The following is a 288358-nucleotide window of genomic DNA, read 5'->3' on the forward strand; positions in this document are numbered from 1 at the left end:
GAGGCCTCATCGCGTTGCAGGAGCACTGCCCCAATGCCAGATTGGCTGGCATTGGTTGAAATTTTTGTCTCTTTCGCTGGATCAAAAAAGGCCAATACCGGGGCAGTGGTAAGTTTGGTTTTAAGGTCTGTCCATTCGCTCTCGTGGGCAGGAAGCCATTTGAAGTCTGTCGTCTTCCTGACCAGGTTCCTGAGAGCTGTAGTATGAGAGGCGAGGTTAGGGATGAACTTCCCTAGGAAGTTGACCATGCCCAGAAATCGGAGGACCGCCTTCTTGTCCTCTGGCTTTTTCATGGCTGTGATGGCAACCACCTTGTCTGCATCCGGCCGCACACCCAACTGGGAGATGTGGTCCCCTAGGAACTTGAGTTCCGTCTGGCCGAAGGAGCATTTGGCTCTGTTGAGGAGTAGGCCCTGCTCCTGTATGCGTTTGAATACGCGCTGGAGGCGACTGATACGCTCCTGCGGGGTGGTGGACCAAATTATTATGTCATCAACATAGACGCGAACACCTTCAATGCCTTCCATCATTTGTTCCATGATCCTGTGGAATACTTCTGACGCCGATATGATCCCAAACGTCATCCTGTTGTAACAATATCTGCCAAAAGGGGTGTTAAAGGTACACAATTTCCTGCTGGATCTGTCTAGTTGAATTTGCCAGAATCCTTTCGAGGCGTCAAGTTTGGTGAAGAGCTTGGGCCGAGCCATCTCGCATGTGATCTCTTCGCGCTTGGGGATTGGGTACTGCTCCCTCATTATGTTGCGATTCAGATCCTTTGGATCAATGCAGATTCTGAGCTCGCCGAAAGGCTTCTTTACGCACACCATGGAACTGACCCAGTCGGTTGGTTCCGTAACTCTGGAAATCACTCCTTGGTCTTGGAGACCCTGCAGCTGCTGCTTGAGGAGGTCCTTGAGGGGTGCTGGGACTCTGCGAGGTGCATGCACCACAGGCGTGGTGTTCTGTTTGAGTATGATCTTGTAAGTATATGGGAGCATGCCCATGCCTTCGAAAACGTTGCGGTGCTGGTCGATGGTGGTGTTGAGTTGCGCCCTGAAATCAGCATCCTGGAAGGCAGACGTGTCATCAGAAGAGAGAGAGTGAACTCTTTGAACGAGGTTTAGCAATTTGCACGCCTGTGCGCCAAGCAGAGAGTCCTTCGAGGAGCCACGATTTCAAAAGGAAGGATGGCTTTTCGTGACTTGTGCTTCACTTTGAGTTGGCATGAGCTGGTAGCAGGAATGATGTTGCCATTGTAGTCCAATAGCTGGCAGGCCGATGGGAGAATGGTTGGTTTGACATGAAGGCTTTGGAAAGCAGACCACGCCATGAGATTGGCGGAGGCACCAGTGTCCAGGCCGAATCGTATTTGGGACGGTTGACCGTCAGGGTGGCACACCGCTCATCGTCTGGATCGATGCTGTATACCGACAGCGGCTGGTGTCTTTGCTTCGGGTACAGCCTGTTTTTCGTTACGACACCGACTCGAAAAGGCACCTTCGGGTCCTCGGTGTCATTGCTGTGTGGGAGGTCGGAATCGGACTCGGTGACCATGGGTTGAATTGCCCGAACATTCCTGCGAGGCTGGCTGAAGTGATATGAATTGGAAGGCTGAGCTGCTCGACAGCAGGCAGTATAGTGGCCAAGTCTTCCACATCGTAGGCATTTTCGAGATTTTACGGGGCATTGCCGCTTTAAATGGGCGGAGCCACAGTTGCCGCACGTCGTGACGTCAGCACGTTCGCTGCACCACCGCGCATGCGCGGTGCGGTCCTGCATCGTGCTCGCCTGCGCATTACGTTCCTCCATGTCGCCGTCCCCTCGTTTGGTGCGTACAAGCACGGGAGTCTGCGAAAAGTGCACAAAATGGCCACCCTCATCCAGGCTGAGGCCCTGGAGGTGTTCAATCACTTGGACCCGCTGCGCCTCATGGGGACCTTGCCACGCCGTTTCAGCCGCTCGTATATGGGTGTACCGACTGGTGGCATTTTCATGTAGGACACAGGCCTCGATGGCGGTCGCTAGGGTGAGTTGCTTTACTTTGAGGAGCTGCTGACATAGGGTGTCTGACTGAACACCGAAAACGATCTGGTCGCGTATCATGGAGTCGGAGGTGGGCCCGTAGCTGCAAGATTGCGCAAGGATGCGGAGGTGCATCAAAAAGGATTGGAAAGGTTTGTCCTTACCCTGCAAACACTGCTGGAACACGTAGCGTTCGAAACTTTCATTCACCTCTACGCTGCAGTGAGTTTCAAATTTGAGGAGAACCGTCTTGAACTTCGCCTTGTCTTCATCATCTGCAAAGGTGAGAGAGTTGTAAATATGGATGGCATGGTCCCCGGCCGTGGAGAGGAGAAGAGCAATATTTCTGGTGTCCGAGGCGCCCTCCCTGTCCGTGGCTTCGAGGTAGAGCTGGAAGCGCTGTTTCAAAACCTTCCAGTTGTCCCCGAGGTTGCCGGCGATGCGGAGCGGTGGGGGCGGGCTGATGTTGTCCATGTTGCAGAATGACGGAATGCTGGCGGAAGGCAGATCACTTGCAGGTAGGTCTAAGAAGTGCTAGTATCCCGCCACTCCTGGTATCATGATGTGTTGGGTGTTCTGGATCACATACAGGTCACCAACACTTGAAATAGTGCAACATTATTTTATTAAAAGGTTAACTATTTAAACATACTTGAACTGTGGGTAAATACGATGCCAGTTTTAACTAAAGACCTTTGCCTTGTCCTAACCAGTCGATGCACTCAGCACATGGTGAATGTCTGTGTTGCAGGCTGTGAGCACTTGTGCTCCTAGCTAGCTGCTACTCGAATGAGTGGGAACTCTGATGTCCCCTGTGGAGCACCCTTATGGTGCGTGTGCTCTCACTGGTGATTGGCTGCGGTGTTGTGTATGTTGATTGGTCCCACTGTGTGTCCATCAGTGTGTGTCTGCACCATGATATACTGGTGTATATTATGACACAGACCTTTCGTGCAAAGTCCCTAACCTGTAGATACCTGAACTCACTCCCCCTCGGCAGTTCTACCCTCTTCCTTAGCTCCTCCAGACTGGCGAATCCTTCCTCCAAATACAAATCCCTCACCTTGACCAGCCCCACTTCCCTTCACCTCCTGTATACACTATCCATCCCCCACCCCGGCTCAAACCCATGATTCTCGCACAGCGGCGTTAGCAGCACCGACATCCCTTCCCCCCTAAAATGCCTCCTCAGCTGATTCCATATCTTCACCGTGAGCTGCACCACTGGGCTCCCTGAATACCTACTCAGAGCCATTGGCAATGCTACCGTCACCATAGCCCTCAAACTAGACCCCTTAAAAGATTCCTCCTCCATCCTAACCCACTCTACCCCTTCTCCTTCCCACCACCGCCGCACCTTGTCCATATTCGCTGCCCAATAATAATGAAGCAAGTTTGGCAACGCCAACACCCCCCTGCTGCCTCTGCCTCTTTAGCAGGGTTCTCCCCACCCTCGGCACCTTCCCGGCCATACAAAGTCAGAGATGATTGTGTCCACTTTCCGACAAAATGCCTTTGGTATAAAGATCGGGAGAGCCTGAAAGATAAACAAGAACCTCGGCAGAATATTCAATTTCACCACTTGGACCCTCCCCGCCAACATTAAGTGCAGAGTATCTCACCTCTTAAGATCCTCCCTGGCCTCCTCCACCAGCTTCGTTAAGTTCCACTTATGGAGCCCCGTCCATTCCCTCGCTACCTGAATCCCCAGGTACCTAAACCTATCCCTCGCTACCATAAATGGCATCCCCCCTAAATTAGCTTGCTGTGCCAGCACATTCACCGGGAATACCTCGCTTTTCCCTACATTCAGTTTGTATCCTGAGAACCCTCCAAACCTCCCCAACAGGCCCATAATCCTTCCCATACTCTCCAACGGATCCGAAACATACAGCAAGAGGTCATCGGCATAGAGCGACACCCGATGCTCCCTCTGTCCCCTCATTATCCCCCGCCACTCTGCCGACCCCCTGAGAGCCATCGGCAATGGCTCTATGGCCAGCGCAAACAGCAGCGGTGACAGCGGGCACCCCTGCCTCGTACCCCTGTGTAAGTCAAAGCTTCGTGAGCTCATATCATTCGTCCTCACCCTCGCTCTTGGCGCCACATACAGCAACCGCACCCATGCCACAAATCTCGGCCCAAAGCTTTCCAAAACTTCTAACAAGTACCGCCACTCCACCCGATCAAATGCTTTCTCCGCATCCATGGACACCACCATCTCCGGTACCAGAGCTCTCGATGGATTCATCACCACATTCAACAGCCGTCTTATATTACTCGCGAGCTGCCTGCCCTTCACAAAGCCTGTTTGATCTTCTGCAACCAGTCCCGGGACACAATCCTCCACGCGACAACTTAGCCAATACTTTCACATCTGTGTTCAATAGTGATATGGGTCTATACAATGCTCATTCCACTGGATCCTTCTCTTTTTGGGGGATTAGTGTGATTACTGCCTGCTTAATCGTCTCCGGCAACTCCCCCTTCTCCAGTGCTTCATTAAATGCCCCCAACAGATGTGGTGCCAGGTCCGCCGCAAATTCCTTATCAAAGTCTGCTGGGTACCCATCCGGCCCAGGGGTCTTCCCCGACTTCAGACCCCTGATACTATCCAGCACCTCCCTCAGCCCCAGGTGCTCCTCCAACACCTTCCTCTTTGCTTCCTCCACCTGGGGAAATTCCAGCTCGTCCAGAAACCACTCCATGTCCCCCTCCTCTCCTCCTGGGTCTGCCTCATAAAGTCCCTGGTAATACTCTCTAAATGCCTCATTTATCTTCTCTGGCTCTGACACCACATCCCCAGCCCCAGTCCGGATCTTCTATATTTCCCTGGATGCAGCCTCCCTCTGCAGCTGGTGCGCCAGCATGTGGCTCGCCTTCTCGTCTGCACCATATTGTTGACGCCTTCAGCGATGGTCATCAGTGACTGGGCCACACTCTGGAATGCCTTGGCAATGCCTCCTGCATCTGAGACATGTCCCTCATCAACTGGGACATGATGTCGAGGCTCTCAGCCACATCGTCATAGACTGAGCAATGTCTTGGTCATCACCAATCAAGGCATCGTGCCAAAGGTTTTCCACTGCAGTCGCTACCCGGGCAGTATTGGCCTGGGGGCCGTGCAATGCCGGCACCACTTCCTGTGCCTGAAGGCTTTGGGACTCCTCCAATCGGCCACGCAGTTGCTGGAATGTTACTGATATCCCCTCCTGAATGTCACAGCTCTGGCCTATCGGCTGCACCAGCTCTGAGAGAACTTTATCCAGAGGCTCGACATTGGGCTGGGAGCCAGCTGAATCCTGGGATCCAGCAGACCTCTGACTGTTGTCTTCCATGGGTGTTGCTGCATACACCTGCTGTGCATCAGCAGCTGTGTGGTGTTGACCAGATGGTGCCCTCCAAGCCTGCCCACTCATGTTGCCCACTGTGGTGTGTGTCTCTGCGCTGCTGGAAGGTGCGGGTGACAGCTGTGACGCCATGCCGGTGTTCTCCTTGGAGCTCTCCTCCGACGTGTTCACTTGGGTGGTGGGGAACGAACAACTTTGGATTCCTGGCCTCATCAGATGGTGATCCTGCTCGGCAATGGACATGTGGTCAGTGAAAAGGAAGGATGATTTTGTGGAACATCAACAACTCACTTGAAACAGATCATCTGGATGAAGGTGCAATGGATTCTCACTTCTCTAGAGCAGGCCAACCTCGCTGTTGGTCACTGCTCTCTCCTCAGGCAACCCCGCATGCAGATAATGATATACAGACAGGCAGCTAATGAACACAGAGAACAGGACATGACCAATGAGCAGGCAGGACATCGGGGGTGGTATCTCACTATAAAAGGCATGAGGCACTCACACTCCGCCTCTTTCCAATGAGGAACAACTACAGAGTGAGTCAGGGTGTATGTAAAGTATCACACCTCCAGCACGTGGCTAAGAGCTAGTCTTGGTCAGTCAGACAGAGTAACCACACTTAGGTTAGCAGAGAGTCGAACTCATAAAGAACTGTGCTAACTGTGCTACTGGTTCAATAAATCAGAATGGGTGGCAATATTGGTGGGAAAGCGGGTGTCATTTGAGGCCAAGACTATTGTAGCGGACAATGGAGGGCGATATGTAATGGTGAGCGGTAGGCTGCAAGGGACGTGGGTGGTGTTGGTAAACGTATACGCCCCGAACTGGGATGATGCAGGATTCATGAAGCGCATGTTGGGGCGCATTCCGGACCTGGAAATAGGAGGCCTGATAATGGGAGGGGTCTTCAATACAGTGTTGGATCCAGCACTGGACCGCTCCAAATCAAGGACTGGAAAGAGGCCGGCGGCGGCCAAGGTACTTAGGGGGTTTATGGATCAGTTGGGGGGAGTGGACCCATGGCGGTTTGCAAGGCCGCAGGCCAGGAAATTTTCTTTCTTCTCCCATGTACACAAAGCCTACTCCCGGATAGATTTCTTTGTTCTGGGTAGGGCGCTCATCCCGAGGGTGGAGGGGACGGAGTATTCGGCTATAGCCGTTTCGGACCATGCCCCGCACTGGGTGGAACTGGAGCTGGGAGAGGAGAGGGACCAACGCCCGTTGTGGCGGCTGGATGTGGGACTGCAGGCGGACGAGGTGGTGTGTGGGAAGGTGAGGGGCTGTTTCGAAAGGTACTTGGAGGCCAACGACAACGGGGAGGTGCGGGTGGGGGTGGTATGGGAGGCGTTGAAGGCGGTGATCAGGGGAGAGCTAATTTCCATTAGGGCTCATAGGGAGAAGACAGAGGGTATAGAAAGGGAGAGGTTAGTGGGGGAGATTTTGAGAGTGGACAGGAGATACGCAGAGGCCCCGGAGGAAAGATTACTTGGGGAAAGACGACGGCTCCAGACGGAGTTTGACCTGTTGACCACAGGGAAGGGAAGGCAGAGGCACAGTGGAGGAAAGCGCAGGGGGCGACCTACGAGTATGGGGAAAAGGCTAGTCGGATGCTGGCACACCAGCTCCGTAAGAGGATGGCAGCGAGGGAAATAGGGGGAGTCAAAGTTGGAAGGGGAGCCACGGTTCGGAGTGCGATGAAAATAAACGAGGTATTCAAGGCCTTTTATGAAGAGCTGTACAGATCCCAGCCCCCAGCGGGGGAAGAGGGGATGAGACGATTCCTAGATCAGCTGAGATTCCCGAGGGTGGAGGAGCAAGAGGTGGCTGGTTTGGGGGCACCAATTGGGTTGGAGGAGCTGAGCAAGGGTTTGGGGAGCATGCAGGCGGGGAAGGCCCCGGGACCGGACGGATTCCCGGTGGGGTTCTACAGGAAGTACGCAGACCTGTTGGCCCCGCTACTGGTGAGGACCTTTAATGAGGCAAGAGAGGAGGGGACCCTGCCCCCGGTCGGAAGCGACAATTTCTTTGATCCTAAAGCGGGACAAGGACCCACTGCAATGTGGATCGTACAGGCCGATCTCGCTCCTCAATGTGGATGCAAAGTTGCTGGCAAAAGTGCTGGCCACGAGGATCGAGGACTGTGTCCCGGGGGTAATCCACGAGGACCAGATGGGATTTGTAAAGGGCAGGCAACTAAACACCAATGTGCGGCGGCTCTTAAACGTGATAATGATGCCATCGGAGGAGGGAGAGGCGGAGATAGTGGCAGCTATGGACGCGGAGAAGGCCTTTGACCGAGTAGAGTGAGAGTACCTCTGGGAGGTGCTGCGTAGGTGTGGGTTCGGGGTAGGGTTTATCAATTGGGTTGAGCTCCTTTACAGAGCCCCGATGGCGAGTGTAGTGATGAACCGGCGGAGGTTGGAGTACCTTCGACTGTACCGAGGGACGAGGCAGGGATGCCCCCTGTCCCCCCCTGTTGTTCGCATTGGCGATCGAACCATTGGCCATGTCATTGAGGGAGTCTAATAAATGGAGTGGGGTGGTCCGAGGGGGAGAAAAGCATCGGGTGTCGCTATATGCGGATGACCTGTTGCTGTACGTGGCGGATCCAATGAAGGGGATGGTGGAGGTCATGCAGACTCTAAGGGAGTTTGGGGAGTTTTCAGGCTATAAGCTCAATGTAGGGAAGAGTGAGCTCTTTGTATTACAGGCGGGGAACCAAGAAAGAGGGATAGGGGACCTACCGCTGAGGAGGGCGGAGGGGAGCTTTCGGTATCTGGGGATCCAGATAGCTAGGAGTTGGGCGACCCTACATAAACTGAATCTGACGAGGTTGGTGGAGCAAATGGAGGAGGATTTCAAAAGATGGGACATGTTACCGCTCTCGCTGGCGGGTAGAGTGCAGTCGGTCAAAATGGTGGTCCTTCCGAGGTTTCTGTTTGTGTTTCAGTGCCTTCCCATCGTGATCACTAAGGCCTTTTTTAAGAGAGTAGGCGGGAGTATTATGGAGTTTGTGTGGGCGAATAAGACCCCTAGAGTAAGGAGAGGGTTCCTGGAACGCAGTAGGGACCGAGGAGGGTTGGCGCTGCCAAACCTGGGGAGCTACTACTGGGCAGCAAATGTGGCGATGATCCGCAAGTGGGTTATGGAGGGAGAGGGGGCGGCATGGAAGAGGATGGAGATGGCGTCCTGTAAAGGAACGAGCCTGGGGGCGTTGGTGACGGCACCGCTGCCGCTCTCACCGACAAAGTATACCACGAGCCCGGTGGTGGCGGCAACGCTAAGGATCTGAGGCCAGTGGAGACGGCACCAGGGTGCAATGGGGCAGCACGGTAGCATTGTGGATAGCACAATTGCTTCACAGCTCCAGCGTCCCAGGTTCGATACCGGCTTGGGTCACTGTCTGTGCGGAGTCTGCACATCCTCCCCGTGTGTGCGTGGGTTTCCTCCGGGTGCTCCGGTTTCCTCCCACAGTCCAAAGATGTGCATGTTAGGTGGATTGGCCATGATAAATTGCCCTTAGTGCCCAAAATTGCCCCTAGTGTTGGGTGGGGTTACTGGGTTATGGGGATAGGGTGGAGGTGTTGACCTTGGGGAGGGTGCTCTTTCCAAGAGCCGGTGCAGACTCGATGGGCCAAATGGCCTCCTTCTGCACTGTAAATTCTATGAATGAGAGCATCGGTGTGGTCCCCGATCAGGGGTAACCACCGGTTTGTCCCAGGGAAAATGGACGGGGGGTTCCAGAGCTGGCATTGGGCGGGGATTGGAAGAATGGGGGACCTGTTCATCGACGGGACGTTTGCAAGCCTAGGGGCACTGGAGGAGAAGTTCGAGTTACCCCCGGGAAATGCCTTTCGATATATGCAGGTGAGGGCTTTTGTGAGGCGACAGGTGAGGGAGTTCCCGTTGCTCCCGGCACAAGAGGTTCAAGATAGGGTGATCTCGGGTGTATGGGTCGGGGAGGGCAAGGTGTCGGAAATACACCAGGAGTTGAAAGAAGAGGGGGAAGCGCTGGTAGAAGAGTTGTAGGGTAAATGGGAGGAGGAGCTGGGGGAGGAGATCGCGGAAGGTCTGTGGGCTGATGCCCTAGGTAGGGTTAATTCCTCCTCCTCGTGTGCCAGGCTCAGCCTGATACAATTTAAGGTGGTCCACAGAGCGCACTTGACGGGGGCGAGGTTGAGTAGGTTCTTTGGGGTAGAGGACAGATGTGGAAGGTGCTCAGGGAGCCCAGCGAACCATGTCCATATGTTTTGGTCATGCCCGGCACTGGAGGGGTTCTGGAGAGGAGTGGCGGGAGCAATATCTCAGGTGGTGAAAGTCCGGGTCAAGCCAAGCTGGGGGCTAGCAATATTTGGAGTAGTGGACGAACCGGGAGTGCAGGAGGCGAAAGAGGCCGGCATTCTGGCCTTTGCATCCCTAGTAGCCTGGCGAAGGATCTTGCTAATGTGGAAGGAGGTGAAGCCCCCCAGCCTGGAGGCCTGGATAAATGATATGGCTGGGTTCATAAAGTTGGAGAGGATTAAGTTCGCCTTGAGAGGGTCTGCGCAGGGGTTCTACAGGCGGTGGCAACCGTTCCTAGACTATCTCGCGGAGCGTTAGAGGAAGGTCGGTCAGCAGCAGCAGCAACCTTGGGGGGGGGGGGGTGGAGGGGACGTCCTGGGAGGGTGGGGGGGGGAACGAAGGGAGGGGGGACTGCCTGGGTTGGTGGATGAGCAAGAGATAACATGAAGGGTTGGGGAAACTGGCACGTACGGGTGAGGGCCAGTGTACAAAGCTGTGTAAATATATCATTTTGCCATGTATATATCTTGCTCTGCGCGATTTCTCTTTTTTTTTTGTTACGGGGGGGGGGGGGGGGTTAGTGTTTGTAAGGGAGAAGAATTGTGTTAAAAAACTTTAATAAATATATATTTTTTTAAAACCAATAAATCAGAATGAACTAACTTCAAGGTCTGGTGTATCTTTTTGCATCCAATTGCAGCCTGTGTTATCCCAGAGTACATAACACATCACCCGCCACCCCCAGTGCCCTTTCCTTATTGGTGTGAGGACTCGGATCTCTGGCATGCCGCCACCCCCATCTTTGCCATTTCCCTCTTATTATGGACGATCTTCTGCAGGGACAAAGAGAGGGCATTGTGCACGCTTGTGGTATTACAGGTATTACGGTACCTGATAGGCTAAGCACCATTGGTGGAAACTGTATGCTTGCTATTGGTTCGAGTGTATGATAGCTCCGCTCTGATAGGCCGGGTATAAGAACCCGTGCCGCCCCAGCAGCCCGCATTTTTACCTGAGCTGCTGGGGGGAACATCTAGCTTATTAAAGCCTTCAGTGGGACTACAACCTCGCTGTAGTGGTCATTGATCATGCATCAATGCTTGATAGGTCAAGGGGGTCTATACTGGGTAGCACGTGTGGGCAATGCACCTAGACATTAAAGGGTTGTGCTGGTGGGTGCTAGCGCATTCTGAGACGCAAGCTTGGAGATCGGATGTTGGGAGGTGATTGGGGTCGGTGGAGGGGGGGAGGCGGGGGGGTGGGGGGGGTGGGGGGGAGACGCAGCCTGTCGATTGGGTAGGGTTTAGGAATTGAGGGGCGGCAGGTGGGACTGATGCCAGGAGAGAGGTGGTAACTTAGCTCATAGGAGGTTGATCATATCCTTCCAACATTGGACAGCGGTTCTCCTGGTCATGCTGCCTGCAATAACTGCAACTACCATTGAGTCCCAGGCAGCATTGCTCACCCTGTTGCTGGTTCTCTGACCTCCTCAGGGGAACAGGGTGCCCTGCCTCTCTTTCATTGCATCGGGAAACCTGGCCAGGTCGGCATCCCCAAAGCGAGGAGCAGGTTTGTACGCTGCCATCCTCATGTATTGACTGTGAGTGAGTGCTGAGGGAGCGTTTAAAAGCAGCCACCCCTTGTTCGTGGCGAGCAGGTGAGGTGCGAGTCAGACGAATCAGACAATGAGGGTGCCAGGCATGGCGAGATTCATGTTGGGACTCATTTTTGCACGATGTGTGGGTGAATACAGTAGCCAATGCGGTCGACGCGAAACACCCGCCAACTCATCCAAAATGACACTTATGCTCCAATTCTCCCAAAAGATTTCTCAATGTCATTTTGGGTGAGTTTGGCGGGTGATTCTGCAGGCTTTTTGGGTTTGATTCGGACCCGGATTCACCTGTCATAATATCCACTCATGTATATAATGAGATGCAGACAGGCAATGATTGACACACAGGATAACCAGTGAACACACACGACACATAACAACCAATCACCAGACAGGACACCACCACTATAAAGCACACAGGGCATTAAGACTCTCCCTCTCTCTACAGGACACAGCTACTGAGATAGTAAGAGTGCACAAGCCAGTGGCACTATCACCATGAGGTAGAGAGTTAGTCTGGCCAAGCCAGTAGGAGGTTATCAGTTAGATTGATATAGTGTCAACTCACAGCAGACTATGTTCAGCAATCAGGATGTTCAATAAAACAGTGTTGGACCATCTCCTGTGTCAGAAGCCTGTTTCTAGTTTCACTGCATCCAGTTGCAGTCAACGTTGAACCAACTTACTTAACACATCATCACCCACATTAAGGGTGTGATTTACCGGCCGTGTCATGCCAGAATTGGGGTGGGATGTGGCCGGCAGATCCCGGGAGAGGCCTCTCCTGTGATCCCCGACAGTCATTATGCCTTGGGAGATCTAATGAGATCACGCGATATGTTGCGGTCTGCATCCTGCCCACAGTGGGCAGGACCTAGACTCGCATAGCTAAAAGAGTTTAAAAGCTCACTCAGCTCTGCTGCTGCTAGATCAAATGGCCTTTTGGCATCAATTGGCCTCACCTAGGAGATCCCAGCCGGGCGCTGTTCAGCACTGGTCCCCACAAATGGGGGCCAGGCTGAGGTCTCCCAAGTGATCGAGGCTGGCACCCTGGCACTGGTGCCACCCGGACATCTTGACATTGCCAACCTGGCATGCTGGCAGTGGCACATGGGCACTCTGGTAGTGCCACCAGGGCACCACCCTGGCCCTGCCAGGTTGCTAGATTGGCAGTTCCAAGGTGCCAAGCTGTCATTTTACCCACATTGTTGATCTGGCCCAGGGGTGGGGGGGCCCTGCCACTATGTGGTCGGGTGAGGGGGAGGCTCAAGGTCGCCTCAACAGGTGAGTTGGGGCATTAGAGGGTTCCAGGGGTTGTGCAGGTTGGGGGGCGGGAGGGGGTTAGAGATTGGTGTGCTTTTTAAACCTTCACTGAGGAGCTCCGCTTGTCAGAGTCACTCTGTGCAGGATATACAGCTAAGTGTGGCCTCAGCAGGGCACTCCCTGCCAGAAGCCGAAAGGAAAACAGAGTGCCATTAGATAGTGAGCGCCGGGAACGACACCGTGATTCCTGCCCAGAACGTGATCAGTTTTTTTTGTTAAAGCGCACCCTTAGTCATTTCTTTGGGCGTTGAGGAGTTTCTCCCCGGTCTAGTACACACTCTCTGAGCTTGAAGGTCCCCCACACATCCCACCCGTGGGCAATGCCATTCCCCTCAGATATGTGCCAAGTGAGCACACCCCGCTCTGGGGTCGTGAAGGGACCCCTGCTTTCAGGCCCCCCATCTCCCCCTTTCAGGACAGCCCTCCCTTTGAGGACCTCCCTCTCAGGACCCCCGTCAGTCCCCCAACCTTCATGATGCGCCTTCGAATGCCCCCTTCGCCCCCCCCTCCCCCACCCTGTATACCCCCTTCACTCCCCCTTTCATAGATATGCCCCCTTCAGGCACCACACCATGGCAGTGCCAACCTGGCACCTGGGCACTTGGGCAATGCCAGCCTGGCACATATTAAGTGCCCTGGAACACTGGCAGTGCCAACCAGACACCCAGGGAGTGCCAGGTTGGCACTGCAAGGGTGTCTGGGTGGCAGGGGGATTGCCAGGGTACTGCCCTGCGATGTCCGTGACCACTCGGGGTGGCTCCAAAGGCCTCTGAGACCCCTGGAATGTCCATCATTCCTAGTCTCTGCTTGTGGAGACCAGTACTAATCGGCACCCGGGTGAGGACTTGCCAGTGTGGCTGGTAACTCCTAATGGCTCATTTAAATATGATTATCTGGATAATGCTGGGCGCTGCAGGGCACAACGCGGTGGGAAATCACGTCCTTCATTAGCGAACACAAAATGTATATATTAATAAGAATTATACAGTAGCCTCATGGCTGTAGCTAGCTCCCAAAATGTCTCTGCCTCAGAGCTTTTCCCATCATGGGGTGATTCCATACACTATTACCCAGGCCATGTTACCCTTACTCTGCTGTGTTGCCCTTAAAAGGACAATTACCACAGAAGCTGACACTCATCTCCTTCTTGAAGTTCCTGCCATTCTTGCTCTTCATCATCTGAGGAGCTCGCGGCCTCCTCCTTTTCTCCCTCTGGCAAGGGATTCCCCCCTTTGAAGTGCCAGGTTATGAAGGGTGCAACACACCATGATGATGTGGGACACACTCTGTGGAGAGTACTGCAGAGCCCCACCTGAGCAGTCCAAACATCGGAAGCACATTTTCAGGATGCCGATGGTCTGTCCAATGATGGATCGTGTAAGCCTGTGCACCACTCAGTATCCCTCCTCAGAGGATGATTCATGGTGTCATGAGCCATCATTTGAGTGGGTACCCCTTATGCCAAAGCAACCAACCTTGTAATTGCTCAGGACCTTCAAATAAGTGAGTCACCTGGGAATGACTCAGGATATATGAGTCATGGGAACTCCCAGGGTACCAGACACCAATGTGCAGGATGTGCTTCTGATAATCACACACCAGTTGAACTTTCCTGTTATTCATATCAGGATCTGCCGCCATGGAGCTCTCAATGCTACATGTGTGCAATTACGGGATCAGGGGTTATGGGGAGAAGGCAGGAGAATGGGGATGAGAAAATATCAGCCATGATTGAATTGCGGAGCAGACTCGATGGGCCGAGTGGCCTAATTCTGCTCCTGTGTCTTATGGTCTCTTATGATTGAACCCTGGACTCTAAGGAAGTCTGAAATAGCTGCAAACCACAGAAATCTAGCAGCCTGGCTAGCTTCATCGAGTGTGAAGTTCACATAATGCTGAGCCTTATTGTAGAGGGCATATGTAACCTCCTTGATATTTTACATTGAGGACTGTGAGGTGCTGCATTGGTTCCCCCGAGGATCCCTAGAATGATCCACAGGCAGAAACTTGAGCATGGTGGTGACTTTCAGGGGCACAGGCAGGGGATGTCCTCCCAGTCCATGGGGCGTTAGATCCTCCAGCAGAAAGTGGAGGATTTGATTTGCGTCTCTTGACAAGCACATACATGTACGGCATTGTCTTTCACTCAGCTCCAGATAGAGAAGTATTTTTCGGTAGACCCTTGGTCATGCGAGTCACTTCTGTGGGATGGGTCTAATGTCCTCATCCTTTGTGTCTTGCTAGGGCTCCCATGGAACATGGATCTCAGGTCGGGCCACGTCTCGAAGCTGTGCTCGGTGGTACCAGGCCGTTCTGCACTTCAATCAAATCACTGCCATTAAGAAGGCAGCATTTCCGATCCTGATCCTGGGTCACTGCCCGTGTGGAGTTTGCACATTCTCCCTGTGCCTGCGTGGTCTCACCCACAAAACCCAAATATGTACAGAATAGATGGATTGGCCATGATAGTGCCCCTTAATTGGAAGAAATTAGAAAGAAGGCAGCATTTGGCGCAGGCTCCGTTATTCAATTCTCCTTCTCCCTGTGGACTGATGGATGCAACAAATTAATAAATACTAGGTAAAAATAGTAGACCTCCCACTCGCAAAGAGAAAACCACTGTCATGCTCTAAGCCTGTGTCTCTGCTAGATTTTTGCTGATACAGCCTTGTAACTGAGGCACAACCTGCACAGATCTAAGGGACCAAGATGTCACCTGATACTTGGGGCTGGGTTCTCCGATTCTGTGGCTATGTCCGCAGGATCCGTCTGATCTTACAACCAAAAAGCCGGTGGCGCCCGCACCGATGCTCCACCCGGTGGGGGGTTAGCAGCCACGCCCCATAATGCCCCTGGCTTTACCTGCCGATACGGATGCAGAATTGCCAGGTCCGTGGCCACGCATGTGCACGCTGGCGACATACATAATTCATGGTGCTGGCCGCATGCGGACCCACCCTGCCAAAAGCTGACCCCTGTACCTCCCCCCGCCACCCCCGGCCACCTCCCACCAGTCCCCCCAGCCCCCGCCAAAGCCCCCCTGCCAGCGGAACAGCTCCCCTCCCCCAACTGTGGTAGCGCTGGACACAGTCCGCAGCTGCCATGTGAAGTCCCTGAAAAGTGAGAGGACACGCAACCGGCACCGTTGGGAAGTCAGCCCATCAGAGGCGGAGCATCGGGGGAGGGCCTCAGGTGACATCCTGAAGCTGTCCGAATGGCGTGCGGCGTACACATCGAGTACGCCGTTTTTGAGGGGAGGGAGCATCGGAAAAACGGCACCGCCCTCAATTCCGGCATAAAAATGGATTCGCCGGCCGATCGCTGAACGAGATTGGAGTCGCTGATCTGAGAAACCCGCCCTTGATATTTCAATCCCACAGCGGGTTTTAAGATATTTGGACAAAATTCATGAAATGTACTATCTTTCAGTGCCATTTTTACCGCACTTAAGGAGACCCCTCGGGCCATCGTGAAAGACACCCCTGCAATATTTGATCTGTTTGCTTATTATGGTCAACTTGCACTTCAGCAATGATTGGCTGCCCTTTGGCCCATTATCCATGCCAATTTGAGAAAGCACATTAGAGGCTTTCATTGATGATTAGTAATTTGCTTTTATCCAGTGTAAAAGGTTAATCATTCCTTCCAACCACTTACCTGGTTACAGATAAAGGGTTAATGGAACATTATTTATAATTTGGATGGCTCCCCGGAGTGTCAATAATTTATCAGGGATTGCATTTAGTCCTAGCTAAGCTAGTGGGATGTAGATGATGTAATTATTGGGAGGAGCCAGGTATGTCTGTAGGTTGGCAGTCGGTTATAGGACTTTAAGTTGAACAGCTGTTTTGCCAAATGCTGTTAGGTTGAACAGAAGTGTACTGGATCAGTTCTTGAAAGGAACTCCCTCCAAAGTTCTGCACAGTTACAAGTAACCTGTTTTGTTAACTTTATTTATAAGTGGCATTTGAACTGTATCAGGTTGCTTAATTGGAATGAGTGTCAGGTGTAGATAGTACATTAAAAAAAAATATATATATATTTAAGGATGTTTAACTGATAATTGTAAAGCGATTTCTTTGATTTTAATGTCATAGAATCATAGAATTTACAGTGCAGAAGGAGGCCATTTGGCCCATCGAGTCTTCACCGGCCCATGGAAAGAGCACCCTACCCAAGCCCACACCTCCATCTTATCGCCATAACCCAGTAACCCCACACAACCTTTTTGGACCTTAAGGACAATTTAGCATGGCCAATCCACCTAACATCTTTGGACTGTGGGAGGAAACCGGAGCACCCGGAGGAAACCCACGCAGACACGGGGAGAACGTGCAGACTCCGCACAGACAGTGATCCAAGCCAGGAATGGAACCTGGGACCCTGGAGCTGTGAAGCAACTGTGCTAACCACTGTGCTACCGTGTGGTTAATTCTGTGATTAAATTTAATGTTTGCTTTAACATAAAAGACACCTGTTGATCAGAGTCATCACTCATGGGATGAAGTATCCTTTCCTCACAGATTTACAAATAGAAAAATTGTTTGGGGTTCTCGACCAGTGACCTAACATAAATTGGGGTCTGGTCTGGTACCCTACCAGAATGTATTCAAGAAAATGAGAGATCATTTTTTAGTTTTTAATGGCACCAAGGGGTATGGGGAAAAAGAGGGAATAAGACATTGAGATCGAGGATTAGCCATGATCATATTGAATGGCTGAGCAGGCTCGAAGGGACAAATGGCCTACTTCTGCTCCTAGTTTCTATGAATACCCTCCCCTTTATTACCTTTTCCCCATTTACAGGCTGTAAATGCCTCTCCTAACTAGGACCAGCCCAGTACAGAACCAGACAACTCCATCACCACTGACTGTAAGACAATAGCCAGGCCCTGCATGTCGAGCTGTGCCTGATTACCATTGAGTACACAGGCCTTGCCCCTCCCTGGAATGAGACTATGGCGTGCATGCCATGCATAGCCTGTAGGCCCAAGATCTGCCTTTAATCTCTCACCCTGACTATGAGGCCCACAAAGCCCTTGGACTGCCATTAATTTCTCACTCCAACCTCTTGGCCCCAGACCAGGGACCCTCACTGTCTTTCAATGAGCTCTCCCGTCCTTAGAACATAGAACATAGAACAATAAAGCGCAGTACAGGCCCTTCGGCCCACGATGTTGCACCGAAACAAAAGCCATCTAACCTACACTATGCCATTATCATCCATATGTTTATCTAATAAACTTTTAAATGCCCTCAATGTTGGCGAGTTCACTACTGTAGCAGGTAGGGCATTCCACGGCCTCACTACTCTTTGCGTAAAGAACCTACCTCTGACCTCTGTCCTATATCTATTACCCCTCAGTTTAAAGTTATGTCCCCTCGTGCCAGCCATATCCATCCGCGGGAGAAGGCTCTCACTGTACACCCTATCCAACCCCCTGATCATTTTGTATGCCTCTATTAAGTCTCCTCTTAACCTTCTTCTCTCCAACGAAAACAACCTCAAGTCCATCAGCCTTTCCTCATAAGATTTTCCCTCCATACCAGGCAACATCCTGGTAAATCTCCTCTGCACCCGCTCCAAAGCCTCCACGTCCTTCCTATAATGCGGTGACCAGAACTGTACGCAATACTCCAAATGCGGCCGTACCAGAGTTCTGTACAGCTGCAACATGACCTCCCGACTCCGGAACTCAATCCCTCTACCAATAAAGGCCAACACTCCATAGGCCTTCTTCACAACCCTATCAACCTGGGTGGCAACTTTCAGGGATCTATGTACATGGACACCTAGATCCCTCTGCTCATCCACACTTTCAAGAACTTTACCATTAGCCAAATATTCCGCATTCCTGTTATTCCTTCCAAAGTGAATCACCTCACACTTCTCTACATTAAACTCCATTTGCCACCTCTCAGCCCAGCTCTGCAGCTTATCTATATCCCTCTGTAACCTGCTACATCCTTCCACACTATCGACAACACCACCGACTTTAATATCGTCTGCAAATTTACTCACCCACCCTTCTGCGCCTTCCTCTAGGTCATTGATAAAAATGACAAACAGCAACGGCCCCAGAACAGATCCTTGTGGTACTCCACTTGTGACTGTACTCCATTCTGAACATTTCCCATCAACCACCACCCTCTGTCTTCTTTCAGCTAGCCAATTTCTGATCCACATCTCTAAATCACCCTCAATCCCCAGCCTCCGTATTTTTTGCAATAGCCTACCGTGGGGAACCTTACCAAATGCTTTGCTGAAATCCATATACACCACATCAACTGCTCTACACTCGTCTACCTGTTCAGTCACCTTCTCAAAGAACTCAATAAGGTTTGTGAGGCATGACCTACCCTTCACAAAGCCATGCTGACTATCCCTGATCATATTATTCCTATCTAGATGATTATAAATCTTGTCTCTTATAATCCCCTCCAAGACTTTACCCACTACAGACGTGAGGCTCACCGGTCTATAGTTGCCGGGGTTGTCTCTGCTCCCCTTTTTGAACAAAGGGACCACATTTGCTGTCCTCCAGTCCTCTGGCACTATTCCTGTAGCCAATGATGACATAAAAATCAAAGCCAAAGGTCCAGCAATCTCTTCCCTGGCCTCCCAAAGAATCCTAGGATAAATCCCATCAGGTCCCGGGGACTTATCTATTTTCAGCCTGTCCAGAATTGCCAACACCTCTTCCCTACGTACCTCAATGCCATCTATTCTATTAGCCTGGGGCTCAGCATTCTCCTCCACAACATTATCTTTTTCCTGAGTGAATACTGACGAAAAATATTCATTTAGTATCTCGCCTATCTCTTCAGACTCCACACACAATTTCCCATCCCTGTCCTTGACTGGTCCTACTCTTTCCCTAGTCATTCGCTTATTCCTGACATACCTATAGAAAACTTTTGGGTTTTCCTTGATCCTTCCTGCCAAATACTTCTCATGTCACCTCCTTGCTCGTCTTAGCTCTCTCTTTAGATCCTTCCTCGCTACCTTGTAACTATCCATCGCCCCAACCGAAACTTCACACTTCATCTTCACATAGGCCTCCTTCTTCCTCTTAACAAAAGATTCCACTTCCTTGGTAAACCACTGTTCCCTCGCTCGACGCCTTCCTCCCTGTCTGACCGGTACATACTTATCAAGAACACGCAGTAGCTGATCCTTGAACAAGCCCCACTTATCCAGTGTGCCCAACACTTGCAGCCTACTTCTCCACCTTATCCCCCCCAAGTCACATCTAATGGCATCATAATTGCCCTTCCCCCAGCTATAACTCTTGCCCTGCGGTGTATACTTATCCCTTTCCATCATTAACGTAAACGTCACCGAATTGTGGTCACTGTCCCCAAAGTGCTCTCCTACCTCCAAATCCAACACCTGGCCTGGTTCATTACCCAAAACCAAATCCAACGTGGCCTCGCCTCTTGTTGGCCTGTCAACATATTGTTTCAGGAAACCCTCCTGCACACACTGTACAAAAAACGACCCATCTATTGTACTCGAACTATATCTTTTCCAGTCAATATTTGGAAAGTTAAAGTCTCCCATAATAACTACCCTGTTACTTTCGCTCATATCCAGAATCATCTTCGCCATCCTTTCCTCTACATCCCTAGAACTATTAGGAGGCCTATAAAAAACTCCCAACAGGGTGACCTCTCCTTTCCTGTTTCTAACTTCAGCCCATACTACCTCGGAAGAAGAGTCCCCATCTAGCATCCTCTCCGCCACCGTAATACTGCTCTTGACTAGCAGCGCCACACCTCCCCCTCTTTTGCCTCCTTCTCTGAGCTTACTAAAACACCTAAACCCCGGAACCTGCAACATCCATTCCTGTCCCTGCTCTATCCATGTCTCCGAAATGGCCACAACATCGAAGTCCCAGGTACCAACCCATGCTGCCAGTTCCCCTACCTTGTTTCGTATACTCCTGGCATTGAAGTAGACACACTTCAAACCACCTACCTGAACACTGGCCCCCTCCTGCGACGTCAAATCTGTGCTCCTGACCTCTATACTCTCATTCTCACTTACCCTAAAACTACAATCCAGGTTCCCATGCCCCTGCTGCATTAGTTTCCTTCATGACTGGTCACAACACAGTCTGCCGCCCCCACTTCCAATGAGTCTCTCGGCAATGTGTTCTTCATGTGCAAGCCTTTGCCCTCCCCCACCTTCATGAGCCTCTGTGCAATCCATCCTTCATATGCCATACCAGCACAACACTCCCCCCCCCCCCCCCCCCACCCCCCATCCTCTCCGGTATTCCAGAGTCTGCATGGATCCATTCCCATTCATACAGTTCGATTCCCATCCACTCCCTTCTGTGTCTTCATTCCCGTCTTCCATGTCGGGCTCCAGACACCCATCCTTGGTCTCCCCTCTGCCTGCCAACGTTCCCTCTCTCCCACTCTAACCCCACCATGCACCATTGCCCCACATGTGCCTGAAATCTGTCCCCTACCTGCCTTTCCCCCCCAACCGGTCACAATGCGGGTCCATGAGACCTGCAGTGCACACTGAGTGCTGCCCTCCAGAGTACAGAGGCACCCTCCATGAGAAGGCCAACTCTATACCCAAGGCACCCATTGTGAGGAGACCAACCGTATACCCGAGGCACCCATCATGAGGAAATCAATCCTACACACCCAGCAGTGCGACATCACACTGACATTGCTTAAGAACCAGGGAAGCGCTGTTGCAGATACATTTTGAATGCTGCACTCACCTCTTAGTCACGGGTGAAGTGAGGGCAGATAGCTACACACCGCTTATATCCAATCGTGATTTAGACTGGTCTAATTTTCTGCTGGCGTGGCACATAATTGGGAGGGGGAAAGTGATTCCGGCGAGTGGGGTTTTAATCGGTATTCATGACATGGCAATGTACGCAAATGAAATTCCCAACAGAAAACCCAACCCACCATCAGCCCATCATGAAAGTAGTGAGGGAAAAATTCTGAACTGATTTCCCACAGGCAGGATTCCGATTATTGGCCTTTCTCTGTATTTTCAACTCCTGCCACCGACTGGACGAGAAGATACCGCCCAAAGTTACATTGTCCGGTCTCTCATTGGCGCTGTTCCTTCGTTCCTCATGTACTGCTCTTGCGCTTTGTACATTTATGAAATATTGGGCGCTATTCTCCCCCCCCACGCGGGGTGGGAGAATCGCCGGGGCGCTGCGCGAATCGCGCCACGCCTCCCCGGCCCCCGCACGTGATTCTCACCCCCCACCCCCCCGGAAACCAGTGGCGCGGGATTCGCACCGAGCCGCTTGGAGAACCGGCGAGTGGCGATTCTCCGGCCGGATGGGCCGAGCGGCCGCTACGACTCAAAAGGTTACTGCCGGCGCCGCCACCCCTGGTCGCTGCCAGCGGGATCTCTGCGGGAACATTGGGGGGGGCGGCCTGTGGGGGGGGGGGGAAGGGGGGCTCCTTCACCTGGGTGGCCTCTGATGGGGTCTGGCCCACGATCGGGGCCCACCGATCGGGGCCCACCGATCGGCAGGCCAGCCTCTCCACCCCCCCCCGCCCCGCCCCCTCCCCGGGCCTACCTCCTTCCGCACTCGGCCCCAGAACACTGGCTCCATGTTGGTGAGGGGCCGGCGTGCGTAAGACGTTCCCCACGCGTGCGCAGGATGGCACGGCCCGACTTCCGGTTGCGGCAGGGATGAGCTAGCGGCACGTTTCGGCGGCTCCAGCTCCGACGGAACTTCGGGCTCTTTTAAGAGCCCCAACGGGGACTTGGACGGCCGTAAAACCCGGTGCGAGGCGCGAGGGAAGGGAGTCCCCCCCGAAAGACGGAGGGAAAATCCGGCGGCGGCGGCTGCAGCCCGAAGAATCTGCAGCCAGAAGATCAGAGAGAGAGAGAGAGGGAGTGAAACAAAATGGCGGCGGAGAAACCACAGGTGACATGGAATCCTGAGCAGGACGAGGTGGTGAGACGGTGCGTGGACCTGCTGACGAAGGAGGTAATGACCCCGTTGTTACAGGCAATTGAGGGGCTTAAGGAGACTTTAAAGACCCAGGAGACGGAACTTCGCGTGGTGGAGCAGAAGGTGTCAGGTATTGAGGACGAGGTCCTGGGCCTGGCGGTCAAGACTCAGACGCACGAGGCACTTCATAAAAAGTGTGCTGACAGGATTGAGGCCCTTGAAAATGGAGCGCGAAGGAAGAACCTTAGGATACTAGGTCTCCCGGAGGGTGTGGAAGGAGTGGACTGTGGAGCGTACGCAAGTAAGATGCTGAGCTCACTGATGGGTGCTGAGGCCCCTGCGGGCCCCATGGAGGTGGAGTGGGCAAATCAGATCCCGGCGAGAAGGCCAAAAGCGGGAGAACCACCGAGGGCGATAATCGTGCGATTCTACCGCTTTAAGGACAGAGAAGAGGTCCTGAGATGGGCCAAAAAGGTGCGGAGTAGCAGATGGGAGAATGCGGTGGTAAGGATCTACCAGGATTGGAGTGCGGAGGTGGCGAGAAGGAGGGCGAGCTTCAACCGAGCCAAAGAGGTTTTGCACAAAAGGAAGGTGAAGTTTGGGATGCTGCAGCCGGCAAGACTATGGGTCACGCATCAGGAGAGACAATATTATTTCGAGACGGCGGAGGAAGCATGGTCCTTCATCAATGAAGAGAAACTGGACCGGAACTGAGGGACTGATGCTGCAGGGAACTGTTATTGTTGTTATTATTGTTTTTGTTAATGGGATGGTGAAAGTTAAGCGAGAAGTAAACAGGGAAGGGGGGGACACTTCCCTGTGGGCGCCGGTGAGGGGGGAGAGGCGGGACATAGTCAGAGAATGGGGAAGGAGAGGGGGAGGGGAAAGGGAGCTGCGCCATAAGAGGCGGGACAGGTAAAGGGATGTTCCCGCGCCAGAAAGAATAAGGCGGGAAAACAGGCGCAAGGCGGATGGGAGTTCCCTCACACCGGGGGGGCCGAGGAGCGAGCAGGAGTAGCCGGGGTCAGTTGAAGTCAGCTGACTTACGGAAGTGATATGGGGGGAGCAATCAAGCTAGATAGGGATCTAGCGGGGGGGGGGGGGGGGGGGGGGGGGGGGGACGACAACTGGGTTGCTGCTGTGGAAATCCCTATCCAAAAGGAAATGGCTAAAGAGCAGGTGGCCGGGGGCGGAATGCGACGCTGGGGGAGCGAGCGGGAGCGCGGAGGCGGGATATGGGACTGGCCTAGAGAAGGTAATGGCTAGTCGACACGGGAGGGGGGCAGGTAGCCCCCCAGTGAGGCTGATCACGTGGAACGTGAGAGGCCTGAATGGGCCGATAAAAAGGGCCCGAGCGCTCGCGCATTTGAAAGGACTAAGGGCCGACGTGGTTATGCTCCAAGAGACGCACCTAAAGGTGGCGGACCAAGTTAGGCTAAGGAAAGGATGGGTGGGACAGGTGTTCCACTCAGGACTGGACGCAAAGAACAGAGGGGTGGCCATTTTGGTGGGGAAACGGGTAGCATTTGAAGCAAAGAACATCGTAGCAGATAGTGAAGGTAGATATGTAATGGTGAGTGGTAGGCTGGAGGGAATGGAGGTCGTGTTGGTTAATGTGTATGCCCCAAATTGGGACGATGCGGGGTTCATGAGACGGATGCTGGGGCGTATTCCGGACCTGGAGGCAGGAAATTTGATTTTAGGAGGGGACTTCAATACGGTGCTGGACCCGGGGCTAGATCGATCCAGCTCAAGGACTGGAAGAAGGCCGGCAGCGGCCAAGGTACTTAAGGGGTTTATGGACCAAATGGGGGGAGTGGATCCATGGCGATTTCTTAGACCCAGGGCTAGGGAGTATTCCTCCTTCTCCCACGTCCATAAAGTGTACTCCCGGATAGATTTTTTTGTTCTAGGAAGGTCTTTGATCTCTAGGGTGGAAGAAGCTGAATACTCAGCCATAGCGGTTTCGGATCATGCCCCACATTGGGTGGACCTGGAAGTAGGAGAGGACAGGGAGCAGAGAACACTCTGGCGATTAGATGTGGGACTGATGGCGGATGAGGGAGTGTGTGCAAGAGTGAGGGGGTGTATCGAGAGATACCTGGAGGTCAATGACGACGGCGAGGTCCCTGTGGGAGTGGTCTGGGAAGCACTAAAAGCGGTGGTCAGAGGAGAGCTGATTTCTATTGGGGCCCACAAAAGGAAAACAGAGGCCAAGGAAAGGGATAGATTACTGGGGGAGATTTTAAGGGTGGACAGGGAATTTGCAGAGACCCCGGAGGAGGAGCTGTACAGGGAGAGGAGACGACTCCAGACCGAGTTTGACCTTCTGACCACCAGAAAGGCGGAGGTACTGTGGAGGAAGGCACAGGGGAGGAGGTATGAATATGGGGAAAAGGCTAGTCGCCTGTTGGTCACCAACTGCGAAAGAGGGCAGCAGCGAGGGAGATAGGAGGAATTAGGGATGAAAGGGGAGACACCGTGCGAAGGGCAGGAAAGATAAATGAGGTGTTTAAGACCTTTTATGAAGAACTGTATAGGTCTCAGCCCCCAGAGGGAGAGGAGGGGATGCGGCAGTTCCTGGACCATTTGAGGTTCCCGAAAGTGGAGGAGCAGGCGGTGGCAGGCCTGGGGGCGCCGATTGAGGTGGACGAGGTTATTAAGGGACTGGGAAGCATGCAAGCAGGGAAGGCCCCGGGGCCAGACGGGTTCCCGGTGGAATTCTACAGAAAATATGTGGACTTGTTGGCCCCGTTGTTGGCAAGGACGTTCAATGAGGCCAGGGAAGGGGGGACACTACCCCCGACAATGTCGGAGGCGACGATATCGCTAATTTTGAAGAGGGACAAAGATCCGATGCAGTGTGGGTCCTATAGACCTATTTCACTATTGAACGTGAACGCCAAACTGCTAGCAAAGGTGCTGGCATCGAGGATAGAGGACTGTGTCCCAGGGGTGGTGCACGAAGACCAGACAGGGTTCGTAAAAGGGAGACAACTGAATGTTAATGTGCGACGACTATTAGGGGTGATAATGATGCCCTCAGTGGAGGGGGAGGCAGAGATAGTGGCGGCAATGGACGCAGAGAAGGCATTTGATAGGGTGGAGTGGGAGTATTTATGGGAAGTGTTAAGGAGGTTTGGGTTTGGGAACGGATTTATTCGCTGGGTTAGACTTCTTTATGGGGCTCCAACGGCAAGCGTAGTTACAGGTCGACATAGATCGGAGTATTTCCGATCATATCGGGGAACAAGACAGGGATGCCCGCTGTCTCCATTGTTGTTTGCGCTGGCAATTGAACCTCTGGCCATGGCGCTGAGAGACTCCAGGAAATGGAGAGGGGTGACTAGAGGGGGAGAAGAACACCGAGTCTCGTTATACGCGGATGACCTATTGCTATACGTGTCGGACCCAGCGGGGGGGATGATAGAGGTTATGCGAATCTTGAGGAGGTTCGGGGAATTTTCGGGGTATAGGTTAAACATGGGGAAGAGTGAGTTATATGTGATACATCCAGGGGACCAGAGTAGAGAGATAGAAGGCTTACCGCTAAGGAAAGTGGAAAGAAACTTCCGATACTTGGGGATTCAGATCGCTAGGAGCTGGGGAACCTTGCACAGACTTAATCTGACACGGCTGGTAGAACAAATGGAGGAGGACTTTAAGAGGTGGGACATGCAGCCTTTATCGCTGGCGGGCAGGGTGCAGGCAATTAAGATGATGGTCCTCCCGAGGTTCTTATTTGTATTTCAATGTCTCCCTATTTTAATCACCAGGACCTTTTTTAATAAAATAGATAGGAGCATTACGAGCTTTGTGTCGGCAGGGAAAATTCCGAGAGTAAGGAGGGGGTTCCTGCAGCGCAGTAGGGACAGAGGAGGACTGGCACTACCAAATTTGGGAGATTATTATTGGGCCGCCAATGTGGCAATGATACGTAGATGGATGATGGAGGGTGAGGGAGCGGCGTGGAAAAGGCTGGAGAGAAGGTCCTGTAAAGGGACGAGTCAAGAGGCGCTGGTGACGGCGCCGCTACCGTTCTCACCGAAAAAGTACACCACGAACCCGGTGGTGGCGGCAACACTGAACATATGGGGACAGTGGAGGCGACAGAGAGGGGTGCGGGGAGCCCTGGTGGGGTCCCCTATCAGGAACAACCATAGGTTCGCCCCAGGAAGAATGGATGGAGGATTTCAGAGCTGGTACCAGTTGGGAATTAGGAAGGTGGGAAATTTATTCATAGGTGGGACTTTTGCGAGCTTGGGAGCACTGGAGAAAAAGTATAAGTTACCCCGGGGGAATTTCTTGAGATATATGCAGGTGAGGGCGTTTACTAGACAATAGGTGAGGGAATTTCCACGACTCCCGACACAGGGGATACAGGAAAGGGTGCTTTCATGGGTGTGGGTCGGAGAGGGCAAGGTGTCAGAGATTTATAGAGAGATGAGGGAAGAGGGGGAGGAGTCAGTGGGCGAACTAAAAAGAAAGTGGGAAGAAGAATTAGGGGAGGAGATAGAGGAGGGTATGTGGGTTGATGCCCTAAGCAGGGTAAATTCCTCTTCCTCATGCGCCAGGCTTAGCCTGATTCAATTTAAGGTGCTACATAGAGCACACATAACGGGGGCAAGATTGAGCAGGTTCTTTGGAGTGGTGGACAAATGTGGGAGGTGTGGCGGGAGCCCAGCAAACCTTGCACATATGTTTTGGGCGTGCCCGGCACTGGAAGGGTATTGGAAGGGAGTGACGGGAATGATTTTGCAGGTGGTGAAGGCCCGGGTCAAACCAGGCTGGGGGTTAGCTCTATTTGGAGTTGCGGAAGAGCCGGGAGTGCAGGAGGCGAAAGAGGCCGATGTCGTGGCCTTTGCGTCCCTCGTAGCCCGGCGCAGGATCCTACTCATGTGGAAGGAGGCGAAACCCCCCGGACTGGAGGCCTGGGTAAACGATATGGCGGGGTTTATTAAACTGGAGCAGATAAAGTTTGCCCTGAGAGGATCGGCTCAAGGGTTCACCAGGCGGTGGCAGCCATTTCTCGACTACCTAGGGGAACGTTAGAGGGAAGACGGATGACCAGCAGCAGCAACCCAGGGGGGAGTGGGGGGTGGGGGGGGGGGGGGGGGGGGAGGGGGGGAGGCAGTTGAGTATAGGTCAATAGAGTACGAGGTTTTGTTACTTGTATATTATTACTACTATTATTATTATTGTTAAAAAGTTTAAAAATTTCTGTTTTGTTACTGTTATCGTTCCGCTTTTTTTGTAAGCGGGAAAAATGTTGCTCAGGGAAAAAAATTTCAAAAAAAAATATTTTTTTAAAAAAGGATGGCACGACCCAACTGCGCATGTGCAGGATTGGGCTGCCCCAACTGCGCATGCGCGGGTTGGCGCGGCGCCCATTTGGCGCTGCGTAAGGATGCTGGAGCGGCGTGAACCGCTCCAGCGCCGTGCTGGCCCCCTGTGGGTGCCGTCGTGAAATGCGACGGCGCGAACACTTCGCCTCAATATCGGAGAATCGCCCCCATTATCTTTGCGTTTTTCTTGATTTTACTTGATGTTTCTTTGCTTTCCTGATTTCTGTTTTGATTTCACCCCTGCACTTTCTATGCTCCCTTGGTTTTCTCCAGCATTGGCGAATGCTGACACCATGCATTTGACTCAAGTGAAGAAATTATCAATCCATGGAGTCCATAGAAAGTATAGAATCTCTACAGTACAGAAGGTGGCTATTCGGCCCATTGAGTCTGCACCGACCCTCCGAAAGAGCATGCTGCCTAGGCCCAATCTCCTGCCCTATCCCTGTAACCCCACCTAACCTGCACATCTTTGGGCTGTGGGGGGAAACGAGAGGACCCGAGTAAACCTATGCAGACAATCACCCGAAGCCAGAATCGAACCTGGGTCCCTGACGCTATGAGGCAACAGTGCTAACCACTGTGCCACCATGCTATATTTAGGATCAAGCATTAGTTACTCATGGTTCAGGAGATTTCCTTCATAGAAATTTGAGAAGGTTTGATTAATTTAATAATAAATAAAGATATATATGTATGCTGTTGGTGAAAAAAGAGAAGAGAAAATTGCAATGTGCTTATCCAGACACGAGTGAGAGAACTGGGAGTTTTAATTCTTAAGCAACATCTGCTGGCATTGAGCAGCATGAAAATAACTGGTAAATAAATATTAGTGTTTGAAAGGACATCCAACAGAATCATTTTAACCGTAAAGAGGAAAATACACCTTTGTTAGGTTCTTATGGTATATTATGTAATTTGCTTTCTGTGTCATAGATCCAAAATGTTGCACCAGGTATTATTCTCACTTCACACAGATGTGCCAAACAGCTGTTTTTTGTTCTTATGATTCCCCGATGTACATTTTCTGCACAAGGTTTATACTGTTCAGGATTATCGCCATGTTTGACAGAAGGTTAATGAAAAACTATGTTATGATTTGAAAAATGTCATGATGAAATAGTCACATTTTGATAACATTTCACATTTTAGTAAATTTCAAAATCTGGCTGAGGACATTTTTTTCTTTTGGTTTTATTTCAGTCGTCACTGTCCTTGAAATCTGTTCCAATTAAAATTAAAGCAACCTGACTCTGGGCTTAACACAGCCGATGCTTGCCCTGAGAAAGAGGATTAAGGTTAAATATCAAAAACGTCAGTGCTAATCCAAATATATCTGGCAATGTTTATCCTTTAGCCATTTGGACTCTTTATTTATTGTTCTTTGCACAGCTCAGATTTATCTCAAAAGTAGAGATGAAAGCTGGGAAATATATATGACAATCTGAAAATGCATACATGAGATCTGGCTCCCTGGAAAATGAAAAGGTCCTTTGGACTGGCACAAATTATATTTTGTCTGATGTTACCATACCTCTCGTAAATCCCATACTGGGATTTTACGCAGTCCGCAGAGAGGCATCATGTAGGATGATAAAATTGCAGGGTTGATTACTCCACTTCTTTTTTTTTTAAATTTAGAGTACCCAGTTCATTTTTCCAATTAAGGGGCAATTTAGCGTGGCCAATCCACCTACCCTGCACATCTTTGGGTTGTGGGGGCGAAACCCACACAAACACGGGGAGAATGTGCAAACTCCACACGGACAGTGACCCAGAGTCAGGATCGAACCTGGGACCTCAGCGCCATGAGGCTGCAGTACTATCCACTGCACCACCGTGCTGCCCTGATTATTACACTTCTTGTACCAGGGCAGCATAAAAGCTAGTTTTAATTGCACAGAAACTGAAATTTAATATTGTTGAATGAATGTCCTAAAACTCCTTGTTTTCTTAAAACTGGAGTTACTTTTCTTTCTTTGCCTTACTTTTTTGGCCCACACTACGCATAATCCTGTGCCTAGATGGAATTGGGCAACTGAGTCCCAAGACTGGAAAGTGTGATCTGAGATCAACTCATTGGAGTTAATTCATCGTCCAGTTGTTCCCATTTGGGAGGGAGGGAAGGGTGACTGCCTGGTGTGTGCTCAGAACCTCAAGCTCAACTGCATGGTGTAAATTAGTCTCCAATCTGATATCACACCAGGCACAGGGCATTGCTGTCTCCTTCCTATGTGTCCAGACTTGGGGCATAAGCACAAAATGACTGACCAAACATGACAACAAGATGTGCTTTATGTTGAGATGATTCTTATTTAAGCAAAGTTTCACACCATTCATTCTTCCTTGACTAACAGCTCAGTCCAAAATTTTCTCCAGCACACATTTTAACTTGATTAAATTGTATCTGGTCAGCTAATGTGATTATAGGACCCAGAAGCCCATCAGGCCAGGGAGGGACCCAGAGGGGAGGCCAGTAACGCCCAAGGTGTACTGGCGTCACTAGTCTTTCAAACAGATGTGTGCTGCAGGAGGCTCCGTCTCACCAAGGGGACGGTGTGGCCATGTCCTTGTGGATTGGCATCATGTGGAGGAGGAGGATAACCGCTCCAGCTGGCAGTCAAGGTCACCGCAGCTCTGTGCTTTTACATCTCAGGGCTGCGGCAGAGGATTGATGATCGCACCGCATTGTGGAAGAAAGTCCCATGTTTCTTGGGTGCAATATTTTTTAATGATGTACACATGTGTCCCCAATGGTGATGCCCAACCTTCCACCACCCGCCCAAACCCTCCCCCACCCCTTCCCCCCCATCACGCTGCCCTCTCCCCTTACCCCCCTATCCACCTTTCCCCCCAGTGCCTTCTCAGTGATCCTCAAACTGCTTAGCCTTCCTGCTCTACTGCTGGATCTAGGTATGTCCCCAGGGTGCACATCAGAGGTGGAGACAGCCTGCTGTTTACTGCGTCCCATGGTGGACGTCCTCTGGGGACCACTCGGATGGCCCGGCCCACTTGCTGGCAGCACATGTCCCGCCATGCCACCCTGTTCCTACGGCATTGTCAGTGGGGTGGAACTTGGGGGAGCTGGTGGCCGCCGTCGCCCCTCCATAGGGGGGCTCCGGGTTGGCACCCAGCTCCACCTCCTTCCGGTTGATGCCCATAGGGTCTTGGGCGTCATCTCGGGATGGAGGGGCAGCTGGATTGAGCCCCGGCTACGTTATCTGGCTCTGCCAGCTGAGGCGGCTCCCCACTCGTCTGCAGCATGGTGTCGATGGCCTCAGCGATGCTCATCAGTGACTGGAACATGTTCTGGAGTGCCCCTGCAATGCTCACCTGAGACTGCAACATGCTTCACTGCGCCTCATACTGGTCCACCTGGGACTGGGACATGTCCCCAAGTGAGTCAGACATGCTGTTGAGGCACTCAGCCGTGGCTGTCACTGAGTGAGCCAAGCCCTGGACACCTCCTCTCATGCTGCTGAGGTTGTGCACCAGGCTCCTCACTGCGATCACCACCCTAGCAGTGTTGGCCTCGGTGCCACACATTTCCAGCACCATCTCCTGCGCCCATAGCCTTTGAGACTCCCCCAATCTGCTATGGACCTGCTGGAGTGTCGCTGATGTCCTCCTCTGAATATCACGGCCCCACCCTTGCAACTGCATCAGCCCTGGGTAAACCTGGTCCAGAAGCTCAGATCCAACTTGCTCCTGGGATACAGCAGACCTCCAAGTGCTGTCTCGCCTGGGCGTTCCTGCCTCCATCTGATGTGCACCAGCAACTGTGAGGTGCTCACCAGAATGTGCCCCAGAAGCCTGTCCACTACTTTTTGCCCACCAAGGTGGGATCCTGTGGGAGAATGGACTTGTGGTCAGTGGGAGGACTGGGTCAGTCTGTATGGCATTAACAACTCATGTGTGACAGTTCATCTGCGTGGTGGCCAATGAATTCTCACCTCTGCGCTGTACGCCAACCTCTATGTCGGTGACTGATCTGTCCTCGGCCACCCCCGCGATCTCCAATGCCTGTTCCTCCCCGCGATCTCCAATGCTCTGATGTCCGACACCCTGCCACATGTCTAGGCCCTCTCCCATCAGTTGTGGGCCAACATTATGTGGGACACAGAGCGGGCATTGTGATCCGCGTGCTTCGTTCATCGCAGGGGAGGGGGTGCGGATGGGGAGTTTGAGGGGGGGGATGTGGGGGGGATGCAGGGTATGGGGGAGGGAATGGGAGTATGGGAGGGTGGGGGGTACAGTACTGCTGGACATGGGTGGACCAGGCATGGTTTGGTGTGGGGAGGGCGGTGCCAGCCCCATGGTCGTGGGGGGATGGGGTGGGCAGGGGCAGTACTGGTGCCAGGGGAACGGTGCCAACCCACCGGTGCAGCCCAGTGGAGGCCGTTGATCACCTTGGGGCACTGAGTGCCAGTCCTCCTGGTCACACTCCCCAAGCTGACGGCCGCGGTCACTTTCTCCCAACCGGCATTAGCTGCCCTGTGGCTGACCCTCCAAGATCTTTGAGGGAATAGGGCACCCCGTCTGCACGCGACCCCATCCAACAATCTGGACAGGTCGGCATCCCTGAATCGTGAGGCTGGTCTCCTCGGTGGCATGGTTGTGAGCTGTATGGGGTTTGCTCTGCAGAATTGGTTTAAGTGCTGCTCCCTCTTGTTGAAGCAATTTAACTTAGAATTATAGAATTTACAGTGCAGAAAGAGGCTATTCGGCCTATCGAGTCTTCACCGGTCCTTGGAAAGAGCACCCTACTTAAGCTCCACCCTATCCTCGTAACCCACTAACTCCACCTAACCTTATTGGACACTAAGGACAACTTTTCATAGCCAATCCACCTAACCAGCACATCTTTGGACTGTGGGAGGAAACCGTAGCACCCGGGGAAAACCCACGCAGACACAGGGTGAGCGTGCAGACTCCGCACAGACAGTGACCCAAACCGGGAATTGAACCTGGGACCCTGGAGATGTGAAACAACTGTGCTAACCACTGTGCTACCGTGCGGCGGAAAGCTGGTGGGCGCAGTCCTGGGCCATCATTTGCCGGGTGAAGCCCGTGGGGCCTCGTTAAGTGGACCAATTAACGTTTGTTACGGGGGATGACTCGCCGGGTCGAGCATCGGGAAACACGGAGCAGTTCCCGTTCGCTCCCGCACTTAGAAACTTATCCATTAAATTATGCCCATAATTCTTGCATAATTTAATGCTCCATTCCTAATATGGAACAGTGAGCACAGAATGCACAATAAACACTATTTTAATATTTTAATGTCAGTATATTATGGGAGAATGAACATGCAGATGTCTACATTGCCAAAATAAACGTTTGGTTTGCAATGGTTGCATGCAAATGTCTGGCTATATGTTTTATTAGTATTTTTCTTTCATTGAAATATATTCTCAGCGTCAAAAAACACGATTTAAAATGTCTGTTTTACTGGGCAGTGCAAAAGTTACCATGCTATAATTTCATAGTTGGTTGAAATTATATTACAGCATCACAAAGATATATTTTCATAATATTGAGAACATTTCTGTATTTAAAAAGTGGGGAAAGTTGGATAAAGCTCAATAACAATCACAGATTGCGATGTGTGATTAATTCTCACCCATTTGTTGCGATGCAGGAACATGCAAACTTTATGTTGCCTGATTATTACAATGATAGTGGCATGCAGCCCAGTGTTAAACATAGTGCTGCACGCAATCAGCAGGGGGCCCAGGCCTGTGCCACGCCAGCACCACTTAAAACCAGACTGTGTATCTTAAAGGGGAGTCGTATACCAGCTGCAAGAGGTGCTGGAACTGTTTGCAGAAGGGAGTTTGAGTGAAAATGGCCAAACAGGGCTGCAGTGGTGCTCTCAGGTTCTCTGATGTGGCATGGGAGATGTACAGGTGGAGAGAGGTCTTCTTCCAAGGGGCAGGAGATGATCTTGACAGACACTGAGAAAACATTGGGAGCAGATAGTCACTGCTATTAATGCAAGAATTCTATAGCCTCAAGCACGTGAATGCACTGCAGGATAAAGTGGCAGCACAAGGTGGCACGTGATCAGAGGTAGGGAAACTTAACCAGCGAGGGACAGGCACGGTTACATGCTCTTCCTCCTATTGAGGAGAGGGTGTTGGAAATCACTGGAGTGGTCACAACTGAGGCTGTGACCAGTGGCAGGACTGAAACCGTAAACAGAGATGATATGTTCCTATCAAATCCACCTTCTCGCGCCTCGTGTTCTGCTACACAAGGTGCAGATACACTCAGCATGCATCACTTACTTCCCCATTCCCACCTCCCCCTCACTGCAACCCTACCCTTGTTTCTTTCTCCTTTCACATACCCAAGAACTGCCACCTGGACAAAGACTTGAACTGCAAGAGGAGCAGGGCTATGATGATGAAGAAACACCATCACTCAATCTCACCAACCAACAGCACACAACCAGAGGGTTGCAGGTATGAGTGGTCTCTTTGCAGAGAAGGTGGAAAAGATAGTGCAGCTGACAACTAATCAGAGGGTGAGATCGCACAAGGGTTCTGCTGCAGAGGACTCAGATTAGGATTTTGATGGTGTACAGGGAGAGGCTGATGGGAACTGACAATCAGAGAATCATAGAATCCATAGAGTGCAGAAGGAGGCCATTCAGCCCATCGAGTCTGCACTGACCCTCTGAAGGGCCTAATCCCCCACCCTATCCCTGTACCCCCACCTAGGGGCAATCAAACAAATCCAATCCACCTAACCTACACATCTTTGTACTGTGGGAGGAAACCGGAGCACCCGGAGGAAACCCATGCAGGCACAGGAAGAATGTGCAAAACTCCACACAGTCACCCAAGGTCAGAATTGAACCCGGTCCCTGGCACTGTGAGGCAGCAGTGCTAACCAATGTGACACTGTGCTGTCCCAATGAAATGCTCGATTCACTGACTGGCCTGTCAGAAGACCTGGAGCATGGAGGAGCTCATCAACAACTTTGCAAAGGGCTTTGCGCATAAATTTGAGCCTATCCTTTCCAGTCTGGGAAGGGTGGCCAATGGTTAGCACTTCCAGGTATCTGATTGCCAACATCTCAGCTTCCATTGGAGCACAGGCAGAAGCAGAGTACTGCAGTGGAAGCTCAGATTGAGATCATGAGATCTCCGTTTGTTGCCATATGTGGTCATGGCTGCAGATACCAAGATTTTTCAAAGTCTCACCTTATTCCAGTGATTCGTCCTCCAACAAATTACTAACATTGCTAAGCTGCAATCTTGGGGGCATGACAGTGGACATGTGGAGCATAAACCTGTTGTCCTTTCTCAGGATGACAGCACTCATTCTCCCACCGCTGCCCACCACCGCCCTTGTTGCCTGCCAGCTAGTTCAGATTGCAGCTGCCAAAATAGAGGTGGTGCAGTCAAAAGCCAAGCTAGCTGAGCCCAAACTAGGCATCTTATAAAGCTCATCCGCAGTCGTCCCAGTTAAATTCAGCAGCCTTCCAGCAGCTATGCTGTAGCTCCTAAAGTAGAGCTGTACATGAGCAATAGGCTATTCAGGCAAAGGCACTTGTAAGACAGGCACTATGGAAATGCACAAGGGTAATTGGTAAGCTTTTGTGTGTAATATTGGATGGTGTACCTCACAAAGTTAGTTTGGAACGATTGTTCTATGGTGGCCTTTATTTCAGCATTGTAATCAAGAGAATGCTCAGATGACCAGTGGCAGAGGGACAGTAAGGTGTATAACAAATGGGTTGCGTCAGTGGAACTGTAGTTGAATGAGGCAATCACAGAAAGCACAGCTTTCTGTCCCTCAGTTGTTCACCATCTGCTGGATTCTCCATTGGCAGGATCCTCCATCTGCAGGTTTCCTGACGACGCAGGGATGCGCACATGCCCACAATGTGAAATCCTCTTTGCCAGCTACCGGGGCGGAGGATCCCGCTGCCAGTGGTGGCGCGCCCGTACCAGAAAACGGGTGCGGCGGGGCAAAGAATCCCGCCCCATATCTCTCGTAGCAATGGCCATACCCTCCTGATGATGAAGTTATGGGGCACACAAAAGACCATAAGGAACCAGACCACAAAGGCTGATGAATGGCACAGTGTCCCTCTGGAGCAATCCAGGCAGTGGAAACGTTGCTTAAGCAGTCCGATGTCCTGTTCTATGATGTGATCTGTGGGAAGCATCGTTCACATTGTACAACTGTTGACCGTTTGCCTTGCAAAACAGAATCGTGAGCTAATTGGTCATTGATAGCTTGTCATCCAGCAGCTACACCCTGGTATAAAAACTGCAGAATGGTACTGAATACATACATCATGATTGCAGCCAGGATAACGGGCATTCGCCACATGATGTGCTGAGCATACTTACCCACCAATTGAACATTCAACTGTTATTTTCAGTACATCTCAGCATTGAGATGCAACACCCACAAAAACTCATTGACGGCACTCTGCACCATGGGGCCAAGCTCTAATCTGGCAAAGGCATGTACACATTCCTCCTGCTTCTCTCGGGTCAGAGAAAAGACAATTAACTTTCCTCTCCTGGCAGAAAGAGGGTCAGTCACCTCTCTTCTGTAGCAGTCAACTGGGAGATGTTGGCTGTTTGATGCTGGAAGGATCCTGATGCAAAGAAATTCAGGACCATAGTTGCCTTAGTTGTTGGCAGTGCACTCCTTACCCTGCTGAGGTTACAGGTCTGCTTGCAAGTGGAAGACAGATTTCAGTGAGCACCTCTTTCAAAAAATGGATTCCATACTCGGGTTGGGGGAAGCTAAATATTTTAGTACAACCCTGGGTGGATAGGCCTCTTGCTGAGAAATCTCCTCCACTCTCTGTGAGCAGCTGACCCTCTGCTCTGCTGCCTCTGCCACATGTCCCTGTCATGCTGCAGGTGAAGAAACATTGGGCAAAATTCTCCGTCTTGTGATGCCGCAAACCGCGATTGGGTGGAGAATTGGGCATCAGCTCAAAATAGAGGTTCATGCCCAGCGCCGAATCGGGTGCTAGGCTCCTGTCCCTCGCAGGTGATCATAACAAGGTTTGTGTACACGCCGGCAACGGCATGCATCACCGACATTTGCATGCATTTAAATGTGATTATTGGGTTGGGCACAGTATGCTCCGCCCTACCGTGATGCTCCGCTACTCTCAGCTAGAAGTCTCGCGGATGTGAATTACTAATAATAATCTTTATTATTATTATTATTCTCTGAGCCATCTTGGTGGCTGCAGTGAGTATGTAGTAAGTGGAGCGCTTAAAAACTGCTCCAGCTGCAAGGCTCTTTGGCACTAACTCCGGCCTCAGCAGTTAGAACAAATTCGCACGAGCAGACTGCTGGCCCATTAGCATGTCTTGAATAGCTCCATGAAAAGCGCCCCCAATGGGAATGTGTACCGCACGCAATTCAGTCCCAGCGTCAACATTTAGTCTTTCAAACGGAGAATTTTGCCCATTGTTACATTATTGGGAACATGTGGTCTGACAGAACATTCTCCACATGCGGTACCACTCCATGTCAATTTCACCAGCTTTAAAGATCTCGCCAAACCATCAAGCACTTCTACAAACTCTTACAGAGACGGAAGAAATCAATCAGCAACTAAGGGTTGTTGCCGCTCAATACACATTTAACGGTGTGTATTTAAGACATTAGCTGGAGCACTGAGCTCCATAACAACAATGTGCGCTTCAAATTACATACTGACTGATGTTATGACCTCCCTACTCTAAATATTTCTGGCACATTCCTGCTCCAAACATGTCCAACATAATGTACTTGCCATTTTCAAACTGAGACAGGATCTATGGCATTGAAATTATTGGTGTAACAGAGCCAAACTTTGAAGCCAAGAAGCTGATGGTAGTTAGACAATTCTACATTGGATATGGTATAAAGAACACAGCTCTGTCCATTACTACATGCAGCACAGATATAGTGGTTTCATAGCGAAAAAGCTGCTGCTACGTGTTTCTTCCTGATCACATGTTTTTTAAGGTTGCAATGGTCACCTCTCTCAATAATGTACTGCCAGTTTCAGTGAATATAGATTTACCAGTGGAGAATACCAGAAAATACGACAATAGCAGCAATGACGATGAAAGAAAACAGTTACAAGTTACCAATAGCCTGCCATAGTCAATGACACTCTTGCCAATCACACAAAGCACACATAATTTCAGTAAAAAATTTAATTTATTGTCACTCCAAAAAAAGGTCATTGGCAGCAATGACTTGTGGTCATACAACAACAATGCAGGTGACTTGTAGTTTTGTCTTTCGAGCAAACAGACATTATGGAATATCTGAGAGGTCACTGCTTTCGCTAGACAGACTTTGAAAAAGAAATGCTGATGGAAAGATCATCAGCTATACCTTCACAAAAATATTACCTCCATTTAGATGCAATATATAAGAGGGAACTTGTTGATTTGTTTTGTCTGTCATTGTAAAGTCTTCCACATGTCTAAGCAGTAGAAATTTTTAATTTCTTTACCCAACATGAGACTGTAGGTCGCATGCAGTCTGCATTAGATTCGGGTAATATTGAATGATGATGCATTCAAGCTAAAACAGTGAAAGGATTATTTCATAAAAATACAGTGTTAGAGGTATGACATCAAAATCACAATGGAATGAAAATCCATCCATTAGGTGATTATCGGAACATTAACTGGTTACAACCTGCTAACCCAAAGTATTATGGCCAATTCATTGAAAGAAATACATTCTTAATGTCCTTCAAAACAGAAATTTCCACAAAATTCTATTCATCCCTCATTGCTGTAGGTCAGCATTATTTTGCAATAGAAAGAGTGCTGCGGTGAAGCAGAACTTTTACCTGGCAGGAGAATGATGAGGCGGAATGTCTTTAATAAGAACTTAGGAAGAATATTAAATAATTCCAGGGTTAGTGGAGACCAAACAATTGAATTCTACATGGAGCGTAATGATTGTTTAATTGCTGGAGCCTTCAAAACTTAATGTTGAGTGAACAACTGATTCGGGATGTTTAATGTAGATTCAGGATGCTTAATGTAGAGTGGGAGGGTTGGTACATTTTCTGGAGTTTTCTTTGATTTATCTTTTGGAGCAGGAAGGAGCTTTGTAAAACCTTACTTCCATACCAAACATTTATTTTTATTTCAACAGCTGAATAAAACTTACATTAAGCTTCTCTTCCCTCATTCCTTCTCAGACTCAAACTGTGGAACTGTTTGCTTCCCTTGTTCTTCCCTTCATCCTACAATAAACAGGCTTAAAAAATGTGATGTTCAACTTCCTTCCTACTCTTCTTGATCTTAATGGGTTTTGACCTCTCCTTTAAACCTCTGAGATGAATGGGTAAGGCTGAAACCCATAAACGAGATGCTGTCACACATCAGGATATTTGGCTATAATTGCTTAAAAGAGATTTTGAATAAATACATATTAGCATGATGCTATTGAGCTAAATTCAGCTCCAAAGATTAAATCCACAAAGTGCATCTTCCAGAAATATAGATTAGAATTCATGAAATGGGTCTGCCAAGAATGGTGCTTCTAAATTTCACAACAACTTGAGACAATGAAGGGTCATTACAAATGCATGAAATATCGACTGCCAGAAATTCCCAATTGACCATTCTTGGATTATGAAGAGCTGGACGAGGATCAGAGATCAAACCTTTGGCCTTCCATCCAGCCAAGAAAGGAGACTGTCTGCAAAGATTTAGAGAGTACATTTCCACAGGGGTATATCCCACTTGGCATCTTTACCTTTGATCAGTAATACAACCAGAGTCTAACATTGGACACTACACCCCAAGGAAGGAAAGTTCTTAGATCATGGTTGTCATTCCTTTTTTCTTACCCCTTCACATACCAAAACAATATGCACCTGCTTCCTCAATCCCCTGACCTTTGGGGAAAGAGGAGAAAGGAATCAGGACAGATGGTTGCAGGTGAAACAAATGCAAGAATATAACACTCTTAAGTTATTCCATTACATTGTTCAATAAATAATACCTGGACAACAATTACATGGTGTTTATTTAAAAAAAAATATTTTTCACTAAACATGAATAATAATTTACAAATGTGCATCTTCTTCAGCACCACCACCAATCAGTTTTGCTGTTCACTTCTCATGTACATACTGTATCTCCAACAATGAGGTAGTCATACATATTACCAATATGGCATGAAATACTCCTGTTCAATACAAATTCGATTACTATACTTTGGTCTCCAACTCATCCATTTCAATGGTACAGTGATCTTTTTTGGTGCCGAGGGCCAACTCCATTTGCACATTATGGGTTCCATCTATGGTAACTGCATAGATTTGTTTGTCTGCTTTGTTAGCATCATTCGTGCATCCATTTCTCTGATAAGACATGATCTGATTAATGCTTGTAGGCTTTGTTTCACAAATCAGTGGAACCTAAATAAGATAAAATTGTGAGAAGATTAGATGGATCACTCACTGTATCTGAACAATTTGATAAATTGTGGACTTCCGGTGACGGCGGGCGGGAGGCAGCCGCACATTGGAGGGCTCCCGTTCGGGAACGGCATTTTCGGGGTTTAACACCCGGTCCCAGGGGCAACGGAAGCGGCAAAAGCAGGGAGAAGGCACAGTGAAGGGAAATAAGTTAAAAGACGGCCGTGAAAAAAGCGGCTGAAAGTCCGTCGGGGAGAGGAAACGTCACTACGGGGACGGCAAGAAAAGTGGAGGCTGGGGCACCAGTGGAGGCCGCATTGCCCACGGCTGAAAAATTGACTACGGTGATGGCCGTGGAACTCGAAAGGCAGTTCACAAAACACATGCAGGCGATGAGGAAGGAGATGGGAGTATTGAAGGTGCTGGTGGAGGAGGCGATTACCCCGGTGAGGGCGGCGGTATTGAGCGCAGTGGCAGAGGTGCGGGAGCAAGGTGAGGTGCTGAAGGAAGTGGAAGAGACATTATTACAGCACAGTGATCAACTTACCTTGATGGGTGAGATACCCTCAATTATGACTCTGGAGAGGAGTTTGATAATACAAAGGCTTTAATAACCAGAAAACCAGACAGCTGCCGAGAAGTGTGCTCACTGCACGCTGCCTGCTGAACGTAACCTTATATACAGCTTCCTGGGGGCGGTGTCCCCCAGGGTTCCAAACCCGGTCTTAAAGGGACCTACGCATTAAGGGTACATATGTATACAGATATCATTCACCACATTGGGGAAGGAGATGCGGAAGGTGATAGAGATCAACAAGGGTCTGCGAGCCAAAATGGACGGCTTGGAAAACAGAACCAGGCGACAGAATCTGAGGATTGTGGGTCTGCCCGAAGGAGTGGAATGCCCGAGGCCAACTGAGTATTTTGCCATGATGTTGGTGAAGCTATTGGGGGAGGGGGACGATCCCTCCCGATATGAACTGGATCAGGCTCATCGGTCGTGGAGGCCTGTACCAAAGGAGAGTGAGCCGCCAAGAGTAGTGACTCTGTGTTTTCGTAGGTACAGTGTGAAGGAGAAGGTCCTGTGCTGGGCAAAGCAGGAGCGGGTGATGCAGTGGGCTGGAGCTGGTATATGCATATATCAGGACTTTATGGTGGAGCTGGCGAGGAGGCGGGCTGCCTTCGGCCGGGTGAAGAAGGCACTGTACATCAGTAAGGTGCAGCGCGGAATAGTATACCCAACTAAGTTGAGGGTGACCTACAAATCCAAGGACTTTAATTTTGGGATGGTGGAAGCTGCGGAGGAGTTTGCGAAGGCAGAAGGACTGTGGCTGAATTGAGAAATGGTCATGTACCGATGTAGCCTCATATAACTGTATTTTTTCACTGCGTGCTGGTGTATGTGCTAAATGAGCCAACGTTGTATATATTTGGACAAGGGAAGAGATGGAACTTTCACTTGCAATGATGGTTCTTTGGGGCTTGGGTGTGTATGCGGGGTTTTTGTGCTAAAGGGGATTTTGTGGTTTTCCAGGGACCGGGCAAGGGGGAAAGAGACCTGGGTGGGGGCCTCCACGCTGGCCGGTTTCAGCCGGCCAGTGAACGGGAGTGAGGTGGGGGGAAGGGCTGCGGCCATCGGAGCCTGGCAGAACATGTTCCGATGAGTCTAGCCGGGGTGGAAAGTTGGGGGGAAGGAACAGAGGTTGGGGTGAGGAGTTTTATAAGAGGAAGCGGAGGGGAGGAGTCGGGGAGGGGAGGGGCTTACAATTCATGGGTGTCATTTACGGTACTCTTTCGGGGATTGGATGGCATTGAATGTTAGGGGGGGGGGGGTGGACTCTATAGGTCAATGGTCATAGGCAATTCCTGATTCTTTTTAATAATTTTTTTCCTTTATTTTTCCCACCGTGGGAGGGTTTGTTTTATTTGATGCTTATAGTGTCAGGTGGGCCGTTTTTGGGGGTGGTGGGAGGATGGGATCGTTGTTGTTGATAAGGGAATTGACTTTGTATTTGTTACCGTTTACTGCTTGTTGGTGGGGTGTAAATTCTGAAGAAAATGTGAAAATGGAGAATAAAAATATTTTACAAAAACAATGTGATAAATTGTAGGTCATTCAAGCAATGATTAGACTGCTTTGTCACATAGAGTTAAGATGCCAAGATTCAAAATTATAAGTGTAAATTCTAATCTTCACTGCATGGTCAGTAGTGTGGTAGAGTTGATCACCATCGATTATGGAACAGCCCAGTTTACATTCCATTGATGTCAATGCACTGAAAACCAGATGAATGATCCACTCTCATATTACTGCCCAGTGAAGATTTAAACTTACCCTAGGTCAGTGTTTTTCAAACTTTTTTTCCGGGGACCCATTTTTACCAACAGGCCAATCTTCGGGACCCAACCCGGCTGATCTTTGGGACCCAACCCGGCTGATCTTCGCAACCCACGCCGGCCGACCTTCGCGACCCACGCTGGCCGACATTCGCGACCTACGCCGGCTGACCTTCACGGACGACATTCGCGACCCACAACGGCCGACCTTTACAACCAGCGCCGGCTGACCATTAAGGCCCATGCCGACTGACCTTTGCGACCCACCATTTTCTCTTACCTTGTTCGCTGCTGACAAAATGGAGGAATCGCAATCGCGCCCAAAGCATGTGATGTCAATGTTCGGGGGGCGTGACTTGCTCTCTGCCTCCCTTCAGGCAAGAAGATTACATAGAATTTTTAAACAAATCTTCTGCCTCTCCGATTGCGCAAATATGCGGGCAACAGCCGCAGCAGCCGGCTTTTTACAAGTTCGGAATTTTACAGGAAAAAAATGCAGAAACTGAAAATGTTTTCATCCTCTCGAAACTGGAGGTTCACCACATTTCACCCAAACATTGCAATTAAAAATGTTACAAAAAAGACGCTTAAAAATCAATTAATTGATACAGCTTCCAAATACGACCTGCAGGCGCTTTGTTTTGGAATGTTTAAAAATCAAGATTAAAAAAGTTGACATCTCTTGGTTGAAGTTACAGCTGCGGATCACTCACATTTCTTGGAGTAAGTGACTTTCACTTCATCAGAATGAAAGTTCAGAAAGCAACCAATCACATCATTCTCCGCGAACCTTTTTGCAGCTGGCTATTAACAATGTCGGCTGCGAGCGGCCTTCAAAAAGGCTGCGAGCAGATTTTTAAAAATGTGGCCACACTGCGCATGTGTGCCCGCTCATCGGTGCGCAGGCGCAAAACTCTGCACATGCATACCGATGAGCGGGCACGCATGCGCAGTGCGGCTGCATTTTTTTTATATGTTCGTGGCCATTTTGAAGACGTCTTACAGCCGGCATTATTAAAAGCCGGCTGCTGAGGTTATTGCACGTGGATTTGAGCGATCGGGAACGCTGCGACGGATGGCTCAGCGACCCTCCCGGCACCCACCCGCGGGTCGCCCCCCCGACTGTCGTGTTGGGTGTTCCGCTATACAAACGAACCAACACGGTTGTAGATGGTACAACTCTGTTTTATTATTCTTGATAACATCTACTGTATACTTCTGGCTGTGGTTCGTACTTTACCAGTTATCCTGTGGACCCAGCCCTTGCACTATCTTAGAGAGGCACTCAGCACATGGTTTATGTCTGAGTGGCACGCTGTGAGCTCTGTGCTCGAAGCTATCTCCTGCTGGAATGGCGGGAACTGTGGTGTTCCCTGTTTTATAGTGCGTGTGCTCTCACTGGTGATTGGCTGTGATGTTGCGTGTGTGTTGAAGCCATACGAAGCGGCAAAAGAAGACCGTTCTTGGCTCGCAAAACAGGGCCCATTGTCCGACATGACGGTAAGTGGAATGCCAGGCGAGAGAAGGTTTCCTTGCTTGCTCTGATTGCAGCTGATGATGTCAAATCGTGCAGGCGTATGACCTCCGGATAATTTGAAAAATAGTCAATTATGATGACGTAGTCCCTGTCGAGCGCATGAAAAAGATCCACACCCACCTTCGCCCAGGGGGACGTTACCAACTCATGGGGCTGACGCGTCACAGGGGGTTGCGCCGGCTGAAACGTTTGGCAGGTGGGGCAGTTGAGCACCACGTTGGCGATGTCGTCGCTGATGCCCGGCCAGTACACAGCTTCTCAGGCCCTCCGCCTGCACTTCTCAACCCCGAGATGGCCTTCGTGTAATTGTTGGAGGACCAGCCTGCACATACTGTGTGGAATCACAATCCAGTCCAACTTTAGGAGGACACCGTCAATGACGGCCAAGTCGTCCCGGACATTGTAGAATTGTGGGCACTGTCCTTTGAGCCACCCTTCCATCATGTGGCGCATCATACTTTGTAGAAGGGGGTCAGCCGCAGTCTCCCGGCGAATACGGGCCAGATTTGCATCATTAGCTGGCAGATTGGCCGATGTGAAGGCCACATGCGCTTTGACCTGACAGACGAACCCCCCCCGATTTGGGCGGTGTGCTCACTGCTCTGGACAGGGCATCCGCGATGATGAGGTCCTTACCAGGGGTGTAGACCAGTTGGAAGTCGTACCACCGGAGCTTGAGCAGAATGCGCTGGAGGCGAGGGGTCATCTCATTATGGTCCTTGTGTATGATGCCGACCAGGGGGCGATGGTCGGTTTCCACGGTGAGCTGAGGGAGACCATACACGTAGTCGTGGAATTTATCTATGCCGGTTAACAAACCCAGGCACTCCTTCTCAATCTGCGCATAGCGCTGTTCTGTGGGGGTCATGGCCTGCGAGGCATAGGCGACCGGGGCCCATGATGCAGTGTCGTCCCGTTGCAGGAGTACCGCCCCAGTGCCGGACTGGCTGGCATCAGTCGAGATCTTTGTATCTCGAGTAGTGTCGAGGAACGCCAATACCGGGGCTGTGGTGAGCTTGATCTTGAGCTCCTCCCATTCTTTCTGGTGTGCGGGCAGCCACTGGAACTCTGTAGTCTTCTTCACTAGGTGGCGAAGAGCCGTTGTGTGGGAGGCAAGGTTGAGAATGAACTTCCCCAGGAAGTTGACCATCCCGAGAAAGCGTAGCACTGCCTTCTTGTCTGCCGGCTGCGGCATGGCTGTAATAGCTGTCACTTTGTCTGCATCCGGATGCACCCCTGACCGGGATATGTGGTCCCCCAGAAACTTTAGCTCCGTTTGGCCAAAAGAACACTTGGCTCAGTTGAGGCGCAGGCCGTGTTCTCGTATCCGAGCAAAGACACGCTGGAGATGACTGATGTGCTCCTGTGGTGTGGTGAACCAGATGATGACGTCGTCAACATAGCCGCGCACCCCTTCGATGCCCTCCATGACCTGTTCCATGATCCGATGAAACACCTCGGATGCAGAGATGATGCCAAATGGCATCCTATTGTAGCAGTACCTGCCAAAGGGAGTGTTGAAGGTGCACAGTTTCCTGCTGGACTGATCCAGCTGAATCTGCCAAAAAACCTTTGAGGCATCAAGGTTTGTAAAAATTCTAGCCCAGGCCATTTCGCTCGTGATCTCTTCCCATTTGGGTATGGGGTAGTGTTCCCTCATGATGTTATTGTTCAGGTCTTTCGGGTCGATGCAGATCTGGAGTTCGCCAGAGGGCTTTTTAACGCACACCATGGAGCTGACCCATGGTGTGGGCTCCGTGGCCTGGGAAAGCACTCCTTGGTCCTGGAGATCCTGCAGCTGCTGCTTGAGGCGGTCCTTGAGTGGTGCTGGGACTCTACGAGGTGCGTGAATGACCGAGGTGGCGTCCGGTTTGAGCTGTATTCTATAAGTGTAGGGCAGTGTGCCCATGCCCTCGAAAGCCTCCTGGTTGTGGGCGAGGAGCGAGTGGAGCTGTGCCCTAAAGTCTGCATCTGGGAAATCGGATGTGCCTTCTGGAGAGAAAGAGTGTGTACCCGCTGAATGAGGTGGAGAACCTTGCACCCTGTGTGCCTAGCAGGGAGTCCTTCGAGGATCCAACTATCTCAAATGACAGTGTGGCTGCGTGTGAATTGTGTGTCACCTCGAGCTGGCAGGATCCTATGGCCAGCATAACATTACCGTTGTAATCGACCAACTGACAGCGGGATGGCCGAATCGGTGCTTTGACCTTCAAGGTGTGGAAGGCTGACCATGCAATGAGATTGGCGGAGGCACCAGTGTCTAAACGGAATGTGATTGGTGATCGGTTGACCGTTAGGGTGTCACACCATTCATCACCCGGATTGACGCTGTGCACTGGCATCGGCTGGTGGGTCCTACTTGGGGACATCCGATTTCTGTCAATTACCGCAGCGCGGAAGGCTTCCCGGTCGTCGGTATCACCAGTCTGTACGTCGTCAGGGTATGACTCCGTGTATGGAGGCTGAATGGACCGCATGTCCCTGCGAGGCTGGTGGAATTGGGGAGCATTGGCAGGTTGAGCTGCTCGACAGCAGGCAGCGTAGTGGCCCATCTTGCCACAGCGGAGGCATTGTCGATTTTTCGCTGGACATTGCTGGTTTAAATGTGCGGATCCACAGTTGCCGCCGTCGTGACATCATGGCGTTCGTTGCGCCACCGCGCATGCACAGTTCGGTCCTACGTAGAGCGCGCCTGCGCGTCACGTCCCTCTGCGTGACGTCTCTTTTGGCGTGCACAAGCGCGGGAGACCGCGGTAAGCGCGCAAAATGGCCGCCCTTCTCCGGCCGTGGGCCGGGAGGAACACGATGGAGTGGAACCACTCGGCCTTGTGGGATCCGTGCCTCGCCGATTCGGCCGCCTGGAATTGGGAGTACGGCTGGTCGCGTTTTCGTGGAGGACGCAGGTTTCGATGGCGGTGGCTAAGGTGAGGCTCTTAATTTTGAGGAGCTGCTGGCGTAGGGTGGCCGAGGCGACCCCAAAAACTATCTGGTCACGAATCATGGAATCGGAGGTGGCCTCATAGCCGCAGGACTGCGCAAGGATACGGAGGTGTGTCAAAAAGGATTGAAAAGGCTCATCCTTACCCTTCAAGCGCTGCTGGAAGAGGTATCTCTCGAAGCTCTCATTCACCTCAACGCTGAAGTGTTGCTCAAGTTTTAGAAGGACCGTCTTGTACTTCGTCTTGTCCTCGCCGTCCGCGAATGCCAGGGAATTGTAGATGTGGATGGCGTGTTGCCCTGCCGTGGAGAGGAGGAGGGCGATCTTCCTGGTGTCGGATGCATTCTCCCTGTCTGTGGCTTCTAGGAGGAGCTGGAAGTGCTGTTTAAACAGCTTCCAGTTGGCGCCGAGGTTTCCAGCGATTTGGAGCGGCTGCGGCGGGCTGATGGTGTCCATGGCGCAGGATGGCGGATCGCTGAAGATGTGCAGGTAGGTCTCACAGTTGCTGGGTTCCAATCCTGGTACTATGTCGTGTTGGGTGTTCCGCTATACAGACGAACCAACACGGTTGTAGATGGTACAACTCTGTTTTATTATTCTTGATAACATCTACTGTATACTTCTGGCTGTGGTTCGTACTTTACCAGTTATCCTGTGGACCCAGCCCTTGCACTATCTTAGAGAGGCACTCAGCACATGGTGTATGTCTGAGTGGCACGCTGTGAGCTCTGTGCCCTGAGCTATCGCCTGCTGGAATGAGCGGGAACTGTGGTGTTCCCCGTTTTATAGTGCGTGTGCTCTCACTGGTGATTGGCTCTGATGTTGCGTGTGTGTTGATTGGTCCATTGATCTGTCCATCAGTGTGTGTGTGTGTTTGCACCATGATATGTTTATATGAATACCATGACACCGACTTTGACAATGCCTGATCTACACAATTGAAACCCCCGGCCCTAATCAGCTGATGAGAGTCCAAGTCTGGGATTGCCCCTAATAGCCTCTTCATGGATCCAGCATCATCCCAATTAGGGGAATACACATTCACCAACACCACCATAGTCCCCATGAGCACTCCACTCACTGTCACAAATCTCCCCCCCCGGGCCTCGCACTTTCATCGCGCCCGTAAACCCCATTTTCTTGCTCAACAATATGGCAACCTTCTCGACTTCGAGTCAAACCCTGAGTAGAACACTTTCCCTAACCCCACCTTCCGCAATCCCATCTGATCTTCCACCCAGAGATGTGTCTCCTGCAAGAAAATAATTTCTGCCCTCACACTTCAAGTGCGCAAACACCCGTTTAACCGGCCCATTTAGCCCACAGGCATTCCATGTTCCGATTCTCACCGGAGACCTCCGCCTCCCCTCCCGCCTAGAGTTCACCCGCCGCCATCCCCACTCTGAATGGGGCCCACCCAAGATGGCCCTCCACCCCATGACCAAACTCCTCCTCCATAACTGGCATGTCACCCCCCACCCCCCAATGCCCCCCCCCCACCTCCAACCCCCACACCCATCCACACTGGCTAACAACTGCAGTCCCCCTCATAAAAATGTCCTCTTAAATTGCCTAGCAAGCCACTCAGTTCAAGGGCAAAATTAGGGATGGTTTGAGAAAACTCTCTAGGGGACATATTGGCAAACATTGCTGTGGATCTGGAGTCACATGTAGGGCCAGACCAGATAAGAATGGTAGATTTCCTTCCCTAAAGGACATTAGTGAACCAGATGGGTTTTTGCAATAATGGTTTCATGTTTATCATTAGACTTTTAATTCCTGAGCAGTACCCTGGGGGTCTGGAATACCAGTCCAATGACAATACTGCAATGCCACCATCCCCCCAGTGATTTTACAATATTCAAAGTTATTGAATCAAAAACCTCCCATTATTTTTCACATATTCTCCCTGTGAGTGCTGCTCCCCACTAGCAGCTGAGAATTGGGGTCCTGATATTTGAAACACAAATAGAAAATTAGAAGGTAAAATTTCCAGCTGGATGTCTCTTTCCAGTATTCTATCTCATGTAGGATATGTGGCATTGCATTCAAAGCACAGATTTAATGTAAAAATTGCATTGGTCGAGAGCTAAGGTGCAAACACAGCACACATGCATCACACGTCCATAACTTAATGGGAGATCACTGGAAACCCCATTTACATGTCAATTAGGGGTCTCTGCTGAAGGTACAATGCCTGGTTAGGTAAAACCCCCAAGGTAATTACTGACACAAATCCAAATCTAATCTGGTAGGAAGAGCTATCTTAAAGGTCCTTAATTTATGACACAATAAAAATGTTTGAGATCAGTTTCAGTGACTATTCCCCCCCACCCACCCCCCACTCTATTTAATGAATGAACAGACAATCAAAGATAATCACTTCAATATAACTGAAGAGAAAGTAGGTTTTGTGAGACAAAAGCTAAGCTTGGGTCCTCTTGAGAGATATCACAAGCAGCTCTGTAGATAGATTATGATGGAGTATGACATGAATTGGGAGATAAATACTTGGTTTGAACTGATCTGAAATTACAAAATGCGATCCTAGGTCATTTTTCCATTTGTTTAGGACTACCAACAATAATAAAACTGTGCATCCAGCTCCTGCCAAGTCCAACAAAATTGGGCTCCTGACTTCCCAAACGAATGTCCCAAAAGCCAGAACATGGGAACAAAAGAATGTCTCAGGAAGATAGTTAAGTTAAAGGAACAAAGAACAATAAGTTGAAAAAAATCCTGTTTGGTGAAGTTAGACTAAAAAGCAGAGTAAGTGCTCTGAGTTAAAGAAGCAGTTGCAGGAATCAGAATTAAAGTCAGTTAGATGAGAAGCCATGCGTTTGAGGTAAATCAAAAGGTTGGCGACACTTTAACCCTGTGAAGCAGGGGTGTTCTGCTGGCATGGCTGGGTATCTTAGAGATTGTGTGGAAGCTTGAATGAATGTGGTGATCCAGGGCAGAGGAATACTGAAAGGAGAGGTTGAAATCCTGGATGTGGATCCTTGGTGGAGGCATCCGAGAAAAAGCTTTGCGGAATTCCAAGCGTGTTCTTTGAGAGTAGAGTTTGGGAACCCTCATGTGAAAGTCAGAGTTGCAGTGTGTCCAGTTGGTTTACAGTATGGTAAGCATCTGTGGGGATTTGTTGAGAAATCCACAAAAGTTATCTTGTGTGGCATCTGCCATTTGGTTCCAGAGTGTGGTGTGTCTGACCACATTTTGCCTATTGGTTTACATGGACTGCGTACTTACTGAGGACATTAAAATATAAGATGTATTTTGTAACTTGTGTTGTTCTTACAAATCTGTATATATCTGTGACGGCATAGTTGGGATATTATAGTTTATCTTTTCTTGTTTAATAAATGTTTATTTTTTTGTTAAAAGTTAATCGACAGTCCTGCAACTCTGCCCATCCACGTCTCTGTATAAAACATAAAAGTTATTATCTATTGAGCCAGAATTCTGCTCTGGGACCTGACTGCCCAGTGGTAACATCAGCAACAGTAATTGATTGAATGTTTTATTCTACAAATTTTAATCTCTTCTTGACTGTAAGAAAACAGAGCAAAGATACCAAGAAAGTCAGCCTGGTGTTTAAACTGAAAGGCAACAAAGCCGCAGAGACTAGTTTTGAGGATGAATTTTGCTGAACAGAATGTCAAGTGATTATCCTGTTCAAGTAAGAAGACCTACTGAAGCACATAACCTGGTTTAGAAGGAAATCATGAACAGTTGGTGCTTAAGAGCCAGTTATCTAGTAGGCTAGGTACTACCATTTGAAATAAGCTTGTTCTGGAACAGAGAACTGAAGAGATCCAGATAGAAACGGAGGGTACATGTAAACTAACTGAAATAGCTGAAAAATCAAGCCTAAAGTGTGGTCAGGAGATACGAAAAAGGCAAATAGAAAATTCAGCAGAATAATTCAAATGGGAGTTTTATGCCTGCTATTTTCACTGAACACTGACTCCACACGAGCTAGTATATTCAGATTTATGTCAGTGAGATCCAAACCCTTAAAGCTCCAGTTCTCTCTGAGGAGCTCCTTCCAATCTAATGAACTCAGATTGGAAATATATATGGAGATTTATCACACAGTGTCTGGCTTAAGACTTATCATCTCATATCTAAGCACTGTTGTTTTTGAACTGCTGCCGCATTCATGCCTTTTTGCTTATTGAAGGGAAGAGAATCTCTTTCCAGTGCAATATTTTGTGTCTTTCTCTGTTCTATCAATATTTCTGAACTTTTCTCGTTTATTCCAAATCCTCGATTTAAAATATTCTTCCACACCCTGGACTACAACTCAAGACCTGTTGCTCTGTCTCCTGATTGTCATAATTATATCATAGTACTCAGAACTATGAAACTTCTTAAGCCCTTCAATCTCCCCTTCATACGGCAATTGACAAGCTTTTCGAACTAAAGCATGGCGTCGCCCAATCACTAATCCTGAAGCACCTTATATTTCCCATGCTCCAAAATTGAAAGTATCATGCACTATTGAGCATCACTCCTTAGCCATTTCTTTCAATAAATCAATATCCAGAATTATTTAGCAAACCAATTTTTAAACATATAATGAAATGTATATTTAGACATCCTAAAGGGAATGATGCAGAATCTTTTTCCCTCCTCAAATTAAAAAAAGCTTTGGAGGAAACATTTTTGTGTGAAATCAATGGCCCTTTAAACAACAAAGTCACCAGAACAACATCCTACACATGTCAAATATTTCATAGCCAGGTTCCTCTCAGGATTATACATTGCAAGATGATCATGTAAAGACTCCAGCACAACAGCAAAGAGTTGCCTATGCAAGAATAAAATAACAGTCAGGGACTGGTGAAAAATAAACTCATAGCAATGGCGACAAAAAAATAGCACAGACAATTTAAATATTGCAGTCATTGTCCAGAGTGAATTTTTTCTTCCTCTCCTGAAAGCAGTGCAGGTTTGATAGTATTAGAAGTCAGCCTCTGTTCTGGCACCTGGCCAAAAATGCAATTCTTAAGGGCTAAATCTAGACACTGTAGACACTAGCTTTGTGTCCACAGGGAACATAATTGATGGTGGCTGTCTTCACCTGCTATCCACAGTCTTTCCAAGGGAGCTCCTGGTTGCTTTGACTGAGATATATTAATACATATCAGGCATCAATCCTGACATCTTCCTGGGTTGAATGGCTTATTGTTATACCAGATCATTAATACATAAAACCACTATGCTATTGGTGGAACAGGGGCAGCACGGTAGCATAGTGGTTAGCACAGTTGCTTCACAGCTCCAGGGTCCCAGGCTCGATTCCCGCCTTGGGTCACTGTCTGTGCGGAGTCTGCACGTTCTCCCCATGTCTGTGTGGGTTTCCTCCGGGTGCTCTGGTTTCCTCCCACAGTCCAAAGATATGCAGGTTAGGTGGATTGGCCATGCTAAATTGTCCAAAAAGGTTTGGTGGGGTTACTGGGTTACAGGGATAGGGTGGAGGTGTGGTCTTGGCTAGGGTGCTCTTTCCAAGGGCTGGTGCAGACTCGATGGGCCGAATGGCCTCCTTCTGCACTGTAAATTCTATGATATTATTCTGTAATAATATGAACTATTCTTCAAGATTAATTATCTTTTTTTTAAAATATGTTTATTCAAAGTTTTTCCAACAAAAATTTTCAACCAATTAAACACCCCCCCTCCCCCCGTAACAGAAAAGAAAAAGAGAAAAGAACAGAACAGAACATGAACATATCAATCAAACATAATACAGAAACCCCCCCCCCCCACCCGAAAGAGACACCCCCCTCCCCTCCCCTCCGCCGGGCTACCAGGGACGCAAAGGCCAGAATACCGGCCTCTTTCGCCTCCTGCACTCCCAGCTCGTCCGCCACCCCAAGTAATGCCAGCCCCCAACTTGGCTTGACCTGGACTTTCACAACCTTGGACATAGTCTTCGCAAAACCCCTCCAGAACCCATTCAGTGCTGGGCACGACCAGAACATGTGGCCGTGATTCGCTGTGCTTCCCGAGCACCTCCCGCATCTGTCCTCCATTCCAAAGAACCTACTCAACCTCGCCCCTGTCATATGCGCTCTGTGAATAACCTTAAACTGTATCAGACTGAGCCTGGCACATGAGGAAGAGGAATTAACCCTACTCAGGGCATCAGCCCACAGACCCTCTTCAATCTCCTCCCCCAACTCCTCCTCCCACTTGCCCTTCAACTCCTCTACTGAAGCCTCCTCCTCTTCTTTCATCTCCTGATATATCGCCGAAACCTTGCCTTCTCCGACCCATACACCCGAAATCACCCTGTCCTGAATCCCCTGTGCCGGGAGCAATGGGAATCCCCTCACCTGCCGCCTCACAAACGCCCTCACTTGCATATACCTGAACGCATTTCCCGGGGGTAACCCAAACTTCCCCTAGGCTCGCAAACGTCCCGTCTATAAACAGGTCCCCCATCCTTCTGATCCCTGCCCGATGCCAGCTCCGAAACCCCCCATCCATCCTTCCTGGGACGAACCGATGGTTCTCCCAGATCGGGGACCACACCGAGGTCCCCACCTCACCCCTCTGTCGTCTCCACTGCCCCCAGATCTTTAGCGTTGCCGCCACCACCGGACTCATGGTGTACCTTGTCGGCGAGAGCGGCAGCGGTGCCGTCACCAGCGCCCTCAGGCTCGTTCCTTTGCAGGACGCCATCTCCAGCCTCTTCCATGCCACCCCCTCTCCCTCTGTTACCCACTTATGGATCATCGCCACGTTGGTTGCCCAATAATAGCCACCCAGATTTGGCAAAGCCAGCACTCCCTGTCCCTGCTACGCTCCAGATACCCCCTCCTTACCCTCGGGGTCTTGTTTGCCCACACAAAACCCATGATGCTCCTACCTACCCGCTTAAAAAAGGCCTTGGTAATCATAATAGGAAGGCACTGGAACACAAAAAGAAACCTCGGGAGGACCATCGTTTTAATCGACTGTACCCTGCCCGCTAGCGAGAGTGGCAGCACATCTCATCTTTTAAAGTCCTCCTCCATCTGCTCCACCAGCCGCGTCAAATTAAGTTTGTGCAGGGCCCCGCAGCTCCTAGCTACCTGGATCCCCAAGTACCGAAAGCTCCTTTCCGCCCTCCTCAACGGTAGGTCGTCTATCCCTCTTCCCTGGTCCCCTGGATGCACCACAAAGAGCTCACTTTTCCCTACATTGAGCTTATAGCCCGAGAAGTCCCCAAACTCCCTTAGGATCCACATGACCTCCACAATCCCCTCCACTGTATCTGCCACATACAGCAACAGGTCGTCTGCATACAGCGACACCCGATGCTCCTCTCCCCCTCGGACCACCCCCCTCCATTTCATGGACTCCCTTAATGCCATTGCCAAAGGCTCAATTGCTAATGCAAACAACAGGGGGGACAGGGGACACCCCTGCCAAGATTAATTATCAGACTATCAGTCTTCAAAAGAGTTAACAAGCCACTAGGCACATCTGCTGAGTAAAATTAAGTTCGAAAAGAGAACAAAATAATTTTCCTACTTCATCATTTTCCTGAGTGAAATTCTTTCGGCAGATATGAGCCATAATTCCAGCTGCCAGAGCATCTCCCAGGACATTAATCATGGTCCGAAATCTATCCCTTTAAAAAAACTCTAAAGGTTAGCAGTCTGTAAAAATAGTCAGCCATTTGAGGTAAAAGCAAATTTATATGAGGTTTAAATACAGTTTTTTAAAAATTGCTTCATTACTTACAACGCCCAGTCTACTGCAATTATTAGAGTGATGTCATCCGTAGGAAGACCAACAGATGTCAAGACAATAACCATGGTCACCAGGCCAGCTTGTGGAATCCCTGCTGCACCTATACTGGCAGCTGTTGCTGTTATGCTGGAAAAGAAAAGAAATACAAATAATTTTTGTGGGGTAAGATTGCAACATTTTTAACACAAGCTTTTCCTGACCCCAATTCTCCTCCTGTGACTGAGAGGGTTACCTTTAGCCACACCTAAGACAATTCTGTTCTAAAGCAGGAAGGTCCCAGGGTAAATGAGAGAGGCACGAGGGATGGTGCCTCCTCCAACTTTTCCTTCCCGCTTCGTAAGGGATCAGGGCCTCAGGGTTGAAGGCAGCAATTGGGTGCACAATTCCCATAAGTGCTGGCAGCTCTCCAGAAACATGTGTGTCAGCAGGCTAATTGACATGGAAGGTATCGCTGCAAAAATCACTATTTATATTGTGCTACCAAAATCGATCTCCAATTAGATTTTGGTACCACATCAACGTCCCAAGAATCAACATAAATTCAGATTTCAAATTTCACGTACTGTCCAGCTTCATAAAAGGCTATCACAAGGCAAATAGCATTGTGTTGGTTCTCATGGAAGAACTGTTGGGGTTGGAGACAAGTCCAATGTGCCCGGCTTGACACCAGAGAGGCACATTACAAAAATCAAACCCAGCAGTGAGTACATTGTGACGGCAGGAAACTATGAGAGCAACAGGATAACATGATGCTAAATCCAAATGGCAACTCCTCTATTCCCAAAACACCTTGACAAAACATTGTGGTTGCACGGATCAGGGAGTTTACAGTTACTTGTAACAGTAATTTTCACCCACTTAGGTGGCAACATCATGGCAGAGCAGAAACGTGATATAAATTTAAATTTTGGCCTCCTCGGATTACTTCCAAGAAGCTGAGCTATCCAAACCCTGGCTGTCCAAGTTCCATCCCTACTCAATTAACTGGTCTCAGCAAGACAAAAGCTATTGTGCTATATTTGGGAATGGAATGGAAATTGTGTACAGTAGCTGGGAGGCCAGTCCTAAACTAGTCGATTTATTCTAATATAAAAGCAAATTGCTGCGGATGCTGGAATCTGAAACAAAACAGAAATTGCTGGACATACTCAGCAGGTCCGACAGCACCTATGGAGGGAGAACGGAGCTAACATTTCAAATCTGGATGACTCTTTGTCAAAACTAGGGAGAACTGAAAATAGGATAAGATTAATACCGTTGTTGGGGGTGGGGTGGGGGGAGGTGGCGGTGGCGTGGATCTGTGGGGCTGGATAAAGGGCCAGTGATAGATGGAGGTTGACAAAGATGTCATGGACAAAAGGACAAAAGGAATGTAAATGGTGGAGATAATGACTAAGAAGGGCGCTAATCGTGGCACATTAAGAGATCAGAATGTGTTAATGGCAGAAGAGGGATAAGCAGTGTGTCAAAGGACAATTTGGGACAGGGAACAGATGGCCCAAGTGGGGTGGGGAGAGTGGAGACAATGGTGAGGGAAAAACGGATCAATGGAAGAAATAAAAATAAATTGATAGAGATAAAAAAGGGTTGAGAGTGGAGGAGAGAGCACATAGTCTGAAGTTGTTAAACTTCAGGGTATGGATAAAGAAGACATGGAGCGGGTGCTTCCTCTTGTGGTGTATTCTAGAATGAGAGGTCATAGTCTCAGGATAAGGGGTAGCAAATTGAAAATAGAGATGAGGAGAAACTACCTTTCCCAAAGGGTCATGAATCTGTGGAATTTACTACCCCAGAGTGCGGTGGGTTCTGGAACAGTGAGTAAATTTAAGAAAGTGTTGGACAGATTTTTAATGGTGGAATGGTGACAGGGGGAGGGAAGGAAGATGTGTTTGCTGGTGGCATCATGCTGGAGTTGGTGGAACTGGCAGAGGATAATCCTTTGAATGCGGAGGCTGGTGGGGTGAAAGTGCGGACAAGGGGGACCCTATCCTAGTTCTGGGAGGGAAGGGAAGGATGAGAGCAGAGGTGCACGAGTTGGCTCGGGCATGTTTGAGAGCCCTACCAACCATTGTGGGTTGGAAACCAGGATTAAGTAAGACATATCAGCAGCACCGTTTTGGAAAGTGAAATGGAGGAGAAGGAACTGGGAGAATGGGACTGAGTTCTTCCAGGATGTTGAGTATGAGGAGCAGTAGTCAAGGTAGCTTGTAATGGATACTAGTTGACAGTCTATCCCCAGAAGTGGAGATAGAGAGGTCATGGAAGGGAAGAGTTGGAGATGACCATGTGAAGATGATAGAGGGGTGGAAGTTGGAAGGCAAATTGATACATTTGTCCAGGTCCAGTCGGGAACATGAAGAGGCACCAAAACAGTCTTCGATGTACCGATAAAAGAGTTGTGGGAGGGGCCAGAGTAGGAATGGAACAATAAATATTCCACGTACTCCATAAAGAGACAGACAAAACAGGGACTCATATGGGTGCCCATAACCATGCCTTTGATTTGAATGAAGTGAGACGAGTTAAAGGATAAATTGTTCAGTGAGAGGATAAGTTCAGCCATACGGAGGAGAGTGGTGGTGGATGTGAATTTTTCAGGCCTCTGTTCAAGGAATAGGTGGAGAGCCCTCAAACCATCCTGGTCAGGAATGCAGGCATAGAGTGATTGGACATCCATGGTAAAGCATTGGTGGTTAGGGCCGGGAACAGGAAGTTCCAATGCTTTCTGGAGCACACTAGAAGCCATTCAGTTGTAAAACAACAGGCACAAAACAGAAATATCAGAAGGACCGATTGGCAATGATCTAGGCATTGAATCAGGGCAGGACTCCAACAATCCTATTCTTTTTGGCTCATCCTCACCAGCACCCAAACTGGAAGCGCTATCTCCTGGAACAGTTTGATATGGATGTACTTATAGAGTTACATCTATCACATCCGAGTGTGATTATCATTCAGGATATTTACTGTTCCACTTGCACGATAGACCAAACAGAAGTGGGGCAAACTCATACACAGTGAAGTGGATGTGGCCCTAGAGATTTCAACATAGACTCCGAACCTCAAGAATACCTATGGCTTTAAGTCAAACATACAACACATGTTTAAAAAGTACATCTGTGTTGTTGTTCGATGAAGGCAGGTTTAGGCCTATCTATAGCCTGATAGTCATATAGCAGTCAACATCACTGGCAAACTGGACTGGTGTTGGAGGGCAAGTGGCTCACATTGACCCAAACCCCAGTTAGAAAAAGTGGAAAGGAAAATTGGTAAGAAGCTACAAACTTATAATTTGCTGACATAAAAGAGAATTCCATTTACCTTACAGTAATAATTTGTCCAAAGTCCAGCTCATAGTTGTTAACCTGTGCAATAAATATTGCTGCTACAGCTTCATACAATGCAGTGCCATCCATGTTGATTGTTGCTCCCACAGGCAAAACAAACCTTGCAATTCTTCTATCAATATGATTATTTTCCAACAGGCACTTGAATGTAATAGGCAAAGTGGCAGAACTGTGAATAAATAATCAATGGTAACCACAGTTAAGACTACAGTACAAGCCTCAAATAGTGGACAGATCCATGCAGATCAGTCATTGCCTACTCCTTCTCTGAACAATATGAGAAAATGGGACTTTCACCAAACACCCAGAAAATTAAGGTCCTTTTTCAACCAGCTCCCACAACACAACAACTCCCCCATTGATTAATATCAATGGTGAGATCCTGGAAAATCTGGACCGATTTCCATATCTTGGAGCCTCCTCTCGATGAAGGCAGAAATAGGTCTCCAGTTTGCCAGCTCAGCCTTTGTCCCACGGAGGAAGAGAATATTTGAGGCCAGGATCTCAAACTCGACACTAAGTTCATGGTTTCCCATGCTCCTATACAATTTGGAACCTTGCACAACCTCCAGCCGGAGTTGTAAAGCACTGGAAATTTACTATCAGTGATGCCTTTGCAAGATCCTCTAAATCTGGTGGTCGAATAGCAGCATACTCTCCCAAACCAACATGACCAGCATCCAGGTGCTAATCACTCGAACCCTCTCAGCTGGGCAGCACATCATTCGAATGCTCGACACTAGACTCCCAAAGCAACTGCTCTATTAGGAACATGGTCATGGCAGGATATTCAAGGAAGACAGCAGAAATGATTTAGGAATGGCCTCAAAGCATCCCTGAAGAGATCAAACATTGACACTGACTCATGGGAGACCCTGGCTTGTGAATGACCAAAATGGAGAAGGTTGATGGAAACATGCAGAGAAGGAATCGTGGCATCAGGGAGAATGCACAAATCTCCCACCAACTCATCTATAATAGCCTCCAAGCACCAACTGCTCCACATATGGCAGACCATGCAGATCACACAACGGAATTATCAGCCATCTCAAAATCCTGGAGTGGAAGAAAGTCCACCTGAGTGGAAGAATGGTGTACTAATGAGCACAGTAGTGAGGTGGGTCTAATAATAAACCAAAAGGCCAATTTATTTTGATTACATTTAATATATATTTTTATTAAATGATAGTATTTGAACCTGGCAAAAGATCATGCAACATACCTCGATGAAGTAGCCAAAGCTATGAGCAAAGCTTGAAGAATTCCTCTTATATAAACTATTGGGTTTTTCTTGGTGATGAAGAGGTACAACATGGGTAGAACAAATAGGCCATGGACCACTAAACCACAAACCACCGTGATAGCATAGAAACCCAGTTTCTTTCCAATTGCTGTTGGATCATCCATCTCCAGTATTTTGCCAGCAATAAGGAACACGATGCCTAATGGGAAATAACTAAAATAAAGAATACATGCTGTTAAGTGTAACCAATTAAGCAGAGCAGAAAATAAGTAGAAAGAAAAGACTAGCACTTATCCAGTGCAAGAATCACTTCTAGGCTGTTACTATTTGGATCTAAGATGGTCGAGAACTACACAGAATTTTAGTGTTGAGAAAATGGAATTGAATAAACACCTGCAGAGAAATAATTTGCAAGACTATGAAGAAAGGGCGAGGGGTGGAATTAGCAGTGTTGCTCTTGCAAAGAGCCATACAGGCACTAAAGACTGAATGGCTTCCTTCAGTGCCGTAACCATCCTATATTTCTATGGGCAGGAATTTTCAGACGGCTGAGGCTCACGCTAGATTTTTGGTGAAAAAGTTTGAGAAACACCGACAAAACATATCAGAGGATCTTAAAAGATCAATCGAAGAGGCCTTTGCCCTATTGGTGTGGTTCTGGAAAAAATTAGTAAGACCTTCGAAGTCCATGAAGTCATAATTAAGACCAAGGAGGTTGCTTTCTCGGACCACAGTGATTGGATTATTGCACTGGAGTCCGATCTGAATTTGTGGCTGATACCAATAAGTCATTAAGAGTCAAGCTGAATGACCCGAAAAACAAGTCTAGGAGGCAGAACATCCGGACTGTAGGGTTGTCAGAGGGGATCGAGGGCCATACCCCATGGAATATTTCTCGGACATGTTCTTCAAAATGGTAGTTGAGGGTAAATTTGCATCCCCGCATGAACTAGACCCGGCCCATCGCTCACTGTGACCGAAGCCTCATTCTGAAGATCCACTGCGTGTGGTGATCGTTAGATTTCACAGTTTTAGAGAAAAAGAGAGGGTTCTGTGATGGGCTAGGAAGCACTGTGATATCAAGTGGGGAAGCCACTCCATTAGGCTGTATCAGGACATGAGTCGGGTGTTGGCGAAAAAAAGAGCCACGTTCAATGAAGTGAAGGCCGTCCTGTACAAGACTGGAGTCAGGTTCGGGATGGTCTGTCAAGCTCATCTTAGAGTCATGCTTGAGAAAAGATGCTATTTTTTTGACATCCAGGGAGATGCAGACTCTTTGTTAAAAGGCACAAGTTGTGCGCTGTGTAATCTAGTTGATGGCTCTGTCGACAAAATATTGTTTGTATTTATTACTTTTTCTTGTTCTTGGTGGGGATTGTGTTCTTATTGCCTTGATTAGATTTGAGGTTCTCTGCTACGGGGGTTTTTGCTCTTTATATTAATATATTGTATCATTTCTCTTTTCAACATTGTTGTTTGGCACGACATTTAGTCGCCAGTAGAAGGTGCAAGTTAAATGGGAGCTGTTACTTTTTAAAAATTTATTTTTCTCCATTTGGGAGTTTCCCTGCTAACTAGGGAGCTAGTTAACGGGAGTGGGTTAGGAGGGTTCACTACAGCTCATTATAGTACTTTTTTAGAAAATGAGCTTAGTTTTTATTTTGTTTGGTTCTGTTAAAAGTAGGTCTTGGTGTTAAGATACAACTTTGTTTGCCTCGCTTTTATTTTCTTTTGGGTGTGGTTACATTCAATGGTGATGCTGTTTTTGGGAGGGGGGGGTGTCGGGTGGGGGCTGAGGGTAGTATGCTGACAGTGTCTGTTGGTTTTCCTTTGTCCAGTACTTTGACTTGGCTTGGTGGCCATCTTGGGTGGATCTTTTTGCTTTACCTTTACAATGTCCCTTGGTTGATCTCTCTTGGTGGGAATGACTGACTCCGGATTATAGGGTGCTTCGAGTCCCACCCGAATGAGAGAAACTTCTCATTTTGTTCCACAGGTCTACCATGCATATTCCCGTATTGATATTTTTGTCTTGGATAGGGTTCTCTTGCCTTCGGTGGTGGTGGCTGAGTACTCAGCAACTGTTATTTCTGGCCATGCCCTGACATTTATTGATTTGCTGCTGGAGTCTGGCCCCAACCAACATCCACTCTGGAGATTAGATACTACATCGTTAGCTGATAAAAACTTTTGTGAGCCTGCGTCCACCTCCATAGACAACTATATAAAATCTAACAGGTCTGATTCAAACTCACCTTCCACACTGTGGTAGTCCTTGGGGAGGTGGGGGAGGCGGGAGTTATCTCTTACAGAGCATATATGTTAAAGACAATAAAGTTGTAGCAGCAGAGACTGGTGGATTCCATTCTAAAGATGGATTACCAGTACTCGCTTGATCCTACTCTGGAGCTATTGGCAAGTAGGAAAACATTACACACCCAGTTCTAGCTATTGTCTACCAGCAGGGCGGCACATCAGTTACAATTCACCAGGGGCACTTTGTATGACTACGGGGAGAAGGCCAGTCGTCTTCTGGCTCACCAACTAAAATGTCAAGCGGCCTCCCGGAGATCACTCAAATACTCAATCCAGGCAGCAAACTCGTTTCCGCCCATCCCGAGGTCAGTGCGCTTCCAGTGCAATCTTTATAGATCAGAACCCCCTGCAGATAAATTGGTCATGTCTGACTTTCTGGATAGTCTACCCATCCCAGCCATTTAGGTGGATAAGAGCAGTGAGTTGGACTCCCCGTTACGCCCAGACGAGATTTTAACATGTAGTGGGCTGATGTAGTCTGGCAAGGCCCCTGGTCCGGATGGCTTTACGATTTTTACGAGAAGTTCTCGGAGCTTAATTAAAGTATTACTATGCACAGAGAAACTCAATCATTAGATCTTGAGCCCTAATGTCAGCAGACACTGAAAAGGTTGCAACAACTTGCATGTATGTAGCACCTTTAATATAACAAAACATCCCAAGGCACTTCTTAGGAGTGTTATCAGACAAATATTTGGCACCGCACGCCATATGAAGAACAATTCATGGTCAAATGCTGGCCAAAGACGGTTTAACAAGCATTTAAAGATAGGAAGACATGTAAGTTACAGAGATTCAGGAAAACATTGGAATAGTCGAGTCTGGAACCAACAAAAAATATGGATGAGTGTTTTAGCAGTAGGTGGGCTGAGGCAGTGGCACTGAGAGGTCATTTTCAGAGATTGATGTTTTCACATTTTTTTCCCTGAATTTGCTTGCAGTCTGGTTGAGTGCAGTAGGATCTTATGTGAGCTGATGAAGACAGCAATCTTTATTGTGACACCCCAAGGAGTTTTAATGTACTATTATCAATAAGAGATTTACAAGATGTCTGGCAATGTTAACATTTACCACCAAAATATGTAGTTATCAGCATTTACTGATCACAACTTTCCCATGTGACACCATAGTTGAACATACAATGAAACAGTTCCAATTCATTAAAAATCAGTTATGCTATGCATGGGAAGTTCCCGACAGAAACTCACCAGGTGGCAACAGCGACAATCTTCATCACAGATTCATTCAAACACTGACAGAAGCTGACCAGTGGCATTCCATTCTTTCCCATTCTCCCCAGCATTATACCTTTCACACAGAGAATATACATTTGTCACAAACAAGTCATTAACTTCAACTGGTTGTCACAGTATTGCACTAATTTCCAGAGCTGGGACATGGTACTTGGTTTATGAGCCCACTGCTAAATTAAGGAATCAACATTTTAAGTTCAAAAAATAGACAGAGGGAATAAAACAGGAGACACAAATGCAGTCAATCAATCTGAAAACATAGGTTGATTAATTATAAAATCTATAAATTCAAGTGACAAATTTGAGCAATTTAACTTGTAGATTGCTGGAAATTTCAACAAACTTCCTCTCGTCCTGTGTAGAGTATTGTTTTCACCTTGATACTGTGACCGGAACGAGGTCTTGGACCCAGTAGGGGTGAACGGGGTATTTAAAGAGTTTTATAGCAAGCTATATGAGTTGGAACCCCCGTCTGGGTTGGAGTCAGTACCTGGGTCAGTTGAAGCTCCTGAAGGTGGAGATAGGACTGGTGGAAGGGTTGGGGACCCCAATTGAAATTGAGGAAATAATGGAGGGGCTGGAGGCCATACAGTCGGGTAAGGCCCCAGGACCGGACGGCTACCCAGTGGAATTTTACAAGACGTTCTCGGAGATGTTGGGCCCGTTGCTGGTGAGGGCATTTAATGAGGCAAGGGAGCGGGGTGTCCTTCCCCCAACAATGTTGCAGGCCTCGATCTGATTGATTCTGAAGCGGGAGAAGGACGCTGAGCTATGCGGGTCATATAGGCCAATCTCCCTATTCAATGTGGATGCCAAACTGCAGGCTAAAATTTTGGCCACAAGGATAGAGGACAGTGTCCAGAGATGATAGGGGAAGACCAGACGGGGTTTGTGAAGGGCAGGCAACTTATGGCCAATGTTAGAAGGCTCCGAAACGTTATCATGATGCCCCCAGAGTGGGCGGGGGGGAGATGGAGATGGTGGTTGCGATGGACGCGGAGAAGGCCTTTGACCGGGTGGAGTGGAATTATTTGTGGGAGGTGTTAGAAAGGTTTGGGTTTGGACAGGGCTTCATTGATTGGGTGCGGTTGCTATATCAGGCACCAGTAGCAAGCTTGCGAACAAATTGACTGATGTTGAGCTATTTTAAGCTGCACCGAAAAGGCAAGTGTGTCGCCTCTCCCTGCTGTTGTTTGCTCTGGCCATAGAGCCATTGGTGATGGCGTTCAGAGCTTCTAGGAACTGGAACGGGCTGGTCCGGGGGGGGGGGGGGGGTGTAACATCCGGGTCTCGCTTTACGCGGACGACCTACTCCTGTATATTTCTGACCCATTAGGGGGAATGGGGGAGATTATGCGGCTCTTAGGGGAATTTGGTCGGTTTTCGGGGTATAAATTGAATATGGGGAAAAGTTCGCGATCCAGTGGAGGGGGCACGAGAGAAGACTGAGATAGCTGCTATTTAGAGTGGTGGGAAGGATCTTTCGCTATCTGGGAATCCAGGTGGCACGGGAATGGGAGACATTGCATGAGCTAAACTTGTCCCGTCTAGTAGAGCAAATAAAGGAGGACTTTAGGCGATGGGACATGCTCCCGCTGTCACTGGCGGGGAGGGTACAGATCGTGAAAATGACGGTCCTCCCCAGATTTCTGTTTGTTTTTCAGTGCCTCCCCATGTTTATCCCGAGAGCCTTTTTTAAATGAGTAAATAGGGTGATTTGGGGCTTTGAGCGGGCGGGTAAAACCCCGCGAGTGAAGAAAGTGTTGCTGGAGCGTAGCGAGGGGGAGGGTGGGTTGGCTTTGCCGAACCTTTGTAACTACTACTGGGCGGCAAATATAGCCATGATTAGGAAGTGGGGGGAGTCGGTGTGGGAGCATGTAGAGGCGGCATCATGCAAGGACACAAGTCTGGGGGCACTGATAACGGCACCTCTGCCGTTCTCGCCGGCCCGGTACTCAACAAGCCCGGTGGCAGTGGCGGCCCTGAGAGTCTGGGGGCAGTGGAGGAAATGTAGGTGGAGGGAGCATTGGTCTGGGCCCCAATTTAACCATCAGTTCATACCGGGAAGGCTGGATGGAGGGTTTCGGAGATGGCAGAGAGCAGGGATCAAGGGGATAGGAGATTTATTTATAGATGGGAGCTTCCCTTGTTTGAAGGATTTGGAGGAGAAATTTGAGCTGCCAGCAGGGAATGGGTTTAGGTATCGGCAGGTACGGGATTTTTTGAGAAGGCAGGTTCCGACCTTTCCGCTCCCACCGCCACAGGGGATACAGGTCAGGGTAGTTTCCAGAATGGGGGTGGGAGAGGGGAAGGTATCGGATATCTACAAAGAGCTTATGGAGTCGGAGGAAACTCAGATAGAGGAGCTAAAGGGCAAGTGGGAAGATGAGCTAGGGGAAGAGATAGAGGCGGGTTTGTGGGCGGATGCCTTAGGCAGAGTTAATGCAACCTCATCATGTGCCAGGCTCAGCCTGATACAATTTAAGGTAGTGCACCAGGCACACATGCCGGTGGACCGGATGAGCAAGTATTTTGAGATAGAGGACAGATGTGCAAGGTGCGCGGGAGGGCCAGCAAATCATGTCCACATGTTTTGGGCATACCCGAAGCTTAGAGGATTTTGGCAACATTTCGCTGATGTCATGTCCACGGTACTTAAAACAAGGATGGTGCCGAGTCCAGAGGTGACGATTTTTGGAGTAACGGAAGAGCAGGGAGTCCAGGGGGCGAGAGAGGCTGACGTTTTGGCCTTTGCCTCCCTGGTAGCCCAGAGACGGATACTGTTAATGGGGAGGGACTCGAAGCCCCCAAAATCAAAGACCTGGGTTGGCGACATGGCTGGGTTTCTCAGTCTTGAGAAAATCAAGTTCGCCCTAAGAGAGTCAATGTTAGGGTTCGTCCGGAAGTGGCAGCCATTTGTCGACTTTTCCGGGGAAAATTAAATGTCAGCAGAGGCAGAAATCTAGGAGGCTGTGGGGAGGGGAGTTTAGGCTATTGTTTCTTTGTTTGGGGCATGAGGAACGTGTCAGGGATGGAAATGTCTTATATACTATGTTCATGTTATTGTCATTATTATAAAAACTGTACTAAATGTTTTTTTTCTTTAAAAATACTGTGGCCGGAAATGAATCATTAAAGATTGTGCAATTTAAGCTTTGTACGATTTTGCCTTTATAGATAGCTAAGGATACTTTGAAAAGAAAATGTTTTCATGATAAAGGTCATCGATCTGTTAATACTAGCTTTTATTTTAATTTTGATTTGAAAGGCTAAATTTACCAGCTTTACATTAAAAATCACTCGATAAAGAAATTGAAATGCGCCCAAGCAAAGACGGAATTTGACTTCTACACTGAGAGGAAAATAAATAAATAATCTTTATTATTATTGTCACAAGTAGAGTCATTAAGACTGCAATGAAGTTATATACTAAGGGCGCGATTCTCCAGCCTTGTTGCGCTCTCGCTCAAACGTAATGAGGCCAGCAAATTGCGGGAGAGGCCAAAAACGAGTTCCGCGCTAGGCGGCAAAACAGTTTGCGATGCAGTTGCCCACTCCCACAGGCAAAATTGGGATCTCGCTGTAGTGTGGCGAGAAACCAATTATCACCACTTAAGCCCTATTTCCATACAATTAACGAGAGCCACCCCATATCCAATGGCCTCCTGTCACTCAGCGGCCTCCCCAGCAAGTGGTCATGCTGGCGCCGATTAGTACTCCTTTTGAAAAATGTGAACCTGGTGGAAGGGCTTCTGTGGGGAGCCAACGATGTGAGGAGCAATCTTTGCTCACAGGCAAAGAGCCCGGGGTGCTGGGATTGCCACCCCAGTGCTCAGCAAGGGGCGGGGGGAACCCTCCACGGGGTGGGCCACTGTGGATGGGGTCTGAGGGAGATGCTGGGGGGGCAGCTGGGGGGCAATGGCTCACACACCACCATGCCAACCCCTGGATCGTGTGTACCCGTCCGGGAGCAACCTTTGTCCCTACCTGTCTGCCTCACCGATCACCCATAACCCCCACCGACTGCTGAGGCCTCTGGCTCTGCGTCTGAAGGCTATTGTTAATAGGGAATTGGCAATCGTGGTTAAGTGAGCACTTCACACAACCTAAATGGATTCCCGTGGGTGGGTGGGCACGTAGCATGTAGGATTCATTGCCTAGCATCCCAATCATACCTTGATGCCTGGACACTGTGCTTGAACAATGGGCAACACCACACACACATCATTCGAACACCCAGGGGATGGGTCACAGTTCCGGGGACATGCCCATGACCAGGGCGCCACGGGGAGGGGTGGATGCCTGGAGAGATGGGCAAAGGGTCTGGAGATTGATCCGCATTGCAGAAGAAGAAAGTGATAGAGGCATCATAATGGTTGTGCAAAAAGGAGCTTAATGTGCTGCACAATATCCCACTCCCGATGGTGTCGCCTCCTCCAACCTCCCCAGCCCCCAACCCCCACCCCCACCCCCTACCTACTCCCCGGTGCCCTCAGTGATCCTTAACATGCTTGGCCCTCCTAGCTCTACCACTATGTCTAGGTGTTTCCCCAGGATGCACATCTGAGATGGAAGCTGCCAGCTGCCCACCTCATCCCATTGCCTTCGATGCCCCTGGTGGGCGTCCTCTGGGGCTGGAGGGCCCCGGCTCACTTTTCGGCAGTACATGCATGGCCGTGCCGCCCTGTCCCATGTGTTGACTGTGAGATTCAGCCTCATTAAGGGGGTGGAATTCAGGGGAGTTGGTGCCCACTGTCACCACTCTATGTGACGGTCTGGCCTGGCATTCAGCGCTCCCTCCGCCTGATCGGTGTCCTTAGTACCTTGGAGTCCACCTTCGGATGGAGGGGCCCTGTTGGTTCGAGCCCTGCATCATCTGCCTCAATGGGCCAAGCACCGGGAAGATCGTGGCAATTCCCGTTCGCTATCACACATTTTACGGAGAATCGCGCCCGAAATCCGAAATTTAGATAAAATAAGATAAAGAATAGCAATTCCAATCACTCCTTTTCTCTCTATTACAAATTAGGCTGTCTCTTTCTGGAGTAAAAGTTAAACATAATAGTAGTTTTAAAATAAAACATCACTTGAAGAAAGCTCCTAACAGGTAGTCCAAATTGCTTTCAAATCAGTTGGGAAAACAAAAATGTCAAAATTCTGTTACAGTTTGGGGCAACATGGTGGCACAGTGGTTAGCACTGCTGCCTCACAGCTCCAGGATCCCGGGTTCAATTACGGCCTCGGATGACTGTGTGGAGTTTGTACTTTCTCCCCGTGTCTGCGTGGGTTACTTCTGGGTGCTCCGGTTTTCTCCCACAGTCTAGAGAAGTGCAGGTTAGGTGGATTGGCCATGCTAAATTGCCCCTTGTTGTCCAAAAGGTTAGGTGGGGTTACAGGGATAGGGTGGAGCCGTGGGCTTAAGTGCGGTGGTCTTTCCAGGGGCTGGTGCAGTCTCGATGGGCTGTTTTTCTAGAGAGAGTAAAGCATTCAACATCAGAAGGCACTGAAATGCCCAAATGATAGTTTAGCCTGTAAATTTAATTGCATAATTGTGAAATATGTTTCATTACGTTAGGAGCCTTCTGAGCTGTGAATCTTTGCGGATGTGAGAAAGAAAACGAGCAGTCAAAATAATTATGACAAATAATTTTGTGTAACTTGATTGCTAGATATCTGCCAGGGGGTGTTACTTTTACTGCACTCTGGGAATAATTTTGGGAGTTGACAGAACATGGGTAGTGGTCCTTGAATTTGGGAGTGTTTGATGGTGTTTGGTGCAGGGATTTGTCACCACACTGGAGGGGAATCTGTAGTTTGGTTGAATTCATCGGCTGGATTGAATTGGTGGGTTCATGGGGTGTCAGTAGATTTGAGGAAAGCCTATCTGAACTTGTCATTAATCATTTGCAATTTTCTAAGAGATCGCCATGTGCATTGAATAAAACATTTGTATTTATTTCATGAAATATATTTAAATCCAGTTTTCCTTTTATGTATCAAAAATACATTTCATATTTTTAATCTGCCTTCTCTGGTATGTTAAATAAACATATAACCAATTAATAAAATGCTACTTTATAATTTTAACTAATGGAATTCAGTGGGCGGAATGAGATGAGGCTTGAATTCAACTGATGTGAAATGATAGGCATTTCAAGAAATTACCTTAGAAAATATTATTTACCAAGGCAAGTGTATTTATGTTGGATAAAAAGAACTAAAAGCTACTTCAATTTTTCCTTTGAGAAAAGGCAACAAAATCTTCTTCTTCCTTTCTACACAGTACAAATCATAGAATTTACAGAAGGAAGCCATTCGGCCCATCAAGTCTGCACTGGCTCTTGGAAAGCCCACACCTCCACCCCATCCCCGTAACCCAGTAACCCCACCTAACCTAAGGGCAATTTAGCATGGCCAATCTACCTAACCTGTGGGGGGAATCCGGACCACCCGGAGGAAACCCACGCAGGCACGGGGAGAACATGCAGACTCCGCACAGACAGTGACCCAAGCCGGGAATCGAACCTGGAACACTGTAGCTGTGACGCAACTGTGCTAACCACTGTGCTACCGTGCCGCCCGTATGTTGAAAATAAGAATTTGGAGTTACATTATGATGATGTGCAAGAGTGGCCCTATAGCGCATCATTGCTTGGGACCGTGACTCTTGATTGAGCATTATATTAAGCCCATGCATTACATGGTGCAAAAGTATTGTTAGGTGATGGATTACTGCACATAATGAATATAAAGTGTAAAAATATTGAGGCATTTTTGTTATTGTATCTTAATATCAGTACACTGGATAAGCCCAGTGACAAAGTTGCAAGGTACTGTTACTTACTTCTAATTTTAATTTAAGAAAAGTATCTGGTATATCTGGATAAGATTTAGAGAGATTAGCAAAGGTTTTAAATTATAGGTTTGGTATTTCACTGAACAAATTATACGTAGACACAGGAAGGTAGATTTAAAAAACCTTCCCAATAAATAATCTATACATTGATACTTGCTGCCTATAGTTTGACAGAAGCTTCTTGGCTTAAAAAATCGCTCACCCATTGTTGCAGAAAATATAACAATGCCAAGAACATTCATCCCGTCACTTGAACCTGGCCCTGATTTGTATATGATTTCTGGAGGTGGGGTGATGTCCAAGGAAATGTTCTGAATTATTTCAGAGTCATTGTCAGCTTGAATTCCATAGATTAAAGGCATTCTCGTGACAGCTTCCGACCCTGCTACTTTGACAGTAACGACAATTGGAACAATTTTGGTTCGATACTGTGAAACCAAAAGCATACATATTTTAGTATTCTCAATGAGAAGTGGTAAGCTTTTAATATCAGATATAAATGAAATAACTTTATTTCCATGTATCCGCAGCCCAGTCTGAACAAAAATTGAAAATGAAAGTTTATTGCTATGAGTTGAATTTATTCTTCTGATCGTAAAGTGTTAAGTTGTATTGGGTACAATACCAGCAGCATGAACGGTTTTAAGTTCACAGAAGTGAGAATCCTTCATGGGTGCATTTAAACATTGCTACACAAGCTACTCATCAACTCTTCAACGAGATATCCCAATTTAGTGTTGGTCTTTATGTTTCTCCGCTCCCCCGCTGGTTGGGGGAATCGCCTGGGTCGCCAAATTTTCCCACGACGCTGGTCCGACGCCCTCCCGCGATTCACGCAAGCGGCCAGAATGGCCCCATCGAGTTCCGCGCGGCGCAGGCCGGAGAATCGCCCGAGACACCCAAAATGGCGATTCTCCGGCACCCCTGCTATTCTCAGGCCTGGATGGGCCGAGCGGCCTGCCCGAAACTGCGGGTCCCCCCCCCGGCGCCGTCCATACCTGGTCGTTGCCAGCGGGAACAGCGCGGGAACGCTGGGGGGGCGGCCTGCGGGGGGGCGAGGGAGGATCCTGCACCGGGGGGGGCCTCAAATGGGGTCTGGCCCGCGATCGGTGCCCACCGATCATCGGGCCGTCCTCTCTGAAGGAAGACCTCCTTTCTTCCGCAGCCCCGCAAGATCCTTCAGACATCTTCTTGCGGGGCGGACTCGGAGAGGACGGCAACCGCGCATGCGCGGGTTGACGCCGGCCAACCCACGCATGCGCGGGTGATGCCAGTTATGCGGCGCCGGCCGCATCATGTATGCGGCGCCGCCTTTACGCGGCGTCAAGGCCTGGTGCGCATAAATGACGAGGCGCCGCTCCTAGCCCATTATCGGGCCCTGAATCGGTCGGGATAGGGGCTGTTTCGCGCCGTCGTGAATCTTGACGGCGTTCACGATGGCGCGAACACTATGCCTCCATTTTGGACAGTCCCGCCAACTAATTTACAAAAAAAGTTATATTTTAAAATGCCTCCTGAGAATTCCGGAAAGATTCCAGCACAAAGACAAGCCTATAAGCTCTGGTTCATGGGGGTGAAACACAAACAGAGGCCTACTGAAATCAAGTGACAGCTTTCACACCTGTACAAGTAATTCGCAGTAAAGGAGCAACTCCTCTGAGAGAGAGAGAGAGAGAGAGAGAAAGTGAGAGAGAGAGAGAGAAGCAAAGCAGATACTGCTGTGGGAAGAGAAAAAACACTGAAGGACTCTTTCATGTTAACAATCAAGTGGGATGTTTGTAAGAATTGGTTTTCTGTTTGAAAGGAAAGGGACAGAACCAATATACAGTGTCAGATTGCCTCTGCGTGCCCACTTACCTGCGCTAGATTTCTTCAGTGCCTGGGGTCAGGTTGGGGAATGCCATGGAAAGTTCAGGGGGGATGGGATGTCGGTGGGGGGAGGATGATTGGGAGTATCCTGTGAGACCGGGAATGCCCCATGTGGTAACCGCCCTGGAAATAACCAGCTGATATTAGAAGTACTCTAAATCCTACCAAATCTTTCAGAGTAACTATTAGCGTAAAACTGGCAGAAGCATTTGAAGTTATCAATTTAAATCACTCTGTCGGATGTTTCTCAGCACAGCGCAATTGTCCAGGGGAAGTTAGCATTTCTGGGCAATTGCTGCACAAACCCTTACCTGGGAACTTTGCAGTGGGATTCCCCAGTGCACCTTTGTGATACCCCCCAAATCAGACACTTGAAGCTCGGAACTTATGGGTCATTACTTTCAATTGGAATTGTATTTCAATATTTTTGCTTACTTTTTTCTCAGTTTTAGGGATAATAAATATATGGGATGAGAAACACAATTTGATTTGCCTGCACATTGCATCTTCTTCCCTTTTAAGACCCAAATATGTCACAGATATACAAGATCATAGAATCTTACAACTTGCAGAACAAAGACTTTCTTGCCTGTGCAGGTTCTTAGAAAGCTGTCCATAATCCCAGAATCCTTATTTTCCCCGTATTCCTGCAAATTACCTCTCTTCAAATATATGTCCAACTGCCTTTTAAAAATTCTGATGGGATCTGATTTTATCACCCTTTCAGCTAGCACGGTCTAACAATCTTCTTTATGAAAAAAAAATCTAATTTCCTGTCTACTTTTTTCAGCCATTATTTTAAACCAATCAGCTCAGGTTACTGACCCACTTTCCAAAGGAAACAATGGCCGGGATTCTCCCCCAACCGGCGGGCGGGCCATACCAGTGCCAAAGGGTGGTGTGAACCACTCCGCACTTCCGGGAGCTAGGCCGGCGCTGGGGTAGTTGGTGTCGCACCAACCGGCGCCGAAGGGCCTCCACCAGCCGGCGCGAGTTGACGCATTCGCGGGAGCGCCAGTGTGTTCTGGCACACGTGCAGAACCGCTGGTGTGATCCCTGCGCATGTGCAGCGCAGGGGGCTTCTTCTCCGCGCCAGCCATCGCGCAGCTTTACAGGGGCTGGCGCGGAGGGAAAGAGTGCCCCCACAGCACAGACCCGCCCGCAGATTGGTGGGCCCCGATCGTGGGCCAGGCCACCGTGGGGGTACCCCCTGGGGCCAGATCCACCTGCGCGCCCCCCCCGAGGACTCCGCAGGCCCCCCTCAGAGCCAGGTCCCATCGATATGGACCTTGTCTAATCCACGCCGGCAGGACCGGCCGAAAATGGGCTGCCGCTCGGCCCATCGGGGCCCGGAGAATCGCCGGAGGGGGGGGGGCCACTGCCAAAGGCCCCCGACCGGCGTGACGTGATCCACGACCCGGCGGGGGGTCGGAGAATCCCATCCAATATCTTCCTACTTTCTCTACCAAAACGCATAGAATCTGAGAATCATAGAATTTACAGTGCAGAAGGAGGCCATTCGGCCCATCGCGTCTCCACCGGCCCTTACAAAGAGCACCCTACTCAAGCCCACGTCTCTACCCTATCCCCGTAACCCAGTAACCCCCACTTAACCTTTTATTTTTTTGGACACTAAGGGCAATTTAGCATGGCCAATCCACCTAACCCGCACATCTTTTGACTGTGGGAGGAAACTGGAGCACCTCTGTTCTCAGGTGAACAATCCCAGGTTTTCCAATCTCTCTGCATAGCTGGAGTCCCTCATCTCTCGCGTCATGCTGGTAAGATTTCTCTGTACTCTTTCCAGGCCTTAATAGCGTTCCTAACATGTGGTCCCCAGAATTGTCGGCAATGTTCCAGTGGTAGAAGCCTAACCAGAGATTTGTTTTTGTTTTTGATGTCCCTATTTAGAAAGCCAAATATCTGCACCCCCAGGAGCCTCTTACAACCTCCTCAAATATCACATTTAGATTGCACTCCATGTTATTCTTTCCAAAGTGCATCCCTTCACACTTAACTGCTTTAAATGCATTCATTACGTGTCCTTCCTATTTCATCAGCCTATGTCCTCTCCTGTATACCTCTTCTCTGTGTTGAAATCAAGGCTATTATTTTACTTCCTCATCTAGCTCATTCTTTGTCAAATTCCTAATCTCCCATAATCTTACTTTCCTTTTATAATTTCCTGGATTTTGAAACCTACGCTTAGTATCACCGAACTAATACATCATGATTTATCTCTGGTCTTCTTTCCTATCCATGATGGTGTTCTGCACTATGAACCTGGACTATGGACCCTGGAGCTGCACCTGGACTCTTAAAAGAAAGAAAATGTTCAATGCCACATTGGACTGCAGCGGTTCAAGAAGGTGGGTAATTAGGGACAGTTAATAACTGCTGGCTTTGCCAGCAATGTTCACATCCTATGGACAAGTATTTAAAAAATATATCAACTCACCTGTTGAAACGTAGCTTGAACTAGATTAGAGGGGAACATGTTCCTTTAAGAGGGAAGAAGGAAAACAAAGTTACTCAGCATTCTTATAGCAATCAATAATACATTCACAATACATTAAATGTATAGTTTATATAACAGTGGATAGCTATGAATAATAACAAAGGAAAGTAGGAGATAGGAATCTCAATTGCTTATATTAATTACCTAAACATGGATTAGATGCTGTAAGATTATTGTGCTATTAATAAGGCATTTAACTTTATTGAAGAATCTCTCTTTATCGTATAGTAGAGCAGAGAAATCTTAGAAATGCGGCATAATTTTAAGATACCAGAGTAGTGGAATTCTGTGAGAAAAGCTTACTGCAGCGAGAAGATCTTGAAGGCTGTGTGTAGGAACTGCTTGCATACAATATTCATATTTGGAATTGGAAAGGGAGTGGTTAACAATATGTAACACACAAAAGAGGAAATTTTGATTTTTCCAGATGTGAGAATTAAGTTTAGGATCACCACTTTGTAGCCATCTAAAATGGCCACCTGCAAAGGACCATGGGAATTGTGGTCAACTTGGGGCACAGACTGTAGCACCGTCAATATGACGCGAGGCAGGTTGAGGTAATGTCAATTGAAGGCTTTATTAAGCAGAACTTTATCCCCAGCAGCGTGGTTACAGAATGCAGCTGCTGAGGGAAATGGAGGGAAAAGCTGGGTTCTTATACTGGCATTTCTGGGTGGAGACCAGTAGGTGGCAGATCCTATCAGGACCTGGCATCCCTCCACCAATAGCCTGTTGACACGTAGTGTACCGTATTACCCCTAATACATACCACCACATTCACCCCTTGTTGAAAAAGAACCTGGCGGGATGGTGGTTCGCATGGTGGTAGGGGTTTACAGAGTCGGTACGGTGCCGTAACTTTGAATAAAACACAAAATTATCGCTCCAACGGGCCAAACAGGGTTGGCATGATGCCATAACTATAACAAGACACAATAACTGAAAACTGGGCCAACGGGCCAAACAGGGTCGGCATGATGCCATAACTATAACAAGACACAATAACTGAAAACGTTGAGAGTTAAAGTGATTCGATGAGCCGGATGGGCGCCCTGGTCATCCTTTCCGATCGTCTCGGGCATGGTGGTGATGGCGCTGGCTCGAGTCCCGTCGACTCTGGGAGCGTAGCGCTGTCCCCTGTGTCCTTACTCCTGGGCGGGTCTGGGAGGAGAACCGCACCTCCTGGGAAGGGGGTGGCTGCGGGATGAACCGGCGGGAGTGAGGAGGTGGTGATTGGCGTTGGGGGGGTGTGGGTAGCTCCGGCGGGCGCCAGATCTCTCAGGGAGACCGTGTCCTGTCACCCATCGGGGTACTCCACATAGGCGTATTGCGGGTTGGCGTGAAGGAGATGCACCCGTTCCACCAACGGATCTGACTCGTGCGCCCGCACATGTTTCCGGAGCAGAATGGGTCCCGGAGCTGCTAGCCAGGTCGGAAGTGGCGTTCCAGAGGAGGACTTCCTAGGAAAGAGGAGGAGGCGCTCGTGAGGCGTTTGATTCGTGGTGGTGCACAGCAGGGACCGGATAGAGTGAAGGGCATCCGGGAGGACTTCCTGCCAGCGGGAAATTGGGAGGCTCCTAGACCGGAGGGCCAGCAGGACGGCCTTCCAGACCGTTCCATTCTCCCTTTCTACCTGCCCGTTCCCCCGGGGGTTGTAACTGGTCGTCCTGCTCGAGGCTATGCCCCTGCTGAGCAGGAATTGACGCAGTTCATCACTCATAAAGGAGGACTCCCTGTCGCTATGGATATAGTCGGGGAAACCGAACAGTGTAAAAATGGTACCAAGGGCTTTAATGACCGTGGCCACGGTCATGTCAGGGCAGGGGATGGCGAAAGGGAAACGGGAGTATTCGTCAACGACGTTCAGGAAGTACGCGTTGCGATCGGTGGAGGGGAGGGGGCCTTTGAAATCCAAACTGAGGCGTCGAGAGGCCTTAACCAGGTGCGCTCTATCTGGCCTGAAAAAGTGCGGTTTGCACTCAGCGCAGATCTGGCAGTTTCTGGTGACTGTTCGGACGTCGTCGACGGAGTAAGGGAGGTTGCGGGCCTTAAGGAAGTGGTAGAAACAAGTGACCCCCGGGTGGCAGAGGTCCTCGTGGAGGGCTTGTAGACGGTCCACTTGTACATTGGCACATGTGCCGCGAGATAGGGCATCGGATGGCTCGTTCAGCTTTCCGGGACGATACAAGATCTCATAATTGAAGGTGGAGAGTTCGATCCTCCACCGCAAGATCTTGTCGTTCTTGATCTTGCCCCGCTGTGCATTATCGAACATGAAGGCAACCGACCGTTGGTCAGTGAGGAGAGTGAATCTCCTACCGGCCAGGTAATGCCTCCAGTGTCGCACAGCTTCCACTATTGCTTGTGCCTCCTTTTCCACTGAGGTGTGGCGGATTTCTGAAGCGTGGAGGGTTCGGGAGAAGAAGGCCACGGGTCTGCCTGCTTGGTTGAGGGTGGCCGCCAGAGCTACATCCGATGCGTCGCTCTCGACCTGGAAGGGGAGGGACTCGTCGATGGCGCGCATCGTGGTCTTTGCGATATCCGTTTTGATGCAGCTAAAGGCCTGGCATGCCTCTGTCGTCAGGGGAAAAGTAGTGGACTGGATTAGTGCACGGGCCTTGTCTGCGTACTGGGGGACCCACTGGGCGTAATAAGAAAAGAAGCCCAGGCAACGTTTCAGGGCTTTGGCACAGTGGGGGAGAGGGAACTCCATGAGGGGGCTCATGCGTTCAGAGTCGGGGCCTATCACTCCATTACGCACTACGTAGCCCAGGATGGCTAGACGATCGGTGCGGAACACGCATTTTTCTTTGTTGTAAGTGAGGTTCAGGGCATGAGCGGTCTGGAGGAATTTTTGGAGGTTGGCGTCATGGTCCTGCTGGTCGTGGCCGCAGATGGTGACGTTGTCGAGATACGGGAACGTGGCCCGTAAACCGTGCTGGTCAACCATTCGGTCCATCGCTCGTTGGAAGACCAAGACTCCGTTCGTGACGCCGAATGGAACCCTTAAAAAGTGGTATAACTGCCCGTCTGCTTCGAAGGCAGTATAATTGCGGTCACCGGGACGGATGGGGAGCTGGTGGTAGGCGGATTTGAGGTCCACGGTGGAAAAGACCTTGTACTGTGCAATCCGATTGACCATGTCGGATATGCGGGGGAGAGGGTACGCATCTAGCTGAGTGTACCTGTTGATGGTCTGACTATAGTCGATGACCATCCTCTGTTTCTCCCCGGTCTTAACAACTACCACCTGGGCTCTCCAGGGACTGTTGCTAGCCTGGATGATGCCTTCCTTCAGCAGCCTCTGGACTTCGGACCGGATAAATGCTCGGTCCTGGGTGCTGTACCGTCTGCTCCTTTTGGCGACGGGTTTGCAATCCGGTGCGAGGTTCTCAAACAAGGAAGGCGGTTTAACCTTGAGGATCGCGAGGCCGCAGACAGTCAGTGGGGGTATAGGGCCGCCAAATTTAAATGTTAAACTCTGGAGGTTGCATTGGAAGTCCAACCCTAGGAGTGTGGGCGCACAGATTTGGGGGAGGACATACAGCCAGTAATTTCAGAACTCCCTCCCCTGCACCGTTAGGTTAGCGATGCTGAACCCCGTGATCTGAACGGAGTGGGATCCCGCCGCCAGGAAACTTTTCTGGGTGCTTGGCCGAATTACGAGGGAACAGCGCCTTACCGTGTCTGGATGAATGAAGCTCTCCGTGCTCCCAGAGTCGATAAGACATGGCGTCTCGTAGCCATTCACTAGGACTGTAGTGGTTGCAGTCTGGAGCGTCCGGGGTCGCGACTGGTCGAGGGTCGTCAAAGCCAGACGTGGTTGTTGAAGTTGAGCATTGTAATCAGGCAGTATGTGGCCGTCTGTATCAGGGTCCTTCAGCCAAGATGGCGGTGTCCACAGATCGAGCGCGGTCGGGGGTGGACAAAATGGCGGTGCCCATCTCTCCCTCGTGGTGTCCGGGGTCCAAAATGGCGGCGTCCGTTGGTCACACGTGGATCGCTGGGGGGGCTGGGTCTGTGGTCCCGTTTCTTCCCCGGAGATAGTGGCAACCCCGCGGGACTTGCACACCGTTGCGTAGTGGCCTTTCTTCCCGCAGCTTTTGCAGGTAGCCGCGTGGGCCGGGCATCGCTGCCGAGGGTGTTTCGGCTGGCCGCAAAAATAGCAGCGGGGCCCCCCCGGTTGGTCTGGTGTTTTGGCCGCGCAGGTTTGAGGGGGTGGGGGGGTGTCGGAGAGTCGACCGCAGCGGGGGTCCACGGAGCCCAAGGGGCTGTAGTGCTGTCGGGGGCGTAGGCGCGGGCGTTACGCGAGGCCACTTCGAGGGATGCCGCCAGGGCCCGAGCTTCTGTAAGTCCCAGAGATTCTTTCTCCAGAAGCCTCTGGCGGATCTGGGAAGAGGCCAAACCTGCCACATACGCATCGCGGACCAGGAGCTCTGTGTGTTCACTCACTGTTACCGCCGGGCAGTTGCAGTTTCGACCCAGGATCTGCAGGGCGTTATAAAACCCGTCCAGCGATTCCCCGGAAATTGCCGTCGTGTGGCGAGCTGGTAGCGAGCAAAAACCTGGTTGGCGGGCCGGATGTAGATATCCTTCAGTGTGGCGATGGCACCGGTGAAACCGTCCTCGTCCTCGATAATGGAGTAGACGTCAGGATGCACCCTGGAATAGAGGACCTGCATCTTTTGTTCATCAGTCGGTGTGCCGGGGGCCGTTCGGAGGTAGCCCTCAAAGCATGCCATCCAGTGTTTGAAAATAGAGGCCGAGTTAGCTGCTTGGGGTGCGATGCGCAGGCACTCCGGGGTGATTCGGAGCTCCATGTTCCCACGTCGTTTTCTTCAATTTAAAGTCTGCTTAATAAATTGTAGCACCGGCAACATAGAACATAGAACATAGAACATAGAACATAGAACAATACAGCGCAGTACAGGCCCTTCAGCCCACGATGTTGCACCGAAACAAAAGCCATCCAACCTACACTATGCCATTATCATCCATATGTTTATCCAATAAACTTTTAAATGCCCTCAATGTTGGCGAGTTCACTACTGTAGCAGGTAGGGCATTCCACGGCCTCACTACTCTTTGCGTAAAGAACCTACCTCTGACCTCTGTCCTATATCTATTACCCCTCAGTTTAAAGTTATGTCCCCTCGTGCCAGCCATATCCATCCGCGGGAGAAGGCTCTCACTGTCCACCCTATCCAACCCCCTGATCATTTTGTATGCCTCTATTAAGTCTCCTCTTAACCTTCTTCTCTCCAACGAAAACAACCTCAAGTCCATCAGCCTTTCCTCGTAAGATTTTCCCTCCATACCAGGCAACATCCTGGTAAATCTCCTCTGCACCCGCTCCAAAGCCTCCACGTCCTTCCTATAATGTGGTGACCAGAACTGTACGCAATACTCCAAATGCGGCCGTACCAGAGTTCTGTACAGCTGCAACATGACCTCCCGACTCCGGAACTCAATCCCTCTACCAATAAAGGCCAACACTCCATAGGCCTTCTTCACAACCCTATCAACCTGGGTGGCAACTTTCAGGGATCTATGTACATGGACACCTAGATCCCTCTGCTCATCCACACTTTCAAGAACTTTACCATTTGCCAAATATTCCGCATTCCTGTTATTCCTTCCAAAGTGAATCACCTCACACTTCTCTACATTAAACTCCATTTGCCACCTCTCGGCCCAGCTCTGCAGCTTATCTATATCCCTCTGTAATCTGCTACATCCTTCCACACTATCGACAACACCACCGACTTTAGTATCGTCTGCAAATTTACTCACCCACCCTTCTGCGCCTTCCTCTAGGTCATTGATAAAAATGACAAACAGCAACGGCCCCAGAACAGATCCTTGTGGTACTCCACTTGTGACTGTACTCCATTCTGAACATTTCCCATCAACCACCACCCTCTGTCTTCTTTCAGCTAGCCAATTTCTGATCCACATCTCTAAATCACCCTCAATCCCCAGCCTCCGTATTTTTTGCAATAGCCTACCGTGGGGAACCTTATCAAACGCTTTGCTGAAATCCATATACACCACATCAACTGCTCTACCCTCGTCTACCTGTTCAGTCACCTTCTCAAAGAACTCAATAAGGTTTGTGAGGCATGACCTACCCTTCACAAAGCCATGCTGACTATCCCTGATCATATTATTCCTATCTAGATGATTATAAATCTTGTCTCAGGACATGGCATCCCTCCACCAATAGCCTGTTGACACGTGGTGTACCGTATTACCCCTAATACATACCACCACACAGACAAGTACACAGCCTCTGTGTATTGTGCAAAGACGCCAGACCGGACAGTAACTTGTACCTATTAAAGGTCAATCACCATTTTACCCAGGACAATAGAACTTGAATCAAGGAACGGCAACAGTAGCAGACTAACCGGCGCCATTTCCCCTTATTTGGAAAGGCATACGTGCCTGGGACAATGACAGCTAGGGCCCGCCCAGCCATCGAGGTATACGCCCCCTAATTGGCCAGGACAATGAGGGTGATCAAAACCCTATCGATCCATTGGATCTGGAGTTAGGACCGCCCCAGTCGAGATGAACATGACGACTTCCAACCGACCCACGTGGACACAGATAAAGGCCTTATCTCCCGCACAGAGCCGGTCACCCCGAAGTTTTGTAAAGGTCATCTTAGTTATTAGGTATAGTTTAGTGCATAGCTGCGTGTATCATTGCATATAGTGATAAGTCTTGTGTTTATTAATAAACTGTCTTTTGAACTAATATACTGGTTGTGTGGTCATTTGACCACTAGCTGTCATTGTCCCAGGCACGTATGCCTTTCTCAATATAAGAAACAGCTTGTGGTTCATATAGAAATAAAGAAGTCAACAACCTTATTTACTGTTACTGTGTAGTTGAGAGGACAATTAACTCCGAAAACATACTCAGTAGTAAATACCAAATATATTACAACTAATGAAAATCCTATCATTGAGGTCAGATGAGGAGGGACATTAACTATTTTGTCATGTGCCTGTTCCAACTGCACCTCTGCAGCAGGACTGAGTGCTTGAGCAAACCAGGCAAACCAAACATTAAAAGTGCCACAATCACAGACAGGTTGCAAGATGCTGGTTGGACATAGCTGGAATAATGCCATGTGCCTCTCTTTGAATGAAGTAGGGATGCAGGGAACAGGTAGAATGTGTGATTTGGTGGAATTCACTACCCAGGAGAGCGGTGGATGACGGGACATTGAGTAAATTTAAGAACGAGATAGACAGATTTTTAATTAGAAATGGGTCGAAGGGTTATGGAAAATGGGCAGGAATGTGGAGTTGAGGTCGAGAGGCGATCAACCAGCCATGATATCAGCCATGATTGAATGGCGGAACAGACTCGATGGGCCGAGTGGCCTAATTCTGCTCCTATGTCTTATGGTCTAACCATGATTATTGAATGGCGGAGCAGGCCCAAGGGGATGAATTGCCTACTCCTCCTGCTCCATGTTCTTAAGTTCTTATCTGGGGCTTGGGAGGATGGATAGTAAAAAGCTCAAACCAACAATGACTATGTATGACTACAGTATGACTGATGCAGTGGAAGATAAGGATGTGTGACAGAGGCCTTGCAGTCTAGAAGAAGGAGAAGCATCACCCAAAGGCCCTTTTTGTGTTCTGGCCACAAGTGCAGAAGAGATGCTGGAAGAAACCTTCCAGTTCTGGGCTACATTCCCCAGTGCCTATATGCCTCATGCTACAGCTGAGTAGGGATGAGAACAAACTTAACTGAAGTGACAACAATAGGGTGCAGCAGTAGCGATGGTCTTGATTTACCAGCTCATTGCATGCATTGTATTTTTTGAAGCAAAGGCAAAAGATTGACCTGAAATGGCATTTCTATCCCGTTTATTATATAACTGGGGCAGTTATTCAAAAGCATGACCTCATGCTCCAAATAAAAGTTTAAAGAAATTCATCTGTATAGTCTGCACAAACATATTGACCATTAATGAGCAACAGATGTGGATTTTCAACTGGGGTATAATTGGGTCATTAAATACTATTTTTAACTAACTGCGTAGGAGAAAGAAAGCACTGTGAATCATCCATAAAAACATACCTATTTGACCGTCCAAGTGTCACTTTCCTGCAACTGGAAATGGTTATCATGCCTCTGTTCATGTATATATAACTTTTATATTCAAATCATATTGTTGTGACAATTATCACACAAAAATGGTACAAGTAAATTCATATTTGTTCTACGAACTAGAAGCTGGATTTCACGCAAGTATCCAAATGAGTAGTCAAGGAAAGGAACGCTATTATATTTGCACAGGGAGTCAGGAGTAGGCAGGTTGAACAGGATCAAACACAGAATAAAGTTCCTCTTAGTCTGATTCAAAGACATAAGGACAGTGTCATGATATGCAGACACACACATAATGATATACAGGCAGGCACAGACCAGCAGCTAATGGACACAGAGAACAGGACATGACCAATAAGCAGGCAGGACACTCAGGGGTGGGATCTGACTATAAAAGACACAAGGCACTCACACTCCGGCTCTTTCCACTGATGAACATCTAGAGAGTCAGTCAAGGGTGTTGTTGCAATCTCACACCTCCACCACTTGGCTAAGAGCTAGTTTGGTTCAGTCAGACAGAGTAACCACACTTAAGTTAGCAGAGAGTCGAACTCACAGAGAACTGTGCTAACTGTGCTATTAGTTCAATAAACCTGATTGAACTAACTTCAAGGTCTGGAGTATCGTTTTGATCTAAGCTGCATCCAGTTGCAGCCAGTGTTATACCAGTGTACCTAACACGACAGACAGTATACAAAATATGTTATCAAACAAGACATTCTCTGGCCTACCCTAAATGAGACATTCACTCCATGTTGCATCTCAGGTAGTTTTGAACACATGCTCACTGAGAGCCAGGTTAAGACTACATTTGCATAAAGCTTTTATAGGTAGCTGAGCAAACATTCATCCCATCAGTCCAGACTGGATTTGAACTTCAATCCCAGTGTAAAAGAGTAAATGCTAGTGTTTGTTGATTGTAGCGGCCAATCTCATGAATCAGTTTTTTGCTTTCTTATTATTCGTTCATGGGACATGAACATTGCTAACAAGTCTGGCATTTATTGCCCATGCCTAACTGCCCTTTAGAAAGTGGTGATGAGTTGTCCTAACAACAATCAAACATTTCAGACAGTCGCCACATAAAGGTCAGACTTTGTAAGGGCAGTAGATTTCCTCATCTAAGGATATTAGTCAGCCAAATTATGACAAAACAGTAGATGCATGGTCATCATTACTGAGACTAGCATTTTATTCCAAACGTATTTAATTATTGAATTTAAACTCTTGTTGTGGGATTTAAACTGATGTCGCTGGATCCTTAATCCCGGCCTCCGTTTACCAGTCCAATAAAATAACCACCAAACTACTGTTTCCACAGTTTTCTATTTGAGAAAGATATCAAAGATTGATCTCGGCATGTCATGGTGAAAATTCTTGACAGAAAATAAAGTCCATCATCTCCAAAAGCTAGATTTATAACCAACTGTAGTCAAAGATTTGAAGTTCCTCTCGCCTCCAAAATGGACAACAGATGTAGGGAGACTGGGAAAACAGAGTGAGTAAATATTATTTAAAAGAAGCTGGAAGAAAAGTTTGGGATCGGTAGAATGGAATATATATTTGATGTGCCGTCAATTAATCACGAAACGAGGAGTGAACGAAACTGAGGCTTTAATAAACTAAACAGAAAGCCTCCTGGCCTCTGATCCTGAACTGAGGCAGGGCCGGAGGTCAGCCACCTTTATACTGAGCCCGAGGAGAGGCGGAGCCATCAGGCAGTGGTTTACCACAATATATATAGTACAGTAACAGTTTACCACAATACATATAATATACTAACAGTGGTTTACCACATCCACCCCCTGTTAAAAAAAGAGTCCAGCGAGGGTGAAGTGGACTTAAAGGTCAAGTCTGTAGGGGGCCTTGACTCTCCGCCGTGATCGCCTCAGTCCCTGCAGTGGTGTGGGCACTGATGTCAAGACCTGCGCGTCCGGGAGCGTGTTGTCCTCTTCTTCACCCAGTTGTTGAGTCGGTGGAGGGTGGGGGGGGGGGGGGGGGGTGCATGGGTGGGGGTGGTGGTGATGGTCGTCGGTGGGCCTACGGATGCCAAATCTTGAAGTAGTTGGGTAGTGCTGGAGGGAGACGGTGTAGGGTCGGGGCTGGTGGTGATTGTCGCTGGGGAACCTGCGGGTGCAAAATCCCGGAGGGAGACTGTGTCCTGCCACCCGTCATGATGTGCCACGTAGGCATATTGTGGATTGACATGGAGGAGCAGGACCTTCTTGACGAGGGGATCCGATTTAAGACGCCTCGCATGCTTCTGGAGGAGGACAGGCCCTGGGACTGTCAGCCAGGACGGGAGCGAGAACCCGGAGGTGGACTTCATAGGGAAGGCAAACATACATTCATGAGGGGTCTCATTGGTGGCAGTGCACAGGAGTGACCAGACGGAGTGGAGCGCATCAGGGAGGACCTCCTGCCAGCGGGAGACTGGGAGATTTCTAGACCATAGGGCCAGAAGGATGGCCTTCCTGACCGTCGCGTTCTCCCTCTCAACCTGTCCGTTGCCCCGGGGAATGTAGCTGGTCGTCCTGCTTGTGGCGATGCCCTTGCTAAGCAGGAACTGATGTAACTCATCGCTCATAAAGGAGGAACCCCAATTGCTATGGATGTAGGTGGGGAACCCGAACAAGGTGAAGAGACTGTGCAGGGCCTTGATGACGGTGGCAGAGGTCAGGTCAGGGCATGGGATGGTGTTGCTAACTTTGGTTGGCTCGTAATTTGTTGCTCGTTGTATCTTTACTTAATTTGCTCTGTTTCTATAACAGAGTCGCCAGGTATCTTTATGATACCGCCATGAGGTTCAAGTTCAAGTACTGATCAATAACTCAACACACTAATTAGTAAGTTCAAATCAAAACACATTTATTATACACAATCAATCACTACTCATGCATAAAACTCTACTTACTAGACTATCTCTAACACTAAAAGGCCTATACTTAGCTTTGGGACTGGCCCACCAGGTCAGGGGAACAAATGGCCTTTCGTTCGATTCTGAGTCTGCAGGATTCAAAGCTGGTATGGACTGGTAGCTAGGAGCGCCTATCTCGTAGCGAGCGTTGACTGGAGACTTACTTGGTTGATGCAGCAGCTAGGCAGGTCACTGTCAAGGGCTGGTTCGAGCTGCTGAGTGACCCTGCCAAGAAGGACGAATTGAACTTGGGGACTCTACTTTATAGTCCCCAGGGGCTTCGCGCCGTTCGGGGCGGACCCCGTATCTGGTTCCAGGTGATTGGACTACGTTCCGATCACTTGGATCGATTTCTCCAATACTGGAGCTGTTCCCCGATCGCTGGGCGGTTCCTGGGTGCCCGTTGGCCTTCCTTTGTCTTGGCTCCTGCTGGCGCCGAGGAGTCTGGCTTGGCCTTATTCACCTTAAATATTTCAATTGTTCCCGGGGATCGCTCATTAATATGCGGATGGTTGCTAGTTTCAGTGCTGTCTGGGTTTCTGCAAGTTCTAATACACAGGAAACTTTGCACCTGCTAGTTTTTCCTGGCTTGGCCGAATTTCCCTGCATTCTTTGCGGATCTCCATTTTAAGTCGGGAAGTGGCCAACCCAGGTGGCTACAATGGCAAAGGGGAATCTTGAGTATTCGTCAACAACGTCGAGGAAGTACAAGTTACGATCAGTGGAGGGGAGGGACCCTTTGAAGTCGATGCTGAGGTGCTCAAAGGGGCGGGAGGCCTTTACCAGGTGCGCTCTGTCTGGCCGATAGAAGTGCGGTTTGCACTCCGCGCAGATCTGGCAGTCCCTGGTCACGGTCCTGATCTCCTTAATGGAGTAAGGCAGGTTGCGAGCCTTGGCAAAATGAAAAAAACAGGTGACCCCCGGATGACAGAGGTCATTGTGGAGGGCCCGAAGTCGGTCTACTTGTGCGTTGGTACATGTACCGCGGGATAGGGCATCCGGGGGCTCATTGAGCTTCCCAGGTCGGTACAAGATCTCATAGTTGTTGGTTGAGAGTTTGATCCTCCACCTCAGAATCGTGTTGTTCTTGATTTTGCCCCGCTGTGTATTATTAAACATGAAGGCAACTGACCGTTGGTCAGTGAGGAGAGTGAATCGCCTGCCGGCCAGGTACTGCCTCCAATGTCGCACAGCTTCTACAATGGCTTGGGCCTCCTTTTCGACGGAGGAGTGTCGAATTTCAGAGGCATGGAGGGTATGGGAGGAGAAAGCCACGGACCTGCCCGCCTGGTTGAGGGTAGTGGCCAGGGCAAAGTCGGACGCATTGCTCTCAACCTGGAACGGAATGGATTCGTCCACAGCGTGCATTGTGGCTTTGGCGATATCTGCCTTGATGCGGTTGAGGGCCAGGCGGGCTTCAGCCGACAGGGGAAAAATGGTGGATTTAATAAGTGGACGGGCCTTGTCCGCATAATTGGGGACCCACTCGGTATTGTAAGAGAAGAACCCCAGGCATCTCTTCAGGGCCTTGGGGCAGTGGGGGAGGGGAAGATCCAGGAGGGGGCGCATGCAGCCAGGTTCGGGTCCTAGGACTCCGTTTTCCACAACGTAGCCAAGGATGGCTAGGCGGGTTGTGTGGAAAACGCATTTCTCTTTATTGTAGGTGAGGTTAAGGAGCTTAGCGGTGTGGAGGAAATGCCGGAGGCTTTTGTCATGGTCCTGCTGGTCATGGCCGCAAATAGTGACATTATCTAGGTACGGGAATGTGGCCCGCAGCCCGTACTGATCAACCATTCGGTCCATTTCTCGTTGGAAGACCGAGACCCCATTGGTGACGCCGAAGGGAACCCTGAGGAAGTAGTAGAGGCAGCCATCTGCCTCAAAGGCAGTGTACTGGCGGTCCTGCGGGTGGATAGGGAGCTGGTGGTATGCAGACTTCAAGTTAACTGTGGAGAAGACTCGATACTGCGCAATCTGATTGACCATGTCAGATATGCGGGGGAGGGGGTACGCATCGAGCTGCGTGTACCGGTTGATGGTCTGACTGTAGTCGATGACTATCCGGTGCTTCTCCCCAGTCTTGACGTCCACCACTTGGGCTCTCCAGGGGCTGGTACTAGCCTCAATGATCCCCTCTCGTAGGAGTCGCTGGACCTCCGACCTGATAAAGGCCCTGTCCCGAGCACTGTATCATCTGCTCCTAGTGGCGATGGGCTTACAGTCCGGGGTTAGGTTAGCGAAGAGCGAGGGTGGGGCGACCTTAAGGGTCGCGAGGCTACAGACGGTGAGGGGGACAGGGGTCCACCGAACTTTAAAGTGAGGCTTTGGAGGTGGCACTGGAAGTCGAGCCCCAGTAATAGGGCAGCGCAGAGATGGGGGAGGACATCGAGCTTAAAGTTAGTGTACTCTACACCTTGTACTGAAAGGGTCGCGACACAGTACCCCCGGATTTCTACGGAATGGGATCTGGAAGCCAGGGAGATTTTCTGAGTCGCGGGAAAAATTGGGAGGGAGCAGCGCCTTACCGTATCTGGGTAGATAAAGCCGTCTGTGCTCCCGGAGTCGAAGAGACAGGCCATCTCGTGCCCGTTGATCCGGACGGTCATCGTGGATTTTGTGAGGTGATGAGGTCGGGACTGGTCGAGTGTGATGGAGGTGAGCTTCGGAAGGTGATGGGTGGGGCGGTCGGAGGTAGCGGCGACCAGCGTACGACGGGTGAGCAGGGCTCCCAGGAGGCTGTGGAGTGGTTCCAAAATGGCAGCCCCCATGGGTCACGCGTGGCGGGTGGCATCGAAGGTGGTGTCAAAGATGGCGGCCCCCATGGGTCGCACATGGCGGGTGGCAGCGAAGATGGCGACACCCACATGTCACACGTGGCGAGTGGCGTGGCAGCTGGGGGCAGCCCCGACAGGCAACAGGCAGCTCTGCTGGGCCTAGGAACTTTAGGGACAGGTCGGGCCTGGCACGCTTTGGCGAAGTGGCCCTTCTTCCCACACCCGTTGCAAATCGCGTTCCGTGCAGGGCAGTGTTGTCTGGGATGCTTACCGTGGCCACAAAAGTAGCACTTTGGGCTTTCGGAGTTGGCGGGCTGCTGCTTGGCACAGGCTTGCGCCGCACTCGAGTCGGGTGATGGCGGCGCCCACAAGGTCCACGAGGGTGCCGCGTGGTCGGAGGTGTAGGTCTCCATGTTCACTTCAAGCAAGTTTGAGAGCTGCACTGTTTCTGGGAGGCCGTGTGTGTACCCCCTTCCAGCAAGCGCTGGCGAATGTAAGTCAATTTAATGCCCGTGACATTGGCGTCCCTGATCAGCAGCTCCGTGTATTGGAGAGCCGATTCTGCCTGGCAAGCACAGTTCCGGCCGAGTACCCGCAAGGCACGCAGGAATTCGGCTTGTGATTCTCCGGGGCGTTGTCGCCTCGTGGCAAGAAGGTGCCTAGCATACACCTCGTTTACTGACTTCACGTATTGTCCCTTCAACAGCATTATCGCCTCCATATACGAGGGGGCGTCTCTGATGAGAAGAAAAACTTGCGGGCTCACCTGTTGATTATTTGCTGCTTTTAGAGTTTGGTGACGTCTTCGGTGGAGGATCCGAGGTACGCTTCGAAGCAGCATAGCCAGTGCTCAAATATTGCAGTGGCGTCGGCTGCTTGTGGGTCCAGCTCCAGGCGATCAGGCATGAGCAATGAATTCATCTTAGAAGTTTAGCTTATTAAATTGATGGGCCGGAGGTCAGCCACCTTTATACCGAGACCGAGGTGAGGAGGAGCCATCAGGCAGTGGTTTACCACAATACATGTAGTACAGTAACAGTTTACCACAATACATATAATACACTAACAGTGGTTTACCACAGTATTAGTGGAAAAAATGAAAGAAAACTAAAATTAAAATTTCAAATGGACTGCAAGAAATTAAGAAAAAAGAAAAAGGGTTGTGTGAGAAACTGTGGTAGAGGTTTTATTTGCATTGAACGTTATTTTGAATATTACACTTTAGTCATTTATTTGATTCATAAAGCTATTTGTGTTTGAGCAACTTTACTGCAATAATATTTTTGCTTCAGCATTGGAGTGCACAAGCTGAAAACTTAGAAAATAAGCCAGCATTTCACCGGTTAACAATTCAACCAACAGTAAAAAGAGAAATTGCTGGGATAACTCAGCGGGTTGGATTCTCCGTTTGGGATACGAAGAGCGGGACTCTCCGATTGCCGATGCCCAAATCGCATTCGGCATTTGGGCGGAGAATCCCTTTTGATGCCGAAACCGGGGCGGTGCCTGTTTTCGTATGCTCCACCCCCTCCAAAACGGCATTATTGGTGAGTACACCGCATGCCGTTGGGAGGTCAAATAAAGGCCCTGCCCCGATGCTCCAGCCCCGATGGGCTGACTTCCTGATGGCGTGGATCACTTGTGGTCTGAGGTTTCGTCAACCTATCGTGGCTGCTGTGGACTGTGTCCAGCACCGCCTCAGTTCTGGGGGGGGAGCCCTTCTGCATGCCAGGGGGGCTTCGGCGGGGGCTTGGGAGCGGGGGGGGGACTGGTGGGGGGTGGTCCAGGGGAAGAATCATAAAATTTACAGTTCAGAAGGAGGTCATTCGGCCCATCGAGTCTGCACCTGCCCGTGGAAAGAGCACCCTACCCAAGCCCAAACATCCACCCTATCCCCGTAACCCCACCTCACCTTTTTGGACACTACGGGCAATTTAGCATGGCCAATCCGCCCAACCCGCACATCTTTGGACTGTGGGAGGAAACCGGAGCACCCGGAGGAAACCCACACAGACACTGGGAGAACGTGCAGACTATGCATGGACAGTGACCCAAGCCGGGAAGCGAACCTGGGACTCTGGAGCTGTGAAGCAACTGTGCTAACCACTGTGCTACCGTGTTGCCCGTAGCGAGAGGGTTTACAGGGGGGCAGCATCAGATAGGTTGGGTCCGTGCGTGGCCGGCACCATGTTGTACGGTGCGGCCACTGCAGGTTGCCGCGCGCATGCTTGGCCATGGGCCCGGCAATTCTCCGGCCGTTTCTGTTGGGAACGTCGGGGGTTTCACGCGGCGGGGCTGCTAGCCCCCATTGGGCGGAGCATCGGTGCGGGGGTGGCACTGACCTTTCTGTCGTAAGACTCAACACATGCTCCAGACATAGACTCAAAATCGGAGAATCCATCCCTACGTTTTGACACCAGTGGAGCATGTGTGGACATTCACGGCTAACAAATTGTTGCGATTCTGGTCCTGGTGTGGGGCTAGCAATGGCGTCGAGTGAAACCCCCGCAGATCACACCGAAAACAGCTGGAGAATGGCCCGATCCCGGGCTGCACAAGCGCACGGCTGTGACCTGTACCGGTCGCGCTCTAAAGCATGGCGCCGGCCGTGCGCAAACCCAGCTCGCCAAACGCGACCCCACAGCCCACCGCATGGCCACCCCCACCATCGCCCCAGCCCTTGCAGAAGCCCCCCCTCCCCCTGCTCAGTGACACGGATCCTGGCTGGGTGTGGTGGCGCTGGACACTGTCCGCAGCCAGCACGCCGTGTTCCCGCACGCTCGGGACCACACGTGGCCCACGCCACCGCGAACCTGGCCCATCGGGGGCGGAGCATCGTAGGTGGACCGACCGATGTCGCGCCAATTGTGTTGAAATGGCTCGCGTCACGACGATGCCGGTTTGGAGGGGACGGAGCATGGTAGACCAGCATCAAACCGGCGCCGGCCCCGATTCCGGCATCGGAATCCATTCTCCGCCCGATCGACGATCACGATTTCGGCTTTGGGCAACGAGAATCCAGCCCAGCATGTCTGGCAGCACCTTCGGAGAATGTCTTAGGCTGGATTCTCCGCACTCTCACGCCGAAATCGCGGCAGGCACGGGGGCAGAGAATGCAGTTTGATGTGGCAATCGGGATTGGGGCTGGTTCGTCGATTCTCCGGACACAGAAAAGCGGCGTCACTGGGGGAGTATGCCGCGCCACCTGAGGCCATTGCCAGAGGCCCGCTCCGACATCCCCCCCCGACTGGCCTCTGACCCGGAAGTGCGGGGGCCTGTATCTACAGCAAAAGCTGCCAGATTTACTCTGGGTCCCTGCTCGCCCCCTGCGGGGCTGGGAATTTGTGTCCCTTTAAATCCAGGATTTTCAGGAGTAAAACTCCACCGTTATGATGCCGGTTTGGGGAGATAGTCCCAATAATTGACAATCCAGCACCTTATGTCTGTGTCACTTCTTCAGATTTGAGATTCAAATAAATTATGATTTGGATTCCAGCATCCGCAGTATATTGCTTTTATTTTACCAGAATTCAACCTAATTTAGGCAAGTCGAAAATAATCAGAACAGGCCAGAAAAATATTTCAAGTCAATGGTCATTAAACTGAATTTCACTGTTCTAATAGAAGCTACTTTCAATAAGCTTAATGGAGAGGCAGAAAAAATCTATAATTCATATGAAGGAAGTGCATTTTCACATTTAACACAAAGTGGTAAAAGAGTGACATGAGACAAGTTAATTCAGAGTTTTAATTTTCTGTCTTTTATTCCCCAGAAAAAACTGTAATCAAAAGCACAGGACCCAATATTCAAAGGATTATTATATGTTGGTCATTTGCATTGTCCCAACCAATAGTCTGGTTTAAACTAATTTTCACAGTATAGTTCAGGAAGCAAGAATGGACCAGTGATCATATATGAGCTGTGGTGAATGTATTCACCATAATACATGCATGATACCATAACCTGTGATCTATGACCTGGAAGTGGTGATATGAACTGCTTCCAGGTACTGTACTGTAACCCCGGTATGGCTCCGCCTCGGGCTCCGCCCACACTGTGGCATATATAGGACGGCCTCTTGTGGGCGGCATTCATCTGTACTACTGACTCTGGCTAGGCAAGTTCATGACTAATAAAGCATTATGTTCACTCGCTCTCGCTGCCTCTCTGTGGATTGAAGGTACAGCATGAGCGTTTGGTCCATCTGAAGCAGTTATGCACTGAAGCCCCTGTGCCTTTATTTTTTATCAATATCTCCTTGAAGGGAAGGGTTGCTCCTGCCCTATTCAGTGGACAAGATTAGCTTTCACAGTAGAAGAATCTGATAATTTGATTGCCACATTATGTTAGGGTGGGTTTTACTTAAATTAATACGTCATGTAATGGTATTTTGAGAATGACCGATTTCAGGGAAAATGCCATGAGAATATTACAACTACTCATCATTTTTAACATAAAATATTATCCATTGCTTCTGTCAAAGTAGGCTATTATTCACAGTGCGTGAAGTAAAATGCATTTTAAAAGAGCCATCTCAGGGACACAGAATTCTCTGGAGATGTTGTAATCCCAGAACTCCAGGACAATAGTTGCACATACCGTATCAGATCCAACAATGCATCAGCAGAGCTCATGATTGGCTTTCCACTGTCATCAATACTCTCCTTCTGGGCTGCACCACCAGGATGTATGATGGAGACCATAATTATTCCAATAATGACAGCCACAAAGGTCGTCCAGAGGTAGTATGCAATTGTAATGAGACCCAATCGACTTGAAGCTTTTGCATCCAAAGCTGCTAGTCCAGACATCAAGCTGAAAAACAAATACATGTATAGTGCAAGAGTTTTCTGAATGTGTATGTCTGCACATTATTCATTTAATGTTCATATGCTTCTGTGCTGATGTAGGTCACAAGGGGAATGACTCCTCGGGTACCTTGATCATGTGATGGCTATCCTTTAATACCAAGTGTCAGCAGTCGACAAAAGCAGGATCCATTTTTCCCCCCACCCTCTAATTCCAGGATGATGATGCAAATTGGCATGCTTACGCTATTATCCTTGCGTTCCCCCTGCCCTTCCTCCTTTTCCTTCCTCCGGCCATATTCTCCAAGGAGTTATTTGGCTTCTCCCTCCCTTCCAATGTGCTATCAACCTATGAATTGAGCCTATTGCTCATTCTCTGTCCCAACATAGACTGAAAAATAAATTTTCAACATGTATCGTCCTTGTAACAGCTGCAACAATTTACCCCATTCCATTCAGCCACTTACTTTAGAGTGGCCGTATCCCTTTAAATTCTACCTCTGTCAGGGTTGCTGATGTGCAGTGGGCTGTTCCCCTTCCACCCCTTTGACAAGCTTCCATTACAGGCTGAGAGTTCATTCAGGAATTAGGGCCAATCCTGTTCTAGTACACTTTATTGTAATATGTTGTTATTCTTTGCCTTGAGATCCAGAATGGTTTAATGAGTAGATGATAAAGAAACCAGCAATCTTTAGATTGAAGCAAAACTAATTTATTGAATAATGATTAAATTAAAGAGTTTGAACACGCTACAGAGCTATAACTATTAATACAGTAATCTATCATCTAATAGTAACTAATGATGCACTTGTGATACTTCTCTCTAATCTATATTACTCCCTGAGCTGTGATCAATCCCTTTCCTCTGCTAACACGACCCAAGATTCCCTGAGGTCTGATATTTATACTGGGAACTGGTGGTGTCCTCTAGTGTTTGCATTACACTGAGATGTAATAATTAACCCTTCACTGGCGTACCTATATACATATCATTACAAGTCCGAGAAAAATTGATGTGTTTAAAATTTGTGCACTGGTCTAAGTTAGCATTGGGTATTGAGAAATTAACACTTGTATCTCTGCCACTGTTGAATGCAGTACTACACTGCATTTGAATTAAGAGACCTTCTTTTGCATTAATATACAGAATAGTTTATAACTCAATTTCCTGCACTGCCTTTGGTGTAAACTCAAAACACTCAACATAGTATTGATAAAATCACACCAGATTCATATTATGGCTAACTTGGCTGACCCAGGCAAAGATGGTGCTTAGGGTTTGAAAACTGGACACAGTCACCCCTGGGGCTGGGATAGGAGGGTGGTGGGGAAGTTAGCTGAAGGTTCTGCTCTGATTGGGTTACCTCTCTTTGAACTTCTTTAGGATGCAGGCTGGATCAAGCTGGACTAATGATACTTGAGTGTTTTATCAACATCCACCATGTGGTGAAAATTACCCATTTGGATGAGGTACTAGAAGTTACCCTTGCCTGCGAAACTATGGGATTTAGCAAGAGCGCATCACGTCTTCAGGAAAGCAAGGGATAACAATGTGAATGGAGGAGAAAAGATTAAGAGCGATATGACATGTCAATTTTATTAGTAAGATTTACTTAAGCCATAGAAATGTAGTCTACAACACAGGTCAGTCAGTCTTATAAAGAACACAGTGACTCAAATCCAGTCTCTGGATCACTGGAGATTGGAGGTACAATGGAAGGTGCCTGTTGGGATCATGTGGAAGTCCTAACCTGTGGACCTATGGTGGGAATTGCCCGGGAATATTAAACTTCCAATGGGCAATTCCCCTGCTGCCTGCAACCTGAGCGATCACCTCTGACTCTAAGCTGGAATAATTGGGACTGACGCGTAGTACCTGCCAGAATAGTTACCCAGGATATGTCAGGCAGACTAAAACCTGCTAACAATAGAATTACTCCACAATCAACCTCCTAAACACTCTCCCAGCCCACTATCCCCCACCACCACTGGAGTTATCCTCAACCATCCAGGACCTGATACGACTAACCCCTGATCCAACTATCTACTCCTAGCTACCTCACCCATTCACCCACTCACCCATTTCACTCATTCACCCTGCCTAGCCACCTCACCCATCCACTCACTCATCCACCTAGCACCTTGCCCATTCACCTATCCCCCAGCCAATTCACCCACTCCCCCACCCATTCACCCACTGCCCCATCCATTCACTAACATTCGTTAAAGGACTGGACCTTTAAAAATTTACCAGAATATGGCAGCTAATACTATAAAAAGGAGGCATGTTCTCTCTTCCGCCAACTCTACTCAGCACTGATGGAATTCTCTGGTGGAAGCTGCACTGAGCATTTCTTTAATAAAAACAGAAAATGCGAGAAAAATTCAGCAGGTGTAGCAGCACCTGTAGAGAGAGAAACAGGGTTAACGTTTTGAGTCCGCATGACTCTTCTTTGGAGTTAAAGAGAGGGAGAAATTGGATAGATTTTATACTGTTTAAGAAGGGGTGGAGTAGGTAGAGCCAAATAGATGGTCAAGGCTAGGTGGAAGCTAGGAGAGAGTTGACAGAGATGTCATGAGCATAAGACAAAGGGAGCGTTAATTGTAGTGTTAAAGGCTAAAGAGGTGCCGGTAGTGATATAAAAGTAAAATAGCAGAATGTGTTAAAGCACAACAACGTCAGCGCTCTATGAATGAAAACTTTAAAACGTGACCGATGATCCTGTGGGGGAGGACGGGACATTGGGACAAAAAAATTAGATTAAAAAAAGGACAATACAGAGGAAAGAGTTCACGGTCTGAAGTCGTAAAACTCAATGTTAAGTCCAGAAAGTGTAAAGTGCCTAATCGGAAGATGAGGTGCTGCTTCTGCAACTTGCTTTGGGCTTCACTGGAACATTTCTGTAGGCCAAGGATGGGCATGAGACCAAGATAACGGGTGCGATCCAATGGCCACACTGCACTTGAAAAGCAACTCGCTGTAGCGCAGCATGGCTGATAAAAGCCTGGAGACCTTGTTCCTGGGATCTATCCGGCTCACAACGCTTCGCAAGATCTAACGTGATCTTGCGAGACGTTACGTTGTAAATCCTGCCCGTTTTGGGTGGGATCACTTTTTAGCAAATCTCCATATCAAAGCGAGACAGCTAGTCTCACTTGAATGTGCCGATTCCCAAGGTACCCGAGGTGTTGGGATCTATCCCTTTTGCCTTGGAGATCTCGGGCGAGCACCATTTAGCACTGATCCCCACAAACAGGGACCAGATGGAACGGAACTCGTGGGGGTCTCCCAGGGGTTTGGAGGCCCTAGGTGCACGCCCTTTCGGCAGGGTGGTACCCTGGTACTGCTGGTGTCACCTGGGCACCCTGACACCCGGCGAGCGGAGTTCCTCACACTCCCACGGAGGCACCTTATTTAACGCGAGAGGCGTTGTATAGCCGTGTGTTTCTCGGCGCTGCAAGGGCCTGGAAACCCTAACTAAACGTGCTCACCATGGGACTTTGGTTCTCATTTAGTTGAATCGGTCCAATGAGTTGAATTTGCAAGCGACGGGAAGGTCGGGATCATGCTTGCGATCTGAGTGGTCACCCAAACTGCATTTAGTCTAACCAATGTAAAGGAGACTGCATTGGGAGCAGTGCATACAGTAGACCAGTGCACACAGTCGACCAAATTGAAGGAGGTGCAAGTGAAACGCTGCTTCACCTGAAAGGAGTGTTTGAGACTTTGGATGGGGAGGTTTGAGAAGGTTGCACCTTCTACGATCGCATGGGAAGGTTCCATGCGAAGTGGATAAGCAATTCGGGGTGACGGAGCAGTGGACCAGGGCGTCAGAGGTCCCTGCGGAATGCCGACAGTGGGGGTGGAGGAGAGGATGTGTTTGGTGGTGGCATCATACTGGAGTTGGCAGAAACTCCAGCTTGATCTTTGTTCTACCATTTACACATTCTGCTATCTTACCTTTATGCCATTATTAGCACATTCTTTAGCCTTTAACACTACCATTAACACTCCCTTTGTCTTTGTACAATCTATCCTATTTCACATACATCACCCTTTTTGTTTTGCTCCATCCCCTTTGAACAGTATAAAATTGATCACATTTCTCCCTCTCTTTAGCACTGAGAGTCATATGGACTCAAAACATTAACTCTGTTTCTTTCTCCACAGATGCTGCCAGACCCGCTGAGCTTTTCCAGCATTTTGTGTTTTTATTTCCGATTTACAACATCCACAGTATTTTGCTTTTACCTGAGTATTTCTTTGACAGCCAGGTTCGGAAGATCACAGAAAAAATGTGCAGTAGTGTCAGGTCGCAAAATCTTTCCAATGCAGTGGCAATGCACACAGCAGATGAATTGAGAAAATGCTTGAAGAATACATGTCTCAGGTACAGCCCATTCACTTGCTCAGTTTTACTCCTCTTTGCTATAATCTGCACCACATCCCTGACTAATAGTATATAACAGCAGGGCAACAATCAAATATCACACACAACATGCCAGTCAATTAATGGGTATGCATTAAATTATTCTGATTAATAAATGCTGATTTTTTAAATAATAAAGCTGCTGGTTGAACAGATACATGCATCAGATCAACTCGGAGAAGCAGAAATACTTCAAAAGCAGTTTAGTTGTGAGGATTTCAATTTCACAGCTTTGAAAGCGCTGGCTTTCACCATTTTCATTCTTTTGTCTGATTCTAAATGACTTTTGTTAAATTGTACTCAACCTTGTAAGATCTGAAACAATTACATTCTCCTACAAAAGTGGCAAAAAAAGTCAAAATACATTTGCGTTAATTCTTTTCTTTGTTATTGCCCTACCCAGTACTGATAATGACAGCGAGAATGAGTGGGTGTCTCCATCCCGTAGAACAGCTGAAAGCAGGAATTATCAACCCTGGATTATCTAAACCACCACCTATTGTCCCGTTGTGCTGCATACTGGCTATTCACCATCCATTACTCACAGATGGAATTTAATGGTGTCCTCAGGAACAGGCTGGGGAGCAGCACCAGAGAATCTGGAGGGAAGGAAAGGAGTGGAGTGGAGTGGAGTGCTTATCATCTTCCGAACACTGGAATTATATCAGTGGCGGGATATGCTGGCGTTCCTGCCCAGAGGCCAACTGAAGTCCTTAAGTGATCAATTAAATCAGGAGATTTTCCTTGGGCTGGGAATGGGTCTTCCTCTGCAACAAAAACCTACCCTATGAAAAACCACCTCCGTTACCCTGCCTTCACCAACACACTCCTCACATCCACGTACCCCAACATTCCACCTCACCCAGGCATGTCTGACTGACCCTGGTGACCCCAATTCTGCTTACCTTGGTCCCAGGGCACCATTGATAATGCTTCTCTGGGCAAGGTGTAGTCCCAGTTGTGGCCAGCTCTCCCAGTGGCACTTCTGGGGCTGCAGGTGTGCCAGACCACAGATTGGCCAGCAGCCACTGGAGGTTGGTACTCCACCCTTAAAGGAATGGGAGCCTCCACAGCAGCTCATTAGCTACCTGATTATTGCAGAATCTGGTTGGGGCTTAAGAACTGGCTGAGGTGGAATTGCCCATAGCTTTCTAGCCTGTTATCGGGGCCACCACTGCCTCAACAAAATTCACCCAAGCTGTTTGTAACACTCAGCAGCCAGAAACCATCTGAAACTCATTTTATAAATAAATATAGAGAGATTTTAATGATTAGAAAATTATTATCCTCCCACACAGTTGAGCCTTAACGATCAGTTATAGCAAATTTACTTTTCTCTTCATCATCTGTAGTAACTTACTCCAAACACTGACTCAGAATTAATGTCTTACAGGCAAAATGTTTTGCTAAAACCATGCTATTAGGAAAACTTAATATAATAATTCTTTATTAAAGTTTACAATCCAGTCAGAAGACAAATCCTCTGAGCAATCAGTGGCCTTTGAATGTTTTGGTTAACGTTCCATATACTTCTTTGTGTTAACATTCCTCCAAAGTTATTTATCCATATTTTTGTGCCTTACAGCAAATGCAACCAGCTCTCCGATAACTCCGATGGGATTGGGCAGTGGAAAATGGAAGGCAATAATCCAAGGAGGGCTTCTCCATATTTTCCTCCCTTTCTGTGGGAAGCTGACTGGCTGAGATTAAATCTTCATATGACATTGTAAATGATTCCATCGACCAAGGTATTTGCTACCGCCCTTACACATCACCTATCGTCACACCTTCTCAAAAAATTCTAACCTGGCCCTTCTATCGTAGCTAAATATGTTCCAATAACCAGTCATGCTTTCCACTCTAAAGTTCTTGGTTATGGTTGTTACCTTCCAAAATCCATTCCCATCTTCCAACAACTCCATGTTGAATCTTTTCAATTGGATCCCATCCCCACATCACTCCTCCCAAGCCCGACTCAGGCACAGGACTCAAATAAACCTAACCGCTGTAACTAATTACACCCTCTGGCTGACCATGATGAATTTTAGCTCCTGTCCATCTGCAACCTATGACACCGTTGTCTACACCATACCCCTCCAATGTCGCTCCAAATGCAACTCAATGCAAGATCACTTATGCAAGAATACTTATCTTCAAGCTTTTCTTACATGTTTAGAAGCAAGTATATTTTGGCTAGTTGTATATATGATAGTATTACAAGTTGTAGCCATAAGTGTTATGGGCCAGGGTTTATAGAACCCCAAAGTGTATCATGGTGTTCACCTGACCCACAACTTTTAATAGATTGCGGTATGGGGAGCACACGGCCCACTCTACAGGTGTGGTACAGCAGAAATGGAAAAGTATTTTGTAAAGCGAAACAATGTTTATTCTATGAACTCAAGTTAACCTTTTTAAAACATACAGTGAACATCTTAGCAACCATTAATTCAAATACAACCCCCAAAGAATACAACACTAAGTAATCCTTTAAGCATTTCTTTTAACATCCATAAGACTTAAAACACCTTTTACCAGAAGCACATCAGGTTAAAGTCACTGCTGTTATTAGTTTTAAATCACCAGGATCGATTTACAGTCTTTAGATTACAGAGATAGACTTTAATACACCTTCTGGCTGGGACTGCAACTATGCAGCTCTGAAAATGAAACTAAAACACCCCCTGCAGCAAACAGCCTAAAAAGAAAGTAAAAAGCTGACAGGCAGCCCAGCTCCACTCACACTCTGACATCACTGATAAACACCCATTTCTTAAAGGTACATTTCTCAAACACACATTTCGTAAAGGTACTCTCACATGACACCTCCCCCCCAAGAAAAAAAAATAACCATCAATTTCAAGATGGTTTCATTTTTCACCTTTTCACTATCCTTTAAGAAATGCACACAGTAAATATACTTTTTTATTTAAAAAAAAACAACACACACAAACAGGTACAACAATATAGTCCATTTTTTGTTTTTCCTCCAACTGGAATCCTTCTCGATTGACAGTCTCTTTGAACAAAAAGGTCTCTGCACGATCCATTCATTTCTCTACACCTCGGCATTTCTCTTTAAAGTCAGATACTTTAGTTCAATTTGATCACAGAGTCCCTTGTAATTCTCCAACACAGGAGCAATGGTTATCACAGCTTTCAGGCAGTCAAATGCCTGTTGAAACTCTGCTGTCCACTGGAATTTTTTACGTTTCTTCAGCAAGTCCATCAGTGGAGCAATCACGCTACAAATCTTTTGCACAAATGTTTGATCAAATCCACTCATGCCAAGAAATCACATTATTTCCCTTCAGCTTGAGGGTATCGGAAACTCCTCACTAACTGTTGGTTTCATATCCCGTCTGACCTTTCGGCCCTGTCCGATTGTATGGCCAAGAAAAGTGACTTGTGCTTTTCAAAATTCACTTTTGGCTAGGTTTATCACCAAACCTGCCTCCTGAAGTCGATCGAAAAACTCCATAATGCCCTAACTCATCTGATGGGGGGTCCTTCATCCCCTCCACACCCCACCACATACAGGCAAGGCAGCCCTAGGCCTAATCCCTGGCACGGGCAAAACTCCAGCTTGTCACTGCCAACCTGGCAGTGCCTCCTGGGCACCCTGCAAGTACTGGATGGTACCCTGGTGACACTGCTGGAGTGTCCAGGTGGCACTACCATGGTGCCGGGTGGCACCAGCAGTGCCAGGGTGCCAGCCAGGCCAGAGGCTGACCACCCACGGGCCTCCGATCACCTGGGAGATCCCCCCATGTGCTGGTATGCCTGGCCCCCATTTGTGGGGATCAGTACTAATTGGCTCTCATCTGGGGTCTCCTCCATAAGGCCGATAGATGCAGAGTGACTGTTTTTAAACTCACCTTATTGTGCGAAACCGGGTGGCGTCTCACAAGATCTGGTTAGATCTCTCGAGGCATAACAGCCAGCGGTAATCCTGGTAGAGATCTCTCCTGGGATCTACAGGCCGAGTCCTGCCCTGGTTCCAGCGGGACGTGGCCGGTAAATCGTGTCCACTTACTATCTCAAACTCTCAAGTGTTAAACAACCACACAGGATGCCTAATCAACATAACCAGTCCTTTACTTGGAAAAGGACGTTGAACTTGTAGAAAGTCACATGATGAGAGGTCATGACAGAGCCTCTCCATCATTGCAAAATTGACAGACAAGCTGGAAAATTGGATGATCCACCCCTGAACATGACACCTGCCATTTTTGTGCGGGCGTGAATGGGGCTGTGTTGTGTAGAAATCAACAGCTGCCTCCACTCGTGTGATTTTGAGGTGAGAGCTGTCTGAAACCTGATATGCCCAGAATAGACCTGGTCAGAACAGGTCTGAACGTTGTGGATTTGTTTGGATAACCAGGGTTGAAGATGTAAGATACCCCTTTGGATATGGTCCTGGGACACCTTTGGGGGAGGTCAAGTGCCCTTTGGGACAACTAAAAGCAGGCATCAATGTACATGAACTCATTGGAACTATGAAGCTCATTGGAACTGTCAAATACAATGATCAAAGGTATCAAGATGAACTGTCAAAGGGAGCTGTCAAGTCATTAAAACTGCTCCCCCTAACTCTTTGAAAAAACTGCCTGGAGTGTCGAAATAAATGATTGTTTGCTATTTCACTGTGTCTGATGATACAAACCCTCTAACTACCTTTACTGGATTAGCACGGCATGACCGATTTCACAACAGTCTATTATCACAGTAGGTGCCTGCGATTTCACAGTTTGATTGACAGTTCCAGGTGGTTATGGACTCTTTGGGATGGGACTATGAAATTCAAATTTTTTCAATAAGGGATTATGCAATTGAATTAAATATTTGCGGTTACAAGGATGATGTAACTGAAGGAATATAAATGTAGTAAATTGTTTTTTATGAATTAGAATGCTTATTAAAAATATAAAGTGGACAATAGAATCAAGGAACATTATTTTAGTTAATCTGGCAGCCTCGCTGGACGTAGCCGCGCGTAATACCCGCGCCTACGGCCCCGACCGCACGGCAGGCCATTGGGCCCCGTACGTACCCGCCGCGGCAAACCCCCTACCCCCCCCCCCCGGACACCCCACAGGCTTGCGCAGTCCAAACGCCGAGTCGAACCGGGGGCGCCCGCTGTTATTTCTGCGGCCAGGCGAAGCACCCCCGACAACGCTGTCCGGCCCGCGCAGCCATCTGCAAAAGCTGCGGGAAAAAGGGCCACTATGCGGTGGTGTGCCGGTCCCGTGTGGTCGCCGCCGTCCCGGGAGAACAGGGAGCCCTACAGGCAGTCTATGCCTCCCAACCCCCCCAGCACGCCATGTGCGACCCCCAGGCGCCGCCATTTTGGGTCCCGACCACCGCGGCCCCGGGAGAACTGGGAGCCCTGCACGCCGCCTACGCTCCCCAACCCCCCTCCCCGCAGCCCATGTACGACCCGCCGCCGGCGCTCCCGATTTGGGTGCCGGCCAACACTCTCCACGGAGAGGAGGGGGTTTTTCGCATCCCGAACGCCACCCTCACCCCGTCCCGCGCCCCACGCCTGACCCGCCGGCGCCACCTACCTTGACCCCGACCACCGCTGTCCCCGGCGAGGGAGCTGCGCGCGGTGCCAGCGCTCGCGGCCCCACGACTGACCCGCCGGAGCCGCCGACCTGGGCCCTCACCCCCATCCCGCGCCCCACGCGTGACCCGCCAGCGCCGCCGACCTGGGCCCTCACCCCCGTCCCGCGCCCCACGCCTGACCCGCCAGCACCGCCGACCTGGGCCCTCGCCCCCGTCCCGCGCCCCACGCCTGACCCGCCAGCGCCGCCGACCTGGGCCCTCACCCCCGTCCCGCGCCCCACGCCTGACCCGCCAGCGCCGCCGACCTGGGCCCTCACCCCCGTCCCGCGCCCCACGCCTGACCCGCCGGCAATACAACTTACCTGGACCCCGATCTCCGTCCCCGGCGAGGGACCTCCTCACGGTCCCAGCGCTCGCAGTACTGACCCGCCGGCCTTGGCCCCGGCCACCGCTGTCCCCGGCGAGGGAGCTCCGCGCGGTCCTAGCGCCCGCGGCCCTGGCGCTCGCAGCCAAGGAACTCCGCGCGGTCCTAGCGCCCGCGGCCCGGGCGCTCGCAATGCAGGAACTCCGCGCGGTCCTAGTGCCCCCCAGACCCCCCAGCACTCAATGTGCGACCCGCAGACGCCGCCATTTTGGGTCCCGACCACCACGAGGGGAGGAGGGGCCCCGCCATCTTGGACCGCCCCCGACCTGTACGACGCATGGGGGCGGCCATTTTGTCCACCCCCGACGCCATCTTGTGACCCCTCAGCTACGGGCGAGGTATGGGGGTGGCCATTTTGTCCATCCCCGACGCCATCTTGGACGGCAACAACGGACCCCACCCCACTACTACAACCACGGCTCGCTTCGGTTACACTCGATCAGGCTCGGCCCCGGACTCTCCAGATGACGACAACAACGGTCCTAATTAACGGCCACGAGACGCCATGCCTAGTCGACTCCGGGAGCACGGAAAGTTTTATACATCCCGACACGGTAAGACGCTGTTCCTTAACTACCTTCCCCAGCGCACAAAAGATTTGCCTAGCTGCAGGATCCCACTCCGTACAGATCCAGGGATTCTGCATAGTTACCCTAACGGTACAGGGGAGGGAATTCAAAAACTACAAACTTAACGTCCTTCCCCAACTCTGTGCCCCCACCTTGCTGGGCTTAGATTTTCAATGTAACCTACAGAGCCTTACGTTTAAATTCGGCGGCCCCATACCCCCACTCACTATCTGCGGCCTCGCCACCCTCAAGGTGCAACCCCCGTCCTTGTTTGCGAACCTCACCCCGGATTGCAAACCCGTCGCCACTAGGAGCAGACGGTACAGCGCCCAGGACCGGACCTTCATTCGCTCCGAAGTCCAGCGGCTACTAAAGGAGGGCATAATCCAGGCCAGCAATAGTCCCTGGAGAGCGCAGGTGGTAGTAGTGAAGACAGGGGAGAAACAAAGGATGGTCATTGACTATAGCCAGACCATCAACAGGTACACACAACTAGACGCGTACCCTCTCCCCCGCATATCCGACATGGTCAATCGGATTGCCCAGTATAAAGTCTTCTCCACCGTGGACCTCAAGTCCGCCTACCATCAGCTCCCCATCCGCCCAAGTGACCGCAAGTACACAGCCTTCGAGGCAGACGGGCGATTATACCACTTCCTAAGGGTCCCTTTTGGCGTCACAAACGGCGTCTCGGTCTTCCAACGGGAAATGGACCGAATGGTTGATCAACATGGGTTACGGGCCACGTTCCCGTGCCTCGACAATGTAACCATCTGCGGCCACGATCAGCAGGACCACGACGCCAACCTTCAAAAATTCCTCCAGACTGCCAAAGCCTTGAACCTCACGTACAACGAGGACAAGTGCGTTTTTAGCACCGATCGGCTAGCCATTCTGGGCTACATAGTGCGCAATGGGATAATAGGCCCCGACCCCGAACGTATGCGCGCACTCATGGAATTTCCCCTCCCGCACTGCCCAAAAGCCCTGAAACGCTGCCTGGGGTTCTTTTCATACTACGCCCAGTGGGTCCCCCAGTACGCAGACAAGGCCCGCCCCCTAATACAGACCACGACTTTCCCGCTGTCGACAGAGGCTTGCCAGGCTTTCAGCCGCATCAAAGCGGACATCGCAAAGGCCACGATGCGCGCCATCGACGAGTCCCTCCCCTTCCAGGTCGAGAGCGACGCCTCTGACGTAGCTCTCGCGGCTACCCTTAACCAAGCGGGCAGACCCGTGGCCTTCTTCTCCCGAACCCTCCACGCCTCAGAAATCCGCCACTCCTCAGTGGAAAAGGAAGCCCAAGCCATAGTGGAAGCTGTGCGACATTGGAGGCATTACCTGGCCGGCAGGAGATTCACTCTCCTCACTGACCAACGGTCGGTAGCCTTCATGTTCGATAATGCACAGCGGGGCAAGATCAAGAACGACAAGATCTTGCGGTGGAGGATCGAACTCTCCACCTTCAACTATGAGATCTTGTACCGGCCCGGAAAGCTGAACGAGCCGTCTGATGCCCTATCCCGCGGGACATGTGCCAACGCACAAATTGACCGCCTCCAAGCCCTCCACGAGGACCTCTGCCACCCGGGGGTCACTCGGTTTTACCACTTCATCAAGTCCCGCAATCTCCCATACTCCTTAGAGGAGGTCCGTACAGTCACAAGAGACTGCCACATCTGCGCAGAATGCAAACCGCATTTTTTCAGGCCAGATGGAGCGCACCTGATTAAGGCTTCCCGTCCCTTTGAACGCCTCAGTCTCGATTTCAAAGGGCCCCTCCCCTCCACCGACCGCAACGCGTATTTCCTTAATGTAGTGGACGAATACTCCCGCTTCCCTTTTGCCATTCCCTGCTCCGACATGACCGCGGCCACAGTCATTAAAGCTCTGAACAGCATATTCACACTGTTCGGTTACCCCGCATACGTCCACAGCGACAGGGGGTCCTCTTTCATGAGTGACGAGCTGCGCCAGTCCCTGCTCAGCAAGGGTATAGCTTCAAGCAGGACGACCAGCTACAACCCCCGGGGGAACGGGCAAGTAGAAAGGGAGAACGGCACGGTCTGGAAGGCCGTCCTACTGGCCCTACGGTCCAGGGATCTCCCAGTTTCACGGTGGCAGGAGGTCCTCCCGGACGCTCTCCATTCCATCCGGTCGTTATTATGTACGAGCACTAATCAAACGCCTCACGAGCGTCTCCTTGTCTTCCCTAGGAGGTCCTCCTCTGGAACGTCGCTGCCGACCTGGCTGGCGGCCCCAGGACCCATCCTGCTCCGAAAGCACGTGCGGGCACATAAGGCGGACCCGTTGGTCGAAAGGGTTCACCTCCTCCACGCAAACCCCCAGTACGCCTACGTGGAGTACCCCGACGGCCGACAGGACACGGTCTCCCTGCGGGATCTGGCGCCCGCCGGCACCACGCACACCCCCCCCGGCACCATCAACCCAACCGCCCCCCTTCCTGCCACCGCCGCACCCCGCGACCGCCCCCTTCCCAGGAGGATCAGTCCCCCTCCCCTTTGCACCGACAGCTGAAACCGTGCGGCTCCCGGAGGCGACAACGCTGGTACAAGCACCACCACCACCGTCGGGGCCGAGGCGATCGACACGGACGACCAGACCGCCCGACCGACTCGTGGCGTCGATGTAAAACAAAGATGGACTGTCCAATGAACATTTTGTTTTTCCTATATCCTCTGTAAATAGTTGTAACAGGACGATACTGTCCAATACGGTACTACCATGTAACTGTTCTATCCTCCCAGGACAGTACTGTAAACCCTTACCACCATACGAAGCATCACCCCGCCGGGTTCATTTTTGACAAGGGGTGAATGTGGTAGTATGTATTGGGGGTCATGTGGGACTGGAAGCCCTAATGTCATTGGCTGACAGATCCCGGGTCCTGGTTGGCCGTTGACCTCATACTCCGCCCTGAAGGCGGAGTATAAGAAGCCGGTGCCTTCCCCCGCAGGCCAGTTTACTATCGGGCTGCTGGGGAACAGACACGCTTAATAAAGCCTCATCGACTTCACTCTATTTGTCTCACGGAGTCTTTGTGCGCCACAGAGGGCAGTGACAAAACACTGAGGCAGGCCACCCCGATGCACCCCCCCCCCTCCCCCCAAATCACCTGAGCATCTGGCATCCTGTGCACTCATTCTGGGATTGCCTTCGCCGAACCCCCAGGGGACCTTGCCACCCTGGAACAAAAATCCAGCCTTCCGGACTACTTTCTCTCGATCGGGAAACATCCCACCCCTGTGTTCCTGATAAGGGAGAGAAAATCCAGGCCATAAAGCCTGTCCGTTGTCGTGTTGGGTGTTCCATTATACAAACGAACCAACATGGTTGTAGATGGTACAACTCTGTTTTATTATTCTGTATAATAACAACTGTTAACTTCTGGCTGTGGTTCGTACCTCACCAGTTAACCTGTGGACCCAGCCCTAGCACTATCTTAGAGAGGCACTCAGCACATGGTCTATGTCTGAGTGGCACGCTGTGAGCTCTGTTCTCTGAGCTATCTCCTGGTAGAATGAACGGGAACTGTGGTGTTCCCTGTTTTACAGTGCGTGTGCTCTCACTGGGGATTGGCTGTGATGTTGTGTGTGTGTTGATTGGTTCGTTGACCTGTCCATCAGTGTGTGTGTGCGTGTGTGTGATTGCACCATGATATGTTAATATGGATATCATGACATCCCCCCTTTTCACAAGAATATGTGCCTACACGGTAATAAATATTGGTGTGTACTGAGTGCGGCTGAGTATGTATGTGCAATATTTACAACATGTACATGAGGCTAAACTATATACATAGGAATGTGTCAGGTGCAACAAAGCAACGAGGTTGTACCACAAACAAAACAAGTGCAATCATCAAATATCGAAAGAGAACTCCTGGAACGACATAAAGAGAAACACGTTAACATTGTTGCACAACAATTCAGTGAGTCCAATGTGCAAACAGGCTCATAAGTCCAGCCTAGTAGGTGGGTGCCGAATTCGGGTTGACCGCCTCAAGGGTGGGTCAGGATCCACCGGCTGAGGAATGGGCCGGGCCACGGGCGATAGAGGAATAGGCAGAGTGGCAGGAAGCTCAACGAAGTTGACATCAGGGACAACAGGAGGGCGTGGCACCGGTGCATGATCACGTGGCGAGCGCGGAAGCAGCCAAAGGGCCCGCTGATTTGCCAGCGAATGGAGCCATCAGGCATGCGAACCAGGAACAAGCGGGGAGCCACGCGTCGGAGGACTTCGGCAGTTGCCGACCAGCCACCCTCTGGTAGGTGTATGCGGACATTGTCTCCCGGCGCCAGGGCAGGAAGATCAGTTGCCCGAGTGTCATGTGCCACCTTCTGCTGAGCACGCTGCTGTCGCATCCTTTGCAGTACTGGAGCATGGTCGGGTTTAGGAACATGAATGGACGGCACAATGGTCCTGAGGGCGCGACCCATCAACAGCTGGGCTGGTGAGAGGCCTGTAGACAGTAGGGCCGAGTGATAGGCCAGCAGGGCTAAACAGAAGTCAGATCCGGCATCAGCAGCCTTGCAGAGGAGCCGCTTCACGATATGGATGCCCTTTTCCGCCTTGCTATTTGACTGGAGATGCAGAGGGCTGGACGTCATGTGTGTGAAGCCATATGAAGCGGCAAAAGACCATTCTTGGCTCGCAAAACAGGGCCCATTGTCCGACATGACAGTAAGCGGAATGCCAGACGAGAGAAGGTTTCTTTACATGCTCTGATTACAGCTGATGATGTCAAGTCGTGCAGGGGTACGACCTCCGGATAATTGGAAAAATAGTCAATTGTGGTGACGTAGTCCCTGCCGAGCGCATGAAAAAGGTCCACACCCACCTTTGCCCAGGCGGACGTGACCAACTCATGGGGCTGATGCGTCTCAGGGGGTTGCGCCGGCTGAAACCTTTGGCAGGTGGGGCAGTTGAGCACCATGTTGGCGATGTCGTCGCTGATGCCCGGCCAGTACACACCTTGTCAGGCCCTCCGCCTACACTTTTCAATCCCGAGATGGCCTTCGTGCAATTGTTCGAGGACAAGCCTGTGCATGTTGTGTGGGATCACAATCCAGTCCAACTTTAGGAGGACACCATCAATGACGGCCAAGTCGTCCCGGACATTGTAGAATTGTGGGCACTGCCCCTTGAGACACCCTTTCGTCATGTGGCGCATCACACGTTGTAGAAGGGGGTCAGCCGCAGAATCACGGCGAATGTGGGCCAGACTTGCATCAGTAGCTGGCAGATTGGCCGATGTGAAGGCTACATGTGCGTCGACCTGACAGACGAACCCCCCCCAATTCGGGCGGTGTGCTCACTGCTCTGGACAGGGCATCCGCGATGATGAGGTCCTTTCCCGGGGTGTAGACCAGTTGGAAGTCGTACCTCCGGAGCTTGAGCAGAATGCGCTGGAGGCGAGGGGTCATCTCATTGAGGTCCTTTTGTATGATGCCGACCAGGGGGCGATGGTCGGTCTCCACGGTGAATCGAGGAAGACCATACACATAGTCGTGGAATTTATCTATGCCGGTTAACAAACCCAGGCACTCCTTCGCAATCTGAGCATAGCGCTGTTCTGTGGGGGTCATGGCCCACGTGGCAAAGGCAACCGGGGCCCATGATGCAGTGTCGTCCTGTTGCAGGAGTACCGCCCCAATGCCGGACTGGCTGGCATCAGTCGAGATCTTCGTGTCTCAAGAGGTGTCGAAGAATGCCAATACCGGGGCTGTGGTGAGCTTGATCTTGAGCTCCTCCCATTCCTTCTGGTGTGCGGGCAGCCACTGGAACTCCGTAGTCTTCTTCACTAGGTGGCGAAGAGCCGTTGTGTGGGAGGCAAGGTTGGGAATAAACTTCCCCAGGAAGTTGACCATGCCGAGAAAGCGTAGCACTGTTTTCTTGTCTGCCGGCTGCGGGATGGCTGCGATGGCTGCCACTTTGTCAGCATCCGGACGCACCCCTGACCGGGATATGTGGTCCCCCAGAAACTTTAGCTCCGTTTGGCCAAAAGAACACTTGGCTCGGTTGAGGCGCAGGCCGTGTTCTCGTATCCGAGCAAAGACGCGCTGGAGACGACTGATGTGCTCCCGTGGTGTGGTGGACCAGGTGATGACGTCGTAAACATAGACGCGCACCCCTTCGATGCCCTCCATCATCTGTTCCATGATTCGATGAAACACCTCGGATGCAGAGATGATGCCAAACGGCATCCTATTGTAGCAGTACCTGCCAAATGGAGTGTTGAAAGTGCACAGCTTCCTGCTGGACTGATCCAGCTGAAACTACCAAAAGCCCTTTGAGGCATCAAGCTTGGTAAAAATTTTAGCCCGGGCCATTTCGCTCGTGATTTCTTCCCGTTTGGGTATGGGGTAGTGTTCCCTCATAATGTTATTATTCAGGTCTTTCGGGTCGATGCAGATCCGGAGTTCGCCAGAGGGCTTTTTAACGCACACCATGGATCTGACCCATGACGTGGGCTCCATGACCCGGGAAAGCACCCCTTGGTCCTGGAGATCCTGCAGCTGCTGCTTGAGGCGGTCCTTGAGTTGTGCTGGGACTCTACGAGGTGCGTGAATGACCGGGGTGGCGTCCGGTTTGAGCCGTATTCTGTAAGGGTAGGGCAGTGTGCCCATGCCCTCGAAAACCTCCTGGTTTTGGGCGAGGAGTGAGTGGCGCTATGCCCTAAAGTCTGCATCCGGGAAATCGGACGTGCCTTCTGGAGACAGAGTGTGTACCCGCTAAACGTGGACGCCTGTGCGCCTAGCAGAGAGTCCTTCAAGGATCCAACTATCTCAAAGGGCAGTGTGGCTGTGTATGAATTGTGTGCAACCTTGAGCTGGCAGGATCCTATGGCCAGGATAACATTACCGTTGTAATCAACCAACTGACAGCGGGATGGCCGAATCGGTGGTTTGACCTTCAAGGTGTGGAATGCTGACCATGCAATGAGATTGGCGGAGGCACCAGTGCCTAAACGGAATGTGATTGGTGATCAGTTGACCGTTAGAGTGGCACACCATTCACCGCCCGGATTAACGCTGTGCACTGGCATCGGCTGGTGGGTCCGACTTGGGGACATCCGATTTCTGTCTATTGCCGCAACGCGGAAGGCTTCCCGGTCATCGGTATCACCGGTCTATACGTCGTCAGGGTATGACTCGGTGTATGGAGGCTGAATGGCCCGCACGTCCTTGCGAGGCTGGTGGAATTGTGGAGCGTGGCAGGTTGAGCTGCTCGACAGCAGGCAGCGGAGTGGCCCATCTTCCCATAGCGGAGGCATTGTCAAGTTTTAGCTGGACATTGCCGCTTTAAGTGTGCGGATCCACAGTTGCCGTACGTCATGACATCATGGCGTTTGTTGCGCCACCGTGCATGCGCAGTTCGGTCCTGCGTAGAGCACGCCTGCGCGTCACGTCGCTCTGTGTCGACCTCACCTCTTTTGGTGTGTACAAGTGCAGGAGGCCTCGGAAAGCGCGCAAAATGGTCGCCCTCGTCCGGGCCGCGGGCCGGGAGGAACTCGATCGACTGGACCCGCTCGGATCGTAGGACCTCTGCCGTGCCGATTCGGCCGCCTGGAATTGGGAGTACCGGCTGGTCGCGTTTTCGTGGAGGACGGAGGTTTCGATGGCGGTGGCTAGGGTGAGGCTCTTAATTTTGAGGAGCTGCTGGCGTAGGGTGTCCGAGGTGACCCCAAAAACTATCTGGTCCCGAATCATGGAATCGGAGGTGGCACCATAGCCGCAGGACTGCGCGAGGATACGGAGGTGTGTCAAAAAGGATTGAAAAGGCTCATTCTTACCCTGCAGGCGCTGCTGGAAGAGGTACCTCTCGAAGCTCTCATTCACTTCGAAGCTGAAGTGTTGCTCAAGTTTTAGAAGGGCCGTCTTGTACTTCGTCTTGTCCTCACCTTCCGCGAACACCAGGGAATTGTAGATGTGGATGGCGTGTTGCCCTGCCGTGGAGATGAGGAGGGCGATCTTCCTGGTGTCCGATGCATTCTCCTTGTCTGTGGCTTCTAGGAAGAGCTGGAAGCGCTGTTTAAACAGCTTCCAGTTGACGCCGAGATTTCCAGCGATTTGGAGCGGCTGCGGCGGGCTGATGGTGTCCATGGCACAGGATGGCGGATCCCTGAAGATGTGCAGGTAAGTCTCACAATTGCTGGGGAGTTTCCAAACCTGGTATCATGTCGTGTTGGGTGTTCCGATATACAAACGAACCAACACGGTTGTAGATGGTACAATTCTGTTTTATTATTCTGTATAATAACAACTGTTAACTTCTGGCTGTGGTTCGTACTTCACCAGTTAACCTGTGGACCCAGCCCTAGCACTGTCTTAGTGAGGCACTCAGCACATGGTGTATGTCTGAGTGGCACGCTGTGAGCTCTGTGCTCTGAGCTATCTCCTGGTGGAATCACCGGGAACTGTGGTGTTCCCTGTTTTATAGTGCGTGTGCTCTCACTGGTGATTGGCTGTAATGTTGCGTGTGTGTTGATTGGTCCGTCGACCTGTCCATCAGTGTGTGCGTGTGATTGCACCATGATATGTTAATATGGATATCATGACATCCGTGACACTTCTTTCTTGCATATACCTTCAGCGTGAAATTAATCACTCTTCCTCTTATTTGAATTTGTTCTTTCTTTATCTGGATCTCTAACCTGCGAAACTCCTCATCTTCCCCAGCATTGCCTTTTTCTTGTAATTTTCCGGCTTCCAGAATGCAAATTTGCAACATCCATTCCTCAAGTACTTTGCACTTATTTTACATTTTTGTTGGCGTCCTAAGTATGATGTTATAGCCAGATTTTAAAGGAAATAGTTCCAGCTAGCCAAATGTAGAGCCTGGGGAAAAGAGTTTCACAGATAGGACAAGCCGTATTCTTGTGCTTTGTTGCCAGTACATGACTAAATACAGGAAAATCCCTGCAAATAAGAAGACATGGGGTGGTTAGGAAAATTCTGATCAGAGTCATTTGGAACATTTAGGGACAGAAAGATGTTTCCCCATCAAGCCTGCTCGATTTGGCTGGTGACAACTTTCCCTCCATATCCCCCAATTACCTCTTTTTGTGGAAACAAACTCTTTAATTTGTCCAGTTTATTATTTTTGCTTCAAATGGTCTCTGTCAGCAGTTACCCCATTTCCTTGGCATATAATCATTTAAGCGGAATTTCTTCTACACTGCGAATCTCAAATTTGCTACATTTTGAACTTTTCATGGTTGCAATTTGTGCAGCTCCACTTGATTTCATCATTTTAAATATTCAGTCACTCTGAAACATCTTCTCCATGGTCTGGAATCAGGCTAATATTTTAATTAAAATAAAACAAATTTCTGTCTATAGAGCTGAAGAGTGGGCGACCAAAAATACTGCTCTGACCACTTAAAACAAGCACTTTCACGATCAACTCCATATTCTGGTGAATTGGAATGACAGGACTTAACTGACATTGGCAACTTTCTGACGCAGCAAATGTGAAGTAAGTATCATAGATAGTATCATAGAATTTATCATAGAATTTACAGTGCAGAAGGAGGCCATACGGCCCATCGAGTCTGCACCGGCTCCCGGAACGAGCACCCTACCCAAGGTTAACACCTCCACCCTATCCCCACAACCCAGTAACCCCACCCAACACTAAGGGCAATTTTGGACACTAAGGGCAATTTATCATGGCCAATCCACCTTACCTGTATATCTTTGGACTGTGGGAGGAAACCGGAGCACCCGGAGGAAACCCACGCACACACGGGGAGGATGTGCAGACTCCGCACAGACAGTGACCCAAGCCGGGAATCGAACCTGGGACCCTGGAAATGTGAAGCAATTGTGCTATCCACAAGGCTACCGTGCTGCCCCACCAAAACATAAGTAGACCAAAACATTTTAATTTAAAAATTACTGTTGGGATGAATAGCAGAAAACTGATTAAAATAAAGATTTGTCAGCGCTCCCATTAATAAAGCTGACAGACAAATGTGATTTGAGTGTGGTGGCCGTTAATCTATTAATAATGCTATCAGTAATTTCCAGCCTATGGTACAAACCACAGGAGTGCAATTCACCAACCTGCAATGGTGAGTGATGCTATAATTATGAGTGAGTTTGACAGCATGACTATGTAGCGCCATTGAAAAGGTCATAACTCCCTCTGAAAAAACACATTTTCATTCGGCATATTCTGTTTCAGGCCATTCATTATGGCACCCTCTAACAGCAAGGTTCGTGTGTCATGTGCGGAGAATAAATCCAGCCAAACTCAAAGTTCAAATTTATCCAAGTGGTGGGGAATTGATCAAGCTAAGCCAAAGCCAAACCTCTGTGATTTAATTGGAATTTGGCTTCAACTTATTTTTTTCCCTCCAAAATCTCAAATAAAACAATGATTGTATCTAAATCCCTGTTTGAATAACTGTTTCAAATTCTGCCATTAGCAGGGACTGGGATAGAGGCAACGCGAATTTCAGCATCTCAGTGGTCTGATTCTGTTGTGTTTTGCTGCTTCGTGCAGCATTAGCTGCTACCTTGATGTATGCTTTGACAAAGGAAGCTCCAGACTATGAAATGAGTTCAACGTGTTTATTGAACTATTAGCACAGTTCTTAAATGAGTTTGACACTCTGCTAATCTAGCTGTAGTAACTCAGTCTATCTTTACCAGCCTGCTCTAAGCCACGTGCTGGGTGTGATGCTGTAGATCAACCCTGATGTACTCTCTAGATGTCTGTCTGTGGAAAGAGGCAGAGCATGTGTGCCCTGTCCTTTTATATGGGTTGTGAAGTGCCCCCTTGTGGTAATGCCACCTCTGGGTGTCCTGATTACCCATTGGTTGTGTCCTGTTGTAATGACCCATTGGCTGTATGTCTGCATGTCATGCCATCTCTGGTGCTCCCTCTAGTGGTTACTTAGTTGTAGTGTATTTACATTAACCCCTTCTGTATATACAGTAATGCATATCACCACAGATTCAAGCCAACATATTTAATCTATAATTCATTTATTTCAAAACACATGGGTGTGATTTATTTTTCCTTCCCTATATTCTCACTTCCTCTTTAGAAGGACAAAATCAACCATTTCATCCCCCAAAAATATGCCTTCAGCAAAAAGACCGGTAAGCACAGGAATAAAAATAAAAATCATGGCAAGATATTCATCTTACCACCTGCACCCGCCCTGCCAATGATAGGGGGAGGCTGTTCCATCTCAACAAATCTGCATTGACCCTAACCACTGATGTGTTAGGCAGGTTGGTTCGATGTGGACTGCACTCGATGCAGGGAAGTTAGAAACAGACGTCTAACACAGGAGAAGATCCAACACTGTTTTATTCAACTAGATGAACTGCTGTACATATTCAGCTGTGGGTCAACACTATACTGACCTGACTAGGCTTGTAGTAGCCTGACCAGACTTACTAGCTACAACATGATGTTTGTGCTTGCTAGCTCGTGGACTCTGACTGTCTCAGTAGCTGGGTCCCGAGAGCACGGGAAACCTAGTGCCCTCTGGCTTTATAGTGGTAGTGTCCTGTCTGGTGATTGGTTGTGCTATGTTGTATGCTTACTGGTCATCCTATGTGTCAATCACTGCCTGTCTGCATCTCATTGTATACATGAGTGGATATTATGACATCGGCCCTTTTTTTTTGAGTTAAATAAATACTGAGGTATATATATTGTAGCCACCTAAATTGGCCAACTCCCGATTTAAAATAGCGAACGGCAAAGGCTGATGGGAAAGTCAGCCAACACAGGCAGAAACCAGCAGGTGCAGGTTTGCTGTGTATTTAACTCTACAAAAGCCCAGACAGCATCGATACCAGCGACCATCAGCATAACAATGTAGCAGCCATCTACATACTGATGAGCAATCCCCGGGGACAATGGCAACATTTGGGACACTCAAAACTAAGCCAGACTCCCTGGCGCCAGCAGGAGCCAACACAAAAGAGGTTAACGAACACCTCAAGACCGCCCATCGATCAGGGACCCGCTCCAGTATTGGAGAAATCGAACCAAGCGATTGCAACAAAGTCCAATCACCTAGAACCAGGTACAGCGTCCGCCCCGAAAGGCGGGAAGCTTCTGGGGACTATAAGAGTTAAGCCCCAAGTTTAAATCGTTCTCTTCGTCTCTTCGTCCTGCCCGGGTCACCCAGCAACGCGAACCAACCTTGACCGTTGGTCCTGTCGAGTTTCAGAAGGATTCTCTCCACAATCGTCAGCTCGTCTTTAACATTAAAGAATTGGGGACATTGTCCCTTCTGCCAGCCATGTGTCAGGTGCTGCATAACACGCTGCGTTAAAGGATCCTTGGCCGTTTTCTCACGAATTTGGACCACCCGTTTGTCAGAGGCTGGGAGGTTGGTGGCACACAATTGCACTTGCGCTTCTATGTGGCAGATAAAGTCACCTTGTTCACACGGTGTGGTGATGGACCGGGATTGGGCATCTGCAATGACCAGCTCTTTGCCTGGCGTGTAGACAAGTTCGAAGTCATAGCGGCGGAGTCGAAGAAGAATTCGCTGTAACCGAGGTGTCATGTCATTTAAATCCTTCTGGATTATGTGGACTAGAGGCCTGTGGTCCGTTTCCACCATGAATTTCGGCAGGCCGCAAACGTAATCATGAAACTTGACTATTCCTGTCAGGAGACCCAGACACTTCTTTTCGATTTGGGCATACCATTGCTCAGTGGGCGTCATGGCCTTGGAGGCATATGCCACTGGTGCACAGGACGAGGAGTCATCTCGCTGGAGGAGCACCGTCCCAATGCCGTCCTGGCTTGCATCAGTTGATATCTTGGTTTCCTTGGTTGGGTCGAACAACGCTAGAACTGGGGCTGTGATGAGCTTCGCCTTCAGCTCACGCCATTCCGCTTCATGTGTGGGCAGCCACTGGAATTCCGTTGACTTCTTGACGAGATGGCGGAGGGCCGTGGTGTGGGATGCCATATTGAGAATGAATTTCCCGAGAAAGTTGACCATCCTGAGGAAGCGGAGGACCGCCTTCTTGTCCTCCGGGGTCTTCATGGCATTGATCGCCAAGACCTTGTCGGCATCTGGCCGCACATCCTGCCGCGAGATGTGGTCGCCTAGAAACTTTATATCAGATTGACCAAATGAGCACTTGGCCTGTTGAGCTGGAGACCATGTTCATGAATTCGTTGGAAGGCCTGCTTGAGGCGAGCGATGTGTTCCTGGGACGTTGTGGACCTGATGATCACGTCGTCCACGTTTACTCGTACCCTCTCGATGCCCTCCATCATCTGCTCCATGATGCAATGAAACACTTCGGAGGCAGATATGATACCGAAAGGCATGTGGTTGTAACAGTAGCGGCCGAACGGGGTGTTGAACGTGCACAGCTTGCGGCTGGACGCGTCCAGCTGTATTTGCCAAAAACCCTGGGAGGCGTCCAGTTTAGTGAAGAATTTGGCACGAGCCATCTCACTGGTTAACTCTTCACGCTTCGGGATCGGGTAGTGCTCCCGCATGATGTTGCGGTTTAGATCCTTGGGATCAATGCAAATGTGGAGCTCCCCTGATGGCTTCTTTACGCATACCATGGAGCTGACCCAGTCTGTTGGTTCCGTGACCTTCAAAATGATGCACTAGTCTTGGAGGTCCTGTAGTTGCTTTTTCAGACGATCCTTGAGGGGCGCCGGCACCCGGCGTGGTGCATGGATTACAGTGGTGGCGTTCGGCTTGAACAGTATTTTTTATCGGTACGGGAGCGTTCCCATTCCATCGAATACACTGTGGTACTGCGTGATAATGTCGTCTATGTCGGCTTGCAAATTTCATTCGGGTGAGGCCGTCGCCGGTGACGATGACATGGTGTGGACTCGCTGAACCAAGTTCAGGAGCTTACAGGCGCGAGTACCGAGCAGGGACGCCCCGTCAGGCCTGACGATTTCAAATCGTAACGTTGCCTTCATCGCCTTGTTGGATACCCCTAATTGACACAAGCCACTGGCAGCTATGGCATTGCCATTGTAGTCAAGGAACTGGCAGGCCGGTGGAAGAATGCTTGGTCGGACCCGGATGGTGTCGAGGTCAGATTGTGAGATGAGGTTCGCAGATGCGCCGGTGTCCAGTTTAAATCGGATGCGAGCCTTCTTAACTGTGAGGACAGCACACCACTCATCGTCGGGGTCCACACTGAGGATCGAGAGTCGTTGCGCAGGTGTGGTGGAGGCCAGCTCATGTGTGGTTATGATGCCCACCCAATATGGAGACTTGAGGCAGTCAGCATCAGGGTCCATTGGGCTGTCGGGATCAGAATCTGGCATGCCTTGTTGTATTGAGCGGATACTTCTGCGCCGCAGCAAATGCTTTCTTCAGGGCTTGACTGTATGGGCAGTCATCCTAGTGGTGTATAACCATTAATGGTCGATTGCTCTTCCTTGATTTGTACAGTCCTTCCTCGTAGGATCGCTGGCTGCTGCGTGGTGGAGCGGATCTGCAGAGGGCTGCATAGTGGCCAAACATGCCACACTGGAGACATCGGCGTCCTCTTGCCGGACATTGCCGCTTTAAGTGGGAGGAGCCACAATTCGGACACGTCATGACGCTGATGTCAGCGCAATCCGTGCGCCATCGCGCATGCGCAGTGCAGTTGGCCGACGTACGCACCTGCGCAGTCGGGTTTTCGGCCTCATCGTCCACTCGGTCGTGGCGCGCATGTGCAGGGATCCGAGAAAAGCACGCAAAACAGCCACTCTCCTCGATGCTCGGGCCCTGCATCTGTGCAAAGGCCTGCACCCGTTCCGCCTCGTGGGAGGCCAGCTTTGCAGTTTCTGCCGCCCTGATGTGGGAGTAACGATTCTTGGTATGCTCATGGACAACGCACGTCTCGATAGCGATAGAGAGGGTCAACTGTTGATTTTAAGGAGCTGCTGCCGCAGGGAGTCGGAGTGGACCCCGAAAACGATCTGATCCCGGATCATGGAATCAGCCGTCGAGTCATAGTTACATGACTGCGCTAGGATGCGGAGATGGGTCAAGAAGGACGGAAAAGGTTCATCCTTACCCTGAAGCCTCTGCTGGAAGATGTACCATTCAAAGCTCTCATTCACCTCAATGTCGCAGTGGCTGTCGAACTTCAGCAGGACTGTTTTGAATTTCGTTTTGTCTCCGCCATTGGCGAACGTAAGCGAATTGTAGATATGGATGGCGTGGTCCCCCGCAGTGGAGAGAAATAGCACGATCTTCCTGGCATCTGATGCTACCTTGAGGTCGGAGGCCTTGATGTACAAGAGAAAGTTTTGCTGTAAGATTTTCCAGTTGGCGCCGAGGTTGCCGGAGATGCAGAGTTGCGGAGGAGGCTGAATGTTTTCCATTTCGCTGGTTGGCTGCTTGCTGGTCGATGCTGATTCACTCGCGGTAGGTCCGTCAAGATCACTATCACTCTGGTACCATGATGTGTTAGGCAGGTAGGTTCGATGTGGACTGCACTCGATGCAGGGAAGTTAGAAACAGACATCTAACACAACAGAAGATCCAACACTGTTTTATTCAACTAGATGAACTGCTGTACATATTCAGCTGTGGGTCAACACTATACTGATCTGACTAGTGACCTTGTAGTAGCCTGACCAGACTTACTAGCTACCACATGGTGTTTGTGCTTGCTAGCTCGTGGACTCTGACTGTCTCAGTAGCTGGGTCCCGAGAGAGCGGGAAACCTAGTGCCCTCTGGCTTTATGGTGGTAGAGTCCTGTCTGGTGATTGACTGTGCTGTGTTGTATGCTTACTGGTCATCCTATGTGTCAATCACTGCCTGTCTGCATCTCATTATATACATGAGTGGATATTATGACAACCACCAGGCTTGTCGAAATCAATTTATGGAGCCAGGCCCAATCTCGAGCCAACTGCACTCCCAAGTACCTAAAGTGAGTGGTCGCTACAGGAAATAGTAATCCCCCACAAGCCAGCTTCCGCCCCCAGAGCAGAAACCAAAAGGCACTCACTCTTTTCCAAATTCAGTTTATATCCTAAGAAAGTCCCAAACCTCTTGAGCAGCCCCATTATATCCCCAAATGTGGGACCCGGGTTAGAAATATACAACAAAAAGTTGTTGATATACAGGGACAATTTATGCTCCACCTGCCCCCTCCCCTCACTATCCCCCTCCACTTATCCGAGCACCTCAGCGCAATGGCCAAGGGCTCTGCTGCCAGTGCAAACAAAAGGGGGGACATAGCACACCCCTGCCTCGTTCCCAATGAAGCTGAAAATATCCAAAGTTCACCTAATTTGAAAACAGCAGCAGCCAGAGCAGTGGCACCACGGCTGGCTCTGATGTTCAGAAGGGAGGGTCAAAGCGCAGAAGAGTAATAGTAATAGGGGACTCTATAGTCAGGGGCACAGATAGGCGCTTCTGTGGACGTGAAAGAGACTCCAGGATGGTATGTTGCCTCCCTGGTGCCAGGGTCCAGGATGTCTCCGAACGGGTAGAGGGAATCCTGAAGGGGGAGGGCAAACAGGCAGAGGTCGTTGTACATATTGGTACTAACGACATAGGCAGGAAGGGGCATGAGGTCCTGCAGCAGGAGTTCAGGGAGCTAGGCAGAAAGTTAAAAGACAGGACCTCGAGGGTTGTGATCTCGGGATTACTCCCTGTGCCACGTGCCAGTGAGGCTAGAAATAGGAAGATAGAGCAGACAAACACGTGGCTAAACAGCTGGTGTAGGAGGGAGGGTTTCCGTTATCTGGACCACTGGGAGCTCTTCCGGGGCAGGTGTGACCTGTATAAGATGGACGGGTTGCATCTAAACCGGAGAGGCATAAATATCCTGGCCGCGAGGTTTGCTAGTGTCACACGGGAGGGTTTAAACTAGTATGGCAGGGGGGTGGGCGCGGGAGCAATAGGCCAGAAGGTGAGAGCATTGAGGGAGAACTAGGGAATAGGGACAGTGTGGCTCTGAGGCAGAGCAGACGGGGAGAAGTTGCTGAACACAGCGGGTCTGGTGGCCTGAAGTGCATATGTTTTAATGCAAGGAGCATTACGGGTAAGGCAGATGAACTTAGAGCTTGGATTACTACTTGGAACTATGATGTTGTTGCCATTACAGAGACCTGGTTGAGGGAAGGGCAGGATTGGCAGCTAAACGTTCCAGGATTTAGATGTTTCAGGCGGGATAGAGGGGGATGTAAAAGGGGAGGCGGAGTTGCGCTACTTGTTCGGGAGAATATCACAGCTATATTGCGAGAGGACACCTCAGAGGGCAGTGAGGCTATATGGGTAGAGATCAGGAATAAGAAGGGTGCAGTCACAATGTTGGGGGTATACTACAGGCCTCCCAACAGCCAGCGGGAGATAGAGGAGCAGATAGGTAGACAGATTTTGGAAAAGAGTAAAAACAACAGGGTTGTGGTGATGGGAGACTTCAACTTCCCCAATATTGACTGGGACTCACTTAGTGCCAGGGGCTTAGACGGGGCGGAGTTTGTAAGGAGCATCAAGGAGGGCTTCTTAAAACAATATGTAAACAGTCCAACTCGGGAAGGGGCGGTACTGGACCTGGTATTGGGGAATGAGCCCGGCCAGGTGGTAGATGTTTCAGTAGGGGAACATTTCGGTAACAGTGACCACAATTCAGTAAGTTTTAAAGTACTGGTGGACAAGGATAAGAGTGGTCCGAGGATGAATGTGCTAAATTGGGGGAAGGCTAATTATAACAATATTAGGCGGGAACTGAAGAACATAGATTGGGGGCGGATGTTTGAGGGCAAATCAACATCTGACATGTGGGAGGCTTTCAAGTGTCAGTTGAAAGGAATACAGGACAGGCATGTTCCTGTGAGGAAGAAAGATAAATACGGCAATTTTCGGGAACCTTGGATGACGAGTGATATTGTAGGCCTCGTCAAAAAGAAAAAGGAGGCATTTGTCAGGGCTAAAAGGCTGGGAACAGACGAAGCCTGTGTGGCATATAAGGAAAGTAGGAAGGAACTTAAGCAAGGAGTCAGGAGGGCTAGAAGGGGTCATGAAAAGTCATTGGCAAATAGGGTTAAGGAAAATCCCAAGGCTTTTTACACGTACATAAAAAGCAAGAGGGTAGCCAGGGAAAGGGTTGGCCCACTGAAGGATAGGCAAGGGAATCTATGTGTGGAGCCAGAGGAAATGGGCGAGGTACTAAATGAATACTTTGCATCAGTATTCACCAAAGAGAAGGAATTGGTAGATGTTGAGTCTGGAGAAGGGGGTGTAGATAGCCTGGGTCACATTGTGATCCAAAAAGACGAGGTGTTGGGTGTCTTAAAAAATATTAAGGTAGATAAGTCCCCAGGGCCTGATGGGATCTACCCCAGAATACTGAAGGAGGCTGGAGAGGAAATTGCTGAGGCCTTGACAGAAATCTTTGGATCCTCGCTGTCTTCAGGGGATGTCCCGGAGGACTGGAGAATAGCCAATGTTGTTCCTCTGTTTAAGAAGGGTAGCAAGGATAATCCCGGGAACTACAGGCCGGTGAGCCTTACTTCAGTGGTAGGGAAATTACTGGAGAGAATTCTTCGAGACAGGATCTACTCCCATTTGGAAGCAAATGGACGTATTAGTGAGAGGCAGCACGGTTTTGTGAAGGGGAGGTCGTGTCTCACTAACTTGATAGAGTTTTTCGAGGAGGTCACTAAGATGATTGATGCAGGTAGGGCAGTAGATGTTGTCTATATGGACTTCAGTAAGGCCTTTGACAAGGTCCCTCATGGTAGACTAGTACAAAAGGTGAAGTCACACGGGATCAGGGGTGAACTGGCAAGGTGGATACAGAACTGGCTAGGCCATAGAAGGCAGAGGGTAGCAATGGAGGGATGCTTTTCTAATTGGAGGGCTGTGACCAGTGGTGTTCCACAGGGATCAGTGTTGGGACCTTTGCTGTTTGTAGTATATATAAATGATTTGGAGGAAAATGTAACTGGTCTGATTAGTAAGTTTGCAGACGACACAAAGGTTGGTGGAATTGCGGATAGCGATGAGGACTGTCAGAGGATACAGCAGGATTTAGATTGTCTGGAGACTTGGGCGGAGAGATGGCAGATGGAGTTTAATCCGGACAAATGTGAGGTAATGCATTTTGGAAGGGCTAATGCAGGTAGGGAATATACAGTGAATGGTAGAACCCTCAAGAGTATTGAAAGTCAAAGAGATCTAGGAGTACAGGTCCACAGGTCATTGAAAGGGGCAACACAGGTGGAGAAGGTAGTCAAGAAGGCATACGGCATGCTTGCCTTCATTGGCCGGGGCATTGAGTATAAGAATTGGCAAGTCATGTTGCAGCTGTATAGAACCTTAGTTAGGCCACACTTGGAGTATAGTGTTCAATTCTGGTCGCCACACTACCAGAAGGATGTGGAGGCTTTAGAGAGGGTGCAGAAGAGATTTACCAGAATGTTGCCTGGTATGGAGGGCATAAGCTATGAGGAGCGATTGAATAAACTCGGTTTGTTCTCACTGGAACGAAGGAGGTTGAGGGGCGACCTGATAGAGGTATACAAAATTATGAGGGGCATAGACAGAGTGGATAGTCAGAGGCTTTTCCCCAGGGTAGAGGGGTCAATTACTAGGGGGCATAGGTTTAAGGTGAGAGGGGCAATGTTTAGAGTAGATGTACGAGGCAAGTTTTTTACGCAGAGGGTAGTGGGTGCCTGGAACTCACTATCGGAGGAGGTAGTGGAAGCAGGGACGATAGGGACATTTAAGGGGCATCTTGACAAATATATGAATAGGATGGGAATAGAAGGATACGGACCCAGGAAGTGTAGAAGATTGTAGTTTAGTCGGGCAGTATGGTCGGCACGGGCTTGGAGGGCCGAAGGACCTGTTCCTGTGCTGTACATTTCTTTGTTCTTTGTTCTTTGTTCTTTGTACGCTCACGTTCGGTTCCTTATCTAGCAATTTGACCCACTCCTTAGGCCCAATCTCAAACTGCTCCGACACTGTAAACAAACAACTCCTTTCAACTCGATCAAACTCCTTCTCCGCATCCAGCGCCGCCACCACCTCCAGCTCTCCCCCCCCCCCCCCCCCCCACCCCCCGCATTCTGGTACGAGAACACCAGATTTAACAAACGCCACACATTCGAGGATAACTGCCTGCCCTTTACAAACCCCTTCTGATCCTCCCCAATCACCTATGGAAGGCACTCTTCCAACCTAAGTGCCCACACCGTGGCAGGAATCTTGCCATCCACATTTAGTGGGGATATTGGCCCATACGACCCACACTGCACCAGGTCTTAACAACGGCAAAATAGATGTCTGTCCCATCGTCTCCAGTAGCACCCCCTCAGCCACCACATCCTCAAACATCTCCACCAACAGCGGCACCAACCTATCCAAAAACCTCTTATAGAATTCCACCGGGAACCCATCGCGCCCCCGGTGCATTTTCCTATCACCGTCCGAACCTCGTCAATCACCACCGCTCTTCCAACACTGCCCTGTCCTACTCTTCTAACTCTCCAGAACCCACAAGAAGTCTTTCATATCTGACTCATCCTCCAGGGGCTCCAACCTTTATAACCTTTATAACCTTTAATAAAACTCCTTAAATGCCCTGTACACCTGCTCCGGTGCCACCACCAGCCCCCTTGTCCTATCCCAGACCTGAACAATCTCTCGCAAGGCCGCCTGCCGGAGGACCTGTCCAACAACAAAGAACTGGCATTCTCCCCATATTCGTATACTAGCCCCTTCATATACCACTTTCCCAACTCACATACCACTTTCCCTGTAGGCAAAAGGTCAAATTGCGCTTGCAGTTCCTTTCTACTCACTGAAAGCTCCAGCATGGGATCTTCCGCATACTCCCCATCAACCTCCAATATTTAATCTACCAGACGCTGCCGTACCTCTCTTGCCTCCCTATCCACATGCGCCTTATACGAGAAGATCTCAACCCTCATCACCGCCTTCAGCGCCTCCCAAACCAGTGATGGTAAGACTTTCCCATTCTTATTGAACCCACATGATCATCAATCACCTTTCCCATCCTCGCACAAAAACCCGGATCCACAAGCAGCCCCACATCCAACCTCCACGCGGTTTCTGTGCAGGCATTGTAGTGAAGAGGCTCCTGGGACAATATCTGGTGCGCACCATACAGCTGATCCGGTACATCAGGTGGAGGTAGGAACTCCTGAGGCAGCAGAAGGTTGGAGGGCAGGCCAACCGCAGGGTCGAGCTGTTGTCCAGTTGGTTTTCGGGCTACTGGAACGGACAGTCCCATCTATAGTTGGAGATGCAGTCGCAGAGACAGGGACTACATGAGGGGTTGTCGGTGAGCATCCAGCACCTGACGGTGCAGTTGGAGTAGTCCAACGTGCAGGAGCAGGAGGCAGTACGGCAATGTGTGCCACCCAGGCCAACATGGTCCTGAGCGTGCCCCAGTCATAGCAGGCCATGGCTGGGAACATCAGTGGCATTGTCCAGGCGCTGGGTGATGTAGCGCAGACCCAGAGGGAGGTGGCCCAGTCCCAGAGGGAGGTGGCCCAGTCCCAGAGGAGGTGGGCCAGTCCCAGAGCGCAATGGCGTAGTCACTGGCTGATGTGACACAGACCCAGAAGGTGGTGGCACAGTCAATGGGTGATGTGACGCAGTACCAGACAGAGATAGCTCCATGGCCACGAGCATGCAGACCCTGGTCGAGACCAGAGTAGGCCTCCAGGACTGGCAGAGCCAGGTGGCGGGGGAGCCTCAGGTTATAGCTCCGCTCGCACCTCTGTCCCATGGAGTAGCCCGGGGGCCATCGGGAACCCCGAGGAAGGAGGAGGTGATGGGGCCCATTGCCAGTGACTCCCGCAGGGGAGGTGCCGGAACACCGCAGCATCTCGAACTACCCCCCTCCTGTCCCTGGTGCATCTGGTGGGCAGCGGGCAGAACAGGGTAGTAATAATAATAGTAATCTTTAATGATGTCACAAGTAGGCTTACATTAACACTGCAATGAAGTTACTGTGAAAATCCCCTAATTGCCACACTCCGGCGCCTGTTCGGGTACACTGAGGGGAAATTCAGGATGTCCAATTCACCTAACAGCCACGTCTTTCTGGACTCGTGGGAGGTGGCACCACACCAGCAATGACACCCGAGCATCAGCCAGGCACATCCAGGCCCGGTCGCCCCAGAAGGTGGGGACCCAGGTAGCCAGGCTGGAATCACTGCAGGCCGCCTCCACTTCTGATGTACTGTCCGGAGATCCACCAAGACGTAGCATTAAGGTAAGAAAATTAGACACCAGTTAAGTTGGCGCGGGTACAGGGCACAGTTTAGTTATAGGGGCTAGGGCATATAGCGTTGGGTGTTCTGATGTACAAACGATCCAACACGGCTGGAGATGGTGTAACTCAATTTTATTAACTACTCAACTGTAACAGCACACTGCTAACTTGGTTACGTGCATTACCAGCTAATCTGTGGACCCTGTCCTATCACTATCTGGGTGAGGCACTCAGCACATGGTGAATGTCTGAGTGGCAGGCTCTGAGCTCGGTGCTCTGAGCTGGCTGCTGCTGGAATGAGCGAGAACTGTAGTGTCCCTTGTTTTTATAGTCCGTGTGCTCTCACTTGTGATTGGCTGCGATGTTGTGTGTCTGTTGGTTGGTCCTACTGCATGCCCACCAGTGTGTGTGTGATTGCACCATGATATGCTGATCTAAATATCATGACATCCCCCCTTTTCGCAAAGAATATGTGCCTACATGATAATAAATAAAGAAGTGTAGCGAGTGCATCTAATCATGTGTGTGCAATATTTACAACAATATGTACATGTGGCTTTACTATATACACAGGAAGGTGCCAGGTGCAGAAACTAACTATGTTACACCAAGAACAAAACCAATGTTATTAACAAACAAGAACAAAATCTTAAACAGTATGGCGGCCAGGCCAAAACGGCGGGTTCCCCCCGGCGCCGTCCACACCTGGTCGCTGCCGTCATGAACGGTGCGTGAACACTGGGGGGGGGGCGGCCTGCGGGGGGGCGAGGGGGGATCCTGCACCGGGGGGTACCTCAAATGTGGGGTGGCCCGCGATCGGTGCCCACCGATCGTCGGGCCGTCCTCTCTGAAGGAGGACCTCCTTCCTTCCGCGGCCCCGCAAGATCCGTCCGCCATCTTCTTGCGGGGCGGACTTAGAGAGGACGGCAACCGCGCATGCGCGGATAATGCCCGTTATGCGGCGCCGGTCACATCATCTATGCGGCGCCGCCTTCACGCGGGCAACAAGGCCTGGCGCGTGTAGATGACACGGCCCAGATCCTGGCCCATTGTCAGGGCCTGAATCGGTCGGGATCTGGGCCGTATCGCGCCATCGTAAACCTCGACGGCGTTCACGACGACGCGGCCACTTCAGTGCGGGAGTGGAGAATCCCGCCCTAAGTCTCTCAGGTGGACGACGAATTCGGGTTAACCGCCTCAAAGGTGGGTCAGGATCCACCGGCTGAGGAACGGGCCGGGCCATGGTCAAGTGAGGAGGATGCAGGGTGTCTGGAAGGTCAACAAAGTCCATTGCAGGGACAACAGGAGGGCATGGCACCAGTGCAGGATCACGTAGCGAGCGCGGAACCAGACAAAGGGCACGCCGATTGCAGCGGTGAATAGAGCCATCAGGTAAACAAACCAGGAACGAGCGGGGAGCAATCTGTCAGAGAACGTCAGTGGTTGCCGACCAGCCGCCCTCCGGAAGGTGTATGCGGACATTATCTCCAGGCGCCAGGGCTGGAAGATCAGTCGCCCGAGCATCATGTGTCGCCTTTTGTTGCTCACGCTGTTGTTGCATCCGCCGAAGTACCGGAGCATGGTCGAGGTCTGGGACGTGAATGGACGGTACAGTGGTCCTGAGGGTGCGACCCATAAGCAGCTGGGCCGGCGATAGGCCCGTGGACAGTGGTGCCGAGCGATAGGCCAGCAAGGCGAGGCAGAAGTCAGATCCTGCATCAGCAGCCTTGCAGAGGAGCCTTTTAACGATGTGGACGCCCTCTTCTGCTTTGCCATTCGACTGAGGATGCAGAGGACTGGGCGTCACGTGTGTGAAGTTGTATGAGCTGGCGAAGGAAGACCATTCCTGACTCGCAAAGCAGGGGCCATTGTCTGACATCACGGTGAGCGGAATGCCGTGGCGAGCAAAGGTCTCTTTGCTGGCCCGGGTGACAGCCGATGACGTGGTGTTGTGCAGGCGTATGACCTCTGGATAGCTGGAAAAGTAGTCGATGATGATGATGTAGTCCCTGCCGAGCGCATGGAACAGGTCCACGCCCACCTTCGACCAGGGGGACGTGACCAACTCATGGGGCTGAAGGGTCTCACGGGGTTGTGCCGGCTGAAACCGCTGACACGTGGGGCAATTGAGCACAGTGTTGGCAATGTCCTCATTTATTCCCGGCCAGTATACAGCATCTCGGGCCCTCCGTCGGCACTTCTCAATGCCGTGATGGCCTTCGTGCAGTTGTTCTAAAACAAGCCGGTGCATGCTGTGTGGGATCACAATGCGGTCCAGCTTCAGGAGGACACCATCAACGAGTGCCAAGTTGTCCCGAATGATGTAAAACTGAGGGCATCGTCCCTTGAACCACCCGTCTGTCATGTGGCGCATCACACGTTGCAGAAGGGGGTCGGCCGCAGTCTCACGTTGAATGTGGGCCAGGCATGCATCAGTAGCCGGCAGATTGGCAGAAGTGAAGGCTACATGTGCGTCGACTAGGCAAACAAACTCCTCAGGGTCGGACGGCGTGTTGACTGCCCTGGACAGAGCGTCTGCTATGATGAGGTCCTTACCCGGGGTGTAGACAAGTTGAAAATCGTACCTCTGGAGTTTGAGCAGAATGTGCTGGAGGCGAGGGGTCATATCATTGAGGTCCTTTTGAATGATGCCAACCAGCGGGCGATGGTCAGTCTCCACGGTGAACTGGGGAAGGCCATACACATAGTCTTGGAACTTGTCAATGCCGGTCAACAGGCCCAGGCACTCCTTTTCAATCTGCGCATATCGCTGCTCTGTGGGGGTCATGGCCCATGACGCATAGGCGATTGGGGCGCATGATGAGGTGTCATCCCGTTGCAGGAGGACCGCACCAATGCCGGACTAGCTGGCGTCAGTCGAGATTTTCGTCTCCCTTGCAGGATCGAAGAACGCCAGTACCGGGGCGGTGGTGAGCTTGACCTTGAGCTCCTCCCATTCACGCTGGTGGGTGGGAAGCCACTGGAATTCAGTTGTCTTCCTGACAAGGTGCCGGAGAGCTGTGGTGTGGGAAGCAAGGTTAGGGATGAACTTCCCCAGGAAGTTGACCTTCTGAGAAAGCGTAGCACCGCCTTCTTGTCTGTGGGCTTCTGCATGGCCGTGATGGCTGCCATCTTGTCGGCATCCGGCCGCACACCCAACCGGGAGATGTGGTCCCCCAGGAACTTCAGCTCGGTTTGTCCAAAAGAGCATTTGGCTCAGTTAAGACGCAGGCCCTGGTCCCATATCCGTTTAAAGACGCACTGGAGGCAACTGATGTGCTCCTGCGGTGTGGTGGACCAAATAATGATGTTGTCTACATAGACGCGCACCCCTTCGATGCCCTCCATCATCTGTTCCATGATGCGATGGAACACTTCAGAGGCCGATATGATGCCAAATGGCATCCTATTGTAGCAGTATCTGCCAAATGGAGTGTTGAAAGTGCACAGCTTTGTGCTGGACTGATCCAATTGAATCTGCCAGAAGCCCTTTGAGGCATCAAGCTTGGCGAATATTTTTGCCCGAGCCATCTCGCACGTGATCTCGTCACGTTTGGGTATGGGGTAATGTTCCCTCATTATGTTGCGATTTAAGTCTTTCGGGTCTATACAGATCCGGATCTCGCTGGAAGGCTTCTTGACGCACACCATGGAGTTGATCCATGGAGTCGGCTCCGTTACCCGGAAAGCACTCCTTGGTCCTGAAGGTCCTGCAGCTGCTGCTTGAAGCGGTCCTTGAGGGGTGCTGGGACCCTGCGAGGTGCGTGAACTACCGGGGTAGCATCCTGTTTAAGCCGAATTTTGTACATGTAGGGCAGTGTGCCCATGCCCTTGAAAACATCCTGCGTGAGGATTGAGTTGAGCTGCGTCCTAAAGTCTGCATCTGGGAAATTGGATGTGCCTTCTGGAGAGAGAGAGTGCACACTCCGAACGAGGTGGAGGATTTTGCACACTTGTGCGCCTAGCAGAGTGTCCTTTGATGAGCCCATGATTTAGAATGGTAGTATGGCTTTATGTGAGTTGTGTGTCACTTCGAGCTGGCACGACCCCGTGGCGGGGATGACGTTGCCATTATAGTCAATGAGTTGACAGTTGGATGGCAGAATCGGTGGTTTAACCTTCAGGGTCTGGAATGCTGACCATGCGAGGAGATTGGCGGAGGCACCAGTGTCCAGGCGGAATCTGATCTGGGATCGGTTGACCGTCAGGGTGGCACAGAGCTCGTCGTCCGGATCAATGCTGTGCACTGACAGCGGCTGGTGCTTTCGACTCGGGGACAGCTTGTTCTTGTTGATGACAGCAACGCGGAAGGGCTCCCTGTCCTCAGTGTCACTGGTCTGTGTGATGTCGGGATCAGACTCGGTGAACGTGAATTGCCCGAACGTTTCTGCGAAGCTGGTTAAACGGGTACGAGTTGGCAGGGTGAGCTGCTCGACAGCAGGCAGCATTGTGGCCCAAACTGCCACAGCGTACGCAGTGTCGCGCTTTGGCAGGACATTGCTGCTTTAAATGGGCGGAGCCACAGTTGCCGCACATCGTGACGTCAGTGCGTTCGTTGCGCCACCGCGCATGTGCGGTGGTCTTGCGTAGTGCGCGCCTGCGCATCGTGTTCCTCTGCGTCAGCGTCCCCTCTTTTGGCGCGTACAAGCGCGGGAGGCCTCGGAAAGCACGCGAAATGGCCGGCCTCCTCCAGGCCGCGGCCCAGGAGGTACTCGATCGCCTGGATGTGTGAGTACCAGCTGGTGGCGTTCTCATGCAGGACGCAGGTCTCGACAGCAGTCGCCAGGGTGAGTTGCTTGACCCGAAGGAGCTGCTGGCGCAGGGTGTCCGACATGACTCTGAAAACTATCTGGTCGCGTATCATGGAGTCAGAGATGGTCCCATAGCCGCAGGACTGCGCGAGGATGCGGAGGTGTGTTAAATAAGACTGGAAAGGTTCCTCCTTACCTTGCAGGCGCTGCTGGAACAGGTACCTTTTGAAGATCTCGTTTACTTCAACGCTGACGTGTTCGTCGAACTTCAGGAGCACCGTCTTGTATTTGGTTTTGTCCTCGCCGTCCGCAAATGTAAGGGAGTTAAAGATGTGGATGGCGTGTTGCCCCGTCGTGGAGAGAAGAAGGGCAATCTTCCTGGTGTCCGATGCATTCTTCCTGTCTGTGGCCTCGAGGAAAAGCTGGAAGCACTGCTTGAACAGTTTCCAATTGACCCCGAGATTGCCAGCGATTCGGAGCGGTGGCGGCGGGTTGATGTTCTCCATGGAGCAGGACGGCGGATTGCTAATATGTTGCAGGTAGGTCTCACAGGCGTTGGTTTGCGTCCACTTCTGGTATCATGTCGGGTTGGGTGTTCTGATGTACAAACGATCCAACACGGCTGGAGATGGTGTAACTCAATATTATTAACTACCCAACTGTAACAGCACACTGCCAACTTGGGTACGTGCATTACCAGCTAATCTGTGGACCTTGTCCTATCACTATCTGGGTGAGGCACTCAGCACATGGTGAATGTCTGAGTGGCAGGCTCTGAGCTCGGTGCTCTGAGCTGGCTGCTGCTGGAATGAGCGGGAACTGTAGGGTCCCTTGTTTTTATAGTGCTCTCACTGGTGATTGGCTGCGATGTTGTGTGTCTGTTGGTTGGTCCTACTGCATGTCCATCAGTGTGTGTGTGATTGCACCATGATATGCTGATCTAAATATCATGACAAGGCACAAATCTGTATATATGTTGTCACATTAAACACCTGTTCACACTGTTACTACCAGCCTCGCTGCGCTGTCGGGTGGGAATGAGGGGTGGGCTGGCCTGGGCGGGCCAGAGAGAGGATGCGGGGATGGGGGAGGGAATGGGTGGATGTGTGGGTGGCCTGGACTCTCCCCCTCCCCGCCTGACCATTCCCCTCCCCCAACCGTCCCAACTACTGTTACCCCAGGGATTCAATGGCACCTGTTGAGGTGTCGGAGAATTGTGATTTAGCGCCAAATCGGCACCCGCCATGATTTCAACTTCGGAACCTATTCTCCGCCCAATCGAGTTTCCTGATTTAGGCATCAGCTAACAGAGAATCTGCCCCATATATTTGTTCCATCTGGCTTGGATTCATTATTCAGGGACTAGGAGAGGGAGGGGATGGAGAGAGTTGAGGTTTTTTTTTTCACATCTCTCTTCATCCAAATGGATGAGGAGGCAGATATGGAACCTGTGGAGAGAGACTAATTGAGTGAGGTAATTGAGCAAATTGTCATAGGGAGTGACAAGGTATTGGAGGTGTTGGCAGGTTTAAAAGTGAACAAATCTCCAGGTCTGGATGAATTGTGTCCCAGGATGTTACGGGAGGCTATGGAAGAGATTGCAGGGACTCTGACCCAAATTTTTAATTCCCCTCTGACCACAGGGAGGTGCCAGATGGCTGGAGACCAACTAATGTGGTCCCACTATTTCAGAAAGGTTGTAAAATGATGCACTATCAATTACTAAAAGACGAGAGTAGAGAATAATCGAGGCTTTAGTAAGCGGAGATGTGTGGCCTCTTGCAGCTGCTGCCAGAATGGGAGCAGCTCTGGTGTGCACACACATTTATACTCCGCCTACTGGGCGGAGCCAGCAGGCAGGGATTTACCCCCGTACCACTACTACAGGAGCCTTACCATACAACATCTAATATACAGTTACGACATCTAATATACAGTTAGTGGTGACTACCACATTCACCCCCTGTCAAAAAAGAGTCCAGCGGGGGGTGGAAAAATTTATAGTTCAGTCAAAATTTACAAGTTCAGTCGGTTGGGGGCCTTGATCCTCCATTGTGATCGCCTCGGTCCCGGTGGTGATGCGGACGCCAACTTGGTCGCCTGTGACTCCGGGAGTGTGTTGTCCTCGTCTTCATCCCCGAGTGGAACCAGTGGGATGACGGATCGTCCTGGGGCGGGGACTGTGGTGAGGTGCGCTGGGGGGATGGTGAGTGGCGCCAGGGCAATCGGAGCGGGGTGTCGGGTGGTGGGCCGTGGGTGGGGATCCAGTTGGTGCCAGGTCCCGGAGGGAGACTATGTCCTGGCGCCCGTCGGGGTGCGCCACGTAGGCGTACTGCGGGTTCGCGTGCAATAGTTGGACTATTTCGACCAACAGGTCCGCCTTGTGGTCCGCACCTGTTTGCAGAGGAGGACGGGTCCAGGAGATGCCAGCCATGTTGGGAGTGAAACCCTGGAGGTAGACTTTCTGGGGAAGGCGAGGAGACGTTTATGGGGGGTTTCATTAGTTGCAGTGCAGAGTAGTGATCGGATGGAGTGAAGCGCGTCGGGAGGACCTCCTGCCAGCGGGTGACCAGGAGATTTTTAGACCGCAGGGCCAGCAGGACGGCCTTCCAGACCGTCCCATTCTCCCTCTCCACCTGCCCGTTTCCCTGGCGGTTGTAGCTGATCATCCTGCTCGAGGCAATGCCCTTGCTGAGCAGGAACTGACGCAACTCATCGCTCATAAAGGAGGATTCCCTGTTGCCGTGGACGTAAGCGAGGAAACCGAACAGGGCAAAGATGCTGTTGAGTGCTTTAATGACCGTGGCAGAAGTCATATCGGGGCATGGGATGGCGAAGGGAAATTGGGAGTAGTCATCGACCACATTCAGGAAGTACGTGTTCCGGTCGGTGGAGGGGAGGGGCCCTTTGAAGTCATGCTGAGGCGTTCAAAGGGGCGGGAGGCCTTCACCAGGTGCGCTCGGTCTGGCCGGTAGAATTGTGGTTTACACTCTGCGCAGACCTGGCAGGTTGCGGGCCTTTATGAAGTGAAAGAACCGGGTGACCCCCGGGTGACAGAGACTATCGTGTAGGGCACGGAGTCGGTCCACTTGTGCGCTTGCACATGTACCTCGGGATAGGGTATCGGGGGGCTCGTTGAGCTTCCCGGTGCGATACATAATCTCCTAATTGCAGGTGGAGAGCTCGATCCTCCACCTTAAGATTTTATCGTTTTTGATCTTGCCCCGCTGTGTATTATTGAACATGAAGGCAACCGACCGTTGGTCAGTGAGGAGAGTGAATCTTCTGCCGGTTATGTAATGCCTCCAATGCCGCACAGCTTCCATGATGGCTTGGGCCTCCTTTTCGACAGAGTGCCGAATTTCGGAGTCATGGAGGGTGCGGGAAAAGAATGCCACGGGCCTGCCTGCCTGGTTGAGGGTGGCGGCCAGAGCGACGTCCGATGCATCGCTCTTGACCTGAATAGGGAGGGACTCGTCAACCGCGTGCATCGTGGCCTTGGCGATGTCTGCCTTGATGCGGTTGAAGGCCTGGCGGGCCTCAGCCGTCAGGGGAAATACTGTGGACTGAATGAGTGGGCGGGCCTTGTCCACATTGTTAGGGACCCACTGGGCATAATAGGAGAAAAACCCCAGGCATCATTTCAGGGTCTTGGGGCAGTGGGGGAGGGGGAGTTCCATGAGGGGGCGCATGCGGTCAGGGTCGGGCCCGAGAACTCCATTTTCCACATCTTAGCCAAGGGTGGCTAAGCGGTTGGTGCGGAACACGCACTTCTCCTTATTGTACGTGAGGTTAAGGAGTTTGGCATTGTGGAGACATTTGAGAAGGTTAGTGTCGTGGTCCTGCTGATCGTGGCCGCAGATGGTGACGTTATCTAGGGACGGGAAGGTGGCCCTCAGTCCGTAACGGTCAACCATTCGGTCCATCTCACATTGGAAGACCAAGACCCCGTTAATGACGCCGAAGGGAACCCTAAGGAAATGATAGAGGCGGCCATCTGCTTCGAACGCAGTGTATTGGTGGTCTGCCTTGCGGGTGGGGAGCTGGTGGTAGGCAAATTTCAGGTCCACTGAAGAAAAGACCCGGTACTGTGCAATCTGATTGACTTGATCAGATATGCGTGGGAGGGGGTACGCGTCGAGCTGCGTGTACCGATTGATGGTCTGACTGTAGTCAATGACCATCCTGTGTTTCTCCCCAGTCTTTACTACAACCACTTGGACTCTCCAGGGGCTGCTGCTGGCCTCAATGATGCCTTCCCGCAGTAGCCGCTGGACCTCCGACCTGATGAAGGTCCTGTCCTGCGCACTGTACCGCCTGCTCCTGGTGGCGACCGGTTTGCAATCCGGGGTGAGGTTTGCAAACAAGGAAGGTGGATCGACCTTAAGGGTCGTGAGGCCGCATACGGTGAGGGGTGGTAGGGGTCCACCGAATGTTAAAGTTAAGCTTTGGCGATTGCATTGGAAATCCAGACCAAGTAGCAGGGCAGCGCAGAGGTTGGGGAGGATGTAGAGTCGGAAGTTGCTGAACTCTACGACCTGGACAGTGAGGGTGGCAATGCAGTGCCCCGGATTTCCACGAAATGGGATCCGGAGGCTAGGGAGATTCTCTGGGTAACAGGGTGTACCAGGAGGGAGCAGCGCCTTACCGTAGAGGGGTGGATGAAGCTTTCCGTGCTCCCGGAGTCAAGAAGGCAGGAAGTCTTGTGCCCATCAACGTTCACCGCAGTCGTCACGGTTGCGAGGTTGTGAGGCCGGGACTGGTCGAGGGTGATCGAGGCGAGCTGTGGCTGATGCTGGGAGGCCCCGGGCTGGTCAGCGGTGGTGGCAGGCAATGAACGGCCAGACAAAGCCCCCGACGAGCAGGGGTCCTGAGGCGCCGTCCAAAATGGCGCCGAAGATGGCAGCGCCCACATGGCGGGAGGCGCTAAAGATGGCGGCGTCCACGGGCCGCACGTGGTCTGTAGAGAAGAAGATGGCGGCACCCACGGGCCGCACGTGGTCTGCGGGGATGAAAATGGCGGCGCCCACGGGTTGCACATGGCAGGTGTAGGAACGTTGGGCCTAGAAACAGCAGCCATCGAACGGGCCTGGCACACAGCAGCAAAATGTCCCTTCTTTCTGCAGGCATTGCAGGTTGCGCTCCACACCGGGCAGCGCTGCCGGGGGTGTTTGGTCTGCCCACAGAGTTAGCATTTGGGCCCCCCGGGGTTGGCTGGCTGCCACGCGGCGCAAGCTTGGGGTGGGCTGGGGGCATTAGCTGGTGGGGCCCACGATGTCCATGAGGGTGCCGTGCGGTCGTGGGCGTACGACTGTACGTTACGGGAGGCTACTGTTAGCGAATTCGCGAGCTGCCTGGTTGCCACAAGGTCAAGCGTACCCCCTTCTAATAGGCACTGGCGGATGTACGCCGACCCCATGCCCGTAACAAAAGCGTCTCTTTTTTTAAAAAAATTTAAATTTAAAACAGATTTGTGACATTTACAGAGACAAAAGGCCACATACAAAAGCCTTAACATATTGAAAACGAACAGTGGGAGAGAATAAACATATTAATAAAGCACTTCCCCAATCAGCTCAATTTACCCCCGCCCCACATGTTCAACTAACCTAATGTGGCTCTAACCCCCCCACCCCCCCACTTCCCCTCCCCCCCGGGTGCTGCTGCTGTCGGTTTCCTATGCTATTTCCTGCAAGCGACTATCTCTCCCGGGGATTTCTGATCCCCCCCCCCCTTACCCTCTTAAGTCTTCTCTGCTCTCCCCTCCCGGCTGCCCCCCCCCTCCCGACGCCCCGAGGCCTGACCTGCCAGGTCCGCCCGCGCTTGGCCCTAGCCCGCCCCTTCTCCTACTCTCCCTGGTGCCCCCCGACCTACGCTAACTACGCTGACCCCTGCCCTTAGCGCCTGGCTGTCTCCCGCCCGGATGCTCGGGCCCTCCACCCACACACCAAAGACCCATTAACCTGATTGTATCTCCCCGTGCCCTTTCAAGTCCCTTACCCAGCCCCTAGCCCATCCCCCTATCAGAGGCCCCGGTCTCCCGCCAAAAGCTACCAAGCGCGGGACCCCCACCTGCTTTTTGTAGAGGGCTGCCTTTACCTTGGTGAATCCTGCACGCCTCTTGGCCAGTTCCGCTCCCAAGTCCTGGTAGATGCGCACCTCGCAGTTCTCCCATCTGCTGCTCCTCTCCGCCTTGGCCCATCGCAGCACCCGATCCCTGTCGGCAAGCCGGTGAAAGCGAACCACCAAGGGCCTCGGTCGGTCACCCGTCCTGGGCTTCCTTGCGGGGGCTCTATGCACCCCATCCAACTCCAGGGGTCGAGGGAAGGCCTACGGTCCCATCAGCGCCTCGAGCATACCCATCACGTATGCACCCGCATCCGATCCCTCACAGCCCTCGGGGAGGCCAACGATCCTCAGGTTCTGCCTCCTGGATCTGTTCCCCAGCACTTCAAGCTGCTCCTGCATCCTCCTCTGGCGGGCGTTCAGCTCCTCTACCCCGTGCTCCAGCTCCGTTATTTTCTCCGCCTGGGTGGAGAGCTTCACCTCGACCTCCCTGAGCGCCTTCTCTTGGACCGCCTGCGCCTCGACCATTCGATCCATCACCGCCCTCATCGGGTCCAACGTGTCCCTCTTCAAGTCGGCGAAGCAGCTCCGGAAAAACTCCATCTGCTGCTCTCTTGGCCAGTGAGCCTCCGCTCCCTGGTCCCTGCCGTCTGCCATGCTTCGCCGCCCGGTCTGGGGTCCCCGCTGCTCCTGCTTCGAACTTCGCTGCTCCACTCGACCACTTCTGGTCCGACTGTCCATACCCCGGGAGGAAAACCTCTTCTTTTCGTCTCCTCCACCGATTCAGGCCGCCAGGTCCCGAAAAAATCCTGCAAAATAGGTCCGTTTGCCCATCGCGGGCGGGAGCGATCCGACCTGCGACCTGCTTCCTCGAGGGCGCCACCGGATGTTCAACAAAAGCGTCTCTGATTTAAAGTTCTGTATGCTCGACTGCCGAAAATGCCTGGCAGTCACAGTTCCTCGCCAGGATGTGCAGGGCACTCCAGAAATCGTCTAAGGACTCCGGGGAGTTGCTGTCTCATGGACAGGAGGTGCCTGGCCTAGAGTTTGTTAAACGGCCGAACGTAATGTCCTTTCAGGAGCTCCATTGCTTCAGTGTAAGTGGGTGCATCCCGGATATGGGGAAAAATATCAGAGCTCACCCGTGAATAAAGGACCTGGAGCTTCTGTGCATCCGAGGGTTGTTCAGCCAATGATCGGAGGTAGCTTTCGAAGCCAGTGGTCGAAGGCCGACGTGGCGTTGGCTGCTTGAGGATGCAGCTGTAGGCGATCAGACTATTGGTACGAAGTTCCATCGCTGTAAAATCTCTGCTTAATAAATTGATGCACTATCAATTACTACAAGACGAGAGTAGAGAATAATCAAGGCTTTATTAAGCAGAGATGTGTGGTCTCCTGCAGCTGCTGCCAGAATGGGAGCAGCTCTGGTGTGCACGCACATTTATACTCCGCCTACTGGGCGGAGCCAGCAGGCAGGGATTTACCTCTGTACCTCTAGTACAGGAGCCTTACCGTAGTACATCTAATAAACAGTTACTACATCTAATATACAGTTAGTGGTGACTACCACATAGAGATAAGCCAGGGAACTACAGACCAGTGAGTCTCATATCAGTGGTAGGGAATCTATTGGGGAAAATTCTGAAGGAGCGAATCTATCTCCACTTGGAGAGGCAAGGTTTGATCAGGAATAGTCAGCTTGACTTTGTCACAAGGAGGTCATGCAAGACAAATTTGTTTGAATTTCTTGAGCATGTGACCAAGTGTGAAGATGGTCTACCAATGTCCTCTGGCACCCCCACAGATTTCCCCCTTGGTCCCTAATGGGCCCTACTCTTTCCCTGGTTATCCTCTTCCCATTGATTTACTGATAGAATATCTTGGGATTTTCCCTTCTTTTACCAGCCGAGCTGTCTCATATCCCCTCTTTGCTCTCCTAATTGCTTTCTTAAGCTCCATCCTGCACTTTCTGTCCTCCACTAATGCCTCCGTTGATTTGCTACCTCCCCCCCGCCGCTCCCCAGTCCGCACCCCGGTGTCGTATTGGGTGTTCTGATACACAAATGAACCAACACGGTTGTATATGGTACAACGCTGTTTTATTGTCTTATACAATAATAACTAATAACTGCTGGCTGAGGTTCGTGCTTCACCAGCTAACCTGTGGACCCAGCCCTTTCACTATCTTGGTGAGGCACTCAGTACATGGTGTCTGTCTGAGTGGCACGCTGTGAGCTCTGTGCTCTGAGCTATCTCCTGGTAGAATGAGCGGGAACTGTGGTGTTCCCTGTTTTATAGTGCGTGTGCTCTCACTGGTGATTGGCTGCGATGTTGTGTGTGTGTTGGTTGGTCCAACTACCTGTCCATCAGTGTGTGTGTGATTGCACCATGATATGCTAATGTGGATATCATGACACCCGGGTCCCTAATAGGCCCTACTCTTTCCCTGGTTACCCTTCCCATTGATATACTTATAGAATATTTGGGTCTTTCCCTACTTTTACCAGCCGGAGTTTTCTCATATCCCCTCTTTGCTCTTCTAATTGCTTTAAGCTCCATCCTGCACTTTCTGTACTTAACTAATGCCTCTGTTGATTTGCTCCCCTTGTACTTCCTAAAAGCCTCTCTTTTCCTTCTCATTGTATCATGAATGTCTCTGGTCATCCATGGTTATTTGGGCTTGTTACTCCTTATTACACTAGAGGGAACATGTTAGGCCTGTACCCTCCCCATTTCCTTTTTGAATGCCTCCCCACGTCTGTAGATTTCCCCACAAGTAACTCTTACCAGTCTACCTTGGCCAGATCTTGCCTTATTTTGCCAAAATCCGCTCTGCCCTATCCAAAACCTTGTTTTGCAACTTGTTTATTTCTTTGTCCATAGCAAATTTAAATTGTACCATGTTCTGGTCACTATCGCCAAAATTCTCACCTACCAACATATCAACCACCTCAATAGGGAAACAGTACTCAACAAACTCTTGGGATTGAAGGCAGCCAAGTCCCAGGGCCTGATGGCCTACATCCTAGGGTGTTGGAAGTGGTAACAGAGATAGTGGATCCATTGGTTATGATATTCCAAAATTCTGTGGACACGAAAAAGGTTCCAGTGGATTGGAGAAATGCTAACATAACACCCTTATTCAAAAAGGGAGGGAGGCAGAATGTGTGAAATTGCAGACCAGTTAGTTTAACATCTGATGTTGGAAAATTGTTAGAATCAATTATCAAGGATGTAATAGCAGGACATTTGGAAAGCCGAAGCGCTATCCACCAGAGTCAGCATGGTTTTATGAAGGGCAAATCATGTTTGACTAATGTGCTTGAGTTCTTTGAAGATGTAACAAGCAAAGTGGATAATGGGGATCCTGATGATGTAGTATATCTGGATGTCCGGAAGGCGTTTGATAAGGTGCCGCACAGAAGGTTGCTTCACAAGGTGCGAGTACATGGGATTAGGGGTAATTTATTACCAATGCCTTGTATAGCTTCAACAACACTTCCTTGGATAGAAGACTGGCTGACAGACAGGAGACAGAGAGTCAGGATAAATGGGTCTTTTTCTGGATAGCAAAATGTAACTAGTGGGGTGCCACCGGGTTGGGTCCTTGGGCCCAGCTATTTACAATTTATATTAACGACTTGGATACAGGGATAGAAGGTTCTGTAGCCAAATTTGCAGATGACACAAAAATAGGTGGGACAGTAAGTTGCAATGTGGAAATAAGAACCTTACAAATGGATATAGATAGGTTAGGAGAGTGGGCCAAAATGGAGATGGAGTTTAACGTGGATAAGTGTGAGGTCGAGAAAATGGAAAGACAACTTATTCTCTAAATGGGGAGAGACTTTGGGGTGATCCGGTGCAGAGGGTTCTGGGTGGCCTTGTGCATGAGTCACAGAAAACACGCATGCAGGTGCAGCAGATAATAAGGAAATCAAATGGAATGTTGGCATTTATAGCTAAAGGAATTGAGTATAAAGGTAAGGAAGTGTTGTTGCAACTATACAAGGCATTGGTAAGACCGCACTTGGAGTATTTTGCAGTTTTGGTCCCCTTATTTGAGGAAAGGTGTAGTGGCATTGGAGGCAGTTCAGAGGAGGTTCATTAGATTGATTCCGGTGATGAGGGGTTTGTAGTAAGAGGAGAGTTTAGAAGAATAAGGGAATATCTAATTGAGGTAACAAGATGCTAAAAGGTATGGATAAATTAGACATGGATCTGATGCTTCCTCTTGTGGGGTATCCTAAAACGAGAGGGCATAATCTTAGAATAAGAGGTAGAAAATTTGAAACAGATTTGAGGAAAAACTACTTCTCCCAAAGGGTTGTAAATCTGAGGAATTCACTACCCCGGAGTGCAGTGGATGCAGGGACAGTGAGTAAATTTAAAGAGGAGTTAGACAGATTTTTAATTGGTAATCAGTTGAAGGGTTACGGAGAACGGGCAGGACGGTGGAGTTGAGGCCGGAATGGGATCAGCCATGATTACATTGAAGGTGTTAGGCTCGGGAGGCTAAGTTGCCTACTCCCGCTCCTAAGTCATGTGTTCTGGGGAGGAGATGCCCTGGCTGATTTCTCAATCCAACTCTTGGTCTGTAACATTGCAGGTAGCAGATGAGGAACATTTCAGCCATGATAAAATGGTGGAGCAGACTCGATGGGCCGAATGGCCTAATTCTGCTCTTATATCTTATGAACATATGAACTTATGAACCTGTCTGGCTTCATTCCCCAGAATGAGGTCCAACAGTGCACCATCCCTTGTTGCACCCTCCACATATTGAGCTAAAAAGTTCTCCTGTATACATTTTAAGAACTCCACTCCATCTAAGCCCTTAACACAATTAATATCTTTTTTTTAAATTTTAGAATACCCAATTATTTTTTTCCAATTAAGGGGCAATTTAGCGTGCCCAATCCACTTAACCTGCACATCTTTGGGTTGTGGGGGTGAAACCAATGCAGACATGGAGAGAATGTGCAAACTCCACATGGACAGTGACCCAGGGCCGGGATTCAAACCCGGGTTCTCAGTACTATTCCAATTAAAATTGGGGAAGTGATTAGCAGTGCTGCCTCACAGTGCCAACGACCCAGGTTCTATTCCCACCTTGGGTGACTGTCTTTGTGGAGTGTGCACTTTCTGCCCTTGTCTGCGTGGGTTTCCTCCGGGTGCTCCGTTTTCCTCCCACAGTCCAAAGATGTGCAGATTAGGTGGATTAGACATGCTAAATTGCCTCTTCGGGTGAGGTTGCAGCGCAGGGGATTGGGCCTAGGTAGGGTGTTCTTTCTAAGAGTCGGTGCAGACTCGATGGGCCGAATGGCCTCTTTCTGTACTGTAGGGATTCTATGATTCTAACTTGAAATCACCTAATATAATTACCCTATTATTTTTACACACCTCTGCGAATTGTACATATAATTGCTCCTCAATTTTACAGCTGAATATCTTGGGGTCTATAATAAACATTTTGCAATGTCGCTGTTCCTTTTTTATTGCTAAGCTCTACACACAAAGCTTCATTTGATACCCCCTCCAAGATATCATCACTCCTTACCACAGTAACTGACTCCTTAACTGATAATGCAATGCCTCCGCCTCTTTTACCCGCTCCCCTGTCTCCCCTGCCTGAAGATTCTATATCCCGAGATCTTGAGCTGCCAATCCTGCCCCTCCCTCAACCACAACTCCGTGATGACTACTGTATCACAATTCCACTTGTCAATCCTCACCCTTAACTCTTCCTTTTTACCTGTAATACTCCTGGCATTAAAATAGAGGCCATCCAGCCTGTCTTACTCCCTTGAAACTTACTTACTACCATTGGACTTTCTCTAACTTGATTGCTTTTCTGTTTTACGCTGTGTCCCTATTTTGCTAACAGTCTGCATCCCCTCCCACTGCCGAATTAGTTTAAACTCCTCCCAAAAGCACTAGCAAACCGGCCAGCAAGGATGTTAGTCCTGCTCTGGTTCAGATGTAGACCGTCCTGCTTGTACAGATCCCACCTTCCCCAGAAATTGTCCCAGTGATCCAGGAATCTAAAACCTTCCCTCCTGCAACAACATCTTGAACCAAGCATTCATCTGTGCTACTCTCCACTTCCTGTAATCGCAGGCACGTTGCACTGGGAGTAATCTAGAGATTACAACCCGAGAGGTTCTGCTTTTTAGTCTACAGCCTAACTCACTGAATTCTTGATGCAAGCGCTCATCCCACTTTCTACCTATGTCATTGGTACCAACATGTACCACAACCTCTGCTTTATCACCCTTCCCCTTTAGGATGCCCTGCAGTCGTTCAGTGACATGGGTGGTTGTGCAGAAGAGAAGAGTCACATGAACAGACAAATCTTGTGGAAAGTTTAAGACAAAGAAAAAGAATCGCAACCTCATGCAAGCAGCTGCCACACTAACTTGTACCAGTTTTGTAGCAGCAGCCAGTTCTCTATTTCTAATGTCACAAATAACAAGAAAAATGATTTGAAGTTGGACGTACCAAGATGGAAACCACTCATTCAATTACCTGAAGAAAACTGGGAGAGCTGTCCCACAGAATTGTCAAAACTTACATAGCCATACTAATAGAATCATATTGTTCCACCAACATCCTATCACCATCATCATCTTTGCTATACAGTTGGGATGTGAGTGGTGCTGGATACCCTCAACATTGGCTCTGATCCTCATGAAGTCTCATGGCATCAGATCAAACACAGGCAAGGTAATCTCCTGCTGGTTACCACATAATGCTCTCCCTCTGCTGATGAATCAATTCTATATTGAACAGCTTTTGAAGAAACACTCAGGGTAGCAAGGATATAGAATGCACTCTGACCATGACAAGGAGTGTAGCACTATCAGTGGCGAAATCCTGAAGGACACAGCTGAGAGAATGGGCTTGTGACAGCTAGTGAGAGAACCAACATGGTAAAATAATAATAATAATCACTTATTGTCACTAGGCGGCTTCAATGAAGTTACTGTGAAAAGCCCCTAGTCGCCACATTCCGGCGCCAGTTCAGGGAGGCTGGTACAGGAATTGAACCTGTGCTGCTGGCATTGTTCTGTACTACAAGCCAGGGATTTAGCCCACTGTGCTAAACCAGCCCCTTGACCTCATCTTCCCCAATTTGCCTGTCACAGTCCATGGCTATTAGTAGGAATGATCACCACACAATCCTTATGGAAACAAAGTCCCACCTTCACACTGAGGAGTCGTTCTATCCTATTGTGTGACACTACTATCCAGTAGCTCAAAGCAGGGCATCCATTAAGCAAAGTGGGGGCATCGATCAAACTCAGTGGGCCATCAGAAGCAGCAGAGCTATATTCCACCACAATCTGTAAGTTCATAGCTCAGCACATGCTTCACTCTACCATTACTGTCAAGCCAGGGAACCAAGCTTGGTTCAGTGATTGAATGGAAAGCATAAAAAGGCCATGAGCAGTACCAGCGATACCTAAAATAATAAGCTTTATTAGTGTCATAAGTAGGCTTTCATTAACACTGCAATGAAGTTATTGTGAAAAGCCCTGAGTCGTCACACTCCGGCGCCTGTTCGGGTACACAGAGGGAGAATTCAGAATGTCCAATTCATCTAACAAGCACGTCTTTCGGGATTTGTGGGAGGACACCAGAACACGCAGAGGAAACCCGCGCAGATACGGGGAGAACATGCAGACTCCGCACAGATAGTGAGCAAGCTGGGAATTGAACCTGGGACCTTGGCGCTGTGAAGCATCTGTGCTAACCATTGTGCTACCGTGCTGCCCAAACAAGGTGACAACCTGGTGAAGCTACAACACAGGGTTACATGCAGGCTAATGAGTGGAGCAGCAGACTACTGAGATAAACAACATGCAACTAATGAATTATGTTATATTTCTTTGTTGCTGCAAAGAGAAAAGGCATGGAGGTAGCCATATTCTGGATTCTTGTAAAACACGATGAGAGGTTTATTAAGGGTGCTGTCCAATACAATCAAGGTGGTGATCTGCTCAAGGCCCACAGAAACTCTCTGTTAATGTCACTGCTCATCACATGAAGCAGAACCAGCAAGAATGTATTCCCAGATACATAACACCCCTCCATCTATACTTCATTAGTGCAACAACAACAATTAACATTTATACAACAGATCTATCACATCCAGTTGCGAGCAATGAAACAGCTGACATGAGGAGCGGGTCTGCAAACATCCTAATCTTCAATATTGGCGGAGCTCAGTAGGCCAGTTTAAACAAATCTGAAGTGTTTGCAACCATCTTCAGCCAGAAGTTCAAATGGATGGTCCAATTTGCCGACCAAGGTCCCCACCATATCAGAAACCAACGTGCTGCTAATTTGATTTTCTCTACGTGATATCAAAAATACCTGAGTACACTGGATACAGCACACAGGCTATGGATCCCAACAACAATCCACCTGCAGTGTTGAAGACTTGTGTTCCAGAACATATGAAGGAACATAGGAACATAGAAATTAGGAGCAGAAGTAGGCAATTTAGCTCCTCAAACCTGCTTCACCATTCAATCAGATCATGGCTGATCTCTTCCTGGTCCCAAATCTGCCTCCCTACCTGTTCCCCATAATCCTTTAACCCGTTTTTTATATCAGAAGTACATCTATCCCCTTCTTGAAACCATTTAATGACTTAGACTCCACCGCCTATGGGACAGCGAGTTACACAAATTCACCACCCTCTGTGAGAAGTAGTTCCTCCTCATCTCAGTTCTAAATCTACCGCCTCTCAACCTACATCTGTGACCTCTTGTTCTAGATTGATCACATGGGAGAACATTTGGTCTACACTTATGATATAAATCCTTTTTAGTATTTTATATACCTTGATTAGATCCTCTCTTAACCTTCTAAACTCCAGCGAGTATAAGCCCAAACTGTTTAATCTCTCCTCATACGTCAACCTTTCATCCCTGGAATCAATCTGGTGAACCTCCTCTGAACCGCTTCCAATGCCACTGCATCCTTCCTCAAATAAGGAGACCAAAACTGGACACAATACTCCAGATGTGGTCTCACCAACAACCTATACAATTGCAACAACACTTCTCGACTTTTATACACACAGACCTTTTGCAATAAACGCTAACATTTCATTGGCCTTTTTTAATTACATGCTGTACCTAGATATCGAATTTCTGCGATTCATGAACAAAGATACCCTCTGCCCAGATGCATTTTGAATCTGCTTTCCATTTGGATAATAATTTTCTTTCTATTTTTCGGCCAAAATAGATAACCTCTCACTTATCCACATTAAATTCCATCTGCCATATTTTGGTCCAGTCTCCTAGCCTATCCATATCCATCTGTGACATCTTTAACTCCTCTTCATTGCCTGCTTTCCCATCTATTTTAGTCTCATCCGTAAATTTTGCTATGTTACACTCTGTCCCTGTTGCAGATCATTTATATAGATTGTAAACAGTTGAGGTCTGAGGACTGACCCCTGCGGAAGCCCACTAATTACAGTTCGCCAGCCAGAGAAGGACCATTTATCCTGACTGATCCCCTGAAATCTAATCTTCTGGATCAGTCTTTAATGCGGCACCTTGTAAAACCCCTTCTGGAAGTCTAGATATATCACATCCACAGGTTCTCCATTATTCACCTTGCTAGTTATAGCCTCAAAGAACTGAAACAAGTTTGTCAAGCATGACTTACCCTTCATAAAACCATGTTGACAATGGTGGATTGAGCTTTGTCTTTCCAAATATTCAGTCATCTCCTCCTTAATGATTGATTCCAGCAACTTTCCCACCACAACGGTCAAGCTGACCGGTCTATAGTTTCCTACTTTTTACCTCTGTCCCATTTTGAATAGGGGTGTCACATTAGCGTGTTTCCAATCCAGATCTAGCCACATCTCTAGCCAAGCTATTCTACTGCTGCTATACCATGGACATCTACCTGACCTTGTGGAAAATTACCCAGGTGTGACTTTTCCACAAAAGCAATGACAAATCAAATCTGGCTAATTACCACTCTATCAGCCGACTCTCAATCATTGGCAAGTGATGAAAGGGGTCACAGGAAGTTCCATCAAGGTGCACGTACACACCAGTAATCTGCTCACTGATGCTCAATTTGGCTTCCTAATGACTTTGTCAAGGCAGATGTATAAGTAAGTTCATTAGACAGAGTACCAATTTCCAGTCCAAGTGAAGTAACATTCCCCTACCATTAGGTCCCATCCCCGTTGTCCTCTTAAATGGTTATGGATCAATGGGTATAGGTTGCCCTCTGGTGGTCATTTGTAACCTCAGTCATGGATGTAAGAAAACCATAAGACCATTAAGCATGAAATGAAATTAAATGAAAATCACTTTTTATCACAAGTAGGCTTCAAATGAAGTTACTGTGAAAAGCCCCTAGTTCCGGCGCCTGTTCGGGGAGGCTGGTGCGGGAACTGAACCCGCGCTGCTGGCCTGCCTTGGTCTGCTTTAAAATTTAGCCCTGTGCTAACATAGAAGCAGAATTAGGCCACTCGGCCCATCGGGTCTGCTCTATTATTCAATCTTGGCTGATATTTTTCTCATCCCCATTCACCTGCCTTCTCCCCATAACCCCTGATCCCCTTATTAATCAAGAACCTATCTATCTCTGTCTTAAAGATACTCAGTGATTTGGCCTCCACAGCCTTCTGCAACAAAGAGTTCCACAGATTCACCACCCTCTGGCTGAAGAAATTCCTCCCTATCTCTGTTCTAAAGGATCGTCCCTTTAGTCTGAGATTGTGTCCTCTGGTTCTAGTTTTACCTACAAGTGGAAACATCCTCTCCATGTCCACTCTATCCAGGCCTCGCAGTATCCTGTAAGTTTCAATAAGATCCCCCCCGCATCCTTCTAAACTCCAACGAGTACAGATCCAGCGTCCTCAACCGTTCCTCACATGACAAGCTCTTCATTCCAGGGATCATTCTTGTGAACCTCCTCTGGACCCTTTCCAAGGCCAGCACATCTTTCCTTAGATATGGGGCCCAAAACTGCTCACAATACTCCAAATGTGGTCTGACCAGAGCCTTATATAGCCTCAGAAGTACATCCCTGGTCTTGTATTCTAGCCCTCTTGACATGAATGCTAACATTGCATTTGCCTTCTTAACTGCCAACTGAACCTGCACTTTAACTGTAAGAGAATCGTGAACAAGGACTCCCAAGTCCCTTTGTGCTTCTCATTTCCTAAGCATTTCCCCATTTAGAAAATAGCCCATGCCTAAATTCCTCCTTCCAAAGTGCATAACCTCACACTTTGCCACATTGTATTTCATCTGCCACTTCATTGCCCACTCTCCAAACCTGTCCAAATCCCTCTGCAGCCCCTTGCTTCCTCAATACTACCTGTCTCTCGAAAGATCTTTGTATCACCGGCAAACTTAGCAACAGTCCCTTCAGTTTCTTCTTCCAGGTCTTGCGCCATTCTCGACCTTCCCATCGACTTAGGGCTCGATCTACACAATTGAAACCCCCCTCCCTAATCAGCTGGTGCGAGTCCAAGTCTGGGATTGCCCCCAAAAGGTTCTTCATGAATCCAGCATCATCCCAATTAGGGGAATACACATTCACCAACACCACCGTAGTCCCCATGAGCACTCCACTCACGGTCACAAATCTCCCCCCTGGGTCTCGCACTTTCATAGTGCCCGTAAACCCCATTTTCTTGCTCAACAATATGGCAACCTTCTCGACTTCTCATCAAACACTGAGTGGAACACTTGCCCTAACCTCAATCCCATCTGATCTTCCACCCAGAGATGGGTCTCCTGCAAGAAAATGATCTCTGCCCTCACTCTTCAAGTGCGCAAACACCCGGGACCATTTAACCGGCCCATTTAGCCCACAGACATTCCATGTCACGATTCTCACCGGAGACCTCCACCTCCCCTCCCACCTAGAGTTCACCCGCCGCCACCCCCACTCTGAATGGGGCCCACCCAAGATGGCCCTCCACCCCATGACCAAACTCATCCTCCATAACTGCCATGTCACTACCCACCTCCCCCACGCCACTCCCCCCAACCTCCAACCCCCCCACACCCCTTCCCACCACTAACCTCCAACCCCTTCACCCCTCCACACTGACTAACAACCGCAGGCCCTCCTCATTTCCCTTCCGTTCACTAGCATTCCTTTCTAGTGTGGCAACTCCCACTCAAAGGCCCCCCCCAAAAAAAACCATCATCCGACCTGCACCCTCCACTCTTTCTCTCCAAACCTCATCCCCGGCCATTCCCCCCATACCCAGCACCCAACCCACCACGAGAAACATCATCCCAACATGCCCACCAACATGTCCCCCTACAGAGCATTCTCAAACCACCCCACCCTGACCCACATCAATCCCTCAAGCCCTGCACAGAGTGTAACCAACAGAGTGTACTAAAATTAAACACTGTATCCTCAAAACCGAAGAGCCCCCCCCCTCCCCCCCAACACAAGCAGCAATTAAACTTCAGTGCAAAAATACCAAAATACAAGAGATACCAAAAGTACCAACAATACAATACAAAAGGCACAAAAAAAACTAAAACCGTCAAGTCAGATTAGCATCCCAAAGTAATATTCCCGGACTTCGAAAGTTACCCAAAATCTGGCCGGGTACAGCATCCCAAACCGAATCTGGCGCCGATTCAACACTGCCTTGGCCTTGTTGAACCCCGCCCATCTCCTGGCCAGCTCTGCTCCAATGTCCTGATAGATCCTGGCTTGGTTTCCTTCCCACTCACAGTGCTGCCATGTCTTTACCTACCTCAGAATCTTTTCTTTGTCCTGGAACTTAATCATTGCCCATGGCAGCTCCCTCACTCTTGGGCTCTGCCGCAGGGACCTATGGGCCCGATCCGTCTCAGGGGCCTTGTCCAGCACTTTCTCTGCCACCAACTTGGCCAACATCCTTGCAACATAGCCTGTTGTATACATTCCTTCCACGGAAGGCCCACAATCCGCAGATTTGGTCGCCTGGACCTATTTTCCTGGTCCTTCACCTTTGCTCGCAGCGTCTTACACATCTGCCCCATGATCACCATCTCCGCCTCCAGCGACTTAATCAGACCACTCTGGTCAGACACCCACCTCTCCTTCTCCTGGATAGTTGTCCCCTGCACCTCGAGGCTCTTCTCCATCCATTCCAAGGTTCCGCGAAGAGGTGCCCCTGCCCCCTCAATCACCTTACACCAGTCATTCTGCATTTCCTTATGCTGCTGCCAAAATTCATCCTTAAATGAAGCTCATCAACTGCTCTATTTGCAGTTTTCCAGTCAATGACGACCCTGCCCCTTGCCATTTTGAGAATTGATGCTGCGCCATGAGACTCCTCCAACTCTTTAGCCAGGGTTCACATGGTCTCCTGTTGAGTTTGGTAACCTGCAGATATGCCCATCTGGGGAGGATTTATTCCCCTCCACTCTCCACAAAACGTTTCCACCAAAATTCCCCCAAAATCAGGTAAAAGGGGCCAAAATCAATGCCTTCAAGCAGGAACTGCCCTGTGTGTGAGCACTCACTCCATGGCCGCCACAGTAAGTCCCCGCACATGGGTATCATTAATGAGTCCAAAATTCTATCACATACACAAACCCCTGAATGGAAAAAAAGTACTTTTGGAGATTGGCGTATCATCTGGGACTCCCCGCTGCTCTAATTTTGTCTTGAAATTTCATCATTTTTATATCATCAAATTTCGGTTTTGGGTTTCGTGCGATTGAACATTCACAGAATGGAAAGATATTTGAGTAGAAAACCATCATAAATGGATAATTGCTACTCTTGACATTTTCACATGTGGATCCAATGGACAGTGTGGATAATGAAATCGCAAAGCATGCTATAACTTCATCGCCTGCAGCATACAGCAGGCAGGCTTTATGGAAAGTTCCATAGAGTTGGTGATACTTCAAAATTCAGGATAAATGGAAAGAATGTTTCTGGTTACAAAGGACTGAATCAAAATGAAATAGGTGTTTACTGAAACAGGTTTCAGATAATCCGAGAGTTTGGCTGCTTGGTAGTCGATGCAAGGTGTACCGTACAGCTAGGTAGATAAAGCTATCATATTGCAACTTTGCGAGCTCTAGGAAAGACAACAGGCAGGGTTCTCCGCTTGCTGATGTCGAAATCGCAAAATGCGATTGGGTGGAGAATAGCTTCCGATGCCGAAATCGGGATAGGCGCCGGTTTGACGCCAAATCGAGATGCTCCGGCACCCCGTAAATGGCATAAATGTGTCGCTCGCTGTGCGGGGTGAAAGTACAGTAGGCATATCATTAGCGGGCCTGATACCCTGTGCTCCGGGGCCTCCGCGATTCACTGCCGCCGATGGGCCAAGTTCTCAGTGGTGTCGTTCATTTGTAGTTTTAAAAATCGTGAACCTGGCGTCCTGGCTGCTGAGCGAGAGAGACGAGGTAGGAAATGGTGTGGAGTGACTGCGGGCTGCCGGCCCGGACACCAGCCGTGCTGGCTGGGGAAGGGGGAGGGGGGGGGGGGGGCAGTGGCGAAGAGGGGGAGGGCGGGCCGAGCAGCTGGGGACTGGGGCAGTGCCCGGGCACCCACCGGGTGAACGCCCACTGACCACCCACCACGGCCTCTGGTTCTACACAGTGGCACCGGCCATATGGGTGTGCCCACCCCCGCACCCCGCCCTCCCCCAGTCACAGCACGGCCACCCCCACACACCCCGCCCAACCGTCAGCCACTCCCCGGGAGACTACCCAGGGCCACACCCAAGGCAGCCCCCAATGAGGGCAGTGCCAGCCAACGATACCTGTGGCAGCAGGGAGGATGCCAGGACCGGGGGCACTGACGGGGCCAGATACCGATGCGCAGGGGTGCAGGGGGGTAACATGTGTGTGCAGGGCCCGCAGTGCCAACCAGGGCCACCGTGTAGCCCATGGTACCTGGCAGGGGACAGGAGTATGCGCCAAACTATCATGTTGGCCTTCCACCCCTGCAGACAATGGCATTTGGACATAACCTGCAATGCTGGCAGCTGTGGTGATGGCCGCTGCCCTGTGAGATACCCTGCTGCTGCATGAGCGGGGGCTGCTCAAAGAAGAGGAGGAAGTTACAGCAGAGGAGGGGGCCGCAGAGGGGCAGGTGGCGGCCACACAAGCTGGAGGGCCAGCATTGCCGAGAAGGAGGAGGAGGTGCCATGGAGGCACCACATGAGGCTACTTGTGTATCGGCGCCACATGTAATTCGGGGGCCCGAGGACCGTGCATGCCATCAGAGACTGCAGATGAGCAGAGCGACAGTGCAACACATCTGCCAGATGATGGCACATCTGGCACCACAGGGGTATGGGGGGGGGGGGGGGGGACCCGCTCCTGGTGACCAGGGGCCGCAGGTCTGGTGGTCCACTGTGGTCTTCTCCTGCTCCCGCCGGTTGTGTGCGGCCTTCTCCTGGCCGAGGAAGGGGCAAACACAAACAACGTGTTCCCTATGGGATATAGATATATCAAGCAGTGGATAACACTAAATTTTAGATGCTCCGATCATGCAGCCCAGGGGTTGGGTACATTATTGCATCAGTGGCCAGGGCACCGAACCATGGCGGCTGGCATGGGTGCTGGCATGTGGGACAGGGTGGAGGTTCGGCTGTCTCCCAGCAGGGAACGGGGGCAGGGTTACAGGTGTGTGGGACAGGTGTGTGCCGCCCAGAGGAGATTGTGGAGTTTCTTTCGGCACTGCATGCCAAGTTGCCCACGGCACTGACCGCCTCTGCCACCTGTGCCCAGGCATAGCGCCCTTCCACCCTGACCGGGGTACAGGGTCATTCTTCTCTCCTCCATGGCATCCAGGAGTTTGTCCAGCTCAGCGTCTCTGAACCGTGGCGTTGCTCTCCTTCCAGCCATCTTGTTGGCTGGGACGGTGTGCGTGGGCGATGGATCGTTTACATGCGGCTGCGGCGTGTGACACATGTGCGCCAATCATGGGCACGACGAATCTGGTGCCGTTTTGCATGGAACCGGTTGCATTCCATGTGGCAATGGTGCTAGCCCATTCAGAGATTCAGAGTTGCTGAATCAGTGCAGCTGTTGCGCCACTAATCCTGTCGTAAAACGCCGCTGTTCCCACGCCGGCGTCAGCACTTTGTCTCAAAAACGGAGAATCTAGTCCAACATATAGACGGATAATCACGTGCCCTAAACTAGCCTTCTGACGAAGGCTGGATGTTTGGCCCTGCACTTTAAGCCTGTATCATTACTGCTGAGCAGAATATAAAAAGAGTGATGATAAAAGGATGTGTCACGATAAGGATAATTCCTTAGAGGTGAGGGGAGGGGGAAAAAACATGGTCTAATTCAGGAGAAAAGTCTGGAAAGTCCCTCTTCTACCTCTTCAGACAATTAAAGTTTGCTCTGGGAAAGCACATTGACACTCATTTACATTACAGCGTTTGTACATCTTGTACTATTATTTTCACCCCAGCCAGAAACAGGACAAGCTGACTCAAGGATATACAGTTCATCATTGTTCATGCTGCACAGGCTGGAATCACTTCCACAGATCCATTCTTCTCTGGGAAAAGAATAACTGCCTTGGACTGCACTTACATAATGTGTCAGTGTGATCCCATGATCTCCCAACCTATTCAGCTGAAATAATTTACCCATCTTAACACAGCTTAGTCCCTTCATTATTTCATACACATCAATCAAATCGCTCAAGCCTACAGTTCTCTAAAGTGTAGAGATAGCCCATCTGGGTAGCTTAAGTTGAGCCTTCTCCTCCACCCTGTCCGAAGCCTCAATATCCCCCTCAATGTGAGGGGACAAAAATGGAGCACAATTTTCTAAATGAGGCCTAATCAAAGCCTTGTACAAAGATAGATGTGGTAGTATGCATTAGGGGTCATGTGGGACTGTGAAGCCATGATGTCATTGTCTGACAGATCCCGGGTCCTGGTTGGACGTTGACCTCTAGCTCCACCCTGAAGGCGGAGTATAAGTACCTGGAGTCCTCCCCCGCAGGCAGTCTACTACTGAACTGCGGGGGAAACAGTCACGCTTAATAAAGCCTCATCGACTTCACTCTATTCGTCTCTCGGAGTCTTTGTGCGCTACAATTTATTAAGCGTGACTAAAAAGGACTATGGAGCTCAGGATCATCCCGGAATGCCTGAGGATCAGCCCCCACGCAGTGAACGCGGCAGCAGCTTTCAAGCACTGGCAGACTTGTTTGACCGGCCGGGTCACAGAAGACCAAAAACTACAGGTCCTGCACTCGAGGTTAAGCACGGAAATTTTCTCTTTCATCGAAGACGCAGAGGATTTCCAGACGGCGTTCGCAGCACTAAAAAGTCTCTATGTCCGTCCAGTAAACCAGATCTACGCTCGCTATCAACTCGCAAAGAGACGGCAAAGTCCCGGAGAATCGATAGATGAATTCTACGCCGCGCTACTAATTTTGGGACGAGCCTGCAGCTGCCCGTCGGTGAACGCAAATGAACACACGGACATGTTAATGCGCGATGCTTTTGTGGCAGGTATGAACTCCTCCCAAATCCGCCAAAGACTTCTAGAAAAAGAGTCGCTAGGACTCTCAGAGGCACGGGCCCTAGCAGCCTCCCTAGACGTGGCCGCGCGAAATACCCGCGCCTACTGCCCCGGCCGCACGGCAGCCCATTGGGCTCCGTACGTACCCATCGCGACAAACCCACCCCCCCCCCCGGACACCCCACAGGCTTGCGCGGTCCAAACGCCAAGTCGCACCGGGGGCGCCCGCTGCTATTTCTGCGGCCAGGTGAAACACCCCCGGCAGTGCTGCCCGGCACGCGCAGCGATCTGCAAGAGCTGTGGGAAAAAGGGCCATTTCGCGGTTGTGTGCCGGTCCCGCGAGGTCGCCGCTGTCCCGGGAGAACAGGGAGCCCTGCACGCCGCTTACGCTCCCCAACCCCCCTGCGCCCCATGTACGACCCACAGGCGCAGCCACTCTGGGTCCCGACCACCGCAGTCCCGGGGGAACAGGGAGCCCTGCACGCCACTTACACTCCCCAACCCCCCCCCCCCCCCCGCGCCCCATGTATGGCCCGCCGGCGCTACCACTTTGGGTCCCGACCACCGCTCTCCCCGGAGAAGAGGGAGTTCTGCGCGGCTCTAACGCCCCCCAAACCCCCCCCCCCCCCCCGCGCCCCACGTATGACCCGCCGGCGCTACCAATTTGGGTCCCGACCACCGCTGTCCCTAGAGAGGAGGGAGCCCCGCGCGTTCCTAACGCTCCCCAACCCCCCCAGCGCCCCATGTGCGACCCGCAGGCGCAGCCATTTTGGGTCCCGGCCACCACGAGGGGAGGAAGGGCGCCGCCATCTTGGACCACCCCAGACCTGTACGACGCATGGGGGCGGCCATTTTGTCCACCCCCGCCACCATCTTGTGACCCCCCAGCCATGTGTGATGCATGGGGGCAGCCATTTTGTTCACCCCCGACGCCATCTTGGACGGCAACAACAGACCCCAGTGTCGACGGCTCCACGGGGTTCGAAGAAGACGCTCAACTACTACAACCACGTCTCGCTTCAATAACGCTGGACCAAGCTCGGCCCCGGACACTCCAGACGACGACGACAACGGTGCTGATAAACGGGCACGAGACACCATGCCTAGTCGACTCCGGGAGCACGGAGAGCTTTATCCACCCCGACACGGTAAGACGCTGTTCTTTGACCACCCATCCCAGCGCACAAAAGATTTTCCTAGCTGCAGGATCCCACTCCGTACAGATCAAAGGCTTCTGCATAGTTACCCTAACGGTGCAGGGGAGGGAGTTCAAAAACTACAGGCTCTACGTCCTTCCCCAACTCTGCGCCCCCACATTACTGGGATTAGACTTCCAGTGCAACCTACAGAGCCTTACCTTCAAATTCGGCGGCCCAATACCCCCACTCACTATCTGCGGCCTCGCAACCCTCAAGGTGCAACCCCCGTCCTTGTTTGCAAACCTCACCCCGGATTGCAAACCCGTCGCCACTAGGAGCAGACGGTACAGCGCACAGGACCGGACCTTCATTCGGTCTGAAGTCCAGCGGCTACTAAAGGAAGGCATAATCCAGGCCAGCAATAGTCCCTGGAGAGCACAGGTGGTAGTAGTAAAGACAGGGGAGAAGCAAAGGATGGTCATAGACTATAGCCAGACCAGCAACAGGTACACACAACTAGATGCGTACCCTCTCCCCCGCATATCCGACATGGTCAATCGGATTGCCCAATATAAGGTCTTCTCCACCGTGGACCTCAAGTCCGCCTACCATCAGCTCCCCATCCGCCCAAGTGACCGCAAGTACACAGCCTTCGAGGCAGATGGGCGATTATACCATTTCCTAAGGGTCCCATTTGGCGTCACAAACGGGGTCTCGGTCTTCCAACGAGAGATGGACCGAATGGTTGATCAACACGGGTTGCGGGCCACGTTCCCGTATCTCGACAATGTAACCATCTGCGGCCACGATCAGCAGGACCACGACGCCAACCTCCAAAAATTCCTCCAGACCGCCAAAGCCTTGAACCTCACGTACAACGAGGACAAGTGCGTTTTTAGCACCAATCGGCTAGCCATCCTGGGCTACGTAGTGCGCAATGGGATAACAGGCCCCGACCCCGAACGTATGCGCGCCCTCATGGAATTTCCACTCCCACACTGCTCAAAAGCCCTAAAACGCTGCCTGGGGTTCTTTTCATACTACGCCCAGTGGGTCCCCCAGTACGCAGACAAGGCCCGCCCCCTAATACAGAGCACGACCTTCCCTCTGTCGACAGAGGCTTGCCAGGCCTTCAGCCGCATCAAAGCGGATATCGCAAAGGCCACGATGCGCGCCATCGACGAGTCCCTCCCCTTCCAGGTCGAGAGCGACGCCTCCGACGTAGCTCTAGCGGCCACCCTTAACCAAGCGGGCAGACCCGTGGCCTTTTTCTCCCGAACCCTCCACGCTTCAGAAATCCGCCACTCCTCAGTGGAAAAGGAAGCCCAAGCCATAGTGGAAGCTGTGCGACATTGGAGGCATTACCTGGCCGGCAGGAGATTCACTCTCCTCACGGACCAACAGTCGGTAGCCTTCATGTTCGATAATGCACAGCGGGGCAAAATCAAAAACGACAAGATCTTAAGGTGGAGGATCGAGCTCTCCACCTTCAACTACGAGATCTTGTATCGTCCCGGAAAGCTGAACGAGCCGTCCGATGCCCTATCCCGCGGCACATGTGCCAACGCACAAATTAACCACCTCGAAACCCTCCACGAGGACCTCTGCCACCCGGGGGTCACTCGGTTTTACCACTTTATCAAGTCCCGCAACCTCCCATACTCCTTAGAGGAGGTCCGTACAGTCACAAGGAACTGCCACATCTGCGCAGTGTGCAAACCGCATTTTTTCAGGCCGGATGGTGTGCACCTGATTAAGGCTTCCCGCCCCTTTGAACGCCTTAGTCTGGATTTCAAAGGACCCCTCCCCTCCACCGACCGCAACATATACTTCCTTAATGTGGTGGACGAGTACTCCCGCTTCCCATTCGCCATCCCCTGTTCTGACATGACCGCGGCCACAGTCATTAAAGCCCTGAACACCATATTCACACTGTTCGGTTGCCCCGCATACGTCCACAGCGACAGGGGGTCCTCCTTCATGAGTGACGAGCTGCGCCAGTTCCTGCTTGGTTCCTGGTCGGGCCTGGGAGGAGGACTGATCCTCCTGGGAAGGGGGCGGTCGCGGGGTGCGGCGGTGGCAGGAAGGGGGGGGGGTTGGGTGATTGGTGTCCAGTCCAGCAACGGGATAGCCTCGAGCAGGACGACCAGCTACAACCCCCGGGGGAACGGGCAAGTAGAGAGGGAGAACGGCACGGTCTGGAAGACCGTCCTACTGGCCCTACGGTCCAGGGACCTCCCAGTTTCACGGTGGCAGGAGGTCCTTCCGGATGCCCTCCACTCCATCCGGTCACTACTGTGTACTAGCATTAACCAAACGCCTCATGAGCGCCTCCTTGTCTTCCCCAGGAAGTCCTCCTCTGGAACGTCGCTGCCGACCTGGCTGGCGGCCCCAGGACCCATCTTGCTCCGAAAGCACGTGCGGGCGCACAAGTCGGACCCGTTGGTCGAAAGGGTTCACCTCCTTCACGCGAACCCGCAGTACGCTTACGTGGAGTACCCCGACGGCCGACAGGACACGGTCTCTCTGCGAGATCTGGCGCCCGCCGGCAACACACACACCCCCCCGACACCAATCACCCAACCCCCCCCCCTTCCTGCCACCGCCGCACCCCGCGACCGCCCCCTTCCCAGGAGGATCAGTCCTCCTCCCAGGCCCGACCAGGAATGAAGCCCAAGCTGAAACCGCAAGGCTCCCAGAGAAGACAACACCGGAACAAGCACCACCACCACCACCGGGGCCGAGGCGATCGACACGGACGACCAGACCGCCCGACCGACTCGTGGCGTCGATCTAACAGTACAATATGTGGACTTTTAACGAGAACATTTTGTCTATTCCTGACGATTACTGTAAATAGTTTGAAACAAAAAAAAAACCTTGTACATACTGGTATAACATGTGAAAGTTTTCCTCCCAGGACCAGCCTTGTAAACCCTTACCACCATGCGAAGCATCACCCCGCCGGGTTCATTTTTAACAAGGGGTGAATGTGGTAGTATGCACTGGGGGTCATGTGGGACTGTGAAGCCATGATGTCATTGGCTGACAGATCCCGGGTCCTGGTTGACCTCTAGCTCCGCCCTGAAGGTGGAGTATAAGTACCTGGAGTCCTCCCCCGCAGGCAGTCTACTACTGAACTGCGGGGGAAACAGTCACGCTTAATAAAGCCTCATCGACTTCACTCTATTCGTCTCTCGGAGTCTTTGTGCACTACGATAGATAGCATATTGTTTCAGACAAAACTGTGTAGCATTAGTATTGGACACCATTCACTGAGCGATGCATTATAACACCTGTTGCTGTTTTCTTTCACTCCTGACTTCAGTTCTGTTCCCTATGGGATATAGATATATCAAGCAGTGGATAACACAACATTTTTAGAGATTGAACATCATTTTCCAAGCGTAAATCCATCACCACAGCGTATCAAGGCTGTTGGCAGTAGTTTAACATCCTCTATCATTCTGACTCTTGCACATAGCTTTGTCTGGTTCTGAAATTCATGGAGCATTCCCCCAACAACTATACCTGTTATTAACAAATATAGTAAAAAGAGCAAAATACCTTAACATCAGACAACAATGGTAATTGCAGCCCCTGACCTCATTACAGACTTAGTCCAAACACGGACAAATGAACTGAATTCAACAGGGGAGGTGAGAGCCACTGCCCTTGACATCAAGGGAGCATTTGACGAGTATGGTATCAAGGAGCCCAGCAAAACTGGAGTCAATGGGAATCACGGAAGAAAGACTTTCCACTTGTTAGAGTCACACCGAGCACAAAGGAAGATGGTTGTGGTTGTTGGAGGTCAATCAGGTCAGCCCCAGGACATCGCTGCAGGAGTTCCGCAGGGTAATGTGTCCTAGGCCTAACCACCTTCAGATGTTCCATCAATAACCTTCCCTCCATCATAAGGTCAGAAGTGGGTTGTTCGCACAATCTTCAGCACCATTTGCAACTCCTCACATACTGAAGCCGTCTGTACCCATATGCAGCACGAACTGGACACATTCAGGCTTGAGCTGAGAAGTGGTAAGTAACATTCACAAAACACAAGTGCCAGGCAATGACCATCTCCAACAACAGAGAATCGTAGGTCTGAATAGCACGTGAATGCAGATGCTTTGTCCAGACTGCCGCTGCAAGATTAACAAGACCAAAAGGATAAGCACGAATCTGATGAACACTTCAACAACATATTCTGTCTGTCTCATGTGGAAAATGCGGTAATGTCTTCTCAGGTGCGGAAATTTACCTGAACAGATCTGGTGATGGGGAAGGTGTTAGACATGATTCAAAAAGACACAGGGTGGGATTCTCCGTTGCCCGACGCCGAAATCGGGAACGGCAATCGGGCGGAGAATAGCTCCCGAAGCCAAAATCGCGGCAGAATCGCAATGCTCCACCCCCTCCAAATCGGTGTCATTGCAAAATTTCTTCTGGTGGCCGGGGTTGGATGCCCAAATAAAGGAGAAGGTGGGGTTATGCCAATCCTGCATTGCATTGAGAAATGTATCTCCATTACAACTTTACATCCATGCAAATGGCCTACCAGGACATGGCAAAAAATCCATGTCGATTATGCAGGACCATTCGAAAGATACATGTTTTTGGTCATGGTTGACACATATCCGAAGTGGCCGGAGGCTGCCATCATGAAATTGACAACTGCGGAACAGACCATAGAAAGGTTTGGCGAGGTATTTGCAAGATTCGAGCAACCTGACTAACTCGTGAGCAATAATGGTACTCAGTTCACATTGGCTGAATTCGAGGACGACCTGAAGGATTGTGGTATCTGCCATATAAAATCTGCCCCTTACCATCCTGAATCTGCAAGCTAATTTTCAAATTAATGGTGTATGCAATTAGCACATCATTATTCTGATTTCTTAGACTGTGTGCATACTATAGCCTTCTTTGCTTTTCACCCCCTTTCTCCTTGTCTTACTCATACCTTTTCCCCCTTGCACTTTTTATCATTTACTCCCCTACACTCACATTCCCCCTACACAGACTTCCCTACAGACACCCGTACACACACACCCACACACACCTGCATCCACAGACCCTACTCCCACACACCCCATATACACACGGAGCCACACCCCATACACACACAAAGCCACTCACCCCAACAGGCACACCTCCTGTACACACGCATCCCTGAACACATGCACCACTACACAAGCACACGGACCCGTACACACACACACATGCACCCCTACACACGCATCCCTACTGAAACATGTCAATAGCTTTCTAGTGACATGCAGAAACACTGAGCTTTCAACAACACAAAGCTCACCATCTATACTGATGTTCAAAAGGAAACTATACACACAGTTCGACTTTTTGACTCCCCCTTCAACTTCAGAGATAGTCAGGCAACAACATCAGACTCAAATGGCTAGATGGGAACAACATCCCAAAACAAATATTTGACCATGTGGAAACTGTTCTTGCGAGAAATTACACCTCAGGTAGAAAATGGACTCCAGCAATTGTATTTGCCAAAACGGATCCGATTTTATAGACTGTACAATCCGATGATGAACAAATTTAGTGTTGGCACGCTGACCAATTATTGTCTGCATGTAGTGAGAGTACACAATCTGTACCAGATGTTTTCACCATAGATAATATGGACAGTGACATGCCTGACTTGAGGACGACAGCTGCCAAAATTACGGAATCTGTTATGACAGGATCATCCGCACAACCAGAGACAGTTCCTGAGTTGGTTTTGCCAGATGTAAGACTGACCAGTGTACAGGAAGGAACCCTGGTACCCCTAAGAGCCAAGTTCCTGAACATCATGACCTGCCAAAATGAGACAGACGTCCACCAAAGGGATTGTCTTACTAATGTACATATGTATCTGTGGTGAATGTATTATATTAATAATCCACCATTTGTATCTGTGCGATGCTGTTGCCCTTGTGGGCTCCACCTATGGGCCATTGTATGGCATTATCCATAAGGTAACATGCTGGGGCCTGTATGGGCTCCGCCCATGGCTCCTCCCCTTGAAGGGAGGTATAAAGAGCAGTCGACCTGTAGGCAGCTCTCAGTGTTAGATCAGTCGCAGGCAGGCACTGTTCTAGTTGATTAAAGCCAGTTTATTTCTACTCTTGTCTCGAGTGAATTGATGGTCGCATCAATTTAATCAACTACAACGCAACTATGGAATCGGCCCTCAAACCTGACCGACTGGAACTCGATCCGCAGGCCGCGCAGGCGAAAGAAACATTCAAGGCCTATCTCGCCGCCTCCTCCATGCCTTCCATCACCGACGAACAGAAGCTGAGCCTCCTCCACGCACAGGTGAGCCATCAAATTTCTGTTCAACTCGAGGAGGCCTCCTCCTACGCAGACGCCCTCACGATGCTCGAACGCCTCTATGTAAGGCCCGTGAACGAGTTATACAACGTGACACATCCTCACCACTCGCGGCCAGTGTCCCGGGGAATCACTAGAAGACTACCTACACGACCTCAAAGTCCTCGCACGCAGCTGCAACTACCAGGCCGTTACGGCCACTCAACATATGGACCTCTCCATCCAAGACGTCTACGTGGTGGGAGTCCGGTCCAACTACTTGAGACAGCGCCTACTCGAAAAAGGGGCCCTAGACCTGGATCAGACGGTAAAATTTGCCTCCTCTCTGGAAGTAGCGTACCAAAGCCTTGACGCGTTTCTGTCTGACCACGCGACCCCCTCGTGGACCCCCGACCAAAGACTATCCCAGGCCTGTGCGCGCGGCTGCCCGCCCACCATGGGGGGGCTGCCCTGCTATTTCTGCGGCCAGTCCCAACACCCCGGCAGCACTGCCCGGCCCGTAACGCGAACTGCAGCATCTGCGGGAGAAAAGGACATTTCGCCAAAGTTTGCCTGGCCAGATCCAAGAACTCTAAACCGCAGGCCCAACCCTCAGATTCACAGGCCCGCAGACCCCACTGTGTGGCGCCGACTCCGCCCCCTGTAGGCACGTCATCAGCCTCATGCTACCCATGGGGGCAGCCATCTTCCAGCCTACACAGCACGTGCGACTCATGAGGGCCGCCATCTTGGATGCCATCTTCCTCACCGCCCGACCAACGGGGGCTGCCACCTTGGCCGGCATCTGCTACGCCGCTCGACACATGCGACCAACAAGGGCAGCCATCGTGGAACCGCCCCAGCGCCTCCAACCACGCCGGCTACCCACAACTCAGCGCGGTCACTCTGGACCAGTCGCGACCCAGCACCTCCGGAGTTCCATGATGACCGTCTGGGTAAACGGGCACGAAACGCCTTGCCTCTTTGACTCTGGGAGCACAGAGAGCTTCATTCATCCGGACATGGTAAGACGCTGCTCAATCCCAATTTTCCCGGAGCACCAAACCATCTCCCTCGCCTCTGGGTCACACTTGGTGAAAATCCGAGGGTGCACTACCGCAACCCTAGCAATACAGGGCGCCGAATACGCCAATTTTAAAATATACGTACTCCCAGACCTCTGCGCTCCTCTCCTATTGGGATTAGATTTCCAATGCAATCTCAGGAGCCTAACCCTGAAATTCAGGGGGCCCCTACCCCCACTCACTGTATGTAGCCTCGCGACCCTAAAGGTCGACCCTCCCCCACTCTTCGCAAACCTCACCGCGACTGCAAACCAGTCACCACCAGAAGCAGGCGGTACAGCATCCAGGACAGGATTTTCATCAGGTCCGAGGTCCAGCGACTCTTGCGGGAGGGAATCATCAAGGCCAGCAATAGCCCCTGGAGAGCTCAGGTGGTGGTCGTCAAGACCGGGGAAAAGAACCGGATGGTTGTAGATTACAGCCAAACCATAAACCGATACACCCAACTCGATGTGTACCCCCTTCCCTGGATTGCAGACATGGTTAACCAGATTGCACGCTACCGGGTGTTCTCCACGGTGGATCTGAAGTCTGCATACCGCCAGCTACCAATCTGCCCGGAGGACCGCCACTATCCGGCTTTTGAGGCAGACGGCCGCCTTTTCCACTTCCTCCGGGTCCCCTTCGGCGTCACGAATGGGGTCTCGGTGTTCCAAAGAACAATGGACCGAATGGTGGACCAGTACAACCAGACTAGCCATCCTCGGCTACGTCGTGGAAAACGGGGTTCGAGGACCCGACCCTGACTGTATGCGCCCCCACGTGCAACTCCCCCTCCCCCACTGCCCCAAGGCCCTGAAAAGGTGCCTCGGGTTCTTTTCATATTATGCCCAGTGGGCACCCAACTATGCGGACAAAGCCTGCCCACTAATCAAGGCCACCACCTTCCCACTGGCGGCTGAGGCCCGCCAGGCCTTCAGCTGCATCAAGGCGGACATCGCCAAAGCTGCGATGCACGCGGTGGACGAGTTCGTCCCCTTCCAGGTGGAGAGTGACGCATCAGAGGTCGCTCTCGCCGCTACCCTCAATCAAGCAGGCAGGCCGGTAGCGTTTTTTCCGCGCATCCTCACCACCTCCGAAATTCAGCACTCCTCAGTCGAAAAGGAGGCCCAAGCCATTGTGGAAGCCGTACGGCACTGAAGGCACTACCTCGCTAGTAGGAGGTTTATCCTTGTCACCGACCAACGATCGGTAGCCTTCATGTTCGATAATACGCTGCGGGGCAAAAATCAAGAACAATAAGATCTTGAGGTGGAGGATCGAACTCTCAACCTATAATTACGATATTGTATATTGTCCTGGGAAGCTCAACGAACCCCCAGATCTGTCCCGCGGCACATGCGCCAGCGCGCAAGATGACCGGCTACGTGCTATCCACGATGACCTCTGCCACCCGGGGGTCACGCGGCTTTCCCACTGGCAGGAGGTCCTCCCCGAAGCACTCCACTCTATTAGGTCCCTACTTTGCATGGCCACAAACGAGACACCTTGTGACCGCCTATTCGTTTTCCCCAGGAAATCCACCTCAGGGGCCTCGCTTCCGTCCTGGCTGAAGACACCGGTGCCAGTCCTACTCAGAAAACACGTCAGGAGTCATAAGTCCGACCCCCTGGTAGAGAGGATCCAGCTCCTACACTCCAACCCCCAGTACGCATCCATCGAACACCCCGATGGCTGACAGGATATGGTCTCCCACCGGGACCTGTCACCCGCCGGTTCCACCACCACCACCGCCACTCCACCCTATCCTGCCTAACCTACCATGTCCAACGCCCCCGCCCCTCTATGGCTCCCGCACCCCTTCCTGCCCGCCACCCCCCCTTCACCGATCCACAGGAATGAAGCCCCAGAAGAGATGCTCCCGGAGTCCACGTCTGTACCCGCACCGGCGCCCTCACTACCGATGCCAGCACGGATGAGTTGAAACCCGGGCCAGCAACAACGCCAGAACTTCGGCGATCACAGCGCACAATCCGTGAGCCGGACCGGCTGAACTTATGAATCCGTCACCCCCGCCGGGACTTCATTTTTTAACAGGGGGTGAATGTGGTGAATGTATTATATTAATAATCCACCATTTGTATCTGTGCTATGCTGTTGCCCTTGTGGGCTCCACCTATGGGCCATTGTATGGCATTATCCATAAGGTAACATGTTGGGGCCTGTATGGGCTCTGCCCATGGCTCCTCCCCTTGAAGGGAGGTATAAAGAGCAGTCGACCTGTAGGCGGCTCTCAGTGTTAGAACAGCCGCAGGCAGGCACTGTTCTAGTTGATTAAAGCCACAGTTTATTTCTACTCTTGTCTCGAGTGAATTGATGGTTGCATCAGTATCCGTAACATAACAATGCTGGCACAGTAAGAAGCCTTACAACACCAGTTTAAAGTCCAATGGTTTATTTGGAAACATTAGCTTGCCGAGCGTAGCTCCTTTATCAGGTGACACACAATTCTTAATCCTTTGACGACTGCTGGACATTATGACTGGCTGTTTTAATTCAAGGTAAAATGGAATGGTAGAGAGGGGCATGTGACCTCATATGAAGTGAAACATTAAGGTGAAGAGGGTGAATGGCTCCTTGATAAATATGGCAGGATATCAATATCCAATATGTTTACAAGGCATACTTAAGTGCCTTAGGTATGCAAGGGGGTGCAAGTTGACACATAATCTACACCTTTGCCAATAGCAGAGCGAATGTTTTGCTTGGTGCATTGCTTCAGCTAGGAACTGGACAAGGTAATGGGGTAGGAGTCCATTTAGAGTGTTCCACAATTTTCAGTGCGTAACAACTTGACATACACAACTTGTAGTACACAAGCAGCAGCAAGAGCAAGTTCCACAGGGACTAGGTGTAGTGTAGCACATCTGTTGGGCAGGTTTCCATGCAGCTGAGAGATCTAGTGACTCAGGAGGCTCAGTAGACAATAATAGTTTGTCAAATGCAATGTGCAGAGTTTTTATCAGTGAGGTACTGGACTCATACTGAAAGGGCAGTGATGTGACAAAATCAAATATCTTTGTCTACAGTGGATTATTTATTGGACTCTTTCTTGTTAATTATGGCACACAATTAAAATAGGTTATTGCTACGTTTTTCTGCTCGTATAGTCCTAACTGGTTCGATGTGCCATCAATTGCAATCATTGCCCTTGGTCATCTTCCCTAATATCTCCTTAAGCCGCTTGGGATCAAACTTTGCTTTATGACACTCTATGAAGCGTTGTGGGATGTTTCATTGTATAAAGGTGCTATTGTTATGGGCCAGGGCCCAGAAACTCCAAAGTATATTATGAAGTTCACCTAACATAAAAACTAGGAGCAGGAGTAGGCCATCTGGCCCCTCGAGCCTGCTCCGCCATTCAATGAGATCATGGCTGATCTTTTGTGGACTCAGCTCCACTTTCCGGCCCGAACACCAAAACCCTTAATCCCTTTATTCTTCAAAAAACTATCTATCTTTATCTTAAAAACATTTAATGAAGGAGCCTCAACTGCTTCACTGAGCAAGGAATTCCATAGATTCACAACCCTTTGGGTGAAGATGTTCCTCCTAAACTCAGTCCTAAATCTACTTCCTGTCGTGTTGGGTGCTCTGCTACACAGACGAACCAACACGATTGCAGATGGTACAACTCTGTTTTATTACTATCAATAACAACATCTGTAAACTTGTTACTGCGGTTTGTTCATTACCCTTTAACCTGTGGACCCAGCCCTAACACTATCTTGGAGAGGCAGTCAGCACATGGTGAATGTCTGAGTGGCTTGCTGTGAGCTCTGTGCCCTGATCTGTCTCCTGCTGGAATGAACGGGAACCCGTTTTATAGTGCGTGTGCCCTTGCTTGTGATTGGCTGTGATGTTGCGTGTGTGTTGATTGGTCCGTTGATCTGTCCATCAGTGTGTATGTGTGTTTGCACCGTGATGTTTATCTGAATATCATGACAACCCCTTTTTTACAAAAATATGTGCCTATGTGTTAATAAATATAGATGTGTACTGAGCGCAGCTGAATGTGTGTGCAATATCTACAACATTTACATGAGGCTAAACTATATAAGAACGTGTCAGGTGCAACATAGCAACGAGGTTGTACCATAAACAAAACAAGTGTAAACATCAAGCATCAAAACAAACTCCTGTAACGACAAAAAGAGAAGCATATTAACATTGTGACATAAAACTTTAGTGAGTCCAATGTTCAAACTGGCTCATAAGTCCAGCCGAGTAGGTGGGTGACGAATTTGGGTTGACCGCCTCAAGGGTGGGTCACGATCCACCGGCTGAGGAATGGGCCTGGCCACAGGCGACAGAGGAATGGGCATGGTGGCAGGAAGCTCCACGAAGTCGACATCAGGAACAACAGGAGGGCGTGGCACCGGTGTATGATCACGTAGCGAGCGCGGAAGCAGGCGAAGAGCCCAGCGATTGCGCCGGCGAATGGAGCCATCAGGCATGAGCGGGGAGCCACGCGTCGGAGGACTTCGGCAGTTGCCGACCAGCCACCCTCTGGTAGATGGATGCGGACGTTGTCTCCAGGCACCAAGGCAGGAAGATCAGTTGCCCAAGTGTCATGTGCCACCTTCTGCTGAGCACGCTGCTGTCGCATCCTTTGCAGTACTGGAGCATAGTCGGGTGTAGGAACAAGAATGGATGGCATGGTGGTCCTGAGGGCGCGACCCATCAACAGCTGGGCTGGTGAGAGGCCAGTCGCTAGTGGGGCCGAGCGATAGGCCAGCAGGGCTAAATAGAAGTCAGATCCATCAGCAGCCTTGCAGAGGAGCCGCTTGACGATATGAACACTCTTTTCCGCCTTGCCATTGGACTGGGGATGCAGAGGGCTGGACGTCACGTGTGTGAAGCCATACGAAGCAGCAGAAGAAGACCATTTTTGGCTTGCAAAACAGGGCCCATTGTCCGACATGACAGTAAGCAGAATGCCATGGTGAGCGAAGATCTCTTTGCAGGCCCTGATTACAGCGGACGATGTCAAATCGTGCAGGCGTATGACCTCTGGATAATTCAAAAAGTAATCTATGATGATGACAAAGTCCCTGCCAAGCGCATGAAAAAGGTCCACACCCACCTTCGTCCAGGGGGACGTTACCAACTCATGGGGCTGAAGCGTCTCAGGGGGCTGCGCCGGCTGAAACCTTTGGCAGGTGGGGCAGTTGAGCACCATGTTTGGCAATGTCGTTGCTGATGCCCGGCCAGTAGACAGCTTCTCGGGCTCTCTGCCTGCACTTCTCAATCCTGAGATGGCCTTTGTGCAGTTGTTCGAGGACCAGCCTGTGCATGCTGTGTGGAATCACAATCCGGTCCAACTTTAGGAGGACACCGTCAATGACGGCCAAGTCGTCCCGGACATTGTAGAATTGTGGGCACTGTCCTTTGAGCTACCCTCCCGTCATGTGGCGCATCACACGTTGTTGAAGGGGGTCAGCCACAGTCTCCTGGCGAATACGGGCCAGACTTGAATCATCAGCTGGCAGATTGGCGAATGTGAAGGCCATATGCGCTTCGACCTGACAGACGAACACCTCCGAATCAGGCGGTGTGCTCACTGCTCTGGATAGGGCATCCGCGATGATGAGGTCCTTTCCCGGGGTGTAGACCAGTTGGCAGTCGTACCTCCGGAGCTTGAGCAGAATGTGCTGGAGGCGAGGGGTCATCTCATTCAGGTCCTTTTGTATGATGCTGACCAGAGGGCGATGGTCGGTTTCCACGGTGAACTGAGGGAGACAATACACATAGTCGTGGAACTTATCTATGCCGGTTAACAAACCCAGGCACTCCTCCTCGATCTGCGCATAGCGCTGTTCTGTGGGGGTCATGGCCCGCGAGGCATAGGCGTCCGGGGCCCATGATGCAGTGTCAGCCCGTTGCAGGAGTACCGCCCCAATGTCAGACTGGCTGGCATCAGTCGAAATCTTTGTGTCTCAAGAGGTGTCGAATAACGCCAATACCGGGGCTGTGGTGAGCTTAATTTTAAGCTCTTCCCATTCCTTCTGGTGTGGGGGCAGCCACTGAAACTCCGTGGTCTTCTTCACTAGGTGGCGAAGAGCCGTTGTGTGGGAGGCAAAGTTGGGAATGAACTTCCCCAGGAAGTTGACCATCCCGAGAAAGCATAGCACTGCTTTCTTGTCTGCCGGCTGCGGCATGGCTGTAATGGCGCTCACCTTGTCTGCATCCGGACGCACTGCTGACCGGGATATGTGGTCCCCCAGAAACTTTAGCCCAGTTTGGCCAAAAGAACACTTGGCTCGGTTGAGGCGCAGGCCATGTTCTCGTATCCGAGCAAAGACGCGCTGGAGACGACTGATGTGCTCCTGTGGTGTGGTGGACCAGATGATGACGTCGTCAACATAGACGCGCACCCCTTCGATGCCCTCCATCATCTGTTCCATGATTCTGTGAAATTGATGCCGAGATGATGCCAAAGGGCATTCTGTTGTAGCAGAACCTGTCGAAAGGAGTGTTGAAGGTGCACAGCTTCCTGCTGGACCGATCCAGTTGAATCTGCCAAAAACCCTTTGAGGCAATAAGCTTTGTAAAAATTTTAGCCCGGGCCATTTCGCTCGTGATCTCTTCCCGTTTGGGTATGGGGTCGTGTTCCCTCATGATGTTGTTGTTTACGTCTTTCGGGTCGATGCAGATCCGGAGTTCGCCAGAGGGCTTTTCAACGCACACCATGGAGCTCACCCATGGCGTGGGCTCCGTGACCTGGGATAGCACTCTTTGGTCCTGGAGATCCTGTAGTTGCTGCTTGAGGCGGTCTTTGAGTGGTGCTGGGACTCTACGAGGTGCGTGAATGACCAGGGTGGTGTTCCGGTTTGAGCCGTATTCTGTAAGTGTAGGGCAGTGTGCCCATGCCCTCGAATGCCTCCAGGTTGTGGGCGAGGAGCGAGTGGAGCTGTGCCCTAAATTCTGCATCCGGGAAGTCTGACGTGCCTTCTGGAGACAGAGTGTGCACCCGCTGAACGAGGTGGAGAAACTTGCACGCCTGTGCGCCTAACAGGGAGTCCTTCGATGATCCAACTATCTCAAAGGGCAGTGATGCTGTGTATGCATTGTGTGTCACCTGCAACTGGCAGGTTCCCATGGCCGGAATAACGTTTCCGTTGTAGTCGACCATCTTGCAACGGGATGGCCGAATCAGTGGTCTGACCTTCAAGGCGTAGAAGGCTGACCATGCTATTAGGTTGGCGGAGGCACCAGTGTCTAAACGGAATGTGATTGGTGATCGGTTGACCGTTAGGGTGGCACACCATTCATCACCTGGATTGACACTGTTCACTGGCATCGGCTGGTGGGTCCTGCTTGAGGACATCCGGTTCCTGTCAATGACCGCAACATGGAAGGCTTCCCGGTCGTCTGTATCACCGGTCTGTATATCGTCAAGGTATGACTCGGTGTATGGAGGCTGAATGGTCCGCACGTCCCTGCGAGGTTGTCGGAATTGGGGAGCATTGGCAGGTTGTGCTGCTCGACAGCAGGCAGCGTAGTGGCACATCTTGCCACAGCGGAGGCATTGTCGGTTCTTTGCTGGACATTGCCGCTTTCAATGTGCGGATCTACAGTTGCCGCACGTCGTGACGTCATGGCGTTCGTTGTGCCATCGCGCATGCGCAGTTCGGTTCTGCGTAGAGCGCGCCTGTGCATCACGTCCCTCTGCGTCGACGTCTCTTCTGGCGCGTACAAGCGCAGGAGGCCGCAGAAAGCGCGCGAAATGGCCGCCCTCGTCCGGGCCGCGGGCCGGGAGGAATTTGATCGCCTGGACCCGCTCGGCCTCGCAGGACCCCTGCCTCGCCGATTCAGCGGCGTAGGACCCCTGCCGTGCCAATTCGGTCGCCTGGAATTGGGAGTAGCGGCTGGTTGCGTTTTCATGGAGGACGCAGGCTTCGATGGCGGTGGCTAGGGTGAGGCCTTTAATTTTGAGGAGCTGCTGGCGTAGGGTGCCCGAGGTGACCCCAAAAACTATCTGGTCCCGAATCATGGAATCGGAGGTGGCCTCGTAACCGCAGGACTGCGCGAGGATACGGAGGTGTGTTAGAAAAGATTGAAAAGGCTCATCCTTACCCTGCAGGCGCTGCTGGAAGAGGTACCTCTCGAAGCTCTCATTCACCTCAACGCTGAAGTGTTGCTCGAGTTTAAGAAGGACCGTCTTGTACTTGGTCTTGTCCTCACCTTCCGCGAACACCAGGGAGTTGTAGATGTAAATGGCGTGTTGCCCTGCCGTGGAGAGGAGGAGGGTGATTTTCCTGGTGTCCGAAGCATTCTCCCTTTCTGTGGCTTCTAGGAAGAACTGGACGCGCTGTTTAAACAGCTTCCAGTTGACGCCGAGGTTTCCAGCGATTTGGAGCGGCTGCGGCGGGCTGATGGTGTCCATGGCGCAGGATGGCGGATTCCTGAAGATGTGCAGGTAGGTCTCACAGTTGCTGGGTTCCAATCCTGGTACTATGTCGTGTTGGGTACTCTGCTACACAGACGAACCAACACGGTTGCAGATGGTACAACTCTGTTTTATTACTATCAATAACAACATCTGTAAACTTGTTACTGCGGATCGTTCATTACCCTTTAACCTGTGGACCCAGCCCTAACACTATCTTGGAGAGGCACTCAGCACATGATGAATGTCTGAGTGGCTTGCTGTGAGCTCTGTGCCCTGAGCTGTCTCCTGCTGGAAAGAGCGGGAACTGTGGTGTTCCCCGTTTTATAGTGCGTGTGCCCTTGCTTGTGATTGGCTGTGATGTTGCGTGTGTGTTGATTGGTCCGTTGATCTGTCCGTCAGTGTGTATGTGTGTTTGCACCATGATGTTTATCTGAATATCATGACACTTGCCCTTATTTTGAGGCTATGCCCCCTAGTTCTGCTTTCACCCGCCAGTGGAAACAACCTGCCTTCATCTATCCTATCTATTTCCTTCATAATTTTATATGTTTCTATAAGATTCCCCCTCATCCTTCTAAATTCCAATGAGTACAGTCCCAGTCTACTTAACCTCTCCTCGTAATCCAACCCCTTCAGCTCTTGAGGGACACCACTAGCCAACCAGAGAAACACCCATTAATCCCCACTCTTTGCTTTCTATTAATTAACCAATCCTCTATCCTCTAACGCTACTACATTACCCTTAATGCCATGCATCTTTATCTTATGCAGCAACCTTTTGTGTGGCACCTTGTCAAAGGCTTTCTGGAAATCTAGATAGACCACATCAATAGGCTCCCCGTTATCTACCGCACTGGTAATGTCCTCAAAAAATTCCACTAAATTAGTGAGGCACGACCCGCCCTTTATGAATTCATGCTGCTTCTGCCCAATGGAACAATTTCCATCCAGATGCCTCACTATTTCTTCCTTGATGATAGATTCTAGCATCTTCCCTACTACCGAAGTTAAGCTCACTGGCCTATAATTACCCGCTTTCTGCCTACCTCCTTTTTTAAACAGTGGTGTCACATTTGCTAATTTGAAATGAATGAAAATGAAATGAAATGAAAATGAAATGAAAATTGCTTATTGTCACAAGTAGGCTTCAAATGAAGTTACTGTGAAAAGCCCCTAGTCGCCACATTCCGGCGCCTGTTCGGGGAGGCTGTTAGGGGAATCAAACCGTGCTGCTGGCCTGCCTTGGTCTGCTTTCAAAGCCAGCGATTTAGCCCTGTGCTAAACAGCCCCTCTAATCTGTTCACTATCCAATGTACTATCTGAACTGGCACTGCGTTTCTGTGCCCTCCATTTTTGAACTTCATTTTCCCAATCCATTGTCTTGACTCCTTCCCCTGAATGCTGTACATTCAACCAATGTTTATACTTTCCAGTGGCCTTCCCTGCTCTACTAATAACAGTTGCATCCTTCCATTGACTAGACCCTTCAGGCAAGTATGTCACTTTTGTACCAACCTTTGGCAGTTGCCCTTCCGGAAAAATGGCCTGTTCTAATTCATCAGAAGTGTTGTGTTCCTCCACAGAAACCCTGTCCAAATCAGTTAATTGGTCCTCATAGTTCTGTAACACATGCGTACCAGATGACTCTGGTTCCTCGTCATGTCTGTCTGCTCTGTCTAAATTTGAAAATTTGTAATCTGTACCCATTATCCTTGATGAATGTACCCTAACAGTTTGATTACCATGTAGCAAAATAATTGTTTTGCCATCTATGCCTATGATCTTCCCTGGGCCTTTCCATTCATTAGAATTGTCTCTCTTATAGTATACCATGCCTCCTTGCTGAAAAACAGCATCTGATGGCCGTACGTTATATCTTAAAGCTCTGCGAATTCTTTCAGAGACTTTTGCTTCCAAAAAAGCTTTTCTACTGCTATGTAATGCATTTAAATGTTCAGCAAAACCAGAGCTAATTGTAGTCCCTCCCAAGCTGGAGGCTGGTCATCCAAAATGGACGGAATTTTAGGATTTCTACCAAACACTAATTGATAAGGACTATAGCCCCCAACCATCTGCAATGAATTCTTTGCATGTACTGCCCATGCTAAAGCTGAATTTAGCCTGCAATTTGGTCGATCTGCCAAAATTTCCGAAGCATGTCATCGATGACAGCATGATTTCTTTCACAGTCACAATTACTAAATGGGCTTTCTGAAGCCGTATTCATAACTCTGATATTCATGTTTTCACACATATCCCTAAACTCATCATTAGCAAATTCTCCCCCATTGTCCGTTAGGAATTTTGCCGGTGGACCCATTCCTGTCCCTATCCATTTTTCCACGATTTGATCCAGAATTACTCTCTTTTCTTTACTTCGTACAATCGTTGATTGACTAAATCTGGTTGCTAAATCTACAAAATGCAAAATAAATATATTATTTGCTTTATCCCAGATCTTAAGGTCCATGGCCACAATGTCGTTAAAATCCCTGGCCAAAGGTAGGGTTACTATCGGTCGTGCTGGTATCCTTCTGTATTTCCTACAAACTTCACAGCGGTCACTAACCTGTTCTATCAGTTTAGTATAGTCGTCGTCCCTTACCCTTGCACCCTTCAATACATTTTTCAGCCTCCGAGGAGACGGATGTGCAAATTGCCCATGCAGTTTTAATACCACAAGCTTTTTATCAGCTAAAGTCCCATTTTCAACTGCCATTAACACATCCTTAACCACTCTACTTGAAATATTATTTGTCAGTAATGGAATACAATAGTGTCCTGACTGTGTAAATTGTAAGTCCACCATCTTTCCAAAAACTGTTGCCTTATCCTTTTCCATATCCAGTTTCATGTGTGCTTTCTTCATCGATGGTCTGCTCAGAAGCAAAGGTATCTCACTTGATACAACATCCGTGCTAATGAAATGATTCACTCCGGCAATATTGCAAGGGATCATCACTCTTTTCAGCGACTTTAGAGTATTATCATCCCCAAACCTGTGGAACTTTCAAATTCCTTAACCTTGTTAAGATTTTCAGCATTCAAAGAGTCCAGGTAACATTTTAACCTGTCAATTCCACACACAGTAGATGTGCAGCCACTGTCCAATACAACACAGTTGAAGGATTCTGCTACCAACACCCTCATTACCGGCATAAAACTGCTTGTCAATAGGACAATGCCTTCTTTCTGGTCACTATCCTTTTCCTCTTCTGACTCTTCCGTGTCATGTGTCGCTTCAAATACTCTATCATAACGAGTTGGACAGTTGAAAGCATAATGGTATTGAGAGTCACATCGAAAACATAGATTTATCATGCCCCGTGCATTTCTGGGGTTCATCTTCCTATTGTAGGTTCTAACTGGGTTTCTGTCTTCATAATTTCCTTGTCTCGGTCTCCTTCTAGTCTTGAGCCCTTTTCGTAGCCATACGATTTCGCCATCCTGTTACTAGTGTATCTTCCATATTCTGCCTTGCAGGCTGACCTATTTGGGTCATCAGAGCCATCAGAATCAAATGTTTCCCCAGAAATGTTTGTGAAGCTTTTGTCGTCTGTTCGAATAAGGTATCCTTATCAGTAAACTGGACTCCTGTCAAAACCAGGCGCCTATCCATGTTGCTCACTCTAGCACAGTCAAGTAATTTAAAGGCCAACACAGACTGTGGAAATTCCAGGTTGTGTTTCTGGAGTCCTTTATATAGTCTGCCAAATTTCATTATATAGGGCGCGATTCTCCACTCCCGCGCCGGTAGGGAGAATCGCCTGGGCCGCCAAGATTTCCCGGGACCCCGGTCCGACGCCCTCCCGCGATTCTCCCAAGCGGCGGCAACGGCCCCGTCGAGTTCCGCGGGCCGCAGGCTGGAGACACCCAAAATGGTGATTCTCCGGCACCCCCGCTATTCTCAGTCCCGGATGGGCCGAGCGACCAGGCCAAAACGGCGGGTTCCCCCCGGCGCCGTCCACACCTGGTCGCTGCCGTCGGGAACAGCGTGGGAATGCTGGAGGGGCAGCCTGCAGGGGTGGGAGGGGGGCTCCTGCACCGGGGGGTACCTCAAATGTGGCATGGCCCGCGATCGGTGCCCACTGATCGTCGGGCCGTCCCCTCTGAAGGCGGACCTCCTTCCTTCCACAGCCCCGCAAGATCCGTCCGCCATCTTCTTGCGGGGCGGACTCAGAGAGGACAGCAACCACGCATGCGCGGGTGACGCCAGTTATGCGGCGCCGGCCGTGTCATCTATGCGGCGCCGCCTTTACGCGGCGACAAGGCCTGGCGCGTGTAGATGACGCGGCCCCGATCCTAGCCCACTGTCGGGGCCTGAATCGATCGGGATTGGGGCCGTTTCGCGTCATCGTGAACCTCGACGCCGTTCACGACGGCGTGGGCACTTCGGCGCGGGAGTGGAGAATCCCGCCCATAGTCTTCCATGGAGCCATCCTCCATTTTCCGGAACTTATCAAAATCCGACCATGCTTCAAAAGCACTTAACAAGTCATCTTTCTTATAAATCTTATCCATATAATGTAATAAAATCTCCAGATCTTCTTCTGAGTCTAACTCTTCCAATTCCAGCTCAGAAAGCACTTTGTTTCGGATTTTACTGTCATAAGGTAGAGAAAGAGCCAATGCCATACCTTGTTTTCTCTTTCCCAAAGCAGTTACCTTAGTCCACATAACTACTGCACTTCTCCATTGGTCGTACGATTCCCTTTCAGAAAATAAGGGAGGATAGTCATATCCAGACACCTTTATCCTCGGTTCAGCCATATATCCGTTTTTTTTTTCTTTTCTCACTCACTCCTTGGTTTGATCTGGAAAAGTTGTATCTTTCAACCCTTCACATTACACAGCAACCATCCTCTGCTACCAATTGTTAGACATTTTAGTTGCTGTGATATGAAGAGTCTAAAGTTCTGTTCCTTTTTCACAAACACACATTTATTTCCTTCCAACAGCCTTTGCACAAATCTCTCACTATACATCACCTGACAGAGGCCACCTGAAGCCCCTTTACATATCAGTATCAATTAATGGATACTTAACATAAATGAGACAACTAATTGCAATGTCTCGTAACCCATTACTGAACAACCCTGCCCAGGGTATCTGCCCACAGGCCCTCATCCAGCTCCTCACCCAGTTCCTCCTCCCACTTGCCCTTCAGCTCTTCCACCGAGGCCTCCACCGCCTCCTGCAGCTCCTGGTCTATGTCCGATACCTTTCCGTCCCCTACCGTCATGCCCGAAACCACCCTGTCCTGTATTCTCCCGGCCAGTCGGAGCGGAAATTCCCCCACCTGCTTCCTCACGAAAGCCCGGTACCTGAAGATATTCCCTCGGGGCAACCCAAATTTCTCTTCCAGCGCCCTCAGGCTTGTAAAAGTCCCGTCAATAAACAAGTCCACCATCCTTTTAATACCCGCTCTGTGTCAGCTTAGGAACCCACCGTCTATTCTACCTGGAACGAACCTGTGATTGTTTCGTATCGGGGTCCAGACTGAGGCCCCTACCTCCCCCCTGTGCCGCCTCCACTGACCCCAGATCCTCAATGTTTCCATCACCACCGGGCTCGTGGTTTACCGTGTCAGCGGGAGCAGCAGCGGTGCCGTTATCAATGCCCCCAGGCTAGTATCCCTGCAAGATGCCGCCTCCAACCGTTTCCACGCCGCCCCCCCCTCCCTCTACTACCCACTTCCGAATCATGGATATATTCGCTGGCCAATAATAGCTGCAGGGTTTCGGCAGCACCAGCCCACCCCCACCCCACTGCGCTCTAAGAAGTCTCTTAACACGTGGGGTCTTGTTTGCCCACACAAATCCCGTGATAATCCTGTTCACCCGCTTGAAGAAGGACTTGGGGATGAGGGTGGGAAGGCACTGGAAGACGAACAAGAACCTGGGGAGGACCGTCATCTTCACGGACTGCACCCTGCCCGCCATGGAAAGCGGCAGCACGTCCCACCTCTTAAAGTCCTCCTCCATCTGATCCACCAGCCGTGCTAGATTGAGCGTGTGCAGGGCATCCCAACTCTTAGCCACCTGTATGCCCAAATAGCGAAAGCTCCTCACCACCATCTTAAGTGGTAGCTCTCCCAGTCTCTTTTCCTGGCCCCTCGCATGTATCACAAAAAGCTCACTTTCCCGACATTCAATTTATACCCTGAAAAGTCCCCGAAATCTTTAAGGATCTGCATGACCTTTCCCAGCCCCTCCGCCGGATCCGAAATGTACAGGAGCATCCGCATACAGTGAAACCCAATGCTCCTCCCCCCCCCCCCCCTCCCCCGAACCAGCCCCCTCCAGTTTCTGGACTCCCTCAGTGCCATGGCCAATGGCTCGATTGCCAGGGCAAACAGCAGGGGGGACAGGGGGCACCCCTGCCTCGTTCCTCGATGTAGCCTAAAGTACTCCGACCGCAGCCGGTTCGTCGACACGCTCGCTACGGGGGCCTGATACAGCAATTTAACCCACCCTACGAATTCCTCACCAATCCAAATCTGCCTAACACTTCGCACAGGTACTCCCAGTCCACCTGATCGAAGGCTTTCTCCGCGTCCATTGCCGTCACCACTTCTGCATCCCCTCCTTCTGAGGGCACCATGATCACATTCAGGAGCCTCCGCTCATTCGTGTTCAGCTGCCTGCGCTTCACAAACCCCGTCTGATCCTCATTGATCACTCCTGGGACACAGTCCTCAATTCTGGTGGCCAAGATCTTGGCCAACAGTTTGGCATCGACATTAAGGAGCGATATCGGCCTGTAGAAGCCACATTGCAACGGGTCCTTATCTCGCTTAAGGATGAGCGAGATCAAGCCTGCGACATTGTCGGGGGAATGGTTCCCTTTTCCTTAGCCTCGTTGAAGGTTCTCAACAATAACGGGCCCAACAGCTCGGAGAATTTCCTGTAAAATTCTGCGGGATATCCGTCCGGTCCTGGGGCCTTGCCCGACTTCATACCCTCCAAACCCTTAACCAATTCCTCCATCTCAATCGGGGACCCCAATCCCTCTACCCACCCCTCCTCCACCTTAGGGAACCTCAGTTGGTCCAAGAATCGCTTCATCCCCTCCCCCCCCCAGGGTGTTCTGACTCATACAGTTTACCATAAAAGTCCTTGAAGACCTCATTGATCCTTGCCGAGCTCAGCACCGTGTTACCCCCCCTGTCCCTAATTCCCCCAATTTCCCTGGCTGCCTCTCTCTTCCGCAGTTGGTGCACCAGCATCCTGCTTGCCTTCCCCCCATACTCGTACACCGCTCCTTGTACCTTCTTCAACTGAGCCTCTGCCTTCCCTGTGGTAAGCAAGTCGAACTCTGCTTGCAAACTCCGGCGCTCTTTTAACAACCCCTCCTCGGGGGATTCCGCATACCTCCTGTCCACCCGAACTATCTCCCCTACCAACCTCTCCCTCTCCATCCTATACCTCTTCACCCTGTGGGCCCTGACTGAAATTAGCTCCCCGCTGATAACTGCCTTCAGCGCCTCCCAGACACTCACTGAAACCTCGCCAGTATCGTTGGTCGTCACATAGCTTTGAATACTCCTCCGAATCTGCCCACAGACCTCCTCATCCGCCAATAGTCCTACGTCCAGCCTCCACAGAGGGCGTTGGCCTCTCTCCTCCCCCAGCCCCAACTTCACCCAGTGCGGGGCATGGTCCGAGATCACAATGGCTGAGTACTCTACCCCCTCCATTCTCGGCATTAGCGCCCTACTCACCACAAAAAAGTCAATCCGCGAGTACGCCTTGTGAACATGGGAGAAGAAAGAAAACTCCTTCGCCCTTGGCCGAGCGAATCTCCACGGGTCCACTCCCCCCATTTGATCCATGAACCCCCTCAGGACCTTGGCCGCTGCCAGTCTCTTACCCGACCTAGACCTAGACCGATCCAGTGCCGGGTCCAGGACCGTATTGAAGTCCCCCCTCCATTATCAGACAGCTTGACTCCCAATCCGGAATTCCACTCAACATCCGCTTCATGAACCCTGCATCGTCCCAGTTCGGAGCATATACATTCACTAACACCACCCGGGGCCCCTGCAGCTTGCCTCTCACCATAATATATCTACCCCCTTTGTCCGCCACAAACCCCCCGCCTCAAATGCCACCCGCTTGCTCACCAAGATTGAGACCCCCCTGGTCTTCGCACCCAGCCCTGAGTGGTTGACCTGCCCCACCCCATCCCTTCCTCAGCCTGGTTTGATCCGCGACCTTCAGTTGCGTCTCTTGTAGCATGGCTACATCTGCCTTTAACCCCCTTAAGTACGAAAACACACGGGCCCTCTTGACCGGCCCATTCAGGCCCCTCACGTTCCATGTGATCAGCCTGGTCAGGGGTTAACTAGCCCCCCCCCCAGCCGACTAGCCACCTCCTTTTTTAGGCCAGCCACGTGCCCGTGCCTCCCGCACACTCCAGCCCCCCCCAGCTGGAGGCTCCCCGTCCCGACTCTCCCCTTTACTCCGAAAATTGATTCCCCTCCAGTCAGCAAAGCAACATCCCAGGCCCCCTCTCAACGCCCCCCCCCCCCCAGTCAAGCTTAACTCCCCTTCCCCCCCCCATTGCACTCCCGCAAGTCAGCTGACTAATGCTGACCCCGGGCGCTCCCGCCTCTACCTCCAATCCCCCTGTTGGCTCCCTCTACGGGTCTCCAACCTTCCCCCCCCCCCCCCCTCAGCTAAGTGAGGTAAAGAGAGTCCCCCCCTACATCCCGTGTGTACAGAGAAAAAACACAATTCTCTCAAACAAACATATTGTAAGGGCCACGAAGAATCCAGCACGAGTTTTAAGGATACAAAGTAATAACATTTATTTACTATAACATATATACATAACAGTAGCAGTAACTTCCCTTGCTACATACTGCTTCCTGCTGGTTCCTGAACTGGCCAGCTTTATTTATACTAGGAGTTTACTAGTGGTTTCTCCGCCCCCCCTCATTGGGGAAGCTCATACTCCCACAGGATTGTGGGATAGTCATTAGTCCCCAGCCAATGGTAAGTAGGCAGGTTATAACATCACTCCCCCCCCCAAAGTCCAAGGAATGCACCGAAGACCCTGGCGAAGGAGGGGGTCGGACTCGTTTGGCCGCAGGCCGGACACCATTTGCACGCGGCGTTGGATCAGGCGGCGTGTAATGAGACGGAGACCGCCGCTTCCGTGATGAACGGCGCACGGTTGTACATCCACGGCCCGTGGACCCGAGGATTCCCCCTCTGATTCATAGAATTTACAGTGCTGAAGGAGGCCATTCGGCCCATCGAGTCTGCACCGGCTCTTGGAAAGAGCACCTTACCCAAGGTCAACACCGCCACCCTATCCCCATAACCCAGTAACCCCACCTAACACGAAGGGCAATTTTGGACACTAAGGGCAATTTAGCATGGCCAATCCACCTAACCTGCACATCTTTGGACTGTGGGAGGAAACCGGAGCACCCGGAGGAAACCCACGCACACACGGGGAGGATGTGCAGACTCCGCACAGACAGTGACCCAAGCCGGAATCGAACCTGGGACCCTTGAGCTGTGAAGCAATTGTGCTATCCACAAGGCTACCGCGCTGCCCCAATGTATCCTGTGTCTCCATTTCGGAGTCAGAGTCTGCTGCCTCCGTCATGTCAGCGTCTCTATCTCCATTCGGTCCCGTAACGACCTGCGCAGGCTTCAAGTGAGGCACCAGTGGAAGATTTGCAGGACTACCTTCCCTTGCCTCTGGTCTCTGCGGCTGTTGAAATGAGCTCCGGGGGCGGAGAATCTTTTGAGGGGATAGTCTTCTGGACCGAGCGTGGTCTACATGTTTTCGCTGGAGACGACCCTGGGCTTGCACCTGGTAAGATATAGGGCCCGTTTGGCAAAAGATTACACCAGGAATCCATTGGGCACCACCAGCAAAATTCCGAACGAACACTGGGTCACCGGGCGCAAACTGCCGAATCGGCCGATGCCGAGAAAATCCCTGTCCCTGCCGTTCTTGTGTGCGGCGTACTTTTGCGCCAATGTCCGGGAAAACCATACTCAGGCGGGTGCGAAGTCTCCGGCCCATTAGGTGTTCTGCGGGAGCTACCCCAGTCACTGCATGGGGTTGGTCCTGTACGTAAACAAAAAGCGAGCCAGTCTCGTGTCCATTGATCCGGAAGACTGCTTCTTTAGGCCTCTTTTGAAAGTCTGCACTGTGCTCTGCCAACCCATTTGAAGCCGGGTGGTAAGGGGCAGTGCGGATATGGCGGATGCTGTTCATCTTCGTGAACCTGGCAAACTCCTCACTCGTGAATGGAGTGCCATTATCCGTGACCAGCACCTCGGGGAGGCCAGCGTACTAAACGACAAACGCATCTTTTCAATTGTTTCGCAGGACGTTGTCCCCTGCATCTTATGCACCTCTAGCCATTTGGACTGGGCGTCAATTAGTAGAAGGAACATGGATCCTTGAAAAGGGCCTGCGAAATCTGCATACAAGCGTGCCCAAGGCCGCCCTGGCCATTCCCAGTGATGTAGGGGCGCGGCCGGCGGAAGCTTCTGATGCTCCTGGCAAATGGAGCAGTTTTGGGCCACCTTCTCAATGTCGGTGTCGAGGCCTGGCCACCAGACATAACTCCGGGCCAACATTTTCATTTTGGTCACGCCTGGATGCCCATTGTGCAAGTCTGTTAGTATCAGCTCCTGGCCTTTTTCCGGGACAATCACATGCGTCCCCCACAAGAGGATGCCGTCTTCCACGCTGAATTCTGACAGCTTGGAGGAAAATGCCCGCAACTCGCCTGGGAGCTGTCTATGCTGCCCACCATACAGGACTATGTGCCGAACCTTTGACAGGACTGGCTCCGTCTGGGTCCACTCACGGATCTGTGATGCCATGACAGGCAAGGTGTCCATAAAATCTAGGATTGCAACCACCTCACCGGTCGTGGGGGTCGACATGGGGCCGGTCGATAAAGGCAATCGGCTCAGTGCGTCGGCATTTGCTATCTGCGTACCTGGTTTGTGCTCCAGAGAATACTCGTATGCAGCAAGCAACAAAGCCCAGCGCTGGATCCGTGCAGAAGCAATGGGCGGTATTGGCTTATCCTCTCTGAAAAGTCCCAGCAGGGGCTTATGATCAGTCACGATAGTGAAATGGCGGCCGTACACGTACTGGTGGAAGTGTTTCACCGCAAAAACCACTGCCAGGCCCTCCTTCTCGATCTGCGCGTACTTTTTCTCCGCTGCGGTCAATGTGCGGGAGGCGAAAGCTATTGGTCGCTCGGCCCCGTTCTCCATCTTGTGGGACAGGATGGCCCCAATACCATACGGGGATGCATCACATGTGACGAGCAAAGGCTTTCCAGGATCATCGTGGGTTCGTAGCCCAGGCGACGACAATTGTTGTTTTACCCACTGGAAAGCGGTTTCTTGCGGCTGACCCCAAACCCAGGTGTGATTTTTCTTTAGCAGAAGGTGCAAAGGGGCCAGCGTAGTTGCCAGATTGGGGAGGAACTTCCCATAATAGTTTACGAGACCGAGAAAAGAACGAAGATGCGAAGTGTCAGTCAGGGCGGGGGCATGTTGAATTGCACGCACCTTCTCTGCGACGGGGTACAGGCCTTCGCGGTCCACCCGATAACCTAGGTAACTACTTCCTTTGCCTGAAATACGCACTTTGTGCGACGTAAACGGACTCCAGCCTCCGAAAGGCGTCTAAGGACAGCCTCCAGATTTTCCAAATATTCCTGCTCCGATGTCCCTGTAATCAAAACGTCATCTAGGTAGACAGCCACACGTAGTAAACCTCTCAAAATGCCCTCCATAACACGTTGAAAAATTGCGCAGGCAGAGGATACTCCAAAGGGCAACCGTGTATATTCATACAGGCCCCGGTGTGTTTTAATCGTTACATATGGTCGGGAGTCAGGGTCCAGCTCCAACTGCAGGTAGGCGTGACTCATATCTAATTTTGTGAACGAGAGTCCACCTGCAAGTTTTGCGTAGAGATCCTCTATGCGAGGCATTGGATATCGGTCGAGTCGGGAAACTGTATTCACTGTAAGTTTATAGTCGCCACACAAGCGAACTGTGGCATCTGGCTTCATTACAGGTACAATTGGTGCTGCCCAGTCAGCAAAACGGACGGGCCTGATAATACCCAAACTCTCCAAATGAGCGAGCTACCCTTCTACCTTCTCGAGTAAGGCGTAAGGCACTGGGCACGCCCGGAAATAACGCGGCGTGGCTCCTGGTTCAACTTGGATACGGGCTACGGCCCCTTTTATTTTCCCCAAACCAGGCTGGAATACATCTGGGTATCGTCCTAGCACCTCAGTCAACCCTTCAGAAACTGTTTGGAGGATGTGCTGCCATTGCAACCGCAAATGGCGCAACCAGTCCCGACCCAACAGGCTGGGCCCATGGCCGCGCACCATGATAAGTGGGAAACGCCCCTCCTGGCGTCCATAGACAACAGGGGTCATTGTAGTTCCTGCAATGTCCAGTGGTTCCCCCGTGTAGGTGGCCAACCTGGCCTGTGAGTCGGTTAATGTAAGGGTCTGTATACCCTGCTTGATGCGGTCGAATGTCCTCTGGGCGATCACGGAGACGGCTGCGCCAGTATCCAACTCCATCTCAAGTGGGTGGCCATTGACCCGTACTGTCACCATAATGGGGGCCACACGGGGAGCTGCCACACAATGCAGCTGCAGGCAGTGGTCCTCCGTCTCAACGTCCTCAGGAGTAGTCGCCGCAGGTTCATCCACATGAAAGGTACGGCCTCTGGGCTGGTCCCAGTTACGGCCCCTGGGCTGGTCCCAGTTTCGGTCGGAACGACGGTGCCTCTGGCGCCCCCAGGACCGCCGTCCGCGACAGGGTCGGCGCCTACAAGTCTGACACGGACATGGCTCCTCATCCATTGGCTCTGGAGAAGGCTCCCTTCGGGGAGGAATGTCCGACGGCCACTGGCATCGGTCCGGACGTTGCCTCGCCCAAGGTACCGCAGGAGTGTGGGGGGACGTTTTCGGACGGAAGGGGCTGCGCCCCAAAGCATGCACTTCCATTCCCTGTAGCTCCTGTACTCCTCGCTCTGCGCTCTCTCGGGACAATACTATTTGAGTGGCCTGTTGAAAAGTCAATGTTGGCTCCGCTAACAACTTTCTCTGGGTGGCCGCATTGTTAATACCGCAAACCAAATGGTCGCGTAACATTTCTGACAAGGTCTCACCATAGTCACAGTACTCCGCAATCCGGCGTAGCCTGGATAGAAAATCGGCAAGGGATTCTCCAGGGGTCCTCTCAGCGGTATTAAACCGGTAACGCTGGACTATCGTGGACGGGGTTGGGTTAAAATGTTGCCCCACTATATTCACAAGTTCATCAAACGTTTTGGTGTCCGGCGCAGCTGGGTACATAAGGCTCCTAATCACCCCAAACCTATGCGGGCCGCAGGCGGTGAGCAATATGACCACCTGGCGCTCGTTTTCGGTGATATTGTTTGCCCGGAAATAGTAACGCATCCGTTGTGTGTACTGGTTCCAGCTTTCCAGCGCAAAAACATCCAAACGTCCGTACAGAGGCATGGTATAATAGAAAACAACTTCCAACCTGTATCCAACAAAAATCCAGGGAGGTGGCTTCAGCAGTGTAGACAGCTATTCACTTTAACCTTCGTCGCCAGTTTTGTAAGGGCCACGAAGAATCCAGCACGAGTTTTAAGGATACAAAGTAATAACATTTATTTACTATAACATATATACATAACAGTAGCAGTAACTTCCCTTGCTACATACTGCTTCCTGCTGGTTACTGAACTGGCCAGCTTTATTTATACTAGGAGTTTACTAGTGGTTTCTCCGCCCCCCTCATTGGGGAAGCTCATACTCCCACAGGATTGTGGGATAGTCATTAGTCCCCAGCCAATGGTAAGTAGGCAGGTTATAACATACCCCCAACGTTGAGCAAATAAACTGCTCTCACTGTCTGGCCCGACCCCATCACCTGTGACGCAGCTCTTCCCCAACTGCGACCCAGCCCAGAACCTCGAGGGCCCAGGGCAAAGGGGGCAACAAAAACAAAAGAGAACATGGGGAAAAACCCCAACATAACACTGCCCCCCCCCCCGCCCCCCCCAACCTCACCAGCATGCCCCAACAACATACTGCGGTCCATTAGTTTGAGTCCAGCTTCTCGTTCTTTATAAAAGTCCACGCCTCATCCGGCGCATCAAAATAGTGGTGCCGATCCTGATATGTAACCCACAGCCTCGCCGGTTGTAACAGCCCGAACTTCACCCCTTTGCTGTGGAGGACCGCCTTGGCCCGGTTGAATTCCGCACGCCTCTTGGCCAGCTCTGCACTCCAGTCCTGGTAAATACGGATCTCACAGTTCTCCCACCTGCTACTTCGCTCCTTCTTCGCCCATCGCAGGACACACTCCTTATCGGTGAATCGGTGGAATCTCACCACCATAGCTCGCGGTGGCACGTTCGCCCTAGGCCTCCTTGCCAGGACTCTGTGCACCCCATCCAGCTCCAGGGGTCGTGGGAAAGCCCCCACGCCCATCAGCGTTCGACCCCTCCACCCCTTCAGGGAGACCCAGATTCTGCAGGTTCTGCCTCCTTGACCTGTTTTCAAGGTCTTCCAGCCTCTCTTGCTATCTTTTGTGCAGAGCCTCATGCGCCTCCACTCTAACCGCCAGACCCAAAATCTCATCCTCGTTATCAGAGGCCTTCTGCTGCACCTCCCTGATCGCCGTCCCCTGCATCTTCTGGGTCTCCACCAACCTTTCAATAGAAGCCTTCATAGGGGCCAACATCTCCGCCTTTAACTCGGCGAAGCAGCTTCTGAGAAACTCCTGCTGCTCCCTTGACAACTGGGCCCACGCTGACTGATTCCCGCCGGCCGCCATCTTGTTTTTTCACGCCCGTTCTCCTCTCTTCTCCAAAGCCACTTTTTTGATCACCCCACTCCTGGTCCACTCCATACAGCGCTGGGGGACCCTCACTGTTTCCTTCCCACACCGAGAATCGTCGTCCAAGAGCCGCTGGAGCTCCGTAAAAGGGCCCAAAAGTCCGTTCTAGGTGGGAGCTGCCGACCGTGCGACCTACCTAGGCATGGCCGCAACCGGAAGTCTCATAGCCTCATTTCTATCAGTCACTGGCATGTTATTTGTGTCTTCCACTATGAAGACCGACCCAAAAAACCTGTTCAGTTCCTCAGCCATTTCCTCATCTCTCATTATTAAATCTCCCTTCTCATCCTCTAAAGGACCAATATTTACCATGGCCACTCTTTTTTGTTTTATATATTTGTAGAAACGTTTACTATCTGTTTTTATATTCTGAGCAAGTTTACTCTCATAATCTATCTTACTCTTCTTTATAGCTTTTTTAGTAGCCTTCTGTTGCCCCCTAAAGATTTCCCAGTCCTCTAGTCTCCCACTAATCTTTGCCACTTTGTATGCTTTTTCCTTCAATTTGATACTCTCCCTTATTTCCTTAGATATCCACGGTCGATTTTCCCTCTTTCTACTGTCCTTCCTTTGTGTTGGTATGAACCTTTGCCAACCACTATGAAAAATCGCTTGGAAGGTTCTCCACTGTTCCTCAACTGTTTCACCATAATGTCTTTGCTCCCAGTCTACCTTAGCTAGTTCTTCTCTCATCCCATTGTAATCTCCTTTGTTTAAGCACAAAACACTAGTGTTTGATTTTACCTTCTCACCCTCCATCTGTATTTTAAATTCCACCATATTGTGATCGCTCCTTCCGAGAGGATCCCCAACTATGAGATCATTAATCAATCCTGTCTCATTACACAAGACCAGATCTAGGACCGCTTGTTCCCTCGTAGGTTCCTAACCTACAACCTTTATGTTGAATTTGGCTAGGATGAGCACACAAGCCTTCCCTTCAGGTGTGATTCATCAATCTTCCTAGACACTTCAATCAAAACAAGCTTTATTCTAAGAACTTAGTTAACATATATATACATCAGCACACAGCAAGAATTTGTTTCTCGATTACAAACATAAAGAAAACACACTGCTCCAGTAATCTATGTATAACACTTAATGAATCCCCCCTGAACTGTTCTAATTCAAAAGCACAAAAAAAATCCCCCCCAAAAAAAACCTTTTCAAGGGCGTGGCCAGCACTCTGCATTCTCACCTGAATGAGACTGGCTTTCCCTGAAAATCGGATCCCGTCTCACCATCAGATCTAACTCCTTCCGGAAAGCAAATTGTATCTTTTAAGTTACCAAAGCAGGTAGCTAAATTCAATGTTTTGTTTTACTGGAACAACTCTTTAAAATGAAAACATAAAAAGACAGGAAAAACACTACTTTCTCCCTCTGAGTCCACAGCTGTCAAACTCCAAAACCTAGGACTTGGCTCCTCCCTCTGCAACTGGATCCTCGACTTTCTGACCCACAGACCACAATAAGTAAACAAACAACAACACCTTCTCCACGATAATCTCCAATACCGGGGCCCCGCAAAGCTGCATGCTTAGCCCCCTGCTATACTCCATACACACACATGACTATGTTGCAAAATGTGGCTCAACTTCAATCTACATATTTGCTCTTCACGTGACTGCAGTGGATCGGATCTCGAACAACGATGAGTCAAAGTACAGGAGGGAGATAGAGAATCTAGTGGTGTAACGACAGCAATCTCTTCCTCAATATCAGCAAATCTAAAGAGCTGGTCACTGACTTCAGGAAGCAAAGTATTGCATGCGCCCCTGTCTGCATCAAGGTGCCAAGGTGGAGATGGTTGACAGCTTCAAATTCCTAGCTGTGCACATCACCAACAATCTGTCTTGGTCTACCCACGTCCATGCTACGACCAAAAAAGCACAACAGCACCTACACTTTCTCAGGAAACTAAGGAAATTCAACATGTCCACATTGACTCTTACCAATTTTTACAGATGCATCATAGAAAGCATCTTATCTGGCTGCATTGAAGCCTGGTATGGCAACTGCTCGGCCCAAGACCTTAAGAAACTACAGAAAGTCGTGAACACAGCTCAGTCCATCACGCAAAACCGTCTTCCATCCATTGACTCTGTCTACACCTCCCACTGCCTTGGGAATCGGACAGCATAATCAAAGACTCCTCCCACCCGGGTTATTCTCTCTTCCAACCTGAAAGACCCCTACCAACTGAGTTATTCTCTCTTCCAACCTCTTCCATCGGACAGGAGATACAAAAGTCTGAGAACAGGTGGCAACAGGTTCAAAAAACAGCTTCTTCCCCGCTGTTACCAAACTCCTGAATGACACTCTTCTGGACTGATCTGATCTCTTCACACATCTTCTCTACTGAGTAGTGCTACATTCCATATGCTTCACCTGATGCCTCTATCTATGTATTTACATTGTGTGTTTATGTATTTCCGATGTTCTTTTCATGTATGGAACAATCTGTCTGGTCTGTACACAGAACAATACTTTCCACTGCACCTCGGTTTATTTGACAATAAATCAAATCAAATATCCCTAGAATAATAACACCCTCAACTCAAAGTATCATTGTCACAACAAATATACAAACAAAAACTGAGGATACTGGAACTCTGAAATGAAAGTTGAAAGTGCATGAAATACTCAGCAAGTCAGGCAGCATCTATGGAGAGAGGTGAGAGTTAAGGATCCAGGCTAGTGACCTTTCATCAGTACTCAGAGCCAGATGAAAGATTAACTAACTGAAATATTGGCCCACATTTCCAGTCAGTGTTGATGCTGTGCACATTGACGCTGCAGTCAGGGGTGGGAGATAGTTTGGGTTGGTGCAGTCGGGGGTGAGAGATAGTCAGTTTGGATTGGTGCAGTGGGAGATATTCAGTTTGGATTGGTGCAGTAGGCAGTGGGGGATATTCAGTTTAGGCCGGGGCAATAGGGGGTGGGAGGTTGTCAGTTTGGGTTGGTGAAGTAGGGGGTGGGAGACAGGTTTGGTGTGGGGAGGGTGGTTGGGGTGTAATTGGAGGGACAGCTATGGTACTTAGTTGACTAACACTGGCTGATCACTGTGCTAGACCAGTTGTACCCATTTCCTTGGTAAGTACTGTGCGTAGGTAAATCCCGCCTAGCCGACCCAAGACTCTGACACTCTGTCAGCTTTGACAAAGAGTCATCCAGACTCGAAATGATACTCCTTTTTCTCTCCACAGATGCTGTCAGACCTGCTGAGGTTGTCCAATATTTTCTGTTTTGTTTCAGATTCCAGCATCCACAGTAATTTGCTTTTAACTCTGACACTGAGCTCAGTGTTGGAGACATTTGTGAAAGGCCCAAGCCTGAGCAATTTCCACGTATGTGTCTGCGTCTTGACTTCTGCAGGGTCCTGAGATGCATCTCCGAATTTATATTCCAATCTCTGACGATAGGGAGACTGGAATACTTGTGCCATTAGCACTGTTTAACACCATCATTCTCACATGTACTCAATACACGATGCTGTTCACATTGAACAGGACGTGACACTTTATTTAGATTGGAAATTGCTCTGGTAAAGTTTACATGGGACAGTTCTTCACACTTCCACTCAGTTAGACGGAACCTTTTTAAAATGACTTTATCAAAAAGCAGGGCAGCAGCTTGGGCCCAGTGCCAATCCATTCAGCCAAATTGACACAGCCTGTGAAAGACGATTAGAAAAAGTCAGAACAGAAATAGATTTTCCCCAATATACACTTGATGGAATGGTGAAATATGTGCAAGGACAGAACCACTGCTGGGAGAGGTTTTCACTCACCTGGAGACCACCAGTGGAAGAATTAACATTTTCAGCATCCTCATGAGCAGCTCTCCCGGGAACTGGAAATACTTGATTTCCTTAAAAAAGTCAAGAATACATGAAACCAGGCGGACCCATTAAAAACTGGCAATACATTTTCAATAAGATATACTGAAGGTGGACTTCTTTTTACATAAATATAACTTGGAAATAAAATGTCAACGGACTTTGGTAGCATTTGGAAATGCCGTTGTATGTTTAGCTGGGATGTAGGAGAAAATGCAATTACTTTTGATAATAAGATGGAGCGGAGAAACTGAGTTTTTAAGAACACGTCAAAAAGTTGCTAAATAATAAGCTTTTTATATTGTTATATGTGGCACCTTTTGGCCAAAACGTGATGGCGATGTATTGCATCACTCCATTACCAACTGACACTTGCAAAGATGATCAATTAGATCCATAGAATCATAGAATTTACAGTGCAGAAGGAGGCCATTTGGCTCATCGAGTCTGCACCCTACCCAAGCCAATGTCTCCACCCTACCCCCATAACCCAGTAACCCAACCTAATCTTTTGGACACTAAGGGGCAATTTAGCATTGCCAATCCACCTAACCTGCACATCTTTGGACTGTAGGAGGAAAGCAGAGCACCCGGAGGAAACCCACGCAGACACGGGGAGAAAGTGCAAACTCCACACAGACAGTCACCCAAAGCCGGAATTGAACCCGGGACCCTGGAGCTGTGAGGCAGCAGTGCTAACCACTGTGCCACCATGATTCCTGTTAGGATGTTGAATACGTTTGGAATTACCTACCTGCTCGGAGAGATGCTTGGTCCTAAGAAAAAATCCCAGTGAGCACCCGATAATAACCGATAACACCGAGAGAATGAGCAAACCATTCCTTTTAAAGACCTCCTTGATCTGAATCGAGACTGCAGCAAATGCTACCGCCATCGTGTCCGGTTTTAAGAGACTGCTCGTCCCATGTAGATAAAAGCTGTTGTGTGACTGCTGGCAGACAGGGGCTCAGCTCGAATGTCCCATGGTTGCGCTTTACACACATGCACACTAGCACTGATCTCCAAGCCAAATGTCGTCAAATAGAAAGCACACACCAGCTGTTATTATTATCCCAAACTGATGACTCTAATTCCATTATCAGTGGTATCCCATTATCGTTAAGTATCAAAGATGATTATTGAATACGAAGGTTTGAGTTCTACAATTCTAGAGGAAATGTAAACTAATGAAAAAAAACACAGGGCAATATTTATTAAAAGCTGTTACTCCTAGGATAGTTTCCCTTGAGTTCCAATCCGCAAAAGATCTTTTTTTTTAACCAAAAGTGTTAATTTTGATGAATGAAACTAGAAACAAAGTGTGACACATTAGCCTGGCATTGAGATGCACAGACCAGGTCGCAGCTATGAACATCTATATAATACTGTTGGGTAAGGGCCGAAAGAGAGCTGGGATGTGGATTTCTGGGAAAGACATATGGTACTTTAACAGAGGGATTGAATTTAAGAGCCGTGAGGTGATGATGCAGCTGTACAAAACTTTGGTAAGGCCACATTTGGAGTACTGTGTACAGTTCTGGTCGCCTCATTTTAGGAAGGATGTGGAAGCTTTGGAAAAGGTGCAAAGAAGATTTACCAGGATGTTGCCTGGAATGGAGAGTAGGTCTTACGAGGAAAGGTTGAGGGTGCTAGGCCTTTTCTCATTAGAACGGAGAAGGATGAGGGGCGACTTGATAGAGGTTTATAAGATGATCAGGGGAATAGATAGAGTAGACAGTCAGAGACTTTTTCCCCGGGTGGAACAAACCATTACAAGGGGACATAAATTTAAGGTGAAAGGTGGAAGATATAGGAGGGATATCAGAGGTAGGTTCTTTACCCAGAGAGTAGTGGGGGCATGGAATGCACTGCCTGTGGAAGTAGTTGAGTCGGAAACATTAGGGACCTTCAAGCAGCTATTGGATAGGTACATGGATTACGGTTAAATGATATAGTGTAGATTTATTTGTTCTCAAGGGCAGCACGGTAGCATTGTGGATAGCACAATTGCTTCACAGCTCCAGGGTCCCAGGTTCGATTCCGGCTTGGGTCACTGACTGTGCGGAGTCTGCACGTCCTCCCCGTGTCTGCGTGGGTTTCCTCCGGGTGCTCCGTTTTCCTCCCACAATCCAAAGATGTGCAGGTTAGGTGAATTGGCCAATGATAAATTGCCCTTAATGTCCAAATTGCCCTTGGTGTTGGGTGAAGGTGTTGAGTTTGGGTAGGGTGCTCTTTCCAAGAGCCGGTGCAGACTCAAAGGGCCGAATGGCCTCCTTCTGCACTGTAAATTCTATGATAATCTATGATTAATCTAGGACAAAGGTTCGGCACAACATCGTGGGCCGAAGGGCCTGTTCTGTGCTGTATTTTCTATGTTCTATGTTCTATGTACTCTGGGCTTTATATAATTTTCATAGAAAAATTATATAATGTCTATGAACATTCTATAATCTGGGCTTTATATAAAGAGGATTGAATATAAAAACATAGCAAGAACAACAAAGAACAAAGAAATGTACAGCACAGGAACAGGCCCTTCGGCCCTCCAAGCCCGTGCCGTCCATGCTGCCCGACTAAACTACAATCTTCTACACTTCCTGGGTCCGTATCCCTCTATTCCCATCCTATTCATGTATTTGTCAAGATGCCCCTTAAATGTCACTATCGTCCCTGCTTCCACCACCTCCTCCGGTAGCGAGTTCCAGGCACCCACTACCCTCTGTGTAAAAAACTTGCCTCGTACATCTACTCTAAACCTTGCCCCTCTCACCTTAAACCTATGCCCCCTAGTAATTGACCTCTCTACCCTGGGGAAAAGCCTCTGACTATCCACTCTGTCTATGCCCCTCATAATTTTGTAGACCTCTATCAGGTCGCCCCTCAACCTCCGTCGTTCCAGTGAGAACAGACTGAGTTTATTCAACCGCTCCTCATAGCTAATGCCCTCCATACCAGGCAACATTCTGGTAAATCTCTTCTGCACCCTCTCTAAAGCCTCCACATCCTTCTGGTAGTGTGGTGACCAGAATTGAACACTCTACTCCAAGTGTGGCCTAACTAAGGTTCTATACAGCTGTAATATGACTTGCCAATTCTTATACTCAATGCCCCGGCCAATGAAGGCAAGCATGCCGTATGCCTTCTTGACTACCTTCTCTACCTGTGTTGCCCCTTTCAGTGACCTGTGGACCTGTACTCCTAGATCTCTCTGACTTTCAATACTCTTGAGGGTTCGACCATTCACTGTATATTCCCTACCTGCATTAGACCTTCCAAAATGCATTACCTCACATTTGTCCGAATTAAACTCCACCTGCCATCTCTCCGCCCAAGTCTCCAAACAATCTAAATCCTGCTGTATCCTCTGACAGTCCTCATCGCTATCCGCAATTCCACCAACCTTTGTGTCGTCTGCAAACTTACTAATCACGCCAGTTACATTTTCCTTCAAATCATTTATATATACTACAAACAGCAAAGGTCCCAGCACTGATCCCTGCGGAACACCACTGGTCACAGCCCTCCAATTAGAAAAGCATCCTTCCATTGCTATTCTCTGCCTTCTACGACCTAGCCAGTTCTGTATCCACCTTGCCAGCTCACCCCTGATCCCGTGTGACTTCACCTTTTGTACTAGTCTACCATGAGGGACCTTGTCAAAGGCCTTACTGAAGTCCATATAGACAACATCCACTGCCCTACCTGCATCAATCAACTTTGTGACCTCCTCAAAAAACTCTATCAAGTTAGTGAGACACGACCTCCCCTTCACAAAACCATGCTGCCTCTCACTAATACGTTCATTTGCTTCCAAATGGGAGTAGATCCTGTCTCGAAGAATTCTCTCCAGTAATTTCCCTACCACTGAAGTAAGGCTCACCAGCCTGTAGTTCCCTGGATTATCCTTGCTACCCTTCTTAAACAGAGGAACAACATTGGCTATTCTCCAGTCCTCCGGGACATCACCTGAAGATAGCAGTGTTGACGAATCTGTGAAAATCATCAGGCCACAATCCTGAACTCAGAGACTGTCTAATGGTGATGTTTGAATGGGTTGGAAAATGAATGACTATTTCCACTGGGTGAATGAATCAGTAACAATGAAGCATTAGGATTAGTACAAAAAGCCTACACAGGAGCTGACAATGTTTTCCCCCCTACAATTGGTTATTGGAATATGGAATGTATTACTTCATTTAACTGTATTTAAAAGGGACTTGTTTCAACACGATGGGTAGTAGAGGAGGGAAACCTCAACATTTAAAAAGGTGGATAAGCACTTGAAAGGACACAACATTCAAGGCTACGGGCCAAGTGCTGGAAAGTGGGATAAGTGCAAATTTAATGTGGTTTTGTTTGCTGCAGGCCGAAATGTCTCTTCTGTACTATATGACCCTATGACACAGCAGGCAAAGTTTCAATAGCCAGGGGGTTTCTGGTGATGAGGATGTGCTGAGAGGACACACAAAAGGTGGCTCTCCTCCTAGAAGTTCGTAATTAGGCACTTTTAACCCAAAATAGGCAGCTAAACCCAAGGGAAAAAAACCCTCTCTCCTCCACACCGCCAGAACGGAAGAAACATGCCAAGCAACAACAACCTGAGGAGCTGAAGAGGTGGCAGTAAAAGCCTGGAAAGAAAGACTATAGCGATGGTGAACATGTGGGGCGATGAGGTCTCAGCCACACCCGAACAGAAGAAACCACCAGAACATATGCCGGGCTTTCTCCCACTGAAGGAATGGGGGGAATTCCTAACACAGGAATTACAATAGCTCAAGGACGCTATCAAACTTGAAATGATGGCAACGGTGAAAGTGGCGGTAATGGAGGCGCTGGTCACCCTGCAGGCAGCGCTGGAAAAGATGGAACGGCATCTAAAGACGCAGGAGGCGACGATCAGAGAGCTGGAGAAGGCCGGGACTGACCAAAGTGATTGGGTCACCTCATTGGAGACAGAAATGGCAAGGTTGGTGGCGACGCAAGGGACACTAAGGGGTAACCTCGAGAACCAAGAAAATCGATCGTGCCGCCGGAACCTCTGCATCGTGGGTCTACCAGAGGACACGGTGCAGGAACGGTGTGTGGGAAAACTGGTTGGAGGAGAAAGCTTCCCAAATCCCCAGAAGTGGACAGAGCCCACAGGTCACTCCAGCCAAGGCTCAAGGCTGGGGAGCAGCCACGGGCCATCATTGTGAAACTGCACTGGGACCAGGAAAAGATCCTGAACTAGGCAAGACATACAATGTCTTATTATGGGAGGGACACTCGATCCGGGTGTACCAGGACATTGGGGCAGACCTGGCCAAGTGCAGGGCGGATTTTAAAAAGGCATGGTGGCCCTTTAGAAGACCATTGTGCGGTTAGGAATGCTGGACCCCGCCAAGCTCTGGGTGACTTTCCAGGGCAGGAAGTACTACTCCACCGTACCGGTGGAGGTAGATGAATTCGTGCACAAGCATGGGCTGTGAAGAAACCAGCAGTGAACCAGACATTTAATCGTGGTCAATAAAAAAGAGAGACCATTTGCACGGGACTGAACCGCCTCATCTTCAAATCTAACGTTGAGTCTCAGGAGGGAGGAGGTGAGAACAGTAGGATGCATGAGGGGGTGAGGAGACACACATCATTTGGGGGGGGGATACAGCTCGGCCCTGGGGAAAGGGGCATCACACTAGTAGGTGAGCTAGCACAAGGAAGTACGAGCGAGGGGAGGGCCTCTGCACATTTTGCGACTGAGAAAGGGTGCTTGGAGACAGGGGGAGAGAAAACTTTAGATGCAGGGAAAATAGGGGGATAAACAGAGGGGGAAAAGCTGAGGGGGGGAACTCATCGAGACGGGGAGGGGGTGGCAGTCTCAGGGAAACGCTGGGGAAAGAGGAGGGGTAATAGGCTGGCTATGAGAGATCGCAAATGTCGGCAAGGCACCTCAAAGAACCATTTTGGAAGGTCCCCAAACAAAGGGAAACCCTGGAGTGCAGGGGCACATTGACACGGCATGCACAATGATGGTGGCCATCTTGGTTGACCCCTGGACAAAGCGAAACCCGGGAGCGCAGGGACACAGCCACCTGGTGAGTACGACAGAAAGCCCCCATCAGAATAGTCACCTGGAATGTCAGGGAACTTAACGGCCCAGTGAAAAATCCAGAGTCTTCGCCCACCTGAAAAGTATGAGGGCCAACACAGTCTTCCTCCAGGAGAGCCACCTAAGGGAGAAGTACCGATTGCAGGTCAGAAAGAGCTGGGTGGGACAGACGTATGAATCGTGCTATGAGACGAGGGCTAAGGGGTGGCCATACTGTTCAATAAGAGGACAGCATTTACAGCAAGGACGGTTACGGACGAAGGGGACAGTACGTCATGGTTAGTGGTGTCCTGGAAGGGGCACCAGTGGACCTTGTAAACGTGGACGCTCCCAACTGGGACGGCGTGGAAGTCATGAAGAAAACCATGTTGGAAATCTCCGACCTAGTTACACATCGAATCATCATGGGGTGTGCGGGGGACTTTAACTGTGTACAGGACCCACGGACAGACAGATCAAACCCCAAATCGGGGAAAAAGGCAAACAAGGCTGTGGTGAATGTATTCACCATAACATAAGTTGTCTGTATAGTACTGTGGCCTATGGCCAGGGAATGGTAATATGATCTCCTTCCATGTATCGTACTGGAACCCTGGTGGGCTCCGCCTCTAGCCCCCCCCCCCCCCCCCCCCACGCGCCCCCCCCCCCCCCGGCGGTATATAGACCTGCCGCCTGTGGGCGGCGCTCATTGTGACAGCAGTCACAGACAGGCATGTTCTTGGATAATAAAGCCTACGTTCACTCGTTCTCATCATTTTGTAGTGAATCGATGGTACATCAATTTATTATCCAAAGACATCACTATGGAAGCCGCTCTGAAGCCTGATAAACTGGAACTCGACGCACGAGCAGCAGAAGCCAAGGAACTCTTCTCCCATTGGCTCCGCTGTTTTGAGGCCTATCTCGACTCCTCTGAAACGCCTCCCTCCGACGCCCTCAAGCTGCGCCTCCTCCACGCCCTGGTGAGCCACCGAATCTCGGGTATGATTGAGGACGCAGTCACGTACGAAGCGGCGGTCGCGATTCTAAAGAGACAGTTCTTGAAGCCCGTGAACAAAGTGTTCGCGCGACACCTCCCCACTACCCGCCGTCAACGCACCGGGGAATCGCTGGACGAGTATCTAGCGAACCGGACACTACTCACCCGCAACTGCAACTACAGGGATGTGAAGGCCGATGAGCACATGAAGGTGATGATCCGGGACACCTACGTGGCTGGGGTCCAGCCTAACTACATCCGGCAGCGACTGCTGGAAAATGGGGCTACTGACCTACAGGACACGGTAAAAATAGCCACCTCGTTAGAGGTGGCCTACCAGAGCCTCAGCGCTTTCCTGGCAGACCCAGCGAACCCCTCGTGGGCACCACAGACGCGGCCTTCACCAGACCCGACTACGTCCCAGGCCTGTGCCGCGTGGCTGCCAATTCAGCCCGGGGGACCGTCTTGCTACTTCTGCGGTCAGGGCCAACACCCCCGGCAGCGTTGCCCAGCCCGCACCGCAACATGCAGCGACTGCGGCAAGAAGGGACTGATGCACAATCAATGACCACTAAAGCGAGGTTGTAGTCCAACTGAAGGTTTTAATAAGCTAGATGTTTCCCCCATCAGAATGAAGGCTGCTGGGGCGGCACGGGCTCTTATACCCCGCCTTGCAGGGCGGAGCTACCATACAGCTTGACCAATAGGAAACATACAATATCTACCAATGGTGTTCCAGCATTACCAGGTACCGTAATACCTCTATACAGACTACCACAGGGACATTTTGCCAGAGTCTGTCTGGCCCGATCCAAAGCCCCAAAGTCAAAAGCTTACCAGGCCCGATCCACTGACTCACAGGCCCACAGGCCCCACAATGTGGCTGCGTGCCTGCCAGTACCGCCCCCTTCAGACGCGTCATCCGCCTCATGCAGTTCGCGGAGGGGTGTCATCTTTAACTCAGCCCGACACATACGACCCATGGGGGTGGCCATATTGGCCGCCATCTTCAACACCAACCGACACGTGCGACCGATGGGGGCGGCCATCTTGGTCGCCATCTTTAACTCAGCCCGACACGTGCGACTCGTGGGGACTGCCACCTTGTGACCCCGAAGGCTCCGACCACGCAGACTACCCGCAGCTCGGCGCAGTCACCCTCAACCAGTCGCGGCCAAAACATCTGAAGAATTCGATGATGACCGTCCGGGTCAATGGGCGCGAGACCCCCTGTCTTTTCGACTCTGGGAGCACAGAGAACTTCGTCCATCCCGACACGGTAAGATGCTGATCCCTCCACATCTACCCCGCGTCCCAGACAATCTCCCTTGCCTCCGGATCCCATTCGGTACAGATCCAGGGGTACTGTGTCGCGAACCTCGCGATACAGGGTGCTGAGTACGCCTATTTTAAACTGTATGTTCTCCCTCACCTCTGTGCCCCCTACTGCTTGGACTTGACTTCCATTGCAGTTACCAAAGCCTGACCCTAAAGTTCGGCAGACCCCTGCCCCCTCTCACCGCATGTAGCCTCGCGACCCTTAAGGTCACCCCCCCTTCGCTCTTTGCGAACCTCACCCCTGACTGTAAGCCCGTCGCCACCAGGAGCAGGCGGTACAGTGCACAAGACATGATTTTTATCAAGTCGGAGGTCCAGCGACTTTTGAGGGAGGGGGTCATTGAGGCCAGCAACAGCCCCTGGAGAGCACAAGTGGTGGTTGTCAGGACCGGGAAAAAGAATCGGATGGTTGTGGACTACAGCCAGACCATAAACCAGTTCACACAACTTGATGCGTATCCCCTCCCCCGCATAGCGGAGATGGTCAACCAGATCGCACAGTACCATGTGTTCTCCATGGTAGATCTGAAGTCTGCCGACCACCAGCTCCCAATCCGCCCGGAAGATCGCCACTACACTGCTTTTGAGGCAGCCGGCCGACTCTTCCACTTCCTCACGGTCCCTTGCGGCGTCACTAATGGGGTCTCGGTCTTCCAGAGAACGATGGACCGAATGGTGGACCAGAAAGGGCTGCGGGCTACATATCCGTACTTGGACAATGTCACCATCTGCGGCCATGACCAGCAGGACCACGACGCCAACCTTCAGAGGTTCCTCCAGACCGCCCAATCCCTCAACCTCACATATAACAAGGAGAAGTGCGTTTTCCGCACAACCTGGCTAGCCATCCTCGGCTATGTCGTGCAAAACGGGGTCCTGGGGCCCGACCCCAACCGCATGGGCCCCCTCATGGAACTTCCCCTTCCCCCCAGCCTCAAACGATGCCTGGGGCTATTCTCCTATTACGCCCAGTGGATCCCCAACTATGCGGACAAAGCCCGCCCACTTATCAAAGCCACTATATTCCCCCTGACGGCTGAGGTCCGCTTGGCCTTCAGACGCATCAAGGCCGAAAGCACTAGGGCCGCAATTCACACAGTGGACGAGTCCATCTCCTTCCAGGTAGAAAGCGATGCATCAGACGTCGCCCTGGCCGCCACCCTCAACCTGGCTGGCAGGCCAGTAGCCTTCTTTTCTAGAACCCTCCACACCTCCGAGATTCGACACTCCTCTGTCAAGAAGGAAGCGCAAACCATTGTGAGCTGTGCGGCATTGGAGGCACTACCTAGCCAGTAGGAGGTTCACCCTCATCACCGACTAACGGTCGGTAGCGTTTATGTTCGACAACGCACAACGGGGCAAAATTAAAAACAACAAAATCTTGAGGTGGAGGACCGAACTCTCCACCTATACTTACGATATCAAGTATCGTCCTGGGGAGCTCAACGAGCCCTCAGATGCCCTGTTCCTCAGCACATGCGCCAGCGCGCAAGATGACCGACTTCGGGCTATCCACAATAACCTCTGTCACCCGTGGGTCACTCGGCTTATCCACTTTATTAAAGCCTGCAATCTGCCCTACTCCACCGAGGAGGTCAGGGCCATGACCGGGATTGCCAAGTCTGCGCAGAGTGCAAACCGCACCTCTACTGGCCAGACAAGGCCCACCTGGTAAAGGCCTCCTGGCCCTTTGAGCGCCTCAGTATCGACTTCAAAGGGCCTCTCCCTTCCACCAACCACAATATATACTTTCTGACCATCATTGACGAGTACTCCCGCTTCCCCTTCGTTGTCTCATGTCCCAACATGACCTCGGCCACTTTTATAAAGGCACTGCACAGCATTTTCACCCCGTTCGGTTTCCCTGCATACGTCCACAGTGACCAGGGCACCTCTTTCATGAGCGATGAGCTGCGTCAGTACCTGCTCAGTAAGGGCATCGCCTCGAGCAGGACTACGAGCTACAACCCGCAGGGAAACGGGCAGGTGGAGAGGGAGAACGCGACTGTATGGAAGGCCGTTCTTCTCGCCCTTCGGTCTAGAAGTCTCCAGATTTCCCGCTGGCAGGAGGTCCTCCCCGATGCGCTCCACTCCATTAGATCGCTCCTCTGCACAGCCATGAATGAGGCCCCTCACGACTGTTTGTTTGTCTTCCCTAGGAAGTCCATCTCCGGGTCTCGTTCCATCCTGGCTGACAACTCCGGGACCTGTCCTTCTCCAGGAAGCATACGAGGAGCCATAAGACCGACCTGCTGGTCGAAAGGGTCCAGCTGCTGCACGCCAACCCCCAATACGCCTACGTCGCGCACCAAGATGGACGGCAAGGTACGGTTTCCCTCCAGAACCTGGCGCCCGCTGGTTCCCATGTCAACGTGCCCCCCTCCCCACCGCCTACCGCCACCCCCCCGAATCCCTAACGCCCCCCTGGGGCTCCTGTACTGTCCCACGCCTACACTGCCGCCATCCACCACCCCCCTGCCTACCTCCACCACTGCAATCATCGCCGGCACGCCGGACCGAAGCTCCAGACAACACGCACTCGGAGTCAACAACAACAATGCCCGTACCCGCCGCCCCGCCAGAGCTGAGGAGGTTCAAAAGAACAATCCGGCCTCCAGACAGACTGAACGTATGATGACCCCACTTCACCCCCGCTGGACTTCATTTTTAACAGTGGGTGAATGTGGTGAATGTATTCACCATAATATAAGTAGTCTGTATAGTACTGTGGCCTATGGCCAGGATATGGTAATATGAACTCCTTCCATGTATTGTACTGGAACCCTGGTGGGCTCCGCCCCGCCCTCCCCCCCCCCCCCCCCCCCCCGGGGCGGTATATAGACCTGCCGCCTGTGGGCAGCGCTAATTGTTACAGCAGTCACGGGCAGGCAAGTTCTTGGATAATAAAGCATATGTTCACTCGTTCTCATCATCTTGTAGTGAATTTCATGGTACATCAAAAGCAAAGGAACTTGGCGTGTTCATGGAACAGATGGGGACAGTGGACCCATGGAGGTTCACACACCCAGAGGAGAAGGCGTTCTCCTTCTTCTCCCAGATCGACAATCTAATTGTGGTGTTTGTGTGTGTGTGTGTGATGAGGGGGTAAGAAACCAAGGATCCAAAAGAAGGTCCTAAAAATGAAAAGAAACATGGGAGGGCCCTCCTAAACCTACAGTTCTACCACTGGGTGGCTTCAGCAGAAAGAGTGAGGGGATGGGTGAGGGAACCGGGAGCAGAATGAATGAAGATGGAGGAGAGTTCCTGCATAGGGACATCCCTCTGGGCCCTCCTCACAGCCACACTTCCATCCTTCCTGGCCAAGCACTTGGGAAGCCCAGTGGTAATAGCCACGCTACAGACGTGGTACCAAACGAAGCAACACTTCGTCCTAACCAAAATGTCCATCATGGCCCCCATCTGCAACAACCACAGGTTTATTCGTGCAATAATGGATGCCACCTTCAAAGGTGGAGACAGGACTAGGGGCCATTGATTGTTAGGGGCATGTACACAGATGACAGAGTAGTGACCCTGGGGGAACTCATGGAGAGGTTCCAATTGTCAAAAGGAAACAAGCCAAGACAATTACAGGTCAAAAACTTCCTTCGTAAGGAAACGACAAAGTACCCCCAGATACCAGGACATTCATTAGTCGAAGAACTGCCGGATGCGGGTGACCGAGGGAAGGGAAACTGTGGGGACCTATGCGACTGTTGGAGGAGGTACACTCCCCTTGGCTGAGACAAGTGAGAAATGGGAAGAGAAGCTAGGCATAGAAATAGGGGGAAGACACTGGATTGAAGCACTAAACAGGGCGAACTCCACCTCCACATGCACAGGACTCAGTCTAAGCAGTTAAAGGTGGTGCACAGAGCACACCTAACCAGAACCCGAATGAGTAGGTTCTTTCCAGAGGTGGAGGGCAAATGCGAATGGTGCCAGGGAGGCCCAGATTTGCCATGTACTTGACAAACAGTGTCCAGTGTTGTGGGAATGAGGGTAGAGCCATGCCCAAAGGTGACAGTCTTCATGGTCTCAGATTAGGCAGAACTCTTCATAGGGAGGGTGGCCGATGCCCTAGCCTTTGCCTTCCTGATCGCCTGCCAGAGAATCCTGCTCGGCTGGCGATCGGCAGCACCACCCATGGCTGCAGACTGTCTGTCCAACCTGGCGGGATGTTTCAGGCGGGAGAAAATAAAATTTGCCATCTGAGGGTCGGAAGAAGGCTTCCACATCACAAACATGTTCCAAGATCTGTTTGTAGCCTGAAACCAATAGTAAGGTGGGGGAGTGGGAAAGAAGAGTGGGGGGGGTGCAGGTAAGGAAAATGAGAAAGACAAGAGACTAAAACTGTAGGTGGGCATCTGTAAATACGCGCTGGGGCCAAATTTGTAATTGCAACAAAGGTACACCGGCCAAAGGCGGGTCACGGCCTAAGCAGGAGGGAAAGCAACTGTATGCAAGTATCTGTGCTGACTTCTGCCTGTTTTTAACAAATCTCCTTTTATTTCTTGCTCGGTTTTTTTCCTCCTCTTTTCGGCACAATTATGTAAAATGCAACATATGATTTGTGAAATACAAAATGTGAAAACCCAAAAAAAACTTTTTTAAAAAAGTTTCAATGGCCAAACAGTACTTCCACCAATTTGTCTGTAACTAATGGGTCTGCCACTTGGCCATTTGTTTGTAATTCCTGCTACACAATCCAGGCTGTGGGGAGAGGGTTTTGCCCACACTTCACCCGGGTTTATCATAGAGGGAGCTGCTCTCTCTCGCCCTCTGCTCGTTGGTTTTGAACTTGCCGCCAGCTGATGCGTTTTGTCCTCACTTCCCCCGGCAGTGCGAGTATTATGGGATGTTCAGTGGGCGGCACTCTCTCCCGGACGGAGGTTGATGGGATTTCCGAGGAGTTTTCGCTGGAAGGTGTTTGCGGGTTCCGAAAGCAATGGCTGTTCTGCGGGTAGCTTCCACACTCAACAAGCTGGGCAGGGCCGGCACGGTGACCCTGATCCGCAACAGCAGCAGCTCCAGTCCAGACCTTGACTATCTGCACAAGAGCATCGTGCCCACCAACCATTTCCAAAAGAGTCTGCCGCGGTCAGTGTCAAACTCCAACTTTCTTCTGCTAGTGGGACTAACCTCCATTCTCTCTGGCAGGTTGCTGGGTGAAAGGTTATCTTGTAAACCTGTGCAAGATAATGCAACACCGCCTGCTCCAAAAACTGCTACTTAACGCCACCGCAGAATGAGTTTGCAAAAAAATAAAAGTTTCACCACCGGCTGGAGGGTGATTCCTGCAGCAGTCAGCTGTAGTTTGAATGGATTGTGGTTTGAATGGATGTTTGCTGGCATATTCTCATTGCTGGAAGCCCATTTTGATGCTTATCAGCAGTTAACTGCTTACAAACCGGTGTAGGTAGGTGTAATGCCTGTTCTGGTCAGCTTGGATCTGGCATGTTTCTCTTGTGGGGACCATGAATTGGATTCAATTTGAATTTGAATTGGTTTTTGGAGCAAGTAAATGGATTAAGGGCTTGCCTTGTCCAGTCAGCATTCGCTTTGCAATTCTGAGAAAGAAATATTTTTTTAAAAATTACAATAATGTTATCCTAGTTTAAATTAATTCACAAGATAGGGCAGCACGGTGGCGCGAGCGGTTCTCAGGTTCGATTCCGGGTCACTGTCGGTGTGGAGTTTGCACATTCTCCCCATGTTTGCGTTGGTTTCGCCCCCACAACCCAAAAGATGTGCATGTTGGTGGATTGGCCACGCTAAATTGCCCCTTAATTGGAAAGAATGAATTGGATAGAACATAGAAAATACAGCACAGAACAGGCCCTTCGGCCCACGATGTTGTGCCGAACCTTTGTCCTAGATTAATCATAGATTATCATTAAATTTACAGTGCAGAAGGAGGCCATTCGGCCCTTTGAGTCTGCACCGGCTCTTGGAACGAGCACCCTACCCAAACTCAACACCTCCACCCAACACCAAGGGCAATTTTGGACACTAAGGGCAATTTATCATGGCCAATCCACCTAACCTGCACATCTTTGGACTGTGGGAGGAAACCGGAGCACCCGGAGGAAACCCACGCAGACACGGGGAGGATGTGCAGACTCAGCACAGACAGTGATCCAAGCCGGAATCGAACCTGGGACCCTGGAGCTGTGAAGCAATTGTGCTATCCACAATGCTACCGTGCTGCCCTTAAGAACAAATAAATCTACACTATATCATTTTACCGTAATCCATGTACCTATCCAATAGCTGCTTGAAGGTCCCTAATGTTTCCGACTCAACTACTTCCACAGGCAGTGCATTCCATGCCCCCATTACTCTCTGGGTAAAGAACCTACCTCTGATATCCCTCCTATATCTTCAACCTTTCACCTTAAATTTATGTCCCCTTGTAATGGTTTGTTCCACCCGGGGAAAAAGTCTCTGACTGTCTATCTATTCCCCTGATCATCTTATAAACCTCTATCAAGTCGCCCCTCATCCTTCTCCGTTCTAATGAGAAAAGGCCTAGCACCCTCAACCTTTCCTCGTAAGACCAACTCTCCATTCCAGGCAACATCCTGGTAAATCTTCTTTGCACCTTTTCCAAAGCTTCCACATCCTTCCTAAAATGAGGCGACCAGAACTGTACACTACTCCAAATGTGGCCTTACCAAAGTTTTGTACAGCTGCATCATCACCTCACGGCTCTTAAATTCAATCCCTCTGTTAATGAACGCGAGCACACTATAGGCCTTCTTCACAGCTCTATCCACTTGAGTGGCAACTTTCAAAGATGTATGAACATAGACCCCAAGATCTCTCTGCTCCTCCACATTGCTAAGAACTCTACCGTTAACCCTGTATTCCGCATTCATATTTGTCCTTGCAAAATGGACAACCTCACACTTTTCAGGGTTAAACTCCATCTGCCACTTCTCAGCCCAGCTCTGCATCCTATCTATGTCTCTTTGCAGCCGACAACAGCCCTCCTTACTATCCACAACTCCACCAATCTTCGTATCGTCTGCAAATTTACTGACCCACCCTTCAACTCCCTCATCCAAGTCATTAATGAAAATCACAAACAGCAGAGGACCCAGAACTGATCCCTGCGGTACGCCACTGGTAACTGGGATCCAGGCTGAATATTTGCCATCTACCACCACTCTCTGACTTCTATCGGTTAGCCAGTTTGTTATCCAATTGGCCAAATTTCCCACTATCCCATGCCTCCTTACTTTCTGCATAAGCCTACCATGGGGAACCTTATCAAATGCCTTACTAAAATCCATGTACACTACGTCCACTGCTTTACCTTGATCCACATGCTTGGTCACCTCAAAGAATTCAATAAGACTTGTAAGGCAAGACCTACCCCTCACAAATCCGTGCTGACTATCCCTAATCAAGCAGTGTCTTTCCAGATGCTCAGAAATCCTATCCTTCAGTACCCTTTCCGTTACTTTGCCTACCACCGAAGTAAGACTAACTGGCCTGTAATTCCCAGGGTTATCCCTAGTCCCTTTTTTGAACAGGGGCACGACATTCGCCACTCTCCAATCCCCTGGTACCACCCCTGTTGACAGTGAGGACGAAAAGATCACTGCCAACGGCTCTGCAATTTCATCTCTTCCCATAGAATCCTTGGATATATCCCGTCAGGCCCGGGAGACTTGTCTATCCTCAAGTTTTTCAAAATGCCCAACACAACTTCCTTCCTAACAAGTATTTCCTCGAGCTTACCAATCAGTTTCACACTGTCCTCTCCAAGAATATCGCCCCTCTCATTTGTAAATACAGAAGAAATGTACTCGTTCAAGACCTCTCCTATCTCTTCAGACTCCATACACAATCTCCCGCTACTGTCCTTGATCGGACCTACCCTCGCTCTAGTCATTCTCATATTTCTCACATATGTGTAAAAGGCCTTGGGGTTTTCCTTGATCCTACCCGCCAAAGATTGTTCATGCCCTCTCTTAGCTCTCCGAATCCCTTTCTCCAGTTCCCTCCTGGCTATCTTGTATCCCTCCAATGCCCTGTCTGAACCTTGTTTCCTCAGCCTTACATAAGTCTCTTTCTTCCTCTTAACAAGACATCTATTGCCCAGATCTAAGTACTCTTGAGAAAATGATGATGCACTGCCTTAAACCGCTGCAGCCGATGTGGTGTACCTCTGACCAGGTTTTTGATCATTTGCTCTAATGGCTCAGAGTTGTATTTCATTTTATAACGCCGCTGAGAAGTCCCTAGGGCGATATAATCTGCTAAAGGTGCCATACAAAGAAAAGTTGTTCTTCTGCAGATACACAGTGCTGTTGGGATGTTCCAGGATATTGACCCAGTAATGATTAAGGACCAGCGATATATTTTTGAACCAGGATGATGTGAAAGTTACAGCTGGCTGTTCTGATGTGCCTGTTGCTCTTGGCCAAGGCGGCAGAGGTTGTTGCAGATTTGTGAAACTTGGGTTTCCAGTGAGTCTTTTTGCTGGTTGTATATTTCGCTTGTGACATTGTCCTAAAGCTGCTAAATTTAATTGGAAGCATATTTATATCAACAGCCTTAATTCATAGCAGCTTTAGGATAATCAAATGACCAAGGTGCTTCACAGGAGTGCTAGAAAGCAAAATTAGACACAGAGCAGCATACGCCAATATTAGGCAGATAACTTCACAGAATTACTACTTTACAGATGGGGATCATTCAGAGAATTTTCTTCCTGCACATTCTTCCTTTGCAGATATCAATTCAATTCCCTCATGAATGCCTCTGTTGAACCTACCTCCACCACACACAGGTCATGTCGTGCACTCCAGTTCATAACACTTTGCTGTGCAAATAAGTCCTCAGGTCGATATTGCTTGTAAAATTAAAGCTTTCCTCATGTCAATATTACTTCTAATAATAAGTCGGTTGGTTAGCTCAGTTGGACAATTGACTCGTGTTGCACAGCAATGCCAACAGCGTGGATTCAGTTCCTGCACCAGCTGAGGTTATCCTCTCAACCTCACCTGAGGTGTGGTGAGCCTAAGGTTAAATCACCACCAGTCAGTCCACTGTCTCAAATACAAGGGGAAAGCAGCCTATAGTCCTCTGGGACTATGGTGACTTTCATGATGGAGGTAGGTTTTGAGTGGTGTCTTGAAAAAAGTATCAGATGTGATCTTACTGAAACATAAGATTCTGAGGGAGCTTGACAGCGTAGATACTGTGAGATTTATTCCCCTTTGTGGGGAAGCTAGAACTGGGGTTTTCAGAATGAGGGAGTTGCCCATTTAAAGCAGAATTTCTCCTGAGGTTTGTGAATCTTTGGATTTTTTTACCCTTGAGGACGTGGAGGTTGAGTCACTGAATATATTTAAGGCTGAGACAGACATTGTTTTGAAGTATAGGGGAGTCAAAGGAAAACAGGTAGGAAAGTGGAGTAAATGCCACAATGAGATCAACCATGATCATGTTGCGTGGTGAAGTAGGCACAAGGGTATGTATGGCCTATTACTGCTCTTATTTCTCAATGTGACTCACAATGTGATTATGCATGTGCTATTACCAGAAAACAATATGTATACTAACAGGGTAGTTGATTTTGATGCAACATGATAAAGAGCCCTGGTTAATCAATGTTGGGAATATATAAGATGCTATAAGAAAACAAGGTTTTTCCCTCTGTGTCTCTTCATGGAAACCTCGTGATGTGATGAGTTGATTAGATATGTCTTTCCTGGTCATGTTTGGGGTCATATCTAATCAGGAAAATAAGATATAAATCTCCTAAGCATCCAGTTTGAGATAGGTTTACTATTTTAATCGACTTCCTAAAAAGAAATGTGGCGCTAATTGCATTCAAATGGTACTGTACCTGATATTCACCATTTAACGCAGTAAAAAAAAAAACAAGGACATTTCTTTGGCCCAATTCTGTTACCAATGATGTCTCTCAATTCTTATTTAAACTTGATTTACAAACTTAAATCCTTGGGATATATTCTAAAGCTAATCTATAAACTGCTTCCCTTCTATATAAAGAAGTCTCACTTTCCAATTCTAGTGGGCTGAGGTAAAGGGCCTTTTGCTCAGGGTTCTGCAGTTCCCGTTCCTCGTACAGGTTACTGAAAGCAGCATATGGACTGGATGCCTTTTAAGCTTCAGAGTGTTTTTGCCCCCAACGTGATTGTCTGTGTCGCTGCCCCTTCCACCACCCCTTCAACATTGTCTCTCAGCTGAGAGAGAGGAGGAATCCTGTCTTAATACTAGTTAGAAACCTATATAAATTAGAAAGAGTACTGTCTTGGAGATTGGGAAAATGTTACATTGTAGTTGGAAAAGCTATTGTGAGGCAAATTGACAACTATACTAGGAATTAACCTGTATCCATCATGCTATCCCTGATTAGCTATTATTTGCTATTTGAAATAGAGATTTCCCATTCTCCAGTATCTACTATTCTCCTCCTTTAAGTTAGAAGACGTCTAATAACACATGATCTCCCAATACACTTAGGCTTGCACAATAATTCACAATTTATCAACTGTGGGATGTCATAATATTGTAAGATGATTTATTTTGTCGTCTGTTGATGTGATGTTAATTAAGTACTTAAAACAAGTTAGATCTAATGTTTAAATTATCTTTCTGTAAATGTGATCATCAAATTTCAGCTATGAAATAGAGCATGCAACTGAAGACTTAATGTTATTTGCAATTATAAACCCTAGGTCATGATGTTCCAGTTGGTATGTCAAACAATATCATAAAGGAAAGAATTGCATTCTACTGTATATGTTATAAGTTGGGAGAATTTTTGATTATCTAACTCCAGTCTGTCATTAGTGTGGCTAATGTTGTTAAGGTGTAATGTCATATATAGCTGTTTGCATGAAGATAATAAATTATGTAAATGGAAAGATTTTCCTTGTACCTATACCTGGCAATCTATTCCGTTTTTGTCACCCTGCAGGTATAGGCTATACTGGTAATCTATTTTCTAACCCTTCATTTTAATCCAAAGGTTACCAATTCCAAAACTGCAGGATACAATGCAGCGTTATCTGACTGCACAGAGACCACTTTTAGATGATGACCAGTATAGGTAAGTAAACAGAGAACTGAATATCAGATGGCCGATATTTAGTATTGTTATCTTTACTAGTTACAATAGTTGATTAATCCAACAAATGTTTGAATTAAAACCATAAAGCATGACAATATAGTATCTTATCCAGAATGACAAGAGACAGGCAGAGATTATCCAGGAATTCTACATTTTTATAACTTGAATTAAAATCTCACTGGCAGTTTGTTAAAATTACATGAAAAATTAACATTGTGCTGTTATGAAACTTTGCCGTAAACTTTCACTTCTTGTGCTATTCAATTAGTGCACAATACTTATTGAAATTGTTACTCATGAACTTTTGGTCTTCCTTGAAATTATCAACAATGCTGGAAAACGTCAGTTATCAATTTGGGTTGTGGAGTGGTAGGTAGAATGCAGATTATATGTCCAGATTTCTGTGGTACAGTCAGATATTGCTGAAAAGAGTTGAGACTTCCCTGCATGGGAGAGCGAGATCATTTGAGTACACAATTCTTTTTTTCCCCCAATTAAGGGCAATTTAGCGTGGCCAATCCACCTACCTTGCACAGCTTTTTTGGGTTGTGGTGAGACCCACGCAAACATCGGGAGAATGTGCAAAACAATTCATTTAAAAAGAAAAATTATTTCCGATTGGCCGATGGCAGCATTGTAGCACCTGGAGTACATGTGGGAAATACACTGCAGGATTTGAGTTCCACATCAAGAAGGTTTTGCTACTGAGTAGGCATTAACACTCTCTTCTCTTGAGTTGAAAGGTTATGGAATAAAGCCACACTTCTTGAGCATATGTTGTAGGCTGCCACACCAATGCAATACCCTGGAAGTGGAGCAGTAATCGAGTTTATGACATTTCTTCAACCACACACATCTCTGAATCCACATCTTGCCTCTGGATGATTTTAGATTTGCCACAGTTGATGATTAACAATTCTGGGCAAATCAAATAATTCATCTCCACTTAAACAGTATTGACCTCTTGGTCTGGCTGGTATTATACACCTATTCACATTTTGATGGTCTTTTCTATTGTAGGAGAACTGAACAGTTGGCTCAAGATTTCAAAAAGGGAATTGGTAACCAGCTGCATGAAGAGCTTGTGACCCAGGACAAAAGAAACAAACACACCAGTTACATCTCGGGTGAGATCCACAAACCATTTATTTAACTTGCTAGACCAAGGGTAAAGACTGAACTGAAATATACCAAACTCCACTATCTGCACACAGGAAAAAGTCTGATTACTTTCTTGGTTTAGGAAAGACAACGCCTGTCAGTGCCTTTACTCCTCCAGTATCATAGCTGGAAAATATGTACAGAATTAAATGTCTATTTGCTGTAATATTTATCATGTTTTTGCCAACGTGATGCAAATCTATTGGTTGAAAGAAGTTGCCATGAACCAAGTATAAAATATTTAATTTTGCAAAATAATGCAGCTAATTTACTTTTTTATAACCTTTCCTTGTAATTCTCCTTATTTGTGTACTAAATTATGTGAATTATTGCAGCTACTCTATATCTATCCCAATAATATATTGGATAACTGCAATGGAAAAACTATGGTGCTGAATCACACGAATAGAAGTTCGATTTCTGCTGTTATGTTTGTCGCTCTTTTGGGTAGAAGTACCACAATTGACCTTGGCATCCCTGACCCAGGACAGAGAAAAATCTGCCAAACACAGATTTTCTAACCAGTCAGTGATCCATGGTGAAAATAATTTGTGGGCGATGAACGAGGGCACAATCAAATTCAAGTGTGAAGTTTGCCAATTAAATCTCCTGCCAACATCAACAGGCTCATACATGGAGGAGAATAGCTGCGAGTCACTGGAGGAATTACAATGTCTGTGGAGCAATTCCGCAGTATCTGTCACTATCTTCATGAAAAACGAAGATGGTGAAAGAAAATAATCTGGATAGGAAAATTATAACGTTCATTATGGGACATGTTACTCTATTATAAAGATAAAATATATATTTCAATGCTGAATAGTCAGTGCTTTTAGAATCTTTTCTTTCCCCCTATTTCTTTAGGACCATGGTTTGATATGTACCTCTCTGCACGTGAACCAGTCGTCCTGAATTATAACCCTTTTATGTCTTTTCATCCTGATCCAAACCCCGCAAACAACAGTCAGCTTATCAGAGCGACCAACATGACTGTGTCTGTACTTCGTTTCATGAAGACCTTGCGAGCTGGCTTATTGGAACCTGAAATTTTCCATCTCAATCCTGCTAAAAGTGACACATCTCAATTTAAGAATATCATTCGATTTGTTCCTGCTTCCATTTCATGGTACGGAGCCTACATGGTTAATGCCTACCCACTTGATATGTCTCAGTACTACAGACTATTCAACTCCACTCGTATTCCCAAACCAATTCAGGATGAGCTGCTTACTGATGACAGCGCCAAACACTTGCTAGTGATGAGAAATGGCCATTTCTATACATTTGACGTTATTGATCAAGATGGAAGAATCACAAAGGCTTCTGAAATCCAGGCCCACTTCAAGTATATTTTGTCTGATCCCAGGCCCCCTCCTGAATTTTGTCTTGGATACTTGACAAGTGAAAATCGTGATACTTGGACTTTGCTAAGACAGAGCCTACTGGAAGCTGGTAATGCACAGGTGCTGAATAAAATAGATACAGCTATCTTCTGTATTTGCCTTGATGATATGACTGTGAAAGACCATTTAGAACTCTCCCACAACATGCTTCATGGAAATGGCCTCAATCGTTGGTTTGATAAATCTTTCAGCATTATACTAACCAAAGATGGCAATGCAGCTATTAACTTTGAGCACTCGTGGGGTGATGGTGTGGCTGTCCTGCGTTTAATGAATGAAACTTTCAAAGACACGACCCAGAGGCCTGCAATTTCGGCCACTACGTTACCTGCAGCAGTCAACTCATCTCAGGCTGTGCAGAAGCTCGATTTTAAACTCAATGACGTTCTGAAATCGGGTATTTCAAGCTCCAGACAAAACTTTGATGCCGCAGTGAGCACCTTGTCTATCGATGCACTGGAGTTCAGAAAAGGTGGGAAGGAGTTTCTGAAAAAGCAAAACCTCAGTCCCGATGCAGTTGCGCAGCTCTCTTTTCAGATGGGGTTTTTGAGACAGTATGACAAAACGGTCGCCACCTATGAGTCATGTAGCACTGCTGCATTTAAACATGGTCGTACAGAAACCATCCGCCCTGCCACCATTTACACAAAGAAGTGCTGTGAGGCATTTGTGAAGGAGTCGTCAAAACACAGCACCTCAGACTTGCGGACAATGATAGGCGAATGTTCCAAGTATCATGGGCAGCTGACCAGAGAGGCTGCAATGGGTAAGTCCAGAAGTCCCATGGGTCTCCCCATAGGCTTTGTCTTATCGTATAATTTTCTGTTTGTATTCGTCCCTGCTCTGAAGGGCTTAATGTTCTCATGTTCGCTGTCAGCATTCAAATATCGGGGCCTTTCTTACTGTTAAGCATGGACATGCAGTTTGTGTCCAAATGCAGGAAGACCTGGACAATATTCAGGCTTGGGCTGATCAGTGGCAAGCAATATTCTCGCCTGGAACTTGTGTGGCGATCACCATCTGCAAAAAGAGAGAATCTAACTACCCTTGACGTTCAATTGCATTACTATCGCTGAATCCCCCACTATCTCCATCCAGCGGGGGAGGGTTACCATTGACCAGAAATTGAACTGAACCAGCCATATACTGTCGCTATAGGGGTAGGTCAGAGGCTGGGAATTCTGCCAGGAGTACCTCACCTCCTAACTCCCCAAAGTTTGTCCACCATCTACAAGGCAGGAGTGTGATGGAATACTCTCCCATTGCCTGGATGAGTGCAGCTCCAACAACACTTGGGAAGTTTGACACCATCCAGGAAAAAGTAGCCCACGTTTTTTGGATCATGTTCACTGTCTTAAACATTTACTCTCCCCACCATTGATGCACGGTGGCAGCACTGTGTACCATCTACAGGATGCACTGCAGCAGCTCACCATGGCTTCTTCGACAGAATCTGCAAAGGACAAAGGCAGCAAATGCATGGGAAAACCAATACCTGCAAGTTCCCTTCCAAGTCGCTCGCTATCCTGACTTGGCAATGTATCGCCGTTCCTCCACGATCGCTGCATCAAAATCCTGGAACTCCCTAACTACACTGTTAATGTACCTACACCACATGGACTGGTGCGGTTCAAGAAGGGCAACTAGGGATGGGCAATAAATGCTGGCCTAGTCAACAAAGCCCGGGTGAAAGAAGAAAAAAATAGACCAAATTCTCTCCATAAAATTCTACTGCCGCATGGGAGGACATTTGGCTCATCCTGTATGTGCTGGTTCTTTGACGTTGCTAGTCCATTTGTTCCTTTCCCTTTAATTTTTAATTCTCTTTTACAATAGGATTCACAAGGTAGTGATGAAGCGAGATGATTTTTACGTTCTCTAGCTCAGCAGTTGTTTTCTGATTTATGCAGTAACTTTAATAACTAAAGAAGTCATGGGTAGTACTTTCTGATTAAAATACATCACCCACCCCCTCCTTCCTTTGGGAGAAAAATTGTAGCCTATTGGCTGTGTCCCTGACAGAAAAAAATCATCCAATCAACAGCCTCAGAACGCTATGAACAAATGATGCTCCTGAACTAGCCCATGGTACCTTTGCTCCCCTTCATTTCCCCAAATGTTTCTAATCTTCATTAAGGCTTACCTCACCACTTTCAAATTAACCCATATGCAAGAAATAAGATGTCGGCGCTATGAAAGTAATGGAGGGCACGGAAATCTGAGCCCCACTCTTTACAGTTTGGTGGCTGTTCTGTGGGATGGGCAAGATGCGCAAGACTTTTGGGGATTTACAACACACCACTGCACCGGCCAGGAACTTGTTCCATGGGTTTACTATTCTCTGGGTCAAAATTAATAACCTGTGACCCTTTGTTTAAGTTGTTAAACTGAGAATCATTCTTGTGGCCCTCTTCTGAATGTTTTCCATAGCCTCAACAAACACCGACCCTGCGATCCTCCAAAAGTGGACCCCATGTTCTGAAGTCTTGTACAAGGACAAAATGCCATGATTAATTTTATACTGGATAGATCATAAGGTGAATGTTTCCAAATGTATCTATTGAAAACATTGGTCATTATTTCTTCCTTTTCTCAACAGCTCAGGGATTTGACCGCCATTTGTTTGCTTTACGTTACTTAGCAAAATCTAAAGGAATGGCTCTACCAGAACTATTTCAAGACCCATCATATATTCAAATCAACCATAACATTCTTTCTACCAGTACTCTCACTAGTCCTGCCATCCAGTTAGGGGGTTTTGCGCCTGTTGTTCCTGATGGCTTTGGTGTGGGTTACGGTATCCATGATCACTGGATAGGCTACATCATCTCCAGCTATGCTGCTCGAGACGTTAAGGAATTCCTCAAGTGTGTGAACAAAAGCCTGGATGATATTTTTGATGTGTTAGAAGGACGACCAATCCGCATCTGAGTTACAGGAGTTTAAAGAATGGAAGTGGATCAATAGCAATAATAGCACTCTGCAATTATTAAACCTGTGCATCCATAAGCACTGCTATAATGTTGTTACTAAGTTCAGTATATTAGAGAAAAATGATACTTGAATCAATATGCAGTGATTGAAAGATAGGGTACACATCGGACACTGGTAATTTATCACTAATCTGGGTCAAATATTAATCAAGTGAAAGTCTCCTTATATGCTGGTTATAAGGTTGTCTCTGAAATGAGTATGGCCCCAAACAAATTTAGTCTTTAATGACAATTTGTCATTCTCAATAAAGGGATCGCAGAAATATAACACTGATGCAATATATGTGCTATGGAAGTACTTGATAACACAAGTTGGTTGAAATGGCGAGTGTTTTAATCCTGAGCAATAAAATCTCACCTTGCTGAGCACAAGATTTAATTATTTTAATTTTGTGATTGCTTCTTGTCCAGTACTCTTAATTGATCACCTCAATTTGCTCATGTGACTGGTCCATAACCATCATAGTTTTATTGCTATCAAGCTGAAAATACTATTCAGCCACGACCTGTGAACATTTAATACATCTTCGATTACATTTTATTCAAATCCTAGTTAAAGCTCTTGGTGAAAGGAAGATACCAAAGTACATTAGTGCTAGTTCATATTCAATATAAATTTTAACTTTAATAGATTATGATTTTTAAATCTACGTCTTTTTTTAGACACATTTACTCAGGTGCGATTTTCCAACCACGTGCGTTCAAGCAAGAGCACAATGTGGCTGGAGAATCCTGGGAGAGCCCTCTAGTGTGTCTCCCGGCACCCTCCATGCCTCGCGGGTTCACCCAAGTCATGCAAGACTTCGGAGTCGGAACTCCGCCAAAAGGGTGGGATCAAACCGCGTTCCCGGAAGTAGGTCTTATACCAATTTACGACCTACCTGCCTGATATCCACCAGCCTCCATCGATTCACCGGCCTTCCCAGGGACGCTGCAACTCGGTGCCGATCAGTGCTAGTCCACACAAACGTGGGCCAGGCGAACGGCACCCGGGAGCCTCCTGAGCCATCAGAGACCCATGGATGGTCAGGGATAGTGCATAGTGGCCCCCGGCCCTCCATCTGGAACGTGGGCACCATGGCACTGCCAAGCTGGCTGGAGCACTGCATGGGTGGTACTGCCAAGGGCTAGGGACGGCCATGCGCATGAAAGGTGGGCGGATGGGGTTTTAAAGGGGGTATGCAGGGCAGTTAAGTAGGGACCTCTGGGAGGTTGGGGTGATGGGTGGTGGTCCTTGAAGGGAGGGGATGCTGTAAGGGGGCTTGGGGGAGCCTGAAAGGTGGGGGGGGGGGAAAGAGGCTCAGAGACCCCACAACAGGGTGTCCTCACTTGGGGTTTGTGTCCATGTGTGTGGGGGGTGACATTGCCCATGATGGGGGGTGTGGGCCCTACAAGCTCACTTAGAGATCGGGGCACCCTTTCAAAAATGGTGGCCCGATCGGCGTTCAGCTCCCTGTGCTAAAATAAATGTGGGCTAAACCAGTGAGAAACTTCCCAGGATCCAAATGTCATTGAATAGGGGAACTCCCTGAAAAACCCACCACAAATTAACTAGAATTTTTGGGGGAGTATTACGCCCCTCCATTCTTTTCCGACCAACAGTGCTGTAATACCTGTTCGGAAATTTTGGACAAACATTTCTAAACATTAATGTGGTTTAAACTTTAAATTCACTATGCATTCTATCGTGTTAATATTGGAACTATTTGGTAACACTTCTTATGAAGGATCATTTTTACGTTTTAGTTTCATGATGCAGTAGATTTGATCAAATTTCACTTTTGAAAGTTTCTAAGCATTGTGGGTGAAATGTTATGTTTAATTATGCAACCTCAATGCAATTTGAGTAGTTGGCATTTTGTTCATTTTATATTTGAATCAGCAACCTGACTGTTTAAGTCATATACCAAATGATTGTCATGTTTCAAGTTAAGCTGAATAAAAATTAAACTGGACTAACTTTGGTTTTTGTACTACATAAATGTAAAAGATCTAATTTAATATGTTAATCAGTTTTGAAATTAAACCAAAAATAAAGTCACTCAATGTTTGCAAGAGTCCTTCCTGTTTATTTCCTTTGTTCCCATCTCTTATTTTATTATTTTTGGTCCATGGACCCATAATCGGAATGTGCTTTTCAGCAGATGACTGCTTGCCATGACCGTGTGTTCCTAGGTTTTGTATTTTGGAGAGGAGAAACCAGACTCGTTGGTGCAGAGTAAATATTAGGCATTGGTTTTGGAGGAAGTCTGTTCGATTGGTTGGCTGGCAACCTGTGGGTTGGCCAGGTGTTCTGCCCGACAACAGTCAGTGATCGGTTCCTCTATGATGCTTTCTGAGAGCACTTGCCAGAAGCCTCTGGACCCTTGAAGGAAGAAGAGCTATGTTTTTCCCTCTCTCTGTTGCCAGTTGCCTGCTGTCTCCCTGAGTCTGCAGTGAAGATCGTTACAAGCTGAAGGAAAAGAAAGTATCCAACTGAAGGCCTAACCTTGGGAAAGAAACCAACTGCAAGAAATTCATTGGAATCAAAGTTCCGTATCATTTTATTTTATTATATTTACCTCTCAACCCTCCTTTTTCCCTCTGCTGTTTGTCTGTCTGTGTGTATGGAGAGAGTGGTGGGGGGTGGGGAGTTAGAAAGGGGGGGGGGTGGGAATCAGATAGTAGATAGTCGTTGTATTTGTTTGCCTATTATAACTAGTTAATATTAAAGGGTTACTTGTGTTAAAATTTACAAACCTGGTGACTGGTCAATTTAACTCGACCAAAGCCATGGGTATTAATATAAAATCTAATCTCACCTGTGTCACACCTCTGGGTCAAGTGGGACTGGAATTGACCGCACTAGCCTAGGGTGTTGTATCATCTTCGTATTGGGGTTTTCTTGTCTCTCTCAATCTGAAATTATCTTCTGTGCTTAGTTATGATTTGACCCCCATTAAAATAATTAGAAAATCGTTTACTAGGAATTTCCTCAATCCTAATCCGTATCTAGCACTAATTTCTAAGGTTTAGTGAAAATCCCATTTATGCAAATAAATCTACGCCAGTATGGATTTGTTAAAGACAATTTGTGATTGATTAATTTGATTAGGTTTATGATGAGGTAATAGGGAGGACTAATATGGGTAATGGGATTGATGTGGTGTACACGGACCCCCAGTAGATGTTTATGAGGAGGTAATAGGGAAGACTGATGTGGGTAATGGGTCTGATGTGGTGTCCACGGACTTCCAAAAGATATTTGATGCCTCATAACAGGTGAATCTGTCCATTAAAAATAAAGCTCAATGGAATAAAATAAATACTGGCAACAAGGTTACGAATTTGGAGGAGTGACAGGAAAGAGTAGTGGTGAATGATTTTTTTATAATGCGTTCCTCAAGGGTTAGTGGTTAGGACAATTGCTTTTCCTGATCTATGTTAATAATCTACATTTAGGTGTTCACAAATTCAAAATTAGTGGATGACAAAACTTGCGACATATTGTGAACTGTGAGGAGGTTAGTGATACACTTCAAGAGGTCAAAAACAGACTGATGGAATGGGTGGGCATCTGGTAGATGAAATTCATTGCAGTCAAGTGTTAAGTGATTCATGTTGGTAGGACTGATAAGAATAAGCAACACAAAGGATACCACTGTAAAGGGGGTGTAAGGACAGGGACTGTGGGTATATGTGCACAAATTATTGAAGGTGTCATGGCATGTTGAGAAAGTTAATAAAGCATATGGGATCCTGGGATTTATAAATAGGACATAGCAAGGAAGTTATCATGAAATGTTACACATAAAACAGATTCAGCCTCAACTGGAGTATTGTCCTTGCCTGGGAACCCCATTTTCAGAAGAACCTGAACTAGAGACGGCAGCATGGTGGCACAGTGGGTAGCACTGCTGCCTCACGGCACCAAGGACTTGGGTTCAATCCTGAACCAGGGTCACTGTCCATGTGGAGTTTACACATTCTTCCTATGTCTGCATGGGTCTCACCCCCACAACCCAAAGATGTGCAGAATAGGTGGATTGGTCACGCTAAATTGCCCTTAATTGGAAAAGTTTGTAAAAAAGAAAGCATTAGAGATATTATAGAGAAGATTTACAAGAATGGTTTCAGGAAGGGAAGCCAGAGACACAGTGGTTAATTACTGGACTAGGAATCCAGAGACCTAGGTTTATGCCCTGGGGACTGGGTTCGAACCTCATCATGGCAGATGTTGAAATTTGAATAACAATCTGGAATTAAAAGTCTAAATAATGGTTTCATGGTTAGCGATTGTCATAAAAACTCATCTGGTTCACTAATGTCCATTAGGGGAGGAAATCTGCCAGCCTTGCCTCATCTGGCCTACATGTGACTCCAGATCTACAGCAATATGGTTGACTCTTAAATGCCTTCTGAAATATTAGAGCAAGCCATTCAGTTCAAGGGAAATTAGAGCTTGACAATTAATCCTGGCCTTGGCAGAGACGTGAACAAATAAAGCAAAAAAAGAAATGTGTCGTCTGGTAGTTGGTGATCAGCTTGAAGAGGATTAAGAGAATATTTGAAGAGGTTTTCAAATTCAGAAAGGATTTGGATAAGAGGGGAGGAAACTTCTTGTTGTCAGAAATATCCCGATTTAACATGGTTGTCAACAGAAGCAATGGTGACAGAAGAAAAATCTTCTTTTACGCAGCAAGTGGTTTGGATCTGGAATGCACTGCCTTTGTGTGTTCGATCTCAATCTAGGCCTTCAAAAGAGAATTGGATAATTATCTGAAGCAAAAAAAAAAATACAGGGCTTCAAGGAAAAGCAAAGTCTGGGCAAGTTCCTCTTAATCCCAAAGTTCCCAAAGAGCTGGCACGTACATGACAGGTGGAATGGCCTGTGCTGCAACCATTCTATGAAATGTGGATTGCCTCAAGAGTTACGCTGAGGCACACATTCATCCATGTTGCTTCTTCAGATGTTTAATAACTATCAGAAGCTGTACTTCAGTGACAAGTTTTCATTGCTCTATCTACAGTCAAATTATAAACACCTGTATAAACAGGAAATCTTGATGTTTCTTTTCTCCACCACCCATCATTTAATAATAATAATCGCTTATTGTCATAAGTAGGCTTCAATAAAGTTACTGTGAAAAGCCTAGTCGCCACATTCCGGCGCCTGTTCGGGGAGGCCGGTATGGGAATTGAACCCGCGCTGTTGCCTTTTTCTGCTTTACAAGCCAGCTATTTAGCCCAGTGTGCTGAACCAGCCCCTTTTTAACATTTTTAACATTGACGCTATTTGCCTCTAAATCCTAACTTGGCAAACTGCATTTAAGAAACCATGATCGAGATACAAGTTGATCTATTGAACAGGAGGCATATAGCCACATTAGCTAGAGTACACAGTCTAGAACCTGGCAATCTTTCAGATGAAGGTTGACCTATATAATGAACACAGACTGTACTTATAATTGACCAACTTACTTACCATTGGTTAAGTCCACATACCGTTGGATATTGTCTTCTGCTTGGAGGGCTAAACTGCACATAGGCGTCCCCTAAATTAGCTTGTGTATTGACAAAAATAAACAAGCAAATGGAGATAAAGTACACTGACTACCTTATTTAACAGTTCATCATTGCCATGAAGTTCTTTTTATTAGTATTTAACTTTAAACTTTTGGAAAAATTACTCTTAACTATGCATCCAGATTTGCTGTCAGTAACCTCATTGCTGAAGAGCTAAAAGCAGTTTTCCGCAGCTGGACAAAAATGACGGCAGACCCTCAGGCAGAATTTTAATGCTAATATATCTGGCCAGTGTCAATTTTAATTGGTCATTTCTTCATCCTTGGTACAAGGTGCAGAAAGGATTCACCGGCAAATAAATGCCAGATGAAATAATGGTGCACTTGCTTTTCTTCCCAGGGTTATTTAAGATGAAAAGAGAATCTTCACATGGAAAATGTCTGTCAGAATCAAGTTCAAATTTTAACAAACTGATGAGTGACTTCATAGATTCCCACTGATTCCCGGATTTTCTCATCATAATCATTCCAATCCTAAGAAAAATAAAACAATAAGTTATTCAAATATTTGTTTAGCGAGTCTTAATTACACCTTTTCTAAGCCCTATGGAATAGAATGCACATGGAACTCACCTTCTCCATCAGATTAATCTCACCAAATTGTGTTCCGGATTCAGCACCTTCCGCAGCAAATCCAGCCTATGCAGAGAACGAATTTTAGTTAAGAGCTCAACAACACTCCGTTAAATGATTAGCTTTCATTTAAGTCTATATTTGACAGGAGCACAAAATACACACCAATAGTGCAGCTATCACTCTCATGGCATCAGCTACTTACTACATTTCCACACACATTCTTGGGGATTTTTCACTAGAACTTACAATGATAGCAAGCCATTTTAGTGCAGCATCCTCTTTAGGGCATCTGGGACTCATTTCTGCTTCTTTTGGGTGAACAAATAAACTAAATCAACAAGACCTACTTATGTGTGAACAGGGCAAGTAACTCTCCTTAATCAATCAGATTTAAGAATTGTTAATGAGGAGCATTGAATCTGAACCAGGAATTGTAAATTAGAATATTTAATATCAAATCAGATGCAAAAGTGAAAAAGGGATGGGAAAATGATTGGATTAAAAAGAGAGTTAAGTGTAAAAATGTAAAATAAATTACAAGTTTTAGAATTTCCAATAATTAAAATCTTAAGGATTATATATTACACAGGACATACAAGACAGAAACAGGCCACTTGACGCAGTCGGTGTTTAGAACCATAGAATTCCTACAGTACAGGAGGCCATTTGGCCCATCGAGTCTGCAATGACTCTCTGAAAGAGTACCCTACCTAGGCCCACTCGTCTGCCCTATCCCTGTAACCCCACCTAACCTGCACATCTTTGGACTGTGGGAGGAAACCGGAGCACACAGAGGAAATCCATGCAGATACGGGGAGAAAGTATCTCCACACAGTCACCCAAGAGCGGAATTGAACACAGGTCCCTGACACTGTGAGGCAACAGTGCTAACCATTGTGCCACCGTGCTGCCCCAAGCTACGTGCTCCACTCAAGCCTCCTCCTGTCTTTTCTCATCCAATATCAGCGTAACAGTCTATTTCCCTTTTATATTTATCTGGTATCTCCTTAAATGCATCTATACCATTTTCTTCAACCACTCCCTGTCAAAGAAAGTTCCACATTCTCACCACTCTTTGAGCAAAGACCATTCTTCTGAATTTCCTTCTTGATCGCTTTCTGATATCAACTGTCAGCCTTACATTTTTTGAGAGGAAAGAGATCCAGCCTGTTCATCTTTCCTTAATATGTATACACCCACATTTCTGGTATTATCCACATGTTCCCTCTACTCCAGAATCTCAAAATCCCATATATAATATGGTGACCAGAACTGCTTGCAGTTCCCTAAGTGAAAGATAACCAAGGTTCAAAAGAGATTTGGCACAACTTCACTACTTTCAATTCTCTTTCTCTAGAAATAAAGCCTGGTGTCTGGTTTGCTTTTCTTATGATTTTTCTAACACAACTTGTGACACAACGTTTAGCAATTGATGTATTTATACTCTCAAGATACCTTTTTCCTCTACCCCACCTAGACTCTTAACTTCCAAGAAATAAATGAACGCCTCCCACCTATTCTTCCTACCTCACATTTATCAATGTTAAAATTCACTTGTCAATTATTTGTCATGCTGCAAGTTTATGAATGTCCTCCTGTAGTTTGTTGCAGCCCTCCTCAAGCTGACAATCCTCCCCCCTCAATTTGGGGTCATCCACAAATTTTTTAAATGTATTTTTGATTCTAAAATCCAAATCATTAATGTAATTTGTAAAGCAGTGTCCCAATGTTGATCCTTGTGGAAATCCACTACCCCTCATTTGGCATTGAACAGTTACTGTTTACACCCACTCTTTGCTTTCTGTCTTTAAGCCAGTTCACAATCCATTCTGCCCAGTGTCCCTTCACTCTGCATTCTTTGCCCTTATTCTATCATGGGACACCTTACTGAAGGCCTTTAGAAAATCCAGATAATTCTCATCAGAGATGAGGAGGAATTTATTCTCTTGAAGGGTCGCAAGTCTGTGGAACTCTCTTCCCCGAAGAGAGATGGAGGCACTAAAATTCCTTAGGCAATCTGTTACTTACCTGTGGTTGAAAGTCCACTGGTTCTAATCCTCGACACTCAAAGTGTACTATAGTTTTAAACTTTTCACTGTCTTCAGCCTTGGTTAAAAAAAGAATCACAGTATGATTAGCCCACTGCATTTGCAGAATCGTTATGTTGCATCTACATGTATGTAAAATTGTATCTGGAAGAAAAGCAGATGAATGAATCAACCGATTACCCACACAAGAAAGCAACTTTACAATACCACAAAGCAGTTGGCACTTTGTGTCCCTCATGAGCCAACTTACATTGTATGGCTTGATGGTGTCCTTCAGAATATCTAAAAACCAATAAAAAAGTACATATCAAGGATTTAAAATTTAATAACATCTAAATCCCAAAATAAAATTGTAATCACTGCGGGTGAAATAATACACAAATCAACAAGTGTTTAAAGAGTAAATTCCATACTGTAACGCTACAATATTGGTTTTAAATATCACTGCACCGGACTGCCAGATAATGCTAGTTTCAATTATCAGAATTAAATAGTGGCCAACAAGCATAATTAGTGGAGATTTTTCTTTTTCTTTAGGATAATTAATGTTCTCCCTCAACAAAAGGATGATTATGCGAAGCTGCAGCAATAGATTTTAAAGGAACAGTGACCAAATTGCATATCTGGTAGTCAGCCTGCAGCAATTGCGGCTGCCAGATGAGCCCAAGTAAGAAGTCAATATGGCGATGAGGCCTGAACAGAATTCTGCTCTGAGCTATTGTTTCACATTGTCAAGGGTGCCTACTAGAGCTCACAAGTAAATTTAACTTTCTCACTACTATAAAAAATACAGATCTGCTCATAGATTAGTGTAAGAGGTAACATGCTGATTAAAGAAGAAGCAAAATGTCACTGACAATGATTCCAAACATACAATTCGTTCTTTCAAAAGCCCCAACTAGAAGTACAATAAAAACAAGATTTAAGAATTCCTTAGCTAGTAGGACATAATCCTAGTTCTATTATTGGTTTTTTGACCCACTGAACCTCATATTAGATGGGTTTTTTCATTTTGGGAGTAAATTTGTTGACACCAGGGTGCCAATGAGCAACTCCATAGGAATTCCAAACTGACATATTTCACGTCCAAGATTAACAGCCACCTTAATTCAGTAAAACAGACGAGGATACTTCACAGGAGGGTAATCAGATAAGATTCAATAAGGAGACAAGAGAGGTTTTAAGGGGCACCTTAAGAGAGTCAGGGAATTCCTCAGAGGAAATTCCAGAGCTTGAAGCTGAAACAGTTGAAGTCACAAACATAAATGAAAGTACAAATTACATTAGGAATGAACAAAAGGCTAGAACTGGAGAAACAAAGTTCACTGAGGGTTCTTGTGCCGGATCAAGTTAGAGTCAAAAGAACAGGGCTATGCAGGGGGTTAAATGTTAAGCATTTTAAATTTGAGACATTGCTGGACCAGGAGTCTATGTACTTTAGTTAGCAGAAGGGTGGTAGGAGAATTGAATTTGGTTATGTGCTGAGTTTTGGACAAGTTCCAAGTTTACAGAGTTTGCAGAATGACAGGAAACTGGGCAGGCGAGCATTGGCATAGTTGAGTCCGGAGGTGACAAAGCCACAGATGACAATTTCAGTGCGTGATGTACTGAGACAAAGATGGAAACTAGCAATTACGTAGGGGTGGAAGTCGCAGTCTTTGTGATGGAGAAACACAATACTGAGGCTATGCCTCAGACTGTGGCTAAATGGAAGGGACCCAGTTACAGCAAAACATTGGGCGAGCACTGAACATATACATCAGGGAAATTTAAACAGCGACTAGTTTCTCAGACTGAAATAGATGCCCAGAGGATGCTCAAGGTGCTTGCAAAGCTGACATCTTGAAATGGAGTGGTTTCACAAGAAGTAAAAGAAAATTAAATCTAAGAATACTCTACAAAAATCCTTTACAAAGTAGGAATCGCAGAACTAGTATACTTAATAAAAATGAAAAAATATCAAAAGAAATATATTTTTATATAAAGTTCTTTTACCATAAATAAGGCTTCTTGTTGGAATTAGAAGAAGTACTGGGCTTGTGGTACAGAGTTCCATGACACACTTAAGAGGCTAGTGTGGAGTGCCATTGGTCACCACTCAGGTCAGAGGCAGGCTAATCCCACTGTTATGGACAAACATGCATTACTTATAAAAATCTCCCCAAATTATGAGATATGGCCAAACATTTAAATTTCATTATTGTGACTTTTGGATAACTGGACCTTCAAATCCCTCCGTGCATACTGATATTTGTTTCAGTGTTGCTGCCAGAGCTCTCACTTGACTTTTCCAAGTACAGTATAAGCACTGTAGCCACATGCAGAAATGCATCTGATGGTAGCTGTTACCCAGCATAAACATACCATTAAAAAAATTGAGCTACTGGCTCAAGGTTTGGTGAGGTTTTCAAATTGAGTAAGATGCGAACCAGAAATCAGAAAAGTGTTCAAACTCTGATGACACACATTTGTAAAATATGGAAAAAACATTTTCAGAGTTGTCACCATTGCCATAAATTATCTCTTATTAATAAGGATGATTCAAAGATTCTGAAAATTTTGCACAAAACAGTGTAATTAAAACAACACTGACTACAAAAATTAGATTCCTCCACTTATAACCTACCAATGGAGTTCTCTCTTGAACACAGCTTGCACTTCTGTATCATACTGGCACTTCCTCGCCCACCTTTGAGTGGGGCACTGCTCTGTACAAAACAACAACTTGCATTAATGTGGCACCTTCTAACATATTAAATGGAGCAAGCTGATCACTTAGAAATGGGAGATGGGGAAACATATAATCTTTTTCAAACAGCAAGCTGACCAATTATGGTATTACGACCAAGTACATAAAATGTGTCCAGCCACTTAATTTTATTTATTTATGGGGAAATCATATAAAATCTAACTCACCATTAATGTGATATACTGCCATTTATCAGAAATTTCTCCGCAATTCTGACATTTCAACTAATAAAAAAAGCATACAGAAATTAGTTGAATGCTTATGAATTGTGCAATAGAAGTTACTGATCTATGCTACAACTACAAGTACTATTCAGTACTACCATCTGGTCCAATAATCTCCTGCTGCCTAGCACCACTTCAACTGCAAACTACATTTTATTTCCATTGTGCAAATCCACAGCCATTTACTGAATGGCATTTTGAAAACAGCAAATTCCATTATAAGTAGAAACACGGCCATCATCGTTAACTGAGCAGAACAAAATATCAATTCTAAAGTTCTACTTATCAGATGAACAGAATACATGCATATAATTTACAGTGCAGAAGCTAGAAACAAAAAGCCAGGCCATGTGAGTTACAATGATGCACCAATGCACAACTCTTTGAAATAATCAGAATTGTTCTTTTCCTGTAATTGCATGACCCAGGGAATCCTTTATAGTAATATAAGCCTAACTTTAGACCATGGTGTCCTATTTCTAGAGGGACGTGCAGCCATAAGTTAAATATCAGCATCACACAAGATTGCGTTTTTCTGAAAAAATGTTAATGTTTCTATTTATATCTCAAGATCCTTCAGTGGCCAAGATTGTTATTAGAAGTTTTCATTGAACACTCATCATGATGCAAACTTGTTTTTATATGGACTTGCTAGAAATCCTGTGACCCCTCAAATACATTTTTCTCCTTCCTGCTTGTACATTATTACTCCGACTGTGTACAATTTGAGAAGTATCAGCAGCCCTCTCATACCTCATCCAAGTGGCCATTATTCATTCACAAGATCAACCATGAAGGACATCAGAGCTGAGACCAATTTTGTCTTCATACACTCATACTTTCCAATGGGCATCATTGGTGATTAGAAACAGAAGCCCTGGCACATCTATCCTCCCAGCCTAATCAAAGAAGCCGAATTATAGACCACCACCATTCTTCTGTAGAAGATCAGCTAAGAGGGTACCGACCAGGGATTAGGCCTCGGACCATCAGTAGCTCCATGAAATTACTCATTTGAGTTATTAGAGGAAGCTCCATGTAAAAGCTTTTATCGCAGGATTTCCCATCATTTCTAAACTTTAGTGTCGGAAAGGTGTTAAGAAATGTTGAGGTAACAGCATTTTCTGTCCAATGAAATTAATGGACAAAACAAATCAAGACAATTTACATCATTCCTAATGTTCTTCTATTAGCTCTGTCTTGGTGACTTTCACACTCAATTCCAACTAGAAACAAAAAGCCAGGCCATGTGAGTTACAATGATGCACCAATGCACAACTCTTTGAAATAATCAGAATTGTTCTTTTCCTGTAATTGCATGACCCAGGGAATCCTTTATAGTAATATAAGCCTAACTTTAGACCATGGTGTCCTATTTCTAGAGGGACGTGCAGCCATAAGTTAAATATCAGCATCACACAAGATTGCGTTTTTCTGAAAAAATGTTAATGTTTCTATTTATATTTATGTCTCAAGATCCTTCAGTGGCCAAGATTGTTATTAGAAGGTTTCATTGAACACTCATCATTAACAAATCAAATTTCAAACCCACTGATATGCTGTCTACCGTCCACTTTGAGCTTCATTGCCACCCAGCTTCAATTTAACTGAATCAAACAAAGCTCTCAAAATCAGCATGTTAAGACAGTTTTCCAGTGAGTGATGATCTTTGCAGGACTGGAATAAAGCAGTATGTTGCAGTGGCGCCAGCATTTTAATAAGAGCAGTATGTTGGGCTGAGTGGAGGTTTGAGTGAATTAGTATAGTGCACCGCACGTTTTGAGGTCAGTGTGAAGATGGAATAGATGCAGAGTTTGAGTAGAGATGTATGTTGGATGATTGGATCAGTATAGTGCACTGTCTGTGTGCAGGGTCAAAGTAGATCAGTACGATGGACTGTGGGGGTTTGAGTGCATCAGTGTTGTTATGCTGTGGGGGCTGGAGTGGATCAGTGTGTTATGCTGTGGGGCTGGAGTGGACCAGTGTGTTATGCTGGGGTTGGAGTGGATCAGTGTGTTGTTATGCTGTGAGGCTGGAGTGGATCAGTGTGTTATGCTGTGGGGCTGGAGTGGATCAGTGTGTTATGCTGTGGGGATTGCAGTGGTTCAGTGTGTTATGCTGTGGGGGTTGAGTGCATCAGTGTTGTTATGCTGTGGGGGCTGGAGTGGATCAGTGTGTTATGCTGTGGGGGTTGGAGTGGATCAGTGTGTTATGTGTTATGCTGTGGGGCTGGAGTGGATCAGTGTGTTATGCTGGGGTTGGAGTGGATCAGTGTGTTATGCTGTGAGGCTGGAGTGGATCAGTGTGTTATGCTGTAGGGCTGGAGTGGATCGGTGTGTTATGCTGTAGGGCTGGAGTGGATCAGTGTGTTATGTGTTATGCTGTGGGGCTGGAGTGGATCAGTGTGTTATGCTGTAGGGCTGGAGTGGATCGGTGTGTTATGCTGTGGGGATTGCAGTGGTTCAGTGTGTTATGCTGTAGGGCTGGAGTGGATCAGTGTGTTATGCTGTGGGGATTGCAGTGGATCAGTGTGTTATGCTGGGGTTGGAGTGGATCGGTGTGTTATGCTGTGGGGATTGCAGTGGTTCAGTGTGTTATGCTGTAGGGCTGGAGTGGATCGGTGTGTTATGCTGTGGGGATTGCAGTGGTTCAGTGTGTTATGCTGTAGGGCTGGAGTGGATCAGTGTGTTATGCTGTGGGGATTGCAGTGGATCAGTGTGTTATGCTGGGGTTGGAGTGGATCGGTGTGTTATGCTGTGGGGATTGCAGTGGTTCAGTGTGTTATGCTGTAGGGCTGGAGTGGATCGGTGTGTTATGCTGTGGGGATTGCAGTGGTTCAGTGTGTTATGCTGTAGGGCTGGAGTGGATCAGTGTGTTATGCTGTAGGGCTGGAGTGGATCAGTGTGTCATGCTGTGGGAATTGCAGAGGATTAGTTTTATGCAGTGTGGGTTGGTGTGGATCAGTGTTATGCTGGTTCGGTGCTCAGACTGCAGCCTTCCTGCTGCAGGAACACACACATCCATGAGCAGCTCCACCTTCAGGAACCAGCGGAAATCCTCTCCGTCCGGCCGCACTTTGCTGATATGTTCCAAAGTCGCTTTAAACTGGAGCCCAAATTTCTGCAAACAGGAGAGTGCAATGTGAAGATCATTAACCCTGCGGATAAGGAATCAACAGCTACTGAGAAAACAAATTTCTGAACGATTACTCACCACCATCTTGGACTCGCCACATATCAATTTACGGCCTGTCGTTGGAAAAGTAATCACGACAGCCGCCAACTGTTGTGACACGCCATCTGCAGGTGGCAGTAATATTGCAGGGAAAGGAGCCCACCCCTGTTAAAGCTACACCTACAGGGTGTACCTGTTGGAATAAATTTAATGCAATTTGGATTGAAGAAAAATCGCCAACCATTTGGGGAAAAAGCAGTATGGCACTGTTTAAATTTTACCCATTGTTACAATAGTGATTATGTTGGGCTAATAATCTAGCGAGCTTGGAATACAATGCACAGTACTGGCCACTGTATTATGACAAAGGACATAAAGGCACTGGAAAAAGTGCAAAATGATCACAAGTATGGTACCATAACAAAGCCAATATAGCAGGAAAGGCTGGCACCTTTCTCCAGAAAAGAGGAGGCCAAAGGGTGACCTTTAAATCATGAAAGGCGTTGAACAAGGAAGTCTAAAATATTTCTAGTTGTGGAGGAGACCAAAACAAAGGCTCAAAACTTTGATAGTCACTAATAAATAATCGAGGGGAAGCTACATAACTATACGAGGAATGGAACAGAATATGATGATAGGATCCAAGAAAGAAGGATGGGAAGAAGGTTGTGTGGAGCAAGTAAAGTCACCACAGTCCCAGATGACCATAGGCTGCTTTACCCTTTTAAGGGAAGAGCTGACTGGTGGTGATTTAACCTGAGGATCACCACACCTCAGGCAAAGGGCAAGGTTGAGAAGGCAGCCGTCATAAATAACCTCACCCGATACAGGAATTGAACCCTGAGGCACGATCAATTTGGCTGGAGACGAAGTTGAATTCAAACTGAGGCTTTATTAGTCTCTGAAGTGTGGCATCCTACAGCAGCTGACGAAATGGCTGCGAGCTGAAGGCCATGCATATTTATAACCCGGCTCCTGGGCGGAGCTAGCATGCAGGGGCTAAGGGGAACCTGTAGTGCAGGTTCTACCGTACAACCCTTAATATAGGAACACAGTGGTTTACCACAAACCCACACGGCTGGCCTTGCTCTGCATCACAAACCAGCTGTCCAGCTAAATTAGCTAAACCCTGTGGAGCAAAGACAATTGGATTACATGGCCAGTTTCTGTGCTGTTGACACTATGTAAATCTATATCACGTTTTAAAATAAATTTAGAGTATCCAATTTTTTTCCAATTGAGTGACAATTTAGGATGGCCAATCAACCCATCCTGCACATCTTTGGGTTGTGGGGTACCCACACAGACACGGGGTGAATGTGTAAACTCCACATGGACAGTGGCCCGGGGCTAGGATCGAACCCGGGTTTTCAGCGCCGTGAGGCAGCAGTGCTAACCCCTGCACCACTGTGCCGTCGCTAAATCTATGTTACACGAGTTAAATTTTTAGTTCAATGGCAGTTTGAAATTTAGATTTTTTTTTGCCAGTTGGCGTCATCTTCATCCCAGAAGTTTGACTGCTATGGATCCCCACCTCTGTGTCTCCTACATATTCCACATAATTCAGCTGCACCCATCTTCCCCTCTGCTTCTCTCCTATGTTTTCTGTTAATCTTCTCCAATAACTGTTTCTACCACCTGCTCTAGTGATGTGACCCAAGTATTATATAATTCTCTGATGTTATGCAATCATTTCCTCTTTTTCATTATCTTTCTGGTTGCGCAGGACATGCGGAATATCCTCCTATAAGTCTACATCTCAAATGCTGATCAATAGTCCCTTTGTTTATTGTCTATGGTTCCCAGGTATATAACATAGCTGACAAAATGCACCTCAACATGCTTTTCTTAACATTCAGGTTCAGTTTCTTTTGTGTTAACATATTCTTCATTTTGACAAAGCTGGTCTTGGCTATCTCAATTCTTCCTCAGATCTCACAATCACATCACCCATCCTCTGTGATAATCTACCTAAAGTCTGTGAACCATTTCATTTGTTCCAGCATTTGACTATTTACTTGAACTTTCACCATTGTCTCAGTCTTCTTCATATTCATTCTCAATCCATGTTCCTCACTCCTTGCTTTCATATGTTAGGATCTGGTTAAGGACCAGCAACTTTTTTAACAAGTAGCAAAATATGAAATTCCAGGTATTTACCAAGAGAATAGAGCCACTAGAATCCATGGTTTTAAAACAAACAGAAACAAAAGTCAATACAATCTGTTCTATACTCTTAGTAACCAGAATTAATGAGTAAAATGTGAATTTACTAGCAAACTGTGGGCAAAAAAAAGAATATAACGTGCACAGAAAATAGCACACTACCAAACAGATCCCACAAATCTTTCCAGCTGCCCACCCAGATGTCAGTAGTCACTGAGTTACAACGATTCTTCAAATTCTGTCTTCCGCTCGAGGGATTTCAGCTCCTCTCCTTAGATTTGATTTCCCTTCAACAGCAACTCAGCTTGGTAGACCTCTTGCTTCTGCCTACAATGAGCTGTCAGTCAACAAGGCTTCCACTCACTGACTGCCACAATGACTGACGTTTCAGCTGCTCAATCTCTTTAGATACTGCATCCTACTGGATTTACAAAGCTGCACCCCAGCGTCTACTCATTGGCACAAATCCCAGATCCCTGGCTGCACTGAGCAGCCAACTACTGCTCATGGGCTCCTCTTCGCTCCAATTTGCGGCTTCACGGAGCAGACAATTGCCCCTCACAGGCTTTCTACCATGCCCAGCTCCCCTGAGCCGATACCCCTTCAGCTTCTTGAAGTAGACACTGCACCCAAGTTTTTGCTGTGCTCCAGCTGCACAGAGCTACCGACTGTCGCTGCTCACCTCAATCTTTTCACCTGGGCTAGTTTACTCTCCTTTCCTCAGGTCCTCCCATTGGGTTTTCTAACCAAAACCCTGTTCACATGAGCAACCTTTTTCACACCACACACCATGTAGGTGCACTGCCAAACCATCCCTCGAACTCCTTCAGCAAAGTCTCAGCCTCCAATCCGAAAACACACAGAAATAAATCTGGAAATATAGATTCCCTCACATGATTTAGTTAAAATTTCCTGTGGTTCCTTTTCTGACTCTGCAATCAGTGCAGTAACATTTGTGTATCTCAAGTTGTTGATGTTCAATACTCCAGTGTTGTAACCGAGTCGATCTTCTATATCTCTGATGATTGCTTCAGTATACAAGTTGAACAGTTTTGGGGATGGAACATATTCCTGACACATTCCATTGATTGGGAAGCTGACAGGCTGCTAAGTGATTTTACTATAGATTCAGAATTTTGTTTTATCATTTCTGTCAATTTCTAATTTGCCTATGCATTCCATCATTTCCTGATGGTAGACTCTAACAAATGCCTTCTCATTGTCTCTTAAGCATAGACACATTTTTTGAATGCTCAGGTATCTTTCAATGACTGCTCCTAAATTCATAATGCCCAAACATGTTCCTTTCTATGGTATGAATCCTGACTGGCTTATCATCAACTGTATCTTTTTCTGCAGATGGACATTTTGTTGCTAAATGGTTTTGGAATATTTCGATCACATGTTCCGTGAAGCTTATTGTACTGCCAAAACACATTATGCCAGAACGGTGCAATGGACCCCCTATCTGTTTCCAATGGCATATGCATAGCTTTGACAATGGGAGATCAAAACTCCTTTGTTAATATGGATTTCCCTCCATTGTGTACTGATAGCCAGCTGTCACATGGTCAAAACGCTACGTGTGAAAGGCTATGGTTATAATGCTTGTCTGTTTGTTACAACACAAGGGGCAGCACAGTAGCTAGCACTGTTGCTTCACAGCGCCAGGGTCCCAGGTTCGATTCCCGGCTTGGGTCACTGTCTGTGCGGAGTCTGTACATTCTCCCTGTGTCTGTGTGGGTTTCCTTCAGGTGCTCTGGTTTGCAAAGATGTGCGGGTTAGGTGGATTGGCCATGTTAAATTGCCCTTAGTGTCCAAAAAAGGTTAAGTGGGGTTACTGGGTTACGGGTATAGAGTGGAGGCGTGGCCTTGAGTAGGGTCCCCTTTCCAAAGGCCGGTGCAGATCTGATGGGCTGGGTGGCCTCCTTCAGCACTGTAAATTCTATGATTTTAGCTAAGTCTGCAGAATGTACGATCATCTGTCTCTCCCTGCTATTCTCAAGTTTGGACCCTATCTCTGTTACATTTTGGAATACATCAGAGAGAGAGTTTTAAATGAAGGAAACTTCAAGTGTCAGAATATTGACTTTGGAAAAAGACAGATTTCAATGTAAAAGAAACTGTCCCTAGCAAAGTAACCAATTTACATGAGCAGCAAACCTATTGGAATTTCAAGACCACCAAAGGAACATCAAAACATAATTTTTTCTGATGGACTTTAGCTCATCAGTTCCACCTCCTCCACCCCATCATTTGTTCCGTTTTGCATGCTAGCGTGTGTGTCATGGGATTCGGGACACGTTTTTTCCTTATACTTTTACCCACGTGAGTTTTCAACAATAAAACTAGATCCTTACTTGTTAACCCAAGAGACGTGGCTGGCTTATTTCTTCATGTATCTTCGCATCCAATCAAGTACATACTGAATTGAAAAAGTGATTGTCACAATATACACATCAGTATATGATGGTGCAGAGACACACACTGACTGACACACTGCAAGACCAATCAACACACACAACACAGCAGCCAATCACCAGTTAGGGCACGGTCACTATAAAGACAGAGGGTACTAGTTTTCCCGTTCATTCGGGATGCAGCCTCTGAGACAGACAGAGCCCACAGTCAGTAGCACAAACATCCACCATGTGCTAGCAGTATAGGCTGATCAGGTGGGACATGTCTTCAATCGAACATAGTGTCGACCCACAGTGCAAGTATGTTTAACAGCTCTTAGTTAAATAAAATAGAGTTGTACTATTACAAGTGTTGGTAGCCTGTCTATGTTGCTGCTAAGGTAAACACAGTCTCCACAGATCCAGAGTAACCAACACATCAGTGATATCTTTTTAAAAATTCAAACTCTGTAAAAGTCAACCTCGGAAGTGGAAGGCAGTCATTAGTTCATCCCTCTGCTCTTGACTATAACTTTCTTTTTCAAAGAGAAGTAGAATTTTTCAGAGATTATTAACAAGTCTGAAGCTTTACTGCAGGAAGTGACAAATCAAGACCTTAATGTTGAGAAAGCATTGGAAAAGGAAGAAACAAAGCACAAAACAGAGTAACTGAAATGAAAGGAGGAAATATCAAGAGTGATGACTGATGAAATGTTAGATATGATGGTGAAAAGGAGACAGAATAACAATAAAGCATGATATAGAAAAGCAGATAAGCAATAAAGGCATGGAAAAGTGGTATGAAAACCACTGCAAAAAACAAGAAAAGTCACAGAAGAGCATTGCATGAGAAAGTTAAAGCACTGATAGAGAGGAAGAATAACTACAAATAGTGTCTGCACAAGGAACATAACTGCCAAGTTACAGGCCAGGATATAGGTACTTCACCAACATTGATAACCTCACTCGGGAGATGTCAACAGCTTCATATACTTTGGACCAACAGTACCGAACAACCAGTTCCGATGACAAAATCAGCACCAGCATTGCCAAGGCTGAAGCTGTCATGAAGTTGAAAAGTCGAATGTGAACCAATAGCAAACTAAATGAAAATACGTAGCTCCGTATGTACCAGGCTTGCATTTCTCAGCACCCTCCTTTATGGTAGCAAAACATGGAACTTATTTAATCCAAGAAAAGTGACTGAACAGCTTCCACCTCAGATGAATATTGAGCAACTCCTGGTAAGACAGTGTCGAACATGGAAGTACACCAACATGCAGGGTCCCCAACATGTTTGCCCTCAAGTCAGCAGCAACTCCATTGAGTCATAAGCCAAATGAGTGATGGCCGCAGCCCTGAAGGCATGCTCTATGGTGAGCTTGCTATCAGCGCAGGACTAAAAGATGACTCATGTCTGTGATACAATGATGTCTGCAAGTGAGACTTCAATCAGGATCAAAGTTGATGCATGGGAAGTCCTTTCTGCTGACCAGACTGCCTGGAGATAAGTAGTCAGCAAGGGCGTGGAAAAAGCATACGGCAAAAGAAATGAACATAAAGTGGAAAAGAGAGCCTGCCAGTAGGAAAGAACATCAGGTGACCTTGGCCCAATGCAGAAGGGACAGTCCTCATAAATCAACTATTTTTTTTTTCATTTTAAAAAACTTTATTTGGTAATTAGTTTTATTGCACCTCCACTTCATTCAGGACACTCGAGCTTGCCCTGGTTGATATCCTCAATCATACTGTGGGGGTCAATGTTGCAACCAATGGACTGAGCAGTTCCAAGGATTTCCTTTACTGCTCCTGAAAGTTCCCTGGCCAGAGAACGGTGCCTCATCTGTCAAGCAATACTAATCACTTCATCAAAGGTGATGCTGCCAGTGTGTTTAATGTTCTTTTGCTTTATCCTGTCACGGGGTTCCTTCAGGGCCTTGATGATGAGAGGAGAAGCGGATAGAACCTCAATCTGCGCCTGTTAGTTCTGAATAGTTAGCTTGATCATGATTCGCAGACCTTTCCAGTCAACTGTAGCCTTGGCAATGTCATCTCCTACCTTCTTGGGAGACAGACCCAGTGGGCCAATCTTGGGGGCCAGAGATGAGGTAGCACCAACTTCACCCCCAGTGCATTGGAGATATACGATTTTAATTTTGTTGGGGTCGAATTTAGGAGGCATCCTGGCGGTGTTTACTGCACCGGCGAGCGGTTTCGGTGTCGGATGGATCCGGATTCGGGACGACCGAGCAGAAGTTGCACCTTCGCTGACTGGGGCAGTAAGAGCATCATAAATCAATTATAACAGACAATGCTCAACACAGAAGTGACATACACCCTGGGCACTGTCCATGGTCTCCAGAGACAGATAGATGCCTAACGTAAGCAGCAAGGAGAACCTCTTGAGAGAAAATGCCGGAAAATCTCAGCAGGTCTGGCAGCATCTGTAGGGAGAGAAAAGAGGTAACGTTTTGAGTTCAGATGACCCTTTATTTCAGATTCCAGCATCAGCAGTAATTTGCCTTTATTGAGAACTTATTTGTTCTTTATTTTTGTGCTCATGCTTTTTGTCTTCTTTATACTGGGGTTATGTTCCTTGGGCCCTACCGGCTCTCTTGTACCCAAGTGCCATTTTTCAAATGAAATAAGCTAGTGATTACCAGGAGATCCAAGGGACAGAATCTCAGGCTAATGTTTTCAAATCATAACCAAGGAATTCAGAAGTAAGTTGTTCCATCTCAACGAGCGTATGACTAAAAATCAGCTAGCTAACCTTGAAGAATTTTTCTTTTTACAAATCCTGCATCTTAATAATTTTTATTATTGTCACAAGTAGGCTTACATTAATACTGCAATGAAATTACTGTGAAAATCTCTTCACATATCCCTTTGAGATTAGATATTTTCAGCACTTCTTTAGAAAATAAAAATTGCTCCTGTGAAGCCAAATATCCAGAAAACCCTAAATGTAGCAATACTTTATTTAGTAAGTTATCAAAAAGATGATATTTTGCATTGAAAAGTCATGCTTCTGAAAAGCAAAATGCTGAGCACTAAGCAGATTTTTCCTTAAGATTTTAAGAACCTATATCGTTTATTCAATACTGGAGAGTTGATTGACCTTCACAGATTTAACATTGTGTATATATATCTTCTCTTTATGATGCAATAATATGATTCTATTTTATTTTATATTTTCTCCAGGCCTCGACCACCTTCAGCTGTTCCACAGTGTAAATGAGAATTACTCTCAGCTGAGTTTGAGAGAATGTTAAATAGTGACCCATGATTAATTCTTCTGCCACCATAGGAAAGCAGCTTCTGTGTTGAAGCTGCAACAAGAGAACAGAGTACCCGAGAGGTACAAGTTATTCATAACAAACCCTTGGACCCAGCCTTCTGTGAGATAACAAGCCTTCAAATTATTAAAATGATAGCATCGGCAAAGTGTTAATATGGCTTCAGCAGTGAATGTAGGTTTATTTTCCATATCTTAGAACACGGCTAGTTTGCACCTACACTTTTTGTTTACAAATATCTAGCCGAAAGATTATTTAATAACACAAATACATTAGGAAACGGCAATACCATCCACATATCTTTGTTAAATTTTAATGAAGAAATTCCAGCAAACAAACCACACAAATTTATCCAATGAAATTTATTTTAATATAAAAAAGGAAGTCAAATATTTTGTGAGCAAGGTGAAATTGCTATATATTCACATAAAAGAATTACGAAATCCACAATCCACATGAGACAAAGTTACTGTAACACGTATAGAGTCCAAATCAATTTAAGCCCTCCCATCTCTTCCCATTCCAGTCCATCCCCAATTCCATCATCCATGTGTGAACACCAAACTCTTAGATAGGCTTGATCTTGAAGTGCAACCCAATGAGACTGAAAACTAGACATTTCAAGTCCTGGACCAGGTAGTAGAATACGCGCAGACCCTCTGGATCCCTAGGTGTAAACATTTTTTTCCCATTTAGAAAAGGCACAGCAATTAAAATTACAATAGTTGAAAACAAATCAGCCAAACTTCTATTTACAGAGCATGGGGAATGAGCTCCAATGGCAGAGTGCTCGTTTTGCATGCGAGAGTCAGCAGGATTGACACCCGCATTCTCTTGGGAAGTACTGTGAACTGCGAAGAAAATGGTGCTGAATTCCAAAAGGACATAGGCAATTGATGGATTAGGCAAACAAATGGCAGATGAGATTTAATGGAGAGAAGTTTGAAGTGAATTATTTTGGTGGAAATAACAGAGAGAGAGTGGCAATTAGCGTTGGATTGCCTCTCAGTATCCACTTAGCTGCACCACATTTATTCAGTGCCCATCTCGCCTGACCTTCCTGACTTAGGCCGGGTGAGATTCAGGCAGCTAATTGGATCCCTGGGTCCGATATCAGAATCCAAAAGAATTGCAGTGGAGGACACGTCCATTTTTTAAGGCACCAGCAGATGAATTTAAAGGTCAGATTGAAAATAATAGGTCTAGGATAAAGTAAGTGTCTAAAACAAGTGGATGAGATCTGGGGTTGGAGGGGAGAACGACTCCATCAGTCTGGGTATGTGAAATAGTTACACTGATGTTAGAAGTGGATTTATTTCTTCTAACTCTTTCAGAGTAATCGTTAAAGTAACACTGGCAGAACCAGTAGCAATTTAAAATCACTTTGTCAGATGGTATCCAGCCCAGCACAATTGTCCGGGGGTAGTTTGCACTTCTGGACAATTGCAGCATGAGCCCTTACAAGAGGGATTCTCCAGTGCATTACTGGGGAATCCCCTAAATCCGATGCTGGACAGCCAGGACGTTATGGACCAATATAAAGGGTTCATTGCTAAAGGGGATGCAGGGGCAGAGGGACCAGGCTGCATATGTGCATAAATCATTCAACATGGCAGGACCGGTTAAGATAGCAGTTAAAGCAGATAGCATCCAGGGTTTTTCTAAAATAAGAGCATATGGTACAAAAGCAAGGAAATTACATTACACCGATATAAAATACTGGTTTGTCCACTGGAGTACTGTGTCTAGTTCTGGGGGCCACACTTTAGGAAAGATATAAAACATTAGAGAGGGCGCAGAAGGAGAATGGTTCCAGGGATGAGATGCTTCAGTTATGTTGGAGAAGTTGCGACTGTTTCTCAGAGAAGAAAAGGTTGAGAGGAAATTTGATAAGAGTTATTCAGGGATCTGGATAGAGTAAATAGGGAGAAACTGTTCCCATTAGTGGAAGAATTGAGAGCCAGCGGGTATAGATTTAAGATAATTAGCAAAAGTAGCAATGGAGACATGAGGAAAGCTTTTTCATGCAGCAAGTGGTTCGGATCAGGAATGCTCTGCCTGAGTGTGGCAGAAGGTGGTTCAATGAGGTATTAATGTGCGAATTGGATTCTGAAGAATGTGCAAGGCTACAGGGAGAAGGCAAAGGGCACAAAGTGAATTGCTCCTTCATGGATCTAGTACAGACATGGCAGACTGAATGGCCCTCTTCTATGCTGTAACCATTGTGATTCCCCGCACAAAAATATGGTAGGATAGTGGTTATCTGACTGGACTAGTATTCCAGAGGCCTTAACTAATACTCTGGAACCATAATTACATATTTCAGTTGGGGAAGATGGGTGGTTAATAAATCAGAAGCAAATGGCAGGAGACATTTAATCCAGATAAGTGTGGTGACCATGTAACTTCTGGATTGTCGTTAAAAACCTAATGCTGCAACACGGTGGCGGTGGGTTAGCCCTGCTGCCTCACGGCGCTGAGGTCCCAGGTTCGATCCCGGCTCTGGGTCACTGTCCGTGTGGAGTTTACACATTCTCCCAGTGTTTGCATGGGTTCTGCCCCCACAACCCAAAGATGTGCAGGGTAGGTGAATTGGCCACGCTAAATTGCCCCTTAATTGGAAAAAAATTAATTGGGTATTCTAAATTTTTTTTTTTTTTAAACTAACTCCTGCACTCGTACAGAGCTGCCAACTTTTCCCAACAGAAATCAGTATTCCAGATACCAAAAATCAATATTTTGGTAGTAAAATCGATATTTTCATTTCAAAGAGAAAATGCCCATCGACCTGAAATACAGCTTTACTTACACCTGTATTGCTCAAATCTTACACAAATGGAAAATGCAAATCCAATGTTTTTACATACATGTACAGGCACCTCGATGCGAGACTGCGCAAAGGATCGCATGACATGCATGCACTGTACAGTGCGTGAGGTGGAGATGAGAGGGGGCGGGGCCTCTGCACAGGGTCTGTCTTCCAGCAGCCGTCGCCAAGGAAACCAATCGAAACGTTTCGGGAGGAATGCATTCACTGAGGCTTGCCAATCAACTCCTCTTTCCACCCCCACCCCCCCCTTTCCCCCCACTGATCCTACAAAGCCAACCAGCCATTTACAGGGAGCTGCCTCTTAATATTGGTTTTCTTCCCTCCCTAAAAAAAACTCCTCTCGCTTAAATACTCTCTTCCAGTGCGGTGTCAGGTTGGATTTGACCAAGGTCTGCAGTGGATTGCATATTTCAAAGCAAGAAATCGTATTGCCGCATTCAAGCAGGTTTTCAGTATGAAATATGGAAAATCCGTGCTAGTTGGCAGTGCTGCTCGTACCCTTTGAGCAATGAAAGTTGCTGTACTGACTCAGTCTGGCTTATATGGGACCCACAACAATGTGGTTCACATAACAGCCATCTGATATAACCTAACAAGCCATTCAGTTATACCAAAATTTTAGATTCAGGTCTGGGCAATAAATTAAATAATTCTCTTTTTATTCTTCACATTTTGATTTTTGGCTCCTTCAGACTATGACTCCTTTCCTCCCCAAAACACTAACTCATTTTGGGATGATACCAATTGCACAGGCCAATTGTCACACTGGCTGATCAGAGGTATAGGCAACCAAAGAAAATGCTGGAAAATCTCAGCAGGTCTGGCAGCATCTGAAGGTCGAGAAAAGAGCTAACGTTTTGAGTCCAGATGACTCTTTGCCAAAGCTATAAATCAGAGAAAGTGGGAAATATTTATACTGTGGAGTGAGAATGAAAGATGAGTCATAGCCACAGAAACCCTGGGAAGCGTGGTGCTAATGGCCACAGAAACTACGGGGAAAGAGTGCTAATGGCAGTCCCCAGAGAGAACAAAAGGTGTGAAAGGCCAAACAGCAGAGAAACTAACATCAGAGAGTAAACTGTGACTGATGTAGATGTGGGGAACGGGGAAGCAAAAGGGAGAACGAGTAAAGAAAGGTGGATAAGATGGGGGTAAAATATATATAAAGAGAGAAAGAAATGGTAAAAGACAATTAAAATGAAAGGGGATGAACACAAATGGGTCGAGGTAGGGTAGAGCTAATCATCTGAAGTCGTTGAATGCGATGTTGGGACCGGAAGGCTGTAGTGTGCCTAACCGGAAGATGAGATGTTGTACCTCCAGTTTGCGTTGAGCGTCACTGAAACATTGCAGCAGGCCAAGGACAGACATGTGGGCGTGGGAGCAGGGTCTTGTGTTAAAATGGCAAACAACAGGAAGGTCAGGGTCCTGAATGCGCACAGACCGAAGGTGCTCAGCAAAGCGATCACCCAGTCTGCGTTTGGTCTCTCCGATATAGAGACCACATTGGGAGCAGCAAATACAATAGACCAGATTGAATGAGGTGCAAGTGAAATGCTGCTTAACCTGGAATGAATGTATTGGGCCTGGGATGTAAAGCATAGAAGAGGTAAAGGGGCAGGTGTTACACATTCTGTGATTGCATGGGAAGATGCTACGGGTGATGGGAGAGGAGTTGGGTATGGTGGAGGAGTGGACTAGATTATCTCAGAGGGAACGGTCTCTGCGGAATGCTAACTGAGAGAGTGAAGGGAAGATGTGTTTTGTGGTGGCATCACGCTGGAGTTAGCGAAAATGGCAGAGGATTATACTTTGCAAACGGAGGCTGGTGGGGTGAAATGTGAGAATGAGCGGGACACTATCCTTGTTCTGGGAGGGAGGGCGAGGGTAGTGGCACGGGAGATGGGCCGCACACTGTTGAGGGTCCTGTCAACAACTGTAGGTGGGAAATCACAGTCGACGAAGAAGGAACACATTTTCGAAGCACCACTTTCGAAAGTGGCATTATCGGAACCAATGTAACGGAGGCGAAGGAGCTGAGAGAAAGGGATGGAGACCTTACAGGGTGTAGGGTGCGAAGAGCTGTGGTCAAATAGCTGTGGGAGTCAGTGGGCTTGTAGTGGATATTAGCAGATAGTCTATTGCTGGAAATGGAGACAGAAATATTAAGGAAGGGAAGAGAAGTGTCTGAGATGGACCAGGTGAAAGTGATGGAGGGGTGGAAACTGGAAGCGAAGTTGATGAATTTTTCCAAGTCCGGATGAGAGCATGAAGCGGCACCAAAATAGTCTTCAGTGTACCGGTAAAGGAGTTGTGGGAGGGGATACGGGTAGGCCTGGAACAAGCAATGTTCCACGTATGCCTTAAAAAGACAGGTGTAGCTAGGACCCATGCGGATACCCATTAGCACACCTTCCCATCCACTATCATTCTCCTCCGCCGAGCTGAACGATTTCAGCCAGTCGGAGGAGAATGGCGGTGGATGGGAATTGTCCAGACCTCTTTTCGAGAAAGAAGCGAGAGCTCTCAGGCCATCCTGGTGTGGGATGGAGGTGTAGAGATTGCACATCCATGGTGAATAAGATGCGGTTAGGGCCCGTGAACTGGAAGCTGTCAATATGACGCAGGGCATCAAAGGAATCCCAGATGTAGGTAGGGAGGGAATGGACCAGAGGAGTGAGGATGGAGTCAAGATAAGAGGAAATAAGTTTGGTGGGGCAGGAGCATGCTGGCACAATGGGCAATAGGTAGAGGCAATTTACTTTTATAAGCATTTGGCTATTAATATAAAACTTTTTAAAAAATCATTAGGGAATCTATTGTCCTCCAGAGCTGATTTACTTTTGTAGTTTTTCCACTTATACCAAAGTTATACTTACTTTGATTGATTTACATCAATTAGAGACCCAATCTTAGATGTTGTAAATGAAATATGTTCATCTCCTATTACAATCTCCAGCTCCTATTATAAACAAAATATGAAGAGGATGATTATCTGCATACTCATGAGGTTCCACAATCAAGCACACTGCCAAAATATAAATTTCTTCAAACATTCTGTACTGACATTTTCTGATGATTGATTGCATATTTTTACAAAAATTCTGTGTTAACCCCATCACAATTAATCATCAATAACTTTACAGCACCTGACTTAATAACTGCTATAGGTATTAGCCAAAGTTCAGTGGTGGCACTCTTGGCTTTGAATCAAAATGTCTTGAAAACAAGTCCACCTCCAAAAATCGCAAGTATATAATCTAGACTGATCCTTCAGTGCACTGCCGAGGGAGTGCTGATTGTTGAACACATCAACTCTCAAATGAGACATTAAACTGAGGACCTGTGTTCCCTCTCAGGCAGATGTAAAAGGTCCCACGGCACTATTCAAAGAGAGGTGGAAGAACTCTTCCAGCATCCTGACCAACATTAAGCTCTCAACCAGTATTTCTAAAAGCAAATAAAATTATCTGGCCATGACAGGGGCCCTGCAGCTACTAACTATGCAACTGGATAACATGTGCATATGAAAGTTCAGAGAAGTAGAAGAGAGCTCAAGCTGGTTCTCGCGTATAGAATGTGATCCTATGTCTACAGATCATATCGTCGAAACGCAGCATGAAGATGTGGAAAAGCAGGAAGCCAATAATATATCCTTGGAGAATAGGCATTTACAACACTGTCAATAAAAGAGAACTTGCATTTATATAACTCCTTTCACACTTTAGGACGGTCGAAAGTGCTTTGTAAAAAAATACTCTTCGTTTTCAAAGTGTAGCCACTGTTGTAATGTAGGAAACATGAAGTGAATTGTGTACAAGGGCCAACAAATAGCCAGATTTTTCTTTTCAAAAACAATGTTGATTGAGAGATAAATATTAAGACAGGAAATGAAAAATCGTGCCATGGGATCTTTTACATCCAACAAATGGCACCTCAGACAGTGCAGCCCGTCTTAGTACTGTACTGGAGTGTCAGTCTACATCTTGTCCTTGTCTCTGGAGAGGAACATAAACCGTCAATCTGCTGACTTAAGAGGTGACTATCTCCACTGAGATACAGCTAATGCATGTCATAATAGGCATTAGCTATTGTGGAAAATTTGCAACCCAACTCCATCTACAAGTTTGCTGACAACACAACCATAGTGGGTCGGATCTCGAATAACGACGAGTCAGAATACAGGAGGGAGATAGACAACCTAGTGGAGTGGTGCAACGACAACAATCTATCCCTCAATACCAGCAAAATTAAAGAGCTGGTCATAGACTTCAGGAAGCAAAGTACTGTACACACGCGTGTCAGCATCAACGGAGCCTAGATAGAGATGGTTAACAGCTTCAAATTCCTACGAGTGCAAGTCACCAAAAATCTTTCCTGGTCCACCCACGTCGACCCTACCACCAAGAAAGCACAACAGTGCCTATACTTCCTCAGGAAACTAAGGAAATTCGGCATGTCCACACCGACTCTTACCAACCTTTACAGCTGCACCAAAGAAAGCATCCTATCTGGCTGCATCACAACCTGGTATGGCAACTGCTCGGCTCAAGACCACAAGAACCTTCAAGGAGTCGTGAACACAGCCCAGTCCATCACACAAACCTGCCTCCCATCCATTGACTCTATCTACACCTCCCGCTGCCTGGGAAAGCGGGCAGCATAATCAAAGACCCCTCCCACTCGGCTTACTTACACTTCCAACTTCTTCCATCGGGCAGGAGATACAAAAGTCTGGGAACACGCACAAACGGATTGAAAAACAGCTTCTTCCCCGCTGCTCCCAGACTCCTAAACGATCCTCTCATGAACTGACCTGATTAATACTACACTCCTGTATGCTTCACCTGATGCCGGTATCTATGTATTTGCATTGGGGACCTTGTGTTGTCCTTTTATGTATTTTCTATTTGTTTTATTTTAATGTACTAAATGATCTGTTTGAGCTGCTTGCAGAAAAATACTTTTCACTGTACCTTGGTACACGTGACAATAAACAAATCCAAATCCATTTCTACTCAGTAAATAAAATAATTAATAGATAATTATCATTGGGAATGTAATCTCAATGCTTATTTTTGCATGGTGAATGTACGTGTACTATAATCTTTGTGTTGGTGAAATTAAATGTGAGTCAATGTACTCAGCAATGACTCTGAAGTTAAAGAACTGCTTGCCAAAAACTACATTAATATGTGTCGTGTCTCATAAATTCATGCTAGAATTTCAAACTTTGATGAAGAGAAATGCTGTAAAATTTCACACTGAATCACAATACACATTGCATAAATATACAGATAAAATACATTTAATAGCAATGTGCATGCTAGGCATTTTCCATTAAATGTAATATATTTTGTTAAAGCAGTGTTGGCGTAACCACATTCACAGCTAGTCACCAATTTCTACAGAGATACAACACTCTTAATGTCTAACAAGAAAGGGCACACAGGTCCCCTTGGAGTGTATGCAAATGTAGGTTAAAGCCTTCAGGAGAAAAATGGTTAAACAAATCTCTCAAATTACAGCATAATTTACAAACTGTTTTATCCACTGTTAGGAAAACTAAGGGATGTATATTTGTATTGGTAAACATTAGAAATAAGGTAGTTTTAAGTGGGTTTAATTTAACAATTCTGTGCCTGAAAGGGTAAAACCTGCAGTTAGATTCATATTGGACAAGGGTGTTTGAATATGAGGGAGTTGGTTTCAATTCCAATTGTGATTCTATTGTGCTTAGAGAGGGTTATGGTGTGAAAAATAAATAGAAGTAAGGGGTTGCTTAGCAACTGGAGGCCCTTTTAAGGATTTTAAAAAGCTTTTAAATTTTAGTTGAAATTATGGGCAGGTGGAGACAGGGCCTCGGGGAATGAACATCTCTCAACTCTTCCAGGAGAAAGACCGGACAGGATGGGAGCTGCAAAGAGGCAGGCTTCCTACAGTCTAGATAACCAGGGAATTGAGACAGAAATAATGTGTAAGACGACTGGAGTTAAGTGAACAGAGATCAAGGTACGTTCAGGAAGAGTAAACAAAGTGTTCACAGTAAACAAAGTGTTCCAGGTTAAAGAAACAATTGCAACAACCAGATTTAAAGTGCGACAGCAGCATTCAAATGTAAATCAAACGTCTGATGCCATTTTAATACAGTCTGGGAATCAAGAGTTAAAGCATTGAAGACAAAGAAATCCTAAAGGGGTTGGTGTAAAATCCTGGACTGGATTCGCTGGAGCAGAAGTTCAGGTTGAGTCACTGTAAAAACCTGGACTGGATTTCAGAATTAAACTGCTAAGGGAAAGCATTATTATGAGAGAAGATTTAAAAGCGTGTTTTTGCGAATGGAGCTTGGAAAATCTCATGTGATCGTTATCTAGGGGGATGCGGAGAAGAAATCCACAGACACTAACTTGGGTTCAAAGCGGAGTGCGTGCATTTGGCCAAAGTAATCTTGTGCGCTTAAAATGGAAATTTGTGTTAACGAGATCATTGTAGCTTAGATGTACTTTGTAATCCATGTTAATCTTAAATCTGCGTATTTGTTAAGATAAAAGGGGAGTAAAGGAGCATTGTATTTTAATACAATTTTTTCATGTTTAATAAATGACTTTTGTCTTGTTGCTGAAACTAATTAGAGGTTCTGTGGCTCTGTTCCTCCACGTTTTATAAGAAAAAAGTCACAGTCTTTTTGAGCCAGGGTTCCATTCTGTGATCTTCCCCTCCAGTTATAGCATCAACTGGGACCGGGACACCATGATACCTTCAGCTTTAGTTGATTGGAATCTAGCTTCATGTTTTCTGGCGAGCTCAAGATTCGTTGCCAAGTGAAGCATTGTTTATCTGAAACAACATTCCATGATACACATGCTTCTTTTTAGTTTACAAGGAATAAAGAGTAAAATACTGACCTGTCGCCCTACTCGGTCTGGTGGGGGCCACAAAGCATCATCTTCTTTTGTGATTTCACTGTCTTCTATGATTCTCTTTAGCTCTTCCATAACACTTTTATGGACATATGCCTATAACAATCATACAATCACTAACTGGTATTTCACAAGAAAATATAAAACTGCATAAATTACAAAACAGGTTAGGCTTAAATGAAATCCAATCTCAGATCAGAAGCCATTTTATGAATTCAACCTTCAAAGTTAATTGCGTTTTCTCCAACTCACAACATAAAGATGAAGTTTCAAGCATGCTTACCTCCTTCCTAATCATTACGTCATTTTTGTAATTGCTGTTATTTGCATATCTGAGTTTACCTGTCAATCAAATGAGAAACAAGTTTGATTTGTATCATTGGCTAAAGGCATTGAAATATAACACCAGTTACCTATTCGCTTGTTACTGACTGATAGTTTTTCTCTTTCGCTGATGCCCGTAACATTCAGCCCCGTATTTAAACCAGATCCCCATTGCTGAAAATAGATATTCCACTGTTAGGTACTGTTGAATCAGTGATGGGTTTATTTTAAAGGCGAAACTTGACGCATGTAGTTCCTTCAGCAGAAAAGTGAAAACCTTTGACACACTTAGCCTTGGAAGCTATGAACTCACGAAATTCCAATCCATTCCCCTCCTGCTTTGGCTATTTTTTTCTGGCCTTGCCAGAAGATGTTCGCTCCTCGTTGGTTTATGTCCCATAGTTGATCATCACCCATCCATCTCAAGGCGACATCTTGCACATGTAAACCAGCACAGTGAATGTCAGCAAACTATTTGATCATAGTCATCACAGCCAAACCTGTGGCGCCTGATGCACACAAATGCACTTTACGACAGGGGTATTTAAATACAACTAAAAACAGGAATGTTGACTCTCCCATCCTTCCGAACTCAAGGGCATTGAAGACAAGAACAATTTGTTGTCTGCTTAGTCACACAGTCAAAACCAGGAAATCAGATAATCAAGCAATTCTGTCATGCATCCTTTCAGGCATTATAAAATTCTATGCAAAAAATATATAATGAAGATTAGATCCTGTTGATGGAAGATGCTATAGCTTTAAAAGCTGTGGACAGAAAATCTGGAGGTTGGGATCTCCTGGTCTTCAGGACTCAGCTACTTACTATCTGAGTGATCGGAGGAGTAACATACCGTAAAATCATAAAAACACCACTAAGATTCCAGTGCAACAAATTCTAACGTCCAGCATGAACCCACCCTCATTTTTTGATAAAGAAGTTACATGACAGGATTGCTCAACAATGTGAAGGCCTGATTACAAACCTATTATCCAGGTGATTTTGGGTAAGCAAGGTCATAAATTAAGATACTGGAAGTAAATCCCCTTGCTCTATTTTTGTGGGTGCGCTGACCATTAAACAAAGTATTGGTAATCTAAATTATGGTTTATAGCTGATTTACATACATGACATAGATTAAAAAAGAATGCGGAGGAGCAATAAATTAATACCTCTCAAAATAAGCTCTCCCAAAATCAAACACTAGTTTTAACTCTGAAAAGACAATGACAAATTGTTATACCAGATAATCTCCTATGATATTTCTAACATTTGACAACTTCTTGATGGCATCATTAGAAAGTTCATATAAGGAGCGGCACATGGTACAGTGGCCCCGGGTCACTGTCCGTGTGGAGTTTGCACATTCTCCCCATGTCTGCGTGGGTCTCACCCCCACAAGCCAATGATGCGCAGGGTAGGTGGATTGGCCACACTAAATTTCCCCTTAATTGGAAAAAATGAATTGGGTACTTTAAATTAAATTTTAAAAAGAGAAAGTCCATATAATTTGTTTGCATCGTTAATTAATTTGATGATAGTTATGTTTTGTTTCAAGTTTCGCCACGGGTTTCCTCAAAAGTTTCAATTCAAAACTTCTTATGGGGGGTCATCTCACCAGGGCTCCATCATCATTCACTGTGGAGAAATGGATGATATTTAGAACCTATGTGAGTGGGACACAATCATTAGGTGTATTTTGTTCCAATCAATAATTTATTTGTTAGATTTATACATTATTAATATGGCAACTCATTTGGATAAGGGAACAAACTACAACATCTTATACCAATTTCCCCTGCAGCTATGTTTCATTTTTCCAAACAGAAGTGATATTGTAGCACATTAAAAAGTAATATATTATTGGTAATGCTTTCTAGACCTACAAGTCTAGTCCATTTACAGGGAGAACAGAAGAGTGGGTTCATTTCTTCTGGATTGGCTCTGTTGCTGAGTCGTTGGGTTGGAGGGATGTTGTAATTACTTCCTTCAGAGTTAAGTTTGCATGCAATAAAGGTATTCATGAATACTCATTAGATCTTGTTCTATATACACATGCATTCATATATATATATATATAAAACAGCTATGTACATATACATACAAATGAGCCCCATGCTGGCAAAATGACAACGTGCAAATATGTGGCGCCTTTGACATAAAGCATCCCAAGGCACTTTACAGGAATGTTCACAAAATTTGACACATCATCACACAAGGAGCTATAAACGACAGGTGATCAAAAATCTGCTCAAAAAGGAAGATTTTAAGGAGAGTCTTAAAGGAGGAGAGAAAACTAGAGGCAGACATTTAGGAATGGAATTCCAGATCTTAGGACCTGGGTAGCTGAATGACGGCCACCAGTGAAACAACAATAACAATCAGGGAGCAAAAGAAGCTGGGGCTGGTTTAGCACAGGGCTAAAGAGCTGGCTTTTAAAGCAGACCAAGGCAGGCCAGCAGCATGGTTCAATTCCCGTAACAGCCTCCCTGAACAGGCGCCGGAATGTGGCGACTAGGGGCTTTTCACAGTAACTTCATTTGAAGCCTACTTGACAATAAGTGATTTTCATTTCATTTTTCATTTCAGTATCAGAGAATCACTGAGATCCTGCAAAGTTGTAGGACTTGGGGTTACAGAGTTAGGGAAGAATAAGCCAATGGAGTGAATTTGAAAAGAGGGATGAGAATTTTAAAATTATGGCACTACCAGACCAGGAACTAAACAAGGGCTTGCAAAAGATGTACAGAACAGATGGAGCCTTGATACGAGTGAGAGTAACAAGAGGAAATGTTTTTCACTCGTACGGGAAAAAAAAAATGGAAGTCACTAACCATTAATAAATCAAATATGGAATTCAGGAGAAATGCCTTCACCCAAAGATTGGTTAGAACGTCAAACACGCTACCCCAGAGAGTAGCTGAGGCAAAATTAACAGTCACTTGGACATATATGGGCTAATTGAGAAAAGTCAGCAGATTTGTATAGGCAAGGAGTTTTTTGAGGAGGTAACAAAAAGAGTACACAGATGAGGTTAATATGGTTGATGTGGTGTACAGGGACTACCAAAATAAATTTGATAAAGTGCCTCATAACAGGCTTTCAAGCAAAGTTGAAGCCCATGGCATAAAAGAGACAATGGCACCATGGTTATGAAGTTAGCGGAGTGACAGTAAAGAGTAGCGATTGAGGGAAAATGGCTTTTCTTGATTTATGTTATTAACCTAGACTTGGGTGTACATTGCACAATTACAAAATTTGCAGATCATGCAAAACTTGGAAGTATTGCGAACTGTGGGGAGAATGAAATAAGACTCCAAAGGAACATAGACATGCTGGTGGGCTGAGTAGACATATGCAGGTGCAAGTTAATGTAGAGAAGTGTGAAGTGATACATTTTAGTCTGCAGAATGAGGAGAAGTGACATAACATAAGGTACAATTTGAAAGGGAATGCTGGGGCTGAGGGACCTGGGTGTATATGTGCATAAATCGTTGAAGGTGGCAGGGTATGTTGAGAAATCAGTTAATAAATTATAATGAATCCTGGGGTTTCTAAAAAGGGATAGAGTACAAAAGCAAGTTAGTTCTATGATTTGGGGCAGGTTTAGCACAGTGGGCTGAACAGCTGGCTTGTAATGCAGAACAAGGCCAGCAGCCCAGGTTCAATTCCCGTACCAGCCTCCCCGAACAGGCGCCGGAATGTGGCGACTAAGGGCTTTTCACAATGACTTCATTGAAGCCTACTTGTGACAATAAGTGATTATTATTCCTTCATAAAACCCATGTTCAACCTCAATGGAAAGGATGTGAAGATTTTAGAAAGGGTGCAGATACGACTTGAGAATGGTTCCGAGGATGGGAGATGTCAGGTATATGGATAGATCGGAAAAAACTTGGGCTATTCTCAGTGCAAAGGAGATTCACCAGGATGTTGCCTGGGCTGGAGTGTTTCAGCTCTCAAGAAAGACTGGATAGGCTGGGGTTGTTTTCCTTCGAGCAGAGAAGGCTGAAGGGGAACTGGACTGAGGGGTATAGGATTATGAGGGGCACAGATATGGTGCATAGGCGAGAGCTTTTCCCCTTACCGAAGGGGTCAATAACCAGGGAGCATAGATTTAAGATAAGGGGCAAGAGGTGTAGAGGGGATGTGAGGAAAAACCTTTTTACCAAGACGGTGGTTGGAATCTGGGAGTCACTGCCGGAAAGGGTGGTAGAGGCGGGAACGCTCAGTTAAGAATACTTAAGATCAGCACTTGAAACACCACAACATGCAAGGCGACAGGCCAAGTGCTGGAAAATGGGATTAGAGTATATAGATGCTTGATGGCCAGTGCAGACACAATGGGCTGATGGGCCTCTTTCTGTTATGACTCTAAGAGAAAATTGGGAGAAGATTTGTTTTACTTGTTCAAAATCATATGGGGTTCGGATAGAGGAAATGGGGAGGAACTGTTCCCATCAGCAGAAGGTTGAGAACTCCAAGGTGATTAACAAAAGAACCAAATGCAACATGAGGAAAAACGTCTTTATGCAACAAGTGGTTTGGATCTGGAATTTGCTGCCTCAGTATGGTGCAAACAGGTTCAATTACAGTTTTTAAAAGGAAACTGGATTAGTGGAAAAGAAAAGATTTTAGATGGCTACAGGCAAAAGGCGGGAGAGTGAGACTACATTATTATTGCTGAAAACGGATAGGGTAAATGTGCTGAATGGCCACTTAATGTCCTGTAACGTAACCACTCTATGATTCTAGTAGATACATTCAGAGAATTTGGTCAACTCATGAGGAAGGAGCTGAAGAAAATGGGTGGGAGGAGGCTTTTCTTTCCTAATCTCAATTGTCACAAGTAAGCTTACATTAACACTGCAACAAAGCCATCGTGAAAAGCTTCTAGTCATCCGGCACCTGCTCGGGTACACAGAGGGAGAATTCAGAATGTTCAAATTACCTAACAGCACATCTTGCGGGACTTTGTAGAGAAAACCGGAGCACCCGGAGAAAACCCATGCAGACACAGGGAGAACGTGCGCACTCCGCACAGCCAGCTTGCGTGCAACATAAACACCAGCAAAGATGAGGTGGACCAAATGGCCTGTTCATGTGCTGTAAGCTCCATGTAAAGGGGCGGCACAGTAGCACAGTGGTTAGCATTGTTGCTTCACAGCACCAGAGTCCCAGGTTCAATTCCCGGCATGGATCACCGTCTGTGCGGCATCTGCACGTTCTCCGTGTCTGCCATGGGTTTCCTCCAGGTGCTCCGGTTTCCGGTTATTTACTTATTACTTTTCATAGTAACTTCATTGCAGTGTTAATGTAAGTCTACTTGTGACAATAAAGATTATAAAAAACTGCCAGCAGGGAATATAAACACTACAAGGTGCAGCATGCTAGCAGAGTGGTAGGGACCCGGGTTCAATTCCAGCCTCGGTTGACTGTGTGGAGTTTTCACTTTCTCCCCATGTGTGCATGGGTTTCCCCCAGGTGCTTCGGTTTCCTCCCCCAGTCCAAAGATGTGCAGATTAGGTGGATTGGCTATGCTAAATTGCCCCTTAATGTCCAAAAGGTTAGGTGGGGTTAACATTAGAACATACAGTGCAGAAGGAGGCTGTTGGCCTATCGAGTCTGCACCGACCCACTTAAGCGCTCACTTCCACCCTATCCCCATCTAACCTTTTTGGACACCAAAGGCAATTTAGCATAGCCAATCCACCTAACCTGCACGTCTTTGGACTAAGGGAGGAAACCAGAGCACCTGGAGGACACCCATGCAGACTCCGCACAATGACCCAGTGGGGAATCGAACCTAGGACCCTGGCGGTGTGAAGCCACAATGCTAGCCACTTGTGCTACCGTTATTGGATTAGGGTCGAGGCTTGGGCCTAGGTAGGGTGCTCTTTCCAAGGGTCGGTGCAACTCGATGGGCCTCATTCTACACTGTATGCATTCTCTGATTCTACTGCGTTTCACATCCTCAGCCCATCACAGCCAAGGAATTCATACTCAGGAGGCAAACACAGCAGTGTCTGAGGATACTGATGCTGTTTTATAGACCCCAGGAATTTTGAGCTTTAAAAACCCTGAACTGCTTGTTTATGAGAAAGTTGTGTGCGAGGAGTTGTAAGGGGTGTATTGTTTTACAGTCAGGGAGGGCATATTGACTTGGAGACATGCAGCAGCGTGAGGCCCAGGAGTCTGGGCCCGGCTTCTCTTCCGCCCCCTCTTAAATTTCCCGGGCTCCGGATTGACAGCCGCTTCAGGCATTCCAGTCAAAACTCACCGTCCGGCCTGAACTCGAACTCCAGAAACTCGTGGCCAAACTTGCCCTTGTGCCCCACATAATACCGCAGATAGAAATCACTCGACATGGTCCCCGCGCCGGCAGGCCGCCTGTGCGTCATACGTCACGCTCTGGCTGGCAGTCCGCCTCTGCGTCACACGTCACGCTCTGGCCACAGGTCTCCGTGGCGTCTTACGTCACGCTCTGGCCACAGGTCTCCGTGGCGTCTTACGTCACGTTGCGTACTGCGTCAGCATTTATCGTGCAGAGTTGTACCTTTCTGCCCCATTCTTGGTGTCTGATGCACGGGAACACAATATATTCCCGTGCCAGTGAGGGCAGGAATGAAGGGGGAGGGATGGACGTTATTAAAATAAGTGTCAATGTTATGGAAGTGAAGGAGAGAGAAATGAGGTTATTGTGTGACAGTGGAGAATGGTCTGTCTGCTTTGGGGCAGAGAGGAGACAATGCTGCAGGGGGGAGCCATTGGGTGGGGAGGAACAATTTGCAGGCATTCATTAGCTGATTTGGAATGAAAAGTGCCAGTCTGCACTGCAGAGAAGGAAACACAAAATATATGTGGGAGGTAACTATTAGTCAAGTGATGATGATGTCATTGGACTGTTAATCCAAATGTCGGATTGTTTTACTTTTATTAAAGATCTATTAATACTCAGTATAAAGTGGTTAAATTAAACATTTCAAATGTGAAAGTAAAAAATTCACATTAAATGGATGGATTGGATTCCCTCCCACTAGAAACAACAACATTAAAAAAAAATTGATATCTTACAATCTCATATCTTATTTTTCCAATCACCCACTAACCCTAAGTAGAGCAATCTATTCTTCTTTGGCACTCTGGATGGGATGGGGATTGCGGGAGGTGGGGGGGGGGGGGGGGGGGAGGCTGCGGTCGTGGAAAAGATCAATCCTGGAGCTGCAAACTTTGCCACGGGGATTGTTGGTTATCTATGAGGCGGGTGAGTGGGACGCTCTGAATTCTGCGTGCTCTTTCCGCTGCTTGCATTTGACCTCCACATGCTCCAGTCAGTGACACTGTAGGTGGTTGGTGCCTTCGTGGATGCTTCTTCCCCAGTTTGCATTCTAGGACAGGTGATTCCCACGTGTCAGTGGGCATGTTGCATTTATTTATGGAAGCTTTTAGAATGTTCATATAGCATTTCCTCTTCCAACCTAGTGGTCATTCGCCATTTCAGAGTGTGGTGTTGGGTGTTCTGACACACAGATGAGCCAACACGGTTGTATGTGGTACAACGCTATTTTATTCAAACTTACTATGTACAGTTTTGTCTTTGCACTCTGCACGTGGGGGTTCCCTGCTTGTGATGTTGTAACAGCTCTTCTCTGTTTCTTTGTCCCCAGACCTACTGACCACCAGGTGTCGTGCTCGTGCTTTTTATGTGGTTGGTGTTCTTGTCTGTGATTGGTTGTGGTGTTGTGTGCTCTGATTTGCCTGTTGGTGTGTCCATCATGATGTGTGTGTTTGAATATCATGACATCCCCCCTTTTTACAAAGATATGTGCCTACGTGGTAATAAATATGATCGTGTTGTGAGTGCATCTAAGAGTGTGTGTGTGTCGTTTGCAGCATGTGCATATGACGGAACTATGTACATGGGGCGATGTCGGGTGCGTCACATGAACCAAGTTGTACCATAACATAACATAAATGCGAACGAGAGAAGAAGAAAAAAAACTTGAACAGTTGTCCAGTCAGACGACATCTGGAACGATAAACAACAACAGGTTATCATGTAAAATTGTGCAACTTGTTAAACATATGAACGGTATTATAAGTCCAGTCTAATGGGCTTGCGACGAGTTCGGGTTGACCGTCAGGGTGGCACACCACTCATCGGCTGGATTGATGGCATTGACCTTGTTGACATCGATGACGGAAACGCGGAAGGCATCCTGGTCATCTGCATCACTTAACTGGAAGTCTTGATGCGTGGGCTGGACGGTCCTGACTTGTCTGCGAGATTTTCGAGGATGCGCCGGATCCATGGGTTGAGCCGAACGACAGTGGGCTGCGTAGTGGCCCATCTTGCCACATCTGAGGCACTGTCGGTTTTTTGCAGGACATTGCCCTTTTAAATGTAGAGCTCCACAATTGCCGCACGTCATGACGTCACGGCGTTCGTTGCGCCACTGCGCATGCGCAGTGCGATCTTGCGGTGGGCGCGCCTGCGCAGTGCGTCCCTCGTTGTGGCCGTTATTTTTGGCGCGCACCTGCGCGGGAGACCGCGAAAAGCGCGGGAAGCGGCCGCTGTCGTCCGGGCCGTGGGTCGGGAAGTAATCGACGGCCTGGATGCGTTCGACGTCGTGGGCGGCCTGGCTTGCCGATTCGACGGCTGGGGACCCCCTCCGTGCCAACTCGGACGCCTGAAATCGGGCAAAACGGCAGGTAGCATTTTCGTGGAGGACACAGGCTTCCACAGCAGACGCTAAGGTGAGGCTTTTTATTTTAAGAAGCTGCTGGCGTAGGCCACTAGAGGCAACGCCAAAAACAATCTGGTCCCTGATCATGGACTCTGTGGTGGTGCCGTAACCGCAGGACTGCGCTAGAATCCGGAGGTGCGTCAAGAAGGGTTGAAAAAGCTCCTCCTTACCTTGCAGGCGTTGCTGAAAGAGGTATCTTTCAAAACTTTCATGTACTTCAACTTGAAAGTGCTGGTCCAGTTTGAGGATGACCGTGTCATATTTGGATTGGTTTTCGCCTTCTTCGAACACCAGTGAGTTGAAGACGTCGGTGGCGTGCTGACCTGCGTAGAAGAGGAGCATTGCAATCTTCGTTTCATCCGAGGCACTCTGTTTTTCGGTGGCACGGATGTACAGGTCAAATCGCTGCCTGAAGAGCTTCCAATTGGTACCTAGGTTCCCCGCGACTTGCAACGGCTGCGGTTTGTCGGTGCGGTCCATGTCCAGAATGGCAGGTTAGTAGGCAGGTATCGATCCACTCCTGTACCATGTGGTGTTGGGTGTTCTGACACACAGATGAGCCAACACGGTTGTATGTGGTACAACGCTATTTTATTCAAACTTACTATGTACAGTTTTGTCTTTGCACTCTGCACGTGGGGGTTCCCTGCTTGTGATGTTGTAACAGCTCTTCTCTGTTTCTTTGTCCCCAGACCTACTGACCACCAGGTGTCGTGCTCGTGCTTTTTATGTGGTTGGTGTTCTTGTCTGTGATTGGTTGTGGTGTTGTGTGCTCTGATTTGCCTGTTGGTGTGTCCATCATGATGTGTGTGTTTGAATATCATGACACAGAGCTCCGAGTACAGCACTTGTTTAGGGAGTCTTGTATTGGGCATGTGGACAATGTGGCCCACCCATTGCAGCTGGTCCAACGAGACCAGTGCCTCGATACTAGGGATATTGGTTTGGGAGAGAGTGCTCATGTTGGTACATCTTTCCTGCCAGTGGGTTTGCAGGATTTTAAGAAGGCAACATTGGTGATATCTCTTGCAGAATCATAGAGAATACAGTGCAGAAGAGGCCCTTTGGCCCATCGAGTCTTCACTGACGCACGAAAGACACCTGATCTGCTACCTAATCCCATTTGCCAGAACTTGGCCCATAGCCTTGAATGTTATGATGTGCCAAGTGCTCATCCAGCACTTTTTAAAGGATGTGAGGCAACCCTCTACCACCCTCCCAGTTAGTGCATTCCAAACTGTCAGCACTGTCTGAGAAAAAAGGTTTTCCTCAAATCCCCCCTAAACCTCCTGCCTCTCACCTTGAACCTGTGTCCCCTCGTAACTGACCTTTCAACTAAGGCAAACAGCTGCTCCCTATCACCTTGTCCATGCCCCTCCTAATCCTGTACACCTCGATCAGGTTACCCCTCACTCTTCTCTGCTCCAGCAAAAACAACCCAAGCCAATCCAACCTCTCTTAAAAACTTAAACATTCCCAGGCAACATCCTGGTGAATGGCCTCTGCACCACCCCCGGTGCAATCACATCCTTCCTATAATGTGGCGACCAGAAATGCACACCGTACTCCAGTTGTGGCCTCGTCAAAGTTCTATAAAACTCCAACATGACCTCCCTGCTTTTGTAATCTATGGCTCGATTAATCAAGTACGAAGTCTTACAACACCAGGTTAAAGTGCAACAGGTTTGTTTCGATGTCACTAGCTTTCGGAGCGCTGCTCCTTCCTCAGGTGAATGAAGAGGTCTGTTCCAGAAACACATATATAGACAAATTCAAAGATGCCAAACAATGCTAGGAATGCGAGCATTAGCAGGTGATTAAATCTTTACAGATCCAGAGATGGGGTAACCCCAGGTTAAAGAGGTGTGAATTGTCTCAAGCCAGGACAGTTGGTAGGATTTCGCAGGCCAGATGGTGGGGGATGAATGTAATGTGACATGAATCCCAGGTCCCGGTTGAGGCCGCACTCATGTGTGCGGAACTTGGCTATAAGTTTCTGCTCGGCGATTCTGCGTTGTCGCGGGTCCTGAAGGCCGCCTTGGAGAACGCTTACCCGGAGATCAGAGGCTGAATGCCCTTGACTGCTGAAGGGTTCCCCGACTGGAAGGGAACATTCCTGCCTGGTGATTGTTGCGCGATGTCCGTTCATTCGTTGTCGCAGCGTCTGCATGGTCTCGCCAATGTACCACGCTTCGGGACATCCTTTCCTGCAGCGTATGAGGTAGACAACGTTGGCCGAGTCGCACGAGTATGTACCGCGTACCTGGTGGGTGGTGTTCTCACGTGTAATAGTGGTATCCATGTTGATGATCTGGCACGTCTTGCAGAGATTACCATGACAGGGTTGTGTGGTGTCGTGGTCACTGTTCTGAAGACTGGGTAGTTTGCTGCAAACAATGGTTCGTTTGAGGTTGCGCGGTTGTTTGAAGGCAAGTAGTGGGGGTGTGGGGATGACCTTGGCAAGATGTTCATCGTCATCAGTGACGTGTTGAAGGCTGTGAAGAAGATGACGTAGTTTCTCCGCTCCGGGGAAGTACTGGACGACGAAGGGTATTCTGTCGGTTGTGTCCCATGTTTGTCTTCTGAGGAGGTCGGTCCGGTTTTTCGCTGTGGCGCGTTGGAACTGTCAATCGATGAGTCGAGTGCCATATCCCATTCGTACGAGGGCATCTTTCAACGTCTGTAGATGTCTGTTACGCTCCTCCTCGTCTGGTCTCGTCTTGGCCTCGATTAATCAAGGCAAGTTCCCCATATGCCTTTTTCTCCACCCTATTAACCTGTCCTTCTGCCTTCAGAGATCTATGGATAAACAAGCCAACGTCCCTTTGTTCCTTGGAACCTTCCAGTGTCTGGCCATTCATTGACTACTTGTCAAATTACTCCTTCAAAATCTCCAGGGATTTGAAGTGTCTGCTGTACTTTGTCCATGTTTCTGATGCATACAGGAAGGTGAGGATCACAGCTGCTCTATAGCCCATGAGCATGGTGCTAGATTTGAGATCTTGGTCTTTGAACATTGTAGTCCTCAGACATCCGAAGGCTGGGCTGCCGCATTGGAGTCAATGTTGGATTTCTGCCTTCATTGGAAGGGGCCAATTGGCAAGTCATACTACAGTTGTATAGAACCCTGGTAAGGCCGCACTTGGAATATTGCACACAATTCTGGTTACCACACTACCAGAAGGATGTGGAGGCTTTGGAGAAGGTGCAGAGGAGGTTTACCAGGATGTTGCCTGGTCTGGAGGGTGTTAGCTATGCGGAGAGGTTGAATAGACTCGTACTGTTTTCATTGGCACGACGGAGGTTGAGGAGCGACAGAGATCTACAAGATTATGTATCTAGGGACATTTAGTCTCCTGCAGCAGAGTTTTCTCTACCTCTGCCAGTTTGGGACCAGGCTGATGGAGATTGTAGAGTGGATTAGTGGGTTGTCAGTCCAGCAGTTGTCTGCTCCACTCGTGGTACGGGTGATGTGACGGGTATGAGCGACGGGGTAGCGATCTAGACAGGAGACGGTTTACCATCTTATGGTCCCCAGAGAGACGGACGGAACTGTCGGCATTCATCACCGGCATGACTTGTGCCACCCAGTCGGAGAATTGGACAGGGCGTATTATCTTCAAACCTTCGAGACGGTCCAACTCCGCATCCACTTTCAACTGTAATGCATACAGGACAGGCTGGGCTCGAAAATATCTCGGTTAGGCCATCGGGCCACACTGATGCGGGGCACGGCCCCTCTGATGGGGTCTAACCCCTCCTGTAAAATGGATGGGAACTTGGCCAGGAGCCCCTCAGGGCCATGCGGGTACATTTGACAAACCGTTTGTCAGTCCAACTGGAGATGGTGAAGCCAGTTGTGTCCCAACAAACTCGGTTTGCTGCCACTGATGACCGTCAACGGCAGGTGCGCCATCTGCTGCCCCTATTCTAATGGGAAGTGGTAGTAGGAATAATAGAAAACCTATTAGTGCTGGGGGTACAATTTATTCTGGGTAATGATATAGCTGTATCACAGGTGGGAGTGCAGCCGACAGTAGTTGAAAAGCCAGTGGAAAGTCAAACAACAGAGATGTTGCAAGAAATATTGAACTATTTGGAAGGACAGAGTGGATGGTAAGGGAGGTGGTGTAGCTCTGTTATTTAAGGATGGCAGTTGGGCAATAGTAAGGGATGACATCGGTGCTATGGAGGATAAGGTTGAATCCGTTTGGGTGGAAATCAGGAATAATAAGGCGAAAAAGTCACTGATAGGAGTAGTCTATAGGGCACCAAATAGTAACGTTACAGTGGGGCAGGCAATAAACAAAGAAATAACTAATGCATGTAGAAATGGTACAGCAGTTATCATGGGGGATTTTAATCTACATGTTGATTGGTTTAACCAGGTCGTTCAAGGCAGCTTTGAGGAAGAGTTTATAGAATGTATCCGCAATAGTTTCCTAGAACAGTATGTGATGGAACCTACAAGGGAACAAGCCGTCCTAGATCTGGTCCTTTGTAGTGACACAGGATTGATTAATGATCTCATAGTTAGGGATCCTCTCGGAAGGAGCGATCACATATGGTGGAATTTAAAATACAGATGGAGGGTGAGAAGGTAAAATCAAACTTTAGTGTTTTGTGCTTAAACAAAGGAGATTACAATGGGATGAGAGAAGAGCTAGCTAAGGTAGACTGGGAGAAAATACTTTATGGTGAAACAGTCGAGGAACAGTGGAGAACCTTCCAAGCGATTTTTCACAGTGCTCAGCAAAAGTCTATACCAACAAAAAGGAAGGAAGGTAGAAAGAGGGAAAATCGACCGTGGATATCTAAGCAAATAAGGGAGAGTATCAAAGAGTAAGATAGATTATGAGAGTACACTTGCTCAGAATATAACAACAGATAGTAAAGGTTTCTATACATATATAAAACAAAAAAGGTAAATATTGGTCCTTTAGAGGATGAGAAGGGAGTTTTAATAATGGGAGATGAGGAAATGGCTGAGGAACTGAACAGGTTTTTGGGGTCGGTCTTCACAGTGGAAGACACAAATAACATGCCAGTGACTGATGGAAATGAGGCTATGACAGGTGAGGACCTTGAGATGATTGTTATCACTAAGGAGGTAGTGATGGGCAAGCTAATGGGGCTAAAGGTAGGCAAGTCTCCTGGCCCTGATGGAATGCATCCCAGAGTACCAAAAGATGGCTAGAGAAATTGCAAATGCACTAGTGATAATTTACCAAAATTCACTAGACTCTGGGGTGGTCCCGGTGGATTGGAAATTAGCAAACATGACACCACTGTTTAAAAAAGGAGGTAGGCAGAAAGCGGGTAATTTTCGGCCAGTTAGCTTAACTTCGGTAGTAGGGAAGATGCTGGAATCTATCATCAAGGAAGAAATAGCGAGGCATCTGGATGGAAATTGTCCCATTGGACAGACGCAGCATGGGTTCATAAAGGGCAGGTCGTGCCTAACTAATTTAGTGGAATTTTTGAGGACATTACCAGTGCAGTAGACAACGGAGAGTCAATGGATGTGGTATATCTGGATTTCCAGAAAGCTTTTGACAAGGTGCAACTCAAAAGGTTGCTACATAAGATAAAGATGCATGGCGTTAAGAGTAAAGTAGTAGCATGGATTTGAGGTATAGTGAGCAGTTTTCGGCCCCGTATCTAAGGAAGGATGTGCTGGCCTTGGAAAGGGTCCAGAGGAGGTTCACAAGAATGATCCCTAGAATGAAGAGCTTGTATTATGAGGAACGGTTGAGGACTCTGGGTCCGTATTCGTTGGAGTTTAGAGGGGGGATTCTTATTGAAACTTACAGGATACTGCGAGGCCTGGATAGAGTGGACGTGGAGACGATGCTTCCACTTGTAGGAAAAACTAGAAACAGAACACCATCTCAGACGAAAGGGACGATCCTTTAAAACAGAGATGAGGAATTTCTTCAGCCAGAGGGTGGTGAATCTGTGGAACTTTTTACCACAGAAGGCTGTGGTGGCCAAGTCACTGAGTGTCTTTAAGACAGAGATAGATAGGTTCATGATTAATAAGGGGATCAGGGGTTATGGGGAAAGGGCAGGGGAATGGGGATGAGAAAATATCAGCCATGATTGAATGGTGGAGCAGACTCGATGGGCCGAGTGGCCTAATTCTACTCCTATGTCTTATGGTCTTATAGGATTGGTTAATTAATAGAAATCAAAGAGTGGGGATTAATGGGTGTTTCTCTGGTTGGCAATCAGTAGTGAGTGGGTCCCTCAGGGATCAGCATTTGGCCCACAATTATTCACAATTTACATAGATGATTTGGAGTTGGGGACCAAGTGCAATGTGTCCAAGTTTGCAGACGACACTAGGGGCTGGTTTAGCACAGGGCTAAATCGCTGGCTTTGAAAGCAGACGAAGGCAGGCCAGCAGCATGATTCAATTCCCGTACGAGCCTCCCCGAACATGCGCCGGAATGTAGCAACTAGGGGCTTTTCACAGTAACTTCATTTGAAGCCTACTTGTGACAATAAGCGATTTTCATTTTTCATTTCATTTTCAAGATGAGTGGTAAAGCAAAAAGTGCAGAGGATACTGGAAGTCTGCAGAGAGATTTGGATAGGTTAGGTGAATGGGCTAGGGTATGGCAGATGGAATACAATGTTGACAAATGTGAGGTTATCCATTTTGGTAGGAATAACAGCAAAAGGGATTATTATTTAAATGATAAAATATTAAAACATGCTGCTGTGCAGAGAGACCTGGGTGTGCTGGTGCATGAGTCGCAAAAAGTTGGTTTACAGGTGCAACAGGTGGTTAAGAAGGTGAATGGAGTTTTGTCCTTCATCGCGAGAGGGATGGAGTTGAAGACTAAGGAGGTTATGCGGCAACTGCATAAGGTGTTAGTGAGGCCACACCTGGAGTACTGTGTTCTGTTTTGGTCTCCATACCTGAGAAAGGATGTACTGCTGTAGGAGGGTGTGCAGAGGAGATTCACTAGGTTAATGCCAGAGCTGAAGGGGTTGGATTACGAGGAGAGGTTGAGTAGACTGGGACTGTACTCGTTGGAATTGAGAAGGCTGCGGGGGGGGTATCTAATAGAAACATATAAAATAATGAAGGGAATAGATAGGATAGATGCGGGAAGGTTGTTTCCAATGGCGGGTGAAAGCAGAACTAGGGGGCATAGCCTCAAAATAAGGGGAAGTAGATTTCGGACTGAGCTAGGTGGAACCTCTTCACCCAAAGTGTTGTGAATCTATGGAATTCCTTGCCCAGTAAAGCAGTTGAGGCTCCTTCATTTAATGTTTCTAAGATAAAGATAGACAGTTTTTTGAAGAATAAAGGATTTTGCGCCGGGATACTTTGGTATCCGGCGGGGTGGGCCATACCGGTGCCAAAGAGTGGCGTGAACCACTCCGGCATCGGGCCGCCAGGAAGGTGTGGCCAGCACTGGAGTGGTTGGCACCGCGCCAACCGGCGGCGAAGGGCCTCCGCCGGCCGGCGCGAGTTGACGCATGTGCAGGAGCGCCAGCGTGTTCCCAGAACCGCTGGCGTGATTCTTGTGCATGCGCAGGGGGTTTCTTCTCCGCGCCGGCCATGGCAGGCCGGTACGGAGGGAAAGAGTGCCCCCACGGCACAGGCCCGTTCGCAGATCAGTGGGCCCTGATGGCGGGCCAGGCCACCGTTGCCCCCCCCCACCCCCCGGGGCCGGATCCCCCTGCACCCCCCCCCCCCCAGAGGACTCCGCAGGCCGCCCTCAGAGCCAGGTCTCGCCGGTACGGACGTGGTCTAATCAACGTTGGCGGGACTGGCCGAAAACAGGCGGCCGCTTGGCCCATCGGGGACCAGAGAATCGCCAGGGGGGCCACTGCCAACGGCCCCCGACCGGCGCGGCGCGATCCCCGCCCCCACCCAAAAACCTGGAGCCGGAGAATTCGGCAGCTGGTGTTGGAGCGGCGGAGCAGGATTCACGCCGCCCCTCGGTGATTCTCCAACCCGCGGGGGGTCGGAGAAACCCGCCCATGGTGTTCGGGCGGGAAAGTGGAGTTGAGTCCACAAAAGATCAGCCATTATCTCATTGAATGGCGGAGCAGGCTCGAAGGGCCAGATGGCCTACTCCTGCTCCTAGTCCTTCGGTTCTTATATCCGGTAGTGTTTCCTGATTGTTTGGTTACCCAATAACAAAGCCACAGGCTGAGTCAGGAGGAAGAGGACTGGAGGAGTGCCAATAGGCTGAGATTCAATTGTGAGATGTTTGGTCAGATGGTTAGTCAAGACCATGAACAGATGGTAGATGAAGCGGATGTCTTTAGTTGAAGCAAGTTGGTTGAATTACAAGAAAACGATTCAGAAATAAAGAAGTTATACCAGAAAGCATATACAGAAATGGAATCTAAGTATATACTGGAATGTTACTACATTAGGAATAATGCATTAATGAGAAACTGGAGATCTGTACATATTCAAGCAGATGAGAAATGGGCAGAAGTTCATCAAGAGGTATTACTGGTGGGTTATAGAAAGGAGATTTTGCGGGTAGAGCATGAGGTTCCGTAGGGGGTCATTTAGGGGTAAGGAAGACTCAAGAGAAATGCAAATAAATTTGTATTGGGCTGGACTACATAAGGATGTAGTTGAATTTTGGGGTACATATCACACATGTGATAGGGAAATCTCAGGTGGTAATCAAACCAGCACCTTTAATGCCCATTCCAGCATTTGAGGAAGCATTCACAAAGGTCTTAATTGATTGCATGGGACCCCTGCCTTAAACCAAAAGTGGGAATCAGTATCTGTTGACCATAATAGATGTGTCTGCTAGATTTCCAGAGGCAATCCCCGTCAGAAACATTTCACCTAAGAGGGTTGTAGAGGAGCTAACCAAATGTTTTACTTGGTATGGACTACTGAAAAAAATTCTGAAATTCTAACAGATCAGGGATCCAATCTTATGTCAAAGTTATTCAAGTAAGTGATAGATAGCTTAGGAGTAAAGCAATTTTACTCCATGGCATATCATCCAGAATCACAAGGGGCATTAGAGACATGGCATTAAACTCTAAAGACCATGCTGCGGGTCTATAGTCGAGACTATCCAGAGGATTGGGATAAGAAATTCCATTTGTACTATTTGCAATTAGGGATGCACCTAATGAATCAATTCAATTCAGTCCATTTGAATTGATTTTTTTGTCATGCGGTGAGGGGATCACTTAAATTGATCAAAGAGAAGTTGGTTAGTCAGCGGTCAGAGACTATGTTGTTTGACTATGTGTCAAACGTTAGGGAGAGATTAAACAGGGCAGATGGATTGGCGAGAAAGCATTTAAAAGTGTCACAATGGGTGATGAGGAAAGAGTCGGATAAGAAATAAAAATATTGTAATTTTGTCAGTGGGGAGAAAGTACTAGCATTGTTACCACTTGTAGGAGAGCCATTAAAAGCAAAATTTAGTGGGCCTTATCAGATTGAAAGGAAACTGAGTGAGGTGAGTTATTTGGTTAGAGAGCCAGACAGGACTTCCGGGTGCGGCGATGACCAGCTAAGTCGCACGTTTCGGCAGCTCCCGGTGGAACAGACTTTTGGGCTCTTGATAGGAGCCCCAACGGCAATTTTAACGGCTAAAAACACTGTGCGGTAAACCAGAAGGGAATCCCCCCTGGACACGGATGGAAAAAGGAGAGGAAAGTGGCCAGATTGCGGTGGATCCTCTAGAGCAGCGGCCAGGAAGGCAAGCACAAAGCAAGATGGCGTCGGAAGGTGGCAGTTTAATATGGGGCCCTGACCAACAAGAGTTCCTGCGGCGCTGCGTGGAAGAACTTAAAAAGGAGATGAAGAAGGAGCTGTTGGCCCCGGTATTACAGGCGATTGAAGGGCTAAAGGAGGAGCAAAAGACCCAGGAGCAGGAGCTTCGGGTCGTGAAGGCAAAGGCTGCTGAGAATGAGGACGAAATACAGGGCCTGGTGGTGAAGACAGAGATGCACGAGGCACAACACAAAAGGTGTGTGGAAAGGCTGGAGGTGCTGGAGAATAATGCGAGGAGGAAGAATTTAAGGATTCTTGGTCTTCCCGAAGGTGCAGAAGGGGCGGACGTTGGGGCATATGTGAGCACGATGCTTCACTCGTTAATGGGATCGGAGGCCCCGACGGGCCCGTTGGAGGTGGAGGGAGCTTATCGAGTTATGGTGCGAAGACCGAGGGCTGGAGAAATTCCTCGAGCCATAGTGGTGAGATTTCTCCAATATAAGGACAGAGAGATGGTCCTCAGATGGGCAAAGAAAACCCGGAGCAGTAGGTGGGAGAACGCGGTGATCCGCGTATATCAAGATTGGAGTGCGGAGGTGGCGAGAAGGAGGGCAAGCTTTAATCGGGCCAAGGCGGTGCTGCACAAAAGAAAGGTTAAATTTGGAATGCTGCAGCCGGCAAGACTGTGGGTCACACATCAAGGGAAACACCACTACTTTGAAACGGCAGAAGAGGCGTGGACATTTATTGTCGAGGAGAAACTGGAACAAGCGGGCTAGAAAAAGAACGTCTGGGATAAAGTGGTGGGGTGATTACGTGGGGTGAAGGGGGGGAAATGGGGGAGTTGTTAATCCTGCGACCCTGTAACTTTTCTCTCTTCCCCATGTCGTGGGGGAGGGGGGGAGGGAGGATGGGGAGCTGGGGGCGCCGGCCATTGGGGGCAGGGCCAAATGGGTAGCGCGGGCTTTGTTCCCGCACTATGGTAATCATGGCGGGAACAGGGAAGCAGGAAGGAGGGGCCTCGCACAGTGGGGGCCGAGGTCACGGGGGGAAGCCGAGGTCGGCCAGAGTTTGCTGACTTCTGGGAGCAACATGGGGGGTGCAATTACGCTAGAAAGGGATCTGGGGGGGGGGGCGGTTAACTGGGTTGCTGCTGCTGGGGAGAAGGGGGAGCTGGTATGGGGTGGGGTGGTGGGGGCGGGAGGGCGCCGTTGGGGGGAGATACGGCTACGTGGGAACCGGGAGAGGAGCCAGATTGAAAAAGGAGATGGCTAGTCGACAAGGGGGGGGCGGGTAAAGAGCCCCCCAACCCGGCTGATCACGTGGAATGTGAGAAGGCTGAACGGGCCGATTAAGAGGGCACGGGTACTCGCACACCTAAAGAAACTTAAGGCAGATGTGGTTATGCTGCAGGAGACGCATCTGAAACTGATAGACCAGGTCAGACTTCGCAAAGGATGGGTGGGGCAGGTGTTTCATTCGGGGCTAGACGCAAAAAACAGGGGGGTGGCCATACTAGTGGGGAAGCGGGTAATGTTTGAGGCAAAGACCATAGTGGCGGATAGTGGGGGCAGATACGTAATGGTGAGTGGCAGATTGCAAGGGGAGGCGGTGGTTTTAGTGAACGTATATGCCCCGAACTGGGATGATGCCAATTTTATGAGGCGTATGTTGGGACGCATCCCGGACCTAGAGGCAGGAAAGTTGGTAATGGGTGGAGATTTTAATACGGTGCTGGACCCAGGGCTGGGCAGATCGAGGTCCAGGACCGGAAGGAGGCCGGCTGCAGCCAGTGTGCTCAAGGACTTTATGGAGCAGATGGGAGGAGTAGACCCCTGGAGATTTGGTAGACCTAGGAGTAAGGAGTTTTCGTTTTTCTCCTATGTCCACAAAGTCTATTCACGGATAGACTTTTTTGTTTTGGGAAGGGCACCGATCCCGAAGGTGACGGGGACGGAGCACACGGCTATAGTTATTTCGGACCACGCTCCACATTGGGTGGACCTGGAAATAGGGGAGGAAAAAGAACAGCACCCACCCTGGAGAATGGACATGGGATTATTGGCAGATGAGGGGGTGTGTTTAAGGGTGAGGGGGTGTATTGAAAGGTACTTGGAACTCAATGACAATGGGGAGGTTAAGGTGGGAGTGGTCTGGGAGGCGTTGAAGGCTGTGGTTAGAGGGGAGCTGATATCTATCAGGGCACATAAAGGAAAGCAGGAAGGTAGGGAAAGGGAGCGGTTGTTGAAAGAACTTCTGAGGGTGGACAGACAATATGCGGAGGCACCGGAGGAGGGACTGTACAGGGAAAGGCAAAGGCTACATGTAGAATTTGACTTGTTGACTACGGTAAGGCAGAGGCACAATGGAGGAAGGCACAGGGTGTACAGTACGAATATGGGGAGAAGGCGAGCAGGTTGCTGGCCCACCAACTGAGGAAAAGGGGAGCAGCGAGGGAGATAGGGGGGGGTGAGAGATGAGGAGGGAGAGATGGAGCGGAGAGAGTGAATGGAGTGTTCAAGGCATTTTATGAAAGATTATATGAAGCTCAGCCCCCGGAAGGGAAGGAGAGAATGATGTGCTTTCTGGATCAGCTGGAATTTCCTAAGGTGGAGGAGCAGGAGAGGGTGGGACTGGGAGCACAGATTGAGACGGAGGAAGTAGTGAAAGGGATTGGAAGCATGCAGGCGGGGAAGGCCCCGGGACCAGACGGATTCCCAGTGGAATTCTATAGGAAATATATGGACTTGCTGGCCCCGCTACTGATGAGAACCTTTAATGAGGCGAGGGAAAGGGGGCAGCTGCCCCCGACTATGTCAGAGGCAACGATATCGCTCCTCCTAAAGAAGGAAAAAGACCCGCTGCAATGCGGATCCTGTAGGCCCATTTCCCTCCTGAATGTGGATGCTAAGATTCTGGCCAAGGTAATGGCAACGAGGATAGTGGATTGTGTCCCGGGGGTGGTTCATGAGGACCAAACTGGGTTTGTGAAGGGGAGACAGCTGAACACAAATATACGGAGGCTGCTAGGGGTAATGATGATGCCCCCACCAGAGGGGGAAGCGGAGATAGTGGTGGCGATGGATGCCGAGAAAGCATTTGATAGAGTGGAGTGGGATTATTTGTGGGAGGTGCTGAGGAGATTTGGCTTTGGAGATGGGTATATCAGATGGGTACAGTTGCTGTATAGGGCTCCGATGGTGAGCGTGGTCACGAATGGACGGGGGTCTGATTATTTTCGGCTCCATAGAGGGACGAGGCAGGGATGTCCTCTGTCCCCGTTATTGTTTGCATTGGCGATTGAGCCCCTGGCCATAGCATTGAGGGGTTCCACGAAGTGGAGGGGAGTACTCAGGGGAGGAGAAGAACACCGGGTATCTTTGTATGCGGATGATTTGTTGTTGTATGTGGCGGACCCGGCGGAGGGGATGCCAGAGATAATGCGGATACTTGGGGAGTTTGGGGATTTTTCAGGGTATAAATTGAACATGGGGAAAAGTGTGTTGTTCGTGGTGCATCCAGGGGAGCAGAGCAGGGAAATAGAGGATTTACTGTTGAGGAAGGTAACAAGGGACTTCCGGTACTTGGGGATCCAGATAGCCAAGAATTGGGGTACATTACACAGGCTTAATTTAACGCGGTTGGTGAAACAGATGGAGGAGGACTTTAAGAGATGGGACACGGTGTCCCTGTCACTGGCAGGGAGGGTGCAGGCGGTTAAAATGGTGGTCCTCCCGAGATTCCTTTTTGTGTTTCAGTGCCTCCCGGTGGTGGTCACGAAGGCTTTTTTCAAAAGGACCAAAAAGAGTATTATGAGTTTTGTGTGGGCCGGGAAGACCCCGAGAGTGAGGAGGGGATTTTTGCAGCGTAGTAGGGACAGGGGGGGGTTGGCACTACCGAGCCTAAACGACTATTACTGGGCCGCCAATGTTTCAATGGTGTGTAAGTGGATGGGAGAAGGGGAGGGAGCGGCGTGGAAGAGATTGGAGAGGGCGTCCTGCAGGGGGACTAGCCTACAAGCAATGGTGACAGCACCGTTGCCGTTCTCACCGAAGAAATACACCACAAGCCCGGTGGTGGTGGCTACATTGAAAATTTGGGGGCAGTGGAGACGGCATAGGGGAAAGACGGGAGCCTCGGAGCGGTCCCCAAAAAGAAATAACCTTTCGCGAGGCAACAGGTGAGGGAATTCCCGCAGCTCCCGGCGCAGGGGGTGCAGGATAGAGTGATCTCAGAGACATGGGTGGGGGATGGTAAGGTGTCGGACATATATAGGGAAATGAGGGACGAGGGGGAGATCATGGTAGATGAGCTGAAAGGGAAATGGGAAGAAGAGCTGGGGGAGGAGATTGAGGAGGGGCTGTGGGCTGACGCCCTACGTCGGGTAAACTCATCGTCCTCGTGTGCCAGGCTAAGCCTGATACAATTCAAGGTTCAACACAGGGCGCACATGACTGGAGCACGGCTCAGTAAATTTCTTGGGGTAGAGGATAGGTGTGGGAGATGCTCGAGAAGCCCAGCGAATCACACCCACATGTTCTGGTCATGCCCGGCACTACAGGGGTTCTGGGTGGGGGTGGCAAAGGTGCTTTCGAAGGTGGTGGGGGTCCAGGTCAAACCAAGCTGGGGGTTGGCTATATTCGGGGTTGCAGAAGAGCCGGGAGTGCAGGAGACGAGAGAGGCTGATATTTTGGCCTTTGCGTCCCTAGTAGCCCGGCGCAGGATATTGTTAATGTGGAAGGAAGCCAAACCCCCGGGTGTGGAGACCTGGATAAACGACATGGCAGGGTTTATAAAGTTAGAACGGATCAAGTTCGTATTAAGGGGTTCGGCTCAAGGGTTTACCAGGCGGTGGCAACCGTTCATCGACTCCCTCACAGAAAGATAGAGGGAATGGAAAAGAAGAAGACAACAGCAGCAACCCAGGGGGGAGGCGGGGGGAGGAACCTGACGGACTATCAGGGATGTCATTGTATATGTATAGACACTTGTTATAGGTAATGTATATTGGATTGTTGGATTGTATCTTTGGAGAGTAACTATTTTTGACAAGGCAGTTGCCACTCAGTTTTGTTTATGTTTCTGTTTATATATTATTTATTTATTGGTTTAAAATTGGCCACGGTAATTTATATTGCTTTGTTGTTGTTCAAAAGAAAAACTATGTACTGTTATGTTTGGCCACAAAATTTTGAATAAAATATATTTTTTTAAAAAGAGAGCCAGACAGAAGGGGGACTCATAGCGTGTGTCATGTTAATATGCTCAAAGGATATTTTGATAGAGAAGGAAAGAAAGAGGAAGTGTTAATCATTGTGACTCAGGGAGAAGAGATAAATCCAGACAATTCTGAATTTGACATTCCTCTAATCAAATTGGACAATGAGGAAGCATTCAAAAATTGGGATACAATATTGAGTTATCTTCCAGAGGAAAATCAAAATGACCTGAAAGGGATATTACAGTCACATAGAGCGGTGTTTGGGAATAACTTGGGACGTACGGAAATAATTACACATGATGTAGATATTGGAAATGCTGTTCCCATTAAACAATACCCATCCAGGCTCAATCCACTGAAGCTCAGTCAGGTGCAAAATGGGATCGACAACATGCTCAAAGATGACATAATCGAAGTGAGTTGCACCGATCGAAGTTCATCGATCGTCATTGTGCCAAAACTGGATGGGACACACCAATTGTGTGTGGCCTATAGAAAGATTAACGCCGTTACAAAGTCAGATCTGTATCCTATTCCTCACCTGGAAGATTGTGTTGAAAAGGCGGGACAAGCACGTTTTATTACAAAACTGGACTTATTGAAGGGATATTGGCAAGTACCTTTATCAGACTGAGTGAAGGAACATTTGGCTTTTGTGACACCAAATGGTCTACACCAAAGAACAAAGAACAATACAGCACAGGAACAGGCCTTTGGCCCTCCAAGCCTGCGCCGACCATGGTACCTGCCTAAACTAAAACTGTACACGGAGTCCGTATCCTTCCATTCCCACCCTATTCAGATATTTGTCTAGATGCCCCTTAAATGCCGCTACAGTACTGCTCCCACCACCTCCCCCTATATTTACCACCCTATGTGTAAAAAACGTGCCTTGCACATCAGTTCGAAACTTTTCTGGAAGGACTTTAAACCTATGTGCCCTAGCACGTGACTCTCCTACCCTAGGAAAGAGCATCTGACTATCCACTCTGTCCATGCCACTCATAATCTTGCAGACCTCGATCAGGTCGCCTCTAAACCTCCGTCGTTCCAGTGAGAACAGACCGAGTTTATCTAACCTCTCCACGTAGCTAATGCCAATGCCAATTTATGATCATGCCATTTGGAATGAAGAATGTGCCAGCAACATTCCAAAAATTAACTATCACAATCATCTCCAGACTAAAGAATTGTGCCGTGTACATTGACGATTTGGTGGTGTTCAGTCAAATATGGAAGGAACATCTGAAAGATTTGTTCAGTTGATTGGAGAAGGCTGGATTTGTGGTAAACCTGGCTAAGAGTGAGTTTGCAAAAGGTCAAATCCCTTTCTTAGGTCATACCATTGGACGTGGTCAGATGGCTCCCCGAGATGTAACGATGAAGGCTATTGGAGAATTTCCCATACCAGCCACTAGGAGAAAAGTACTGTGATTTCTGGGCATGATCGGGTTCTGCCGGAAATTTGTTCCAAATTTCGGCAGCGTGACTGAACTTCTGAAAAACAATAAAAATCCCAATGGACATCAGAATGTCAGGTGGCATTCGAGAACCTAAAGACTGTACTAACCACTGCACCAGTGTTGATGGCACACAATTATGCCAAGCCACTTAAGATGTCAATTGATACAAGTGATATGGGGATCGGTGCACTAATACTACAGAAGGATGATGAGGAACTGAACGACCAATCGGGTATTTCTCTCGGAAACTCAACATTCACCAGAAGAAATACTCAACCATTGAAAAGAAAACCTTAGGTTTGGCATTGACCTTGCAACATTTTGACATTTATGTCAGCAACAATATAACATTATATCTGACACACGTATACACGGATCATAATCTCTTAAAGTTCTTGGACAAACTCAAAATGCAAAACTATTCAGATGGAGTTTATTATTACAACCGTTCAATTTACGAATTCTACATGTGCCAGGAAGAGAGAATTTAATTGCCGGTGCCTATCATGACTGAGATATGGGAAAAGACTATAATGGACTAGATTCATGTGATGTTTGTTTCTTTAAAAATGAAAAAAATGTAAACTGCATGCAATCTGAAGAAATGTTTAAAATTGAAAAGGGTTCAGAAAATGAAGCCATCTGTGTATATTAAAGGTTCATTCTTTTCTAAGAAGGGAGGTGTCATGATAGAGAGATATGAGGAACTTGGGTCCAGAAATGGGGTCCAAGATGTAGAAGGCAGTTTAGGGGTTACACAGACTGAGGGAAAAGACTGCTTTGTATCATCTGCAAATTTGGAAATCATGCGTTTAGTTTCCTCGTCCAAATCATTAATATATAATGTGAACAGTTGAGGTCCTAGCCCAGACCCCTGTGGTACCCCACTAGTCACTGCCTGCCAAACAGAAAAAGACCCATTTATTCCATTTTTTGCTTCCTGTCTGCTAACCAGCTTTTTATTCATCTTAAGACACGACCCGTGCGCTTTAACTTTGCATAGAACTTATCATAGAATTTAAGATAAAAGCAAATTACTGCGGATGCTGGAATCTGAAACGAAAGAGAAAATGCTGGAAAATCTGTAGGGAGAGAAAAGAGCTAACGTTTCAAGACCGATGACTCTTTGTCAAAGCTAACTGACAGAGAAAGTGGGAAGTATTTATACTTTGGAGTGAGAATGAAAGATGAGTCATAGCCGTGGAAACCCAGGGAAACGGGGTGTTAATGGCCACAGAGAGGACAAAAGATGTGAAAGGTCAAACAGCAGGGAAACTAACATCAGAGGATGAACTGTTGATGTGGGGGGGGGGGGGGGGAGAAGGGGGAAGCAAAGAGGAGAAAGGTGAAGGAAAGGTGGATAAGATTTGGGTGGGGGGGAATTAAATGTATATTAAGAAATAAAGAAATGGTAAAAGACCGTTAAAATGAAATGAAAACAAATGGGTCAAGGTGGGGTAGAGCTGATCATCAGAAGTTGTTGAATTCAATGTTCAGGCTGGAAGGCTGCAGCGTGCCGAATCGGAAGTTGAGATGTTGTTCCTCCAGTTTGCTTTGCGCTTCACTGGAGCATTGCAGCAGGCCAAGAACAGACATGTGGGCATGGGAGCATGTGTTAAAATGGCAAGCACCAGGAAGGTCAGGGTCCTGGCTGCGCACAGACCGAAGATGCTCAGCAAAGCGATCACCCAGTCTGCGTTCGGTCTCTCCAATATAGAGGAGACCACATTGGGAGCAGCGAATGCAGTAGACCAAATTGGAAGAGATGCAAGTGAAATGCTGCTGAACCTGGAATGAGTGTTTTGGGCCTGGGATGTTAAACATGGAAGAGGTAAAGGGGCAGGTGTTACACCTTCTGCGATTGCATGGGAAGGTGCCATGGGTGATGGGAGAGGTGTTGGGTATGGTGGAGGAGTGGACTAGATTGTCTTGGAGAGAACGGTCTCTGCGGAATGCTGACAGAGTGAAGGGAAGATGTGTTTGGTGGTGGCATCACGCTGGAGTTGGCGAAAATGGCAGAGGATTATGCTTTGCATACGGAGGCTGGTGGGATGAAATGTGAGAACGAGGGGGACTCTATCCTTGTTCTGGGAGGGAGAAGAGGGGGCGAGGGTAGTGGCGCAGGAGATGGACTGCACACTGTTGAGGGCCCTGTCCACAACTGTAGGTGGGAAATCACGGTTGAGGAAGAAGGAACACATTTTTGAAGCACCATTTTGGAAAGTGGCATCATCGGAACAAATGCGGCGGAGGCGAAGGAGTTGAGAGAAAGGGATGGAGTCCTTACAGGGTGTAGGGTGCAAAGAGCTGTCACCCTGATAGCTGTGGGAGTCAGTGGGCTTGTAGTGGATATTAGTGGATAGTCTATTGCCGGAATTGGAGACAAAAAGATCAAGGAAGGGAAGGGTCCTAGCTACGCTTGCCTTTTTATGGGGTATGTGGAACATTCCTTATTCCAGGCCTATCCTGGCCCCTTCCCGCAACTCCTTTACTGATACATTGATGACTATTTGGTGCCGCGTCATGCTCTCGTCCGGACCTGGAAAAATTCATCAACTTCGCTTCCAGTTTCCCTCCATCACTTTCACCTGGTCCATCTCAGACACTTCCCCTCACATCCTTGATCTTTCTGTCTCCATTCCGGCAATAGACTATAACTTTCCAAATATTGATTGGAACCTCTATAGGTCGAACAGTTCGGATGGGGCAGTTTTTGTACAGTGTGTGCAGGAGGGTTTCCTGACACAATATGTGGATAGGCCAGCAAGAGGGGGCACCACATTGGATTTGGTACTGGGTAATGAACCGGGCCAAGTGTTACATTTGTTTGTGGGAGAGCACTTTGGAGATAGTGACCACAATTCGGTGTCTTTCACTGTTGCAATGGAAAGGCATGATGTGGAGATGCCGGCGTTGGACTGGGGTGAGCACAGTACGAAGTCTTACAACACCAGGTTAAAGTCCAACAGGTTTGTTTCGATGTCACTAGCTTTCGGAGCGCTGCTCCTTCCTCAGGTGAATGAAGAGGTCTGTTCCAGAAACACATATATAGACAAATTCAAAGATGCCAAACAATGCTAGGAATGCGAGCATTAGCAGGTGATTAAATCTTTACAGATCCAGAGATGGGGTAACCCCAGGTTAAAGAGGTGTGAATTGTACCAAGCCAGGACAGTTGGTAGGATTTCGCAGGCCAGATGGTGGGGGATGAATGTAATGCGACATGAATCCCAGGTCCCGGTTGAGGCCGCACTCATGTGTGCGGAACTTGGCTATAAGTTTCTGCTCGGCAATTCTGCGTTGTCGCGGCCTTCAGGACCCGCGACAATGCAGAATCGCCGAGCAGAAACTTATAGCCAAGTTCCGCACACATGAGTGCGGCCTCAACCGGGACCTGGGATTCATGTCGCATTACATTCATCCCCCACCATCTGGCCTGCGAAATCCTACCAACTGTCCTGGCTTGGTACAATTCACACCTCTTTAACCTGGGGTTACCCCATCTCTGGATCTGTAAAGATTTAATCACCTGTTAATGCTCACATTCCTAGCATTGTTTGGCATCTTTGAATTTGTCTATATATGTGTTTCTGGAACAGACCTCTTCATTCACCTGAGAAAGGAGCAGCGCTCCAAAAGCTAGTGACATCGAAACAAACCTGTTGGACTTTAACCTGGTGTTGTAAGACTTCGTACTGTGCAATGGAAAGGGATAGAGCCATACGGCAGAGCAAGGTTTATTATTGGGGGAGGGGGAATTATGATGCGATTAGGCAAGGATTAGGGAGCATAAGATGGGAACAGAAACTGTCAGGGAAAGGCACAAATGAAAAGTGGAGCTTGTTTAAGGAACAAATACTGCGTGTCCTTGATAGGTATGTCCCTGTCAGGCAGGGAGGAAATGGCCATGTGAGGGAACCATGGTTCACAAAAGAGGTTGAATGTCTTGTCAAGAGGAAAAAGGATGCGTATGTAAGGATGAGAAAACAAGGTTCAGTTGGGTCACTTGAGTGTTACAAGGTAGCAAGGAATGAGCTACAAAAAGGGCTTAGGAGAGCTAGGAGGGGGCATGAGAAGTCCTTGGCGGGTCGGATCAAGGAAAACTCCAAGGCTTTTTACTCTTATGTGAAAAATAAAAGGACCAGGGTGTGGTTTGGGCCGGTCAAGGACAGTAGTGGGAACTTGTGCATGGAGTCAGAAGAAATAGGAGAGGCGTTAAATTAATACTTTTCTTCAGTGTTCACCAAGGAGAGGGGCCATGTTTGTGAGGATGAGAGTGTGATACAGGCGGGTAGACTGGAGGAGGTAGATGTTCCGAGGAAGGATGTATTAGCAATTTTGAAAAACCTTAGGGTCGACAAGTCCCCTAGGCCAGATGGGATATATCCAAGGATTCTTTGGGAGGTAAGGGATGAGATTGCAGAGCCTTTGGCTTTGATCCTTGGGTCCTCACTGTCCACGGGGATAGTGCGAGAGGACTGGAGAGTGGCGAATGTTGTTCCTCTGTTCAAGAAAGGGAATAGGAATGACACTGGTAATTATAGGCCAGTTAGTCTTACTTCGGTGGTCGGTAAGTTAATGGAAAGGGTCCTGAGGGATAGGATTAATGATCATTTGGAAAGATGCAGCTTAATCTGGGACAGTCAACACGGATTTGTGAAGGGTAAGTCTTGCCTCACAAATTTGATTGAATTCTTTGAGGAGGTAACTAAGTGTGTAGATGAAGGTAGAGCAGTAGATGTTGTATACATGGATTTTAGTAAGGCGTTTGATAAGGTTCCCCATGGTCGGCTTATGAAGAAAGTAAGGAGGTGTGGGATAGAGGGAAATTTGGCCAATTGGATAAGTAACTGGCTATCACATAGAAGACAGAGGGTGGTGGTGGATGCAAAATTTTCAGACTGGACACCAATTACCAGCGGTGTACCACAGGGATCAGTGCTGCGTCCTCTGCTATTTGTGATTTTTATCAATGACTTGGAGGAGGGGGCTGAAGGGTGGGTCAGTAAATTTGCTGGTGACACCAAGATTGGTGGAGTAGTGCATTAGGTGGAGGGCTGTTGTAGGCTGCAAAGAGACATTGATAGGATGCAGAGCTGGGCCGAAAAATGGCAGGTGGAATTTAACCCTGATAAGTGCGAGGTGATTCATTTTGGTAGAAAAAATTTGAATGCGGATTACAGGGTCAATGGCATGGTTCTGAGGCATGTGGAGGAACAGAAAGATCTTGGGGTTCATGTCCATAGATCTCTGAAGGTTGGCACTCAAGTGGATAGAGCCGTGAAGGCAGGCCTATAGTGTGTTAGCGTTTATTAACAGGGGGGCTTGAGTTTAAGAGCCGCGGGGTTATGCTGCAACTGTACATGACCCTGGTGAGACCACATTTGGAGTATTGTGTGCAGATCTGGTCACCTCACTATAGAAAGGATGTGGAAGCGTTGGAAAGGGTGCAAAGGAGATTTACCAGGATGCTGCCTGGTTTTCAGGATAGGTCTTATGAGGAAAGGTTGAGGGAGCTAGGGCTTTTCTCTTTGGAGCGGAGGAGGATGAGAGGTGACTTAATAGGGGTTTATAAGATGATGAGGGGGATAGATAGAGTGGACGTTCAGAGGCTATTTCCTCGGGTGGATGTAGCTGTTACAAGGGGGCATAACTATAAGGTTCAGGGTGGGAGATATACGAGGGATGTCCGAGGTAGGTTCTTTACTCAGAGAGTGGTTAGGGTGTGGAATGGACTGCCTGCTGTGATAGTGGAGTCGGACACTTTAGGAACCTTCAAGCGGTTATTGGATAGGCACATGGAGCACACCAGAATGACAGGGAGTGGGATAGCTTGATCTTGGCTTCGGACAATGCTCGGCACAACATCGAGGGCCAAAGGGCCTGTTCTGTGCTGTACTGTTCTATGTTCCCCCTCTTTCTCACATTTCATCCCACCAGCCTCCGTATGCAAAGCATAATCCTCTGCTATTTTCGCCAACTCCAGCGTGATGCCACCACCAAACACATCCTCCCTTCACCCCCTCTGTCAGCATTCCGCAGAGACCGCTCCCTCTGAGACAGTCTAGTGTTGCTCTCTTTGGTGTTGTCTCTTAATTTGGCTCTGTTTAATTACGTTTGATCAAGAGTCGCCAGGTATCTTTCGATACCGCCACAAGGTTCAGAACCGAATACTGATCAAAGACTCGATACACCAGTTAGTAAGTTCAAAAACAATGCTCATTTATTTACACAAGGTCAAATCTACTCATGCATAAACTCTACAAACTAAACCATCACTATTACTAAAGCCTATACTTAGCTTCGGGTGCCCACTCAGTCAGAGGAACAATGGCCGTTGCTCGGTTCTGAGGTTGCTGGGTTGAGCTGTTTACAGAATAGCAACTAGGAGCGTCTATATTGTAGCGTGCGTTGACTTGGAACTTACTTGGTCTGGCTGATCTCTCTCTTCGCTGAGTCTCACCACACTGCAAAGTAAGGGCAGCAATAAGAATGCTTCGACTACATATGAGAGTGAGTACCAGGTGATAAACCTATCACACCAGGTCAGGGTATTGTTAGCTGTCGCGGGGCTAGCTATCTCGGCGTTCTGTGTTTTGCAGGGGGTGAGAATAATTTACGGTTTGTGTGGTAGGGGTCAGGGGGGTAGCGTCCGCGCGCAACTGAAGGGATCCCGCTAAGATCCATGTGAACACGAAGGCTCTCTTCATCTTTGTCGGTCTTCTTCTTTGTCTTCCTCTGGGGTTCCTGTGTTTCCGTGTTCTGTGAACACATGCATAATTTCTGTTATTATCTTGCTTAAGATCTCGTATGTCTGTCTGTCTGTCCTTTATTGCCAATTTCACTTTATAATTGGTCACCATCTGTGAGTACCTTATTTTATTTTTTTTAAAAAAACGAATGTTTGGACAAGACATCTAAGGAAAAATACTGCCATACTGCGAGCCGTCTCGCAGCCTGTGTGATTTACCATCCCAGTGCTTGAGGATGTAAATAGCATACGGAAGCAACCTAAGGGTTGCCGAAACCAAACAAAAGAATTTTGAACGTAACGAGCCAAAAGGGGGTGCGTTTGGGCCGCGGCGGGTAAGAAATGGGTGGAATCCCTGGGTAGGACGGTGATCAATGCCGTATGTGCTCTACCCGAGCGTAGTTGACCAGAGGGGGGTCCTCGGGCAGGGTGGGGACCAATGCCGTTTCTCCACTGACTGAGCAACTGGCAAGAATGGGTAAGAGTGTGGGCATCATGGGGGCTTCCTCTCGAATCAGGAGAGTAGCTATGAGTCATGTTCTATCGAAAAACTAGTTCCTCTGAACGGTTGTCTGGCGACAAACTTGTACCTTTAAACTGGTTTCTGTTGACAAACTAGTTCCTCTGAACTGTTGTCTGGGGACAAACTTGTTCCTCTAACAGGCATTGGGTGTCAAAATAGTGGCGACGTGGGACTGTGAAAACTTTCGAGTTTACAAACAACACTTAACGTTAACACTAACTAAAAAAAAAAAATGGTGCAGGCCCCATCAGAAAGGACACCGTATCTCTCCAGCGGTTCCTTTTTTTCATCATTTGGACACCTCACTGCTCAATAGCGAACAGGGTCGCAAAGGGATTTGTTTTGTGGGAGTCAGACTATAAGTCATCATCGTCTCCCGGCTGCCAAACTCTTGTCTGTAGTAACCGTGCTAAAGCTGCTTGGGGCGAATTGGGGTCCATCTCATCATTCCGGATGAGCCTGAACAAAATGTCTCGGTGCCAGAATCGTGTGTCGAGGTTGGAGCTACTAGTTTTCAATCCGTAATTGTCGGGCGGTGGGTCTGGGTCAGGGGCGTTGATATATGTAATCTCAAAGGGGTCAGTGGAATCATACTCGGATTCGCTGGGAGTGGGCCCTGGTGCAGGTCGTAACATGGTGTGCTGTGGCTATCGTCATCGTGATCGCTATCACTGTCGCTGTCGCTGCTGGTTGAGGGAAGGGAGAGTCGTGCCTCTGGGGGCGGAGTTGAAGTCGTGTCTGAGGATGGGCTGAACTGGGTGGGGGAGGGTAGAAAAACGTCATCTGTGGGTGGGGCGTGCTCGTCTGCTGCTGCGAGCAGGATGTGGTGTGTGTCGTTATTTTGCGAGCCATAAGCCTTGAGCTGGTTTGTATGAAACCACGCAGACTTACCATTGGGATAGGTTATTTTGTATACTGAGGGGCTGACTTTGTCCGAAATGGAGTATGGTCTGGAAAATTTTGGGGAAAGGAATGAACTGGGGTTGTAAAGGTAAAGCATAACTTGTTGCCCTACTGTAAACACAGTGGTGTGTACTGTTTTGTCGAAACAAGCCTTGCTCTGTTTCTTCCTGGTTCCAAGTCTCACAGCTGCTGCGAGCTGGGCTGCCTTTATGTTCTGGAGCAGTTGTTGAACAGCATTTTCATGCGTGAGGGCTGTGACTGCAGGGCTGGCCAAATCCAGTCCTAATAAATACTCAGTGCCTTTCATAGGGAATCCGGTCATGAGGGTGTGGGGGGTGTATCATGTGGATGTAGATACTGTGTTTCTTATAAACATTAAAGTAAATGTGAGAACTGAATCCCAGGAGCTGTTATTCTGCTGTACCATCTTCCTGAAGGTGGCTTTTAATGTCCTATTCATCCTCTCTACAATACCACTTGACTGGGGGTGGTATGCAATGTGAAACTTTTGTCGAATGCCGAAAATTGTGGGCCTTCTTGAGGTTGACTTCTTTGAGGAGTGCTAGGAGTTCGGCAAGAAGCAAAATGTGCTCTCCCTTTGTGTCTGTCTGTAGTAACAAGTCTACATACTGGACCAGACAATCGGGGCGGGAAAAATTTTGATAATCCACTTGCCAGTTGTTGGTGGAAAATGGAGGTGGCGTTGTGGAAGCCTTGTGGAAGGCACGTCACGTATACTGTTGCCCTTGGAATGTAAAGGCAAATTTGTACTGGCACGCTTTAGCGAATGGAATGGACCAGAAGCCGTTACTAATGTCCAAAACCAAATTTTTTTTTGACTGGAGTCCCTGTTTGAGCATGGTCTCAGGACTCGTGGCTATGGTGGGGGCTGCTGCTGGGGTTACTTTGTTCAGTTCCCGGTAATCAATGGTCAGTCGCCATGATCCATCCATTTTCCTGACGGGCCAAATTGGTGCGCTGTTTGTGGAGGCTACTGATCTGAGTACGCCTTGATCCAACAAACTCTCTATTACTTTGGAGATTTCTCCCTCTGCTTCCTGGGGAAATCTGTACTGCTTCTGGGGTTTAGGGTCGGGACCTGTAATATTCACAAAGCCAGTCAAACTGCCACAGTCGTGCTTGTGCTGTGCAAATGCTGCTTTATGTTCCTGCAGGACTGCCCTAACCTGTTTATCTGCACTAATGGCTCGAGGGTCGAACCAGAAGTCTCCTATTGAGCTAATCCTGTTTACGTACTCTCCTACTGTAAGCATGGCAGGGGCTTGTGCTCCCTTTGCCATTTTCCAAACACACTTGTTAACTGGGTCAAAAGAAAGGTTATGGGAGCTCATGAAATAGATCCCAAGGATATGTTCTGCTGCCTGGGGCAGATCAACCAAAACTACGGGGTGCTTAGTTGTGATGTTCCCTATCTGTATCGCTACAGGGGCAGTGATGTGTCCCTGTTGTAAATGGCCTGTAAAACCGTTGAGTGTGATGGTGTCTGTTGTGGGCCATGTGTCTCGCTGAAACATCGTGGAGGAATTGAGTGTGGTGCGGGACCCTCCTGTGTCCCAAAGAAATTCTATGGGTTGTCCCTGAACTTTGCCTGCCACTGCCGGTCTACCGGGCTTGTCCCAAAGGGTGTCGCAGACTGAAGTTGTGGAGCCCGAACACCGTCAGTCGGTGCCGTTCATGTCTGCATTCTCTGAACGGGTGCTAACGCTATGGATCGGCTTTGCCCTATTCCTATTTAGGGTGCCTGTCTGTTGGCTTCTCTGCTGCTTTTGAGGCGCCTGACACTCTCGTGCAAAGTGTCCTAACTGTCCACAGTTGTAACATTCGGGGGTCATAATTTGCGCAAGCTTTTCATCCTGCTTCTGAGGCATGGGAGACTAGAATTCGGGTCCATTTGGCCATATTATCTGGGGACAAATGGGTGCGGGCTAACTCTCCAAAAACTGCGGTGAAGTGAATCCACAAGCGTCCAGCAAACGCTGTGGGGTGCTCTGTCTTCTTTTGCCTACATTTCTTTAGGCCTTCTACGGGGTCTCCTCGGTTAAAGCCGATCGCATCAAGGATCGCTGTGTGCATCTCTGGGAGTGTGCCTCCTCCTGCATTCTGTGGGTCGGGAAGGGCTGCCACGACTGAAGGGTCGAGGCTTAAAACTGTGAGCTTCACTTGCTCCTTTTCGTCCAGGCCGTACATGGTAGCCTGCTGTTTGACTTTCGCGAAAAATTGGTGGGGGTCTGAAGTGGGAAGGAACGGTGTAATTTTTACACACGCGTCCCGTAATTGGGTCACGGTTAATGGGGTTGTGTAAACGAAATCTGCTTCTCCTTCTGCTGTGGCCCTGCGATGTGTGGTTACAGGGTTCATGGGGGTGTGTTCTGCCTGTTCGGTTGGGGGTTGGGGCGCTCTCCTTTTCTGGGTTTTTTCCTGCGTACATGTCCCATGTCCGTTTCTATGGCCAGTCACGTTCAATTCCTGCCAATTGGGGCTGTTTTCCTGACCTAACTGTGGTCCAAATGTGCTTTGAAAATCATTTTGAACGGAAAGCAATTTGCTTCCGGCACTTTGCGTGGTCTACTGAGCTCTGCCTTTGTTCCGTTGTGGAAGTATGGAGTGCTCGTAGGGCTGCTTTTAAATCATTGCACTGTTTCTGCAATTTCTCAACTTGCTGTTCTGTCTCTTGTCTTACCAAGATTGCACGTTGCGTGTTCTGGTAGGCCTTATCATATTGCGTCTGAAAACTGTTCAAATGCGTGAGACAAGACTGATGTGCCCTCTTGGCATCATCCACCTCTCTGTCCCTTGCTGCTAACTGCTCTTTTAAATCTCTATTCTCCTTCTCTACCTCGCTCACATCTACCTCACTACTTCTGTCTCTCTCCTATACCTCTCTACGGAGCTTCCTGACGACCTCCTCTGTGCCTTGCAATTGTGCCAAGCAGGACACGATTGCCATCGGCTTGCGAGCTTTCCCCAAGCTCTTCTTGTGGATCTCTGACAGTTTCTCCCACCAAGTATGTCCTATACTCCCGGGACCTGTGTCCTCATTATCGCAGAATTCACTCCAAAGGGGCCATCCTTTCCCTTTGAGATATTTCCTGATCTCATCTTCCCAAACGGGACACTGTCCTATTCTACTGGTCGCTGCCACCTCGAATTCCTGGGGGTTCATAAGGCGTTCCATTGCCTTCATTGCCATTTTCTCTACCTATGTTCTCTTCTGAATTTGGTACAGGGGGTGATAAAGTGGTGATGTAAACACAGGTACGGCTGATGCTAATTTCCGGCCTACAAAACTCACGATAGTTTTACGCAACAAAATCTCTCAGGTTTACCTTATATCCCTGTTAGTACACATGCATTAACACACTTCCGAATCTCAGAGGCTTGAGCAGTACTGTTCTTACGCTTGTGGTTTTTCTGTTTCCAATTGGATTCTCAATTCAAATTTTGGGTTCTCTCGGAGTGGTTAGGCCACTTCTAAGTCGAGTCCCGGTGGAGTCGCCAGTAAATGTTGCTCTCTTGGGTATTGTCTCTTAATTTGGCTCTGTTTAATTACGTTTGCTCAAGATTGCCAGGTATCTTTCGATACCGCCACAAGGTTCAGAACCGAATACTGATCACAGACTCGATACACCAGTTAGTAAGTTCAAAAGCAATGCTCATTTATTTACACACAGTCAAATCTACTCATGCATAAACTCTACAAACTAAACTATCACTATTACTAAAGCCTATACTTAGCTTCGGGTGCCCACTCAGTCAGAGGAACAATGGCCGTTGCTCGGTTCTGAGGCTGCTGGGTTGAGCTGTTTACAGGATAGCAACTAGGAGTGTCTATCTCGTAGCACGCGTTGACTTGGAACTTACTTGGTCTGGCGTAGCTGCTCGGCTGGTCTCCCTCTTCGCTGAGAGCCAAGGCCAAAGAAGAGAGATTCTCTCTTGGGGAATAACTTTTATACCTAAAAGGGCTTCGCGCGCTTTTGGGCGGGCCTTGAACTTGGCCTCAATTAATTGGGCCTTTCCCAATCATTCTTATTGATCTTCCTCCAATAGAAGGGTGGGTTCCCTGGTTGCTGGGCGTGTCCCAGGTGGCCGTTGGTTTGCTTTGTTTGAGTCTCCTCGGGCGCCGGGGTGTCTGCCTTAACATTGTTTATTTAAATGTTTCCCTTTTGTCCCTGGAGATGGCTCATTAGTATGTAGATGGCTTGACAGTTTCTGTCCTGTCTGAGAGCCAAGGCTCTAATCAACAGACAGACCTTGCACCTGCTTGTTTCTCAGTATTGTCCAATTTTCCCTGCATTCTTTGCAAGTATCCATTTTGTAATCGGGACGTGGCCATCCCAGATGGCTACACTATTCCACTCCTCCACCATACCCCGTACCACTCCCATCACCCATGGCACCTTCCCATGCAATCGCAGAAGGTGTAACACCTGCCCCTTTACCTCTTCCATGCTTAACATCCCAGGCCCAAAACATTCATTCCAGGTTAAGCAGTGTTTCACTTGCATCTCTTCCAATTTGGTCTACTGCATTCGCTGCTCCCAATTTGGTCTCCTCTATATCGGAGAGACCAAATGCAGACTGGGTGATCGCTTTGCTGAGCATCTTCGGTCTGTGCGCATTCAGGACCCTGACCTTCCTGTTGCTTGCCATTTTAACAATTTTAGCTAAACAGACCCTGCTCCCATGCCCACATGTCTGTTCTTGGCCTGCTGCAATGTTCCAGTGAAGCTCAATATAAACTGGAGGAACAACATCTCATCTTCCGATTAGGCACGCTACAGCCTTCCAGCATGAACATCGAATTCAACAACTTCGCAGGGGCTGTTTAGCTCAGGGCTAAATCGCTGGCTTTGAAAGCAGACCAAGGCAGGCCAGCAGCACGGTTCAATTCCCGTAACAGCCTCCCCGAACAGGCGCCGGAATGTGGCGGCTAGGGGCTTTCCACAGTAACTTCATTTGAAGCCTACTTGTGACAATAAGCGATTTTCATTTCATTTCATTTCAGATGATCAGCTCCACCCCACCTCGACCCATTTGTTTTCATTACATTTTAACTGTCTTTTACCATTTCTTTATTTCTTAATATACATTTAATTCCCCCCCCCCCCATCTTATCCACCTTTCCTTCACCTTTCTCCTCTTTGCTTCCCCCTTCTCCCCCCCCCCCCCCCCCCCCCACATCTACAGTTCATCCTCTGATGTTAGTTTCCCTGCTGTTTGATCTTTCACATCTTTTGTCCTCTCTGGGGACTGCCATTAGCACTCTTTCCCCTTGGTTTCTGTGGCCATTAACACCCCGTTTCCCTGGGTTTCTGTGGCTATGACTCATCTTTCATTCTCACTCCACAGTATAAATATTTCCCACTTTCTCTGTCTGTTAGCTTTGACAAAGAGTCATCGGACTCGAAACGTTAGCTCTTTTCGCTCCCTACAGATGCTGCCAGACTTGCTGAGATTTTCCAGCATTTTCTCTTTCGTTATCATAGAATCTACAGTGCAGAAGGAGGGCATCTGGCCCATTGAGTCTGCACCGGCTCTTGGAAAGAGCACCACACTTAAGCCCACACTTTCAACCTAACCCAGTAACCCCACCTAACCTTGGATAAAAGCAAATTACTGCGGATGCTGGAATCTGAAACAAAAGAGAAAATGCTGGAAAATCTCAGCAAGTCTGGCAGCATCTGTAGGGAGAGAAAAGAGCTAACGTTTCGAGACCGATGACTTTCTCTGTCTGTTAGCTTTGACAAAGTGTCATCGGACTCGAAACGTTAGCTCCTTTCTCTCCCTACAGATGCTGCCAGACTTGCAGAGATTTTCCAGCATTTTCTCTTTCACCCCACCTAACCTTTTTGGACATTATGGGCAGTTTAGCATAGCCAATCCACCTAGCCTGCACACCTTTGGACTGTGGGAGGAAACCGGAGCACCCGGAGGAAACCCACACACACAGGGGGAGAACGTGCAGACTCCGCACAAATAGTGACCCAAGCCGGGAATCGAACCTGGGACCTGTATATTAATCTGCATATTAAATTGCTATGAGAAACCCTGTCGAAAATCTTCTGAAAGTCCAAATAAACCACATGCACCGTTCACCCTTGTCAACTCTACTAGTCACATCTTAAAGATTTCTAGTAGATTTGTCAAGCATGATTTTCCTATCATAAATCCATGCTTACTGTCTTTAAGACACCACTGCTTTCCAAATGCTGTGCTATGAAATCCTTGATAATGAGCTCCAGCAGCTTCCCTACTGCCGACATTGGGCTAATTGGTCTATAGTTCCCTATTTTCTCTCTACCTCCTGTTTTTAATAGCGGGATTATATTCACTATCCTCCAATCTGTAGGAACCATTCCAGAGTCCAAAGAATTTTGGAAAACGACAAATGGATCAACTATTTCTAGGGCCACTTCCTTAAGTACTCTGGGATGAAGATTTTTTATAATAATAATAAAATAATCTTTATCGTCGCAAGTAGGCTTACATAAACACTGCAATGAAGTTACTGTGAAAAGCCCCTAATCGCTACATTGCGGCACCTGTTCAGTACACGGAGGGAGAGTTCAGAATGCCCAAATTACCTAACAGTACATCTTTCGGGACTTGTGGGAGGAAACCGGAGCACCCGGAGGAAACACATGCAGACACAGGGAGAACGTACAGACTCCGCACAGACAGTGACCGAAGCCAGGAATCAAACCTTGGACCCTGGTGCTGTGAAACAACAGTATGCTACCGTGCACCCATATCAGGCCTGAAGATTTGTCCGCTTTTAATCCCATTAATTTCCCCCAAACCGGTTCTTTACTAATACTAATTTCCTTCAGCTCCTTACTAAAACTTGTGCTTCTCAGAACCAAAGAGGTCATGAAAGTTGCCACTGAGGCAGACTTTGGAAAAGAGGTTCTGATCAAATGTCCCTGACAGAAGAAAAGTGCTTTGTTAAATGTGTAAGTAGAACGAGAGCTGCATGATCATGTAAAGCATTGCTTACTGGGAACATCGGTGTTAAGGTTAAGAAACTGCATGTAATCTATTAGTGTTAGAGCTGAAGTAAAAGTTTAAATATTGTTTTCTTTTTGTTTTGTTGTAATAAAGTTTGTTTATAAAATGATCAAGCCCAATTTCTTACATCAATGTTTTTCGAAGTGGGGATCGTGACCCCCGTGTTGCCGGGTGTTGAAAAATGGGTCGGCAAAAATTATCCGTGATTTTTTTCCCCCCATTTTCTCTCTGGGAAAGCTTTTGCTGTCCTAAACTGACCCTGTTCGAAGAAAAATGTGCACATTCATAAAGTTAAATGCAATGTCTATTTAATACCTATTTGTGTATATTACACAAATACAATGTTTCATTATGAAATCATTTAGAATGGCTATGGGATCAACACTGGTGTGGTGTTACATACATGTCTGGTTCTGTTCTGTTTATAGCGCACATT

At 48.5% G+C, this 288358-nt stretch overlaps 4 protein-coding genes and 1 pseudogene across 8 annotated transcripts; 1 reads left to right on the plus strand and 4 right to left on the minus strand.

The window, feature by feature from the left end:
- Window positions 1-39988: 39988 nt before the first annotated feature.
- slc1a7a (solute carrier family 1 member 7a) lies at window positions 39989-191107 on the minus strand. Its single transcript, XM_072512868.1, has 11 exons — window positions 190967-191107; window positions 190165-190244; window positions 92707-92922; window positions 74223-74265; window positions 70098-70323; window positions 62995-63094; window positions 59450-59683; window positions 58202-58396; window positions 54872-55006; window positions 54659-54758; window positions 39989-40322 (listed from the first exon to the last, which is right to left on the minus strand). Exons 1-11 carry the CDS (start codon window positions 191105-191107, stop codon window positions 40113-40115), a joined length of 1680 nt encoding a protein of 559 aa, XP_072368969.1. The 3' UTR covers window positions 39989-40112.
- Window positions 191108-203473: 12366 nt separating this feature from the next.
- Window positions 203474-217337, plus strand: cpt2 (carnitine palmitoyltransferase 2). The gene is made up of 5 exons (XM_072511020.1): window positions 203474-203714; window positions 209629-209709; window positions 210751-210857; window positions 211756-213060; window positions 214894-217337. Exons 1-5 carry the CDS (start codon window positions 203563-203565, stop codon window positions 215223-215225), a joined length of 1977 nt encoding a protein of 658 aa, XP_072367121.1. The 5' UTR covers window positions 203474-203562; the 3' UTR covers window positions 215226-217337.
- A 3547-nt stretch (window positions 217338-220884) lies between these two features.
- czib (CXXC motif containing zinc binding protein) lies at window positions 220885-230568 on the minus strand. Of its 4 annotated transcripts, XM_072511023.1 has the most exons (9): window positions 230444-230568; window positions 229662-229815; window positions 229467-229568; window positions 226392-226448; window positions 226102-226183; window positions 223726-223757; window positions 223456-223533; window positions 221425-221490; window positions 220885-221325 (listed from the first exon to the last, which is right to left on the minus strand). In XM_072511023.1, the coding sequence occupies exons 2-9, from the start codon at window positions 229665-229667 to the stop codon at window positions 221248-221250; spliced, it is 501 nt and encodes a 166-aa protein (XP_072367124.1). In that variant the 5' UTR covers window positions 229668-229815; window positions 230444-230568; the 3' UTR covers window positions 220885-221247. The 4 variants fall into 4 exon arrangements, with proteins under 4 accessions (XP_072367124.1, XP_072367123.1, XP_072367125.1 ...); XM_072511022.1 differs by lacking the exon at window positions 230444-230568 and having other exon boundaries at window positions 229662-230351; XM_072511024.1 differs by lacking the exon at window positions 230444-230568 and having other exon boundaries at window positions 229485-229568; window positions 229662-230337.
- A 5264-nt stretch (window positions 230569-235832) lies between these two features.
- On the minus strand, window positions 235833-236369 carry LOC140426361 (large ribosomal subunit protein uL11-like; annotated as a pseudogene).
- Window positions 235833-254016, minus strand: magoh (mago homolog, exon junction complex subunit). Of its 2 annotated transcripts, none has more exons than XM_072511027.1 (5): window positions 253842-254016; window positions 247520-247578; window positions 247222-247332; window positions 243196-243278; window positions 235833-236631 (listed from the first exon to the last, which is right to left on the minus strand). In XM_072511027.1, exons 1-5 carry the CDS (start codon window positions 253960-253962, stop codon window positions 236613-236615), a joined length of 393 nt encoding a protein of 130 aa, XP_072367128.1. In that variant the 5' UTR covers window positions 253963-254016; the 3' UTR covers window positions 235833-236612. The 2 variants fall into 2 exon arrangements, with proteins under 2 accessions (XP_072367128.1, XP_072367127.1); XM_072511026.1 differs by lacking the exon at window positions 235833-236631 and adding an exon at window positions 237834-238153 and having other exon boundaries at window positions 253842-254015.
- Window positions 254017-288358: the final 34342 nt, after the last annotated feature.

Source organism: Scyliorhinus torazame, chromosome 7, assembly GCF_047496885.1.
Source record: "Scyliorhinus torazame isolate Kashiwa2021f chromosome 7, sScyTor2.1, whole genome shotgun sequence".
NCBI lineage: Eukaryota > Metazoa > Chordata > Chondrichthyes > Carcharhiniformes > Scyliorhinidae > Scyliorhinus > Scyliorhinus torazame.

Excerpts from the sequence above, each read along its gene's own strand:
- slc1a7a (XM_072512868.1), bottom strand. The coding sequence starts at position 191,107 with ATGGCGGTAGCATTTGCTGCAGTCTCGATTCAGATCAAGGAGGTCTTT. Across the intron at positions 70,324-74,222 it reads TTCAAGCTACGTTTCAACAG|TATCGAACCAAAATTGTTCC; the intron begins GTGAGTTGATAT and ends TTGGTTTCACAG. Across the intron at positions 55,007-58,201 it reads GGACAAATTATTACTGTAAG|CATAACAGCAACAGCTGCCA; the intron begins GTAAATGGAATT and ends TTTCTTTTCCAG.
- cpt2 (XM_072511020.1), top strand. The coding sequence starts at position 203,563 with ATGGCTGTTCTGCGGGTAGCTTCCACACTCAACAAGCTGGGCAGGGCC. Across the intron at positions 210,858-211,755 it reads ACACACCAGTTACATCTCGG|GACCATGGTTTGATATGTAC; the intron begins GTGAGATCCACA and ends CTATTTCTTTAG. Across the intron at positions 213,061-214,893 it reads GACCAGAGAGGCTGCAATGG|CTCAGGGATTTGACCGCCAT; the intron begins GTAAGTCCAGAA and ends TTTTCTCAACAG.
- czib (XM_072511023.1), bottom strand. Across the intron at positions 226,449-229,466 it reads AGGTGGAGCTGCTCATGGAT|TTGAAATGTCAGAATTGCGG; the intron begins GTGTGTGTTCCT and ends TTTTTTTATTAG. Across the intron at positions 226,184-226,391 it reads GGCAGTATATCACATTAATG|AGCAGTGCCCCACTCAAAGG; the intron begins GTGAGTTAGATT and ends TGTTTTGTACAG.
- magoh (XM_072511026.1), bottom strand. The coding sequence starts at position 253,962 with ATGACGCACAGGCGGCCTGCCGGCGCGGGGACCATGTCGAGTGATTTC. Across the intron at positions 247,579-253,841 it reads GTTCGAGTTCAGGCCGGACG|GTAAACTCAGATATGCAAAT; the intron begins GTGAGTTTTGAC and ends TTTGATTGACAG. Across the intron at positions 243,279-247,221 it reads CAGACCGAGTAGGGCGACAG|GAGCTGGAGATTGTAATAGG; the intron begins GTCAGTATTTTA and ends TGTTTATAATAG.